The sequence below is a fragment of the Mustelus asterias genome, chromosome 26 (assembly GCF_964213995.1).
Source record: "Mustelus asterias chromosome 26, sMusAst1.hap1.1, whole genome shotgun sequence".
NCBI classification, from domain to species: Eukaryota; Metazoa; Chordata; class Chondrichthyes; order Carcharhiniformes; family Triakidae; genus Mustelus; species Mustelus asterias.
The window spans coordinates 44,263,500-44,551,857 of NC_135826.1; the positions used below are offsets into that span (position 1 = coordinate 44,263,500).

The 288,358-nt window shown below is 47.7% G+C and overlaps 2 protein-coding genes across 7 annotated transcripts in view; one reads left to right on the forward strand and one right to left on the reverse strand.

Annotated features, from left to right (window-relative positions):
* slc5a5 (solute carrier family 5 member 5) overlaps positions 1-13,898 on the reverse strand; it is a 39,319-nt gene extending 25,421 nt beyond the window's left edge. Inside the window, exons 1-6 of the mRNA XM_078198661.1 lie at positions 13,045-13,898; positions 11,782-11,847; positions 7,428-7,479; positions 4,917-4,984; positions 4,188-4,342; positions 1,319-1,459 (exon numbers count right to left, since the gene is read on the reverse strand). Of these exons, the coding sequence (XP_078054787.1) occupies positions 1,319-1,459; positions 4,188-4,342; positions 4,917-4,984; positions 7,428-7,479; positions 11,782-11,847; positions 13,045-13,407 (845 nt within the window). The 5' untranslated portion in view covers positions 13,408-13,898. The remainder of the gene's footprint in view (positions 1-1,318; positions 1,460-4,187; positions 4,343-4,916; positions 4,985-7,427; positions 7,480-11,781; positions 11,848-13,044) is intronic.
* Positions 13,899-56,875: 42,977 nt separating this feature from the next.
* On the forward strand, positions 56,876-183,532 carry LOC144479655 (tyrosine-protein kinase JAK2-like). Of its 6 annotated transcripts, none has more exons than XM_078198643.1 (24): positions 56,876-56,946; positions 84,883-85,083; positions 88,934-89,057; positions 99,014-99,131; positions 110,314-110,459; positions 117,136-117,433; positions 125,497-125,616; positions 129,872-130,029; positions 131,803-131,914; positions 133,572-133,752; positions 135,681-135,805; positions 142,212-142,343; positions 143,090-143,177; positions 148,993-149,126; positions 152,352-152,490; positions 153,763-153,914; positions 158,149-158,299; positions 159,443-159,582; positions 164,936-165,125; positions 168,649-168,773; positions 171,570-171,742; positions 174,421-174,538; positions 176,440-176,547; positions 182,212-183,532. In XM_078198643.1, exons 2-24 carry the CDS (start codon positions 84,888-84,890, stop codon positions 182,314-182,316), a joined length of 3,333 nt encoding a protein of 1,110 aa, XP_078054769.1. In that variant the 5' UTR covers positions 56,876-56,946; positions 84,883-84,887; the 3' UTR covers positions 182,317-183,532. The 6 variants fall into 6 exon arrangements, with proteins under 6 accessions (XP_078054769.1, XP_078054767.1, XP_078054770.1 ...); XM_078198641.1 differs by lacking the exon at positions 56,876-56,946 and adding an exon at positions 59,134-59,267; XM_078198644.1 differs by lacking the exon at positions 56,876-56,946 and adding an exon at positions 61,290-61,309.
* Positions 183,533-288,358: the final 104,826 nt, after the last annotated feature.

Consider the following 288,358-nt stretch of genomic DNA (forward strand, 5'->3'; position numbering starts at 1 on the left):
ATCTTCCACCACCAACCCATGCCTACCCTTCCCCCTCTCCCACCCTCGCACAGGCCTCCACCCCCTGGGATCTTGAAAACCCAACTCCCTGCGACTTAGTCACCAATGTCGTCAGAGATTTCCTCTGTCCACTGTTGCTCTTGTCACCTCAGTGACAGGTGAGCTGTCTGCCAATCTCCTGGAGCTCCCGGGTGAGGGGTGGGATTTCTGCCCGCTGCCAATCAATGCTCATTCAAGTGTGAAATGGCTGCGGAGTAAGCAGAGAATTCTTTGTCTGGCAGGAGGAAACCGAGCCATCCAAAAGATTCAGGCCATTTACTCTTGCATATTTCCAATTTTTACCAGGGTGGCATGGTGGTTAGCACTGCTGCCTCACGGTGCCAGGGACGTGGGTTCAACTCCAGCCTCGGGTCACTGTCTGTGTGGAGTCTGCACGTTCTCCCCATGTCTGTGTGGGTTTCCTTCGGGTGCTCTGGTTTCCTCCCACAGTCCAAAGATGTGTGGGTTAGGTACATCAGCCACGCTAAATTTCCCCTTAGTGTCCCGGGATGCAAAGGTTAGAGAGATTAGCAGAGTAAATATGTGGGGTTACAGGGATAGGGCCTGGGTGGGATTGTTGTCAGTGCACACTCGATGGCTGAATGGCCTCCTTCTGCACTGTAGGGATTCTACGATTTCTGTGATAATTTAACTGGGTTTCCTCCGGGTGCTCCAATTTCCTCTCACAGTCGATAGATGTGCAGGTTAGGTGGATTGGCCATGTTAAATGTGCAGGGTTACGAGGATGGGGCTGAGGTGTCAGCCTGCGTGGGATGTACAGTTGGAGAGTCGGTGCTGACTCGATTAGCCGAATGGCCTCCTTCTGCACTTTAGGGATTCTATCGATGCGATCACTCCATCTTTGGCAGCTGTGCCTTCAGCTGCCTGGGCCCCAAGCTCCAGAATTTCCTCCCTAAACCTCACCACTTCTCCATCACATTTTCCTTTATCTTATTCCTTAAAACCTGCCTCTTTGACCAAGCTCTTGGTCATCTGATCTCCCCAGGTCACTCAGCTGGCTCGTGCTTTGTTTTTAATATCCATTGTTCTGGTCATGAGTTGAGATGATTGACCTCAAACAACCATCTTCCTTTGTATGGTATGACCCCACCATTGCAAAACTGGGTTGTAGACTGGGGTCCTCAGCACTCAGTCCCACATTGGGTGCCACGCTGAATGCCCCGTCTCGTACTCCAGTCTGTATTTTCCTTCACCCCTTCAGCCAAGCCGTCCCACAGCTTCTCTTGGCTCAGTTTGGGTTTTACTCGTTCCAACTTACAGCCGCGCTTGACACTCGGTCTTGCAAGCGATGTAGCGCTGGACTTGCGCCTGATTCACTCCATACATCGACAACCACAGGACCGTTCCCCCCACAACAAATGTCCAGAACGTGTAGCGTTTCCTGGGATCTGGATCGAAACTAAAGAGAGAACTTCCATCAATGAACATTCCAAACGTAAATCACCCGTAATAGAGCTTTCCAATAGCAACATCAGAGCGGACAATTTGGGCAACTGGATGGCACAGTGGTTGGCACTGCTGCCTCACAGCGCCAGGGGCCCAGGTTCAATTCCGGCCTCAGGTCACTGTCTGTGTGGAGTTTGCACATTGTCTGCGTGGGTTTCCTCCCGGGTGCTCCCACAGTCCATAGATGTTTGGGTTCGGTTGATTGGCCATGGTAAATTGACTCGAGTCCACTCCACTCCACCTGACGAAGGAGCAGTGCTCCGAAAGCTAATGGCGTTTGCTACCAAATAAACCTGTTGGACTTTAACCTGGTGTTGTTAAAACTCTTACTGAATTGATCCTAGTGTCAGAGGGATTAGCAGGGTAAATGTGTGAGCTTATGGGAATAGGGACCGGATGGGATTGTGGTCTCTGCAGACTCGATGGGCCAAATGGCCTCCTTCTGCACTGGAGGGATTCTATGATTCCGTGAATTACACCCAATGTTTCTTTCTTTTCGTTCTTTAAAGAAAGGGTCAAGCCATCTAGATCAGGACCTCTCTAGAATTTTATTTTTATTTCATTCATGGAATATGGGCTTCACTGGCCAGGCCAGCATTAATTGCCCAACCCTAATTGCCCCTGAGAATGTGATGGTGAGCCGCTTTCCTGAACAACTGCAGTCCATGGGATGTAGGTACGCCCACAGTGACAATGGTGCAGGAATCCAGGCTTTTGACCCGGCGACTGCGAAGGAACGGCAGTATATTTCCAAGTCAGGATGGTGAGTGACTTGGAGGGGAACTTGCAGATGGTGGTGTTCCCATTTGTCTGCTGTCTTTGTCCTTCTAGATGGGAATCGTCATGGGTTTGGAAGGTGCTGTCTAAGGAGCCTTGGTGAGTTTGTTTTATTCATTCTCGGTGTGTGAGCATCTCTGACAAGGCTGGTGTTTATTGCCCATCCCGAGTTGTCACTTGAGAAGGTGGCGGTGAGCTGCCTTCTTGAGCCGGGGTAATTAGGAATGGACAATAAATGCTGGACTTGTCAGCAAAGCTCATATTCCAACATTAAATTTAAAAGAATAACGTGCTACAGGAACAGGCGAGAACACCTCAACTTGAATTCCTTCTCTGTCCTTGGCTAATCTCAGTTGATATGGCATGCTTGCCTTTATAGGACGGGGCATAGAGTATAAAAGTTGGGGTCTGATGTTGCAGATGTATAGAACGTTGGTTCGGCCGCATTTGGAATACTGCGTCCAGTTCTGGTCGCCACACTACCAGAAAGACGTGGAGGCTTTGGAGAGAGTGCAGAGGAGGTTTACCAGGATGTTGCCTGGTATGGAGGGACTTAGTTATGAGGAGAGATTGGGTAAACTGGGGTTGTTCTCCCTGAAAAGACGGAGGATGAGGGGAGACTTAATAGAGGTGTATAAAATTATGAAAGGCATAGATAGGGCGAACGGTGGGAAGCTTTTTCCCAGGTCGGTGGTGACGTTCACGAGGGGTCATAGATTCAAGGTGAAGTGGGGGAGGTTTAACACGGATATCAGAAGGACATATTTTACACAGAGGGTGGTGGGGGCCTGGAATGCGCTGCCAGGCAAGGTGGTGGAGGCGGACACACTGGGAACGTTTAAGACTTATCTAGACAGCCATATGAACGGAGTGGGAATGGAGGGATACAAAAGAATGGTCTAGTTTGGACCAGGGAGCGGCACGGGCTTGGAGGGCCATAGGGCCTGTTCCTGTGCTGTATTGTTCTTTGTTCTTTGTCCTTTGTTCTTTGATTTGCAACAATTGATATAATGTGGGAGGGCAGGGAGCAAAGGGTTATCAGCCAAGAGCCTCATCATCGTACATAGTAAATGTGGGTACCAGCAAAGAATGGAATTCAACCGTGAGGAACTCAATAGCGAAACAGCCTGTGGAGCAGCGATAGGCAACCTAGGCTAGTGAGTGGGTCGCGTGAGTGGCCCTCCTTCACCTCAGCGGACCACAAAATTGAAATCGGGCTTGTTCACTAACCGTGACCCCCATGAATAAGATTAAATACATTTAATACACACCAAATATCTCATTACAAGTTATGGAAAATGCTTAATCATTTATAGATTAATAGAACTGTTATCAACTTCAAATGGTAAAAGCAAAATAAATATTTACGCTTTGGACCCAGAGGGAGCGCACGGCTCTCACAGTCAATGTAGTGAGTAATCAGCACCCATCACTTCAATCAAGTTAGCTATTTGTATGGCAGAGGTATATAGATTCTTGACTAACATGCGGGGACAATGTTATCGGGGTTAGGCAGCTGAAGTTGAGGCCACAATCGGCCATGATCTTATTGAAGGGCAGAGCCCCAAGTCACAAGGAATCATAGAATCATAGTATCCCTACAGTGCAGAAGGAGGCCATTTGGCCCATCGAGTCTGCACTGAGTCTTACCCAGGCTTAGTCCGTAACCCTATGTATTTACCCCGGTAATCGCCCTAAACTATATATCTTGGGACACTAAGTGGCAATTTAGCTTAGCTAATCAACCTAACCTGCACATATTTGTCGTTATTTCCATATTGTATTGATTAGTAATTATGCTGTATTAGTTTTGGATTTTTCCAAAGGGTCAGTGACGATGGAGGTTCACTGGGATGCTCGGTGTCCCAGTGATGAAGATCATTGCAAACACTTTACTCTCTTACTCTCCAAAATTGATCCTGGACCCATTAAATGCATTCTCCAAAACTATGGCAGTTCCTCCAGCCAAATAGGTTCCCCGGATTATGATCGCGATGAACCCAGACATCATGGTGATGACTTGAAAGACGTCAGTCCAGACGACGGCTTTCAACCCTCCCTGGAGGCACAGGAGTGAAAACCATTAAACACCGAAACATGGCGAGGGATAAAGTACTTTCCTTGACAGCTGTGATAGTTCAGCGTCAATAAAAACTATTGAAGCGTTAGAAACTGTTTCAACTGGCAGGAGGGTTGGTAACTGGAGGCCACAGAGTTAAAGCCATTGGAAAGAGAGGCAGAGGGGAGAGATGGAGGAATATATTTAATACAATGATTTTGTGCTGCATGAAAGGGCGGTGGAAGCAGATTCAATCGTGATTCTTCATCCATAAATTGGAGAAATACTTGAAGGGAAGAAAATTGTACGGTTACATAGAAAGAGCAGAGAGGGAGGAACCATCGCATCCAACAGTTATATCACAGTGAAAGGTTAGAATGTTGAATCCATGGTGCGATTGGTTGAGGAATAGATAATGCTGATTTCTTTACAGACCATCTCGAGGGAATCTGTAGTTTACAGAGACAACCATGAAGGTGCCAGGCTAAACTAGAATCTAAATAGGTGAGCACTGTAGAATATCAGGACCTTTAACAGGGTGCTGTGGGTTTCTGAGTAAATGTTCTTTACTAACCACGGTTGTGTAGAATGTGCAGATGAATCCAGTGGATAATATAGATACCCAGATATTAAGGCCAGTGACTGAAAGACAACAAGGCACATCAGGATGAGACAATACCACATATTAATGGCTCAACACAGTCCATTAAACAATGTATTAAACATCCTTATAGGAGAACCTTACACATAATGACCTTCATGCCCAGAAAATGTTAAAATTAATTTATGAGATGTGGGCGTCGCTGGCTAAACAAGCATTTATTGCCCACCCTAATCGACCTTGAGAAGGTGGCAGTGAGCTGCCTTCTTGAGCCACTGCAGCCCATATCATGTTGGTACACCCACAGGGAGGAAGTCCCAGGATTTTGACCCAGCGAAATGAAGGAACGGCCAATATATTTCCAGATCAGGGTGAGTGACTTGGAGGGAAACTTGCAGGTGGTGGTGGTGGTCCCAGGTGTATACAGCCCTTGTCCTTCTAGATGATAGCGGTCATGGGTTTGGAAGGTGCTGCCTAAAGAAACTTGGTGAGTTCCTGCAGTGCATCTTGTAGATGGTACAGACAGCTGCCACTGTGCATCAGTGCTGGAGGGATTGAATATTTGTGGATGGGATGCCAATCAAGTGGGCTGCTTGTCATGGATGGTATGGAGCATCTTGAGTATTGTTGGTGCTGTCATCCCAGCTTCCTTCCCTTAAAGGAAATAATTACCCTGGTAAACGTCAATCTCATATCAAAGTCCACCCAAGAATATTTTGCCCAAAATATTTGTCATTTCATTTTGCTTCATGTAAAAGCGACATTTGTTCTTCAAAGATCAAAACCCAAAAGTTTCAGACCCAAGGAATATTCCTGGTGATATGAAGGATGGTTTAGGATGCTAAAATGCTCTGTCCAAGACTGCAAGAAACTACAAAGGGTCGTGAATAAAGCCCAGTCCATCACGCAAACCAGCCTCCCATCCATTGACTCTGTCTACACTTCCCACTGCCTCAGGAAAGCAACCAGCATAATTTAAAGACTCCACGCACCCCGGACATTCTCTCTTCCACCTTCTTCCGTCGGGAAAAAGGTCACGTTCCGACCGACTCAAGAACAGCTTCTTCTCTGCTGCCGTCAGACTTTTGAATGGACCTACCTCGCATTAAGTTGATCTTTCTCTACGCCCTAGCTATGACTGTAACACTACATTCTGCACCCTCTCCTTTCCTTCTCTATGAACGGTATGCTTTGTCTGGTATAGCGCGCAAGAAACAATACTTTTCATTGTATGCTAATACATGTGACAATAATAAATCAAACCAAATCAAAAAAATCTCAATCCGAAGCTCAAATTTGAAGTCAAATGTTGCTACTGAAAGTTGAGAGGGAATACCGCTCGTCAACTTCGTGTATTGTGCTTGTTTCTGTCACTCCAACAGGAATTTTGATTTTTAAAACTTTATTCTGTGAAAAAATTAAAAGATGAAAACGGATTGTGGAATCTTATCACAGGACGGAAGGGGAAATAATGACTGCCAACAGATTTAGCCAACAACTTGGTACTCATCTTCACCAGCCTTAAAACCAAAATTGAAGATTCGTTCACTGTTATTTTCTTCAAAGGTCTTGCATAAATCAACCATTCTTTCACATCGCTGGGTCAAATTCCTGGCTAGCTCCCTAGCTCAGCACTGTGGGTGTTAGCTACACCACGTGGACTGTCACAGCCCATGAGATAAGCTCACCCACACTTTCTTAATTGCAGCTACTACGAGCGGTGCGGTGGCACAGTGGTTAACACTCCGCCTCACAGCGCCAGGGACCCAGGTTCAATTCCGGCCTTGGGTCACTGTCTGTCTGTGTGGAGTCTGCACGTTCTCACCGTATCTGTGTGGGCGTGCTCCGCTTTCCTCACACAGTCCAAAAGATGTGCGGGTTAGGTTTATTGGCCATGCTAAGTTGCCCCTTAGTGTCAGGACTATCAGCAGGGTAAATATGTGAGGTTATGGGGATAGGGCCTGGGTGGGATTGTGGTCGGTGCAGACTCGATGGGCCGAATGGCCTCCTCCTGCACTGTAGGGATTCTGTGATTCTAACTCGCGACCTTGCAGCTCTTATCCACAGATATAATTTTGAAAAGTGTTGCCCCCAGTCGGACGTTGGCCAATATTTTTGTCCTGTGGGACCACCACGACATCCATCTCGGAGTCAGGTCATCAACATCTGCTGCCATTGGATTTGTAACAACAATTTCCGTTTGTATAGCGTCTTTGATGTAGAAAAACATCCCAAGGTGCTTCCCAGACGGGCCATTGGACAAAAATGGATGCTGAGGGGGGGGGGATGATCCGAAATCTCGGTCAAAAAGTTAGGCTTGGAGGAGGATCTTAAAGGAGGATAGGGAGGGATAAAGAGGTAGAGGGAGTTTAGGGCGGATAAGCCTCACTAACTCGAGTTGATTAGAAAAGGGTTTGAACTGCCCAGACCAGCTGACATGTAATTGCAATTTGATAAAGGCGAAACTAAACAGTGACCACTTGCCTTGGTTTAATATCAGAGCAGGCGCATAAATGACAATCCCGGTGTACAGGACCTACAGGGTTAAAAAGAACATCATGGATCAATCAAGGCAAAGGTTTGGCTTTCAACAGATAGAGACTTGCTTATTGATGAGTGGACGGCATGGTGGCACGGTGGTTAGCACTGCTGCCTCACTGCGCCAGGGACCAGGATTTGATTCCTGGCTTGGGTCACTGCCTGTGCAGAGTCTGCACATTCTCCCCGTGTCTGCATGGGTTTCCTCCGGGTGCTCTGGTTTCCTCCCACAGTCCAAAAATGTGCGGACTAGGTTGATTGGCCCATGCTAAATTGCCCCTTAGTGTCAGGAGGACTAGCTAGGGTAAATGTATGGGGTTACGGGGATAAGGCCTGAGTGGGATTGTGGTCGGTGCAGACTCGATGGTCCGATTGGCTTCCTTCTGCACTGTAGGGATTCTATGACCCGTTAAGCAGGAGCTTGTCCGAAGAACAAGGACAGAAAATGGCATTTGATAGAATAACGATTCTATTACTGGATGGTGACCAAGAGACCTGGACTAATGTTCCAGAGGCATGAATTCAAATCGAGTCATAGCGTCATAGAGGTTTACAGCATGGAAACAGGCCCTTCAGCCCAACCTGTCCATGCCGCCCTTTTTTTTAACCGCTAAGCTAGTCCCAATTGCCCACATTTGGCCCATTTCCCTCTATACCCATCCTACTCATGTAACTGTCCAAATGCTTTTTAAAAGATAAAATTGTACCCAAGTGGTTAGCACTGCTGCCTCACAGTGCCAGGGAGCCGGGTTCGATTCCCAGCTTGGGTCACCCTCTGTGCGGAGTTCGCACGTTATCTCGTGTCTGCGTGGGTTCCTCCGGGCGCTCCAGTTTCCTCCCACAGTCTGAAAGATGTGCTAGTTAGGTGCATTGGCCATGCTAAATTCTCCCTCAGTGTACGTGAACAGGTGCCGGAGTGTGGGGACTGGGGGATTTTCACAGTAACTTCATCGCAGTGTTAATGTAAGCCAACTTGTGACTAATAAGTAAAATTTAAACTTTAAACCATGGCAGCTGGTGGAATTTAAATTCAATAACTAAATCTGGATTGAATAGCTAGTTTCTGGTCTCAGTAATAGTGATGGTGAAACTGTCTGATTATTTTTAAAAACCAATTGGCATCAGTCACTTATATTAGGGAAAGAACTCTACCCTCTAAGGGAGGTAGTGGTATTGTCACTGGACTAGTTATCTAGAGAGCCAGGGTAATGCTCTGGGGACCTGGATTCGAATCCCACCACAGCAGATAGTGAAATTTGAATTCACCAGATGACTGTGAAATCATTGTCAATTGTGGTCAAATGTCATTTGGTTCATTAATGTTCTTTAGGGAAGGAAATCTGCCATTCTTACCGGTTTGGTCAATATGTGACCCTCTGAAATGGCAAAGCTAGCCATTCAGTTGAAGGGCAATTGGGGAAGGGCGGCACGGTGGCACAGTGGTTAGTGCTGCTGCCTCACAGCACCAGAGACCCAGGTTTTGATTCCCGGCTTAGGTCACTGTCTGTGTGGAGTTTGCACATTCTCCCCGTGTCTGTGTGGGTTTCCTCAGGGTGCTCCGGTTTCCTCCCACAGTCCGAAAGACGTGCTGGTTAGGGTGCATTGGCCGTGCTAAATTCTCCCTCAGTGTAACCCAAACAGTCGCCGGAGTGTGGTGATCAGGGGATTTTCACAGTAACTTCATTGCAGTGTTAATGTAAGCCTACTTGTTACTAATAAATAAAGTTCAAACTAAACTTTTAAAAAATGCCAGTCAGCGATGTTCACATTCCATGGACGAATAAAAACAAAATCTGCCCAACCTAGATGCAACTGAAGACCCACATTAATATCTGAACTACTTTCTGAAATAGCCTGGAGGAGCGATGAGGGATTGGTAAGATTGATGAGCTGGGCAGTGGCATCCACATTGCATGAATAAACAAGTCAGTGATGAGAAAGAGAGCATGTGCGGGATTTTCCAGCCCCAAAACTGGAAAATCCTGCCTGAAGTCATCAGACAAAGCAGCGAGCATGGAAAATACCCTATCCTCCGCTGTAAACATGTATTCTCTCTACCTGTGCATCGCAGCAGAAGTGTGTGCCACTTAACAAGATGCACCGCAGCAACTCGCAAACTCTTCATCGCCAGCACCTTCTGAACCCGTGACCTCTGCCACCCAGAAGGACAGTAGACACAATGGAACCTGCAAGTTCACTCCAAGTCACTCACCATTCTGATTTGGAACTATGGGTGCGATTTTCCAGCCACCCTCCTCCCAAGACCAGGAAATCCTGCCCTGAGGTCAACAGACCTTTGCGTGGTTTCCCCGCCCCCCCACCCCACCCCCACCCCCCCCACCCCCACCCCTCATCCCCACCGCCCAATTCCTATGGCGGCCGGGATAGAAAAATTCCACCCTATATCTCCATTCCCTCATTGTCGTTGGGTCAAAATCCTGGAGCTCACTCCCTAACAGCACTGTGGGTGTACCTACACCACAGGGACTGCAGGTCGCCACCTCCATCTCAAGGGGCAATTAGGGATGGGCAATAAATTCTGGTTTAGCCAGTAATGCCCACTGATGCCAGGCCTGAGTATTCCCAGCACTTTCAGTTTATTATTTGAAAAGAATAATTGTTTGATATTTCACTGTGAGCCTCAGTGTGATTGACACTTCCTGATTTGGTGACAGCTTGAGTTAAAATTGCTCTTTGTCAATTCTGGGTCCAGAATGCAGAATCAGAACCAGTTACTAAAATTCACAGTCAACCTGTCAAATTACACCTCACCCAAGCTCCAAAAGAAATTATCTACCCATTAAATGGTCACACGCATCCAACTCTGTCGGTTAATGCCGAATCATTTATTAATCTGCTCAGCGCAAAACTGGAAAACCTATCAGACTGTGAGAAAGCGCGTGAAACAAGTACAATTCAAATCAACTTGATTGGAAGAGAGCATGGTGGCACGGTGGCACGGTGGTTAGCACTGCTGCCTCACAGCGCCAGGGACCTGGGTTCAATCCCGGCCTCGGGTTACTGTCTGTTGTGGAGTTTGCACGTTCTCCCTGTATCTACGTGGGTTTCCTCCGGGTGCTCCGGTTCCCTCCCACGGTCCAAGGATGTGCGGGTTAGGTTGATTGGCCTAGCAAGCCATTCAGTTCAAGGGCGACTCGGGATGGGCAATAAATGCTGGCTCAGCCAGGGACACCCATGCCCCACGAATGAATGAAAAAAAAGGGCTCGATTGATTAGGCCATAAGACATAGAAGCAGAATTAGGCCACTCGGCCCATCGTGTCTGCTCCGCCATTCAATCATGGCTGATATTTTTCTCATCACCATTTTCTTGCCTTTTCCCCGTAACCCCTGATCCCCTGATTAATCAAGAACCTATCTATCTCTGTCTTAAAGACACTCAATGACCCGGCTTCCAGAGCCTTCTGCGGCAAAGAGTTCCACTGATTCACCAGTCACCACACTCCTCCTCATCTCTGTTTTAAAGGATCATCCTTTTAGCCTGAGGTAGTGCCCTCTGGTTCCAGTTTTGGGCCGTGCTAAATTGCTCCTAGTATCAGGGGGGATTAGCAGGGTAAATATGCGGTGCTACGGAGATAAGGCCTGGGTGGGATTGTTGTCAGTGCAGGCTCGACGGGTCGAATGGCCTCCTTCTGTACTGTAGGGGTTCTACGAAGAAGGAGAGGGGTCGACCCCAAAATTCCTCAGCTTGTGATTGTGTGAGGATTGTGCTCGGATTGCGCCCATTGGTCATCCAGTACTGACCCCAGTCAACATTGAGTTGGGGGCCATCTCACCGTGGGCACTGAGTGAGGCATGTGTGTGGGTACATCAGGCTGTGGGAGATCAGAAGGGTTGGGAGGGGGAGGTGGGGGAGGAGGGGGAGGGGGATTGTTAGGTCACAGTGGGTGGGGTGAAGTAGCTTAACTGGATCCGGCAGGTTAAAGTAGGAGCTGGATAGCTTTGTGGGAAATTCAGTTATTTTACATTGTTACATTCACCCCCGACCCAATCACTGATGGGTTAAGATTGCACCCCCCCCCCCACCACTACCAGCCCTGCTTCCCCCCCCACCCCCCCCCAGCCCCCCTGCCTCCCCCCCCGCCGCCCACCACCCCCCCCCTCCCCCGCCCCCAACCCCCACTACGTGAAACTTCTGCACCAATGTTTTTACTCATTCAGAGAAACCACAATGCGATGCGATTGGTGGGGGTGAACCCAGAACTTTCTAAGCCTTAGCCTCAGTTCCCCAGGAGAGATCTACCTGTTGTGATAAACGGAAAACATGCTGAAACTCTTACCGTGGCTGCTGTGAATTGTATGGTTCCACACAGTCGGAGGCCTTTGCTGAACCGCAGTTCCAGGTACTGTAAAAATAAACCATTATTTCCAGAAACAGTCATTAGCTTTTTTTTACACCACGGGTGGAATCTTATGCCTGACACTACCCCCCCCCCCCCCGCCCCCCGCCCCCCGCACCCCCCCTCCCCCGCGCCCCCCCCGCCCCTCCCCACCACCGATGGCTTATTTGCTGGGGGCATCTAATGAGGCTGGTCGTGGCAGATGGAGACACTGCTGCCCTCCCGCCTCCACTCTGAGTACATCTGGGACAGGCTGCCCTGTTCTCCATTAAGGTCCTAAAATAGGTAGTTAATGCCCACTTAGGGGCCCCATCCAACCAGCACTGGGTGACACAGTGGCACAGTGCTGCACAATACTGCTGCCTCACTGCACCAGGGACCCGGGTTCGGTTCCCGGCTTGGATCACTGTCTGTGTGGAGTTTGCACATTCTCCCCGTGTCTGCCTGGGTTTCCTCCGGGTGCTCCGGTTTCCTCCCACACTCCAGAGCTGTGCGGGTTAGGTGGATTGGCCATGCTGAGTTGCCCCTTGATGTCGGGGGATAAGCTAGGGTAAATGCATGGGGTTATGGGGAGAGGTGGGATTGTGGTCGGTGTGGACTCGATGGGCCGAATGGTCTCCTTCTGTAGGGATTCTATAAACCAGCAACAGTACCTGGTCAAAGGGACCAGACATCAGAAAGGGGTGACAATGGCCCAGTGATATTACCACTAATCAAGAAACTCAGCAAACATTCTGGGGTTCGAATCCCGCCAAGGCAGATGGTGGAATTTGAATTCAATAAAAAATATCTGGAATTAAGAATCTACTGATGACCATGCAACCATTGCCAATTGTCGGAGAACACACCTGGTTCACTAATGTCCTTTAGGGAAGGAAATCTGCCGTCCTTACCTGGTTTTTGATTTGATTTATTATTAAATGCTGACCCCGCCTCCTCGCCAATTTACCGTGCGGAGCACCGGATATCCGGCGCTAGGAGATGCTTGCGGGATGAGAACGTTCACAGAAATCCTATGAATCGTCCCCTGCACGATTCTCCCGGCCTCCTGCGCTGGGAAATTAGCGCAGCAAGATGGGAGAATCGCCCCCTGTGAGCCTCTCTGTATAACTGCAAGTTCTTTGGTTTTTAAAAATAATTCTTCTGCAGGATTGGAATCGAGGGATGCAATCGCCAACTCCATCAGGTCTCACACGCGCTTACCTCATAGGTGCTGGTTAATCTCAAACGATAGAAAATCGGCAGGAAGAGATAGGCAGTCAGCACAGCATTCAGTGTTTGGCCCAAACACATCTGTACAAACTTAGCCCCGTAGCTGTACGCTTCGACCGGAACCCCGAGCACCTGGACGGCCGACATGAAGCTAGCCGAGAGGGACAGACCCACCGGCAGAGCGAGCATCCGTCGACCCCCTGTGAAAAAGTCATCCGCCTTCGCCTGCCGGTCGCGGCGGCGAGCGGCAAAAAATATCCCGATCCCGGTGGAAATCAGGAGCATGGCAGCGAAGAGAAGATAATCCCAGAGTGTGAACGTTATCCTTGCTGGTTCCGCGGCAGCTGTGTCCATGGTCACCACTTTGCTGAAGAGCTGACGTTAAGAATGCGGATTGCAAGAGAATCAAACATCAAAACCCACTTTGGAATGAAAGTTCCTTGTTAAAGAAACTTTAACAGAACATCGAAAGGCTTCAAGGAGATCCCGATTGGTTAAACCTGATGCCGTTTTGTTTCTCGGCACTTACAAAATCACCAAAGTAATTCACCTAAATCTCCGGAGTGAGCGCTTGTCCCAGTGTTGAGAAGGCACCGAAACCTGTGAGAACTCAAGAGCCCTTTGCAAGCTTGGCACAAACGTGCTTCTGGAATTTAGAATGAGCCGTCCCGACAGTCCGAGCTGACACCATGCAATCGCAGCAAACTCAACTTCAGTTTTGTGCTTCCTTGAGTTTGGAAGTGTTGGAGGGCGCCCGGTGAATGAAAAATAGGGGATGAAAATGAGGGAGGTGTTCTTTGTTAAACTTGCCGCTTCGGACTTTCATTTTCCACTGCCAAAGCAGGACACACCTTGTGGGTTTTTAACCCTTCAAAAGGAGAATAAGCCAGACACAGGAGAACAGGAGTGATATTTATTCAGCCACTCTAACCACAAGCGTCACTGCACAGTAAATATTTAGCCGAGATTTTCCAATTAGTTTAATCAAGAAAGGGATATAAATTTAAGGAAATCAGGAAATGGGTGTGGGGAACTCTGAAACCACTCCTTTGCCCATTTCGGATCCAATGCCCCTTTCCTCTCTCAAATCCCACCGTGACAGATAACATAACTCAAATTCAACAAAAATCTGGAATTTAAAGTTTAAGGGTGACAATGAAACCATTGTCGATTGTCGGAAAAATCCATCTGATTCGCTGATGTCCTTTAGGGAAGGACTATCCAGTGGATAGTGAAATGCCCTTTCCTCGGGTAGAAACGTCAAGTACTGGGGGGCATAGGTTTAAGGTGCGTGGGGAAAAGTTTAGAGGAGATGTGCGAGGCAAGTTTTTTACACAGAGGGTAGTGAATGTCTGGAATGCGTTGCCTGGAGAAGTGGTGGGAGCAGGTACGATAGCGGCATTTAAGGGGTAACTAGACGAATACATGGATAGGATGGGAATGGAAGGATACGGACTCTGTAAGTGCACACGGTTTCAATTTTGGAAGGCGTCATGAACAGCGTTGGCTTAGAGGGCCGAAGGGCCTGTTCCTGTGCTGTACTTTACCTTATTCTTTGTTCTTTGCCATCCTTTCCTGATCTGGCCTACATGTGACTCTGAGCCCACAGCAAAGTGATTGACTTTCAAATGCCCTCTGAAATGGCCAAGCGAGCCACCCAGTAGAAGGGCAATTAGGGATGGGACACCCACGTCCCATGAATGAACAAGAAAGCACTCTGTTTTGTCTGATGATCACAAGGAGAGCTTACACCGTAGGATGTGGAAACATCATTTGCCATTAGCTCGGAGTTTTCTGGTGCAGGTTGGCAGGGTTTTATTTACACAAATATCCTGGTGCTAGTCTCATTCAGTTGTTCTTCCATTGGTCATTAATTAAACCAATTGAACTTGCCATTGTTGCTTTGATGATGGCACCTAAGTTTAAGTTTATTTATGAGTGTCACAAGTAGGCTTACATTAACACTGCAATGAAGTTACTGTGAAAATCCCCTAGTTGTCACACTCCGGCACCTGTTCGGGTACACTGAGGGAGAATTTAGCACGGCCAATGCACCTAACCAGCACGTCTTTGTGGGAGAAAACTGGAGCGCCCGGAGAAAACCCACGCAGACTGAGGAGAGCGTGCAAACTTCGTACAGACAATGACCCAAGCCGGGAATCGATCCCAGGTTCCTGGCGCAGTGAGGCAGCAGCAGTGCTAACCCTCTGTGTAAAAAACTTGCCGCCCTATCTCACATCAGGGTCCTAAATGATAAGTCAAATGAGCTTCTAATATTATGAAATAAATAACTTTTCTTTTCAAATATATGCCAAAAACCTCCAACCTCGTCCGCGGCTGGGATTCTCCGGTCCCGCTGCAGTGAACAGAGTTTTGACTGAGCACCAAGTTCCCCAAATTCTTGCTGGCAGCGGGGCGGGTACGAACAAGATCGGAGAATCGCACCCGCAGAATCACAAATACACATTGAAATTGTTGCGAAGTTGGTGTTCGTAATATTGTCTGTTAAAAAGATAGTTTTTTTGTGTCCTTAGAATTTCTTTAAATGTTGCAGGTGCATGCAGTGCACAGACTGAAACATTATATTGAGAGGCCAGGCAGTAGGGTTGCCAGGTCAACAGGCTGTGTTTGAATTTTGACCAATCAATTTAAATTAGGCATTTGAATAACAGCAACCTATTAGATTTAAATTTGATGTTTTGGCAAGCTGAGAACCAATCCTATTGTGGGGATGTTTGTATGTCATTAGGGGTAGAAGAGACAGCTCTCAGCTTCAAAGAGACACAGCAATTGCCTCTGCCACAGCAACTGCCTCTGCCACAGCTCATCTATGTCTTAAAAGAAAGCCTCATCTCAACAGCGAAGATCGCAAAGAAGAAAGAAGACAGAAGATTCTGGAAGATAAAAATTGGTTGTATTTTGAGAGTGACTAAACAAATTCTTTTTTTTTGTTAATAAGTGGGAGTTGTATTTATCTGGACAGCATTCTATTAGAACAGTGTTTTACTCAGTTTGTTAGTAGTTTAGTTAACCTGTTCACAGTTACTTAGATAAATAATGTATTGCTTGTTGATTTTACAGAGTCTCAGGGAGTTATTTTGATTTAACCACTAAAAGTTGCTGTAGAGCTAATTATACTATTTCTCACACACTTACAGAACAGCACGGTAGCACAGTGGGTTAGCACTGCTGCCTCACAGCACCAGGGACCTGGTTTCGATTCCCGGCTTGGGTCACTGTCTGCGTGGAGTTTGCATGTTCTCCCCCATGTCTGCATGGGTTTCCTCCGGGTGCTCCAGTTTCCTCCCACACTCCAAAGATGTGCAGGTGAATTGGCCATGCTAAATTCTCCCTCAGTGTACCCGAACAGGCGCTGGAGTGTGGCAGCTAGGGGATTTTCATAGTAACTTCATTGCAGCATTAATGTAAGTCTACTTGTGACGAATAAGTAAACTTTATTTTACACTTTTTACAGATTCTGAGGTGAGGTACTCCTGTTTGAATGGTTAGGTGTTATAACAAAATGCAGGAAGATACGTGATAAATACATTACCCATTGCCCCAACAGAAATATTGCTTGCACCATGTCCACTCCATCATTTCAAAGTTTCGCTTTTGGGAACTTCCACTGTTCCACCCTTTTACATTTGATGGGATCTCGCACTTTGATGTATTTTAGGGGATTTTTGTTTGAAAGTGTAACCTTGATTGGAACCCAGCCCAGAGCCTCCCCCGCTGATGCTGGATATCAGAGTTTGAAGGGAATTGGGTTCGAGGATCAGACAGCTCCGAGCCATCACTGAACTTGGCATGGAATGCCATTGAGTTGACAATCGTGCTCATTAAGTCCAAAAGAATGGTTGTTGCTGGAAAGAGAGATAAAGAAAAGGTAATTGTGATTTTGTTGACAGAGATTTCTTGGATGTAGTTCAAGCTTTTCGGAATATTTCTTCCAGATGATCAAAAGTAACAACATCACCTTGTCTCTTTGGGTTCAGTCCTGAGGTGTTCTGGCCATTTAGACCAGCGCACTGTTTAAAACAGAGCAGCAAATAGATTTCAGTTCAGGTTAGGTAGTAATGGGGAGGTGGTGGCCTAGTGGTATAATCACTAGATTATTAATCCCGAAACTCAGCTAATGTTCTGGGGACCTGGGTTTGAATCCCACCACGGTAGATGGTGGAATTTGAATTCAATAAAAAATATCTGGAATTAAGAATCTACTGATGACCATTGTCAATTGTCAGAAAAACCCACCTGGTTCCCTTGCGGGAAGGAAATCTGCTGTCCTTACCTGGTCTGGCCTCCATGTGACTCCAGAGCCACAGCAATGTGGTCGACTCTCAACTGTCCTCCAAGGGCAACTAAGGATAGGCAATAAATGCTGGCCAGCCGGAGACACCCGTGTCCCACATATGAATGAAAAAAGAATTACCTTGTTAACCGAAAGGAAGGATCATCTTTCTTTTCTGGTCTATCAGAGACAGACTCCTAATACTGATGGGTTCATTCACCATCCCACAGCCCACAAATCCCTTTGTTCTCCTGTCCAATTGCTTTTTACTTTCACTGCGATTGTTGCTAAGCTCAAGTGTTGCTCATTACTTAAGTTTATTTTCTGACCATTTCCTTGGAACAACATACCATTAGAATCTTGTTTTATTCAGTTTGTTAATAGTTTAGTTAATTTTCTCACTGTTAGTTAGATAAATAAATTGTTACGTGTTGATTTTAGAGGATCGGGGATTTATTTTGCATTTAATGACTAGGAGTTGCTGAAGAGCCGGTCACACCACTTCACACACACTTTATACAGATTATAAAATGAGGTACTCCTCGTTGGGTGTTAGTTCTCAGAGGGGGGAATCAACCTCTGCTTCGTAACACTAACCATGGCCATTGTTCATGACAGTTGAGTCTTTTTATTTTATTTTCTCCTGGCGATGTAACTATCATTTCTTTTTTCATCTTCCCTTTGACCTTCCCTCGCTTGCTGAGTTCCTGCTGAGCTGATTTTTAAAAACTTATTCACTCTGCGGGAAAGCTTTAAAGCACGATGTCTGGGCGAGCTCCTTGCTATTTCAGGCCTGGGAATCAAATGAAAAAAGGGATTTTCAGCCCTACCTGCAGTTTTAAAAACTTTTATTTTCATTCACTGGATCCCAGCGCTTCCACCAAGTTGCGTTGTTTGGTTTCTCACTAAGAGATCTGGAGGCTTGTGGAGTTGAATATAAATGTATGTCTTTCTTCTTCCCTGGGTGGAAGAGTCAATTACTAAGGGGCGTAGGTTTAAGGTGCGAGGGGCAAGGTTTAAAGGCGATGTACGAGGCAAGTTTTTTACACAGAGGGTGGTGGGTGCCAGGAACTCGCTGCCTGGGGAGGTAGTGGAAGCAGATACGATAGTGACTTTTAAGGGGCGTCTTGACAAATACATGACTAGGATGGGAATAGGGGGATATGGTTCCCGGAAGGGTAGGGGGTTTTAGTTAAGTCGGGCAACATGGTCGGTGCAGGCTTGGAGGGCCGAAGGGCCTGTTCCTGTGCTGTAATTCTCCTTGTTCTTTGTTTATTCTAAACTGTTTATTGGTAACCATAACTATAATTATTCTCAAAGTGCAGCCCTGCATGGGTGCTGTCTCCATGCTAGCTCCTCCCAGACTCTACTGCCCAGAATCTACCATCATGCTGTACAGAACTTCAGTTAGGCCTCATTTGGAATATTGTGTACAATTCTGGTCGCCACACTACCAGAAGGATGTGGAGGCTTTGGAGAGGGTATAGAAGAGGTTTACCAGGATGTTGCCTGGTCCGGAGGGTATTAGCTGTGAGGAGAGGTTGGATAAACTCGGTTTGTTCTCACTGGAACAACTGAGGTTGAGGGGCAACCTGATAGAGGTTTACAACATTATGAGTGGCATGGACAGAGTGGATAGTCAGATACTCTTTCCTAGGGTAGAAAAGTCAAGTACGAGAGGACATAGGTTTAAGGTGCGTGGGGAAAAGTTTAGAGGAGATCATAGAAACCCTACAGTACAGAAAGAGGCCATTCGGCCCATCGAGTCTGCACCCAGGCCCCACCCCCATATCCCTACATATTTTACCCGCTAAGCCCTCTAATCTACGCATCCCAGGACACTAAGGGGCAATTTTAGCATGGCCAATCAACCTGACCCACACATCTTTGGAATGTGTAAGGCAAGTGTCTTATACAGAGGGTGGTGAATGTTTGGAACGCGCTGCCCGGGGAGGTGGTGGGAGCAGGTACGATTGTGGCATTTAAGGGACAACTGGACAACTACATGAATAGGATGGGAATGGAAGGATACGGACTCCATAAGTGCATAGAGGTTTAGTTTAGGCAAGCATCGTGATCGGCGCAGGTTTGGAGTGCCGAAGGGCCTGTTCCTGTGCTTGTACTGTTCTTTGTTCTTTGTGTATGTGACTCTATACATCATACCATGGGTGGTACTGCTCTCCAGTCCCACATTAACCCTTGCTAACCTGAACACCCGAGCACGCTTATTCTACAGGCATCCCTCATGTATGTCAAGCCACAAGATGCAGAGAAGCTCACGGGGCATTTCCAAAAACACATTTGGACAGTCCCAGATGAACCCACCACTCCAGAAACAGCCCTGAATAGAGGCCTGTGCTTATTGGATACCAAGGATTGCTTTTTGCTACCTAGACTGGTAGCTGCAATTGGGAAATTTTCCAACTCTGTAAGCGAGAGAAAATAGTGCTAGCATTTTGAGTCGGTGCAGCTCTTAAACTGTCAACCAAACTGTGAACTCAGAAACCCTACTGAGATAAGTGTAGCTTTTGAAACTCAGCCAATAATTCATAATGACAGAATGATAGCTCCTGGGGAAATGTTGGCAAAGAACTACACTGAAAATGGATTACGAACCCGAAGCAGATGGTCTAACAAACAAAACAGTCCAGCAGAGGATTTTTCTTTAACTCAGTGACAGTTGCAGACTGTTTTTCTTAAGTTTAAAGAGCAGGGGATTTTAAAAAATTAAGATAATGACTTATGCAGGCCTTGTCTACCCTTCAAGAATATCTACTCCATTAATTTGTGATCACGGGCTAAGACCCTAGCAACAGCCAAAATGGGGTCTGTTTTTACTCAGCATGGAGTTCAAATGGCCCTGTTGAGTTTGGGGTTCTCTCGTGGATGAGTCAGGCCTCACTCACTTCCCCCCGCTAGCAAGAATTGGGTCTGTTGGAAATGGGGGTGGGATTTGCATATTTATGTCCTGCCCGCCATTTTTAAAGTTCTGAGGTGTCTTCAAGACTCCATGAAAACTTGGCCCCATGTCAAGACAGTTGAGGGAGTGAAAGAACTTTTTAAATTACAAATAGAAACAGAGAATGTTGGAAATATCCAGAAAACCAGGGAGCAAATATAAGGATGTTAACGCTGGCGAGGTTCTCCAGTCCTGTTGGCAGCTCAACCCCATCCCACCCGGTTTCCCGGAGGCGTAGGGTGATGTCATTGGGAATTCCCATTGACAGCGGCGGGACCAGAGAATTCTGACACCGGTAAACAACGCGTCACCTCCCGCTGACTGGAAACACGCGGCTGGGAAGCCGGAGAATCCCATCCAACATTTCAGATCACTGACCTTTCACTAGACCTGGTGGAAGTTAGAAATATAACAGGTTTTATGCAAGTACTGCAAAGTTCTGGTCACCCTATTATAGAAAAGATATTATTAAACTAGAAAGAGTGCAGAAAAGATTTACTAGGATGCTACCGGAACTTGATGGTTTGAGTTATGAGGAGAGGCTGGATAGACTGGGACTTTTTTCCCTGGAGCGTAGGAGGCTTAGGGGTGATCTTATAGAGGTCTGTAAAATAATGAGGGGCATAGATCAGCTAGATAGTCAATATCTTTTCCCAAAGGTAGAGGAGTCTAAAACTAGAGGGCAGAGGTTTAAGGTGAGAGGGGAGAGATACAAAAGGGTCCAGAGAGGCAATTTTTTCACACAGAGGGTGGTGAGTGTCTGGAACGAGCTGCCAGAGGTACTAGTAAAGGCGGGTACAATTTTGTCTTTAATAAAGCATTTAGACAATTACATGGGTAAGATGGGCATAGAGGGATATGGGCCACATCCAGGCAATTGGGACTAGCTTCGGGGTATAAAAAAAAGGGCGGCATGGACAAGTTGGGCCGAAGAACCTGTTTCCATGCTGTAAACCTCTATGACTCTATGACTCTAAGGACAGAGATGGGGAAAGTCGGGCAGGATAACAGGGAAGATCAGTGCGAGGCTGGAAGGCAGAATAGATTAAATAACTGAAGTAATGATGGGTGCAAAAACAAAAGGAGCTAGCGATGGGAGAAGATACGAAAGACGGGGTCTGGGTGAGATGGTTGGTGTTTGTCATGCTTTGATGAGGTAAAAGCAGTTAGTTAATAGCTTCTCATTGCAAATGGTTATTGGTCCAATAACATTCAGCACATAGAGGGTTAAATCCAAGTCACAAAGGAGTTTAGTTGTCCCACTCTGCTGCACCCCAAGTGGTGTCAACTTCAGTTCAAAACAAATTCAGGGCACTTAAAGGAGTGATTGACGAATCCGTGTTATTCTGTAACAGAAACAAATCCGTAACAACAACCCTCTCCCCTCAGAACGCTTAATTCAGCAAGCTCATTACTTAACCACAAAACTAATCAGCAAACATGTGGGATTTTCCCTTCTATTTGAAAACTCATTGCTGCCTTTCTGCTGTTGGCTGCTGTTACAGCCTCGTTAATGTTCTCCAGGGACAATCACTGCTGAACGTTCTGTTGTTCAATGATTGCGGGGGAGGGGGGCGAGGTGGTGGGGGGGGGGGGGGGGTGGCTGGTGGGTGGTGATCGAGGCCTCAGTGTCGTCTGAAAGCAGAAGGAGATCATCTGTTTTTGTGATGCTGATTGAAGGGTAAATATTGCCCGGGACATCGGGGATAACCCCTTCCTCTTCCTTGGAATAATGCCATTGGACCTTTGACATCCACCTGAGCAGGGACCTTGACCACAATGGAAAGGCAGCACTTCTGACAGTGCAGGAATTTTTTTTTATTCATTTGTGGGACATGGGCGTCGCTGGCTGGCCAGTATCTGTTGCCCATCCCTCGTTGCCCTTGAGAAGGTGGTGGTGAGCTACCTTCTTGAATCGCTGCAGTCCATGTGCTGTGCACTGCAGCGGAGTGCTTGCCTTGAACTTTACCCTCAAGCCTTGCGTGAGACTTGAACCCTGAACCTTGTGATTCAGAGGTGAGAGTGCTACCCACTGAAAGATAGGCTTGTATTTATCTAACACTTTCCAGAGATGTTCACCTGTAAACAATGAACTAAAAAGGACACCGGACATTACCTTGCTATAACAGGGCATGGATATTAACCAGATATCTTTGCTCTTTGAATGTCACACTAACAGTGTTCAAGCATGCTGACATGTACATAATATACATTAAATCACCAGCCTCACTTATGATTTTGATTTGATTTATTATTGTCACATGTATTAATATGCAGTGAAAAGTATTGTTTCCTGCGCACTATACAGACAAAGCATACCGTTCATAGAGAAGGAAATGAGAGAGTGCAGAATGTAGTGTTACAGTCATAGCGAGGGTGTAGAGAAAGATCAACTTAATATAAGGTAAGTCCATTCAAAAGTCTGACAGCAGCAGGGACGAAATTGTTCTTGAGTCGGTTGGTACGTGACCTGAGACTTTTGTATCTTTTTCCTGATGGAAGGAGGTGGAAGAGAGAATGTCCGGGGTGCGTGGGGTCCTTAATTATGCTGCCTACTTTGCCGAGGTAACGGGAAGTGTAGACAGAGTCAATGGATGGGAGGCTGGTTTGCAAGATGGATTGGGCTACATTCACGACCTTTTGTAGTTCCTTGCGGTCTTGGGCAAAGCAGGAGCCATACCAAGCTGTGATACCACCAGAAAGAATGCTTTCTATGGTATATCTGTAAAAACTGGTGAGGGTCGTAGCTGACATGCCAAATTTCCTTAGTCTTCTGAGAAAGTAGAGGCATTGGTGGGCTTTCTTAGAAATCTGAGAAACGCTACAGCACAGAAAGAGGCCATTCAGCCCATCGAGTCTGCACCGACCACAATCCCACCCAGGCCCTACCCCCATATCCCTACATATTTACCCACTAATCCCTCTAACCTACGCATCCCAGTTCACTAAGGGCAATTTTAGCATGGCCAATCAACCTAACCCGCACATCTTTGGACCTTTCTTAACTATAGTATCGGCATGGGGGGACCAGGACAGGTTGTTGGTGATCTGGACACGTAAAAACTTAAAGCTCTCGAGCCTTTCTGCTTCGTCCCTGTTGGTGTAGATAGGGGCATGTTCTCCTTTACGCTCCCTGCAATCGATGACAATCTTCTTCGTTTTGTTGACATTCCTTCCATGGTTTCTTTTCTCCCTTGAATCTATAACCTTCTGAGGCCCCCAAACTCTCTGAAATATCATAGAATAGAATCGTATCATAGAATCAAAGAATCCCTCCAGTGCAGAAGTGACCATTCGTCCCATCGATTCTGCGCCGACTCTCTGACAGAGTGCCTTTCCCAGGCCCACTCTCCTGCCTTATCCCCATAACCCCACACATTTACCATGGCTCATCCATCTAATCAACACGTCTTTCGGATTGTGGGAGGAAACCGGAGCACCCGAAGGAAACTCTCGCAGACATGGGGAGAACGTGCAAACTCCACATAGACCGACACACCGAGGCTGGAATTGAACCCGGGTCCCTGGCGCTGTGAGGCAGCGGTGCTAACCACTGTGCCACCGTGCCATCCTTTCAGTGCGCCGGTCAACTCTCTCTGTACACAGCGATGATTCACTCTCGCACTCCTAACCTGGACTGTTTATTTTAATAGTTTAATTCCAGTCAGAAAGATCTCGACCGGAATTTTACCGCCTCACCCGCCCAAGGCTCGTAAGATCCCACCCGAGGCCAACGGAGAATGCCGTTCTGGGAGCCTCAACCGCCCCGATTCCAGGCCGCGCATGCCAGTACAATTCCAGCCGGGCCGTGTATGAGCTTGAGGAATGGCTGGCGGGTGGAATCTGAAACATCCAACAGTCCAGGGGTCAACCCAAAACCTCGAGGTTTCGATTTTCTCTGCTCATTTTCTCTCAACCCGTTTCCCTGCAGAACTTGGTGGGTGTGAACCTCTGGTACCAGCATCTGAATGGGACATCCAGCAACCCATTGTAATGAATCCCAACTCCGCCCTTACCCTTTCCACAGGGATCAATGTCCAATGACTCGGAATGGGAACAATGGCTCGTTTTCCGCCCCTCCCTCACTGAGTTTAAGTAAGTTTCCTTATGGCAATGAATGTGCAAGAACCGTGTCAGTCCAACACCGATCTTGATAGGTTTCTGGCAGAAGTCTTTGCAACATGCTCAAGAATCCCAAGCATTGATATTCTACCGGGCACACCCTTTCATGGCATTTCTGATGTCCCAAATGTTTGTCATTTATGTGTTTCTTTCCCGAGTGGTCACAATCCAGTTTGCATTGCCCCATCTGCCCAAACTGCCCCCGACTCCGCAATAACTACACCCAGAAAAAGGCAAGTGTGGCAATAGCACCAGGACAGGCTATTCCGGAGAGAAATTCACATTTTTCCAACGGAAAAACTTAGGCCGGAATTTTACCGGCACGCCCACCCCAATTCCGGGGGCGGGCGAGGCTCGGAGAATGGCATTCTTCGTTGGCCTCGGGCGGGATCATACGAACCTCGGGTAGACATGCCAGTAAAAGTCATAGAGTCATAGAGGTTTACAGCATGGAAACAGGCCCTTCGGCCCAACTTGTCCATGCGCCCTTTTTTTTAAACCCCTAAACTAATCCCAATTGCCCGCATTTGGCCCATATCCCTCTAGAATCATAGAAACCCTACAGTGCAGAAGGAGGCCATTCGGCCCATCGAGTCTGCACCGACCACAATCCCACCCAGGCCCCACCCCCACATATTTACCCGCTAATCCCTCTAACCTGTGCATCCCAGGACTCTAAGGGGCAATTTTTAACCTGGCCAATCAACCTAACCCGCACATCTTTGGACTGTGGGAGGAAACCGGAGCACCCGGAGGAAACCCACGCAGACACAAGGAGAATGTGCAAACTCCACACAGACAGTGACCCGAGCCGGGAATCGAACCCGGGACCCTGGAGCTGTGAAGCAGCAGTGCTAACCACTGTGCTACCGTGCCGCCCCCTACCACTCCATCTGACGAAGGGGCAGCGCTCCGAAAGCTTATGGTATTTGCTACCAAATAAACCTGTTGGACTTTAACCTGGTGTTGTGAGACTTCTTACTGTGTTTACCCCAGTCCAACGCCGGCATCTCCACATCATGACTAATTGATCAAGCCATGAAGTAGAATTCGGCCCTTAACCTCTTGTACTGATTCAAAACAAAAAACACACGATACTGTCACACATCGCACCATCCATCGCACCTTGAAAATACTGATTCAGAAGCAAAATACTGCGGATGCTGGAATTCTCAAATGAAAGCAGGAAACACTGGGAAGACTCAGCATGTCTGGCAGTGACTGTGGAGAGAGAGACAGAGTTAACGAGCAGAATCTTCTAACGCTGCCTGCCACCACAATCGCCCGGTTCCCACCGGACGTCAATGGACATTGGGTTGATCCTGGCCCACCAGATTCAAGTCAAATGTGACTCTTTGTCAGAACTAAAGGGAGGTAGAAATCTGAGGTGGAATTCTCCGAAAAAATTCTAAGTGTCATAACGGTGAGAATAACGGAGTGATCAGATCTGGTCTCTCAGACGCGCTCCGCACTGCAACCCTCCCCCCTCACTCAGTCACTTTTTTGGAGGTTTTACAAGTTTTGCACCGGTGCTGGGAGGTTTTGGGAGGGACGGGGAAGGGGCCGAAAGGCACTGGTGAGTCCAGCTTCAGAGCATTTGGGTGCTGTTCTGCAAGGGCGCGCTGATCTCACAGTGCACTGGGAAACCCCCTCCCTCCGCCCATGGGCATCAGGACACTCCTCTCATCAGCGGCGGCATGTTCCCCGACCCCTCCCCGACATGGGGGTTGCTGGCATCGGGGCCCGCCCGATGGGCCCCCCTTCCGACCCCCTGACATGCCCCCCCCCATTAAGACCGCCTTCATGATCTATCTCTGCACCACCGCCCCGTCCTATCAGGCCTCCATCATATTGCGTCCCTCCCCGTCCCCCTGTCACAGCCCCCACTCAGGCACTGCCCAACTCGCATTGCCTGGCTGTCCAGTGGCTACTCTAGGCTACTTGTAGGGCGGCACGGTGGCACAGTGGTTAGCACTGCTGCCTCACAGCACCAGGGACCCGGGTTCAATTCCCGGCTTGGGTCACTGTCCGTGCAGAGTCTGCACGTTCTCCCCGTGTCCAATGAAGAACATCATCCTCGATAGGCATGTGTTTAATACTGCCAACCGAAAGTCTGATTAATCGACTCAGTCGTACACCGTGACTCTAAAAATCCTAGCAAAAAAAATGTGTGCTTGGCACCCTCACTGATGAGCTGTTCAGGGATCGCATTGTGTGCGGGGTCCGTAGTGATGTTGTCCTTGCAAGCAGTTCCTTCATGAGAAAGATCTAACATTGCAGTCAGACATCAGCATCTGTGTGCTGAATAAACAGGCAGAAAAGAGCAGCAAGGAGTTAGAGGGAGTTTTTTTGCGATAGCGAGCGCAACCAGCCCCAACTGCAGCTTCCATCACTCCCAGAACAGAATATTTAACCTTTGGTAAATGCTGCAACAAATATAGCAATGGAACCATTTTGCGAAATGTTGCAGATCTAAACCACAGCAGCCTGCCTAATCCACCAAACACATCACAGCCGGTCACTGCACCAGGGTTCAGAACACAAACAGGGTTAAGGAATTGCAGCTCAATCAGTGCAACCACTGAGCCTCCAACAACGCTTTACTGTGAGAGTGTTGACACCATCACGGGGAAGGGTGGGATTTTCACCATCTTGCCTGCAGCAATGCAAAACTAAAAGTAAAGGTTGACACCGGAGCAAAGTGCAAAGTGCTGCCCAGGCCAAAGCTGCGGGAACTAAACCTATGTGCAGCACCAGATCCCAACGCCCGGGTGAACTTCGTGGCGTAAGGCGGGCAAACCATCCACATGGAAGGTTGATGCCTTTCTATGAACTCTATTACAAATTTTGTCTTTTGGAAAGCATTTAGACAGTTACAATGGGGGAGATGGGTATAGAGGGATATGGGCCAAATGCGGGCAGTTGGGACGAGCTTAATGGTAAAAACTGGGCGGCATGGACAAGTTGGGCCGAAGGGCCTGTCTCCATGCTGTAAACCTCTATGACTCTCACAGCTACACACAGGGCAGCTCCCAGTTTCATATCATTGACCAGGATGTAAGGCCACTGTTGGGTCTTCAGGACTGAATCAAACTGGGGCTCATTCACCTCATTCCAGAGTGAAGGGGGGGTTTTCTCCCAGATGCTAAGTATTGAGCTGAACAGCTAGATACAAAGACTCGTGAAGGACAGTATGCTGGCTAAAGACGTTCTTTGTTGATGACCACGTGCTGGGAGAAAGGCAGCCGGGCATGCCAACTCCTTTCTGAAGTTTACAATGTAATGGCAAAACGATTATTCATTTTCGAAACTTCAATTCCCCCACTTACCCTATCATCCTAACTGGATGCTCCAATCGCATTGGTAAATATTATTTACCTTGGCCAATCGCATCCTACCTTCCAGCAGAATTAGGAATTCATTGGTCTATAGGGCACATGTGACAATCACATCATAGCGTCTTTCCCAACGAACACCTAGCCCTTTTTTTAAAATACTTTTCCAATTCAATCAAATCAAATCTAATTCAGAGTCTCAACAAGTTGAGACATTTCAGATCCAGGCTGACAAGACAGGGCGAGTGACCAAACCACCCTGTCCTGGGCCCGATCTACATGAGCCAAGCTGATTGGAGGAGGGGGAGGTTCCTCCTCCAAGACTTGAGCTCATTTGCATCTTAGCCAAAAGGCCGAGATGCCGTTTTCAAAAATTGCTTCATATGAAACATATGAAGCTCCAGTGCAACCCAATGACCTCAACCAAGTGCGGCCGACCATGGGCTGTCAACCATACTACACTTGATCTTAGCCAAAAGGCCAAGAACCCTTTTTTGTCATGATGTGGATTTGCCAGCGTTGGGCTGGGGTGGGCACAGTAAGAACTCTCACAACACCAGGTTGAAGTCCAAGGTTTATTTGGTAGCACGAGCTTTCGGAATGTTGCCCCTCACCTGATGAAGGAGCAGCGCTCCGAAATCTTGTGCTACCAAATAAACCTGTTGGACTTCAACCTGGTGTTGTGAGACTTCTTACTGTACCTTATTTGTCAGTCATGAGTTTCGCCATTATCTTATCTCCTGGTGTAGGTAATTTAAGAGTATTCTCTCCTGCCATTTTAGTCCAGTCTCTGTGTTGTTGTTGAGTGATTACCTGATTTTTGAGAGTATGCAGATGGTTTATCAAATCTCTCATACACTGCAATACTGCTCCTCGACCTATTTCGAGGGAGTTGCATTGCTCTTCCGGTCATCAAATCAAAAAGAGTTAATGCTGTTCCTCGAGCAGGAGTAGCTCTCTGTCACAGCAATATTGCAGGCAAAGCCCGCATTAAAATACTCGCAAGTTAAAGAAACAGCTTTTACACAATAAATAAAGTTAACCTTTCCCCAAACTAGGCTGACTGCCTGAAAAACACATTTACAACCGACTCTGGTGAAGTTGACCGGGCTGCTGGATTCAATCTCTGACCTTGCATCGACAGAGGAACTCAGTGTTTTCTTGGTCCAGGGGTGGATCTTGCATGTCCTCTTCCATCATCATGGGTCGCAGTAGGCCGGTCGAGTGTTCACTGGGGTTCTTCTTAAGATGGCGATTTTTATCCCCCTCTTTGAGCCCTTCTGGAATGTTTGCTGGCTTCCAGCCAATGCGGTCATAGGACGGGAGTCTCATTGCCCAATGAGGTTAGGCCAAGTCATCTAGTTGTGCATAACTCCTTCCAGGATATGGTTAATAGCAGAGAGTGTGGGTGAAACGAGGGAATACACAATCATAATAAATTTCTCTATTCTTCTGGCTGAGTACTTCTTAATGGGTTTCGAGTAATAATGACTCTCCCATTGTTAAGGTTGAACATCTCTGTTCAATGTGGAAGGCTGGTCTGAACTTGTTCATGTTGACCTGTGGTAACCTTGTTCACATTCTACCAAGCCTTGCCTTTAGAAGCAGTTTAGCTGTATATGCATCTGAAATGTCCATTTTATTGTTGAACCTAATTGCTCAGCCGTTGGCCATTTGACCGCACAGCGATTTGCCATCCCCACCTCTCTGCAAAGGCACTGCACTCAGCAACTCCATTCAGGGCACCCAGGGTTGGAACCAACCGTCGACAGACCGAAGGGGTCACTATACTCACCCTCCATGCACACTGACATGGAGAGAGAAGATTCCAGAGGTGCTAATCCCCCCTGACACTAGGGTCAATTTACCATGGCCAATCAACCTTACCCATGTTGCACCTCCTGTGTTTACCATGGAAAGGGGGAATGAAGTATTGGGGGTGACTGAAGGGGGAATATTTTAGTACTCAAGCTGCATGAAGCCAAAGAGCCACTGCACCTACATGAGGTCCCGGGCCTTCCACGGTCACTCACAGTGCTGACATTTTCAAATGGAATGGTCAACACCATTTGGTCTTAATCAACGTATATTCCGCGTGGTTTGAACTCAACTATCTGCCAGACATGACAAGCAACACAGTCACAATCAAACTCAATAGATATTTTGCCACACACAGCATCCCTCAGAAGCTGGTGATGGACAAATTGCCAATTCCTCTCACCTGAACTTAGGAACTTTGGACATACATGGGATTTTGAGCAAAGCACCAGTAGCTCCCGATATACACAGATTCCCTCTCCCTCACCCTGCTTCAGGGCAACTGCCACACTCCTCAGGCAGTCCCTTAACCAACTTTTACAGATGCACCATAGAAAGCATTCTCTCTGATTGTATCACAGGTTGGTATGGCTCCTGCTCTGCCCAAGGAACTACAAAAGGTATTGAATGTAGCCCAATCCATCATGCAAACCAGCCTTCCATCCATTGACTCTGTCTACACTTCCCGCTGCCCCAGCAAAGCAGCCAGCATAATTAAGGACCCCACGCACCCTGCACATTCTCTCTTCCATCTTCTTCCATTGGGAAAAAGATACAAAAGTCATGTACCAACCTACTCAAGAACAGCTTCTTCCCTGCTGCCATCAGACTTTTGAATGGACTTACCTTACATTAAGTTGATCTTTCTCTACACCCTCGCTATGACTGTAACACTGCATTCTGCATTCTCTCCTTTCCTTCTCTATGAATGGTACGCTTTGTCTATATAGCGCGCAGGAAACTACTTTTCATTGTATGTTAATACATGTGACAATAATAAATCAAATCAAATCAAAATCAAATCAAAAATCTGTTCTACCATTCTGATCACTTAGCGGACACTCTTAGCACCTTCTCAGTCTTCTTTATCCCCATTTACATTCCCTTTGTCCCATTCCCACCACCACCCCCACCCTCATAGTATAAATCTCCGCTGACTCTCTTTGCTCTTAGCTTTGACGAAGGGTCATCTAGACTCGAGACTTTGGCTCTGTTCTCTCCACACAGATGCTGTCAGACCTGCTGAGACTTTCCAGCATTTTCTGTTTGCGTGGTTGGCACACAGTCCAATGGTCTGGTGGAATGGGCGGTTACGCTCAGCCAAGCACCTACTGGAGAAATGTGCCCGAGATCGCACAGGCTTCTATGCTGCGCTCCCCACCCTGTGAAATGTGGCCAGACAGGGTCTGCCTTCGTCAGCACAGCGAATGTTCCCCAGGAATGTTCACCCAGGACCACAATTCCACTTGCCAAGGCCCTTTTGCAACCAAACATGTGATTGATTGATCGATTGATTTATTATTGGTGCGTGTATTGGGGTACAGTGAAACGTATTGTTTTCTTGCGCGCTATGCAGACAAAGTGTACCGTTCATAGAGTACATAGGGGAGAAGGAAAGGAGACGGTGCAGAATGTGGTGTTGCAGTTACCGATAGGGTGAAGAGGAAGATGAGCTTAATATGTGATGGGACCATTCAAAAGTCTAATGGCAGCAGAGAAGGAGCTGTCGAGAGGGGGGGAATTATTGCCGTTGTACCAGTTCACCAGATTCTCTATCACCTTCCTGTACTCCGTCTCGTCATTGTTTGAGATCCGACCACCACAGTCATCGGCAAACATAGAACATAGAACATCACAGCGCAGTACAGGCCCTTCGGCCCTCGATGTTGCGCCGACCTGTGAAACCAATCTAAAGCCCATCTAACCTACACTATTCCAATATCATCAGATGAGGAGTGCCCCCATGGAGCACTGACTAAGGAGGAAAAAGGTATTATGATCAAAATGCTCATGGACTTTGCCCTCTAACACCTGGCAAACTGGCAGTGGTGGACAGCCAGACACCCACACTGCAACCTCGGACCTTACCCATTACCGTCTGAGGCGACAGGGGCGGCACGAATCATGTCTCACGAATTTGAGTTTTTTGAAGGGGTAACCAAGAAGGTAGATGAGGGCAATGCAGTTGATGTTGTCTACATGGACTTTAGCAAAGCCTATGAAAAGGTATTGCATGGTAAGTTGTTGCATAGGGTTAAATCTCACGGGATCCGGGGTGAGGTAGCCAATTGGATACAAAGTTGGCTTGACGACAGAAAACGGAGGGTGGTTGTAGAGGGTTGTTTTTCAAACTGGAGGCCTGTGACCAGCGGTGTGCCTCAGGGATCAGTGCTGGGTCAATTGTTATTTGTTATTTATGTTCATGATTTGGATGAGAATTTAGGAGGCATGGTTAGTAAGTTTGCAGATTACGACAAGATTGGTGGCATCGTGGACAGTGAAGAAGGTTATCTAGGATTGCAACAGGATCTTGATCAATTGGGCCAGTGGGCCTATGAATGGCAGCTTCAAGTTTTTAGGTGTCCAGATCACTAACAACCTGTCCTGGTCCCCCCATGCCAACAGTATAGTTAAGAAAGCCCACCAACGCCTCTACTTTCTCAGAAGACTAAGGAAATTTGGCATGGCAGATTTGATTCTCACCAACTTTTTACAGATGCACCATAGAAAGCATTCTTTCTGGTTGTATCACACCTTGGTATGCCTCCTGCTCTGCCCAAGACCACACGAAACTACAAAAGGTCGTGAATGTAGCTCAATCCATCACGCAAACCAGCCTCCCATCCATTGACTCTGTCTACACTTCCCGCTGCCTCAGCAAAGCAACCAGCACATTCAAGGACCCCACACATCCCGGACATACTCTCTTCCACCTTCTTCCGTCGGGAAAAAGATACAAAAGTCTGAGATCACGTACCAACCGACTCAAGAACAGCTTCTTCCCTGCTGCCATCAGACTTTTGAATGGACCTACCTTGCATTAAGCTGATCTTTCTCTACACCCTAGCTATGACTGTAACGCTACATTCTGCACTCTCGTTTTCTTCTCTATGAATGGTATGCTTTGTTGGTATATTGCACAAGAAACAATACTTTTCACTGTATATTAATACATGTGACAATGATAAATCAAATCAAAAAATCAGATGGAATTTAATTTAGATAAATGCGAGGTTTGGTAGATCGAATCGGGGCAGGACCTCCTTAGTTCATGGTAGGGCACACATGCAAACACACAGATACACATACACAGATACACACACACACAAACACGCGCACAAAGATACACACACACACAAACACACACCCACACACACATACACGCACACATCACACACCCACACACACTGATACACACACACACACACAAACATAGACACCCACACAGACACACACACATACACTCACACACACACACATACACTCACACACACACATAGACACTCACACAAACATACACAGATACACACACACAAACACACACCCACACACACAGATACACACACACAAACACACACCCACACACACAGATACACACACACACAAACACACACCCACACACCCTGATACACACAAACACAGACACCCACACAGATACACACACATACACTCACACACATACATACAGACACACATAGACACGCGCACACACACGTAGACACACACACACACACACATGCACACACACAGATACACATACACACAAACACACGCACAAAGATAAGCACACACCCACACACACATACACGCACACATCACACACCCACACACACTGATACACACACACACAAAAACACAGACACCCACACAGACACACACACATACATACACACATAGACACTCACACAAACATACACAGATACACACACAAACACACACCCACACACACTGATACACACACACACAAACACAGACACCCACACAGACACACACACATACACTCACACACATACATACAGACACACATAGACACTCACACACACACATAGACACTCACACACACACGTAGACACACACACACACACAGATACATACACACAGATACACACACACACATAGACCGAAACACAGACACACACAGATAAATAGACAAATACACGCACACGCACACGCACACACACACACACACACACAGCGAGCTTCTCCAGAATCAAACACACACAGAGATACACAGACACACACACACACACATACACAAGGGTGCCTTTGTATTTGTAGCTGGGAGATTGTGATGTTGACAGCTGTCAGATTAACATCGTTCACCTCAACAATCTCAACATTGATGGCCAATGGGTTTGAATAAATGTGGAATTCAGTGTAACAGAATCCCGGCATTGGACGGACAGCGTTGTGGTTAAGCCAGTGGCCTGAAACTGTCCATGAAGCAAAGTGTGTTCCCCCTCACACATCACTGACCCACTTTCAGCAGTGCGGCAGCCACATTTCCTGCAGATTTCTCTTCAAGCCGATGAGTTTTTAAAAAACTGTCAATTTTAACCCGAGTTAATGGGGTTACATTTTGACAGTCCACCTCCTGAGTGTCTGCTGCCGAGGGCTCTCAGTGTCCCACTGGCCCCCATATCACACATTCAGGGAAGGATGAATGTCAAGCCAGTCTTTTCCTCAATCCAGGTTTATTCCCAAGACCACAGGCGGGATTTTCCAGTTGGGAATCGTTGTGGTTGGGACGGGAAAATGTGAACTGATCGCTTTCCGGATTTTCCCGCGTTGATGCCCATTGCAGGCGGGACTGGAAAACCCTGGCATACTGAGCAAAAGGCAAAAGACATGGACTGCTTCCTGCACCCAGTGTGAACCGGGTTTAAACACTTGCAATAATTGCCTAATCTTTCCCCCGTTGGAGGTAGGTCTATTGCAACACGATCCTAACATTAACAACACCTCATATTCAACCATAGGATAGAATCATAGAATCCCTGCAGTATAGAAGGAGGCCGTTCACCCCATCGAGTTTGCACCGACAACAATCCCACCCTATCCCCATAACCCCACATATTTACCCTGCTAATCCCCCCTTGAAACTAGGGGTAATTTAGCATGGCCAATCAACCTAACCTGCACACCTTTGGACTCTGGGATGAAACCGGAGCACCCGGAGGAAACCCACGCAGACACGGGGAGAACGTGCAAACTCCGCACAGACAGTGACCCAAGCCGGCAAGTGACCAGTGACCAGGCAAGGCAGGTCAATGGCTTGCCACCATTCTGTAATGCTAGTTTCTGATTGGCTGAAACACAGGCCAAAAGGAATGGCCCCTACTGGAAAGTTGTGGTTTCCTTAAATCATCGACTGCTTCAAAGTTGAGTTTGTGAAGTGTGGTCCCTTTAAAAGCTGGTTTTGTGTCAGTGCTTGGAGGTTTAAAATGCACACCGAGTACACAGATTGCAACATTTGTAGCAAAGACCAACCATCAGGGTTACCTTGGTAACAGGCTTTGCAGGCTTTTGAATTTTGGCTTCAGCCTATCAGTTTAAAGAAGACACTCAGCTGTCAGGAGCCTATCAAATTTGAATTTGCTGTTGTTGACAACATCAGACCAATCCTGGTGTAGGAAAATTGATAAGTCATCACTCAGCTGCCTGCCTGCAGTTCCACTGAAGGGCTGCCACCTCTCAACACCTGGAGAGGGAAGAGCAGCTCCCTGCCAGCTTCAAGTATCTCTTAAGAGAACTCACCATTCATGTAATGAAGGGTAGCAAGTCAGAAAGAGCGTACAGACAGCAGAATCAACAGAAGAACTCCAAAAGTTTTCCAAAGCCACAAAACGTGGTTGTATTTTTTTTTGAGAGTAACTGAATTCTTTTATTTAATGTTTTTTTTTGGTAATGAATGGACCTTGTATTTATTTGAACAGCATTCCAGTCGAATCTTATTTTAATCGGTATGTCACTTATTTAGTTAAATTTCCCGGTTGATTAAATAAGTAAATTGCTAATTGTTCACTTAATGTGAGTGAAGAGACCAGGCCTCTTTGTTAATGAACCTCTATAAATGTTAATGAAGAACAGTTCACATCTCCCAAACATTTTTAACAGATTACAGAGCGAGTGGCTTCTCAAACAGGCATCGACTTCTGCGTTGTAACACCGACATCCAGAACTCCCAACAAAGATCATCTATTCTTGAGCTCCGGGGCTACATGCAACACCTGAGCTCTGCTCTCGCTCCCAGGGATAATTCACGCACTCATAGAATGATAGAGTCCCAATCATAGAATCCCCACCACGCGGAAAAAAACCATTCAGCCCATCAAGTCTGCACCAACTCTCTGGCAGAGTAATTGACCCAAACTCTCTCCCCCGCCCTGTCCCCGTAACCCCACACATTTCCCATGGTAAATCCACCTAACCGACACATCTTGGGATACTAAGGAGCAACTTAGCATGGCCAATCTACCAAACCTGAATATCTTTGGAGTGTGGGAGGAAACCGGAGCACCCAGAGGAAACCCACACAGACACGGGGAGAACGTGCAAACTCCACACAGACACTCACCTGAGGCCGGAATTGAACCTGAGTCCCTGGCGCTGTGAGGCAGCAGTGCTAAACCACTGTGACACCGTCCCAACCACGTGACCTCTCACGTAGTTACGTCATCACGTTCTCAGGGGGCATAGGTTTAAGGTGCAAGGGGAAAGGTTTAAAGGAGATGTACAAGGCAAGTTATTTACACAGAGGGTGGTGGGTGCCTGGAACTCGCTGCCGGGGGAGGTAGTGGAAGCAGATACAATAGTGAGTTTTAAGGGGCGTCTGGACAAATACATGAATAGGATGGGAATAGAGGGGTATGGTCCCCAGAAGGGTAGGGAGTTTTAGTTCAGTGGGGAAGCATGGTCGGTGTAGGCTTGGAGGGCCGAAGGGCCTGTTCCTGTGCTGTAATTTTCTTTGTTCTTTTGACCACTCAGTCTGCGTCCTCCCCATTTAGTTGAGGCACTCGATAGCATGAGATATAATAGTGTGCGCAGTAGGAATCTATGTATAGACCATTATGTGACATACAATTAAACAAACTGACAACACACAACTATTTACATACATGTACTGAGGCACAGATTAGGCTGCAGCAACTGGTGCATAGCCCATCGCGTCTCCATGTCTCCACTTTTTTGTGGGTACAAATACTGAAATTCATAAGTCAGTTCAAGGCTAAGTGATAATAAAGTTGTGGAATCTTGTGTTCTGCCTAGGTATCCTGAGCATTTGATTACACCGGTTCGTGGTGTTGTAGTCTTTCTGTGGCCAGTGGTCTCACTGTGAGCAATACAGGATGGTTCATCCACGTGTTTGGCTGGTGCAGCTTACCAATAATGCTACAGTTGTAAAGGTCTCTGTATGCTGTCATTTCTGGGGCTTGGAGTTGTGGAGTGTGCATTTCTGGACCAAGATGAATGAGCCCCAGTGCAATGCTATCCCAAAGCCCTAATAGTGCCTTTAAATACTGGTCAACTATGTGGAACTTGGAATTTCCCTGTCTGCACTTGGGGGTTGCTACACCTTCAGTACGGACTGTCTGTCAGCTATAAGCCATGAGGTGTGTCTGGGTTCTGGGATCTGGTGCTGCACCCTGGTCTATTTCATCACAGAATCCCGACAATGATGAAAAAGGCCATTCAGCCCATCGAGCCTGCACCGACAACAATCCCACCCAGGCCCTATCCCCGTAGCCTCACATATTTACCCCATTAATCCCTCCAATCTACGCAAGCCGGGATACTAAGGGGCAATTTAGCATGGTCAATGCCCTAAACCGCACATCTTTGGACTGTGGGAGGAAACCAGAGCACCCCGGAGGAAACCCACGCAGACATGGGGAGAACGTGCAAACTCCACACAGACAGTGACCCAAGCCAGGAATCGAGCCCGGGTCCCTGGTGCTAACCACTGTGCCGCCATGCTGTAATCTTTGACTGGATAGGACATTATCCTCCGCTCCAGTGTCTATCTTGACTTTAAATCTATTGTAACTGTTAATTATGTTGAGGGTGGTGAAGATCTCACGCATTCTTGTGAGGTTGACGGCACTGTCACAACAGAGGCTTTGTGTATCTTCACTCTATTGGTTGAACTTCAATTCATTCACCTTCCTGATGCTCCAACCCCTGGAGAAACAAGCAGCTGCCATATGGCTGATGGCAGAGGGGGGCTGCTGTGATTTGGATCTGCAGCACTTGGCAAAGTGGTTCCATTTCCCACACTTGTATATTTCACCATGTACAGAACAAGCAGGTTTTGTTCAGTGGGTGCTGGCTGTTGCAAGGCACCCCCCCCCCCCCCCCCGCCTCCCCCCGCCCCCCGCCTCCCCCCCCCCCCCCACCCCACCCCACCCCACACCCCCGCCGACTGTGAATATCTCAGCTTCCTATCTAAAACCTCTGCTTTTTTTCTCTGATATTTGATTTGATTTATTAGATAAGTAAATTGTTACGTATTAATTTTAGAGAGAGTGTTAGGGATTTATTTAACCACTAGGAGTTCACAGAGTCACTGAGGTTTACATGGAAACAGGCCCTTCGGCCCAACTTGTCCATGCCGCCCTTTTTTTTTAAACCCCTAAGCTAATCCCAATTGCCCGCATTTGGCCCATATCCCTCTATACCCATCGTACCCATGTAACTGTCTAAATGGTTTTTAACAGACAAAATCATACCCGCCTCCACTACGACCTCTGACAGCTTGTTCCAAACACTCACCACCCTCTGTGTGAAAGAATTGCCCCTCTGGACACTTTTGTATCTCTCCCCTCTCACCTTAAACCTCTGCCCTCTAGTTTTAGACTCCCCTACCTTTGGGAAAAGATATTGACTATCTAGCTGATCTGTGCCCCTCATTATTTTATAGACCGCTATAAGATCACCCCTCAGCCTCCTACGCTCCAGAGAAAAAAGTCCCAGTCTATCCAGCCTCTCCTTATAACTCAAACCATCAAGTCCTGGTAGCATCCTACTAAATATTTTCTGCACTCTTTCTAGTTTAATAGAAGTTTAATAGATTTTGATTTGATTTGATTTGATTTATTATTGTCACATATATTAGTATACAGTGAAAAGTATTGTTTCTTGCGTGCCATATAGACAAAGCATACTGTTCATAGAGGAGGAAAGGAGAGTGTGCAAAATATAGTGTTACGGTCATAGCTAGGGTGTAGAGAAAGATCAGCTTAATTCAAGGTAAGTCCATTCAAACGTCTGTCAGCAGCAGGGAAGAAGCTGTTCTTGAGTTGGTGGGTACATGTCCTCAGACTTTTATATCTTTTTCCCGACGGAAGAAGTTGGAAGAGAGAATGTCCAGGGTGCGCGAGGCCCTTAATTATGCTGGCTGCTTTGCCGAGGCAGCGGGAAGTGTAGACAGAGTCAATGGATGGGAGGCTGGTTTGAGTGATGGATTGGGCTATGTTCATGACCTTTTGTAGTTTCTTGATTGTTTGTTTGACAGATATTAATGGCTGCTTGTGACATTAAGTCTTTTTTTCGCAGCAGCTGCTTGTGGAATAAATTGTTAGTTATTCTGCAAACTACCGGATCCCTGATTAGGTCTTCTGTGAGAGCTCCAAACACACATTCCTGTGCCAACACCACGAGGGTGACTGTGTAAGGTTGTATTGACTGATTGGCTCTTTGCCTTGTTGAATTGAATGCATGCTTTTCTCTGGGAGACAGATGTTCTCCAAATGTTTGAGGACTACCTTGGAATGTACTTTTTCTCCCTCTATCTGGAAAACAAACAATCTTGTGGCCTGCAGGGATTACGACGGTACAAGCCTGTACTTTTTTCAACTTATCAGAGGGCGCAGCACCGCAGTAAATACGTCACAATTTTAAAAGGGATTGATAAAGTCAATGTAGACCAAATGTTTCCTCTTATGGGGCAGTCTTCGAACAAGAGGTCACAGGAATAGGTTGAGAGGCTGTAGATTTAAAACTGAGATGAGGAGGAGCTACTTCTCGCAGAGGGTGGTGAATTTGTGGAACTCGCTGCCCCATAGCACGGGGGAGTCTGAATCATTGAATGGTTTCAAGAAGGAGATAGACATGTTTCTAATTTAGAAAAGGGATAAGGGGAGATGGGGAACAGGTGGGGAGATTGAGACCAGGCAGAGATTGGCCATGATCTGATGGAATGGCAGAGCAGGCCCGAAGGGCAGAATTTTCCAACTCTTGCTCCCTATTTCTATGTTCCTGTGGTCTTTCTGGAACTTTTCCCAAATATCCGCATTATTTTCATCAAAGAGGAATGAATTGATGAGGTGAAGTCCCCATGCCGTGCTGCCAACTCCTGACACCATGTAGAATGTTGTGGGTGCCTCAGATCACTAACAAGAACTTCCAAAGGTAGTTTATTCCTAAAGCAACAGTCAGATACAAGACTTGTACTCTGCTCCCGCCCCCGGGGGTAACCCCTGTGCTCCCACCATATGACCTGTAATGTCATCACGTTCTCACGTGACCAATTGGTCTACACCTCATTTGTGTATTCATTTCACACATCGCAGAATTGTTACAGTGCAGAAGGAGGCCATTTGGCCCATCAGGTCTGCACCAGTTCTCCAGTTCTCCAAGCAGGGGCAGCATGACGGCACAATGGTTAGCACTGCTGCCTCACAGCGCCAGGGACCCGGGTTTGATTTTGTCAAGCCACAGTGACCCAGTGGCTTGGGTCACTGTCTGTGTGGAGTCTGTACAATCTCTCCGTGTCTGCGTGGGTTTCCTTCGGGTGCTCCGGTTTCCTCCCACAGTCTGAAAGACGTGCTGGTTGGGGGCATTGACCATGCTAAATTCTTCCTCAGTGTAACCCAAGCAGGCGCCGGAGTGTGGCAACTAGGGAATTTTCACAGTAACTTCATTGCAGTGTTAATGTAAGCCAACTTGTGACACTAATAAATAAACTTAAAAACTTTGAACAAGCTTAGTGCCGTTCCCCTGCCTTTTCCCCATCCCCCTGCACATTGTTCCTATTCAAATCATCCAATGCCCTCTTGGATGCCTCAATTGGACTTGTGTCCATCACACTTCCAGGCAGCGCATTCCAGACCCCAACCACCCGCTGAATGAAAAAGCTTTTTCTCACATTACATTTTCTTCTTTTGTAAATCACCTTAAATCCATGCCCACTCGTTCTGGATCTTTTTACGAGGAAGAACAGTTTCTCCCTGTCTACTCTGTCATCTTGCTCAAATCTCCTCTTAGCCTTCTTCTCTCCAAGGAGAACAGTTCCAACCTCTCCAATCAACCCTCATAACTGATAAAAGCTGTAGATGTGATCACTGTCCCTCAATGTCAACAAAATGAAGGAGATTGTCATCAACCTCAAGGAAGCGTAAAGGAGAACATGCCTCTGTCTACATCAATGGGGACGAGGTAGAAAGGGTGGAGAACTTCAAGTTTTTAGGTGTCCAGATCACCAACAACCTGTCCTGGTCCCCCCATGCCGACAGTATAGTTAAGAAAGCCCCACCAATGCCTCTACTTTCTCAGAAGACTAAGGAAATTTGGCATGTCAGCTACGACTCACCAACTTTTACAGATGCACCATAGAAAGCATTCTTTCTGGTTGTATCACAGCTTGGTATGGCTCCTGCTCTGCCCAGGACTGCAAGGAACTACAAAAGGTCGTGAATGTAGCCCAATCCATCACGCAAACCAGCCTCCTATCCATTGATCCTGTCTGCACTTCCCACTGCCTCAGCAAAGCAGCCAGCATAATTAAGGACCCCGGACATTCTCCCTTCCACCTTCTTCCATCGGGAAAAAGATACAAAAGTCTGTGGTCACGTACCAACCGATTCAAAAACAGCTTCTTCCCTGCTGCTGTCAGACTTTTGAATGGACCTACCTTGCATTAAATTGATCTTTCTCTACACCCTAGCTATGACTTTGACCCTACATTCTGCACTCTCTCATTTCCTTCTCTATGAACGGTATGTTTTGTCTGTATCGAAACAATACTTTTCACTGTATGTTAATACATGTGACAATAGTAAATCAAATCAAATCAATTCAGACTCCTTTGAAGTCCTCTGACAGAGAGCTGAAGTCAGTTTCACTTGGGAGGGGGGTGCCCCTTCTCCACCGCTGTGCACTCAGCCCCACTGTATTCATACAGCTTTTATCTGAAGGCCCTGAGCCTTCCTAGAAAGCTGAAACTTTTGAAACTCTCTCTATTCCATTGGAAACCTTCGTCTCTGTCAATTTCATGATGCAGTGCTTTGAAATAGGCCTTCACTGACAGATTAATGGATTTTTACTCAGCCTCCAGTCACCTGTATCTATTTTCATTTCCCTTCACACTTGAATGTACCTCAAATAGTTCCATTGTCCCTTTCTGCAGTGTTTATAAAGATTCTAAGCCTGACTGACAGCTGTGGTTACTTCAAAGGCAAGAAGTGACGGCGCAGTGGCAGAGTGGTTAGCACTGCTGCCTCACATACCCGGGACCTGGGCCCAATACCTGATTGGGTCACTGTCCAGGTGGAGTTTGCACGTTCTCCCTGTGCCTGCATGGGTTTCCTCCCACAGTCCAAAGAAGTGTGGGTTAGGTGGATTGGCCATGCTAAATTGCCCCTTAGTGTCCGAAGGTGTGTCGGTTACATGGATTAGCCATGGTAATTATGTGGGGTTATGGAGCCAGAGTGGGGAGATGTCCTGGGTACGATACTCTGTCAGACTCAATGGGCCGAATGGCCTCCTTCTGCAGTGTAGGGATTTTATGAAGTAGTTTTTGCAGGCCAGTGAGGTGGATATACAGGTGGTAATGTTCCCCTGTATCTGCTGCCCTTGTCCTTCGAGGTAATAGATGTCACAGGTTTGGAAGGTGCGGTCTAAGCTGACTTGGTAAGTTATTGCAGTGTATATCTTCACATGGGGCAGGATTTTCCAGCCATGTGCACCCCTAAAAATCCCGCCCAAGGTCAATGGACCTTTGCATGATCACCCCGCACCCCCATCTCACGCCCACTATGATTCCTGTTGCAGACGGGATTGGAAAATTCCACCCACACTCTCTCACACACACACCGAGTGTATTGTGTGCAGTTTTGGTCTCCTTTTCTGAGGAAGGATGCTCTTGCTCTCGAGGGAGTGCAGCGAAGGTTTACCAGCTGATTCCGGGGATGGGGGGATTGATGTATGAGGAGAGATTGACTCGGGCAGCACGGTGGCACAGTGGTTAGCACTGCTGCTTCACAGCTCCAGCGACCTGGGTTTGATTCCCGGCTTGGGTCACTGTCTGTGTGGAGTTTGCACATTCTCCTCGTGTCTGCGTGGGTTTCCTCCGGGTGCTCTGGTTTCCTCCCACAGTCCAAAGATGTGCGGGTTAGGTTGATTAGCCATGCTAAAATTACCCTTAGTGTCCTGAGATGCGTAGGTTAGAGGGATTAGTAGGTAACTATGTAGGGATACGGAGGTAGGGTCTGGGTGGGATTGTGGTCGGTGCAGACCCGATGGGCCAAATGGCCTCTTTCTGTACTGTAGGGATTCTATGATGATTCTAGGTTAGGATTATTTTTACTGGAGTTCAGACGAATGAGGGTGGATCTCATAGAGACTTATAAAATTCTAACAGGACAAGCAGGGTAAATGCAGGGAGGATATTCCCAATGGTGGGGGAGTCCAGAACCAGGGGTTACAGTCTGAGGATTGAGGGTAGACCATTTAGGATGTAGATGAAGAGACATTTCTTCACTCAAAGAGTGGTGAGCCTGTGGAATTCATTACCACAGGAAGTAGTTGATGCTAAAACATTGAATGTATTCAAGAGGCGGCTGGATATAGCACTTGGGGCGAATGGAATCAAAGGTTATGGGGAGAAAGCAGGATTAGGCTATTGAGTTGGACGTTCAGCCATGATTGTAGTGAATGGTGGAGCAGGCTCGAAGGGCCAAATGGCCTCCTCCTGCTCCTATCTTCTATGTTTCTATATACACTCTCACTCGCGCACACTCACCACTGCACTGTCCCCTGTCTCCACCGAGACATGGCCTTTCCCGGGTCCGATGTGAACTTTTCAAGTCTGGACCTGCCAAAACCTTGACCCCCCAGGGGCCCACTGAAACCTTTACCCTTCCTGGGACCCACTGAAACATTTACCCCCCGGGGGCCCACTGGAAACTTGCCCCAAAAGTTTACCCCCTGTAGGTCCAATGCGATCTTGCCCTGTCCATACCACCAAACCTGTCTCCTATCCCCAGTCCCTTGGCCACAACGATCTCCGCATACTCCCCAATGCCCATGTTCACTGCTCCTCCAATCAGAGACTGCTTCTCTCCCTCATTTGCTGCTGATAGGCTCACCCATCAGCCTATCAGAAGCAAATGATCGTGGTGAATGGCAGAGCAGGATCGAAGGGCCAAATGGCCTCCTCCTGCTACTATCTTCTATGTTTCTATGCAAACGCGGGAGAGAAACAGACCCGTGACTGGAGGCGCAACTTGATGCTGATTCTTCCATTGACCAGGGATCTCGTTTGGAGACGGGGTTTGCGGGGGGGCCTCATAGAGGGGCTTCAAGGGCCGATCCAGCCCAGGGGCCATACCTTGGACAGGAAGGTACATCCTGCTGCCCCCAGTGCACATGTTTAAGATGGCAGGTGGGCTGTCGAACTATTCGACTGCTTGCTGCAGAATGTGGAGACAAAGCTGTCGCCCAGAAGGTGTTTGAGGAGGAGCTGGGGGGCCAGAGGGGAGAAGACAAACTCAGAACAACAAGCAGCTTAAAAAAGTCAGGCTTGGTCTTTGTTTACACATTTCACAGGCAGAGATAAGGGCTTCGGACCGGTTTGGTGAAGTCAATCATATGGGAATCAGTTAAGCAACACTTCCCTTCAGGAACCACTAAAGAAGCACAATAAATTGTCCTCCAATCAAACAGGCCGCAGTACTGACGACACGCCTCTAAACTGCGATGTCTGCAAGGCAGGTTTTTTTTTTGACACAATAATAATACACACCAGAAACCGCATTAGCTCGTAGATTTCCGGCTCAGAGCCGGCAGCCTGTTTACTGCATCAACTTTAAGCAGAGCAACGCTTCTCTAGCTAAACCACCGTGCGCACCGCAAACTGCTGCTTCGTCACTCCAGCATTAGATTGCCAGGAAGCACAGCGGGGAGGAGGGTGGTGGGGGCGGTGGCAACGGCAGCTGCGGGGGGGGGGGGGCCGAGGAGACTTTGGGGGAGAGAAGCGGGGAGGTTAGAGAAGGCTGCTTCCCGTCATGGGGCGATCAGGAACTGCTTTGCCCCAGTGCACATGGATACCAACTCCTCACAAAGGACACACAATGGCAGGAAAGCTTTCAGCCATAACTTCAACACAATGCTCCGAGTTAAAGGGCCACTTGCACAAAATGACTCCCCCCCCCCCACCCCTCCCCCCCCGCCCAAAACCCCCCACCGGCTCAAAGAGTCAAGCAGAAGAATTCAAAAAGGAAAGAACGTTTAAATGCTGAAATGTTCTTAAAAGAGAAGAGATAACAAACAAAACTGTAATCGGGAAAGAAAGAGGAGGTTCACAAGAATGATCCCTGGACTGAAGGGTTTGTCATATGAGGAGCGGTTGAGGACTCTGGGTCTGCACTCGATGGAGTTTAGAAGGATGAGGGGGGATCTAATTGAAACTTACAGAATACTGAGAGGCCTGGATAGAGTGGACGTGGAGAGGATGGGCCCGATTTTACCAAAACTTCACGCCTGTTTTCAGGCACGAAATCGCGGTAAAGTTGGGCGTCGGGCCTATACCGCGATCTGCACCCGATTTCGAGCCGATCGCGGCTTTACCGACACCCGATCCGGCCGCGGGTCCGGCCCACGCCCGAATCGGGCGGCCCGACGATTTAAATGCATTATCATGCATTTAAATAGACTTAATGAACCGCGCGCCCAACCCTACCGCCAAATCCCACTTTACCGTCTTCTGGCCCGTTCTGGATCTGCACTTTTAGCGGCCTGCAGAATAAAAGTCCGAAGTGGATTTCTATTCTGCAGGGGAACCTCCGAAGCCCTCTCTGCCCTTGTGAAGTCACCATCCTCCTCGACCATCCTTCGCGGACCCCCCCGCTAACCACCCCGGCAGAGCCCCTCTCCCCCCACCGCGATCAGACACCCCTGGGAGGCAGGCCCCCCTCGGCAAAGCACACCCCCAACCCTCACCCCCAGAGGGTGGTCTGGGTCCCGCCCCTCTCCTCCTCCTTCCCCCCCCGCCCCCCCCCCCCCCCCCAGATGATCTGGGTCAGAGAGCCGCTCTCTCTGTTTTTTTCTCCCCGTTCGGGCGCACTGCGTCGGATTTTTTTTCGAACTGCGCATGCACAGTTCAGAGCTCCGATCGGTCCAGCAGCGCTAAGCCGCGCCCACAGCATGAACCGGACCAGCGCCAGCAAAACGCGTATGGGCACGCTGGAAAGAGGATTCCAGGCTCGGATCTATTTGACGCCCAGATTCAGCACTTAGACTCAAAATGGTAAAATCAGGCCCAATGTTTCCACTAGTGGGAGAGACTAGAACTCGAGGGCACAACCACAGAGTGAAGAGACGCTCCTTTAAAACTGAGATGAGGAGGAATTTCTTCAGCCAGAGGGTGGTGAATCTGTGGAACTCATTGCCACAGAGAGCTGTGGAGGCCGGGTCATTGAGTGTCTTTAAGTCAGAGATAGATCGGTTCTTGATCAATACGGGGTTCAGGGGTTACGGGGAGAAAGCAGGAGAATGGGGATGAGAATCATATCAGCCATGATTGAATGGAGAAGCAGACGCAATAGGCCGAATGGCCTAATTCTGCTCCTATATCTTATGGTCTTATGGTCTTATGTATGGTAGCACAGCGGTTAGCACTGCTGCCTCACAGCACCAGGGACCCAGGTTTGATTCCCAGCTTGGGTCACTGTCTGTGTGGAGTTTGCACATTCTCCCCGTGTCTGCATGGGTTTCCTCCGGGTGCTCCAGTTTCCTCCCACAGTCCAAAGATGTGCGGGTTAGGTGGATTGGCCATGGTAAATTGACCCTGAGTGCCCAAAGATGTATAGGTTAGGGGAATTAGCCATGGTAAATTTGCGGGGTTATGGGTTTAGGGTGGGGAAGGGGGCCTGGGTAAGATACTCTGTCAGAGAGTCAGTGTGGACTTGATTGGGCCGAATGGCATCTTCTATGAGGGAGTTTTTTAAAAACAAGTTTTCCAGCATCTGTTATTACGATAATAATTCCTCTGGGCTATTTAACATTCACTGAATCTTTTCAATGGGACCACAGCTAAGAATTCAACTCTGCTTCTGACAGTCCAGTATTCTCTGTCTTACATTGCAGATCCAGCTAAACGTGCTCAAGGAAAAGTACGGTTCCAGGGATGAGGAAGTTCAGATCCATGGACAGGCTGGAGAAGCTGGAGCTGTTCTCCTTGGGAAAAAGAAGATTAAGAGGAGATTGGGTGGAGGTGTTCAAAATTCTGAGGGTTCTGGACAGAGACGAAGATGTTCCCATCAGGTGGCCCAGTGGTTAGCACTGCTGCCTCATAGCGCCGGGGACCCAGGTTCAATTCCGGCCTCGGGTCACTAGTGACACTGATAAATAACCTTAACCTTAAGGATCGAGAATCAGGCTTAAGGTGATTGGCAAAAGTAGCAATGGAGACACAAGGAAATGTTTTATACGCAGCAAGTGGTTAGGACCTGGAATGTGACCGTTTTTAGGTGAAGAATGTGGTAAAGTCGGGTGTGAGGCCATTAACGCGATCCATGCCCAACGCCCGAGTCCGCGCAGATGCCCACTTTACTGAGACCCGGGAATGGCCGCGATCCGATTCGCACCCGAAACGGGCGTAACGTCGATTTAAATGCATTTAAATTGAATTAATGAACTGCCCGCCCAACTTTATCAGCAATTCCCCCTTTACCGCCGTGTTCGCCGATCCGGAATCGCGCTGAAATGGACATGCTGGAATAAAAGTCTGAATCAGGCGTTCCAGCTGCTGAAGAGTGAGTTCAGAGCTTCCAACGGCTCTCTGACTCAGATCGGTGGTGGGGGGGAGGAGGGAGGTGTGTCAGATCATTCTCTGGTTGTGGGGGAGGGCCGATCGTTGTCTGGTGGGGGGGGGGGGGGGGGGGGAGGAGGGCATATCGTTGTCTGGTTGGGGTGGCGGGGGGAGGGAGGCCAGATCATTCTCTGGGGGGGGGGTTGGGGGGGAGGGAGGCCAGATAATTCTCTTTGGGGGGGGTGGGGGGGAAGTGAGGTCAGATCATTTTTTGGGGGGGAGAAGGGTAAGATGTATCTCTGGTGGGGGTGGGAGGCCCGATCGCTCACTGGTGGGGGGGAACAGATTGATCTCTGGTTGTGGGGTGGGGGGGGGCAGGGGTGTCCACTGCCACTCTGCGGGCGATCGGTGGGGGGGAAGGGGGCAGGGGGTCGTGATCGGTCTGGGTAGCGGGGGGATGGGAGGATAAGGGGGACAGTGATGTCTGTGGGGGCCATCGCTCCCGCTTTTCATCTCCGGGCCGCTTTCTCCACTTTCTGCGGCCCGGGAGCGATCTGACACGGGCGCGCTTTTTCAATTTTTTTTCTAACTGCGCATGCGCAGTTCAGAGCTCCGATCGTTTCGGGTGTGCTAAGCCCCGCCCACAGCGCAATTCAGACCCGCAATTTTTTTTTCAGGCTGAGTGTGTATGGGGGCGCCTGAGAGCAGATTTCCAAGTCGGATCTGAATTGCGCCCAGATTCAGCACTTAGAATGAAAATGGTAAAATCAGGCCCCCAGTCTATTCAATCTCTCCTTATAACTCAAACCATCATGTCCCGGTAGCATCCTAGTAAATCTTTTCTGCACTCATTCTAGTTTAATAATATCCCTTCTATAAGAGGGTGACCAGAACTATGCACAATATTCCAAGTGTGGCCTTACTAACGTCTTGTACAACTTCAACAAGATGTCCCAACTCCTGTATTCAATGTTTTGACCAATGAAACCAAGCATGCTGAGTGCCTTCTTCTCCACTCTATCTCTATGACTAGCTGGCCTGTAGTTTCCTACATTTTGCCTCCTTCCCTTTTTGAACAAGGGTACCACAATGGCAGTTTTCCAAGTCTTTGACAGAGTTAAAGAATCCAAGGATTTTTGGAAAATGACCACCAGTACACCCATGATATCTGTAGGTACCTCCTTTAAGATTCTGGGGGTGCAAACCATCAGGTCTAGAGGATTTGTCACTTTTAACCCCATTAGCTTGCCGAAAACTAATTCTCTGGTGATGATGACTGAGGGGCGACCTGATTGAGATGTACAAGATTCTGAGGGGAATAGAGTCATAGGGTGGATAGGGAACAGTTGTTCCCCTTAGTTGAAGGGTCAGTTACAAGTTACAAGTTCAAGGTGAGGGGCAGGAAGTTTAGGGAGGGTTGTGAGGAGAAAGCTTTCTTACCCAGAGGGTGGTGACGGTCTGGAATGCATTGCCCTGCAGGGTGGTAGAGGCGGTTGCCTCACATCCTTTAAAAAGTACCTGGATGAGTACTTGGCACGTCACAGCATTCAAGGCTATGGGCCAAATGCTGGTAAATGGGATTGGTGAGAGTTCAGGTGTTTCTTACATGTCGGTGCAGGCCTGATGGGCTGAAGGGCCTCTTCTACACTGTGTGATTCTGTGATGACTGTATTTAATTCCTCCCCCTGTTTTGTACTATTTCTGGGATGTTTGTAATATCTTCTACAGTAAAGACCAATGCAAAATATCTATTTGACTCCTCAGCCATTTCCTTGTTCCCATTAATTACTTCCCCAGTTTCATTACCTCAGGGGACAATGCTTTGTTTCACTTCTCTCTTCTTGTTAATATACTTTTAAAAGTTTTTTATGTTTCTTGTGGTCGTAGTTTATTTTCTCCTTCCTGATTATTTTTATCTTTGCTGAATTCTGAATCTGACCCCTCTTCTGACCTCCCACTAATCTTTACCATCTTACATGTTTCCACTTTTAGGTGCATTGGCCATGCTAAATTGTCCTTCAGTGTACCCGAACAGGCGCCGGAATATGGCGACTAGGGGATTTTCACAGTAACTTCATTGCAGCGTTAGTGTAAGCCTTTGTGACACTAATAAATAAATAAACTTTAAAAACTTAAACTTTAAAACTTTAAACTTTAAAACTGGTACCAGTATGTACCACGATCTCTGGCTCTTCATCCTCCGCTCGCCCAACAAAATGTTTTACAGCCACTCTGTGACATCCTAGACTCTGGCACTAGGGAAGGAACGTACCACCCTCGAATCACATTCGTGGCCACAGAGATGCCTAGCTGCATCCTTTACAATTCAGTCTCCTTCATGACAGATTTCAATGGGAACCAGGCAAGTTCCCAAATAGACCAAGCAACTATGAGAGTGACGGCCCACTCAGCTGAAGAGCCACAGGGGACGTACTGCCGGAGATCAATGTCCACTTGAGGACATTATGTGGACGTGGTGTATCTGAATTTCCGGAAGGCATTTGACAAGGTGCATGGCGCTACGGGTAATGTATTAGCATGGATAGAGGATTGGTTAACTAACAGAACGCAAAGAGTGGGGGTAAATGGGTGTTTTTCTGGTTGGCGATCAGTGACTAGTGGTGTGCCTCAGGGATCAGTGTTGGGACCGCAATTGTTTACGATTTACATAGATGATTTGGAGTTGGGGACCAAGTGTAGTGTGTTAAAATTTGCAAATGACACTAAGATGGGTGGCAGAGCAAAGTGTGCAGAGGACGCTGAAAGTCTGCAAAGGGATATAGATAGTCTAAGTGAGTGGGCGAGGGTCTGGCAGATGGAGTACAATGTTGGTAAATGTGAGATCATCTATTTTGGTAGGAATAACAGCAAAATGGACTATTATTTAAATGGTAAAAAATTGCAGCATGCTGCTGTGCAGAAGGACCTGGGTGTCCTTGTGCAGGAATCTCAAGGAGTTGGTTTGCAGGTGCAGCAGGTAATTAAGAAGGCAAATGGAATTTTGTCCTTTATTGGTAGAGGGATAGAGTTTAAAAACAGCAAGATTATGTTGCAACTGTATAAGGTGCTGGTGAGGCCACACCTGGAGTACTGTGTACAGTTTTGGTCTCCTTACTTGAGAAAGGATATACTGGCACTGGAGGGGGTGCAGAGGAGATTCACTAGGTTGATTCCGGAGTTGAGAGGGTTGGCTTATGAGGAGAGACTGAGTAGACTGGGGCTCTACTCATTGGAATGCAGAAGAATGAGGAGAGATCTTATAGAAACATATAAGATTACGAAGGGAATAGATAAGATAGAAGCAGGGAAGTTGTTTCCACTGGCGGGTGAAACTAGAACTAGGGGGCATAGCCTCAAAATAAGGGGAAGCAGATTTAGGACTGAGTTGAGGAGGAACTTCTTCACACAAAGGGTTGTGAATCTGTGGAATTCCCTGCCCAGTGAAGCAGTTGAGGCTACCTCATTGAATGTTTTTAAGGTAAGGATAGGTAAATTTTTGAACAATAATGGAATTAAGGGTTATGGTGAGCAGGCGGGTAAGTGGAGCTGAGTCCGTGAAAAGATCAGCCATGATCTCATTGAATGGCGGAGCAGGCTCGAGGGGCCAGATGGCCTACTCCTGCTCCTAGTTCTTATGTTCTTATGTTCTTATTATTGTTAGAATCATAGAAATCATAGAATCATAGAAACCCTACAGTGCAGAAGGAGGCCATTCGGCCCATCCAGTCTGCACCGACCACAATCCCACCCAGGCCCCCATATCCCTACATATTTTACCCGCTAATCCCTTTAACCTACGCATCTCAGGACTCTAAGGGGCAATTTTTAGCATGGCCAATCAACCTAACCCGCACATCTTTGGACTGTGGGAGGAAACCGGAGCACCCGGAGGAAACCCACGCAGACACAAGGAGAATGTGCAAACTCCACACAGACAGTGACCCAAGCCGGGAATCGAACCCAGGTCCCTGGAGCTGTGAAGCAGCAGTGCTAACCACTGTGCTACCGTGCCGCCCGTACCGTGCCGCCCGGGGGGAGCCCAGAGCAGGTTCAGGGAGAGGCCATTCCCAAAACAATTGAGGAAAGGAAGATATTTTCAAACTCTTGGTGGAGCCCACAGGGGGAATATCAGTGAACCCAGACAGGGTTAACCACTGGGAAACAAAATGAACCCGACCACGTTTCAAACCTCAACAAGCCCAGCAATGTCGAAGGAGAATTCACCAAAACGTGACGTACCAGACGCCAGTCCAGAATTCCCACAGGAGACAATAATCAGATCTCAACCCACTAACCCCCGAGGAATCAGATTTGTAAAACTGGCTGGTTCCAGCTATTGAATTCACGGGTTATAGAGGTTGACGGTAAAGAGTTAAAACTGATCAGAGCAGACCAGACTGGAAATCGGGAAAATTCCCATAACGATGGCCAGTGGCGGCAAAATAACAATCCCTTTGCCCGCAGGCGTCAATCGTGTAACGGCCGCTAAGCCTCACGTGACATCACACCAGCTCGAATCACTACTGGCTTTCAAACATGTAACCCTTCGAGATGACCATGCCACAGGTAGGTATAGCCCCCAGGTGGTGAGGGGCATGCCTAGGCTTCACCCCCTGGCACTCTGGCAGTGCCTCCGCAGCACTGCGTCCATGGGGAGTTTTGGTGTCGGGGGGAGGGGGGGTGGGGGGCAGGGGGGATGGTAGCAGAGGGAGCAGTAAATGACGAAGGGGTGCCTTTTATAAATGGCGCCTCCACCTTGGGCTTGTCAGTGTTGCCAGCTATCCCATTCCCCGCCACGGCAGCTGACTGTGTGAATCCTGCTTCCCTTTGGAAATTTCACTCAGTGTTGTTCAGTACGGTGAGGGAAGCGAGTGTGCAGCCAGCGGGCTTCACACTGCTTTCCTCGCCTGAGCCAACACTCTGTGCATTCTTGGGAGTGACCCTTGGGTCATCTGGACTCGAAACATCAGCTCTTTTCTCTCCTTACAGATGCTGCCATACCTGCTGAGATTTTTCAGCATTTTCTCTTTTGGTGAAAAATATTCTTTCTTGTGCACTATACAGACACAGCATACCGTTCATAGAGTACATAAGTTAGAAGGAAACAAGAGGGTGTAGAATGTAGTCTTACAGTCATAGCGAGGATGTAGCGAAAGATCAGCTTAATATATGGTAGGTCCATTCAAAAGTCTGATGACAGCAGGGAAGAAGCTGTTCTTGAATCGGTTGGTATGTGACCTCAGACTTTTGTCTCTTTTTCCTGATAGAAGAAGGTAGAAGAGAGAAGAGAGTATTAGGGTGGCACAGTGGCACAGTGGTTAGCACTGCTGCTGCACAGTGCCAGGGACCCGGGTTCTATTCCGGCCTTGGTCATTGTCTGTGTGGAGTTTGCACTTTCTCCCCATGTCTGCGTGGGTTTCCTCTGGGTGCTCCGGTTTCCTCCCACAGTCCAAAGATGTGCGGGTTAGGTTGGTAGGCCATACTAAAAATTGACCCTCGTGTCAGGGGGACTAGCAGGGTAAATGTGTGGGATTATAGGAGTAGGGCTTGGTGGGATTGTGGTCAGTACAGACTCGGTGGGCCGAATGGCCTCCTTCTATACTGTAGGGAATCTATGATGTCCGGGGTATGTGGGGTCCTTGATTATACTGGCTGCTTTTCTGAGGTAGTGAGAAGTGTAGACAGAGTCAATGGATGGGAGGCTGGTTTGTGTAATGGATTGGACTTCGTTCATGACCCTCTGTAGTTTCTTGCAGTCTTAGGCAGAGCAAGAGCCATACCAAGCTGTGATACATCCGGAAAGGATGCTTTCTCGGGTGCATCTGTAAAAATTGGTGAGAGTCATTGCGGACATGCCGAATTTCCTTAGCCTCCGGAGAAAGTAGAGGTGTTGGCGGGCCCTGGTGATAATTTATCCGAAGTTACAGCAGGGAACACGCAGAGGGTTTCTGACAACACTATCTGTCCAGTCTACCACCAAGAGATTGAAGTGAATTCAGAACTCTGATGCAAGACTGATCTTTTCCAATGAAGGCAAGTTTCATTTCTAACCACAACCTGAAAGGAAAAAGCAATGCAACAGCTCGCTATCCAGAATCTAACTCAGTGTCGAATTATCTGTGGACCAAAAGCACAGCAAAGCATAAGATGTAAATAGATGAAAAGTGTGAATGGGGCATGCATATGCTATTGTTAATTTTCACAATATTTCAATGGATGTAACATATTACGATTAGGTGGGGAGGGGTGAAATGACTGATTCTACCACTCCAGCTGCGACCATATCAGGGATTATTTTGTGAATTTGTGAGGATGATGGCACTAACTCAGTGCCTGTGTTTAACCATTGATGTGCCGGTTGCAAGGAAAGAAGTCTGGCTGCTGTTCTTGTGTTTAAAGCATGAAGGAGTTGGTGTTAATATTACACTAAAGTGAATTCTCTAGTTTTGCCCTTTCACGTAGAATATTAATTTGACATAAAAATGACTTCCCACTGACCGCAAGACACTACAGAGGGCCATGAACGTAGCTCAGTCCATCACGCAAACCAGCCTCCCATCCATTGACTCTGTCTACACTTCCCGCTGCCAGCATAATCAAGGACTCCACGCACCCCGGACATTCTCTCTTCCACCTTCTTCCGTCAGGAAAAAGATACAAAAGTCTGAAGTCACGTACCAACCGACTCAAGAACAGCTTCTTCCCTGCTGCCATCAGACTTTTGAATGGACCTACCTCATATTAAGAACAAACCACACACGCACACACATAATGCACGTGCAAATATACACTCCTACACACACACACACACACACATACACACACATACACATATATATATACACTCCTACACACGCACATATACAGACACACATACCTACACGCACACACACACACGTATATACTCCTACACACGCACATACACACACCTACACACGCACACACACATACACACATATATACACACACATACACACACACACCTACACATACATATATACATACACATGCATACACAAAGACATATACATATACACACACGCATACATGTGCACACATATATACACACAGGCAAATACATTCATGTACACACACCCACATGCACGCATAAATGCATACACACATACATGCATATGCATACATACAAATGCATAAACACGCACAAATGCACACATACACATGCACACACATGCATGCATGCATAGACACAGATACATGCACACATGCATACATACTCGCATGGAATCTTGCAGAATGTTCAGCAGGAAGTTATTTTAATGTCAAATTAATATTCTTTGTGAAAAGGCAAAATGAGAGAGTTCACTGTTTATAGGACCTTCGCTGTCATTGCTGCAGGAGAGATTTTCCACTCTGGTCTAGAATTTTCACTGGAGTTGAATCCAATGTAAACTGCAATTTCCGGGGACTGTGTTTTTTGAAAAAACATAATCCGTTTTTTCCAAAAGTCGATGAGTTTTACACCTGAAGTTCCATCTCTGTGCTAGATTTTAAACAATAATAAAGACGGGGGAAATTCTCCTACCGCCCCCCGCCCCCCCCCCCTCCCACCCCAACCCCAACACACACACACACACAGGCATGAATCACCTTATGGGTGCCACGGTGGCACAGTAGTTAGCACTGCTGCCTCACAGCGCCATGGACCCGGGTTCGATTCCCGGCTTGGGTCACTGTCTGTGTGGAGTCTGCACGTTCTCCCCGTGTCTGCGAGGGCTTCCTCCGGGTGCTCCGATTTCCTCCCACAGTCCGAAAGATGTGCTGGTTAGGGTACATTGACCCAAACAGGCTCTGGAGTGTGGCAACTAGGGGAATTTCACAGTAACTTCAATGCAATGTTAATGTACGCCTTACTTGTGACTAATAAATATACTTTATTTTACTTTTGAGAATCTTGCAAGAGCATTGTGACGATGTTGTGCATTTAAGAAATATTTTTGTGTCATGTTTCTTGTACAGGATGTTTTATAGCAATCAGTTCTATTTCCCGGTGCCGCTTTGTCTGTAACTGGCAGTCTACATGTTGATGCTGCAGAAGAACAATTGATCCTAATTGCTGGAACATCTGGGCTAATGGAATGCTATTATTTTAGTGTTTTCCCCTGGGGCTTTTCAGAGTGGGGCATAATTAGGTTGATTCACAAGAAAAATCATGTGACTGGGCGGGGCTAGGCTCACAGAGAGCCACAAGCTCAGTTGCTGCTTGGGATCTGTCTCTTTCTTTCTCCCTCTGGAGATTGGAGACTGGGATCTCTTTCTCTAAAGTTTTGCTGCTTGAAAATAGATCTTTCCCTGGAGGCTGCTGTATGGGACAGGTGTCTTTCTATATCTCTGTCCAGAGGGGTTAAAAGGCTGGAAATGTAGCACCCACGTGAACATATCTGTTTTTGTGCTAACTGATTCCGAAGGAGGACGTATGACTGTGGGGATATTGCTTAAATTGGAACTACAGAGCGTGTGTGTGTGTGTTTGTGTGTGTATGCATGTGTGACTGCGTTTGTGAGTATGAGTGTGTGTGTGAGTGTATGTGCGTGAGTGTGTATGTGTGTGTGTGCATGCATATGTGAGTGTGTGTGTGAGTATCAGTGTGTACGTGAGTGAATGAATGTGTGTGTGTGTGTGAGAGTGTGTGTGTGTATGTGTGTGCATGTGTGAGTGTGTGTGCGTGAGAGTATGTGTGAGAGTGTGTGTGAGAGTGTGTGTGCATGTGTGTGAGAGTGTGGGTGTGTGAGAGTGTGGGTGTGTGAGAGTGTGTGTGAGTGTATGTGTGTGCGTGTGTGAGTGTGTGTGTGCATGTGTGTGCGTGTGTGTTTGTGTGTGTTTGTGTGTGTGAGAGTGTATGTATGTGTGTGCGTGTGAATGCGTGTGAGTGTGTGTGTGTGTGTTTTTGTGACTGTGTGTGTGTGAGAGTGTGTGTGTGAGAGTGTGTGTGTATGTATGTGTGTGTGTGCGTGTGTGTGCGCATGTGTGTGCGTGTGTGTGCGTGTGTGAGTGCGTGTGTGAGTACGTGTGTGAGTGCGTGCGAGTGTGTGTGTATGTGTGTGTGTGTGAGTGTGAATTCGGCCTACATTTTTACATATCTTTATATCTTTCCCAAGGTGGGTTTTTAGCTCAATAAAAAGTAACCCTTTCTGTTTAAATTTAGGAACGCCATTGCTCTGCTTTCTTTGCAATTAACATATAAATGGCTAAGTGCAGAAATTGAATTAAAACCTTCAGAACCCCATTCTAATCGATCAAGGAGTGAGGAAGAACAGGCTCAACCTGACACCTGTCCTCCATCGTTCAACAATGGAACAATTATTTCATATGATCTCAGGTGATGGCACTCCCTAACGTCTCTGGTCCTCCCTTTAGAATAGAATAGAATAGAACAGTACAGAACAGGCCCTTCGGCCCACGATGTTGTGCCGAGCTTTATCTGAAACTGATATCCCTTTCTCTGATAAGCCTTAGTCTCTTCCAAACCAAACCTGCTTTCAACTTGACACCACACCTTCATTTACCTTACTTCCTCTCCGACGCTGGTCAGCCCTGTTGCTGCTACCCTTCAGCTATCTTTCTTGATGATTAATCGAATTGTTGCCTGGTTCTGGGCCCATGCACATCTCCAGCCCCACTCCAATGTCTTTGACTCTTAACTGCCCCCCAGTAGCCCCCCAGCTACCACAGCATCTCAGGAAGAAGGCCTACCGCCACCTTCCCAGGACAGGTGATGCCAGGTAACAAATGCCAACGACACTTGCACACCAAGAATGAATCAAGAAGATCATCTTGAAAGGCTCACCAGCCTCCTTGCAGATTGCCTTTCCCTGTCTGGGCTGCACTTGGCATCACAGTGCTTTCCCTCACCAACAGTACAGGATATCGTTTAGAGAAAGATCGATGACGCAAACGCAACTATAATGTACATTCATGGTGGAACAGACATTATTGCCACAGAGGAAGTGCAACAGAAGTTCACCAGACTTGTTCCAGGATGGCAGGATTATTTTATGAAGAGAGATTGGGCAAACATGGCCTGTATTCTCGAGTTTGTTGCCTGGTTCTGAATCAAAGGTTATGAGAGGTTTCGAGGATAGGACAGGGATGTGTTGTTGTAATTATACAGGGCCTTGGTGAGGCCACACCTAGAATATTGTGTGCAGTTTTGGTCTCCTTTTCTGAAGAAGGACGTTCTTGCTCTCAAGGGAGTGCAGCGCAGGTTTACCAGGCTGATTCCGGGGATGGTGGGACTGATGTATGAGGAGAGATTGACTCGGTTAGGATTGTATTTGCTGGAGTTCAGATGAATGAGCAGGGATCTCATAGAGACTTATACAATTCTAACAGAACTAGACAGGGTAGATGCAGGGAGGATGTTCCCGATGGTGGGGGAGTCCAGAACCAGGGGTCACAGTCTGAGGATTCGGGGTAGACCATTTAGGACAGAGATGAGGAGACATTTCTTCACCCAAAGAGTGGTGAGCCTGTGGAATTCATTACCACAGGAAGTAGTTGATGCCAAAACATTGAATGTATTCAAGAGGCGGCTGGATATCGCACTCGGGGCAAATGGGATCAAAGGTTATGGGGAGAAAGCAGAATTAGGCTATTGAATTGGATGATCAGCCATGATTGTGATGAATGGCGGAGCAGGCTCGAAGGGCCGAATGGCCTCCCTCTGCTCCTATCTTCCATGTTTCTATGATTTCATTGAAACCTACAAAATACTTAAAGGGTTAAGGTGTGCGGTAAGGTTGATTGGCCATGCTAAATTACTCCTTAGTGTCCGGGGGATTAGTAGTGTAAATAAGTGGGGTTACAGGGATAGGGCCTGTGGGGGATTGTTGTCGGTGCAGACTCGATGGGCCGAATGGCCTCCTTCTGCACTGTAGGGATCCCATGATTCTATGAATAGACAGAGTAGATGCTGCCCCTGGTTGGGGGAGTCTGGAACCAGGGGGCACAATTTCAAACTAAGGGTAAAGTCACTTAGGACTGAGATGGAGAGACATTTCTTTACACAGAAGGTTGTGAACCTTTGGAATTCTCTATCCCAGGGGGCTGTGGAAGCTTAGTCATTGGGTGTGCTTCAAGCAGAGATTGATAGATATCTGATTAACAGTAACGGAAAGGGTTACGGGGATAGTGTGGTAAGAGGCATTGAAGTGTCTAATCAGCCATGATCACATTGAATGGTGGAGTAGGCTCGATGGGCTGAATGGCCTCCTGCTGTTCCTATGTTCTTAAAGGATGGTTAGGTCTGATTGTTACAACGCAATATATTGAGATTCTAAAAGAAGGAGTTGTTTGGTGTCCCTCAGTCTTGAAGGACGTATCATCAATGATCACTTATTCAACTTCAAGCTGTTTTAAAGTACTTCACAGTGCAGCTTGCCTTTCGAGTGCAGTGACCGCTCCTATGTAGGTGATGCTGCTATCAGGCTAAGAAGGGGAAAGCGCCCATTCTGAAGCAGGAAGCCACTCGGCAAGCTATGTCTCATCCATCCTTGACAGGAAGTCTAGGACGCATGCAGTAAGCACAGCTGCTCACACAGCAGAGACGGCAGACACAGCATGGAGAACATTGTACTGACTCGCTCCTCTCACCCTGCAGTGTGGAAACCCTGCGCAGTGTAGGAGAAGCAACATTTCAGGGTAATGAAACTTTATTAACCTATTTTCTAATGTTCGTATGTGCTTTGTAAAGTGAATGGGCCTGTCTTCACCTGTGTACACGTTAGGCACACACGCATATACCCACACATAGCATACAAACTCTCACACACGCACACACACATAAACACACACACGCATAGACATAGACATTCATATATACACACACACACACAAATCCACACACTCACACACACACAAACACTCACACACACACGCACACACACACACAAATCCACACACACACACACCCTCACACACTCACACTCACGCTCACAGACACACCCTCACACACACACACCACACTCACGCTCTCACACACAAACACACACACATGCACACACACCCTCACACACACACACACATACACTCACACACACCCTCACACCCTCACACACACACACTCACACACACACACACACACACTCACGCTCTCACACACAAACACACACACCCTCACACACCAATATTGATATACACACAGATGCACACTCATACAAACAAGCATTCATATATATATATACACACACACACGCACGGACACTTGTGCACACAATCACACTCAAATACACATGCACACAAAAACACACTCACTCATACACACACGTACGCACACACGTATATTCTCTGGTCTGACTTAATCGTGCAGTAACAGGTTAATTCTGACATATCTCAGGGCTCCTGTGACCAGGTGTAGAAGCTTCTAGACATTCCAAAGCACTTTGTGATCAGTAAAGTATTTCTGTCGTGTAGCTGCTGGTGTAGAGTTGCAAACCCAGGAGCAAAGGCACGCACAGCAAGATCCCACAGGCAGCACTGTGACAGCGGCCAGATCATCTGTTTTGGTGGTGTTGATTGAGGGGGTAATTTTAACTCAGACAGCAGCTGGCCCGTTCTTTGTCCAAGAGCGACGTGAGATCTTTTACAGCCACCTGAGCAGGTACGCAGGGTGTCTGATTCAAACGGCAGTGCCTCTGACAGTGCAGCACTTCCCCCAGTACTGCAGTGAATTTAGACTCTGTGCCCAAGTCTCTGGAGTGGGGCAAAAACCCCACCTCCGACTCAGGGGTGTGTCTGTTAAATGCTGAGGCGTGCCGACCCCCTTTCAACCCCACCTTCCATCGCAAGCAATGGAAATCATTTTATTTTTGTGCTACGCCGGATAGTGTTGGACAATGGAGGCCATTCTCAGCTTCCATCCCGGGAGTAATCAGACAGAACGGATCGGCCGCTCTTGTGGGTTCCGCCTGATTCCAATTCCTCCGATTCCAGGAGATCAAAGATCAGGCAGATTGCGAAAGGGAGACGGGATCGACCAGCTGCTCCAGATCACCCACCCAACCAATCAGTGACGCCAGAGACCGAACCGCCCCTCCCCACTGTTTGATCAAACACTCCAAGCACAGCATGGTCTAGATGGACGGTGAAGAAGGCCTCATTCCCTCAGCAGAGTACCTCAGATCCAACCCTGGGAGCTGACTCCCTGCTCAATCAGAAATCCCTCTGTGTGTATATCTAATCTCAGCTGAATGCAGTGATCCCAGTATGGAGATGGCAAATACTTCACCAAAGTCATTAAAACAGATTCTCTGGTCATTGTCACATCGCTGCTTGTGGGATCTTGCTGTGCACAAATTGACAGCTGCATTTCCTCCATTGCGAGGTACCACACTTCAAAAATGCATCATTGGCCATAAAGCACATGGGAACGTCCTGCGATTGGAAAAGGCGCTATAGAAATGCAAGCTTTTCTTTCATTTTTTTAACCTCCTGTCAATCAATGCTGTATATGAATGGGGTTGAATTCAGCCACGCAATTTTTTTTTATTCATTCATGGGACATGGGCGTCGCTGGCTGGCCAGCATTTACTGCCCATCCCTAGTTGGCCTTGAGAAGGTGGTGGTGAGCTGCCTTCTTGAATCGCTGCTGTCCACGTGCTGTGGGTTGACCCACAATGCCGTTAGGGAGGGAATTCCAGGATTTTGACCCAGCGACTGCGGCGATATATTTCCAAGTCAGGACGGTGAGTGTCTTGGGGAAGAACTTGCGGGTGGTGGTGTTCCCATGTATCAGCTGCCCTTGTCCTTCCAGATGGAAGTGGTCGTGGGTTTGGAAGGTGCTGCCTAAGGATCTTTGGTGAATTGCTGCAGTGCATCTTGTAGATAGTACACACTGCTGCTACTGAGCGTCGGTGATGGAGGGAGTGGATGTTTGTGGATGTGGTGCCAATCAGGCGGGCGGCTTTGTCCTGGATGGTGTCAAGCTTCTTGAGCTGCGCCCATCCAGGTAATTGGGGAATGTTCCATCACACTCCTGAATTGTCTTATGTAACAATCCTCCACTCAGAGAGTCATAGAATCATAGAGGTTTCCAGCATGGAAACAGGCCCTTCGGCCCAACTTGTCCATGCCGCCCTTTTTTTTAAAAAACCCCTAAGCTAATCCCAACAAGCTGCCATAGGTCGTAGTGGAGGCAGGTACAATTTAGATAGTTACATGGGTACGATGGGTTTAGAGGGATATGGGCCAAATGCGGGCAATTGGGATGGAACATTCCCCAATTACCTGGATGGGTGCAGCTCCATTAACACTCAAGAAGCTTGACACCATCCAGGATAAAGCTCGCTTGATTTGCACCACATCCACAAAATTGTACCCGCCTCTACTATGACCTCTGGCAGCTTGTTGCAGACACTCACCATCCTCTGTGTCAAAAAATTGCCCCTCTGGACACTTTTGTATCTCTCCCCTTAAACCTATGCCCTCTAGTTTTAGACTCCCCTACCTTTGGGAAAAGGTATTGACTATCCAGCTGATCTGTGCCCCTCATCACTCGCTGCATTTTTCTGGTGAAATCGCCCTTCTTCAACCTTGGCTTCCGTTTGCTCTGGCTCATAGGATCTCTCTTGAAGTAGACTCTGTAGACTGTTTGCTAGGTAGATAGACCTTACAAACTAGACGGTATTCTGTGAGTCCTGCCTGAAGTCTCGGCGCGCTTCACTGACTGACACACTCGCACCAAGGGGGCGAGCTTGGAGGCGGGCGTGCGTGTGAATTCACGCCACTGGCCTGCTGGCTCCATTCTGCTCTGGGCCTTTTTGCGGAGGCGGGATGGGAAAGGGGCTATAGGACCACCCACCCTCGAACAGCAGGAACGGCACGGGATTCCACTGGATTGTTTTCACCGGAAAGACAGAGGCTGAGGGGAGACCTGATAGAGGTCTACAAAATGATGAGAGGCACAGACAGGATGGATAGTCAGAGGCTTTTTCCCAGGGTGGAAGTGTCAATTACAAGGGGGCAGAGGTTCAAGGTGAGAGGGGGGAAGTTTAAGGGAGATGTGCGGGGGAAGTTATTCACGCAGAGAGTGGTGGGTGCCTGGAACGCGCTGCCAGAGGAGGTGGTGGAAGCGGACACATTAGCAACATTTATGAGGTATCTGGATGGGTTCATGAATAGGGAGGGAATAGAGGGATACGGAGCGAGTAAGGGCAGGAGGTTTTTTTTAGTTTAGTTAGGGCATCATGATCAGCACGGGCTTGGAGGGCCGAAGGGCCTGTTCCTGTGCTGTACTTTCCTTTGTTCTTTGGTTTTTTTGTAGGTAGCCAATTGATTTCCTTCAAGGTCAATTATGACCTAATGTCGGAGGGCGACTGGACCGGTTGCCCTCCAGGTTCCCAGGAACTTTAGAGAACAGTACGGTTGCCTGGAGACTGCCTCCCTGCAGCAGATAGGGGGCCAGTGCTCCATGCAGGTTTGGAGTCTCACCCCTGCCAGCCTGGATTCAGTTCCTTTGGCCAGAGTTAAGAAATTGGGAAGGGAGCAACTGGCCCTCACTTACCTGCCAGCACAGCCTGTTCCTACTTCTCAGCTGGAGAACATCCTATTGGTCCTCCGGCACTGACAACGCACTGTTATCCTTCATTTAATAGTGAAACTGCCCTCTGGCCACTACTGAGTCAATTTGGGGAAAATCACACCCGGACACTGCACCCCACAAACGGGCTTTTGACCCATATTCAATCCTGGAGCCCCAAGGGAAAATCTACCACTCTAATTTTTAACAGAGTTGTTAACATGTTTAAAATAATTGATTCAATAAAATGCATAAAGTACCCAAGTCAGCTAAATTATCCCCCTCTATAGATAGGTGGCACGGTGGCACAGTGGTTGGCACTGCTGCTTCACAGCTCCAGGGACCCGGGTTCAATTCCAGCCTCGGGTCGCTGTCTGTGTGGAGTTTGCACATTCTCTCCGTGTCTGCGTGGGTTTCCTCCGGGTGCTCCGGTTTCCTCCCACACTCCAAAGGTGTGCAGGTTAGATGGATTGGCCGTGCTAAATTGTCCCAAGATGTGTAGGTTAGGGGGATTAGTGGGGTTTCGGGATGGGAGGGGGTAGGCTTGGGTAAAATGCTCTGTTGGAGAGTCAGTGCAGACTTGATGGGCCAAATGGCCTCCTTCTGCGCTGTATGGATTCTATGAAATGTATTAAATTCATGTGTACAAGGTCTTTTGGGGCAAGCCACCCAAACAAATCGTTCCAATCACACCCCAAACCTTTCAATCCCCTTTCTCTTCATCGCCATTGTTGCAGTTTCGTGACGAGACAGACTGACACGGAGCTAGGTTTCCGTTAAGCATGGCAGCTCTGGCTCCCATTGGCAGTAGGCCAGGAGATGGGAGGAAGTGGTGATATAGTGGGATTAGAAATCTAGAGGCCCAGGCTGGGGGCCGGGGGTTCAAATTCCACCCACCAGGGCAGCTGATGCAATTTAAATTCAATTAATCAATCTCGAATTGAAACTATCATTGTTTCTCGTTAAAGTTCCACCTGGTTCACAGAAAGACAGGGGGGTCGGGGACAGAGCGTTAAAAACACCAGCCTTTGTGCTTCCAGTTCCAATTCACCGACTCATCCCAGCTGCTCAAATTTACCGGAAGCTTCTGCCACGTCAGAGTTCTGTGACAGAGGTCATTGCCAGCAGTAGGTGAGCCAGAGTAGAGAGTGGCACCTTCTCAAGCTCAGTGTCTTGACTGAGAGGAGGATTTGTCACTATAAAGTTCTGAGTTTGAGTCCCACTCCAGGCCTTGTTGGCCAAGGAAGATGCGTTCATAAGGCGGCCAAACAGCTTGAGGGTCAACCTGCAAAACCCTTCCAAACACGCCAATGGCTGGAGGTAAGAGTGGGTGAGGCACCTATGATGGAAAGGAATTGGAATGTCAACCATCTCTACCCATCATTCCAGGCTACAACGTGTATGTAAAAGTGCGCGATGCCACAGCAACTCCCACTCCTTGGGTGCAGGATGGCTGATGTGGATGAAGTTGGTGCCAGCAGCAGAAAGTTGGCAACCTTCCTTGCTCTACAATGCTGTGCTGTGGGTCAGACCGGCCTCTGGGCAGAGAGCTGAAGAAGAGCAGGTTGATGGGTGGCCCAGAGCCGTATAGACAGTGGAGGGGTGAAGGCTGGGTCGTGAGGCGTAGGCCTCAATAACACCTTGCCTGGCTACAAGGTTAAAGCAGCAAGAATGTCTGCTTTTGTCTGTCACTCATTTGAACTGTTAAGGAGCTCACAGAGACAGTATAACACAGCGGGAGGCTACTCCACGCATCACGTCTGTGCTCTTTGAAGGACAGTAAGAAGTCTAACAACACCAGGTTAAAGTCCAACAGTTTTATTTGGTAGCAAATGGCACTATCTTTCGGAGCCCTGCTCCTTCGTCAGGTGGAGTGGAGATATGCTTACAAACAGGGCATACAGAGACACAAACTCAATTTACAGAATAATGATTGGGATGCGAATCCTTATAGCTAATCAAGTCTTAAAGGTACAAACAATGTGAGTGGAGAGAGGGTTAAGCACAGGTTAAAGAGATGTGTATTGTCTCCAGACAGGACAGCCAGTGAGATTCTGCAAGTCCAGACAAGTCATGGGGGTTACAGATAGTGTGACATGAACCCAAGATCCCGGTTGAGGCCGTCCTCATGTGTGCGGAACTTGGCTATCAGTCTCTGCTCAGTGACAATACACATCTCTTTAACCTGTGCTTAATGCTCCCTCCACTCACATTGTTTGTACCTTTAAGACTTGATTAGCTGTATGGATTCACATTCCAATCATTATTCTGTAAATTGAGTTTGTGTCTCTGTATGCCCTGTTTGTAAGCAGCTCTCCACTCCACCTGACGAAGGGACAGCCTGTTCCGAAAGCTAGTGGCATTTGCTACCAAATAAACCTGTTGGACTTTAACCTGGTGTTAAACTTCTTACTGTGTTTACCCCAGTCCAACGCCAGCGTCTCCACACCATTTCTCTTTGAAGGAGCCAGTGTGTTAATCCCACTTCCCTGTCCTCTCCCCATCGCCCTGCACACTTGTTTCTCTTCAAATATCTATCCAATTCCCGCCTAAGTCTCCTTCTCTCACCCTTCCAGGCAGTGCCTCTCAGATCATAACAGGAACATATATTTTCTGGAATAATCTTAGTGCAATGGGACAGCTATTGCCAAGAATATCCTTTCACTTTTGCCCTGTTGATTTCAGTATGTTTCATATTTTTGATTAAATAGTTAATGAGGGCTGGACTTTCCTCCAGAAACCGCTCTGCCCCTTTACCCCCAACCACCCCCCCTCCCCACAAGCCCCCTCCCCCCATTTTAAGATGCTCCTTCAAGCTAACCTGGCTGACCAAGCTTTCAGTCCTCTGTCCTAATAGCTCCTTATGTGGCTGAGTGTCACATCTTGCTGACAATACTCCTGTGCTAAAAGTGCTGTGTAAATATAAGTTGTTGTTGTGTCAGCCTGCCTGTAGAACTCAGCCTGAGATTGTGATCCTGGGCGTTGTCTGTATCAGAGCCTCTTTCCGGATGGTTCTGCACACGGTGCTGAATATATTGCAGGTGTTGATGTGCTCAGTCTCAAACATTGTCCGGTTCTGTGCCTGTGAAACACGTTATAATGTTTTAATGTTTAAGATGCTATATAAATGCCAGTTGTTGCTGTCATTCATTCTTGTCACATGAGCCTTGTTAGCCAGACTGGTGCTGATCAGAAAGGGAGAGAAAAAGCCAATCTATTCCATCAAGACTTTGCTCCTTGGATATTTTAATATATTAAAGTTGGAGATTATTGTTGATGGTGGTGTTGTTATTGTTGGTGTTGCTGTTGTTGGTGTAACTGTTGTTGGTGTTGTTGATGGTGTTGTTATTGTTGGTGGTGCTGTTGTTGGTGGTGGGATGATGTTGTTGGTGGTGGTGGTGATGTTGTTGTTCTTATTGTTGGTGTTGTTGTTGGTGTTGTTTTTGATGGGTTGGTGTTGTTGTTGGTGGGGTGGTGATGTTGTTGGTGGTGTTGTTGTTATTGATGTTGTTGTTGGTGTTGTTGTTGTTGTTGGTGGCAGTGTTGTTGTTGTTGGTGATGTTGGTGTTGTTGTTGTTGGTGGTGGTGGTGTTGTTGATGTTGTTGGCGGTGTTGTTGTTGGTGTTGTTGTTGGTGGTGTTGTTGTTGGTGGTGGTGTTGCTGTTGCTGGTGTTGTTGTTGTTGGTGGTGGTGTTGTTGTTGGTGTTGTTTTTGATGGGTTGGTGTTGTTGGTGGGGTGGTGATGTTGTTGGTGGTGTTGTTGTTATTGATGTTGTTGTTGGTGGTGTTGTTGTTGGTGGTGGCAGTGTTGTTGTTGTTGTTGGTGATGTTGGTGTTGTTGTTGTTGGTGGTGTTGGTGGTGGTGTTGTTGTTGGTGTTGTTGTTGTTGGTGTTGTTGTTTTTGGTGGTGGTGTTGTAGTTGGTGTTGTTGTTGGTGGTGTTGTTGTTGGTGGTGGTGTTGCTGGTGTTGTTGTTGTTGTTGGTGGTGGTGTTGTTGTTGGCGTTGTTGCTTTTGGTGTTGTTGTTATTGTTGTTGGTGGTTGTGTTGTTGTTGGCGTTGTTGGTGTTGTTGTTGGTGTTGTTGTTGGTGGTGTTGTTGGTGGTGGTGTTGCTGTTGCTGGTGTTGTTGTTGTTGTTGGTGGTGTTGTTGGTGTTGTTGCTTTTGGTGTTATTGTTATTGTTGTTGTTGGTTGTGTTGTTGTTGGTGCTGTTGTTGTTGTTGGTGTTGTTGCTGGTGTTGTTGTTGGTGGTGGTGGTGTTGTTGTTGGTGGTTGTATTGTTGGTGGTGGCGCTGTGGTTGGTATTGTTGTTATTGGTGTTGTTATTGTTGTTGTTGGTGTTGTTGTTGGTGGTGGTGTTGTTGTTGGTGTTGTTGGTGGTGTTGTTGTTGGTGGTGGTGTTGTTGTTGCTGGTGTTGTTGTTGTTGGTGGTGGCGGTGGTATTGTTGTTGGTGTTGTTGTTGTTGGTGTTGTTGTTGTTGGTGGTGGTGGCGGTGGTATTGTTGTTGGTGTTATTGTTGTTGGTGTTGTTGTTGTTGTTGGTGGTGGTGTTGTTGTTGGTGGTGTTGTTGTTGGTGGTGGTGTTGTTGTTGCTGGTGTTGTTGTTGTTGGTGGTGGTGGCGGTGGTATTGTTGTTGGTGTTGTTGTTGTTGGTGTTGTTGTTGTTGTTGGTGGTGGTGGTGGGAGCCCCAGGGATCCCACTTGTGGTGAGGTATCGAACGCACAGCCCGATTGGTGAAGATCAGCGACTCTGAATGTCCTCGAGATGGATGTTAAATTGAAAGATCTCACTCAGCGAATGTCCCCAGGTGCGGGAAAAGGAAATGCCGCGAAAATAAGGATACGTTCCTCTGGAATTTACTCTCCACCCAAACAAATCATCCCAATCGCATGCGGCCACCTCTTCCCCCAAAACCTTTCAATCCCCTTTCTCTTCATCGCCATGGTTGCAGTTTTGTGACGAGACAGACTGACACGGAGCTAGGTTTCCGTTAAGCATGGCAGCTCTGGCTCCCATTGGCAGTAGGCCAGGAGATGGGAGGAAGTGGTGATATAGTGGGATTAGAAATCTAGAGGCCCAGGCTGGGGGCCGGGGGTTCAAATTCCACCCACCAGGGTAGCTGATGCAATTTAAATTCAATTAATCAATCTCGAATTGAAACTATCATTGTTTCTCGTTAAAGTTCCACCTGGTTCACAGAAAGACAGGGGGGTCGGGGACAGAGCGTTAAAAACACCAGCCTTTGTGCTTCCAGTTCCAATTCACCGACTCATCCCAGCTGCTCAAATTTACCGGAAACTTCTGCCACGCCAGAGTTCTGTGACAGAGGTCATTGCCAGCAGTAGGTGAGCCAGAATAGAGAGTGGCACCTTCTCAAGCTCAGTGTCTTGACACTGAGGAGGATTTGTCACTATAAAACGCAAGGTCTGTCAATTCACCATCGGGGATTTTGGCTTAGAAGAACTATTAACTGTTAAATGTGGAGCAAATGTTCTGGTGGCACAGTGGGTTAGCACTGCGCCAGGGACCTGGGATCAATTCCGGCCTCAGGTCACTGTCTGTGTGGAGCCTGCACGTTCTCCCCGTGTGGGTGTGTGGGTTTCCTCCAGGTGCTCTGGTTTCCTCCCACAGTCCAAAGATGTGTCGGTAAGGTGGATTGGCCATGCTAAATTGCCCCTTAGTGTCCAAAGATGTGCAGGTTAGGTGGATTGGCCATGCTAAGTATGCAAGGTTACGGGGATAGGGCAGAGGGGAGGCCTGGGTGGGATGTTCTTTTGGAGAGTCGGTCCAGATTTGATGGGCCGAATGGCTTCTTTCTGCACTGTAGGGATTCTATGGTCCTGTGGGATTTAGGACAGCATTTGTTTTCCATCACTAATTGCCTTCGAGAAGGTGGTGATGAGCTGCTTTCTTGAACCACTGCAGTTCATGTGGTGTAGGTACATCCACAGTGCTGTTGGGAAGGGGCTTCCAGGATTTTGACTCAGCGACAGTGAGGAATGGTGATATAGCCCCAAGTCAGAATGGTGTGCGGCTTGGAGGGGAATCTGTAGGCGGTGATGTTCCCTTGTGACGGCTGCCCTTGTCCTCTGGGGGTGGGTTGAGGTTGTCGGTTTGGAAGGAGCTAATAAAGTTACACAAAGTTTAACAAACACAGGAGATGCTGACTGACTCGCTGCATGGACTGACTCAGTAACTCCCCCACTGGAATATCCCCTGGCAATGTCATCATTTCTCACCATCATGTTTACAATGGTCTGGTGACAATGGCGCTGACCTTCACAACCCAGACGTCATAAGGTCAAAACTCACAAGTGGTGAATTGAAAAACTTACCCCGTTCAAACCTGCCCACTTGTCTGTCTGCTGACAGCAGTAAAACCTGACAAGGAAAGTCCAACCTTTTCACTAATGTCCTTCAGAAAAGAGAATTGGCACCCCCTGCCATGTTAGGCCTTGCAGTGATTCAAGCCACATATTCTGGGTGGTATTTATTGCAAGCGGCAGGGGTCATGCCCACTGGCTAGAAAGCTGGCGAGAGGCCTGTGTCGCTACCGCATTAAGTGCCTCAGGCCCAGCTACCAGCCTTCCCTGGCATCAAGAACCCTGGGGGCAAAAATCCCCCATCCTCCCCATCAGGAGCCATCAGAGTTTGGCAGCTCTCCATTGCAAGCAGCCGCAGTCACTCAGGGTCGACTTAAAGGCCTCAACTGACAGCAGGGCAAGATGGCTGTCCCCAAACTCCCCACCCAGACTTGAGGCACAGATAGGGTGGATAGTCAGAGGCATTTTCCCAGAGTGGAAAGGTCAACCACAAGGGGGCACAGGTTTAGGGTGAGAGGGGGTAAGTTTAAGGGAGACATGTGGGGAAAGTCTTTCTCGCAAAGGGTTGTGGGTGGCTGAAATGCGCTGCCAGTGGAGGTGGTGGAAGAGGCACGTTAGCACCGTTCAGGGTGTATTGTGATAGATGCATGATTGGGGGGCGAACAGAGGGACAGAAACCACATATCAGCGCAGGTTTGATGGGCCAAAGGGCCTGTTCTGGTGCTGTAGTGTTCTTTGTTTTCTTTGTCCCGAATCAGGCCAGAGGCAGGAAGGTGGTGAGGTCCCCAACTGCCAGCATCCCAACCAATTAGATGCTCTTCCCACCACCAAAACTCACCTGGGGGTTGGATGGCTTTACGCCACTCTGTGTGATTGACTTACTATCCACTAAAAGTTGAAGCAAAGGCCAGCCAACACTTCATCAGCTCACACAGGGAAAGGCAATAAATATGGCTCCGCCAACATTGGCCACACGTTAGAATCAAAATAACTGTTACCAAAGCAAAGCCACAGAAAGAATATCAATCCCAATTCTTTACCAACTCTGTTTACTGCACTGACTCTTGTTGAAGCCCCAGTCATATATCCTTGGCCATGGCACAACTTAATTCCACCTGGGATGGTGTCCCCACCAACAGAACCCTCACCTTTTCTGAGATACCCTTTGTGGGCCCAGGTTCGCCCCCCAGACCTGACCAAAGTGACCACTCTTGACATGTGAGCCTCAACAGTAAGTAGCGGACTGCTGGTCGACTGTGGAGTACTTCACACCAGTGCCAAAGCCACAACCTCAATGTCCACAAATACAATCATTCCAGAATTGGGCCATTGGACAGTGGCCTGGGACATGGATGATTTCATGGTATCATAGAATCCCTATAGTGCAGAAGGAGGCCATTCAGCCCATCAAGTCTGCACGGACAACATCCCCATCCAGGCCCTATCCCTGTAACCCCACATATTTACCTTGCTAATCCCCTGACACTAAGGGGCAATTTAGCATGACCAATCCGATGGACAGGGAGGAAAGTTTATTTATTAGTCACAAGTAGGCTTACATTAACATTGCAATGAAGTTGCTGTGAAAATCCCCTAGTTCCCACTCGGAGATTTTCACAGCGCCTTGGGTACATTGAGGGAGAATTTAGCATGGCCAATGCACCTAACCAGCACGCCTTTTGGACTGTGGGAGATAACCGGAGCACCCGGAGGAAGCCCACGCAGACACGGGGAGAACGTGCAGACTCCACACAGACATCAACCCAAACTGGGAATCGAACCCGGGTCCCTGGTGCTGTGAGGCAGCAGTGCTAACCACTGTGCCACCATGCTGCCCCAAAAACCAGAGCACCCAGTGGAAACCCACGCAGACACGGGGAGAACGTGCAAACTTCGCACAGACAGCTACCCAAGGCCAGAATTGAACCCAGGTCCCTGACGCTGTGAGGTGGCAGTGCTAACCACTGTGCCATTGTACCCCTCCACTAAGCCCAGTGCTGCTGAAGCCAATGGTAAGACCTCAATTATTAATGGTATGTTGATTGTATTGTTGAGGTGCACACGTAAGTCACATGGTTTAACTAATTAAGTACTTTGAGTACTTGTAAAGAGAGACCGCTGGGGCACTGGGTTAGAAGGTCGGAAGCATATAGAGTCATAGAGTCATAGAGGTTTACAGCATGGAAACAGGTCCTTTGGCCCAACCTGTCCATGCCGCCCATTTTTTTTAAACCCCTAAGCTAATCCCAGTGACCCGCATTTGGCCCATATCCCTCTATACCCATCGTACCCATGTAACTATCTAAATGCTTTTTAAAAGACAAAATTGTACCCGCCTCTCGTACTACTTCTGGCAGCTTGTTCCAGACACTCACCACCCTCTGTGTGAACAAATTGCCCCTCTGGACACTTTTGTATCTCTCCCCTCTCACCTTAAACCTATGCCCTCCAGTTTTAGACTCCCCTACCTTTAGGAAAAGATATTGATTATCTAGCTGATCAGTGCCCCTCATTATTTTATAGACCTCGATAAGATCATCCCTCAGCCTCCTACGCTCCAGAGAAAAAAGTCCCTGTCTATCCAGCCTCTTATAATTCAATCCATCAAGTCCCGGTCGCATCCTAGTAAAAATTCTCTGCACTCTTTCTAGTTTAATAATATCCTTTCTATAATAGGGCGACCAAGATTGCACACAGTATGCTATGTCTTGTACAACTTCAACAAGACGTTCCAACTCCTGTATTCAATGTTCTGACCGGTGAAACCAAGCATGCCGAATGCCTTCTTCACCACTCTGTCCACCTGTGACTCCACTTTCAAGGAGCTATGAACATGTACCCCTAGATCTCGTTGTTGTGTAACTCTCCCCAATGCCCTATCATTAACTGAGTAAGTCCTACCCTGGTTCAATCTACCAAAAAGCATCACCTCGCATTTGTCTAAATTAAACTCCATCTGCCATTCGTCAGCCCACTGGCCCAATTGATCAAGATCTTGTTGCAATTGGAGATAACTTTCCTCACTGTCCACTATGCCACCAATCTTGGTGTCATCTACAAACTTACTAACCATGCCTCCTATATTCTCATCCAAATCATTAATATAAATGACAAATAACAGTGGGCCCAGCACTGATCCCTGAGGCACACTGCTGGTCACAGGCCTCCAGTTTGAAAAACAACCCTCTACAACCACCCTCTGGCTTCTGTCAAGAAGCCAATTTTGTATCCATTTAGATACCTCACCCTGGATCCCGTGAGATTTAACCTTATGCAACAACCTACCATGCGGTACCTTGTCAAAGGCTGCATTCTTTAAATAAATCCATTATCAAGAAAAGAAAGGATTGTGTCTCATTTTATCCTTCTCTAACTGACCTGGGATCAGATTAACGTCAATCACCAAGCTGCAGTTAAGCAGAAGGAATTAGCATTTCTCTGCTGCCTGTCACAACTTCCTGACATCCCAAAGCCAAGGTGATTCTTTTTTGTTTTGGGGTTCACTCACTGTTGTGATGGGTGGCAAATGTTTGCACAGCAAGATCCCACAAGCAACAATGAAATAAATGTCTGTTTCTTAATGTCGGTTGAGGGATAATGAATGGCCAACACCTCCGCCTTACTCCCACACACCTCACTGCACCAGAACTGCCCAGGAAGCTTAAAGCGTTTCATTTTTACGAGAAGCTGCTAAATTCTTGTCGGGGGAATTTTGGTTTTGTATTAAATTTCAGGGAAATTTGAAATGAGACAACTTCCTATTTATTTGTAAATTGTAGTTTCCCAAGATGCTGTGATGTGTTTTGGTAAATCTATATTGCAAGCGTTATTTCCTGACTTGACTGAAACAATTTTGCAATGAGTTCATTGCAGTAAGGAGTGCCTGATAGTGAACTGTTTGATGTCTAAATAGAAACACCAGTCTGACAGCTCCCTCAGCACCTTATATAGAGTCCCTACAGTGTAGGAGGAGACATTTCGGCCCACTGAGTCTGAACCGACACCCCAACAGAGCAACCCACCCAGGCCCTATCCCCATAATCCCATGTATTTACCCCACTAATCCCCCTAACCTACACACCTTGGGACACTAAGGGGTAATTTAGCATGGCCAATCCACCTAACCTACACATCTTTGGACACCAAGGGACAACTTAGCATGGCTAATCCCCCTAACCTACACATCTTGGGACACTAAGGGGTAATTTAGCATGGCTAATCCCCCTAACCTGCACATCTTTGGACACTAAGGGACAATTTAGCATGGCCAATCCACCCAATCTGCACATCTTTGGACTATGGGAGGAAACCTGAGCACCCGGAGGAAACCCACACATACAGGGGGGAGAATGTGCAAACTCTGCACAGATAGTGACCCACGCCAGGAATCAAACCCGGGTCCCTGGCGCTGTGAAACAGTAATGCTAACCACTGTGCCAACATGCCGCCCTCATTAATGCAAATCTTTTTGTTATAGAGCTATTAGTAAGGTTTTTTAAATCTTGGTTCCTCATGCTCGCTTCCCAGGTGAGGCTGCTGATACTTTCTGATCAATGGTTACATCGGAGAGAGTTGGGCATTATTCTCCTCTTTTCTATATTTTCCAACACCTGTGCAGACCGAATTCCTCGGTTTCATTCTGAAATATACTCTGTGCTGCATCTGGAAATTCTGGTCCCGTGATCAATTAGGCATTCCCGTCAGATCCAATCCCTGAATTCCAATCTTGGTGCTGTACTTGACCCTGAGATGAACTTCCTGGCCCTTCATGCTGGCGGGATCTACCATTCCCACCAATGGTGCGCCCCATCTCCTCCCACCATGGGGTTCATGCGACAGACGGTGCATTCAATGGGAAACCCCATGGACAATGGCGGGACCGGAAGATTCCACCACCATGAAACACACAGTAATGGTGGTTAATATCAGTGCAGACTTGATGGGCCGAAGGGCCTTTTCTGAGTTGTATGTCTCTATGGGTGGGTCTTTCCCGGCCGCGCTAGCCCCAAAACAGGAAAATCCCACCCGAGATAAATGGACCTTTGCATGGTCTGCGCCTCCCCCGCCACCCCCCCCCCCACCCCTCCCCCCCCACCCCCACTCCCCCTACCCCCCCCCTAAGATTCCCATGATGGACAGGATGGGAAAATTACACTCTATGACTCTATGAAAATCCCACCTATTATCTCCACCACCGACACACAGTGGCAGCAGTGTGAACCATCTACAAGATGCACTGCGGCAACTCACCAAGGCTCCTTTGTCAGCACCTTCCAAACCTGCGGCGTCTACAACCGAGGAAGAGAACTCCCTTCCTAACAGCACTGTGGGTGTACCTACATCACATGGACTGCAGTAGTTTGACAAGGCAGCTCACCACCACCTTCTCAACGGCAACTCAGGGTGGGCAATAATTGCCGGCCCAACTGGTGTGGTTGAGGCAAATAGTTTAGATTTGGGAAGTTGGAAGAAAAGAATGGAAAGTTACATTGATGGGAGATGAAATAGAGTTGAAGAAGGCTTGAACGAAGAGTAAATACCTGCATTGAAGAGCCGGGCTTAATGATCTCATAGAATCACAGAACCATAGAATCCTACAGTGCAGAAGGAGGCCATTCGGTCCCTTCGAGTCTGCACCGACTACAATCCCACCCAGGCCCTATCCCCATAACCATTTACCCCAGCTAGTCCCCCTGACAATAAGGGGTAATTTAATTAACCCTGCAATGAAGTTATTGTGAAAATCCCCTAGTCGCCACACTCCGGTGCCTGTTCGGATGCACTGAGGGAGAATTTAGCATGGCCAATCCACCAAACCCACACATCTTTGGACTTTGGGAGGAAACCGGAGCACCCAGAGGAAACCCAAGCTGGCATGGGGAGAACGTGCAGGCTCCACACAGTGGAGTGACCCAAGCCAGGAATCAAACCCGGGCCCCTATCGCTGTGACGCAGCGGTGCTAACCACTGTGCCACCGTGCTGCCCATCTGATTGTGCTCTGTAAATATTATGTAACAAGAAAAATACACCCAGTGCATTGAAAGATAAAAAACTGGGCAATGTTCCAAATGACTGTGGCCTGATTGGGGAATTGAGTAACGGGTACAGGGTAGAGTCAGGAATGGGGGGGAGGTGAGAACAGTGCAATTGTTTATTAGGCTTGGTCGAAGTAAATGGAAACAGGTTGAGGAAATGTCGGAGGAAGCTGGTTCAGGTAACAGATGTCAAAAAGCCACAGGCCCTGCTCAAAAACAAGTGATGTCAGACACAGTGACAAAACCAAACTCAGCGTTCACTGAACTCACCGACCAGGGAGCTTTCATAAGGATTTATTTCCAAATCGCACTCTGTTCATCTCAACTCACCAGGAATCTTCTTGGATCTGAGTAAGGCCAGTGGGTTGGAGAAATGTGAAATGAACCGCGAAGATGCTGAAACCAGTCAGAGACTGTAAACAGTCAAGGTGTGTGGTGACATTCAGGGTGTGGACCTGTCGCCCGAACTGAAATCTAAGAGGGAAGCCGACACTTGGGTAAGATTGGAGGAGGAAGGGGGGAGCAGTGATGTTTGTGCCACTTTGCTGTGGTTGCCACATTCCTGGCATTGCAACACTGACAACTCTCCCATTTGTAAAGTGCTTCAGGTCATACCGACATCATGAAGTGCGCCATGAAAATGCAAAGCTGTTCTTCTTTCTCCCCCTTAGTACAAATGCAATCTTCGCCAAGACAGCACGATGTTAAGATTGAGTGTCTACAGTGATCGCAAGGGTTTTGTGCACAGGTGAGGGGTGGAGTCTTGTGCCCTCTCCCCGTGGCAGGTTTGGAGATAGGAGGGGAGTTTAATTGGTTGGCAGAATGATGTGTGTGGATCCCAGCATTTTCCTGCCTCTACACAATTAACTCCATGAGGAGAAGACCCCTGGATGGCTTTCCTGCCCCACTGCCAGTTGAAGGCCTGAAGTGGGCAGCTAATGCCATCTAAGGGCCTCATTCCACTGCCACTGATATTAATCCAGTGGTGGGAAGGTGGCTTGCCAAGCAGAGAGCCTGGCAAACAAAGCCTGGCATGTTTGCTCAGGGCTCCCAGAGGGTTCTTTACTCAAAGGCACTCAGTACCTGACCGAGAAGCCCAGCATCAGGGAGAGGGAGCACTGGAGGCCACCCCAGCTCTTTCTGCTGGCACTGACCCACCACGAAACTCACAGCAGGGAGACTGGTCGATCTGACTGGCAGGAATGGCCAGAAAGCTCCGGCTTCTGCCTTCACCAAGGAATTTTTAAAGTTTATTTATTAGTGGCTTGCATTAACACTGCAATGTTATATTTGAACTGCAACATTGCGACAGGCGTTGGAGTGTGGAGACGAGGGGATTTTCACTGTAACTTCATTGCAGCGTTAATGTAAGCCTATTTGCGACGCTAATAAATAAACCAAAAAAAAATCCCCCAGTCACCGCACTCCGGTGCCTGTTCGGGTACACTGAGGGAGAATTTAGCACGGCCAATGCATCTAACCAGCACGTCTTTCGGATTGTGGGAGGACTCGATGGAAACCTACGCAGACACAGGGAGGACATGCAGACTCCGCACAGACAATGGCACAAGCTGGGAATCGAACCCAGATCCCTGGCGCTGTGAGGCAGCAGTGCTCACCACTGTGCCACCGTGCCACCAACGAGAGGGATGATGCGGACATTCTAGTTAAAGAGTGTGGAATATCTGATACAATAAGCATAATGAGAGAGGAAGTACTGGAGTTTCTGGCACCCTTGGAGTTGGATAAATTGCCCCAGCTGGATAGATTGTATCCCAGGCTGTTGAGGGAACCCAGGGAGCAAATAGTGGATGCTCTGAGGATCATTTTGCAATCATCACTAGATATAGACGAGGTCCCAGAAGATTGGAGGTCTGCGAATATTGTGCCATTGTTCAAATAGGGCGCGATGGGTAAGCCAGAAAACGATAGGACAATCAGTCTGACTTCAGTGGTGGGCAAAGTATTGGAAACTATTCTGCAAGATAGGATAAGCTATCACTTAGAAAGCCTCAGATTGATCAGGGATAATCAGCATGGTTTTGTTAGGGGAAGATTATATCTTTCTAACTTCATAGAATTGTTAGAGGAAGTAGCAAGGAGGATTGTTGCTGTACACTGTGAAAAGTTTTGAGTGATGCCCCCTATTTTCTTTGAACTGCCCTTGAGCAAAATACTTTTTGGGGGCAATTTGCAGCCCACGCTCGCCGTCAGAGGGAATAGAAACACGGGCGGAAAATCTGGAGAGAATCACGATTTCGCATGTGTGGAGGCGAAAAATCTGATTTGCACCATAATAATGCCTATCACTGATAGCTTCAGTTCCAGCTATCAAACCTGGGCCATTGACTTGGAAAAATGTAAACCATATGATTGTAATGACTTTAATCAGGCAATTGAGGTGGGCCTGTTAGAATTATTAGAATCCCTGATTAAGGGCCAAATTGATGGGCCAATCAATGACAAAGGGTCATCTGAAATCAAAACGTCAGCTCTTTTCTCTCCTCACAGATGCTGCCAGACCTGCTGAGATTTTCCAGCATTTTCTCTTTTGGGTTAAGGAGCCTCTTGCCTTGTATTTAACCAGGCGTGTCAGTTCCTCTGGGACTCCGAGTGTAGACTGCTAACTGACAGCGCTCTGTGTGCTGTTGCCAGACTTGTAAATAAAGGGATTTTGGTGAAGGGACATCTGCCTCCGAGGACTTATTACAACGATATAAGTGCAAACTGTATAAAGAGAACCTTGATTTACTTAAAAACACAGCTCACAAATAATTAATCCAGTTCACACAAGATTTAATATTTTGTAACGGCCAATAACAGGAATGGTGACTGTTTCTCTCCACAGATGCTGCCTGATTATCTGAGAATTTCCAGCACTTTTTCTCGTGTTAGAATTCCAGCATCGACAATATTTGCTTTTGTTTTAATATTCTGAGTACAATTACCTCAGGTAGAAACATGAGGTAAGGGAAAGGAGTGGTGACATCATTAATAAAGATCGAGGAGAAAGCTGAAGTGTAGGCCACAGGACAGAAGTCTCAGCATAATGCTAATCTTGTATCTAGGCATTAGCTAAACGTAACTACAGATACAGGTTACTGGAGTGGTTTCACTATTGTGATTTTTTTCAGAACAGCAAATGCAATTTCTTTTATGTCTCTCCATCTCTCTCGCCTCTCCCAGGGTGTTTGCTTTTTGTGCGGGCGCTTGGGGCCTTCGTCTTCAGCTCCAAGTCCCGTTGGTCATGCTCATGGGCCTTACCAACATAAAAAAGCGAAATGGCGGCACGGTGGCACAGTGGTTAGCACTGCTGCCTCACAGCGCCAGGGACCCGGGTTCGATTCTCGGCTTGGGTCACTGTCTGTGCGGAGTTTGCACATTCTTCCCGTGTCTGTGTGGAGTTTGCACGTTCTCCCCGTGTCTGCGTGGGTTTCCTCCGGGTGCTCCGGTTTCCTCCCACACTCCAAAGATGTGCGGGTTAGGTGGATTGGCCCCTAGTGTCAGGGGAACTAGCTAGGGTAAATGTATGGAGTAATGGGGATAGAGTCTGGGTGGGATTGTGGCTGGCGCAGACTCGATGGGCCAAATGGCCTCCTTCTGCACTGTAGGGATTCTATGATTCTATAAACCGTGCAGGTGCAGCTCTTTCCTGCCTGGCCCGGGTGCGGGAGGCCTGATGTTTGTCACAGGCCTTGGCAAAATGATTAGAGCGGAATTAAAGAGAATGTTCTATTCATCCAGGCTGGTTGATGGGGCTCTGGAACTCACTGCCTGGAAGGGTGGTGGAAGCAGAGGCCCTCACCGCATTCAATACGAGTACTCACTTGAAACGTTACAGCTCACAGTGCTACAGAACTAAAGCTGGAAAGTGGGATTAGGTTGGATAACTCTCTCTCGGCCAGTACGGACATGATGGGCATCATGGTGGCACAGTGGTTAGCACTGCTGCCTCACAGCGCCAGGAACCCGGGTTCAATTCTGGCCTTGGGTCACTGTCTGTGTGGAGTCTGCACGTTCTCCCCCGTGTCTGCGTGGGTTTCCTCCGGGTGCTTCGGTTTCCTCCCACAGTCCAAAGACGTGGAGGTTAGGTGCATTGGCTGTAAATGCATGGGGTTACACGGATAGGGCAAGAAGAGAGCCTGGGTGGAATGCTCTTTCGGACAGTCGGAGACTCGATGGGCTGAATGGCCTCTTTCTGCACTGTAGGGATTCTATGGTTCTATGATGGGCCAAATGGCTTCCATCTATATGTAAATTTCTATTATTCTAAGTGAATCAATGAAGTTGCTGTCGCGATTAAGGAAGGCGCTTTGGCCGGGTTAACGGTGAGGGCTCACGTCAATTTGTGATGTTTCAGATTGGCCATGTGAAAGAACCTTCTTGTCTATCATCCCACTGAGGGTTCTCCCTAACTCCCTCCATCTCTCCCTTCCTTTAAAAAGTTTCTTAAAGCTTTCCTCGTTGATCGGGTTTTTGTTGACCTGTCGTGGAGCTGAGGTGTGAAGTCTAGTGGAAGGAGCAATAATAAAATTGACCTTTCACATGAAATAAAGTATAAGATAGACCAGGGCGCAATGGGCCGAATGGCCTCCTGAGCTGTATCACTGTAGCACAGCGAGATTCTGTGCAAATCACAAGGCAGCAATGAAGGGGCTCTGATGGCATCACCCACACTTTGGGGGGGTCTTTTATCCCATTCGCTTGCAATTAAACAACCCAGTTGTTTCCCAACCAAGATGTGAATCTAAAACAAACACACTTTGCATCTCTTTACATCCTCTGATGGTCTTGTAGTTCTGTTGGTTTTGGTGATGTCACGTGACGATGTAGGAGAATGTACTTTGAAGTGATGTTGGTTTTGCAGCATGCGTTCTAAGGATACAGAAAAGAGTGGAAATGGTCCGTTAGTTAGGCAACTGCTGTGAAGAGATGAACAGTGTTAACGTTCCAGGAACACTGAGTGACCTTGTGGCAATTCTGAACCACTGACCTTTCAAGATTCAGTCTGCCCAAAGTGCTTTACAGTACAGCACAACCAAAGAAGTACTTTAGTCACAGTTTGACGTTGAAGTGTGTATTCTTGTTCACCTTTTGACATTAATGTGCACTCTCTTGATCCGTGAGCTGATTAATGAGATGCTACGAAAGGCAAAAGCCAGCCTTCACCATATGTAAAGTTGTTTCCTTCTGCCATGGTGACCCGCAACTTGTGGGTGTCCACTTCCTGCAGCAGTTCGAGCTGTTTGTGACCTGAATCACGTAATACCGGGTGCGCTGAACATTCCTTCACCTCTGGCACAGTTGTGTTTCTCCGTGTCTCTGCCCCATCTCCCGTCACCAAGAACCTTGTTGTAGGGAAAAATCCCTTGTACCAGTGCATTCAAGAGGTCGAGTCGCAAGGCAACGTTCAAAGTGTTTTTCTTTATTGTACAATTACTGGGAACCCAGGGAGAACCAACGTAACCAGCTCCGAAACAGTGGCTTGGCCACGTTGCTCTCAATCCTTTCACATCAGCTCTGGATCTTTATAGGGATCCAAATTCGAGCGGGAACATTTGATTATGCATTTTTACAATATGTATAAAGTGGTCTGTCGGGTCAGGAAGTTCTCTGGGAGGCTTGTCAATTTGCATTGTATGGTGTGTGTTTGTGTTAATGGGACTACCTGTTCTTGCCCCGGTGTTTTAATGTGTTTCCCATTATCCCCTCTATGTGTCCCCTTATCTGAATTGAGCTCATTGTTTTGTGTCTGTGTTCCCTGCTTGCGAGATTAGGTGTTAATGTCATTTTGTCCTGCTGTGTGTAGGGAGATTTAATCTCATCTTTTATTCCTTTTACCCTAGTTTGTTAAGTTTCTTTGCCTGCCTTGGCCATTTTATTCCTGTAATATTTTATTGATAGTCTGGTTATGCCATATAGCCCACTCTCGGTCTTGACTCGCAGATATCCCGATCTTCCTTGGCCAAAGGCCGGTTTAAAATGCAGCTTCGCGCTGTTGCTGGGCAGAATAAGGGTCTTTCGTTGGCTTTGAAATTTAAAGGTCTCTCAGCTGTGCAGAGGGGGTTTGAACGAATATCCATCCGGTGTTCCCCTCTGCATTGTAGGCACGTTATGAATGGTGCCAATATGGCTTTTGGAAAATTGCCTACTTCAACCTGAACTCTAAGCAACGCTGTGTGGTTCTCAGGACATCGCAATGTGCTTCATTTGATTTGATTTGATTTGATTTATTATTGTCACATGTATTAGTATACAGTGAAAAGTATTGTTTCTTGCACTATACAGACAGAGCATACCGTTCATAGAGAAGGAAATGAGAGAGTGCAGAATGTAGTGTTACAGTCATAGCTGGGGTGTAGAGAAAGATCAACTTAATGCGAGGTAGGTCCATTCAAAAGTCTGACAGCAGCAGGGAAGAAGCTGTTTTTGAGTCGGTTGGTACGTGACCTCAGACTTCTGTATCTTTTTCCTGACGGAAGAAGATGGAAGAGAGAATGTCCAGGGTTGCGTGGGGCCCTTAATTATGCTGGCTGCTTTGCCGAGGCAATGGGAAGTGTAGACAGAGTCAATTGATGGGAGGCTGGTTTGCCTGATGGGACTGGGCTACATTCACAACCTTTTGTAGTTCCTTGCAGTTTTGGGCAGAGCAGGAGCCATACCAAGCTGTGATACAACCAGAAAGAATGCTTTCTATGGTGCATCTGTAAAAGTTGGTGAGAGTCGTAACTCAAGATAGCTTCAGGATAACGGGAGAAAGGAAGGTGCAGCATTAACCTTACGTTAATCGTCAGCAGTTGACCATTCCAGAGCTTAACCTGCTCTGGAGTGTAGACAACCAGGACCCCTGCGCAAAGCCATCGATATGGGATCTTTCTTTGCATTAGTATGATGCCATTTGGATATGGCTGAAATTTTAATTGGATGGTCTCACTGGGAACCAGATCCCAGGCAATAACCTTTCTTTAGCTTCGCTGGTGGGATCTGGTGGAGCGGGAATTCCTCCCTTCTTTCCATCCCACTTATTGAACACAAAATTCCCTCTGGACGGCGACTGTTATTGTGAAAACCCCCTAGTCGCCACACTCCGGCACCTGTTCGGGTACACTGAGGGAGAATTTAGCATGGCCAATGCATCTAACCAGCACGTCTTTCGGACTGTGGGAGGAAACTGGAGCACCTGGAGGAAACCCACGCAGACATGAGGAGAACGTGCAGACTCCACACAGACAGAGACCCAAGCCGGGAATCAAACCTGAGTCCCTAGCACTGGTGAGGCAGCAGTGCTAACCACTGTGCCACCGCGTCATCCTAGATGGAGCCTGGCTGGGATATTCCAGTCAATATCGAGACTGTAGGAGGCAGAAAGGGACAGTTTAGCTGATTTCAGGTTGCCTCACAGTTGCAGGCTCGGGGCCTGAGCTATAGATGAGCTTAGAGATTTCCTTCCCTACCTGGGTTCAGCAGCAGCCACCACAGGGCCCTGTGTGGGGCCAGGAGTAGGCTGTTTTGCCCCTTTAGCCGGCTCCATCATTCAATAAACTCATAGAGTCTCTTCTAGCCTAACTCCACTTTCCAGTCCTAAACTTTGATTCCATAAGACCATAAGACATAGGAGCAGAATTAGGTCACTCGGCCCATCGAGTCTGCTCTGCCATTCAATCATGGCTGATATTTTTCTCATCCCCGTTCTCCTGCCTTTTCCCCATAACCCCTGGTCCCCTTATTAATCAAGAACCTATCTCTCTCTGTCTTAAAGACACTCAATGACCCGGCCTCCACAGCCTTCTGCAGCAAAGAGTTCCACAGATTCACCACTCTCTGGCTGAAGAAATTCCTCCTCATCTCAGTTTTAAAGGATCGTCCCTTTAGTCTGAGGTTGTGCCCTCTGGTTCTAGTTATTCCAACCAGTGGAAACATCCTCTCCACGTCCACTCTATCCAGACCTCGCAGTATCCTGTAAGTTTCAATAAGATCCCCCCTCATCCTTCTGAACTCCAATGAGTACAGACCCAGAGTCCTCAACCGTTCCTCATTCGACAAGCTCTTCATTCCAGGGATCATTCTTGTGAACCTCCTCTGGACCCTTTCCAAGGCCAGCACACCCTTCCTCAGATATGGAGCCCAAAACTGCTCACAACACTCCAAATGGGGTCTGACCAGAGCCTTATAGAGCCTCGGAAGTACATTCCCTTAGGATCCAGGTCTCAGTCTTGAATGGTGTTATGGTTCAGGTCAGCAACTCCAAAGTGTTTTATGGAGCCTGCCTGAGTCATAAGTTCTGCATCTTGAATTTGGCTAGGATAAGCATGAGATGTTTCACTTCAGGTATGATACAAGTGACCCACGAGGGGGCTTTTATCAAATAATGTTTATTTAAGAATATAATCAACATGTATAGTAAGAAAATTAGCAAGAACTTTTATCAAGTACAAGCAAAAACAAAACGACCACAATACTGTATAACCCTTAACCAATATATATATATATCTGATGTCCCAGCCAAAACCAACATCCAATAAACAAAACCCTTCGAACAGATTTATCACTGCACAGGTTAAAGGTCACATGATAATGGAATCCAGTTCCCTGGGTTGAATGCTGATTTCAAATGATCTTGAAAACTCAGAGCAGCTTGTAGTCATCAGCTCCCCAAAACACCAAAACATAGATTCCTTACTGAATCATGGCAATAAGCCTTTCTTTCAACTAACTTATAAAACTTTCAAAGAAGAACAGAGAGAGAAAGAGACTTCTTTTCCAGCTTGCTTCTAAGTCTGCCTCTAACACTGCAGCCAAAACAAAACTAAAAACAACCCTTGTCACCTGACCGGCACACAGTTTTTTTTTTCTCGTCCCACCAATGACATCACCTCAGGCTGTGAGCATGATTTTTTAAAAAACTTTTCTTAAAGGGACACTAACATGACAATGGTCTGAATAAGTGAGCGCCCACGATTCCTTGAAGCTGATTCAAAGATTCCCAACCCCCTGGTGCACAAATTTCTCCTCATCTCAGTCTAAGATTTCCTGAGTCTATGACCTCTTAGTTTTAGGGTGCAATTTTCCCATTGCTCCCGCCACAGGAATCGTAGTGGGCAGGGGGCGGGCCACGCAGAAGTTTGTTGACCTCAGGCAGAAATTTCCGGTCTTGGGATGAGCGCAGATGGAAAACCCCTCCTTTTGTCTCTCCGGTCAGGAGAAATTAACACTTGGTATCTTCCAGTCAAGCCCTCAAAGAATTCCATACATTCCAATGTGATCACCTCACATCTGTGTAGACTCCAGAGACTATAAGCCAATTCTACTCAATGTAGGATAATGTTGCTATCACTGGATCAGCTGATAATAAATAATATTGTTTTTCTTGTTTATTTCCCAGTCTAAATGCCTCCACTGCACAGTTTTGGAGAAATGACTGCTCCTGGGGACATAGTTGAGGATGGGCATGGATCTGAAGGGGCTGTTGGGCTGAAGGTCTATCTCTACCACCCCACCACTCACCCTGGTGGAAGCACCTTGGATTTCAGCTCCGGAGTGTATACAGCGGAGGAACTTTGTATTCTGGCAGCAAAGGCAAGCGGTGAGTGTTGTTATGTGCCTTTAAGGGATATCGGCATGACATCAGAAGGAGAAACCAGTCTTGGTTTCACTTTGCTTTGAGCAGACCACACACACACGGCTCTGATGCCTTCAAGTTTTCTACCCATGTATAACTGTTCTCATGTGCCCAGTCTTAATAAATGAGCCCAGAACATGTTTGTCTAATCCTTTATGATAGAATCATAGAATCCCTACAGTGCAGAAGGAGGCCATTTGGCCCATCGAGCCTGTACCGACTCTCCAACAGAGCATCCCATCCAGGCCCTCTCCTTATCCCCGTAACTCCATACATTTCCCATGCCCAATCTACCTACCCTGCACATCTTTGGACTTATGAGCAATTGGTGCCTTGTGCCTTGTACAGTAAATAAATTATATTGTTCGGAACACTGTATAATTTTAAGTTTAATTTATATTTGTGTGTTAAGAATGGTGGAATATGGTTTCATGGGGAGGGTGTGCAGGGGTGTCGGGTTGTGGGGGTATCACAAGCCCAAACTGGGAAGACTCCAGACACTCCAAATTGGCTAATTAATAGTAGGGGAGGGGAGGGATGGAGGGCTGGGGGTGGGGGTGGGGTGGGGGGGGGGGGGGGAATGCTTGGTGGGGGGGGGGGTTCCCTAGCTGAATGCTGTGTCAGGTAAGTGAGGGAGATAAGGATCCAAAATGGTGACGCCCTCTCTCCAATATTTCCAAGTTTGAAGTAGAAAATGGCTTTTTTAAATGGGCCACCACTGTGAGGTGTCGGGGGGGGGAAGGGTTGGTGATTCTTCCACCAAGTAGCTTGAGGCTGCTACTGAATCCAGGCAGCTAGGCAGGCTCCCTAGGCCTCGAGCGCTGACACCACCTCTCCACCTTTTCCAGGCCTCAGCCTGACTCCAGGCAGCTACACTACATCCCCACCCTTTCCGCACCACCCCCACATCCCCACCCCCACCCCCACCCTCTCTCCACAACCGCCACCTGTGGGGTCCTGGAGGCCAACTGGAAAACCAGAGTTTGGCCTGTTCGACATTGCCTCGACAGGCCTTTATTTACTTCACTTGACTGGCTGCAGCCTGCAGGCGGGCCACCCTGCCACCCCATCACCCCCATCCCGCCTCCAATATAACGATCCGGACCTAAGAATGGGCCAGAGAGCTGGCACGCCAGCCAACTGCAGGGAATTCTCTGCTTGCCTACCTCTGTGCCCACTCTCAGCAGGAGCTAAAACCCCCTTCCCCTGCAATGGCTCCCCCTGAACCGTGACCTCCGGAATCTACAGAGAATCCGTCACTGAATCTCCCACAACTGCCTTGATTTCCTTTCCCCTCAGGGTGTAGGGCATCTCCGGCAGAGGTGGGATTTATTGCCCACCTCCAAGTCGCCTTCGTGAACAACTGGCTTGGTGCACATGAGTGGGTTGCCAGATCATTTAACCTGGTCACCTCAATGTTAACCTGGAATCCAACCCTCCAAAAGATCAGTGGTGACCTCTGGGAAAGCACGTCAGCTGGGTTTCCACCGCAATCAGACTGCCTCACGGTCACTCTCACTGATAGCTGTTACTGTCCATTACTGTTTTGAACTGACATGAAATAGAACAGAAAGTGCTGGAAATACTCAGCAGGCCTGGCAGCATCTGTGAAGAGAGAAATAGAGTGAATGATTCACAAAAAGTCATTGACCAGATTCTCTGGTCTCTCGGAGTGTCAAACCACGGAGATATCCCAGAGGATACGCTGAGGGACCGCTTGGTCAGTCCTTTGCAAGGAATGCACAGGAATTTCCTGGGAACTTTCAACTTCTACAGAGAATTACCCTGCATCTGGAACCTCCAGATGGAACTGACCCCCTCACTCCATGACTACCCCCTCCGACCATCGACAACATCACCTCACTACCTGACCTCCCACTGGACACCCTAATTAAACCCCTCCAATCTTTGGACTACTCCACTGATGAATTGACTAGTTCCCCAACTATCTGACTAACCCCAACTGCCCCCAACCGCATTCCCCACCCCATCACCTTACTAGCCTCCACACCCCCCTCACTACCTCCTGACTGCCCCCACCACTCCCACAATGGCACAGCGGTTAGCACTGCTGCTTCACAGCGCCAGGGACCTGGGTTCGATTCCCGGCTTGGGTCACTGTCTTTGTGGAGTCTGCACGTTCTCCCCGTGTCTGCGTGGGTTTCTTCCGGGTGTTCCGGTTTCCTCTCACAGTCTGAAAGACGTGCTGGTTAGGGTGCATTGACCCAAACAGGTGCCGGAGTGTGGCGACTAGGGGATTTTCACAGTAACTTCATTGCAGCGTTAATGTAAGCCTTACTTGTGACACTAATAAATATACTTTACCCTGACTACAACCCAAAACCCCCCTGATTATCCGACTAACCCCCACCACTGACACACTGCCCAATACCCCAAACACCTGACCCCCTCACCCACTTACCTTGCACACTTACCCTCTCTCCATAAATAGGTGGGGTTACGGGGACAGGGCCTGGGTAAGATGCTCTATCGGAGAGTCAGTGCAGGCTCGATACACCTTAGTTTTACCTGCATTTACAAAGTAAGTAGTCTCACAACACCAAGTTAAAGTCCAACTATAATAGTTAAAGTACTATTTGGTAGTACTTCGGAGCACTGCTCCTTCATCAGGTGAAGGGTAAACACTCCGAAAGCTTGTGCTACCAAATAAACCTGTTAGACTTTAACCTGGTGTTGTGAGACTACTTACTGTGCCCACCCCAGTCCAACGCCAGTAACTCCACATCATGCATTTACAAAGCCATTGAATCACCAGCAGAAAGGGCCTCCCTCAGCATGTCTGTCAATCTTTTGAACTGCTGGATAATGTCATGAGGTTTCCTAACATTTTGCCCCCGCTGCCACCTGTGGTATAATTGCAAAAACCCACAAGCAAGTAGAATCTGGGCATCTCTCCTTCTTTACCATGGGAAATGGGGTTCTGATGTGACCATTGAAATGCACCCTGGAAACATTCTCCCTTTTTCTAATCTCCTTCAACTCCAGACTCCTCCAAGATATCAGTGTTTCTCTAATTCTGGCCTCTTGTGCGTTCCCTATCGTAATTTCTTCACCAGTAGTAGCTGTGCCTTCAGTTTCTGAGCCCCAAGCTCTGGAATTCCCTCATATCTTCCCACCTTTCTCCTTATTTTCCTCCTTTAAGACAGCTTTTAAGACCTTCCTCTTTGACCACTGCTCACCTGATTAAATAGCTCCTCGTGTGATTTGATGTTTGATAACAATCCTGGGACATGCCCCACGATGTTTCATTATGTTAAAAGTGCTACTTAAATATAAGTTGTTGCTGTTGATGTGAATATCTCCTGCACATCCTTCCGAAAGTTCCTAAAATGGATGCCTGAACTTTCCTTTACCTTTCAACTTTTGATTGTCAACTTTGAATCTTCCACTCACCCCTCGGCAATTGTCGGATCATAGAACTGATTCCCTACAATGCAGAAGGAGGCCATTCAGCCCATCGGGCCTGCAGCAACGACAGTCGCACCCAGGCCCTATCCCCATATACCGACGCATTTGCCCTGATAATCCCCCTGACACGAAGGGGCAATTTAGCATGGCCAATGCACCTAGCCAGCATGTCTTTCGGACTGTGGGAGGAAACCGGAGCACCCGGAGGAAACTCACACAGACACGGGGAGAATGTGCAGACTCCGCACAGACAGTGACCGAGGCCGGAATTGAACCCGGGTCCCTGGCGCTGTGAGGCAGCAGTGCTAACCACTGTGCCACCATATTTCAGTTTCTCAATTCTTTGCATCTATCTTTGACATTTGAACGTTTCAATCTCCCCCAGGGATCTTGCCAGTCTACAACAGCCTTTTTGCTCTTGCAACTGAAGATTTGAAAGTTTGGTTCCCTCCAAGTCACATTTTCCAAGTCGATGGATCCACTCAGCAGGTTGTTCTGTACCGGATCAGGCAAGTTGTGGCAAATTTTATTTATGTTGTTGGCTCTAATAGTCAGTATAATGTTAACAAACGGTCTTGGCTATATTTGTTGCCTTTAGTTGTAGCAAAAAGAAATGAAAAGGAAGACTTGCCTTTATATAGCGCCATTCCCAATCACAGGATGCCCCACAATGCATCACAGCCAATGAAGTACTTTTTGAAGTGTTGTCACTATTGTCATGTAGGAATCGCAGCAGCTAATTCCTGCACAGCAAGATGCCACAAACACTCATGTGATAATGACCAGGTAAATTTTCTTTGTGCTGTTGGTTGAAGGGTAAATATTGGCCGGGACACCGGTGAGAACAACCCCTGCTTTTCTCCAAGTATCGAACCAAGAGAGCAGACAGGGCCATGGCTTAACATCTCATCCAAAGCACTGCACCTCTGACCGTGCAGCACTCCCTCAGTATTGCACTGGAATGTCATTCCAGATTTTGGCGCTCAAGCCTTGGTAGGGGGACTTGAACCCGGAACCTTCCGACTCACAGGCAAGGGTTGTAGTGACTTTAAGAAGGCCCAAAATGTGGACCTCTTAGAATGCGAGCTCCCTGATTAAGGCAGTATTGACTTGTCCAGTCAGGGAGCTCTGCATGTGTATGTGATGGAGAGTCAGGGTTACTGGCACTGTGGGTATATACTCTGTGTGAGGACATATCTGCCTTGAGTGCTGCTGACTATGTCAATGAATCTAACTTTGGTGAAGGGACAGCAGCCGAGGAGGAGTTTATTTCAGGGGGTATCAGTGAGAAGGATGTGGATACGCCAACACAATCAGGACAATTGGGTAACAAGGTTACCCGGAAGACGTGCTGCTTAGTTTATTTATTAGTGTTACAAGTAGGCTTACATTAACACTGCAATGAAGTTACTGTGAAAATCCCCAAGTCGCCACACTCTGGCGCCTGTTCGGGTACACTGAGGGAGAATTTAACATGGCCAATGCACCCTAACCAGCACGTCTTCCTGACTGTGGGAGGAAACCGGAGCACCCGGAGGAAACCCATGCAGACACGGGGAGAACGTGCAGACTCCGCACAGACAGTGACCCAAATCAAACCTGGGTCCCTGGCGCTGTGAGGCAGCAGTGCTAACCTCTGTGCCACCGTGGCGTCCAATGACCATGGTGCATTGGTGCATTGGCCATGCTAAATTCTCCCTAAGTGTACCCGAAAAGGCGCCGGACTGTGGCGACTAGGAGATTTTCACATAACTTCATTGCAGTGTTAATGTAAGCCTACTTGTGACAAATAAATAAACATAAAAACTTAAAAACTTAAAACTAGATGAGGCTTAGCAAAACATTGGGCTGCACTGGTTATAATATTGACTTGAAACGGTCGGATGATCAGCTGCAGAATTATATTTAATAAGTGTCATGCTAACTTCATGGCAGTAAAGCAATGGCAGTCACCACTCTGTCAGACAAAGAATTTGATTTGATTTGATTTATTATTGTCACATGTATTAACATACGGTGAAAAGTGTTGTTTCTTGCACGCAAAACAGACAAAGCATACCGTTCATAGAGAAGGAAAGGAGAGGGTGCAGAATGTAGTGTTACAGTCATAGCCAGGGTGTAGAGAAAGATCAACTTAATGCAAGGTAGGTCCATTCAAAAGTCTGACAGCAGCAGGGAAGAAGCTGTTCTTGAGTCGATTGGTACGTGACTTCAGACTTTTGTATCTTTTTCTTGTATCTATTTGTATCTTTTGTATCTTTTTCCCGACGGAAGAAGATGGAAGAGAGAATGTCCGGGGTGCGTGGGGTCCTTAATTATGCTGGCTGCTTTGCTGAGGCAGCGGGAAGTGTAGACAGAGTCAATGGATGGGAGGCTGGTTTGCATGGTGGATTGGGCTACATTCATGACCTTTTGTAGATTTTTGCGGTCTTGGGCAGAGCAGGAGCCAGACCAAGCTGTGATACAATCAGAGAGAATGCTTTCTATGGTGCACCTGTCAAAGTTGGTGAGAGCCGTAGCGGACGTGGCAAATTTCCTTAGTCTTCTGAGAAAGTAGAGGCGTTGGTGAAAGAAAGGAGAGAAAGAAACGAGAGAGTGCAGAATGTGGTGTTCCAGTCATAGCGAGGGTGTAGAGAAAGATCAACTTAGTGTGAGGTAAGTTCATTCAAAAGTCTGATGGCAGCAGGGAAGAAGCTGTTCTTGAGTTGACGTGTGGGCAAAAAGTGTCCACACTTGAAAACTGCTCCCAAATCGAAGGAGGTTCTTCCAATATCTCAAAGATCGGTCCTGATCAAGGTCGTAAGAGGAGGTTTCTTGTCTAACTGATCTTTGTCTCACCTGTCAGCTATCGGACTGTGATAGGTCAGGTACAGAAGGTTAAAGCAAAAAGCTGCACCAATTCTGACCTCTTTTGTTGTTTATCCGGCGAACTGATGAAAATGTTACTTATTTTAAGTCACTTTAAGTCACCAGCTACTTATTTTAAGTCACTTTAAGTCACCAGCTACTTACCCTCACGTGTGTTTCATAAATTAAAGTTTCAGCATTCAGGAACTGCTGGAGGTAGTTCCACACTTCCCAAAGTGATTAACCCGAGGAATTCCTAGAATGCAGTTCATTCTTGTTCTGCTTTTAAATGCTGAGCATTAAAGAGTATTGGTTGCTTTAAAAATCAGTTGGTGTTTCTCTTTTAAGGAACTGAAAGGTATGTAGAGCATCAATAGATTACAATCTATTACCTGATACGTTGCAATCCTATCACTAGCAGCATGGTGACAGAGTGGGTTAGCACTGCTGCCTCACAGCGCCAGGGACCTGGGTTCGATCCCTGAGTTGGGTCACTGTCTGTGTGGAGTTTACACATTCTCCCCGTGTCTGTGTGGGTTTCCTCCGGGTGCTCCGGTTTCCTTCCACAGTGCGAAAGACGTGCTGGTTAGGTGCACTGGCCATGCTAAATTCTCCCTCAGTGTACCCGAACAGGCACCGGAGTGTGGGGACTAGGGGATTTTCACAGTAACTTCATTGCAGTGTTAATGTGACATTAATAAATAAGGAAACAAACACACTATTCACCTTAATCACCACTTTGTGGTAATGCATGCCTACTTGTGACACGAATAAATAAACCTTAAAACTGACAGCAGAGAGTCCTATAATTGGCATGTTTAATTTTAATCGCACAGTGGTTAGCACTGCTGCCTGACAGCGCCAAGGGCCCGGGTTCAATTCCCGGCCTGGCTCATTGTCTGCGTGGGTTTCCTCCGGGTGCTCCGGTTTCCTCCCACAGTCCAAAGATGTGAAGGTTAGGTGGATTGGCCATGCTAAATTTCCCCTTAGTGTCAGGGGGACTAGCTAGGGTAAATGCACCGGGTTACGGGGATAGGGCCTGGGTGGGATTATGGTCGGTGCAGACTCGATGGACCAAGTGGCCTCCTTCTGCACTGTAGGATTCTAATCGTGACTTGTCCTTTTATTATTTCACGGGATGTGGGCATCGCTTGCTAGGACAGCATTTATTCCCCAACCCTAGTTGCCTTTGAGAAGGTGGTGGTGAGCTGCCTTCTTGAATCGCTGTAGTCCATCTGATGTAGGTACACCCACAGTGCTGTTAGGGAGGGTGCTCCAGGATTTTGACCTAGCGACAGTGAAGGAACGGTGATATGTTTCCAAGTCAGGATGGTGAGTGACTTGGCTGGAAACTAGCAGGTGGTGGCATTTGCATGCATCTGCGGCCCTCGTCCTTCCAGGCGGTAGAAGTCATGGGTGTAAACACATTGGAAGCAGTTCAGAAAAGGCTCACCAGACTGACGCCAGGAGTGGCCGCGTTGTCTTGTGAGGAAAGCTTGCAGAGGTTAGATTTGTATCCACTGGAATTCAGAAGGGAAAGAGGCGACTTGATCAAAACCTTTAAAGCCTGCAGGGTATTGACAGGGTAAATGTGGACAGGATGTTTCCTCTGGTTAGAGAATCTGGAACTAAAGTTCAGTGTTTAAAAATAAAGGGTCGCTCATTTAAAACAGAGATGAGGAGGATTTTTTTCTCTCAGCATGTGGTGAGCTCCTGGATCTCTCTTCTCCAAAAGCCGGTGGAAACAGAATCTCTGAATATCTTTAAGGTAGAGTTCGATAGATTCCTGATTAACGGGGTGGGGAGGGGAGAAGGTGAAAGGTTATCAGACGTCAGCAGGAATGTGGGGTTGAGGTGACAATCAGATCAGCCATGATCTTATTGAATGACAGAGCAGGCTCGAAGGGCCGAATGGCCTACTCCTGCTCCGAATTCTAATGTTTGTTTTTAAGGTGCTATCGAAGGCTTGTTATCGAAGTCCTATGTTTGGTTTGTTGCAATCCTACATCTAAGTTATTCCTGTCCTACCTGACATGGATGGCACGATGGCACAGTGGTTAGCACTGCTACCTCACAACGCCAGGGACCCGGTTTCAATTCTGACCTCGAATCACTGTCTGTGTGGAGTTTGCACGTTCTCCCCGTGTCTGCGAGGGTTTCCTCCCACAGTACAAAGATCAACAAAGAGCAACACAGCACAGGAACAGGCCCTTCAGCCCTCCAAGCCTGCGCCAGTCTTGATGCCTACCTAAACTAAAATCATATGCACTTACAGAGTCCGTATCCTTCCATTCCCATCCTATTCATGTATTCATCTAGATACCCCTTAAATGCAACTATTGTACTGCTCCCACCACTTCCTTGGGCAGAATTCCAGACATTCACCACCTTCTGTGTCAAAAGCTTGCCTCGCACATCTCATCTAAACTTTTCCCCACACACCTTAGACTTATGTCCCCGATTAGTTGACTTTTCTACCATAGGAAAGAGCATCTGACTATCCACTCTGTCCATGCCACTCACAACCTTGTAATCCTCTATCAGGTCACCCTTCAACCTCCGTCGTTCCAGTGAGAGCAAACCAACCTCTCCTCATAGCTAATACCCTCCGGACCCGGCAACATCCTGGTAAACCTCTTCTGAACTCTCTCCAAAGCATCCACATCCTTCTGGTAGTGTGGCGACCAGAATTGTACACAATATTCCAAATGAGGCCTAACTAAGGTTCTGTATAGCTGCAGCATGACCTGCCAATTTTTATGCTCAATGCCCCGATTGATGAAGGCAAGCATGCCTTATGCCTTCTTGGTTACCTTATCCAGCTGAGTTGCCACTTTCAGTGATTGGTCGACATGTCTGCCCAGATCTCTCTGCCTGTCAATACTCCTAAGGGTTCTACCATTTACTGTATAATTTCTACATGCATTGGACCTTCCAAAATGCATTCCCTCACATTTGTCCAGATTTGTCCAGATATGCAGGTTAGATGGATTGGCCATGCTAAATTCCCCCTTACTGTCCCAAGATGTGTAGGTTAGGGGGATTACTCATGGTGAACGTGTGGTGTTATGGGGATAGGGTGGGGGAGAGGGCCTAGGTGAGATACTCTGTCAGAGAGTTGGTGCAGACTCGATGGGCCGAATGGCCTCCTTCTGCACTGTCGGCATTCTATGATTCTATGGTTAGTCCTCGAACCGGCTGATGTTTCATAGATACCTGGAGAATTCATAATACCGTGTTGAATTTCAGAATGAGAAAGACAATCTCATACACTAACCGCACCTTCCGCACCCCCGCCCCCCCGGAACCTTGTATACCCACCTCATCCAAAAGGGGCGGCACGGTAGCACAGTGGTTAGCACTGCTGCTTCACAGCTCCAGGGTCCCAGGTTCGATTCCCGGCTCGGGTCACTGTCTGTGTGGAGTTTGTACATTCTCCTCGTGTCTGCATGGGTTTCCTCCGGGTGCTCCGGTTTCCTCCCACAGTCCAAAGATGTGCGGGTTAGGTTGATTGGCCAGGTTAAAAATTGCCCCTTAGAGTCCTGAGATGCGTAGGTTAGAGGGATTAGCGGGTAAATATGTGGGGGTAGGGCCTGGGTGGGATTGTGGTCGGTGCAGACTCGATGGGCCGAATGGCCTACTTCTGCACTGTAGGGTTTCTATGATTTCTATGATTTCTAAGAGATTAGAATGAAGCAATGATATCCCCAATTGGGTTGAAGTTGGTGTATTGGAAGGAACAGTTCGTCCTGTTCAAAATCGTAAACAGGAAACCTTACCCCGCTCAGCGTGCAAAGCAATGATCAGCGGCTGTGATTATCTCTGCTTCTTCCTGCGCCACACTTGAAGATTAAAACAAAATCTTCCTCTCAGCTGAGTGAGTGGCAATGATCACCTTCTCGATTCAAGCTCAACTCCTGAAGTTGACCACGTAATGGAGGCTGACGCTCCAACACTGAGAGAGTGCTGCAGTGTCAGAGGTGCCGTCTTTTGGATGAGATGTTAATCCAAAGGTCTGTCTCTCTGTTCTGATTAATGCAGCATGGGCGGCACGGTGGCACAGTGGTTAGCGCTGCTGCCTCGCAACGCCAGGGACCCGGGTTTGATTCCCGGCTGGGGTTACTGTCTGTATGGAGTTTGCACATTCTCCCCATGTCTGCGTGGGTTTCCTCTGGGTGCTCTGATTTCCTCCCACAGTCTGAAAGATGTGCGGGTTAGGGTGCATTGACCTAAATAGGTGCTAGGCTGTGGCGACTTGGGGAATTTCACAGTAACTTCATTGCTGTGTTAATGTAAGTCTGACTTGTGACTAATAAATAAGCTTTACTTTTAAACAATTCCACATGACAGCATTCTAAAGAAAAACAGGAGGTTGCGTTTGATAACAGGGGGCACTTTTTTCTCTCAACCAACATTAACCTGGCGTTTAACCATTTCAGAAGATCATGAACACGCATTCAGTGCTCAGAGCCTGTGCATTGAGCCCATAGCTGATCCTGATCTGAACTGTCCCATCTGACTGGGCCCCATATCATTTTAGGACCCTGCCCAGCAAGCAGTCTTCTGATCTCCGATTTAAAATTATTCATTGCTGTTTATGGGATCTTGCTGTGCACAAATTGACTGCAGTATTTGTCTACACAGCCACAGCAACCTCAGTTCACTAGCTGAAAGTTTGTTTTTATTATTGTCGTCAGTAAGCACCACACTCTGGGGCCTGTTCGGGTTACACTGAGGAAGAATTTAGCATGGCCAATGCGCCTAACTAGCACATCTTTCGGACTGTGGGAGGAAACCGGGGCACCCGGAGGAAACCCACGCAGACATGGGGAGAATGTGCAAACTCCGCACAGACAGTGACCCGAGCCAAGGGATTGAACCCGGGTCCCTGGCGCTGTGAGGCAGCAGTGCTAACCACTGTGCCACCGTGCTGCCCTCAATACTTCACTGACCGTTAAATCCTGTAAGGTTTTCACTTTCTCCTCTTGTGACCTAAGCCTGTTTAAAATCGCGAATGGCCCGGATTTCACATCGTCAGTAACAGTGGAATTGTTGGCATTCGGCACCATTCCTCCCTGGAATCTGACGGCAACTCCTGTAAATGTGCAGCTACATGCAGAAACCCAGAAGCAGCTGTCAGTGATTCTGTGCATCTTCAGAGGGAGTGATTTGTTGAGGTTCTGCAGAATGCAGCCAATTAGAAATCACTGAACGGATGAGAGCTTCCGCTTTTAGCCTCGATGTAGCCCAGTTAAAAAATGCAGCTAATCTGGGTCATTGTCCCTTTGCTGTTTGTGGGAGCTTGCTGTGGGCAAATTGATTTGATTTTCATTTATTATTGTCACACGTATTAGTATACAGTGAAAATTATTCTTCCTTGCATGCTATACAGACAAAGCATACCGTTCATAGAGAAGGAAACGAAGGAAATGCTAACCACGATGCCACTGAGCTGCCTTTTTTCTTTTATAATAAGAAATTCCACAGATTTTTAAAATAGGATAGAATCCCGACAGTACAGAAGGAGGCCATTCAGCCCATCAAGCCTGCACTGACAACAATCCCACCTATCCCTGTAACCCCACATATTGACCCTGCTAATCTCCCCGAAACTAGGGTCAATTTAGTATGGCCAATCCACCTAACCTGCACACCTTTGGACTGTGGGAAGAAACTGGAGCACCCGGAGGAAACCCACGCAGACACGGGGAGAACGTGCAGACACCGCACAGGCAGTGACCCAAGGCTGGAATTGAACCCGGGTCCCTGGTGCCGTGAGGCAGCAGTGCTAATCGGCTGTGCCACCGTGCCACCCCTAATTTTAAAAAAATGTTTACTCTATTTCATCTTTTTCTTAATCATATAGGTATTTCCCAATGATTTATTTCAGTATATGTGAACATTTAACATTCAAAGCAAAGGAATTCAATGGATTTCACCAGTTTAGCTGCTGTCTGTGAGAATTCTTCAGTGTGATTGGTTGCTTGCTCTGATTGGTGATATCATCATGGCTGGATGCTTGGAGATTCCCTTGACGTTGGTGCTAGATTCAAAATAACTCGGGAAAAGGAAGAAATAACATCTCAGAGATCACGAGACCTTTGTTGACCAACTTGCTTCGAGGGCAGCAATGATCCAATCTAATAATTTCAATTCATAGAATCCTCACAGTGCAAAACAGGACATTTTATACCCATTGTCAGTGGGCTGACGAATGGCAGATGGAGTTTAATTTAGACAAATGCGAGGCGATGCATTTTGGTAGATTGAACCAGGGCAGGACTTACTCAGTTAATGGTAGGGCACTGGGGAGAGTTACAGAACAAAGAGATCTAGGGGTACATGTTCATAGCTCCTTGAAAGTGGAGTCACAGGTGGACAGAGTGGTGAAGAAGGCATTCGGCATGCTTGGTTTCATCGGTCAGAACATTGAATACAGGAGTTGGGACGTCTTGTTGAAGTTGTACAAGACATTGGTAAGGCCACACTTGGAATACTGTGTGCAGTTCTGGTCACCCTATTATAGAAAGGATATTATTAAACTGGAAAGAGTGCAGGAAAGATTTACTAGGATGCTACCGGGACTTGATGGATTGAGTTATAAGGAGAGGCTGAATAGACTGAGACTTTCGTCTCTGGAACGTAGAAGGCTGAGGGGTGATCTTATAGAGGTCTATAAAATAATGAGGGGCATAGACAAGGTAGATAGTCAATATCTTTTCCCAAAGGTAGGGGAGACTAAAACTAGAGGGCATAGGTTTAAGGTGAGAGGGGAGAGATACAAAAGTGTCCAGAGGGGCAATTGTTTCACACAGAGGGTGGTGAGTGTCTGGAACAAGCTGCCAGAGGTAGTAGTAGAGGCGGGTACAATTTTATCTTTTAAAAAGCATTTAGGTAGTTACATGGGTACGATGAGTATAGAGGGATATGGGCCAAATGAGGGCAATTGGGATTAGTTTAGGGTTTTTTTTTTAAAAAGGGCGGCATGGACGAGTTGGGCCGAAGGGCCTGTTTCCATGCTGCAAACCTCTATGACCCTATGACTCTATGACTCTGCACCAACTCTCTGACAGTGTACCTTATCCTTGCCCTCTCCCCAACTCTATCCCCGTAACCCAATACATTTCCCATGGCTAATCCATCTCACCTACACATCTTGGGACACTAACAGGCAACTTAGCATGGCCAATCAACCTAACCTGTAAATGTTTGGAGTGTGGGAGGAAACTGGAGCACCCGGAGGAAACTCAGGCAGACACGGGGAGAACGTGTAAACTCCACACAGACAGTGACCCGAGGCCGGAATTGAACCCGGGTCCCTGGAGCTGTGAAGCAGCAGTGCTAATCACTGTGCCACTGCTAGCGGCGGGGGTGGGACCAGAGAATCCCACCACGAGCAAACAGCGCCATCTCCTGCGGACGGGAAACACACGGCTGGGAGGCCGGGGAATCTCACCCCCGCATCATTTACTCTTAATTCCCTCAAAATGTTTTGAGATAGTTAATAAACGTGACCTGGCATTACCCACATCCCATGAATGAACGAGAGAGGATCAGACTGTTGTCTCTGTCATTCACGCTGACTGTCTTGTCTCACTCTCCCTCTCTCTCTACGTAGATTCTTCTTCCCCAACTGGTTTGGACAAGGCAGCAAGAAATCCTACCGCTGCGATGTAACGAAGGAGCGCATTAACACCGTATTGGATTATTCCGTCATTGACTACCTCTTTGCTCAGGTAATTAAGAAGCTCTTACACCTTAGAAAATATGAACCAGGCTGGGATCTTGCTAACGTGAGGAAATGTTCACGGAATTGTTAGTCGTATGAGGAACGGTTGAGGACTCTGAGTCTGTACTCGTGGGAGTTTAGAAGGATGAGGGTGGATCTTATTGAAACTTATAGGATACTGCGAGGCCTGGGTAGAGTGGACGTGGAGAGGATGTTTCCACTGGTTGGAAAAACTAGAACCAGAGGGCACAACCTCAGGCTAAAGGGACGATCCTTTAAAACTGAGACGAGGAGGAATTTCTTCAGCCAGAGAGTGGTGAATCTGTGGAACACTTTGCCACAGAAGGCTGTGGAAGGCCAGGTCATTGAGTGTCTTTAAGACAGAGATAGATAGGTTCTTGATTAATAAGGGGATCAGGGGAAAAGGAGGAGAATGGGAATGAGAAAAAAATCAGCCATGATTGAATGGAGGAGCAGACTCGATGGGCCGAGTGGCCTAATTCTGAGAGGGCTGCTCAGGACAAATGTTAGAAAACACTTCTATGCGCAGAGAGTGGTGAAGGTTTGAAACTCTATTCCTCAAATGGCGGTGGATGCTGGTTCAATTGTTAGGTTTAAATCTGAGATAGACACGTTTTTATTGACCAGGTGTACCAAGCGATTTATTCATTCGTGAGACATGGGTGTCGCTGGTTAGCCAACATTTACTGCCATCCCTAGTTCCCCTTGTTCAGGAGGCAGTTGAGAGTCAACCACATTGCTGTGGCTCTGGAGTCACGTGTAGGCCAGACCAAGTAAGGATGCAGATTTCCTTCCCTAAAGGACATTAGTGAACCAGATGGGTTTTCCGCCAATGGATAATAGTTTCATGGTCATCAGTAGATTCTTAATTCCAGATTTTTTTTAGTGAATTCAAATTCCACCATCTGCCGTGACGGGATTCGAACCCGGGGCCCCAGAACATTGAGTTTCTGGATTAATAGTCCAGGGATAATACCACTAGGCCATCACCGCTCCTTAAGTGATATAGGCCTAGGGCAGGTACATGGAGTTAGGCAAAGATCAGCCATGATCTTATTGAATGGCGGAGCGGGCTCAAAGGGTTGAATGGCCTACTTCTGTTCCTATGTTCCTATCATTGGTTGGAGCCAAGATGTCAAAGATTTCTAAAGATAGCGACAGAGGTTAACAAAATGAAAAAGCAAATAAAGCATTGCTTCCATTACTGGAGGAATAGATTTGAAAAAAATGAAGTTATGCTGGACTTGTATTGGTTCGATTATATGTCACGGCACACCTCTGCACCATGAAAATATTTTGAGGCATGCCTCCTATTTTCTCTGTCTTCTCTCCGTACTGGAAACTTTGTTTTTAATTTCTCCCTGCCATCTCACCTGTTTTTTTACGCTCTCTCTGTCTCTCTCGCTTCTCGCAGGGTCTTTGCGCGCTTTTTGAGAGCTTGCTTTTCGTGCGGGCGCGTGGGGGCCTTTGTCTCCAGCTCCATGGGCCTGACCAATGTAAGCAATCTAAACCGCGCACGTGTGGCTCTTTCCCGCCCGGTGCATGCCCGGGAGGCCCGAGATTCATCGAGTCTTGCAGATATTGACCACAGAGCTGACGACAAGGATTAGTTTTAATTAACTCACGTGAATTTTGAGTCATTTTGAACCTTTTTTCATGGAACACTTGGGGGTTTCCAGGATACAGTAGTGTGCCACAGCACAGCACGCAGGTTGGGAACATTTGGAATACTGTGCACAGTTCCGCTCATGATGTTATAATAGAGATATAGAGCTGGAATTTTCAGTTATCAGCAGGATAAGGGCAGTGGGACAGGAAGTGTGCAGTCCCCTTGCTCCACTAGGAATGCCGGCCACTTAGTGTTGTGAGTGAGACTCCGTGCTCAATCAAGCTCACTGGGTGGAGTGTGCAGCAGGAGAGGGCCAGCTTTAGACTAAACCAAGCCTGAATATAATCCTGGTCTTGCTAATAAGGACATTCACTGCTTCAATATCTGAGGAGTTGCGAATGGTGCCGAACATTGAGCAATCACCAGTGAACATCCCCACTTCTGACCTTATGATGGAGGGAAGGTCATTGATGAAGCAGCTGAAGATGGTTGGACCTAGGACACTGCCCTGAGGAATTCCTGCAGCGATGTCTTGGGACTGAGATGATTGAGCTCCACCAACCCTACGACCATAAGACATAGGAGCAGAATTAGGCCACTCGGCCCATCGAGTCTGCTCCGCCATTCAATCATGGCTGATATTTTTCTCATCCCCATTCTCCTGCCTTTTCCCCATAACCCCTGACCCCATTATTAATCAAGAACCTATCTATCTCTGTCTTAAAGGCACTCAATGACCCGGCCTCCACAGCCTCCTGCGGCAAAGAGTTCCACAGATTCACCACTCTCTGGCTGAAGACATTCCTCCTCATCTCTGTTTTAAAGGATCATCCCTTTAGCCTGAGGTTGTGCCCTCTGGTCTTACGAATGGAAACTTCCTCTCCACGTCCACTCTATCCAGACCTCGCAGTATCCTGTAGGTTTCAATAAGATCCCCCCTCATCCTTCTAAACTCCAACAAGTACAGACCCAGAATCCTCAACCGTTCCTCATACAACAACCACTTTCCCTTGTGCCAAGTTTGACCCCAACCTAGTGGAGAAATTGCCCCCGATTCCCATTGACCCCAATTGTTCTAGGGCCCCTTGATGCCCCTTTGACCCCTCAGTCAAATGGAGCCTCGATGTCACTCTCACCTCACCTATTGAGTTTAACATTTTTGTTCACATTTGGACCAAGTTTGTAATGAGGTCAGGAGTCAAGTTGCCCTGGCAGAACCCAACCTGAACGCCAGTGAGCAGGTTGTCATTGAGTGAGTGTCGCTTGATGGCACATTTGATGACACTTTCCATCACTGTTTTACCTAGAAAGTGGGGAGAATGAGGAAAGCGTTACCACAAAGTGTGATTAAGGCGAATAGTATAGATGTATAAAGACGTGAGGGAGCAAGGAATTGAAGGATATGCTGATAGGGTGAGATAGGGTAGGGTGGGAGTCAGTTAGTTGAAGGGTCAGTTACGAGGGGACACAAGGTAAAAGTGAGGGGTGGGAGGTTTAGGGGGGGTTTGAGGAAAAGCTTTTATACCCAGAGAGGGGTGACGGTCTGGAATGCGCTGCCTGGGAGGGTGGTGGAGGTGGGATGCCTCACATCCAGTACCTGGATGAGTACTTGGCACGTCATAACATTCAAGGCTATGGGCCAAGTGCTGGCAAGTGGGATTAGATGGGCAGGTCAGGGCCTTTCATGCGTCGGTGCAGACTCGATGGGCTGAAGGGCCTCTTCGGCACCGTAGTAATCTGTAGTTCTGTGATTCCGGAAGGATGTTCAGGTGCAGGATAGAAACCAGTGTGGAGCAGTTGGGGCAGATGGCCTGTTTTGGTGCTATCCACTCTGTATAAAATATTTAAAGCCAATCTGACAGAGGAAATCTATCTGCTGTATAGTCATGGAGCAGAATAATTTCAGGGAGAATCTTCCTGTCTTGAGGGGAAGCAAGAGGCGCAAAATGAAATTGACATAAATATTTATGAGAATGCATGTTAAGCTCCAGATACGGCCCACTCCCACACGTTACACTTTGTGTAAACCATCAATAAATCACACTTCAACAAATCTTTAAATGAAACTTTGCAAATGGATAGATACCTGATTATTGCTGGCTGTTTTGCTAACCTTGAGATAGGAGAGGTTAGGAGGTAACTTAGAAAGGATCCCAGCAGCTCACACTCTGGAGAACTTCCAACAACAGCACTTGTTAGTTTTTATTTTCAATTTGCTGTTCACATTGCTCGACATTGGACAGACCAAACGCAACTTCTGTTTCACAGAACACCCGCTGTTCAGTCCACGAGTGGGACCCCGAGCTTTCAGCTGCCCGCCATTTTAATTCTCCAGCCAAGTCCCACTCTGACCTGCCTCTCCTTCACCTCCTGTACTCTTCTCATGAGGTTGGATGGAAGCTAATTGTATTGCTTCTTTTAATTCACCATTTTACGGCCTTCTGGACTCAACACTGAGTTCAGCAACCAGAGCGTAACAACTGCCCCATTTTGTTTTTCAGATGGGGTTGGGGGGTGGGGAGGCAGGGGAGGTCGGGGGCGGGGGGGGGCACCCAGCTAGCCCCATTTCATGCCCAGCCCCATTTCTGACCAATCCCATTTTTTTCAGCAGGGAGGAAGTGGGCGGGGCTTGATTCCCTCAGGAGGGGTACTTAAGCTCCACACGACCTTTGGAACTCAGTGCCCTACCCCATTTTGGACGTGGCAAAGGCTTTAATCAGCAGTGTGGAAGTCACGAATCCTTGGAGTAGACTGAGAAATGCTCTTGGAAGATGGATAAGGCTTGCTTAACTGTCAAGCATGATGGCACAGTGGTTAGCATTGCTGCCTCACAGTGCCAGGGACCCGGGTTCGATTCCCGGGTTGGGTCACTGTCTGTGCGGAGTCTGTACGTTCTCCCTGTGTCTGCGTGGGTTTCCTCCGGGTGCTCCGGTTTCCTCCCACAGTCCGAAAGACGTGCTGGTTGGGTGCATTGGCCATGCTAAATTCTCCCTCAGTGTACCGAACAGCGCCAGAGAGTACGGCTAAGGGATTTTCACAGTAACTTCATTGCAGTGTTAATGTAGGCCAACTTGTGACACTAATAAATAAGCTTAGAACTCTTTAAACTTTAGAAAAAAAATTGGCTGGAATTGTCAGTGATTATTGAAAAATTCTCTTCTGGATTCTGTTGATGGATAGGCCGGCGTCAGTTCCCGCAATATTTGTTGACATTTCCTTAAAGGATAGGATTATGTCATTATGCCAATTTGGCTGAGTCCCCAAAGCTACAATAATCTCAGTGGGACATTCTGAGTTCACAGTTTAATTGACAGATGAAAGAGTATTAAATCAGTAACTGTTTTTTGATATGGGGTATGAATAAAAGTTTGTTTTGGTCTTGCAATAGATTAAACACTTGAGATTTGAACAGTTTGAATGGGTTTCATGAAAGAGAGATCTTTTTTCAGTATCAATTGGGCCAGTGGGCTGACGAATGGCAGATGGAGTTTAATTTAGATAAATGCGAGGTGATGCATTTTGGTAGATTGAACCAGGGCAGGACTTACTCAGTTAATGATAGGGCGTTGGGGAGAATTACAGAACAAAGAGATCTAGGGGTACATGTTCATAGCTCCTTGAAAGTGGAGTCACAGGTGGACAGAGTGGTGAAGAAGGCATTCGGCATGCTTGGTTTCATCGATCAGAACATTGACTACAGGAGTTGGGACGTCTTGTTGAAGTTGTGCAAGACATTGGTAAGGCCACACTTCGAATACTGTGTACAGTTCTGGTCACCCTATTATAGAAAGGATATTATTAAACTAGAAAGAGTGCAGTAGAGATTTACAAGGATGCTACCAGGACTTGATGGTTTGAGTAATAAGGCGAGGCTGGATAGACTGGGACTTTTTTCTCTGGAACGTAGAAGGCTGAGGAGTGATCTTATAGCAGTCTATAAAATAATGAGAGGCACAGATCAGCTAGATCGTCATATCTTTTCCCAAAGGTAGGGGATTGTAAAACTAGAGGGCATAGGTTTAAAGTGAGAGGGGAGAGATACAGAAGGGTCCAGAGGCACAATTTTTTCACTCAGAGGGTGGTGAGTGGCTGGAACAAGCTGCCAGAGGTAGTAGTAGAGGTGAGTACAATTTTGTCTTTTAAAAAACGTTTAGATAGTGACATGGGTAAGATGGGTATAGAGGGATATGGACCAAATGCGGACAACTGGGACTAGCTTAGGGGTTTAAAAAGAAAGGGCAGCACGGACAAGTTGGGCCAAAGGGCCTGTTTCCATGCTGTAAACCTCTATGACTCTATGACTCTAAGTGTGTAGAGCAAGAGCTGTATTAGAATTTTAGAACTTTATTTTGTTTCATCTCCACATGGCTCCTGATGTCTACCCATGGTGGATATTGGGTAAGTTGGCATTCAGCTGGCATGGAATGTATGAGTGCCATGACAGTGGATAGGGGCAATGGGTTGGCATTAAGTTGGTGTGGAGGTCATGGAGGGGATATGGAGACTGCGTCTGGGGTAAGGGGGTGTAAAGGTCGAAGACCAGAAGCCCTAACTGTTTCTATTATAACAGGGTTGAAGTTCCTGAAGGCCGAGGTGGGCCTTCTAACCAGCCTGCCTCGACACTTGCCTGCCCTCGTGGCCATCTGGGTTATGCGTTGAGGGTCAATGGGCCCGACTCTATCTTGCAGACCCCTGTCCCTGGAGAGAAAATTGTGCATAACCAGGATCTTTAAACCAAGAAGGGTCCTCCAAGTTGGAAATGTCGGTATGGTGGCACAGTTGTTAGCACTGCTGCCTCACAGCGCCAGGGACCCAGGTTCAATTCCGGCCTCGGATCACTGTCTATGTGGAGTTTGCACGTTATCCCCGTGTCTGCGTGGGTTTCCTCTGGGTGCTCCGGTTCCCTCCCACAGTCCAAAGATGTGCAGGTTAGGTGGATTGGCCATGCTAAATTGTCCCTTAGTGTCACGGAGATTAGCAATGTAAATACATGGGGTTTTGGCGATAGGGTGGGACTGTTGTTGGTGCAGGCTCAATGGGCTGAATGGCCTCTTTCTGTACTGTAGGGATTCCATGATTCTCTGTCCTGACTTGAGCTACCCACCTCAGCAACGAATATCAGGCGCTCGGCATTCGTAATCTTTCTCTTGTTACCTTTAGACCCATCTTGAGTTTCTTCACTTGTTCTTATGTCATCACCTTTACTCTGGTATCATCAGCGACCCCGCATTCCCACCCCATTACTGACCTTCCTTTCTGTTCTTCACCACCCCCCACCCCTCCCCGCCCTTCCTTTCTCTGCCTCTGTAGCTTCTTAAAACCTCTGATATCTCAAACGTTTTTGCAGTTCAGGTGAAAGGTCATCGACCTGAAGCGATTGACTCGCTGAGAAGCTCCAACACTCACTGCTCACGTTTTGTGGTTACCAATCGACTTCCTGCTTTAGTTGCTTAAACGCCTTGCAGAAAGTACATGAATAGCTGCTCCCTTTGATAGGGGACTAAGTTAGCAATGAAATATCGCCTCCCTCGCATAGAGTCATAGAGGTTTACAGCACAGAAACAGGGCCTTTGGCCCAACTTGTCCATGCCGCCCAGTTCTTACCATTGAGCGAGTGCCAATTGCCCGCGTTTGGCCCATATCCCTCTATACCCATCTTACCCATGTAACTGTCTAAATGCTTTTTAAAAGACAAAATTGTACCCACCTCTACTACTACCTCTGGCAGCTTGTTCCAGACACTCATCACTCTCTGTGTGAACGAATTGCCCCTCTGCACCCTTTTGTATCTCTCCCCTCTCACTTTAAACCTATGCCCTCTAGTTTTAGACTCCCCTACCTTTGGGAAAAGATATTGACGATCTAACTGATCCATACCCCTCATTATTTTATAGACCTCTATAAGGTCACCCTTAAGCCTCCTACGCTCTAGGGAAAAAAGTCCCAGTCTATCCGGCCTCTCCTTATAACTCAAACCATCAAGTCCTGGTAGCATCCTAGTAAATCTCTACTGCACTCTTTCTAGTTTAATAGTATCCTTTCTATAATTGGGTGACCAGAACTGTACACAGTATTCCAAGTGTGACCTTACCAATGTCTTGTACAACTTCAACAAGATGTCCCAACTCCTGTATTCTCTGTCCTGACCAATGAAACCAAGCATGCCGAATGCCTTCTTCACCACTCTGTCCACCTGTGACTCCACTTTCAAGGAGCTATGAACCTGTACCCCTAGATCTCTTTGTTCTATAACTCTCCCCAACACCCTACCATTAACTGAGTAAGTCCTGCCCCGATTCAATCTACCAAAATGCATCACCTCGCATTTATCTAAATTAAACTCCATCTGCCATTCGTCAGCCCAATTGATCAAGATCCCGTTGCAATCCGAGATAATCTTCTTTGCTGTCCACTGTGCCACCAATCTGTGGAGTCTCAAGCAGAAAAGAGCAATGCCACAGGAGATCAGCCAGGTTAAAGGTTCAGAGGCTGAAATTAACTGCAGAGGAAAATGTAAATATTTAACTCAAACCTCCTTGAGTTTGGGAGATGGAGAGGTGGCCCGGTCAAGGTCATTGAAAATGTTTGAGATATTTAACAGGGAGAACTATTTCTTGCGGGTTGGGAGAATGAGAGGGTATAATTTATAAATTAGAGGGGGATGAATCTGGAGCAAAATACGAGACACCAGTCACATAAAAGGCGGAATGTTCTGGATCCACCAGCAGCTAGAAGCTAGGAGGGCGGGTGGATGGACGAGGAAACTTGTGTCAGGCCAGAAATCAGTTTCCCGACGTGGGGAGGAACTTTAGAAGGGCCAGTCACACGGAGGATGAAAGGAGGAAGGGTTAGCAGGGGAGGGTAGCGTGCTGGCTGGGTGCAAAGGGGGAAAGTTTAAGTCTGGCACCAGGAATGTGGGCGTGGCAACTTCCTCCTCATCGCGAGATGCATGGGCGATGAGCTCGCCAGCGCAAAACTGCTCGTGGGCAGTCATCCCACAATCCACAAATCCAGCCCTCCCTTATCACCTCCCTCACCCTAACCTCCACTCTAACTTCCGCTCCCACTACCACGCCTAGACATTAGAATTGAAGATTGGAAGGTTCCACCCAAAGATGGTGGCACAGTGGTTAGCACTGCTGCCTCACAGGGCCAGGGACCCGCGTTCGATTCCCGGCTTGGGTCACTGTCTGTGCAGAGTCTGCACGCTCTCCCCATGTCTGCGTGGGTTTCTTCTGGGTGCTCCAGTTTCCTCCCACAGTCTGAAAGACGTGCTGGTTAGGTGCATTGGCCGTGCTGAATTCTCCCTCAGTGTACCCGAACAGGCGCCGGAGTGTGGCGGCTAGGGGACTTCACTGCAGTGTTAATGTAGGCCTACTTGTGACACTAATAACTAAAAATAAATAAACTAGGAGAAGGTCATTCGGTCCATCTGAGTCCATAAGAACATAAGAAATAGGAGCAGGAGTAGGCCATCTAGCCCCTCAAGCCTGCTCCGCCATTCAATAAGATCATGGCTGGTCTGAAAGTGGGTTCAGTTCCACTTACCCGCCCGCTCCCCATAACCCTTAATTCCCTTAATGGTTAAAAATCTATCTATCTGTGACTTCAACACATTTAACGAGGTAGCCTCTACTGCTTCATTGGGCAGAGAATTCCAAAGATTCACTACCCTCTGGGAGAAGAAGTTCCTCCTCAACTCTGTTCTAAATTGACCCCCCCGCATTTTGAGGCTATGCCCCCTAGTTCTTGTTTCCATTGTAAGTGGAAATAACCTCGCTGCTTCTACCCTGTCGAGCCCCTTCATTATCCTATATGTCTCTATAAGATCTCCTCTCAAGCTTCTAAACTCCAAAGAGTACAGGCCCCAGTCTACTCAATCTCTCCTCATAAGCTAACCCCCTCATCTCCAGAATCAACCTGGTGAACCTTCTCTGTACCCCCTCCAAAGCTAATATATCCTTTCTTAAATAAGGGGACCAAAATTGTACACAGTACTCTAGGTGCGGCCTCACCAGTACCCTGTACAGTTGCAGCATGACCTTCCTGCTTTTATACTCCATCCCTCTCGCGATAAAGGCCAACATTCCATTTGCCGCCTTGATTACCTGCTGAACCTGCAAACTGAGTTTTTGTGATTCGTGCACAAGGACCCCCAGGTCCCTCTGCACAGTAGCATGTTGTAATTTTTCACCGTTTAAATAACAGTCCATTTTACTATTATTCCTTCCAAAGTGGATAACCTCACACTTACCAACGTTATACTCCAACTGCCAGATCCTTGCCCACTCACTTAGCCTATCCAAATCTCTCTGCAGACTCTCTGTGTCCTCCACGCAATTTGCTTTCCCACTCATCTTTGTGTCATCCGCAAACTTTGTTACCCTACACTCGGTCCCCTCCTCCAGATCGTCTATGTATATGGTAAATAGTTGAGGCCCCAGCACCGGTCCCTGCGGCACGCCACTAGTCACTGATTGCCTACCGGAAAAGCACCCATTTATTCCGACTCTCTGCTTTCTGTTAGATAGCCAATCCTCAATCCACGCTAACACTTTACCCCCAACTCCGTGTACCTTTATCTTATGCAGCAACATTTTGTGAGGCACCTTATCGAATGCCTTCTGGAAATCTAAATACACCACATCCACCGGTTCCCCTCTGTCAACCGCACTCGTTATATCCTCAAACAATTCCAGTAAATTAGTCAAACATGACTTTCCCTTCATGAATTCATGCTGCGTTTGCTTGATAGAACCATTCTTTTCCAGGTGTCCTGCTATTTCTTCCTTAATGATAGATTCCAGCATTTTCCAAACTACGGATGTTAAGCTAACCGGCCTGTAGTTACCTGCCTTTTGTCTACCTCCTTTTTTAAACAGTGGCATCACATTAGCTGTTATTCCAATCAGCTGGCACCTCCCCACGCTGGAGTTGTAAAAATTTGGAACTCTCTCTCTGATAGGCTGTGGACACCAGGAGACAGTGGAAAGTATGACTGATGGATATTTATTTGGGGACTGTAATAGGTCCTCGGAGGCAAAGGTCCCTTCACCAAAATCCCTTTATTTACAATTCCAACAGCGGTACACAGAGTGCTCGCAGTCAGCAGTCTACCTTTGGGAGTGCCAGAGGAACTGACACTCCCGGTTCAATGCAAGGAAAAGACTCCCTGATTGACTATCAATTGACTTCTTAATCAGGGAGCTCAGATTCCAATAGGCCAATCTCCATGGCCTGATTGTAGTCATTACAGGGACATGGATAGGTGGGAAGATGGGATTGAATTGCAAATCAGATGTGGTCAAATTAATTGGCAGAGCAGACCTCAGCACAATCTCCTGTCACCGTTCTAATAGTTAATTACTCACTGACCTGTCTGGTTCTAAAACTACCCAGGTTCATTTGAGCATAATTAAAGTGTTGCTGAGGTAAATGTGGCTTTCTCAAAGAGGAAACTCAACCTTACTGAAAACATCTTATCAGGGTTTGCCGTACAAGGAAACAGGACTTATCAACCTTGCTAATCATCGCTGTGTTTTATCTTGCCTCCATTTAGTCACGCACTGACTTTGTCAGTGGCCGCATCAAGGTCCCGCTGGACTTGCAGATGCAAGAGGAATGCCTGGGAATGGCGGTCTTGGACATAATGAGGATCTCAAAGGAGAGGAAATGGAACCTGCAACAGATCTGTGATCAAGTCAGGTGGGATAATGTGGAAGTCTGATTGTACCTCCCCATTCCCCAAAGCCCACCACCCCCGCACCCCCCCCCTACCCCCCCCCCCCCCCCCCACCCCCCAACAATATTAGAACAAAGAAAATTATAGAAGAGAAAATACTGGAAAATCTCAGCAGGCCTGGCAGGATCTGTAAGGAGAGAAAAGAGCTGACGTTTTGAGTCTTGATGACCCTCTGTCAAAGCTAAAAGGCATAGAAAGTGGGAGATATTTATACTGTAGGGTGAGGGAATGAGAGATGAGTCATAGCCACAAAAACAAGGGGAAAGGCTGCTAATGGCAGTCCAAAGAGAGAATATGCTGCCAGACCTGCTGAGAGTTTCCAGCATTTTCTCTTTTGGTTTCAGATTCCAGCATCCGCAGTAATTTGCTTTTATAAAGAAAATTACAACACAGGAACAGACCCTTAGGCCCTCCAAGCCTCCAACGACCATGCTGCCCGTCTGAACTAAAGTCCCCTATCCTTCCACAGACTATCTCCCTCCAAAGAACAAAGAAAGAGATTCCGTCTTTCCCCCTTTAGAACTCTTCTTAAAACCCCATCTCTTTGACTGCCCCCTCCTCCCATAAACCTGATCACTTCTCCCTCCTACTCCCACAACCTCCGCTTGCCCCCAGGGACACTCTCTGCAGCTGGCTAGCTTAATAGGAATGAACATAAGAACATAAGAACTAGGAGCAGGAGTCGGCCATCTGGCCCCTCGAGCCTGCTCCGCCATTCAATAAGATCATGGCTGATCTTTTCGTGGACTCAGCTCCACTTACCCGCCCGCTCACCATAACCCTTAATTCCTTTACTGTTCACAAATTTATCTATCCTTGCCTTAAAAACATTCAATGAGGTAGCCTCAACTGCTTCACTGGGCAGGGAATTTCACAGACTCACAACCCTTTGTGTGAAGAAGTTCCTCCTCAACTCAGTCCTAAATCTGCTTCCCCTTATTTTGAGGCAATGCCCCCTAGTTCTAGTTTCACCCGCCAGAAGTCTCAGGCCTCACACGTACAGAGTGATCCGTGCGTCCCTCCTCGTCCAAAATGTGTGCACCCAAATTTCTAAATCAAAGTAAGTTTTTTGATTACTGTTGGAATCAACAGGCAATTTGCGCAAAGGAAGTACCCATAGATAGCAATGCAATAACGACAAGAGGATCTTATTTTCCAATGGCATTGAACTCTTCGTTCAACGTTTCCCCAAATTGAAGGAACTTCTGGCTGTGCAGCACTCCCTCAGCACTGAGCCAAAGGGCGGGGCTTTACAGCCTCGCTCGGGCGAGACCAGGAACCCCCGCCTGAGGTCAACGGAGATTTCCGTTGTCGGACCCTCGCCCACTCCGATTCCGTGGCGGGTGAGGTGGTAGAATTCTGGCCAAAGTGTCAGCTAAAGTTGTCCATTCAGTTTTCTGGAATGAGCTTTGAACACATGATTAGTGGACTCAAGTGCGAATGTGCCAGCACGAACCAAGGCTGCCAGTTATAATTGGCTGGCATTCATGGTACTGCTAACGGTGTTTCCATATGTTTTTGTGAAACACATTGAGAGTTGTTTCTACATTAAAGACTCACAATAATTTCAGATTGTTGTCAAACTATGGCCTGTAGTAGATCACCATGACTATACGGTACAAAGTCTCACAACACCAGGTTAACGTCCAACAGGTTTATTTGGAATCATGAGCTTTTGGAGCGCTGCTCCTTCATCAGGTGAGTGGAGGTTAGTTCACAAACACGGCATATATAGGCAAAGACACAATTGCAAGATAATGGTTGGAATTTGAGTCTTTTCAGGTAATCAAGTCTCTACAGGTAGAGACAGTGCGTTGAGAGCGGGATAATCACAGGTTAAAGAAGTATGAATTGTCTCAAGCCAGGACAGTTAGCAGGGTTAATCACTCCAACTCGTACTGTCTGTACCTGTAAAGACTTGATTACCTGCAGAGACTCGCATTCCAACCATTATCTTGCAATTGAGTCTTTGTCTACATATGCCGTGTTTGTGAACCCACCTCCCCACTCACCAGATGAAGGAGCAGCACTCCGAAAGCTCGTGATTCCAAATAAACCTGTTGGACTTAAACCTGGTGTTGTGAGACTTCTTACTGTGCCCACCCCAGTCCAACGCCGGCATCTCCACATCATCATGACTGTATTTATTCTGTTATTGCACGTGGACATCCTCCCTACTTGTTTCTGGGGAGACCCAACGGCAATCCTTCAAAGAATCACAGCAGCTCGAAAACTGCAACTTTAAATTATTTTAAAATGACCCCACAAAATTCGACGTCTGATCTCACCCCTCTCCCCAACTCCTTCTGTGGCATCGTGACACACTCCGTGGGGGGAGGGGAGGACTGTGCCTCTGTTGTTGGTGGGCAGGCATAGCGGAGGATACAAAGAATAGAGCGGGAGTCCCAAAATAGCACTTATGTCGGGGGGATTTCCTCACCCCATTCTCCCTGCCAGTGGTGTAACAGGATTCCACCATGCGATGATGGGAATTCCATTTTAATACACCTAAATACGATTAGTGGGCCTCCCTGCTGTTACCACCCCCCACGTCAGATTGGCACAGTCCGCAACAGGTAGTGAAAAATGGGAAACTGGCAAACAGCCCCGCTGGGGGCGCACAGGTAAGTACACCCTGGGGGTGAGGGATAGGGGATGAGAGTCAGGCCTGGGCAGTATCCTGGCACTGCCAGGGACCTGTCCACTGGTGGGCAGCACGGTGGCACAGTGGTTAACACTGCTACCTCACAGCTCCAGGGACACAGGTTCAATTCCAGCCTCGGGTGACTGTCTGTGTGGAGTCTGCACATTCTTCCCACGTCTGCGTGGGTTTCCTCCGGGTGCTCCAGTTTCCTCCCACAGTCCAAAGATGTGCGGGTTAGGCTGATTAGCCATGCTAAATTGACCCTACTGTCAGGGGGGTTAGCAGGGTAAATGAAGATTGTGGGAATAGGGCCTGAGTGGGATTGTGGTCAGTACAGACTTGATGAGCTGAATGGCCTCTTTCTGTACTGTAGCGATTCTGTTCTATGATTCTAATTAGCAGTGGTGAGTTCACAGCCCAGACAGTACTAGGAGGCAGTGCTGGGGGGTTGGGGGTGGCGTCCGTTGGGGAGATTTGGGGGGGATTTCCATATCTGGTGGCGGGGCACCCTTTTTAAACCTTTCTTAAAGGGCACGGCAATCTCTCAGGGGCCTATCTTGCAGGTGGAGTATGTTCTTTCAGCGCCCTCATTACATCCTGGGACCCGTCTCCTATTTATTTTCCAAAGTGTTAAAAAATTCAGCGGGAAAGCAGGCTATCCATCACTTTTCCCGCTTGAGCTAACACTCGGAAAAAAATCCGAAAATTCCACCCAATGTCTTAAGCTGCAATCATACAGAAAAATAAAGGGCCGTACCTCTTCCTTCTTTCTCTCTCCAAATTGCGAAAAAAGATCTTTATCAGGCTCCAGATTTTCCAGCCCAGAACCAGAAAAACCCACCCGAGGTCAACGGACCTTTGCACGGTCCTGTTCCTTGCTCATGTTAAATCTCTGAATGCCAAACATCATCCATACCTTGAAAAATTCTGAGAACGAGCAGCCTCATTATTGCAGAACAAAAGAAATAGGAGCAGGAATAGGCCATTCAGCCCCTTGAACTCTTGGGCTATTCAATAAGATCAAGACTGACTTTCTACCTCTATTCCAATTCCCGTCCTATCCCTGTATAGCGATCAAAAACCTATCAAGCTCACACTTGAACATACTCGACATTTTTCAAATCTATTAGCAATTTAAAACTGAAAAGCTTAGTCCATATCAGATTAAACCAATGACATATTTAAATATAATAGACTATCTTACAATTTGCAACTCATTATAAGCATGTCCATTCTGTATTTAGCAACAGACTGTTGTTAGGAACTCCGCTGATGTTAAATGTGAGGGTATCCAAAAAGCCAGAAGGTTAACCGGTTCTTAATGGTGTATATTTTCAGTTTGGTATAATGTGAAGAAAGATATACAAATCAGTGAGGAACAGCTTAGTTTTGTTGCAATCAATTAATAAATAATATTCATTAACTTAAAAGGAACACACAACAAGAAAGACTACAATACAACTCAACAGACTCTTAACTACAGTAAAGGCTATACACAGATAGTATCTAATGAAGTTAACCCCTGTTCCCAGCTGTCTGTGTTCCTGAACTCTGAGAGATGTCCCTTTCCCAAACGACATCCAATATTATATAACTCTATGAACTAAATCTCGCAAATAGTTACTACCCACAAGGTATCTTAGAATCACAGAACTTCTACAGTGCAGAATGACATTTGGCCCATCTAGTCTTTCATCAGCTCTCTGACAGACTATCTTATCCAGGCCCTCTCCCCTGCCCTGCCCTGTAACCTCACATATTTCCCATGGCCAATCCATCTAACCTACACATCTTGGGACGCTAAGGGGCAATTTAGCATGGCCAATTCATCTAAACCTGCACATCTTGGGACACTAAGGGGCAATTTAGCATGGCCAATCCATCTGAATCTGCACATCTTTGGAGTGTGGGAGGAAACTGAAGCACCTGGAGGAAACCCACGCAGACACGGGGAGAACGTGCAAACTCCACACGCACAGCGACCCAAAACCGGGTCCCTGTCGCTGCGAGGCAGCTGTGCAGCCCAGCTTCTTCTAGCTTAGGAAAACTTTCATTTTTATCAGTGTTGCATCTCTGAGATTTTGATAACAGCAGCTGTCAGCAACAACTTGTTTTCAGGAGACAAACTGTTTTCTATATCTGGGTGTGGCTATGGTTGTAGCGGCTTACAAACTGTACCTCTCTTCCTCCTCTCCTGCTGTACTCAGATATGCTGCTGTGGGTCTGGAGTTTCCCTCCTTTGATGTTACCGAGATAGCCCCTTGGGCCAGGCTTTTAGCATAAAGTTGCAAATTATCTCTCCACTTCAAACTCACCTCTTCTACAGTCTTCCTTTAGGGAAGGAAATCTGCCGTCCTGCGAGCCACAGCAATGTGGTTGACTCTCAACTGCCCTCCAAGGGCAACTAGGGATGGGCAATAAAATCCCAAGAATGAATTTTTTAAAACATTTATTTCAATACCTCGCTGTTCATCCCCCAGTCACTAGGTAAACACATGTTTTCCCGCTGTTATGCTAGTTTACACATCAAAGAACCCTTTCAAAAAGATGCATTCTTATCAATCTCATTCTTCACTTCATAAGATTTAGGCCATTCGGCCCTGCTCCACCATTTGATCATGGCTGATATGCTCCTCATCCCCCTTTTCCTGCTTCTCCCCATAACCCTTCACCCCATTACCAATTAAAAATCTAACTCCTCCATAAATTTACTCACTGTCCCAGCATCCACCGCACTTTGGGGTAGCGAATTCCACAGATTCACAACCCTTTGGGAGTAGTTTCTCCTCAACTCTGCTTTAAATTTGCTGCCCCTTATCCTGAGACCTCTCGTCCTAGAATGTCCCACAAGAGGGAGCATCCACTCCACGTCTACTTTATCCATACCCTTTATCATCTTGTATACCTCAATTTGATCTCCCCTCATTCTGCTGAATTCCAGAGAGTATCGGCCTAAACTGTTCAATCTCTCTTCATACGACAAACCCCTCATCTCTGGAATCAATCCAGTGAACCTCCTCTGAACTGCCTCCAATGCCACTACATCTGTCCTCAAATAAGGGGACCAAAACTGTACACAATACCCCAGGTGCGGCCTCACCAATGCCTTGTATAGTTGCAGCAATACTTCCTTCCCTTTATATTCTATTCCTTTAGCTATAAATGCCAACATTCTATTCGCTTTCTTTATTATCTGCTGTACCTGCTAACTTTCTGTGACTCATGAACGAGGACACCCAGATCCCTCTGCATCGGAGCACCCCGAAGTCTCTCCCATTTAGATAATAAGTCGCCTTCCCATTTTTCAGACCAAAATGCATGACCTCACAATTATCCATGTTAAACTCCATCTGCCACATTATGGCCCACTCTCCTAACCGATCGATATCCATTTGTAAGGTTCTTATTTCCTCTTTGCAACTTACTGTCCCGCCTATTTTTGTGTCATCTGTAAATTTAGCTATAGAGCCTCCTATCCCTGTATCCAAGTCATTAATAGAGATTGTAAATAGCTGGGACTCAAGGATCGAACCCTGTGACATCCCACTAATTACTTCTTGCCCTCCAGAAAAAAACCCATTTATCCTGACTCTCTGTCTTCTGTTTATCAGCCAGTCATCTATCCAAGCTAATAAATTACCTCTCATCCCATGTGATCGAACATTGTGAATTAACCTTTTGTGCGGCACCTTATCAAACTCCTTCCGGAAGTCCAGATATACTACATCTACAGGATCCCCATTATCCACATTGCTTGTTACATCTTCAAAGAACTCTAGCAAATTAGTCAAACATGATTTGCCATTCATAAAACCATGCTGACTCTGATGGATAGTGTTTTGACTTTCCAGTCTTCATTTTATCCAAATTTTAATTTTAACCTTTATTTTATTCAATTACTGAATCTTCCTTTTCCTCCAGTATGTTGACACTGTAGAGTGTTTTCATTCCTGAAATATCCTTTGCTCATGAATCCATCCTCATTTCATTTAAAGCTACAAGTCCTGTATCCCAGCCACCCTCCGTTGCCAAATCCAGCAGCACAACTTCCTGACGAGGAAGAGAATCCGGAGAAAGTTCAACAAGTTCCTGAAGAAAATCAGCCACTGTGAGGCGGACCTCAAGTACCTGAAGCTGAAATATCTCATGGACATGGAGAGCTTGGAAACTGTGCCCAGCAAGGAGACCTTCCACATTAAAGATCCAACCTGGGACCCCCAAGGGCAGGAGGTTCACAAGTTCATCTGTGTCTCTGGAGAACATGGAATTCAGTGGAGCTTGAAAGAAGATGAGGTTGGTGTTTATTTGTGGCAGACATTTTGATTAGATTTGATTTATTATTGTCACATTGTTTCTTGTGCACTGTACAGACAAAATACACCATTCACATAATACATCGGGGGAAGGAAAGGATAGGGTGCAGAATATAGCTTTGCAGTTACAGGTAGGATAAAGAGAAAGATCAGCTTAAGATGTGATAGCGCCATTCAAAATAGCAGCACGGTGGCACAGTGGTTAGCACTGCTGCCTCACAGCACCAGGGACCGGGGTTCAATTCCGGCCTCGGGCCACTGTCTGTGCAGAGTTTTCACATTCTCCCCGTGTCTGCATGGGTTTCCTCCCACAGTCCAAAGATGTGCAGGTTAGATGGATTGGCCACGCTAAATTGCCCCTTTGTGTCGGGGGATTAGCAGGGTAAATACATGGGATTACGGGGATTGGGCCTGGGTGGGATTGTGGTTGGTGCAAACTCGATGGGCCAAATGGCCTCCTTCTGCACTGTAGGGATTTTATGATTCTATGATTCTAAAAGTCTGATGGCAGCAGGGAAGAAGCTGTTCTTGAGTCGGTTGGTCCATGATTTCAGACTTTTGTATCTTTTTCCCGACGGAAGAAGGTGGAAGAGAGTATGCATGGGGTCCTTGATTATGCTGGCTGCTTTTCCAAGGCAGCAGGAAGTGTACATAGAACATAGAACATAGAACATTACAGCACAGAACAGGCCCTTCGGCCCACGATGTTGTGCCAACCTTCATCTGAAACCAAGATCAAGCTATCCCACTCCCTACCATCCTGGTGTGCTCCATGTGCCTATCCAATAACCGCTTAAATGTTCCTAAAGTGTCTGACTCTACTATCACTGCAAGCAGTCCATTCCACACCCCAACCACTCTCTGCGTGAAGAACCTACCTCTGATATCCTTCCTATATCTCCCACCATGAACCCTATAGTTATGCCCCCTTGTAATAGCTCCATCCACCCGAGGAAATAGTCTTTGAACGTTCACTCGATCTATCCCCTTCATCATTTTATAAACCTCTATTAAGTCTCCCCTCAATCTCCTCCGCTCCAGAGAGAACAGCCCCAGCTCCCTCAACCTTTCCTCATAAGACCGACACTCCAAACCAGGCAGCATCCTGGTAAATCTCCTCTGCACTCTTTCCAGCGCTTCCACATCCTTCTTATAGTGAGGTGACCAGAACTGCACGCAATATTCCAAATGCGGTCTCACCAAGGTCCTGTACAGTTGCAGCATAACCCCACGGCTCTTAAACTCCAACCCCCTGTTAATAAAAGCTAACACACTATATGCCTTCTTCACAGCTCTATCCACTTGAGTGGCAACCTTTAGAGATCTGTGGATATGGACCCCAAGATCTCTCTGTTCCTCCACAGTCTTCAGAACCCTACCTTTGACCCTGTAATCCACATTTAAATTAGTCCTACCAAAATGAATCACCTCACATTTATCAGGGTTAAACTCCATTTGCCATTTTTCAGCCCAGCTTTGCATCCTATCTATGTCTCTTTGCAGCCTACAACAGCCCTCCACCTCATCCACTACTCCACCAATCTTGGTGTCATCAGCAAATTTACTGATCCACCCTTCAGCCCCCTCCTCTAAGTCATTAATAAAAATCACAAAGAGCAGAGGACCAAGCACCGATCCCTGCGGCACTCCGCTAGCAACCTGCCTCCAGTCCGAAAATTTTCCATCCACCACCACCCTCTGTCTTCGATCAGATAGCCAGTTACCTATCCAATCGGCCAACTTTCCCTCTATCCCACACCTCCTTACTTTCATCATAAGCCGACCATGGGGGACCTTATCAAACGCCTTACTAAAATCCATGTATATGACATCAACCGCCCTACCTTCATCAACACACCTAGTTACCTCCTCAAAAAATTCTATCAAATTTGTGAGGCACGATTTGCCCTTCACAAATCCGTGCTGACTATCCCGGATTAATCCGCATCTTTCTAAATGGTCGTAAATCCCATCCCTAAGGACCTTTTCCATCAATTTACCAACCACCGAAGTCAGACTAACCGGTCTATAATTACCAGGGTCATTTCTATTCCCTTTCTTAAACAGAGGAACAACATTTGCCACTCTCCAGTCCTCTGGCACCATCCCCGTGGACAGCGAGGACCCAAAGATCAGAGCCAAAGGCTCTGCAATCTCATCCCTCGCCTCCCAAAGAATCCTAGGATACATTTCATCAGGCCCAGGGGACTTATCGACCTTCAGTTTATTCAAAACTGCCAATACATCCTCCCTCCGAACATCTATTTCCTCCAGCCTATTAGCCTGTAACACCTTCTCTTCCTGAAAAACATGGCCCCTCTCCTTGGTGAACACTGAAGAAAAGTATTCATTCATCACCTCGCCTATCTCTACTGATTCCATACACAAGTTCCCACCACTGTCCTTGACCGGCCCTAACCTCACCCTGGTCATTCTTTTATTCCTCACATAAGAGTAAAAAGCCTTGGGGTTTTCCTTGATCCGACCCGCCAAGGACTTCTCATGTCCCCTCCTAGCTCTCCTGAGCCCCTTTTTCAGCTCATTCCTTGCTAACTTGTAACCCTCAATCGAGCCATCTGAACCTTGTTTCCTCATCCCTACATAAGCTTCCCTCTTCCTTTTCACAAGACATTCCACCTCTTTTGTGAACCACGGTTCCCTCACTCGGCCATTTCCTCCCTGCCTGACAGGGACATACCTATCAAGGACACCCAGTATTTGTTCCTTGAAAAAGTTCCACTTTTCATCAGTGCCTTTCCCTGACAGTTTCTGTTCCCATCTTATGCCCCCTAATTCTTGCCTAATCGCATCATAATTACCTCTCCCCCAATTGTAAGCCTTGCCCTGCCGTCCGGCCCTATCCCTCTCCATTGCAATAACAAAAGACACCGAATTGTGGTCACTATCTCCAAAGTTCTCTCCCACAACCAAATCTAACACTTGGCCCGGTTCATTTCCCAGTACCAAATCCAATGTGGCCTCACCCCTTGTCGGCCTATCCACATATTGTGTCAGAAACCCCTCCTGCACACACTGCACAAAAAGTGCCCCATCCAAACTATTCGACCTACAAAGGTTCCAATCAATATTTGGAAAGTTAAAGTCCCCCATGACAACTACCCTGTGACCCCCACACGTATCCATAATCTGCTTTGCAATTTCTTCCTCCACATCTCTATTACTATTTGGGGGCCTATAGTAAACTCCTAGCAACGTGACCGCTCCTTTCCTGTTTCTAACTGCAGCCCATATTACCTCAGTGTGCATATCCCCCTCAAAGTGCTTTTCCGCAGCCGTTAAACTATCCTTGATTAACAATGCTACTCCTCCACCTCTTTTACCAGCTTCCCTACACTTACTGAAACATCTATACCCCGGAACGTCCAACAACCATTCCTGTCCTTGTTCTACCCACGTCTCCGTAATGGCCACAACATCGTAGTCCCAAGTAGCAATCCACGCCCCAAGTTCATCCACCTTGTTCCGGATGCTCCTTGCATTGAAGTAGACACACTTCAACCCATCTTCCTGTCTACCGGTACCCACCCTTGACCTTGATACCTTCCCCAATATCTCACCACCCTCAACACTGACTTCCGGACTACAACTCCTTTTCCCACTCCCCTGACAAATTAGTTTAAATCCCCCTGAAGAGCCGTAGCAAATTTCCCTCCCAGGATATTGGTGCCCCTCTGGTTCAGGTGCACCCCGTCCTGTTTGTAGAGGTCCCACCTTCCCCAGAACGTGTTCCAATTATCCACGTATCTGAAACCCTCCCTCCTGCACCATCCCTGCAACCACATGTTTAAGTGCACTCTCTCCCTGTTCCTCAACTCGCTATCACGTGGCACCGGTAGCGTACCAGAGATGACCACATGTTTTGTCTTTGCTCTCAGCTTCCAGCCCAGCTCCCGAAATTCCTGTTTTAAATCCCCGTCCCTTCTCTTACCTATGTCGTTGGTACCAATGTGTACCACGACTTGTGACTGTTTCCCCTCCCCCTTAAGAATCCGGAAAACACGGTCCGAGACGTCACGGACCCTGCCATCCGCTAGGCAACAAACCATCCTCGAGTCTCTTTTGCTGCCACAGAACCTCCTATCTATCCCTCTAACTAATGAGTCCCCAATAACTATTGCCCTCCCGCTCTCCTCCTGACCCTCCTGAGCCACAGGGACGGACTCAGTGCCGGAGATCCTCTCACTGCGGCTCACCACTGGTATGTCGTCCCCCTCAACCGTATCCAAAGCGGAATACTTATTGCTAAGGGGAACGACCACAGGGGATCCCTGCACCGACTGCTTCTTCCCAGCCCCTCTCACCGTCACCCATCTATTTTCATTCCTCGGAGTAACTGTATCCCTGAAGCTTCTGTCTATGTGTAGACAGAGTAACTGTATCCCTGAAGCTTCTGTCTAAGTGTAGACAGAGTCAATGGATGGGAGGCTGGTTTGTGTGATGGACTGGGCTACCTTCACAACCCCTTTTAGTTTCTTGCAGTCTTGATCAGAGCAGCAGCCACACCAGGCAGTGGTACAACCAGAAAGAATGCTTTCTATGGTGCACCCTGTAAAAGTTAGTGAGAGTCATAGCAGACTTGCAGAATTTCCTTAGTCTTCTGAGAAAATAGGTATGTAATGAAGGCAAATGGAATGCTCTCCTTCATTGACAGAGGTATAGAATATAAAAGGAAGGATATAATGTTGGAATTGTATAAAACATTGGTGAAGCCACGGCTGGAGTATTGTGTGTAGTTCTGGTCATTACAGGAAGATGTAATTGCTGTGGAGAGAGTGTAGAGAAGGTTTACAAGAATGCTGCCAGGGATAGAAAAGTGTAGCGATGAGGAGAGATTGGACAGGTTGAAGTTATTTTCCTTGGAACAAAGAAGACTGAGCAGTGACTTAATTGAGGTGCACAAAATTATGAGGGGAAGAGAAAGAGTGGACAGAATAGAATTGTTTCCCTTGGCAGAGAATTCTAGAACCAGGGGACATAGATTCAAGATGAATGGCAGAAGGCATAGAGGGGATATGAGGAAGAACTTATTTGCCCAGAGGGTGGTGGATGTGTAGAATTCGCTGCCCAAGTTGGTGGTGGAGGCAGAGATACTAAACTCATTTCAAAAGTACCTGGATCTGCACCTTAAGTGCTGTAAACTACAGGGCTATGGGCTGGGTGCAGGAACGGGGAATTAGGAAGGGCACCTGGGCGTCCCCGAGCTGGCATGGTCAAGATGGGTCGAATGGCCTTTTTCTGTGCTGTAATTGTCCTATGTTTCTGTTGTTTGTATGAAGATAGCAAAAGGAATTTAGCTCAAGGGAACATTCTTGCCTTCAGCCATGGATTCATGAACGCATAGTGCACCAAAGCAGGCCATTCAGCCCATCATGCCCATGCTGGCTTTTTAGAAGAGCTACCAGATAGTCTCACTCCCCATATCACTTCTTAGTAGAGATACAATTCCCTTTTCAAAGCTATAATTAAATCTGCTTCCACCAGGCAGCACTTTCCAGATTGCAACAACTCGCTGCATTGAAAACATTCTCCTCATCTCCCTGTTTAGTTATTTCGTTAATTATCTTAAATCTGTGCCCTCTGGTTATCCAATCTCCTGCCATTGGAAACCGTTTCTCTCTATCCACTCGATCAAAAACCCTCACAATTTTCAACACCTCTGGTAAAACACCCCATAAACATTTCTATTCCAAGGAGAACAAGCCCCATCTCTCCAGTTTCTCTGGACAGCCAAATCCCAGCAAATCTCCACACCCACTTCAGGATTGTGACATCTTCACTAAGGCGTGAGATCCAGCCAGTGAATTACCCTGACTTCCTAGCTCTGGTGCTCTACTTATAATAATAATTCCAGGAGTCGGCTGTAATGGAACAGTGCTTTATTGCACAAAATAAAGGAAAGTAAACCCACGAGCATGTGGTGAACACAAGCAACTCCCCACCGGGACAATGCAACAATGGATCCGCTCAGGGGCCTGCTTTATACAGGGCTCGGTACATGAGCACCACCTGGTGGATTAATTACCAATCCCCAGGGAGCTCGTATTCAACAAGTCCCGCAGGATGGTCAGTCAGTGATTCTCCACGCAAGTCCTGAGGGTTATCACACTTATAACGCTAAGTCTTAACTCTTTCATTCGAAACATGGAAGATAGGAGCAGGAGGAGACCATTCGGCCCTTCAAGCCTGCTCCGCCATTCATCACGATCATGGCTGATCATCCAACTCAATAGCCTAATCCTGCTTTCTCCCCATAACCTTTGATCCCATTGGCCCCAAGTGCTATATCCAGCCGCCTCTTAAATACATTCAATGTTTTGGCATCAGCTACTTCCTGTGGTAATGAATTCCACAGGTTCACCACTCTTTGGGTGAAGAAATGTCTCCTCATCTCTATCCTAAGTGGTCTATCCTGAATCCTCAGACTGTGACCCCTGGTTCTGGACTCCCCCCACCATCGGGAACATCCTCCCTGCATCTACCCTGTCTAGTCCTGTTAGAATTTTATAAGTCTCTGTGAGATCCCTCCCTCATTCGTCTGAACTCCGGCGAAAACAATCCTAACGTGGCCAATCGCGCCTCATTCTTTAAACAGACTTTAAATTCCATGTCAATCAGATCCACGGTTTTTTATCTTTGAGCAGTTCATGACCATGTGATTTCTGAGAAGTTTACTCCCATTCCCTCAGGCTAATCTAATCCAACCCTCTTGTCAGCTGTGAGTATTGTTCACCAAATTAAAGACTGCAGGTAGGTTCTGTGCTTGATAACATAGCTCGATATTTACCTCCATAAACTGAAGACTTTGGTAGCAGGCTAGCTCAGCTGCTTCATTCTCCAACATGGGATTTTAGCTGGACCTTCACTTTTCATCAGGTATCATTGAATCCCCAAAGTGCAGAAAGAGGTCATTCAGCCCATTGAGTCTGCTCCAACTCTTCGACAGAGCATCCTACCCAGGCCCTATCCCTGTAATCCCACATATTTACCCCATTAATTCAACTAACCTACACACCTTGGGACAAATGTTTAGCTCAGTCAACAAGAAGTGATTGGTCTTATTTTGCAGGGAGCACCCACCTATCGAGGGTGGGATTTTCTGGCCCCACTCGCCCCAAGGAAAATCCCGCCCCAGGTCAACGGACCTTTGCATTTTCCGATCCTGACAGGTGCGATGGAAAAATTCCTCCCTGAGGGGCAATTTAGCATGGCCAATCAAACTAACCCGCATGCCTTTGGAGTGTGGGAGGAAACCGGAGCACCCGGAGGAAACCCACGCAGACACGGGGACGTGCAAACTCCACACAGACAGTGACCCAAGCCGGGAATTGAACCCAGGGCCCTGGTGCTATGAGCCACTGTGCAACTTTGGAGACGATTGGGTGGGGTGAGTAGTGCGTGCATTGGCCGGTATTTGGCAACCTCGCTTGGGCGAGGCTCGTCAAATCCCGCCTGAGGTCAACGGAGAATTCCATTCTGCGAGCCGCGCCTGTCCCAATTACAGGGCGGGCGTGGCAGTAAAATTCCGGTCATTGTGTTGTACAGCGTATCATATTGGACAGAAGGACCAGAGTCCTTCAGGGGTGGCATGGTGGCACAGTGGTTAGCACTGCTGCCTCACGCCAGGGACCCGGGTTCAATTCCCGGCTTGGGTCACTGTCTGTGTGGAGTTTGCACGTTCTCCTCATATCTGCCTAGGTTTCCTCCGGGTGCTCCGGTTTCCTCCCACAGACCAAAGATGTGTGGGTTAGGTGGATCGGCCAAACTATGTTGTCCCTTAGTGTCAGGGAGACTCGGTAGGGTAAATGCACGGGGTTATGGGGATAGGGCCTGGATGGGATTGTGGTCGGTGCAGTCTCGATGGGCCAAATGGCCTCCTTCTGCACTGTAGGGATTCTATGATTCTGTGAGTCATCTCATCTGCCTGAAGTTGTTTGTGTGTTGATAGAACCCTGACTGTAAACTGCTTAACTGGTCGCTGGATAATAAGGTGATCTCTGTTTGAATTCTCTCCTCTTTTTGCAGTGGCAGCCATTTTGTGACTTCCCTGAGATTGTTGACATCACTCTCAAGCAAGCCAGTCGAGATTATGTCCTGGAAGAAAGTCGAATCGTCACACTTACCAAGCAAGACAACAAGCTTTTGGTAAACTTTATTTGAAGGTTGACTTTTACATCCTAGCACAGAATATCAACCTGTCAGGAGCACGAGTCAGGAGACCTAAGCTCAGCAGCCTGAATGTCCATTCATAATATCCTCTCCAATTTGGTCCCAGTAAGTTCCGAATTTGGACTGATTTGGTGCAGAGCAGGGAAGGTTCAGAGTGATTTTTTAGGAGTGTTAAAATCAGGAGAACAGCAAATATGTTTCCAGTGCCAGAAGGGTCAGTAACCAAAGGACACAAATTTAACGTCATTTGCAAAATAATCAGATACTACATGAAGAACCTTATTTTTTAAGGAGGGGCACAGTGGCATAGTGGTTAGCACTGCTGCCTCACAGCGCCAGGGACCCGGGTTCAATTCCGGCCTTGGGTCACTGTCTGTGCGGAGTCTGCATGTTCTCCCCGTGTCTGCGTGGGTTTCCTCCGAGTGCTCCAGTTTCCTCCAACAGTCTGAAAGACGTGCTGGTTAGGTACATTGGCCGTGCTAAATTTTCCCTCAGTGTACCCGAACAGGCACCGGAGTGTGGCGACTAGGGGATTTTCACAGTAACTTCATTGCAGTGTTAATGTAAGCCTACTTGTGACTAATAAATAAACTTTACCTTTAACTTTTTAACATAGTGATTAGTTCTGATCTGGAATGCACTTCCTAAAAGAACGGTTGGAATCAGACTCATTTGTCACTTTGAAACAAAGAATCATAGAATCATACACCACATAAGAGGCCCTTCAGCCCATCGAGTCTGCACCGACAAGCGAGAAACACCTGGACTCCCACCTAATCCCATCTACCAGTGCTTGGCCCGTAGCCCTGAATGTTATGATTTGCCACGTGTTCATCCAGATACTTTTTAAAGGATGTGAGGCATCCCGCCTCCACCACCCTCCCAGGCAGCGCATTCCAGACAATCACCACCCTCCGAGTAAAAAGGTTTTTCCTCACATTCCCCCCTAAACCTCCTGCCCCTCACTTTAACCTATGTCCCCTTGTGACTGACCTTTCAACTAAGGGGAACAGCTGTTCCCTATCCATCCTGCCCATGCCCCTCATAATCTTGAACACCTCGATCAGGTCACCCCTCAGTTTTCGTTAAAGGTGTCATTTGGATAACACCTTTACCACACCACAGGGGGCATCCCAGAACACCTTACACACAATGACAACACTTAAGGATCACTCACTTGTTACACAGATGAGTGCATCAGCCAACTGCAAGGTCATACAATCAAGGAAAAGGATCAGGTAGTCAGTGTTTGGACTGTTACTCAATATAACTGGGTAAGTCTCTGATCCTCTTTGAGTAGTGCCGTGGGATCTTTAACATCCACCTGAGCAGGCAAATGGAACCTTGACTTAATGTCAAATCCAATAACAGCTGCCGTAATGACGGGTCTGACTAGATTAGGCCCTCACGTCTGCCATGGGACCTAAACGGATGGGTTTCCAACAAAGAGGTGAGGGGTGCCACCAATTCAATCATCAAAGGAATGACCAATCAGGAACCAAGAACCGGATCCCTAGCTTTAGAGAATTGAGTTCTCATGAAATGCTGGAGACATCTCAGATCTTCAACCTTGAAAGGTGGTGACAGCCAACAAGGTTTAAGAGTTGGTAAATCATAGAATCACTACAGTGCAGAAGGAGACCATTTGGCCCATCGAATCTGCTCTGACACACCTTTTTTTTTAACCCTATTCCTGTAACCCCATGTATTTACCACACTACTCCCCCAAACCCACACATCATGAGACACTAAGAGGCAATTGAATATGGCCAATGCACCTAACCAGCATGTCCTTCGGAATGTGGGAGGAAACAGGAGCACCCAGTGGAAACCCACGCAGGCACGGGGGGAACATGTAAACTCCACACAGACAGTGACCCGAGGCCAAAAACGAACTCAGGTCCCTGGCGTTGTGAGGCAGCAGTGCTAACCACTGTGCCACACAATGGTACAGAATGTAAATATAGAACAGTAGGATCAAACTTAGTATCAGAAGCAGGCCATACAGCTCCTTAACCCTGAGTTCAGTTGGATGATGACTGATCTGAATCTCAACTGCATCTACCCACCTTGGCTCCATAGTCTGAGGATACAGGGTAGACAATTTAGGACGGAGATGAGGAGACACTTCATCACCAAGAGTGGTGAGCCTGTGGAATTCATTACCACAGGAAGTAGTTGATGCCAAAAAACATTGAATGTGTTCAAGAGGCGGCTGGATATAGCACTTGGGGCGAAGGGGATCAAAGGTTATGGGGAGAAAGCAGGATTAGGCTATTGAGTTGGATGATCAGCCATGATCGTGATGAATGGGGGAGCAGGCTCGAAGGGTCAAATGGCCTCCCCCTGCTCCTATCTTCTATGTTTCTATAGCCCTTAATACTCCTGCCTGCCCCTGAATGGACTGGCTCTAACTTTCAAGTTATGCCCCCTTGTTCTGGACTTCCTGCACCAGAGGAAATATCTTCTCTCTCTACCCGGTAAACTGCTTTTACCATTTTAAACATCTCAGTCAGATTATCACCCAATCAGCTTTACTCAATGGAAAAACTCATGCAACCTATCCTCGTCTTAACCCCTTTAGCTTCTGAAATGGTTCAGTAGCTATTGCTTCCAATTAAACCGTGACCGGCAGACAAGGGGACAAAGTAGCCAAGGGTAAACTTAGGACTGATCGGGAAATTGCCCTTTGGGAAGAAGGTTTGGAATGTACATCTGGGTCAAAACCCTGGAATCAGTTAAGAGAGAGACGTAATGGTGGACTGAACAATGACTGTATATGGATGATGCTAAAGCTTTTCTCCTTAAGTTTATTTATTAGTGCCACAAGTAGACTTATATTAACACTGCAATGAAGTTACTGTGAAAATCCTCTAGGCGCCACACTCCGGTGCCTGTTCGGGTACACTGAGGGAGAATTTAGCACGGCCAATGCACCCAACCAGCACATCTTTGGGAGGAAACCGGAGCACCCGGAGGAAACCCACACAGACTCAAGGAGAATGAGCAAACTCCACACAGACAGTGACCCAAGCCGGGAATCGAACCCGGGTCCCTGGCGCTGTGAGGCAGCAGTGCTAACCAGTGTGCCACTGTTGTTGAGTGAGAGTGATATGATTATTCGTCATTTCAGGGCAGTGAGGAGGTTGGAGAGTGTGTAAAATAAAGAACAAAAGACATTAATTCATGTGGAACTGTTCCTGACCTCAGGACATTCCCAAACACTTCACAGCCAATGGAGTAGTTTTGAAATGTAGTCACTGTTGCAATGGAGGAAATGCTGCAACCATCTGTGCACAGCAAGATCCCACAAACAGTAATGTGATAACGACAAAATGCACCGGTCTGTGATCCTGACAGAGGGATAAATATCGGACAGGACACGACGGAGAACAATCCCTCCTCCTCTTCAGATTAGTGCCGCATGGGATCTTATCGAATCACAGAATCCCGACAGTGCAGAAGGAGGCCATTCGGCCCATCGAGTCTGCGCCGACCACAATCCCATCCAGGCCCTATTCCCGTAACCCTACATATTTACCCTGCTAATCCCCCTGACACTAAGGGACAATTTAACACGGGCCAATCAAGCTAGCCCGCACATCATTGTACTGTGGGAGGAAACCGGAGCACCCAGAGGAAACCCACACAGACACGGGGAGAACATGCAAACTCCACACAGACAGTGACCCAAGGTCGGAATTGAATCCGGGTCCCTAGCGCTGTGAGGCAGCAGTGCCAATCACTGTGCCACCGTGCCACCCCAATACATCCACCTGAGAGAGCAGACAGGTCCTCAGTTTAATATCTCATTCGAACGTTGGCACATTCGACAGCGCAGGTGCTCCCTTGGTACCAGCACTGGGAATGTCAGCCTGTGCTCAGGCCTCTGGAGCCAGAGTTGGACCACAAACTCCCGAGAGGCGAGATATTTGGAAATTAGGAGAAGTGGGAGTGAAAACTCAGAAGAGCATTGTCAATAGCAGTATGTAAACTACAGAAAGACCGGGAGCAGATAGTGTAAAGATGTGGAGATGCCGGCGTTGGACTGGGCCCAGTAAGAAGTCTCACAACACCAGGTTAAAGTCCAACAGGTTTATTTGGTAGCACGAGCTTTCGGAGCACCGCTCCTTCATCAGGTGAGTGACCCGTGTATTTAGAGGGATAACTGTAGTTAGAGGGATAACGTGGTTCTGATTTGGTCTCTGTTTAACCTGTTCCATTCCTGCAGGAGGCAGAGTTTCCCACTCTGAGAGAAGCTCTTTCCTTCGTGTCTCTTATCGATGGCTATTACAGACTGACGGCTGACGCACATCACTATTTCTGCAAAGAGGTGGCTCCACCCAAGCTGTTGGAGCACATTGAGGACAACTGCCACGGACCAATCACGTACGTTCAAGGGTCAGACATTACAATTGGCCGCGTGACAGTGGGCCATCTCCTTTAAGAAGGGGAGCAGCCATTAGAACTACACGTATCCTCAAACTCTTATTTTTTCCTCATGTTCCACTGCATGTCCCACCTCTGAAAGAATAAAGGCATTGCATCCAGGTTTTGGCAGGGGCACACTATGGGTGGTCATGACAATTGTTTCTGGTGACAAGGTGCTGACCAGTTATCGTCTCTTCCACCTTGTTAAGAAATGTTTGTCCCTCATTCGGTGCCTCCTTACAATAGGGTTAAGGTCAGGAGGGTGGGGTATAAGCTTGACCGTTACTATGTGAGACAGTGGCAGGAATCCTCCAGCCGTTCACACTGGTGGGATTCTCCAGTCCCACTGCAGGGCATGGAGATTGGCTGAGTGCCAAATTCTCCATCCTCGCTGGTGGGGTGGCAGGGTGTGACCGGGCAGAGAATTCCGGCCATTGTTTTGGAGTCCCACCACAAAGTACCACACCCACATATAGAACAAAGAACAGTACAGGAACAGGCCCTATGGCCCATCAAGCCTGTGCCGACACATGACGTCTTTCTAAACTAAAGACCATGATGTGGAGATGCCGGCGTTGGACTGGGGTGGGCACAGTAAGAAGTCTCACAACACCAGGGTAAAGTCCAACAGGTTTATTTGGCAGCACGAGCTTTCAGAGCGCTGCTCCTTCATCGGGTGAGTCATTGCACATGTGAACAGCATCCAAACACTAACTTGCACCAAGTGCCCTTCACTCCGTGCTCACTGATCTACACTGGTTCCAAGTCCAGCAATGCCTCAATTTTAAAATTCTCATCCTTGCTTTCAAATCTCTTGATGGTTTCACCCCTCCTGGTCTTCGTAATCCTCTCCAGCCTCTGAGTTATCTGTCTCCTCCAGTTCTGGCTCCTTGTGCATCCCTGACTTCCATCCACCATCGATGGCTGTAGCTTAATCTGCCAAGACCCGAAGCCCTGTATTTCTATCCTTAAACCTCTGTATCTCTTTACCCCTCTCTCCCCTCTGAGGACGCTCCTCAAACTAAATTTATGACCAAATTTTTGATTAGTTGCCCGAATACATCCAAATGGGCTTCTTCTACCTCATGAACCAGCGAAAGGTTTGTAAAAGGCCAATCCAACTCTTAATCAATTTCTGATCATTGTCAATCTGACTCAAAAACTGAGAACTTTTTTTCATTCATACATGGGACATGGGCATCTCTGACTGGCCAGCATTTATTGCCAACCCCTAGTTGCCCTTGGAAGGCAGTTGAGAGTCAACCTCATTGCTGTGACTCTGGAGTCACATGTAGACCAGACCAGGTAAGGACAGCAGATTTTCACCCCTAAAGGATATTAGTGAACCAGATGGGATTCCCTGACAATGGTTTCATGGTCATCAGTAGATTCTTCATTCCAAATATATTGTTTTTTTATTGAATTCAAATTCCACCATCGGCCGTGGCGGGATTCGAACCAGGGTCCCCAGAACATTAGCTGAGCTTCTTGATTAATAGTCTAGCGATAATACCACTAGGCCATCGCCTCCCCTCCCCTGCGCTAACAAATGGAAACGTTCTAACTATGGTAAGCATCAAAAGGCAAAGGCAAATCAAAGCCATACTGCAAAGCCCAATACAGCAACAGTTCTGCCCACCAGCCGTCCCACACACTGGCTCCCTTATAAAGGGTCAATGGTTATTTTTAGTCTATTGTTTTTATTTTAAGTTGTTTGCTCTTCCTGAACAGCTCTGACTTTGCCATGTATAAGCTGAAAAAACTTGGAAACAGAAGAGGCCTCTACGTCCTTCGGTGCAGCCCTAAGGAGTTCAACAAGTACTTCCTGACCGTTTGTGTTGAAGTAAGTCGCCATCTTAAAGTTTGGTTGTATATGTGATATATTTGATTTGTCTCAAAGCAATGCAAAGTTGACACTAGTTTCTAAGTGCGCAGGAACTTTGTTTACCAGTTTGTATTCAATATTTTAAAATATTGTGGCTCAGCTTCTAGTAGTTTCTATGTTGTCTGTTTACTTCAGTCTGAGTCAACGCCCGGGCCTAACCAGTCAAGCACATTGAGCATAAATCAGTTACCAGATTCACATAATCAAACACAGAACAACTGAACCATTGAACATGACAGATGCCAATTGAATTAGGCTTTGAATTACATTCACCTGTTTCTGTAGTAGAGTTCCAGTGGTTAGCACTGCTGCTTCACAATGCCAGGGACCCGGGTTCAATTCCAGCCCTGTCTGTGCGGAGTTTGCACATTCTCCCCGTGTCTGCGTGGGCTTCTTCCGGGTGCTCCGGTTTCCTCCCACAGTCCGAAAGACGTGCTGGTTAGGTGCATTGGCCGTGCTAAATTCTCCCTCAGTGTATCCACAGACTCCACACAGTTACTCGAGGCCGAAATTGAACCCGGGACCCTGGCACTGTGAGGCAGCAATGCTAACCACTGTTCACTAGTTAGACCTCAGCTAGCGTACCGTGCACTGGTCACCACATTACAGGAAGATGTGATCGCACTCGAGAGGGAACAGGGGAGATTTATAAAAGGTGTTGCCAGGAATGGAAAATTTTAGCTGTGGGGAAGAGATTGGATAAGCTGGAGTTGTGTTCTTTGGAACACAGGAGGCTGGGAGAAGATTTAATCAAAATGTATAAAAGGTTCTGGATTGGGACTTGAACCCAGAACCAAACAATATCAGAGGCTACCAACTGAGTCACACTTGTTGATTCAGGATCAGAATCTCTCCTGTGAAACGTCTAGACATGATTATTGCACAGGCCAGTTGCTGACTTTCATCTCCTGATGAAGGCAGTAACTGATGTTATGGTAGGAGTGCAGGCTAGGACCTCCTCCTCAGTGGAGCAGATTGTTAAACAGGGGCACAGATTTAAAGACATTGGTGGAAGGATTAGCCAGGAATTGAGGGAAATGTTTTCACTCAAAGGGTGGCTGGAGTCTGGAACTCGCTGCCTGAAAGGATGGCATGGTGGTTAGCACTGCTGCCTCACAGAGACCCTGGTTCGATTCCGGCCTCGGGTCACTGTCTGTGTGGAGTTTGCACATTCTCCCCGTGTCTGCGTGGGTTTCCTCCGGGTGCTCCAGTTTCCTCCCACAGTCCAAAGATGTGCGGGTCAGGTGGGGATTGGCCGTGATAAATTGCCCCTTAGTGTCAGGGGCATTAGCTAGGTAAATACCTGGGGTTACAGGGATAGGCCTGGGTGGGATTATGGTCGGTGCAGACTCGATGGGCCGAATGGCCTCCATCTGCACTGTAGGGATTCTATGGTAGAGGAAGAAACCCTCATGTCACTGAGCAAAGCACTTGAGATGTGCAACCTACAAGGCTGTGACCTCTGAGCAAGAATATGAGAATGGGTTGGGTATCTCTTTGTCAGCCAGTACAGACACATTGGGCTGAGTGGCCTGCCATGTTTCAATGTGAGGAAATGTCTACTAATTGCACTGGGATTTTAGTACATTTGCTAATACGCTTTCATTTGATGCAGTCGGAATTTGGGAAAGGCTTCAAGGACTGCCTAATTATAAAGGAGAAAAATTATTCCCTGGCTGGAGTTCAACGACAGTTTGAGAGTCTGAAGGAACTTTTGAATTTCTATCACAGCACGGGCCTCATGTCGGAAGGCGTCAGCATCCAGCTCAACACCTGCTGTCCACCTAGACCAAAAGGTAGAGGGTCTTTATTTCCCAACTTCCACTCTCGGGTTCCGAAAAGCTCTCTGTTGCTCTCCGCTCCTTTAAGACACTCCTTAAAAACCACCTCCAACTGTCCAAATATCTCCCAGTGCAGTATTCCACCAGCGACCCGGGTTCAATTCCTGGCTTGGGTCGCTGTCTGTGTGGAGTTTGCACGTTCTCCCCATGTCTGCGTGGGTTTCCTCCGGGTGCTCCGGTTTCCTCCCACAGTCCAAAGATGTGTGGGTTAGGTTGATTGTTCATGCTAAATTGCTCCATAATGTCAAGGAGACTAGTAGGGTAAATGCATGGGGTTAAGGAGGTGGGGCCTGGGTGGGATTGTGGTCGGTGCAGACTCAATGGGCCAAATGGCCTTCTTCTGCACTGTAGGGATTCTATGATGTATTATTCTATGATTATAAGTGAAACATCAGTAAAATAATGACTGCCTAGTGGTATTATCACTGGATCATTAATCCAGAAACTTAGCTAATATTCTGGAGACCCAGATTCGAATCCCACCACGGCAGATGATGGAATTTGAATTTAATAAAAAATATCTGGAATTAGGAATCTACTGATTCCATGAAACCATTGTCCATTGTCGGAAAAACCCATCTGGTTCACTAATGTCCTTTCGGGAAGAGAATCTGCCATCCTTACTTGGTCTGACCTACATGTGACTCCAGAGCCACAGCAATGTGGTTAACTCTCAACTGCCCTCCAAAGACAACGAGGGATGGGCAATAAACGCTGGCCTGCCGGCGATGCCCATGTCCCACGAATGAGAAAAAAAAAAGAGATGTTGATTGAGGGATAAACATTGGCCAGGACATTGGGGAGAACTCCCCTGCTCTTACTTGAAGTAGTGCCATGGGTTTTTTACATCCATCCAAAAAGGTAGATGGAGCCTTGGTCTAATGTTCCATCCAAGAGACAAGCTTCTCCAAATGAGCAAAGATTCCTTAGTACTGTATTAAAGTCTTGATTTCTGTGCTCAAATCCTGGAGTGGGACTTGAACCCAGAACCACGCGATATCAGACACTTCCAGCAGAGCCACATCTGTTGATTCAGCATCAAATTTTGTCTGAAATTCTCTCCTGTCTGGGCGTGACTACTGCACAAAAGTACAGGCAAGTTGCTGTCGTTCATCTTCTGGTTAAGGCAGTGACTGATGTTACCAGTCCCCTGCTACAGGAGGTCACTGTTAAGGATTGACACATGGCATTGAGTTCTGACAGGTTATTTGGCTATTGCACTAGAGACTGGGGGAGAGACCTTACAGAATAGTACACTGTAGGATGTTACAGTGTAGAAGGAGGCCATCTGGCGCATTCCACATGTGCCGACTCTCTGTAAGAGAGATCTCTCGGAGAGCTATGCACTTGCTCTCATTACCATGGCATTACTCAATATTTGTCTAAATTTTGCTTTTTAAGTAAGTGGCAGCATGGTGGCACAGTGGTTAGCACTGCTGTCTCACAGCGCCAAGGACCTGGGTTCGATTCCCGGCTTGGGTCACCGTCTGTGTGGAGTTTGCACATTCTCCCCATGTCTGCGCGGGTTTCCTCCGGGTGCTCCGGTTTCCTCCCACATTCCGACCAGACTCGATGGGCCGAATCATAGAATCCCTACAGCGCAGAAGGAGGCCATTCGACCCATCCCACCCAGGCCCTATCCCCATAACCCCACATATTTACCCTGCTAATCCCCTGACACTTGGGTCAAGTTAGCCTGGCCAATCCACCTAACCTAACCATGACCTAAGCCAATGGCCTAATTCTGCTCCTATATTTTATGGTCTTATGGAATGAAAATCAAGCAGGGTTTACGATGGTTAAACTGTTTGAGTGGGTTATCTTTTTCTGACGGTCATCGCTCGGTTCCAGTTCACATCTTCCCCCTCTTCTCTCCTTTCCAGAGAAATCGAACTTGATCATCGTACGCGGTAACTGCTCTTCCGACCTCCTCACATCTCCGGCCATGCAACGGAGGAATGTCAACCAGATGATGTTCCACAAGGTGAAGAAGGAGGAGCTGACTTGGGTGAGTCAATGAAAACATACGGGGCAAGCAAAGATTGGCAAAATACTGCGGATGCTGGAGATCCGAAAAACAGAAAATTGTTGTTCAGGCAGCATTTGCGGAGAGAGAAAAAAGCAGAATTAATGTTTTATATCAAAGATTGTTAATGTAAGGGAGTGTTTGAAGTTGATTGAGAGTGGAAGAGGGCAGGTCATTAACTTGGCAATGAAAGTAGCCAACCCTGCTATTGTAACTTCACACACGTGTGTTCCTGCCACTCAGAGAGTGAAAGGACAAGGTGATGTCAACCTCGGAAAATGTTTTCCCTTTTAAATCTCCATGTCCGTCAAGGTGATGAATGTTTAAGTGAGAGAATGAACTTTCCAATTTCCAGCAATCAGTATCGGCGCACCCAGGTCAGGAAGAGGACAGTAAATGATATAAGTGTAAGCTCCCTTGACTCTGCCAAAACAATGTACCTCAACATCCCTTCGAGTCATAGTCATAGAGGTTTACAGCATGGAAACAGGCCCCTCGGCCCAACTTGTTCATGTCACCCTATTTTTTAAACCCTAAACTAGTCCTAAAATAACCCCTTACTGCAGCCGTGTGCGATGGGCTGACTTCTCCATGAGGTTGTAATTTAGGCAGCGATTTGTGCTGTAGTTTCTTGAGACTCGGAACTCAATGGAGACCATCTTAAGTCATCGCATTAAGAATCATTGATTCTTAAGTTCAACAAGAACAGCAGTCCCTCATCTTATCAAGTGGTTCTTGATAAGATGAGAGAAGTGCAAGTCTTGTATCTGATTCATTGCACAACCCAGTTTCCAAGAACTACAGGCTTGGTAAGCCAACCTCATTTATTAAAGAGTAGAGATAAATAGAGTAAGAATAAAGAGTGACTTGCACTTATAAAGCATCCTGCAGCCAAGTAAATACTTCTTGAAGTGTAGTCACTGTTGTATTGGAGCCAAGTTTCCACAAATAGCAACGTGATAGACCGGATAATTCAAAGTGAATAAACTAAAGGAGCAACGCCAACATAAGGCTTTTATTTTATGCAGCGAGTGATTAGGTCCTGGAACGCACTGAGAGTGAGCGGGAGGCAAGTTTAATCATGGCTTTCAAAAGGGAATGGATAACTATCTGAGGAGGAAACATTTGCGTGGCTATGGGGAAATGGTGGGAAGGTGGGATTGGCAGATTTGCTCTTGTAGAGAGCCAGCACGGTCTCAACTGGCCAAATGGCCTCCTCCATAATAATGGCGATTGTTCCTTGACCTGTTTTCTTGAGGTTGCTTGAGGGATAGATATTGGTTCATGACATCTGAGATATCTCACCTGCTCTTCTTCCAAGAGTGAGGGAGCACATTGCATTCAATAGATTCCACTCCCTCAGGGCTGCAGTGGGAGGTTCTGCCTAAATTCTGTGCTCAAGTCACCCGCAGTCCCCCTGTGGCACTGGACTGATCATCCAGAGTAAGGTCAAGGGAGCTGGGTTTGAATCCCACTGTGGCAGACGGTGAAATTCAAATTCAAGCTTTGAAAAATATGGAATTAGAATTCTAATGGTGACCATGTGTCGATTGTCGTAAAAACCCATCTAACTCAGCAGCAAGAGTGTTACCCCGTCTGAGTTACACATCTTTACGATTCTGCAAAAGAATTGATTGGTGCTGTGTGACAAGCCTTGATTTTGATACAGTGGAAAGGAGTTTGTGTGGAATTCAAAGTTAGCAGAGAGTAACATCCATTTGCGGTGGCACACTGGTTAGCACGGCTGCCTCACAGCGCCAGGGACCCGGGTTCAATTCCAGCCTCAGGCCACTGTCTGTGTGGAGTTTGCACGTTCTCCCCATGTCTGCGTGGGTTTCCTCCAGGTGCTCCGGCTTCTTCCTCCTGGTGCTCTGGTTTCTTCCCACAGTCCAAAGATGTGCGGGATAGGTTGATTGGCCATGCTAAGTTGTCCCTGATGTCAGGGCACTAGAACCAGAGGGCACAACCTCAGGCTAAAGGGATGATCCTTTACAACAGAGATGAGGAGGAATTTCTTCAGCCAGAGAGTGGTGAATCTGTGGAACTCTTTGTCACAGAAGGCTGTGGAGGCCGGGTCATTGAGTGTCTTTAAGACAGAGATAGATAGGTTCTTGATTAATAAGGGGATCAGGGGTTATGGGAAAAAGGCAGGAGAATGGGGATGAGAAAAATATCAGCCATGATTGAATGGCGGAGCAGACTCGATGGGCCGAGTGGCCTAATTCTGCTCCTATGTCTTATGGTCTTATGGTCTTATGGTAAATGTGTGGGGTTACGGGAATAGGGTGGAATGTGATCGGTACAGACTCGATGGGCTGAATGGCCTCCTTTTGTACTGTAGGAATTCTATGATTCTATGATCCAAAGGAACTAAAATAGTTTTGATAAAATAGAAAAAGATGGCGATATGTTGAAGGGTTTTGACAGCATAAAAAGGGTTGCCTATTTTCTCAACTAGAACCAGTGATGAGTGGCCGTCAGTTTAAATTTGTCACTAAACTGACAGGAGGAATTAGGAGAAATCTATTTTGTTTTTGCTGGTCACTTAGGAACATCGGAAATAGGAACAGGAGTAGGCCATTTGGCCTGGTCTGCCATTCAACCAGGTCGTGGCCAGAATGTTCCGGCTGTTCACGCCCCAGCATCACTGCTGGTGAGGATGGAGAACTTGTTTCAGCCAAATTTCTGTTCACTGCAGTGGGAGCAGAGAATCCCGCCGGCGTGAACACCCGGAAAATTCCAGCCCACGGCTGACATTATCTTCCTCAGTGTCATTTCCCCATACTACCCCCGGAGTCTCCTGTCACCTTCAATATCTCGAAATCTATGGATCTTTGTCTTAGATATCCTCAATGCCGGAGCCTCCACAGCACCCCGGGGAGCAGAGAATTCCAAAGATTCTCCGCCCTCTGAGTGAAGAATTTCCTCTACACAGTATCAGGAAATCACCATTGAAGGATAAGTTAGATAGATGTCTGAGGCAGAGGAAGGTTCTGGATCTGGGGTGGGAGAACATAAGAACACAAGAACTAGGAGTTGGAGTAGACCATTTGGCCCCTTGAGCCTGCTCTGTCATTCAATAAAATCATGGCTGATCTTTTCATGGACTCAGCTCCACTTACCCGCCCGCTTACCATAATCCTTAATTCCTTTACTATTCAAAAATTTATCCATCCTTGCCTTAAAAACATTCAATGAGGTAGCCTCAACTGCTTCACTGGGCAGGGAATTCCGTAGATTCACAACCCTTTGTGTGAAGACGTTCCTCCTCAAGTCAGGCTGAGGAGGCTGGAGGGCAGTGGGATTAGACTGGTGTTGTTCTAGCAAAGCGTCAATGCAAGAAGATGGACCAGCTGGCTTCCCTTTGTACAGTAACATTCTATGGCCAAGGGAGAGATTGGGCTCGAAAGACGGCATGTCAGAGAATGAATTATTCCACTTCCAATGTGAAATCAGTGATGTGAAACCGAAACATTTTTCCTGTTAAGCTCCACCCATTCCAATTCATCTAAATGATGGATTTTAGCTTGGGGAGGTGGTGGCGTAGTGGCATTGTCACTGGATTAATAATCCAGAGACCCAGAACAAGGTCTGGGAGGCTGCGTTCAAATCCCGCCACGGCAGGTGGTGAAATTCTCATTCAGTTAAAATAAAAAATGTCTGGAATTAAGAATCTACTGATGACCATGAAACCATTGTCAATTGTCGGAAAAACCCATCTGGTTCACTGATGTCTTCTAGGGAAGGAAATCTGCCATCCTTACCTGGTCTGGCCTACACGTAACTACAGACCCACAGCAATGTGGTTGGCTCTCAAATGCCCTCTGAAATGGAGGGCAGTTAGGGATGGGCAATAAATGCCCACATCCTGTAAATGAGAATGTAATGAAGAAGCATATACAACAAATAGTTTGTTGTATTCTTGCTCCAGCCACCCATGCTCTAAGTTCTGGACCTCCATCCCTAAACATTTCCTCCTCTTTCACAATACTACTTAAAACCGACCTTTATCATCACCTCCTTATAAAGGTTTAAGGTTTATTTATTAGTGTCACAAGTAGGCTTACATTAACACTGCAATGAAGTTACTGTGAAAATCCTCAGGTCGCCACACTCCGGCGCCTGTTCAGGTACACTAAGGGAGAATTTAGCATAGCCAATGCACCTAACCAGCACATCTTTGGAGTGTGGGAGGAAACCGGAGCATCCCCACGCAGACACAGGAGAACGTGCAGACTCTGCAAAGACAGTGACCCAAGGCCGGAATTGAACCCAGGTCCCTGGCGTTGTGAGGCAGCAGTGCTAACCACTGTGCCACCGTGCCGCCTCAGTGCTTTGGTGTTTTTTTAAAACTATGTTGAAGGAGTTATGTGAAGGAAGATTGTTCTTGAGATAAGGCTCATTGCTCATCGTGTCATGAATGTCGTTGCCGTCATGACAACGCTTTACTGCATTGTCACCCGGAGTCAACATGTTTCATTGCACTATGCCCTAGGACATTCTGTCCAACCATCCCGATCTTCAGTTACGTGGCTCAGAATGTAAACAATGCACCTGTGACAGATGGAATGAGAGACGCTGTTAAGAGATTCAGATAGCGTGAATCCTTGGGTCAGTGCGTTGTTATCAGTCATCCAGGCCCCGGTGCAGCTGTTTTGTCCAATCCCTCAGAATTCCAATGTGTGTCCAGAGAGCGTCCATCAGGAACAGAGGTCAAGGGCGCATGACCCCTGCTCCCCTCACTTACACCCCACAAAATATGAATGAAATGCTTGCTGACATTCCCAGTACCAAGGGAGCACTACACTATCAGAGGTGCCTCTTTTCAGATGTAATGTTGGACTGAGGCACCGTCTTGGTGCGGTGATGACCCCAGACCCACAATTTGAAAGGAGGGCGGGAGAATTCTCCTCATTGTCCTTTTGCCAATAATTATCCCACAGCCAACATCATCAAGAAAATGAATGATCTTAGAGGTGGCACAGTGGTTAGCACTGCTGCCTCGCAGCACCAGAGACCCAGGTTCAATTCTGGCCTCGGGTCACTGTCTGTGTGGAATTTGCATGTTCTCCCCGTGTCTGCATGGGTTTCCTCCGAGTGCTCCAGTTTCTTCCCACAGTCCAAAGATATGTGGGTTCGGTTGATTGGCCATGCTAAATTGTCCCATAGTGTCAGGGGGACTAGCAGGGTAAATATGTGGGATTATGGGTGGGATTGTGGTTGGTGCAGACTCGAAGGGCCGAATGACCTCCTTCTATAATGTAGGATTCTATGGATTCTATCTCATTGTATGTAGGGTATGACTGTGCGCAATTTGGCTGTCATATATCCATCTTACCCGTGTAAGCGTCTAAATGCTTTTTAAAAGACAAAATTGTACCCGCCTCTACTACTATCTCTGGCAGCTTGTTCCAGACACTCAGCACCCTCTGTGTGAAACAATTGCCCCTCTGGACCCTTTTGTATCTCTCCCCTCTTAAGTCAGTTCTCTCCAAGCTCTTGCTGAAGGAGTACAAGACCCCAGTTGTGAATGGGAATGTGTCGGGTAGGGTCTAAGCTGTGGTGCCCTCTTTCAGTCAGAATGGATCGGCGGAATGAAGTGAGACTGTTTTCTTTTAATCATTCATGTCACGTGGGCATAACTGGTAAGGCCAGTATTTATTACTGATCTTGAACCATCTTCGTAAACTGCCTCAATCCTTGTGGTGTAGGAACATCCAAAGTGCTGTTAGGCAGGGAGTCCCACGATTTTGACCCCAGCGACACTGAGAGTACGAAAGCAGCCAGCATAATCAAGGACACCAACCACGCACCCCGGACATTCTCTCTTCCATCATCTTCCGTCGGGAAAAAGATACAAAAGCTTGAAAACACGTACCGACTGACTCAAAAACGGCTTCTTCCCTGCTGCCATCAGACTTTTGAATGGACCTACCACACATTAAGCTGATCTTTCTCCGCACCTTATCAGTAACTGTAACAGTACATTTTGCACCCTCTCCTTTCCTTCTCCCCTATGTACTCCCCTATGAACGGTATGCTTTGTGTAGCGCACAAGAAACAATATTTTTCACCATACCCCAATGCATGTGGCAGTAATAAATTTGAATATATTTCCAAGTCAGGATGGTTTGTGACTTGGAGGGAAAGCTGTGGGTGGCGGTGTTCCCAAGCGTCTGTTGCCTGGTTGATAGGTTTGGAAGATATTTTTGAGCGTGCATGTTTCTAATCTGTGATCAGTGGCAGCAATGCACATTATTCCCACGGCAACAATGCTGCCTCGAGGGCTCCATGAGTGTGAGTACCCGGGTGCTCAGGGAACTGCAGCTCACCAGGTTCCGAGGTGAGAATTGGAATTAATGGGCAGACTTTGCTTCAATCACTACAGGGTGAAAGTCTGGGTCAAGGCTCCTTTATGAAAATCTTCAAAGGTACAAGAAAGGGAAATGCGGATTGTGATTTTTACCAGATGGATGTTTTGCTGAAAGTCCTGGATCACACGCACAGGAACTATTCTGAGGTAATTCCATCATTCTGATCTACAGGGTCACTCAGTCAGTAAATTTTAGAAGATTAGGAGGTGATCTAATTGAAATATTCAGAATAAAGAGGATGCGCCCATAAAGTTAGAGCTGGACCGTTCAGAGGGCGGCACGGTGGCACAGTGGTTAGCACTGCTGCCTCACAGCGCCAGGGACCCGGGCTCAATTCCGGCCTCGGGTCACTGTCTGTGTGGAGTCTGCACATTCTCCCCATGTCTGCGTGGGTTTCCTCCGGGTGCTCCGGTTTCCTCCCACAGTCCAAAGATGTGCGGGTTAGGTTGATTGGCCGGGTTAAATTGACCCTAGTGTCAGGGGGATTAGCAGGGTAAATGTGTGGGGTTACAAGGATAGGGTCTGGGTGGGATTGTTGTCAGTGCAGGCTCAATGGCCTGAATAGTCTCCTTCTGTACTGCCGGGATTCTAAGGTTCTAGTCTATAATTAAGGCCCATTGAACCAAAGGAGTTTAAATACAGACCAACCATGATTTTATTGAATGGTGGGACAGTTGATGGGCTGAATGGTCTCTTTTTCCTCCCATGTCGCTTCCCGTGTCCATTCAGGGTTTGGGTGGGGACGGCAGAGAGATTGTATGGAAGACCAGAATCAGAAAAACACAACATTTGAGAGAGACTGAATTAGATTTGAGCGATCTATCTCTGTTATTAGAACTATGTTATTGAATTACATCCATTGTTCAAACCTGATCTCCTTTTACACTTACAGTCATTCTTTGAGGCAGCGAGTGTCATGAGCCAGATTTCCCATAAGCATCTCATCCTGGTTTACGGAATCTGTGCAGTCAACGAAGAAAGTAAGTCTTGTAACTTGCACGGTGCCTGACTGAATTTCCCTCTTCCACTGTTTTCTCCAGCGACCAAACTCATTAATTATTTAAAAATCTGAATGTGTAACCAGTCTTCATTGTAAAACATTGAGACACAGGAATAGGAGGAGGCATAATGGTATTGTCACTGTACTAGCAATCCAGAGATCCAGGGTAACGCTCGCTCTAGAGGACCCGGGTTCGAATCCCATCACGGCAGATGGAATTCAATAAAAATCTGGAAATAAGAATCTACTGATGGCCATGGAACAGTGGCGGATTAACCATTAGGCTGAGTAGGCTTAAGCCTCGGGGCCCGGAAGGGAGGGGGGCCCGAGAGCAAAAAAAATCACTAACCGTTCAGGTGAGCGTTCATTTTCGGCACTGAAGAGGATCAAAATCTATTTGCGCTCAACAACGAGCGATGAGAAACTTAGTCACTGGCACTCACACACATTGAATCAGACACGCTTCGACCTGTTGATTTACATGCTGTTATCGACACTTTTGTAAACCAAAAAACACAGAAGCTTTTTAAAGTACAAATGTAAAGAAAATGAAAAATAAATGAATAAAAGGGCTGTGATTGATTCATATAACTTTATGATATTATACATGTAGTACATTATACATAGTACAACGATAGAAGTTATCTAACGTCACTTAACGTCACTTTATTCTATTCAACAAAGTGCGGGGCAAGGGGTCAGAGGGCAAGGTCAGGGGGTCTTACTAAAGCACAGCCTCGGGGTCCGGGTGGTAGTTAATCTGCCACTGCCATGGAACCATTGTTGATTGTCGTAAAATCCCATCTGGTTCACTAATATCCTTTAGGGAAGGAAATCTGCCATCCTTACCTGGTCTGGCCTACATGTGACTCCAGACCCACAGCAATGAGTTTGACTTATATAATATAAATAAAATACTGCGGATGCTGGAACCTGAAACAAAAACAGAAAATGCTGGAAGATCTCTTTGCTCTTCGCTCTGACGAAGAGTCGTCTGGACTTGAAGCGTTGGCTCTGTTTCCCTCCCCACAGATGCTGTCAGGCCTGCTGAGATTTTCCAGCATTTTCTGCGGTTGACTCGTAACTGCCCCTCTGAAATGGCCGAGCAAACCACTCAGTTCAAAGGGCATTTAGGGATGGGCAATAAATGCCCAGTGATGCCCACATCACATGAATGAATACATTTTAAAAGATATTCCCCACATCCTATCTCATCACTCATATATATTATCCGGCTGTAATTTTTTAAAATATTCATTTGTGGGACATGGGTGTCGCTGGCTGGCCAACATTTATTGCCCATCCCTAGTTGCCCTTGAAGGGCAGTTGAGACTCAATCACATTGCTGTGGCTCTGGAGTCACAAATAGGCCCCACCCAAACTCTTGTAATCACTGTGCCACCGTGCCGCCCATCGCATTGGGCCCGGTGGATTGGCCATGCTAAATTCTCCCTCAGTGTACCCGAACAGGCACCGGAGTGTGGCGACTAAGGGATTTTCACAGTAGCTTCATTGCAGTGTTAACGTAAGCCTAGTTGTGACACTAATAAGTTTTTTAAAATTGCCATCACCGCCATCATCCTTTAGAATGGTGCCGCTGTGATATTAAACCACCCTGACTCTTTGCGGCAGAGTTTGACCCCTCAGTTTCCTTTCTTGCTCTGCGAATTAGTCCACCTGCAATTGTATAATCAATCAAACACTTCGACTGAAGTCAACCTTTATCAATATCATAGAAATCATAGTAACCACACAGTGCAGAAGGAGGCCATTCGGCCCATCGAGTCTGCACCACCCACAATCACACCCAGGCCCTATCCCCATAACCCCACACATTTCCCCCACTAATCTCTCTAACCTATGCATCCTGGGACACTCAGGGGCAATTTTAGCATGGCCAATGCACCTATGGATGTACCACGCATCTTTGGACAGTGGGAGGAAACCGGAGCACCCGGAGGAAACTCACGCAGACACGGTGAGAACGTGCAAACTCCACACAGACTTGAAGTGATGGACAGGGAATTTCCAAATGTAAAACCTGCAAAGCTGCAACTGCGACTCTTAATGAGAATAAGGGTGGAATCAGGGTGTTGGATTGGCGCACACTGTGTCCTCACTATCTTACCGGCTGTCACAGCCAGAGGACAGGAATAACTAGTCACAAATCTGCCTTCTCTTTACTTATTACACTGCCTCCCTCTAGTATCTCACAAGTTTCATTAACATCGTTAAAGGAGGGTTTTTTAAATTCACTCATAGGCGTGGGTGTCACTGGCGAGGCCAGTATCCACTGCCCATCCCTAATTGCCCTTTGCAGGGTGAAGTTAAGAGTCAACCACATTGCTGTGGCTCCGGAGTCCCATGTAGACCAGACCCGGTAAGGATGGCAGATTTCCTTCCCTAAAGCACATGAGTGAACCAGATGGGGTTTTACAAAGATCAATGATAGTTTCATGGCCACCATTGTTAGAATATAACTGGTGACAACTTTGATTGGATGTAATGTGACCAATGGGAACAAGATGTAAGCTGACCCAGTAAAACATGGAACCAATCACAGAGTGATATAATAGTCAGCTGACCAGCTGATTCACGATAAATAAGAAACTATGTAGAATTGTGGGGAGCTTGGAGTGGCCCAGGGTGAGGCCCCAAGTTTGGAGTAATGATGTTTCTTTATTAAACCCTTTCTTTGATTTATGAGTTGGAGTAAGTTTTGTTGTATTTTCATTAGTTGCATTTTGAAGAGTTCCTTCTGGAGAAACAACCATTGCTGAGATTGATTTCAATTCCAGATTTATTAATTCATTGAATTTATTAATTAATTGCATTAAACATCCACCAGCTGCTGTGGTGGGATTTGAACTCCTGTCCTCCCCCCCCCCTCCCCCCGGAGCTTTAGCCTGGGCTATGGAACTATTAGTACAATGATATCCGCTCCCCCACCATCTCCCCCAAAGTCCTCCCCGAACTTTGTTGTCCCACACATCAACACATTCAGAACATTTGGCATGGGGAATAAATCATAGAATCCCTACAGTGCAGAAAGAGACCATTCGGCCCATCGAGCCTGCACTGACAATCCCACCCAGGCCCTATCCCCGTAACCCCACATATTTACCCTGCTAGTCCCCCTGACACTAGGGTCAATTAGCATGGTCAATCCACCTAACCTGTGCATCTTTGGACTATGGGAGGAAACCAGAGCACCCGGAGGAAACCCTCGCAGACACGGGGAGAACATGTGGACTCCACACAGACAGTGACCCAAGGCTGGAATTGAACCCGGGTCCCTGGAGCTGTGAGGCAGCAGTGCTAACCACTGTACCACCGTGCCGCCCACTAAAAGTTAAAATACAATAAGAAAATGAATAAATATTTTCTTATTAATCCCTTTAAAAACCTCGCCTCTCCTTTTAGGCACGTTCATTAAAGAAAAACCTTCTTCAATTAACCTTTTTGTCTATGTTAATAGCTCTTTATGTGGCTGAATTTTGCCTGATAGCACTCTTGTGAAGTCCCTTGGTGCATTTTATAACATTAAAGGTGCTATATAAATTCAATCAAGTGGAATGGCTAATATCAGGATTCATGAAATGCTGGCTTCATGTCAAAAGGATTAAAATGTAAGAGTTAAAGTTATGTTTCAGCTGTACATTACCTTGGGTTAGACCACAGCTGGTGAACAGTGAACAGTTTAGGAATCACACCTTGGGAAGGAGAGATTGGCATTGGAAGCGGGAGAGGGGGAGGGGGTGTGGCTGGGGAGGGGGGCTGTGGCCAGGGGGGGTGTAGATGGGGGCAGCATAGATTTACCAGAATGATGCCTGGACATCAAGGGTTAAATTACAAAGAGTGATTACACAAATTTAGGCTGTATTCCCTTGGATTTAGACGGTTGATCTGATTTGATTTGATTTATTATTGTCACATGTATTAGTATACAGTGAAAAGTATTGTTTCTTGCACGCTATACAGGCAAAGCATACCATTCATAGAGAAGGAAAGGAGAGGGTGCAGAATGTAGTGTTACAGTCATAGCTAGGGTGTAGAGAAAGATCAACTTAATGCAAGGTAGGTCCATTCAAGAGTCTGACAGCAGTAGGGAAGCTGTTCTTGAGTCGGTTGGTACGTGACCTCTTTTTCCCGACGGAAAAAGGTGGAAGAGAGAATGTCTGGGTGCGTGGGATCCTTAATTATGCTGGCTGCTTTGCATAGGTAGTGGGAAGTGTAGACAGAGTCAACGGATGGGAGGCTGGTTTGCGTGATGGATTGGGCTACATTCACCATCTTTTGTAGTTTCTTGCAGTCTTGGGCAGAGCAGGAGCCATACCAAGCTGTGATACAACCAGAAAGAATGCTCTCTATGGTGCATCTGTAACAGTTGGTGAGAGTCATAGCTGACATGCCAAATTTCCTTAGTCTCCTGAGAAAGTAGAGGCGTTGGTGGTTCACCATTTTTAAGATATTATGGGGGAGAGAAAGGGTAGATACAGAAGAAATACTTGTTGTGGTTGAGGAGTGTAATGTTCAATTATTCAGTGTCTGATTACATGTGTCTTTTGACTGCTCTCTGCTCTCCTAGTCAAGCCTGGGTGTGGTGACTCTGAAGAGTAACTAAAGCTGGGGGAAGAGCGAGTTGCTAGAAGCATGGAGGAGACATTTTGAAGCATTGATTGAAATTCCTGTTACACAGGTTGAAGCTGGTGAATCTTCTCCGCATTGCTATGAGACATATCAAATATACAACAAGGAGTCAACAACGAGAGAGCACAGTCAAAATGTTAGAGAGAGACCTTTCAGGAGTGAATTGTGGAGACACTTCTTCACACAATGGTGTAGAAGTTTAAAACTCTCTTCTGTAAATGACAATTGATGCTGAATCAGTTTTTAAAGTTAAATCTGAGATTGATAGATTCTTGTTAACCGTGGGGATGCACGGTGGCACAGTGGTTAGCACTGCTGCCCCACAGCACCAGGGATCTGGGTTCAATTCCAGCCTCGGGTCACTGTCTGTGTGGAGTCTGCACGTTCTCCCCGTGTCTGCGTGGGTTTTCTCCGGGTGCTCCGGTTTCCACCCACACTCCAAAGATGTGCGGGTTGGGTGGATCGGCCATGCTAAATTTCCCCTTAGTGTCCCCAAAAGAGAAAACACTGGAAAATCTCAGCAGGTCTGGCAGCATCTGTAAGGAGAGAAAAGAGCTGGCGTTTCGAGTCCAGATGACCCTTTGTCAAAGCTGAAAGGCAGAGAAAGTGGGAGATATTTATACTGCAGAGGGAGGGAATGAAAGATGAGTCATAGCCACAGAAACCAAGGGGAAAGACTGCTAATGGCAGCCCATAGAGAGAATAGAAGGTGTGAATGGCCAAACGGCAGAGAAGCTGAAATCAGAGGGTAAACTGTGAAGCTGTGAGGGTAAGCTTTTGTTTTGCCCCTTAGTGTCCCAAGGTGTGCAGGTTAGGGGGATTAGTGGGGTACAAATGTGGGGTTAGGGCCTCTCTGTTGGAGAGTCAGTGCAGACTTGATGGGCTGAATGGCCTCTTTCTGCACTGTAAGGATTCTATGATTCTTCTATGATTTCGTTGGATGGTGGATCAGGCAGAATGGGCTAAATGACTTCCTCCAGTTCCTACATTCTTAAAGGACAATGGGTGATATTGGTGAAAGAGGGCACGCTCAGTTATAAAAGCCTTAAAACATCCATTTTACACTTCCTTCAAATATTAAACCTGCTTCTACTCGGTAACCAGGTGACGCCTGTCCCTTAAGTTGTCTCCCTTTTGCTTTACAGATATCATGGTGCAGGAGTACGTGAGGTATGGGGCCCTGGACATGTACTTGAAGAAGAACCGAAACAAAAGCTGTGTCAACATCAGCTGGAAGCTGGAAGTTGCGAAGCAGCTTGCCTATGCCATGAATTTCCTGGTACGTGTTGCACCATGTACCACAGCAGCAGTCGCATATCTCGCTGTGGGATCCACAACTCACAGCTCTATTTCCGAATGATTGTGAGCTGTCGTGTTGCGTATTGGGCCGAGGGTTAACGCAATGTTCTGATGCACCTCCGAGGAGTTCAAATCCACCGTTGGCTTGAAGAATCCCCTCTCCCCGGTGGCTGCAATGTTCTGAGAGTCAGGAGTAAAAATGATGAGTAACAAAGCCATTGTGGGCAGGATGAGTAATTAGGAATGGGATGTTGTGAAAGGCGCTATATAAATGAAAGTTCTTTCCTTATGGACAAGTCATGAGTTGACCTGGTTGAATGGCCAAGGGGATGTTAATCATAGAGATAAGATTCAAAGGGTGGGATTTTCCAGCCTCACTTGCCCCCAAAACCGGAAACTCGCACCTAAGGTTAACAGACATTTGCATGGTCTCCTCCCCCCTCCCCCCCAACCCATGTTACAATTCCCAGCGGGACAGGAACATTCCCCGCAAAGTGATTGGTAGGTGAACCCAAGATGACACATGGAATGGGTGATTAGGATTTGTAATACACTGAAGGGCGGCACGGTGGCACAGTGGTTAGCACTGCTGCCTCACAGCGCCAGGGACCCGAGTTCGATTCCTGGCTTGGGTCACTGTCTGTGTGGAGTTTGCACGTTCTCCCCATGTCTGCGTGGGTTTCCTCCGGGTGCTCTGGTTTCCTCCCACAGTCCAAAGATGTGCAGGTTAGGTGGATTGGTCACGCTAAATTGTCCCTGAGTGTCAGGGGGACGAGCTCGGGTAAATGCACGGAGTTAGAGCCTGGGTGGGACTGTGGTCGGTGCAGGCTCGATGGGCCAAATGGCCTCCTTCTGCACTGTAGGATTCTATAATTCTATGATTCTATGATAGGGTGGTGGATACAGATTTGCAATATACTGATCGCGTGGTGGATGTGGATTTCTAATACACGAATAGGATGGTGGTTACAGATTCAACAGCAATCTTTAAAATGGAATTGGATAAATACTTTAACGAGCAAAGAATTGCTGGGGTATGGGGAGAGAGTAGGGGAATGGGACTAACTGGATTGCTTAAGAACTAGCATATAATTGATGGGCCAAATAGCTGCCTCATGTGTGAACTATTCTATGATTCAATGATTCTAAATTGATCCACTGCGGTTGCCTCTTACAAGGAAGCCATTGATATCAGATAATTGGTTTGATCTCCACTTGATCTCCTCCTTCAGAAGGCCACACCCGACTCTTGTTCCATTAAAGCACCCAATGAATTGATAAAGCTCTACCTCCTTTCTTTATTCTGCTTTCCATCATTTTTAACCCTCCCTGTGACCCACTGGGTCCATCTGTCACCTGTTCCAGGCGGTCCTTTATCACACTGCTTCCCTTTGTTCTGCCATTTACACACCCTGATCTTTCTCTACACCCTAGCTGTGACTGTAACACTACATCCTGCACTCTCTCCTTTCCTTCTCTATGAACGGTATGCTTTGTCTGTATAGCGTGCAAGAAACAATACTTTTCACTGTATCCCAATACATGTGACAATAACAAATCAGGGCGGTGCAGTGTTTAACACTGCGGCCTCACAGCTCCAAGGGCCCGGGTTCAAAACCGGCCTTGGGTCACTGTCTGTGCGGAGTCTGCACGTTCTCCCCGTGTCTGCGTGGGTTTCCTCTGGGTGCTCTAGTCCAAAGATGTGCAGGTTAGGTTGATTGGCCATGCTATATTGCTCCTTAGTGTCAGGGGGATTAGCAGGGTAAATACGTGGGGTTACGGGGATAGGGCCTGGGTGGGATTGTGGTCGGTGCAGGCTCGATGGGCTGAATGACCTCCTTCTGCACTGTAGGGATTCTATGATTCAATTAATCTAAATCAAATCAAAGATCTCTCAATGGCCGCTATCAGCACACTTCTTAGCTGCACTTACTGGCATTTACACTCCCTGTCATTCTGTCCATGACATCTTTGTCAATCTGCCTCTCTATCCACCTCTACTGCTCCACCCCACCCCCCACAACAGTATAAATCTCATCCAACTTCCAGTTCTCTTCAGCTCTGACGAAGCGTCATCCAGACTCGAAACGTTGGCTCTATTCTCTCCCCACAGATGCTGCCAGACCTGCTGAAGTTTTCCAGCATTTTCTGTTCTCGTTTCAGATTCCAGCATCCAGCAGTATTTTTAACTTGTTGAAGTTGTTTCTAAGGCTCAGTCTCCCTTCCTCAATAGCCTTTCCCTATCATGGATCGCTGCTCTGAGCAAAGAAATGTTTCCAGGCTAAAAGCAGAATGCTGCGGGATGCTGGAATCTGAAACAAAAACAGAAAATGCTGGAAAATCTCGGCAGGTCCGGCAGCATCTGTGGGGAGAGAATGGAATCAACGTTTCGAGTCTGGAAGACTGTTGGGTCCATTCATTCATTTGAAGAGTCGAGAGGACCACACTAGTACGAGTTTTGAAATGGTTTTCTTTTATTGAAAATAACTTAAAGAATTAACATGACAATAGCAAAAACGTGAACTTGCAGACTGGATTCTCGACCACACCCTCTACAAAAAAAACACACCGAAATGGACGGAATCTAAACTGAACTGAACTGAACTGAACTCACACACTCTAAAATCCAAAATATATTTCAACCCTTATCTTGTTATTGGAAGTGTCCTTCACATGCTGTCTTCAACTAGAAAAACAATCCTTGCAGCTGCTGTGGTGGGAAACTGTTGTTTGCTTGCACTGTGTACCCTTCAGGAATGCAGTCAATGTTTAGCTAACCCATCATGCCTTCTGATGCTACATGTAGTCAAGTTGGCTTCAATGGGTCAGCTTAGCCCAGTTAGTTAACCCCTACAGTCTAGCATTGAAATATAATTGTGCATGGGCAGAACCATCTTAAAATGAAGTATTTGCATAGACTGAAGCAAACAGGGCTAAGCATACACACACTCCCTCAATGACCCTTCGTCAGAGCTCAGATATTTCATTAGATACTTTCAGGCATCTATTCTGTATTTTCCCTCCGTTTCTGCTCTCATTCACCCTCTAAGCCTGGAAAGTACTCTGTATCCGGTCTTGTTTGTATAACCCTCTGAAATCTCCCTCGCTGAGGAACCATCAGATTGTCAAGAGTGCCCTTCCCCAACCCAACTACCTCCGACCCAGTGCTGAGGATTCTGCTAACGTGAGGCCTTCACCTTCACAGGAGGACAAGCACATTGTCCATGGCAACGTCTGCGCAAAGAATGTCCTGCTGACACGTGAAGGAGACGCAGTGACCGGGATTCCTCCTTTCATCAAACTGAGTGACCCTGGAGTCAGCATCACGGTCCTGCCAATTGAAGGTAAGAGGATTGGGGAGATTGGCCTGAAATTCACAGCAACCAACAGGTTGCTTTTTTTATTGGTGGAGAGGAGTTTGCCCGTCAAGGTGAGGAATGCTGGGGAAAAGAATAATATCAGCGAACTATCGGGGCAGGGCCTATTCAGTTAATGGTAGGGCGTTGGGGAGAGTTACAGAACAAAGAGATCTCGGGGTACATGTTCATAGCTCCTTGAAAGTGGAGTCACAGGTGGACAGAGTGGTGAAGAAGGCATTCGGCATGCTTGGTTTCATTGGTCAGAACATTGAGTACAGGAGTTGGGATGTCTTGCTGAAGCTGTACAAGACATTGGTACGGCCACACTTGGAATACTGTGTGCAGTTCTGGTCATCCTGTTATGGCAAGGATATTATTAAACTAGAAAGAGTGCAGAAAAGATTTACTAGGATGCTACCGGGACTTGATGGTTTGAGTTATAAGGAGAGGCTGGATATACTGGGGCTTTTTTCTCTGGAGCGTAGGAGTCTTAGGGGTGATCTTATAGAGGTCTATAAAATAATGAGGGGCATAAATAAGGTAGATAGTCAACATCTTTCCCCAAAGGAGTCTAAAATTAGAGGGCTTAGGTTTAAGATGAGAGGGGAGAGATACAAAAGCGTCCAAAGGGGCTATTTTTTCACACGGTGGGTGGAGAGTGTCTGGAACAAGCTGCCAGAGGTAGTAATAGAGGCGGGTACAATTCTGTCTTTTAAAAAGCATTGAGACAGTTTCATGGGTCAGATGGGTATAGAGGGATATGGGCCAAATGTGGGCAATTGGGACTAGCTTAGTGGTAAATACTGGGTGGCATGGACAGGTTGGGCCGAAGGGCTTGTTTCCATGCTGTAAACCTCTATGACTCTAATATGACAGGTGTGTGTTGATGCCCTTTTGGAAGTAAATTCAAGCAAAGCCTGGATGTGGGGATTGTTGCTGGCGGGACTGGCACTTATTGCCCATCCCTATTGGTACACGAAAAGGAGAGAGTGAGCCTTCTTCCCGAATCGCTGCCCATGTGGTGAACGTGCTCCCATTGTAATGCTAGGTACAGTGATCCCGGGCCTAGACCCAGCAATGAAGGAACGGCCATCTCTGTCCAAGTTGGGATGGTGCTGGATTCAGAGGGGAATATGGGAGGGGGGGTGTTCCCACGCATCCGGTGCCTGTGTTTCCTTCGCCGGTGGAGGTCGTAGTTTTGGAAACACCTCATAACTAAAGGTGAGGCTGACGTGTGACCTCCCTCTCTCTCTGCAGTACGAATCGACAGGATTCCCTGGGCTGCCCCCGAGTGCATTGACCAACCCAATCATCTGGCTGTGGAATCGGACAAGTGGAGCTTTGGGACAACGCTGTGGGAGATATTCAGTGGGGGAGACCTTCCTCTCTCCAGCATGGAGCCGACACGGGTATGGAATCATCCTCTTTTAGCTGGTCAACATTTTAATAGATCTCGTTCCGCAGCTATTCAACAGCAAAGAATTACATTGTGCAACACTGGGAGAGATCGAGAACACAAATTGGCCATTGTAGCCTTTTAAGGATAAGAAAATCCAAAGCCCAAGTTATCATATCATTCAGAATAGCCAGCTCTTGTATATATTCAAGGGAATAGCAAGATTTTATATATCAGAGGGAAATAACGGACATGGGCGGGAATTTCCGGCTGCATTCACCCCGGAACCAGAAAATCCCACCCGTGGTCAACACACCTTTCCGCGGCTGTCCCTCACCCACTCCAATTCCCATGGCAGGCGGAACAGGAAAATTCGTCCCAATGTGTATTACAAAGATATTAGTCCCCGTTATGTTATAGGGAATAGCGTCCCCTGTGAATGCTATTGGAAACAGCAGATATTATGTACGTTGTATAGAATAACAGACTCTGTGTATATTACAGGAAACAGCATTTATCCTGTGTGTTACTTACAATGGAGGGGCAGCCCCTGTGTATGTTACAAAGAATATTAGAATACTGTGCGCAAATACTACTTATTCCTTCAGTGTTTCTTCAGTCTTTGTGCCTTCCCTCTTTCTTTTTTCTCCCTTTTTAACAAATTAAGTGGGATTCTCCGGGACACATTGTCTGCAAGAATGGAGCATTTGGTGTCCCAGCCAAAACTCCATTCACTCTCAGTGGCACCGGATAATCCCAGCCACAAGCGAGGATGGAGCAGTTAGGCTGTGGTTTCCATTCCACTCTTGCTTCATGCTGGGGTACAAACCACACTTTCCAATCCCACACAGGTGCCCAGCATTCGTACGCAAGTGTAATCACTGAACGTTTACGGTTGCCTAATTGGGGGAGGTAGCGTGGCCCTTGAAGGCTGGGGGGGGTCATGGGGAGGGGGGGTGTGGGGTGTGTCCCAAGGGCCACGTAACCTGCGAGGACCCAATGGATCACTTTGGTAGGAAACTGAGCCAATCAACAGGAGGGCAAGGACCATGGATCAAGGAGGGACTGACAGAAGGAACCCAGGAGTCCAGAAGAGCAGTTGCACTTGTAGTCTAATCTTACCTTGTTATACCTGTACATTTTTTTATTCATTTGTGATTTGATTTTGGTTTGATTTGATTTATTATTGTCACATGTATTGGTATACAGCGAAAAGTATACAGTCAAAGCATACTGTTCATAAAGAGGGAAAGGAGAGAGTGCAGAATGTAGCGTTACAGTCATAGCTGGGGCATAGAGAAAGATCAACTTAATACGAAGTAGGTTTATTCAAAAGACTGATGGCAGCAGAGAAGAAGTTGTTCTTGAGTCGGTTGGAACGTGTCCTCAGACTTTTGTGTGTCTTTCCTAACGGAAGAAGGTGGAAGAGAGAATGCCCGGGGTGCGTGGGGCCCTTAATTATGCTGGCTGCTTTTTCGAGGCAGCAGGAAGTATAGACGGTGTCAATGGATGGGAGGCTGGTTTGAGTGATGGACTGGGCTTCATTCATGACACTTTGTAGTTTCTTGTGGTCTTGGACGTAGCAGGAGCCATACCAGGGTGTGATACAACTGGAAAGAATGCTTTCTATGGTGCATTTGTAAAAGTTGGTGAGAGTCATAGCGGACATGCCAAATTTCCTTAGTCTTCTGAGAAAGTAGAGGCGTTGGTGGGCTTTCTTAACTATTGTGTTGGCATTGTGGGACATGGGCATCGTTGGCTGGCCAGCATTTATTACCCATCCCTAGTCGCCCAAGGGCAGTTGAGAGTCAACCACATTGCTGTGGCTCTGGCCAGACCGGGTAAGGACAGCAGATTTCCTTCCCTAAAAGTCATTAGTGAACCAGGTGGGTTTTTCCTGACAATTGACAATGGTTTCGTGGTCATTCGTAGATTCTTAATTCCAGATCTTTTTTATTGAATTTGAATTTCACCATCTGCCGTGGCAGGATTTGAACCCGGGTCCCCAAAACATTAGCTGGATTTCTGGATTAATAGTCTAGCGATAATACCACTAGGCCATCACCTCCCCCTAAATAAGAACATAAGAACATCAGAACTAGGAGCAGGAGTAGGCCATCTGGCCCATCGAGTCTGCTCCGCCCTTCAATAAGATCATGGCTGATCTTTTCGTGGACTCAGCTCCACTTACCTGCCCGCTCACCATAACCCTTAGTTCCTTTATCTATTCTTGCCTTAAAAACATACTAGTTGGCAATATGATGATGATTTCTATGAAAGCCTTTATAGTTAAAGGAATTGCCCTCGATCTATTACAGTATCACTCGGGCAATGTCCTGATGTAATATCTACATGTATCATACATTCCAAGAGGGCTCCCTAAAAATAAACTCGGAGAAGGACCCCGGCTGATTTTGCTCTATTTCTGATTTACCCGAAGCTTGCCAAGGTCAATGAATGAACCTCTATTCCAATAGAAGGACTTGAATTTACATTGCACCTATCATAGCCTCAGGATTACTCAAGTGTCTTACAGCAAATGAGGTTTAGTCACTGTTGTAACGGACCAAACACAACAGGCAAGTTGCACACAGCAAGATCCCACAAACAGCAATGTGATAATGGTCGGACAATCTATTGTGTGATCAATATAAACCAGGAGAATTCCTCTGTGTCTAAAATAATACCATGGGATCTTTTACATCAATGTTTTAAGTTTATTTATTAGTGTCACCGGTAGACTTACAGTAACACGGCAATGAAGTTACTGTGAAAATCCCCTAGTTGCCACACTCCGGCACCTGTTCGGGTACAGAGAGGGAGAATTTAGCATGGCCAATGCACCTAACCAGCACGTCTTTCAGACTGTGGAGGGAAACCAGAGCACCCGGAGGAAACCCACACGGAGAAATCGTGCAGACTCCGCACAGACAGTGACAGTGAATCGAACCCGGATCCCTGGCACTGTGAGGCAGCAATGCTAACCACTGTGCCATCGTCCACCAGTGATAGGATTGTACAGAGAGGACCTCAGTTTAATATGTCATCTGAAAGTCAGCAGCTCTGACAGTGTGGCCTTCCCTCAATACTACACCAGGAGTGTCAGTCTAGTACTCAGATCTCTCAAGTTGGGCTTGAGCCCATAACCTTCTGACTTGGGGTGGAGGATGGGGGGGGGGGGGGGTGAGGCTTGGGGTGGCAGCGAGTTACCTATTGAGCCACAGCAACTCAATGGACAGCAGGATTGAATCAGCCTCTCATCCATTGACTCTGTCTACACTTCTCGCTGCCTCGGCAAAGCAGCCAGCATAATTAAGGACCCCTCGCACCCCGGACATTCTCTCTTCTATCTTCTTCTGTCTGGAAAAAGATACAAAAGTCTGAAATCACATACCAACCGACTCAAGAACAGCTTCTTCCCTGGAGTTTGCGCATTCTCCCCATGTTTGCGTGGGTTTCCTCCGGGTGCCTTGGTTTCCTCCCACAGTCCAAAGATGTGCATGTTAGGTGGATTGGCCATGCTAAATTGCCCAAGATGTGTCGATTAGGGGGATTAGCGGAGTAAATATGTGGGGTTATGGGGGATAGTGCAGGTGGGTGGGCCAGGTTAAAATGCTCTGTCAGAGAGAGTTGGTGTCGACCCGATGGGCCGAATGCCCTCCTTCTGCACTGTAGCGATTCGATGATTCTGCTGTCATCAGACTTTTGAATGGACAGACCTTATATTAAGTTGATCTTTCTCTACATCCTAGCTCTGACTGTAACACTACATTCTGCACTCTCTCCTTTCCTCCTTCCCTATGAACGGTATGCTTTGTCTGTATAGCGTGCAAGAAACAATACTTTTCACTGTATCCCAATACACAGTAAGAAGTGGAGCAGCACTCTGAAAGATTGTGATTCCAAATAAACCTGTTGGACTTTAACCTGGTGTTGTGAGACTTCTTCCTGTGCCCACCCCAGTCCAACGCCGGCATCTCCACATCATGGCTTTCACTGTATACCAATATATGTGACAATAATAAAATCAAATCAAACCAGACCTTGCCACAACTAGCTCAGGTGTGGACTAATTATTAGATTTCCGACTGGGAGAATTTTCCCTTGACCACCCAGGCAATAATCTGTTGAAGCAGATCAGAGGCAGACTGTAGAAGCTGCCAGAAAACTAAACCACCGGGGCGGCGGGGGCCATGATTTGTAATGATGTTTTATTAGGATTGTTTTTTGCCCTGTGTGTCATACAGAAGCTACAGTTTTATGAAGACGGCCTTCAGCTTCCTGCTCCCAGGTGGACTGAACTTGCCACCCTCATCAATCAGTGCATGAACTACCTGCCCTACCGGCGGCCATCGTTCAGAGCGATCATCAGAGAACTCAACCGACTGAACACCTCAGGTAACCGGCTTTGGAAATCGGTACTCAGCACTCCCTCCACACTGTCCCCATCAACACTCTCAGAACAGGTACAGCATGGGGTTAGATACAGAGTAAAGCTCCCTCTACACTGTCCCCATCAAATACTCCCAGGACAAGTACAGCACAGGATTAGATACAGAGTAAAGCTCCCTCGACACTGTCCCCATCAACACTCTCAGAACAGGTACAGCACGAGATTAGAACAAAGAACAAAGAGCAAAGAAAATTACAGCACAGGAACAGGCCCTTCGGCCCTCCAAGCCTGCACTGACCATGCTGCCAGACTTAACTAAAACCCCCTACCCTTCCGGGGACCATATCCCTCTATTCCTGTCCTATTCATGTACTTGTCAAGATGCCCCTTAAAAGTCACTACTGTATCCGCTTCCACTACCTCCCCCGGCAACGAGTTCCAGGCACCCCTTACTCTCTGTGTAAAAAATCTGCCTCGTACATCTCCTTTAAACCTTGCCCCTTGCTCTTTAAACCTATGCCCCCTAGTAATTGACTGTTCCACCCTGGGAAAAAGCTTCTGACTATCCATTCTGTCCATGCCTCTCATAATCTTGTAGACTTCTATCAGGTCACCCCTCAACCTCCGTCGCTCCAGTGAGAACAAAGCAAGTTTCTCTAATCTCTCCTCATAGCTAATGCCCTCCATACCAGGCAACATCCTGGTAAATCTTTTCTGTACCCTCTCCAAAGCCTCCACATCCTTCTGGTAGTATGGCGACCAGAATTGAACACTATATTCCAAGTGCGGCCTAACTAAGGTTCTATAAAGCTGCAACATGACTTGCCAATTTTTAAACTCAATGTCCCGGCCGATGAAGGCAAGCATGCTGAATGCCTTCTTGATTAGATACAAAGACCCCATCAAACACTCCTTGACTGCAAACCTTTTGGCTTCGATAGGTTGCCATTGATGAATATTTGGTTCCAAATCAGCGGCAGTTTGACAGTTCAGCTGAGCTTCTATTGAGACTGAGAAAATTAATTTCACAAGATCCTTAAAACAGAGATTTATATTTCATCAGTGTAGGTTAGAATTGAACTAGGCTGTTGAGGTGAAAGGTCAGAGTTTAAGCCTGCATTAACCCCCAGTGCTGTATTTCTTTGCAGACTATGAACGGCTCTGTGACCTCTCACCCAGTGACCTCCCCAGTACTGACGGCTTCTGGCGCTTTGTTGACCTGAGGAAACAGGATGACCCCAGTTTCTTTGAAGAGAGGCATCTGAAATTCATCTCAGTGTTGGGCAAGGTATTTGCACTGAACTCAGCAAGGAATGAAATGGAGGTGGAGGAGGAGAGGGTGAGATGTGAGCTTGGAGGTCACCTCTCAAACATTGGCCTGCGCTGGGTTTGTTGATCTCAGCTCATTTCCATCGCTCCCTTCAGTTCCTCCGAATGTCTCTGCAACAAGTCTTTGGAAGCAGAAGTCCCTTCACCAAAATCCCTTTATTTACAATTCTAACAGCAGTACAGAGTGCTCGCAGTCAGCAGTCTACCTTCGCGAGTAACAGAGGAACTGACACTCCCGGTTAAATACAAGGCAAAGATTGGCCCATCAGTTGACTTCTTAATCAGGGAGTTCATACTCCGGTAGGCCAACCTCAATGGCCTGATTGAAGTCATTACAGTCTCAAAGAGCTTTACGGTCAATGGGTGGAATTTTCCCAGCCCGCCCGCCCGGGGAATCGTAGCTGGTGGGACAGGACCATGCAAAGGTCCATTGACCTCAGATGGGATTTTCCAGTCTTGGGGCAAGCATGGCTGGAAAACCCTGATTCAGCTTGGAAATTACTTTGATTTGCTTTGATTTGATTTATTATTGTCGCATGTATTAGTATTGTTTCTTGCGCGCTATACAGACAAAGCATATCATTCATAGAGAACGAAACAAGAGAGTGCAGAATGTAGTAGAGTTTAAAAAAATAAGAATGAAGTTTTAGAAGCATAGAACGAGAGTAAAAGATAGAATTGGAAGGTGTGCTGGGCACAGCTTGCAAGAAGTTGCCTCACTCCGGCGCCATCTTGGTTTCTTTAAACATAGCAGCCATTTTGTGTCCATGACAGCAATGAGATAAATGACCAGGTCATTCACTTTAATGGTGTTGGTTCAGAGATTTACAGGAAGATGGTGTTGTGATGATGATTTCAATCCAGTGGCCCAGGCTAATGTTCAGTGGACACGGGTTCAAATCCCACTGTGACATCCAGTGCAATTTGGATTCAATTTTAAAATCTGGAATGTAAATCTATTCTATGTAATGGTGACCATGGTCAAGATTTCCGGGCCCAGAGTGGGGTCTCCCTGCATCGGATACAGCAAGACATTCAAATCTCCATCAACTTTGGTGGAGTCTGGCCGGGGAGAGGGGCCAGAAAATCCCAGTCTACCACAACTATCATCATCATAAGATCATAGAATCCCTACAGTGCAGAAGAGGCCATTCAGCCCATCGAATCTGCAAAGACTCTCTGACAGAGTATTTTACCCAGGCCCTCTCCCCACCCTATCCCCATAACCTCACACATGGCCAATCCACCAAACCGACACATCTTTGGACACAGGGGCAATTTAGCATGGCCAATCCACCTAACCTGCACATCTTTGGAGTGTGGGAGGAAACCGGAGCATCCGGAGGAAACATAAGAACATAAGAACATAAGAACATAAGAAATAGGAGCAGGAGTAGGCCATCTAGCCCCTCGAGCCTGCCCCGCCATTCAATAAGATCATGGCTGATCTGACGTGGATCAGTACCACTTACCCGCCTGATCCCCATAACCCTTAATTCCCTTACCGTTCAGGAATCCACCCATCCGCGCTTTAAACATATTCAGCGAGGTAGCCTCCACCACCTCAGTGGGCAGAGAATTCCAGAGATTCACCACCCTCTGGGAGAAGAAGTTCCTCCTCAACTCTGTCTTAAACCGACCCCCCTTTATTTTGAGGCTGTGTCCTCTAGTTTTAACTTCCTTACTAAGTGGAAAGAATCTCTCCGCCTCCACCCTATCCAGCCCCCGCATTATCTTATAAGTCTCCATAAGATCCCCCCTCATCCTTCTAAACTCCAACGAGTACAAACCCAATCTCCTCAGCCTCTCCTCATAATCCAAACCCCTCATCTCCGGTATCAACCTGGTGAACCTTCTCTGCACTCCCTCCAATGCCAATATATCCTTCCTCATATAAGGGGACCAATACTGCACACAGTATTCCAGCTGCGGCCTCACCAATGCCCTGTACAGGTGCATCAAGACATCCCTGCTTTTATATTCTATCCCCCTCGCAATATAGGCCAACATCCCATTTGCCTTCTTGATCACCTGTTGTACCTGCAGACTGGGCTTTTGCGTCTCATGCACAAGGACCCCCAGGTCCCTTTGCACGGTAGCATGTTTTAATTTGTTTCCATTGAGATAGTAATCCCATTTGTTATTATTTCCTCCAAAGTGTATAACCTCACATTTCTCAACGTTATACTCCATTTGCCATATCCTCGCCCACTCACTCAGCCTGTCCAAATCTCTCTGCAGATCTTCTCCGTCCTCCACACGATTCACTTTTCCACTTATCTTTGTGTCGTCTGCAAACTTCGTTACCCTACACTCCGTCCCCTCCTCCAGATCATCTATATAAATGGTAAACAGTTGCGGCCCGAGTACCGATCCCTGCGGCACGCCACTAGTTACCTTCCTCCAACCAGAAAAACACCCATTTATTCCGACTCTTTGCTTCCTGTCGGATAGCCAGTCCCCAATCCACTTTAACACACTACCCCAACTCCGTGTGCCCTAATCTTCTTCAGCAGCCTTTTATGGGGCACCTTATCAAACGCCTTTTGGAAATCCAAAAACACCGCATCCACCGGTTCTCCTCCATCAACCGCCCTCGTCACATCTTCATAAAAATCCAACATGTTCGTCAAGCACGACTTTCCCCTCATGAATCCATGCTGCGTCTGATTGATCGAACCATTTCTATCCAGATGCCCTGCTATCTCCTCTTTAATAATGGATTCCAGCATTTTCCCTACTACAGACGTTAAGCTGACCGGCCTATAGTTACCCGCCTTTCGTCTCCTTCCTTTTTTAAACAGCAGCGTAGCATTAGCCGTTTTCCAATCAACCGGCACTACCCCAGAATGCAACGAGTTTTGATAAATAATCACTAACGCATCCACTATTACCTCTGACATTTCTTTCAATACCCTGGGATGCATTCCATCCGGACCCGGGGACTTGTCCACCTTCAGTCCCATTAGTCTACCCAGCACTGCCTCTCTGGTAACATTAATTGTATTAAGTATTTCTCCTGCTGCCAACCCTCTATCGTTAATATTTGGCAAACTATTTGTGTCCTCCACCGTGAAGACCGACACAAAAAACTTATTTAAAGACTCAGCCATATCCTCATTTCCCACTATTATCTCCCCCCTCTCGTCCTCCAAGGGTCCAACATTCACTCTAGCCACTCTATTCCTTTTTATATATTTATAAAAACTTTTACTATCATTTTTTATATTAATTGCTAGCCTAGCTTCATAGTCTATCCTTCCTTTCTTTATCGCTTTCTTAGTCTCTCTTTGTTGTTTCTTAAATTTTTCCCAATCACTTGTTTCTCCACTATTTTTGGCCACTCTGTACGCAGCTGTTTTTATTTTAATACTCTCCTTTATTTCCTTCGTTATCCACGGCTGGTTCTCCCTTTTCTTACAATCCTTGTTTTTTGCTGGAATATATTTTTGCTGAGAACTGAAAAGGATCTCCTTAAAAATCCTCCACTGTTCCTCAGCTATCCTACCTGCCAGCCTGCTCTCCCAGTCTACCTTAGCCAATTCATCCCTCATCCTATCATATTTCCCTCTGTTCAAACAGAGGACACTGGTTTGAGACCAAACTTTCTCCTCTTCCATCTGAATCAGAAATTCGACCATATTGTGGTCACTAGACCCAAGAGGGTCCTTCACAATAAGATCCTTAATTCTACCTACCTCGTTACACAATACCAGATCCAAAATAGCTCGTTCCCTCGTCGGTTCCGTAACATGCTGTTCAAGGAAACTATCCCGACAGCATTCTAAGAACTCTTCCTCCATTCCACCCTTACCGACTTGAGTCTGCCAGTCAATGTGCATGTTGAAGTCCCCCATGATTATTGCCGTTCCGTTTTTACACGCATCCCTTATCTGCTTGTTTATAGCCCTCCCTACCTCAACATTATTATTTGGGGGCCTACATACCACACCTACTAGTGTCTTTCTCCCTCTACTATTCCTCATCTTTACCCATAATGATTCCACGTTTTGTTCCTCAGAGCCTATGTCATCCCTCAGTACTACCCTGATATTATCTCTTATTAATAGCGCAACCCCACCACCTTTTCCTTCCTGTCTATTCTTCCTAAACGCCTGATACCCCTGGATATTCATCTCCCAGTCCTGGTCACCTTTCAGCCACGTTTCTGTAATGGCCACTAGATCGTACCCACTTGTGCTGATTTGCACCATCAACTCATTCACCTTGTTCCAAATGCTTCGTGCATTCAGGCAAAGTGTCCTTATTCCAGCTTTTATCTGAACCCGCTTTGATGAGTCGCGAACACCCTCTCCCTCTACTCCCTTATCTAAATTACCGCCTTCATTCACTTGCACCCTCTCCTCTACCATTAATTTTGTAATTCCCCTTACCCCTGCATCCTCCCCCCCATCAATTAGTTCCTTGATCCTAGTCAACTCTTCTAGCTCCCCTCCCCCCAACCTATCTAGTTTAAATTCTCCCCAGTAGCCTTAGCCAACCTACCGGCCAGGATATTGGTCCCCGTGTGATTCAAGTTCCACCCGTTTTTTGTATACAGATCACCCCTGCCCCTAAAGAGGTCCCAATGGTCCAGGAACCTGAATCCCTGCCCCCTGCACCAGTCCCTCAGCCACACATTCATCCTCCACCTCACTCCATTCCTGCCCTCACCTTCCCGTGGCACAGGCAGTAATCCTGAGATTACTACCTTTGCACGTTCTCCCCACGCAGACATGGGGAGAACGTGCAAACTCCACACAGACAGTCACTCAAGGCCGGATCCCTGGCACAGTAAGGCAGCAGTGCTAACCACTGTGCACCAGGCCATCTGATTGTTGTAAAAAACCCATCTGGTTCACTAATGTCCTTCAGAGAAGGAAATCTGCCGTCTTTACCTGGTCTGGCCTACACGTGACTCCAGACCCACAGCAACGTGATTGATTCCTAACTGCCCTCTGGAAAGGCCTCATTTCTGAGCCAATTAGACATGGGCAACATCGCCTTGCCAGCGATGCCCACATCCCATAGAGGCAATGAATTTGAACTGTGCTGGAACCACCCATTCCCAACAGTGTCATGGGATCTTTTACATCCACCTGAGGTGCCAGGCTGGGCCTCGGTTAACCTCTACTCCGAAAAACCATTACCTCCCTGTTTAAACATTTCCCTCTGATTTCTCTCCTGGATGTTGTTCCCAACTGTGTCCCAGAGATGAGTTTTTAATTCCTGAGGAGACTCCAGGGCAATCCTGGAGGGTTTGCAAGCCCCAAGGCCGCTTTTCTCAGTGACTCCTGTTGCCTCATTGGCAGGGAAACTTTGGCAGCGTGGAGCTGTGCCGTTACGATCCACTCGGCGACAACACGGGAGACCTGGTGGCTGTGAAAAAGCTACAGCACAGCACGACAGAGCACCTTCGGGATTTTGAACGAGAGATTGCGGTCGTCAAGAACCTCCACAGTGAATACATCGTTAAATACAAAGGGGTCTGCTACAGTGTCGGTGAGCCAGAACGCTTCTCCCACTCTTTGTTCTTCTCTATTTGGTTAAAAATAATTTACGTCAGCAATTCTTTTCATTGAGGAATTAGGAGAGAAAGGCGAGGTTCCGCGATGCCGGGGTGGAAACGTAAGAAACAAGACACATAAGATCAAGTATAAGTTTATTTATTAGTGTCATAAGTAGACACCGCAATGAAGCCACCGGCACGCTGGCACAGTGGGTTAGCACTGCTGCCTCACGGCGCCAGGGACCCCGGTTCGATTCCAGCCTTGGGTCACTGTCTGTGTGGAGTTTGCACATTCTCCCCGTGTCTGCATGGGTCTCCTCCGGGTGCTCCAGTTTCCTCCCACACCCCAAAGATGTGAGGGTTGGGTTGATTGGCCATGCTAAATTGACCCTAGTGTCAGGGGGATTGGCAGGGTAAATGCATGGGGTTACGGGAATAGAGCCTGGGTGGGATTGTGGTTGGTACAGACTCAGTGGGCTGAATGGCCTCCTTCTATGATTCTAAGTTGCTGTGAAAATCCCCTAGTCGCCACTCTCCGGCGCCTGTTCGGGTACACTGAGGGACAATTTAGCACGGCCAATGCACCCTAACCAGCACATCTTTCGGACTGTGGGTAGAAACTGGAACACCCAGAGGAAACCCACACAGACATGGGGAGAACGTGCAGACTCCACACAGATAGTGACCCAAGCCGGGAATCAAACCCGTGTCCCTGGCGCTGTGAGGCAGCAGTGCTAACCACTATGCCACCGTGCTGCTCATTCTGTCCTGCCCAGTCCTATTTTGCAATGTATCGGAGCTAACAGCAGATATTCATCTAAATTCTCCGGCCGTTCACACCGCAATACTGCTGCCAGCAAGAATGGAGAATTTGGCGCTCAGCCAAATCTCCGTCCACTGCAGCGGGACTGGAGAATCCTGGCTGCGGGCGAGGTAGGAGAATTCGGGTCCAATATCTCAGGTTCAATGGCTGTCCTGTAGGTGGTCCTTATCCCCCTGTGGCCTGGGGGGTGCACCCTTTTTGGCCAATTGTTTTAAATCTGTGTTCTTTGTCGGTAGAATCAGTTTCCGTTCTGTCTCCTCTGTCAAAAAGCCTCATAACTTTGAATATCTCCATTAAACTCTGCTTAATCTTCTCTGCTCTAAGGAGAACAACCCTCACTTCTCTCATCTCCCCAGATAGCAGTAGCTATGTTACTGGATAGTAATCAAGTTACCCAGACTTTGTGATCCTGAAATAGAAATCAAATCCCACTATCAGAATTAATGAACTTAAATTCAGTCGGAAAGTGAGGGGTGGGGGGTTTGGGGGGGATTTGAGGAAAAGTTTTTTTTACCCAGAGGGTGGTGACGGTCTGGAATGTGCTGCCTGGGAGGGTGGTGGAGGCGGGATGCCTCACATCCTTTAAAAAGTACCTGGATGAGCACTTGGCACATCATAACATTCAGGGCTATGGGCCAAGTGCTGGCAAGTGGGATTAGACGGACAGGTCAGGGCCTTTCATGCGTCGGTGCCAACTCGATGGGCCGAAGGGCCTCTTCTACACTGTCGTATTCTGTGATTCTGATGAAATGAATATAGAACTGTTAAGTTAGTATCACTCCTGGTGACCATAACACTATTGGATTGTTGCAAGAGACATATCCATTTCACTGAGGTTGTTCCCACGTGGGAGGAAATCTGTCTTCTTTATTTGATGCGGACTCAATGCGATACTGGACCCTTTAGTCTAGTTGTTTCTTAACTGCCCTCTGAAATGGCTGAGAAAGACCCATAGTTGTATTCGGGAAGGCAGCACACCACCTCAAGGGCAATAAATTCTGGGTCACATTGGCAGCACCAGCATCCTGAGATTGGATAAAGGGAACATCAAACCGATGGATTTTCTTTCCAGGCCCGTGTGGACCAGAGAGTTTTAACCCTTTCCCTGCTGATTCTAACATAGTGTGGCATTAATCTGCCTTAACCACAGGCTGTCTGCTTGTCGCATTGTGGCTGGTCTTCAGTATGAAAGGTTGTAGGAGGAAGCAAAGGCTGGCGTGCATCTGGAGCCCCACAGTTCTGGGATTGCGAGTAGGTGATGATTCGATGAACCTTGACTTCAACAGAGGTGGAAGGGAGGAGGATGCATCAGGAAGGTTTCGAAATTTGGGGGAAGACTTATCAGAAATTGAGTGTGATTTCAATGCATGTGTTGTCTGATGTTGCTAATTTTGTTTTGAATACTGTGCTTTGCACTGTATCACAATAAAGATTTAAAAGAAACCAAAAAATAAATGCTGGAAAATCTCAGCAGGTCTGGCAACATCTGTAAGGAGAGAAAAGAGCTGACGTTTCGAGTCCAGATGACCCCTTGTCAAATTGACATCTGAAATCAAAACGTCAGCTCTTTTCTCTCCTTGCAGATGCTGCCAGACCTGCTGAGATTTTCCAGCGTTTTCCCTTTTGGTTTCAGATTCCAGCATCCGCGGTAATTTGCTTTTTAAAGATTTAAGAGAACTGGGGAGCGCCGTCTCCTGTCCACGTGTCCGTCCTTGGCCTTTTGCAATGTTCCAGTGAAGCTCAATGTAGACTGGAGGAACAGCATCTCATCTCCCGATTGGGCACTTTACAGCCTTCCGGACTGAACATTGAGTTCAACAACTTCAGAGCATGAACTCTCCCCTCCACCTTCACCCCATTCCCATTTATTTTATTTCATTTCTTCTTTTCATCTTATTAATCCATTTTTATTCCCTTATATTTTTATTTTTCCGCTTCTAACATCTCACTTTCCATCTTGCTTCACCCTTAACCCCTGCCTCCCCAGCTCCCCACCCACCACCCCTCCCCCCCCCACCCCGCCATCCCACTAGGCCCCATTCCTACACACTGTAACATTTTTCTGCCATTTACATATTCCGATCTCTTAATGGACGCTATTAGCGCCATTGCTAATCTTTACCGCTGCCATTTACATTTGCATTGTCTGTGATATTTGATCAATTGCAGCCCCCTCAGCGCACCCCTCTCCCCTCCACCCTCACAGTGTAAATCCCATCCTACTTTCTTTGCCTTCAGTTCTGACGAAGGGTCATCCAGGCTCGAAACAGTGACTCTACTCTCACTCCACAGATGCTGTCAGACCAGCTGAGATTTTCCAGCATTTTTTCTGTTTTTGTTGTGGGGATACTTACTATTGATTGAGAAAGAATGAAAAAAGTGATAAAAGCAGCGAGGCTTTGGAGAATGGGGGTGACGGAAGGATTCCTCAGATGCGAATAAATTCCTTCCCCAGTGAGGATGGAAATCTGTATTTTTATTTCCAAATATTTGCATAAAAATATGTTCAAATGATTAAAAATCTGATCTGTGTGGGCGCTCAAATTCATTGAAAAATGCATTCATATTTTACCCAAAGCTGTGCGTTAGTCACATTTCTCCACAATATGTCCCATGCTGTCTGTGACTCACCGGTGTTACACGCCCCTATAACACTTTGTGTGTCAGAAATAGCTGTTGTTTAATTTCCACAGGGCACAGGAACCTGAGGCTGATCATGGAATATCTGCCATATGGAAGCCTGCGAGATTACCTGCAAAAGAACAAACACAGACTAGACCACAAGAAGCTCTTGCTGTATGCCTCTCAAATCTGTAAGGTGAGTTGGGCCACAGAGAGAGGGAGGGGTTGACTAGTTATGGTCTGGCTGTGTCGGACATTGGGTGATCTGGGGCGATAGGGGGCCTTCATATCAGCACAACAGAACAGAGAGTCCAACACAAGTTCTACAATCAAACCTGGCCCACGAGTTCCTTGTATCTGCTTCGCTAGTCTTCTATCAGTCCCTTTCTCCTTTCCATGCCTGAGAACAGAGTCACATGTGGAATTCAACGTTCAGCTGCTGGAGGGACTGCTGAAGACTCTCTTTTTAGCATTAGGTGTCAATCCTAGGTCACGCCCTCTGAGCCAGAATGTCATGAGTTTCAAAACCAGTGCATTAAATCCACACTGACACTCCCGCTACAGGAGTTAGAATCCCTACAGCGCAGAAGGAGGCCCATTGAGTATGCACTAACTCTCCGACAGAGCATCCCACTCAGGCCCTATCCCCGTAACCCCACATATTTACCCCGCTAATCCCCCTAATCACACATCTTTGGACGCTAAGGGGCAATTTAGCACAGCTAACCCCCTCAACCCACACATCTTTGAACACTAAGGGCAATTTAGCATGGCCAATCCACCTAACCTGCGCATCTTTGGACTGTGGGAGGAAACTGGAGCACCCGGAGGAAACCCACGCAGACACAGGGAGAACATGCAAACTCCACACACACACACAGTCACCCAAGGTCGGAATCAAACCCGGGTCCCTGGCACTGTGAGGCAGCAGTGCTAACCCTCTGTGTCACCCCTAAGAGAGAGGGTGGCATGGTGGCACAGTGCTGCGAGATCAAAGGTGCTGTATTTCAGGTGAGGAACTGTCAACTCTCTCAGGTGGACATGAAAGATCCATTGGAACTATTGAAAGGAGAGAAGGGAGTTCTCACCTCATCCCAGCCAATATTTATCCCAACCAATATTGATCAAAACAGTTGACCTGGTCATCTACCACATTCCTGCTTGTGGGATCTTTCTATGCAGAAATTAACTCCTACCTCACAACTGTGACCACTTTTCCGAAGCATGCAGTTAATTGGCCATAAAGCACGTTGGGATGTCCTGAGGTCAGGAAGGGCGCTATGTAATTGGGAATTCTGCCCGCCAGACCTCCAGCCCAGCCCAATCTTTACTCCCTCATGAGCAGAGATGCGACAATGTTCTGTTTCCGGGGCGGTGGGATGTGGGAGGGGGGAGGTTAGATGCTTTATGGGGGGGGGGGGGGGCCTTCAAACCGAAGGGGGACTGCCAATCCTGGATGGCAACTTTCCTGAAGATGGCCTGACCTACTGCCTCCAATCACTCCGCCCCTACACTCCTGCTATTGGCTTCTCAATCGGTCCATCCTTATGATGCCCTGCCTTCCAGTGACCAATCAGAATGTACACAGGCTCCTCCACATTACCTGGTTGGGTGATCATGGTTATCAGTCAAACCACCCTCTTCCCTCATGTCTGATATTTGCATAGTTCATCATCAAAATATTCAAAGAAATTATTTTCAAAATACAATTTGTGAATGGTTATTTTTCCTAGGTTTGCTTGCTTCAGTGGCGATTACTGCATCTGGGATATTGTGTACAGCTATTGTTTCATTCCTTAAGAGAGGATATAAGGAGTTGAGAAAGGGTTCACTTATCTGATTCCTCGGGTCAAGGGGCTATCTTCTGAGGAAAGGTTGAGCAGGCTGGGCCAATCGGAGTTTAGAAGAATGAGAGGTGATCTCATTGAGAGATGTAAGATCCTGAGGATAGATGCCGAGCGGCTGATTCCCCTTTTGGGGGAGTCTGGAAGAGGGGCCACAGTTTAAAAATGAACACGCTCCCATTTAAAATGGAGACGAGGAGGAATTTATTTTCTCAGTGGGTCGTTTGTCTTGGGACTGCTCTTCTCCAGTGGGGGCTGGGTCATTGAATGTGTTCAAGACTGAGTTAGATACATTTCTGATCTTCAAAGGCGTTAGGGGTTAAGGGGGCGAGGGAAGGGGGAAGAGGGGTGGGATCAGGGCGGAAGACAGGAAACTGGAGTTGAGGCCGCAATCAAATCAGCCATGATCTATCTTATTGAATGGCAGAGCAGGCTCAAGAGGCTGAATGGCCTATCCTAATTCCGCTCCTAACTCTTTGAACCCCTGCCCCAGGGCTACCATAGAAACACAGAATCCCTGCAGTGCAGAAGGAGGCCATTCGGCCCATTGAGCCTGCACCGACCACAATCTCACCCAGGCCCTGTCCCCATAACCCCACGTATTTCTCCTGCTAATCTCCCTGAGACTGAGAGGCAATTTAGCATTGCCAATCTGCCTATCCTGCACATCTTTGGACTGTGGGAGAACGTGCAAACTAAAGTTAAAGTTTATTTATTAGTGTCACAAGTACATTAACATTGGAATGAAGTTACTGTGAAAATCCCCTAGTCGCCACACTCCGGCACCTGTCCGGGTACACTGAGGGAGAATTTAGCTTGTCCAATGCACCTAACTGGCACGTCTTTCAGACTGTGGGAGGAAACCGGGGCACCCGGAGGAAACCCACGCAGACACGGGGAGAACGTGCAGACTCCGCACAGACTGTGATCCAAGCCGGGAGTCGAACCCGGTTCCCTGGCGCTGTGAGGCAGCAATGCTAACCACTGTGCCACCGTGCTGTCCCATCCTGGAGGCTTGGGAAAGTAATTTGGATCTCCAGTGCTGTCAGAGATAGGTTAACATTAACACTTTCCCCAATGAGGCACAATAGATAGAGTACTCCAAACAACAAGACAAAAGTGAGATCTCTTCCTGTTCTTTTTGAAAGGGGATGGATTATCTTGGCTCCAAACGTTACGTACACAGGGACCTGGCAACGCGGAACATTCTGGTAGAAAGTGACACCTGCGTAAAAATCGGTGACTTTGGACTGACGAAGATTCTGCCCGGAGACAAGGATTATTACAAAGTGCTGGAGCCCGGAGAGAGTCCTATCTTCTGGTAAGAACAATGAGGGCTCCCCCTGGTGGCTCGGTCAATTACTGCATAAAACTGATTCCTGAGGAATGTTACAAAAGAAAGAATTGCATTTATATAGCGACATTTATGACCACAGGGCACTCCAAAGTATTTTACAGGCAAGGAAATACTCTTCAAGTGCTTTCACTTCCAATTTGTGCGCAGCAAGCTCCCACAAACGGTATATGATAATCATAGAATCTTACAGTGCAGAAGGAGGCCACTCAGCCCATTGAGCCCGCACCAACAACAATCCCACCCAGTCCTACTCCCCAGCACCCTGCTAATCCCCCTGACACTTAAGGGCAATTTAACACGGCCAATCAACCTAACCCACACATCTTTGGACTGTGGAAGGAGATCGGAGCACCCGGAGGAAACTCACGCAGACACGAGGAGATCGTGCAGAAGTTACCCAGAATTGAACCTGGGTCCCTGGCAATGTGAGGCAGCAATGCTAAATATTGTGTCACCGTGCCATAATGACCACATATTGGGGTGAAGGAGATCACAAGATATGGAGAGGGAAGGCGGGATCGGACCATTGAGTTGGATGATCAGCCATGATCATGATGAATGGGGGAACAGGCTCGAAGGGCCAAATGGCCTCCTCCTGCTCCTATCTTCTATGTTTCTATGACCAGATAATCTGCTTTTGTGATGATGTTTGAGGAATAAACATTAGTCCAGGACACTGTGGAGAACTCTCCTGCCAGATAGTGCCATAGATGTGAGAGGACAGAAAGCGCCTGGGTTTGATGCCAAAGTAAGAGTTTTAACACCCCAGTCCAACGCCGGCATCTCCACATCATGACTACCTTTGATGCCAAAGACAGCACTCGCTCAGTACTGCACTATGAGAGCGTTAACCCGGACTTTTGTGCTCAAGTCCTGGGGTGGAGAACACTGTCCACTAACCCGGAGAGCACAGCTGCAACTCAAGAAGCTTCACACCATCCAGGGCAAAGCTTGATTGGTCCCCCTTTAACTTGCCTAAACAGCCACTTCCCTCCCCCAATCAACAGCGTAACGTGGTCACAGTTTGTAATTTGATTTATGATTTGATTTGATTTATTATTGTCACATGTATTAGTATGCAGTGAAAAATATTGTTTCTTGCACGCTATATAGACAAAGCATACCCTTCGTAGAGAAGGAAGTGAGAGAGTGCAGAATGCAGTGTTACAGTCATAGCTAGGGTGTAGAGAAAGATCAACTTAATGCAAGGTAGGTCCATTGAAAAGTCTGACGGCAGCAGGGAAGAAGCTGTTCTTGAGTCGGTTGGTACGTGGCCTCAGACATTTCTATCTTTTTCCCGACGGAAGGAGGTGGAAGAGAGAATGTCTGGGGTGCATGGGGTCCTTGATTATGTTGGCTGCTTTGCCGAGGCAGCGGGAAGTGTAGACAGAATCAATGGATGGGAGGCTGGTTTGCGTGATGGACTGGGCTTCATTCATGACACTTTGTAGTTTCTTGCGGTCTTGGACAGAGCAGGAGCCCATACCAAGCTGTGATACATCTAGAAAGGAGGCTTTCTGTGGTGCATCTGTAAACATTGGTGAGAGTCGTAGCGGACATGCCCAATTTCCTTAGCCTCCTGAGAAAGTAGAGGCATTGGTGGGCTTTCTTAACGATAGTGTCGGAATGGAGAGACCAGGACAGGTTGTTGGTGACCCAGACACCTAGAAACTTGAAACTTTCGACCATCTCCACTTTTCGCCATTGATGTAGACAGGGGCATGTTCTCCTCTACACTTCCTGAAGTCGATGACAATCTTCTTTGTTTGGTTGACATTGAAGGAGAGATTATTGTCATCGCACCAGTTTGCCAGATTCTCTGTCTCATTCCTGTACTCTGTCTCGTCATTGTTTGAGGTCCGACCCACTGCAATGCATGAGAGATGCAGCACAATAGTATTATTACTGGGCTTGTCATGCAAATTAACTCTGGAGACATGAGTTCATATCCCGCCACAGTGATGGTCATTTAAATTCAATTAATTCATCTGATAAATCTTGTGTTAAACAGTTTAAAGTTTATTTATTAGTGTCACAAGTAGGCTCACATTAACACTACAATGAGGTCACTGTGAAAATCCCCTAGTCGCCACACTCCGGCGCCTGTTCGGGTACACTGAGGGAGAATTTAGCACGGCCAATGCACCTAACCAGCACGTCTTTTGGACTGTGGGAGGAAACCGGAGCACCCGGAGGAAACCCACGCAGACACGGGGAGAACCGTGCAGACTCCTCACAGACAGTGACCCAAGCAGGGAATTGAACCCGGGTCCCTGGCACTGTGAGGCAGCAGTGTTAACCACTGTGCCACCGTGCCGCCCTGTAAAAATTCATACAACCCCATAAAACTCCTGGATTGTTATAAAAACGCATCTGGTTCGCCAATATCCTTTAGGGAAGGAAATCTGCTGATCTTGACCCTGTCTGACCTATTTTGGGGTCCAGATCCATTGAAGTGGCCCAGCAAGCCAGTCAGTATTCAGGAATTAAGGCAGCTCACTTCTCCAGGGCAATTGAGGATGGCCAATAAGTGCTGACCTTTCCGGCAATGCACGCTGCACGGCAGTGATCCTGCTAACCCGATGATGCTGATTGGAAAGTCTGGACCATAATTGTTGAACTAAAATCCCTTTTGTGTTCAGGTATGCTCTTGAATCTCTGTCCGACAGCAAGTTTTCCAGGGAGTCAGACGTGTGGAGTTTTGGTGTGGTGCTTTACGAGTTGTTCACATACAGTGATCGAAGCAGGAGTCCGCCAATGGTAAGAAAATCCACAAATGCGGCCGAGCCTGCAATTCTAAACCTTGGGTGGAATCTTCCTATCCCACGGGAATCGTAGCGGGCAGGACAGAAAATCCAGTGGATCATGCAAAGATCCATAAGTTCATAAGATAAAGGCTTAGGCCATTCGGCCCATTGAGTCCGCTCCGCCATTCGATCATGGCTGATATGCTCCTCATCCCCATTTTCCTGCCTTCTCCCCGTAACCCTTCACCCCATCACCAATTAAAAATCTGTCTAACTCCTCCTTAAATTTACTCATTGTCCCAGCATCCACCGCACTTTGGGGCAGCGAATTCCACAGTTTCACAGGTGGATAGATTCCATTGAAATTTCAGGCCTTGAGGTGGAAAGTCCCGCCCCTTGATTCTGTGTGGCAAATCAGTCTTGGAATAAGACTTCAAAATGTCGAAAGGCTTACACTCCTCTGTCTTCCCATCCACATAACAGACTGTTTTGCTTTTTACTTTTTAAAATTATTTTTACTCCAGCCTTAAAGTTACAAAGCCAGTGCTCAGAATGGACCGGCAAACCCAAATCCATTCCTTCCTTACTTGGTGCTGTTTTTAGTTCCCACCCACTTCTAATCCCCACCCTCAAATTCCAACCTCTTTTGTCTGGATCCTTTTTCCGACTGTCACCTCTTTTTCCTTGTCGGGGCGGCACCGACTCAGTTAATTGTAGGGCACTGGGGAGAGTTATAGATCAAAGAGATCTAGGGGTTCATGGCTCATAGAATCATAGAAACCCTACAGTACAGAAAGAGGCCATTCGGCCCATCGAGTCTGCACCAACAACAATCCCACCCAGACCTTATCCCCACGACCCCACACATTTACCCCATCAATCCCTCCTACACATCTCAGGACACTAAGGGGCAATTTTGCATGGCCAATCAACCTAACCTGCACATGTTTTGACTGTGGGATGAAACCGGAGCACCCGGAGGAAACACGGGGAGAATGTGCAAACTCCACACAGACAGTCACCCAAGCCAGGAATTGAACCCAGGTCCTTGGAGCTGTGAGGCAACAGTGCTAACCACTGTGCCACCGTGCCGCCCTTGAAAGTGGAGTCACAGGTGGACAGGATGGTGAAGAAGGCATTCGGCATGCTTGGTTTCATTGGTCAGAACATTAAATACAGAAGTTGGGATGTCTTGGTGAAGTTGTACAAGACATTGGTAAGGCCACACTTGGAATGCTGTGTACGGCTCTGGTCACCCTATTATAGAAAGGATATTATTAAACTAGAAAGAGTGCAGAAAAGACTTACTCGGATGCTACCGGGAATTGATGGTTTGAGTTATAAGGAGAGGCTGAATAGACTGGGACTTTTTTCTCTGGAGTGTAGGAGACTGAGGGGTGACCTTATAGAGGTCTATAAAATAATGAGGGACATAGATCAGCTAGATAGTCAACATCTTTTCCCAAAGGTAGAGGAGTCTACAACTGGAGGAGAGAGATACAAAAGGGTCCAAAGGGGCAATTGTTTCACACAGTGTCTGGAACAAGCTACCGGAGACAGTAGTAGAGGCGGGTACAATGTTGTCTTTTAAAAAGCATTTAGACAGTTACACGGGTAAGATGGGTATCGAGGGATATGGGCCAAACACGGGCAATTGGGACTAGCTTAGTGGTAAAAAGCAGGTGGCATGTTCAAGTTGGGCCGAAGGGCCTGTTTCCATGCTCTAAAGCTCTGTGACTCTAGAACTCTAAAGGGCCGAATGGCCTCCTCCTGCTCATATTTTCTGTGTTTCAATGATTTTGACCCACTGGGATTGTGCAGTGGAGGAGGAGGAATGACTTTGAGCCACAAAGAGGAGCGTTTGGAGGTCCAATGATCAAATTAATGTTCTTATTCTCTTTTTCCCTTGGAAAGGAGTTTCTGCGGATGATTGGTTCCGATAAACAAGGCCAGATTGTCCTGCAAATGCTCGAAGTCCTGAAAACCAAACACCTTCCGGCACCTCAGGACTGTCCCAGAGAGGTAAGGATGCTGTACCAGGGATTGTCTAAGACTTTACACTGGAATTTTCCCCTCGATTCCCATGGTGGGCTGGTGGGGCGGACCATGCAAAGCTCCATTGACCTTGGGAGGGATTTTCCGGTGTTTGGGGCAAGCGGAAAGGGCCGGAACATCCCGCCCTTTGTCTTTGCGGGTGATATGATGGAACCTCAGGTCCACACGCAGACCGAGAAACCACTTCGACATTGACCAACCCAAGAATATCCACCCAACTGTTTGAATGGGAAAGGAATAGTTTGACATTAAATCTTAATGTTGTCTTCCCATTAGGCTAATCATATCTCAAGTCACCATGCTCTGGGGATTCGATTTAGGTTTTATCCACCAGGAAAACTTATATTTTCCCAGATAAAGAGAAGTATTAGAACATAGAACATAGAACATTACAGCGCAGTACAGGCCCTTCGGCCCTCGATGTTGCGCCGACCAGTGGTACCAACCTAAAGCCCTTCTAATCTACACTATTCCAATATCATCCATATGTTTATCCAATAACCACTTGAACGCTCTCAACGTTGACGAGTCCACCACTGCTGCAGGCAGGGCATTCCACGCCCTTACTACTCTCTGAGTAAAGAACCTACCTCTAACATCTGTCCTATATCTCTCACCCCTCAATTTAAAGCTATGTCCCCTCGTGCTAGCCAACACCATCCGAGGAAAAAGGCTCTCACTATCCACCCTATCTAATCCTCTGATCATCTTGTATGCCTCTATTAAGTCACCCCTTAACCTTCTTCTCTCTAACGAAAACAACCTCAAGCCCCTCAGCCTTTCCTCATACGATTTTCCCACCATACCAGGCAACGTCCTGGTAAATCTCCTCTGCACCCTTTCCAACACTTACACATCTTTCCTATAATACGGCGACCAGAACTGTACGCAATACTCCAAATGCGGCCGCACCAGAGTTTTGTACAGTTGCAGCATGACCTCCTGGCTCCGAAACTCAATCCCTCTACCAATAAAAGCTAACATACCGTACACCTTCTTAACAACCCTATCAACCTGGGTGCCAACTTTCAGGGATCTATGCACATGGACACCCAGATCCCTCTGTTCATCCACACTACCAAGTATCTTACCATTAGCCCAGTACTCTGTATTCCTGTTACTCTTTCCAAAGTGAATCACCTCACACTTTTCCGCATTAAACTCCATTTGCCACCTCTCAGCCCAGCTCTGCAACTTATCTATGTCCCTCTGTAACCTGCCACTTCCCTCCGCACTGTCTACAACTCCGCCGACTTTAGTGTCATCCATCAAGAACCATTTTCCCTTTTCCAGCCCAGGGATGTCGAGGCCAATTACAGCAACTGGCTCAGAATCATAGAATCCCTACAGTGCAGAAGGAGGTTATTTGGCCCATCGAACTTTCACCGACCACAATCCCACCTCGGCCCTATCCCCTTAACCCCATGCACTTATCCGAGCTAATCCTCCTGACACTATGGGGCAATTTAGCATGGCCAATCAACCTAACCCGCACATCTTTGAACTGTGGGAGGAAACCGGAGCACCCGGAGGAAACCCACACAGACACGGGGAGAACGTGCAGACTCCGCACAGATAGTGACCCAAGGCCGGAATCGAACCCGGGTCCCTGGCGCTGCGAGGCAGCGGTGCTAACCACTGTGCCGTCCTGCAGTCATCGAACTCAGCAAAGACCAGGGATTGAAGTTGGTGATCCCATTACTCAGTTATATGAATTGCCTGAGCCAATGAGAACAGTCAAATTGTCTTTAAACCAACTGGTCCTCTGCCCTTGTTCTAATCTCTTGACCTGTTTAAAGATCTGGTGTGGAAAACAGCTGGCTCATCATCATCTTCTCAAGAGTAATTGTGGATGGTCAGTAAATGCTGGCCTGTCCAGTGATTCTCATATCCCAATGAATTAATTTAAGAGTAATATTGACAGATAACATTGGAGTTGATGCTGGGTTGGGTGTGTAACAGGTGTTTGATACGATTTAACTCGCTTTATTTCATAGAATCCCTGCAGTGCACAAAGAGGCCATTCAGCCCATCAAGCCTGTACCAACAACAATCCCACCCAGGCCCTATCCCGCAACCCCACCTTCTAGTCCCTCTGACACTAAGGGGCAATTTAGCATGGACAATCCACCTAACCCACACATCTTTGGACTGTGGGAGGAAACTGGAGCACCCGGAGGAAAACCAGGCGAGACATGGGGAGAGCTTTGCACTGTCCCACAAGGCTAGTCTCTGAATCCAACATCGCAGCACCATGACTAAGATGTGGGGAGATTATAACACTGAAATGAAAACTGGCAATGTGAATTACCTGAAATCTGCTCCCATTGCGATGACGTAGCTTCAGCAGAGACCTCAGGGATCTCCCTGTTTCAAACAGGAGAGGCAACCATCGGGAAGGCCAGGGACTGGCATGGTTTACATCCCCTCACCCATGGATTCTGAAAGGAATTATAGTGTTTTCATGTTACTCTAACCAAGAGCAACTGATTCATCATCAGATTTAAGGCAATTGGCGAGGGGGTGGAGTTGGTGGAAATACTTTTTAATGCAGCAAGTTGTGATCTGGAAAGAGTGATCTAAACAGATGCAACAGTAAAATTCAAAAGGATATCAAGTTGAAAAGGCCTTTCCGGTGGAAAGAGAAAATTAAGTTGCGGGGAAAGCTCGGAGTGAGTGGGAATAACTGAATATCGCTTCCTGGAGGCTGGCACTGAGAGGAAGGCTGAGTAGCCTTCACCTCAGAACCATAGCAAAGCTACAGCCCAGAAGGAGGCCATTCAGCCCATCTTGTCTTTTGCAGCCCCAGGATACCCAGGTCCCTTTCTAATCCCACCTCCCAGCACCTGGCCCATAGCCCTGTAGTTTACAGCGCTTAAGATGCTGATCCAGGTACTTTTTAAAAGAGTTTAGGGTCTCTGCCCCCACCACCAACTCAGGCAGAGAATTCCAGACTCATCACCCTCTGGGTAAAAAGGTTCTTCCTCATGTCCCCGCTATACTTTCTGCCACTTATCTTGAATCAATATCCCCTGGTTCTAGAATTCTCCACCAAGGGAAACAATTTTATCCTGTCCATTCCCCTCATAATTCTGTACACCTCAACCAAGTCACCCCTCAGCTTTCTTCGTTCCAAGGAAAATAACCCCAACCTATCCAATCTCTCCCCATAGCTACACTTTTCTATCCATGGCAACGTTCTTGTAAATCTCCTCGGCACTCTCTCCAGAGCTATTATGTCCTTCCTGTAATATGGTGACCAGAACTGCACACAACACTCCAGTTGTGGCCTCACCAGTGTCTTATACAATTCCAACATTATATCCATACTTCTATATTCTATACCTCTGCCAATGAATAAAAGCATTCCAAATGAACATAAGAACATAAGAACATAAGAAATAGGAGCAGGAGTAGGCCATCTAGCCTCTCGAGCCTGCCCCGCCATTCAATAAGATCATGGCTGATCTGAAATGGATCAGTTCCACTTACCCGCCTGATCCCTATAACCCCTAATTCCCTTACCGATCAGGAATCCATCTATCCGTGATTTAAACATATTCAACGAGGTAGCCTCCACCACTTCAGTGGGCAGAGAATTCCAGAGATTCACCACCCTCTGAGAGAAGAAGTTCCTCCTCAACTCTGTCCTAAACCGACCCCCCTTTATTTTGAAGCTGTGCCCTCTAGTTCTAGTTTCCTTTCTAAGTGGAAAGAATCTCTCCATCTCTACCCCATCCAGCCCCTTCATTATCTTATAGGTCTCTATAAGATCCCCCCTCAGCCTTCTAAATTCCAACGAATACAAACCCAATCTACTCAGTCTCTCCTCATAATCAACACCCCTCATCTCTGGTATCAACCTGGTGAACCTTCTCTGCACTCCCTCCAAGGCCAATATATCCTTCCGCAAATAAGGGGGCCAATACTGCACACAGTATTCCAGCTGCGGCCTCACCAATGCCCTGTACAGATGCAGCAAGACATCTCTGCTTTTATATTCTATCCCCCTTGCGATATAGGCCAACATCCCATTTGCCTTCTTGATCACCTGTTGCACCTGCAGACTGGGTTTTTGCATCTCATGCACAAGGACCCCCAGGTCCCTCTGCACAGCAGCATGTTGTAATTTCTTTCCATTTAGATAATAATCCAATTTGCGATTATTTCTTCCAAAGTGAATAACCTCGCATTTGTTAACGTTATACTCCATCTGCCAGATCCTCGCCCTTCTTTATGCCTTCTTTACAACCTTGTCTACTTGAACTGCTGCCCTTAGGACCTTGTGTACTTGTACATCAAGATCTCTCACTTCATCTACCCCTCTTAATATATTCCCACTTATTGTGTATCATCTGTGCCATATTGTGTCTGTGTACAGCACAGACCACTCTAGGCAATATATTTACTTGCTCATCTGCCATATTTTAATCTTCCACAAGTGTGTTTCAGTCATTCCTATTACATAATTTGAACATACATCATGGCCCCAATGTTACAGGGTGTTATAGTAAGCATCTTCCCGTTTGGATGTATCTACTGATCTTTTTAGTAGGCACAGTACGAAGTGTCATAACACCAGGTTAAAGTCCAACAAGTTTAATTGGAATCACGAGCTTTCGGAGGGCTGCTCCTTCATCAGGTGAGCGATGGGTTCAGGCATGCACAAGTGACGTCATTGGTATTGCGGGCTTTCGCAGGTTTAGTCTTACCACAAGGTACGGTGACACAGTGGTTAGCACTGCTGCCTCACAGTGCCAGGGACACGGGCTCGATTCCCGGCTTGGGCCACTGTCTGTGTGGAGTTTGCACGTTCTCCCCGTGTCTGTGTGGGTTTCCTCCAGGTGCTCCGGTTTCCTCCCGCAGTCCAAAGATGTGTAGGTTAGGTGCATTGGCCGTGCTAAATCCTTCCTCAGTGTATCTGAACAGGCGCTGGAGTGTGGCAACTAGAAGATTTTCACAGTAGCTTCATTGCAGTGTGAATGTAAGCCTACTTGTGACTAATAAATAAGCTTTAACTGTGTAACTCGTTGCCCCCAGTTCAGAGTCCGTGCCGTACTGTATTTCATAAGACCATAAGACATAGGAGCGGAAGTAAGGCCATTCGGCCCATCGAGTCCACTCCACCATTCAATCATGGTTGATTTCAACTCCATTTACCCGCTCTCTCCCCATAGCCCTTAATTCCTCGAGAAATCAAGAATTTATCAATTTCTGTCTTGAAGACGCTCAACGTCTCGGCCTCCACAGCCCTCTGTGGCAATGAATTCCACAGACCCACCACTCTCTGGCTGAAGAAATTTCTCCTCATCTCTGTTCTAAAGTGACTCCCTTTTATTCTAAGGCTGTGCCCCCGCGTCCTAGTCTCCCCTGTTAATGGAAACAACTTCCCTACGTCCATCCTATCTAAGCCGTTCATTATCTTGTAAGTTTCTATCAGATCTCCCCTCAACCTCCTAAACTCCAATGAATATAATCCCACGATCCTCAGACGTTCATCGTATTTCCATATTCTTATAAGTAAAGATGGTTGAATATCACAACACGTTCGACTACCTTCTTGTGGCCCAGTAACCAGACCCAGTATTAATTAATAACGACAATCTTTATCTCTTTTTAACCGCTGCACAGATGTATAATGTAATGCTGAGCTGCTGGAACCACAGCCCTGCGCAGAGACCAACGTTTGTGGAATTGCTGCGAAAGATTGAGGAAATGTACGATGCCCTTCGGTGATCGGCTTTGCTTCTTGGAGAAGGGCCGCCTCACAGAGCGAACATGGTGAACGTGTTGTGCCCCGGATCCCAATGGTGAAGTAAAGCGAATCGATAAAGAAAACGCACACAGCCCTTACATTTACATTTGACTTTAACCAGCTGTTTGAACTGCCTCGATGAGCATCGCACTATTAATTACCCTGGGAGCGCAGTGACTGTCGCTATGTGAGCGGCCTGAGCTTTCCTTGCCACAACGAGCTCAATTGCATCTTTATTTGACGCCTTCACAATATTGAACAGGACATCACACCGCGACTGTCGCAAGCTGGAAGGGATCGGATGCAACATTTTCTTCTGCACTTTTCTCGTATTTTTATCACATTTAAGCAACCGTGAGCTCTCCCTCCAAACGCAGAGGCTACAGGCAAGAGCGACGAGAGGCAGCGAGAGTGTGGAGAGAGACACGCAGCCTACACAGATTCAATACAATTCACTGTCTGTGCTAACTTGCAACTGATGCCTTCCTGAGTACAGAAACCAAAGGTGTGCAGAATGGCTGGGGGGTATTTGCCTTGTGGTGGTTGCTTTGGGGAGGGATGGGGGGGGGGGGGGGGGGGGCGGGTGTGCAGTGGGAAGGGAGGGATGGGGGTGTGGGGAGGGGGAGGGGACTGTAACCCCGTGACCCATCACTGCTGGGCTTAAAGTGGAGAATCCCATTAAAACACCATCTACAAGTGTCATAGGGAATCCTTGATGTGGAGTTGCCGGCATTGGACTGGGGTGGGCACAGTAAGAAGTCTCACAATGTCAGGTTAAAGTCCAACAAGTTTGTCTGGAATCACGAGCTTTCGGAGCGCTGCTTCTTCATCAGGTGAGTGGAAGTTAGTTCACAAACACGACATATATAGGCAAAGACACAATTGCGAGATACTTACAGATTGGAATGTGAAGAATTCTTGGAAAGCTGATGATTCCAAATAAACTTGTTGGACTTTAACCTGGTGTTGTGAGACTTCTTACAGGGAATTCTGATAGCATTTGCAAGACTCAAATAAGACCTTCACCTCTCTTTTCAATGTAGCTTGCAGCCTATGTATCAATTCTAATATAATGTACGAATCGATAATGTTTTTAAACTGATTTCTGTTTATTTACCTGGTTTATTAAAACCTGTTGGCCTCAGTTTGATGGCACGGGAATTCTGCAAATCCGAGCAAGCAGTCACTGAGCTACCAGTCACCCCCTGAATATGGTGAGGGGTATATGGTGAGCTGGGCAGTTGTCGGAATAATTGAGTCTGCGCCTTGCTTACCCATCGAGGTCCGATGGACCCATCAGCCCCTCTAACTCTTAGGCTCTCAGAACAAGGCACTTACAACTGATCACATACCCAAGCACTGTCAGGTAATCATCTCCTTTGGGAACAATGGCCCTGTTTTGTGGGACCCACAAGGGAACCCAGGCCAGCACACCGGGAAAGTTGGAACCCATTTACCGACAGAGGTGTGCGATGGCTGGAATTCCCTAGGGATCCCAGAACGTTAGCAGAAATTATCCCCCAACACCCTCTGGAGAAAATCACAGAGATAAACAGAATAAGCCCTTCCCTGACCAATTCCCCGCTCTTCACCGCCTCCCAGCCCCTCCCCCCCTCCCTCCTTCCATTACTCTCCTAGGTTAGATCTTCCCCCAGGGTCAGTCATAAACGCGAGGTGACAAAACAATTCCAAGTTTCACCCTCAATTTCAAAGTCTGCTTCCATTCCCTCCCCCACACCGCACCACTCAAATAACATTTGACAAAGTGCCACATCAACGGTCACTGCACAATATAGGAGTTCAAAGTGACATATTAATGTGGATGGAGGATTGATTAACCAACAGGGAACAGAGAGTGGTTGTAAATGCCAGTAGTGTATCACAGGGAACGGTGTTGGGGCCTCAGCAATTTATAATCTATATCGGATGCATAGAGACTGAATAAGTTTGCTGACGACCCAAAGATAGGTGGGAGAGTAAGTTGTTAAGAGGATAGCAGAGGGATTATGTAGAGGTTAAGTGATTGGGCAAAAATATGGCAGATGAAGTATGATGTGGGAAAATGTGAACTTGTCCACTTTGGCCAGAAGAATAGAAAAGCAGAATATTACTTAAATGGAGAGAGATTGCAGAATTCTGAGGTACAGAGGGATCTGGGTGTCCTAGTGCATGAATCACAAAATGTTAGTCTGCAGATACAGCAAGTGATTAGGAAAGCAAATAAAATGTTGTCATTTGTTGCAAGGAGAATGGGATATAAAAATAGGGAAGTTTTACTACGGTTGTACTAGGCGTTGTACAGAGTCCGCATCTGAAATGCTGCGCATAATTTTGGTCTCCTTATTTAAGAAAGAATATAATTGCGTTAGAAACAGTTCAGAAAAGATTCACTTGACTGATTCCTAGGAAGGAGTTTAGAAGAATGAGAGGTGATCTTATTGAAACATATTGGGCCGGATTCTCCGACCGCGCCCGCAGCTGGGATTCTCCAGTCCCACTGGAGTGAACGGAGATTTGGCTGAGCGCCAAATTCTCTGTTCTCGCTGGCAATGGCGGAGGGGCGTGAGCGGCTGGAGAGTTCGGCCATTGTCAGGGTAGATGCTGTGAAGATATTTCCTCTCATGACGAAATCTAGAACCAGGGGCCATGGTTTAAAATGGGGCCTCCCATTTAAGATTGAGATGGGAGGCGATGGCCTAGTGGTATTATCGCTAGACTATTAATCCAGAAACTCAGCGAATGTTCTGGAGACCCGGGTTCGAATCCCATCACGGCAGCTGGTGGAATTTGAATTCAATAAAAACTATCTGGAATTAAGAATCTACTGATGACCATGAAACCATTGTTGATTGCTGGAAAAACCCATCTGGTTCACTAATGTCCTTTAGGGAAGGAAATCTGCCGTCCTTACCCGGTCTGGCCTACATGTGACTCCAGAACCACATCAATGTGGTTGTCTCTCAACCGCCCTCCAAGGGCAACTGGGAATGGGTAATAAATGCCGCCCAGCCAGCGATGCCCATGTCCCGCAAATGAATAAAAAAATGAGGAGGAATTTCTTCTCTTAGTGCCTGGCATTCTTTCCCCCAGCGAGCAGTGGGGCTGGGTCATTGTCTGGTTTGACAAGGGAGTGAAGGGTAATGGAAGACTGACAGGAAACTGGGGTTCAGGCCACAATCAGGCCAGCCATGTTCTGATTAGATGGTGGAACAGGCTGGAGGGCCAAATGGCCTCCTCCTAATCATTTTTCTTATTTTCTTAGACTCTTACATTCACCCAAGCAACTGGGACCTTAATCTGGGTCCAAAGCAGTCTGACAAAATCCATCAAAACACAGGAATCAAACAAACTCTTCCCCATCCACTCCCAGCCGCACTCCTTGAAATATCTATTCTTGTCCACCTTGCCATCTGCTCCCGTCTACTCGTGAGTCACTGGCTTTGGAAAATGAACAAAGTAAAAAAATAACCAGCAGAATAAGGTCAAAGAAGAAGATGCCAATTCACAGGGAAAAACTGAAGGTCTTCAATGTTTCTGTGCTGGAAGCACGTTGTACCTGCTGTGTTGTTACTGTCTAAATTTATATCAGAAACACAGCAGACATCAGCTGGAACGGGACACGGTGAAATTCTAACATCTCGGTTTGCACATCAGGGAACAGATTGTGTTCATTTTTTTCGTGTATTTTTTCCAAAAGTATGAAATGAGTTTCAAATGATTGCCGAGCTTAGGGTATATCGCAGAGGATCAAACCAAAGGCTAAACCACCGAACAGCATGTTAACTCAGCGAGTGTTGAGGATGAATTTCTCCAACCGACTTATTTTAAGAAATTGCAACAAGTGGAGACCCCCAAGAGCCTGCTGTCCCGTTCAACACATTCAGGGTTGGCCTTCGCACTTTTGCTACCCCTTCCCAAAAACGTACGTGGGTTTCGAGGAAAGACATTCACTGAGAGAGGAATAGTGCAGTCAAGGAAAACCGCGCCAATCAAATAGCAAAGGACAAAACCGTAAGGTAACACAAAATCAAACCGGGTACATGGGCACAGGAAGCTCTGACAAGCATCACCTTACAGATTTACAGGATAGTGAGTTGCTGAAACACGCAAGCTTGGAAGGTCCTGAAATCAGATGGGAGAGGAGAATAAACAGAAAGTCACATAAGTCCCCTGACACTGCCAGTGCGGCACTGACAGAGTGCTGCACTGTCAGTGGTGTCATCTTTCAGGGTCCGGTTGAGTCCTCTGTCACAAAGGGAAAAAGATTCCGTGACCATGAGGAAGAGCGGTCACTTATAGAACCCCTTCAGTGCAGAAGGAACCCATTCGGCCCATCAAGTCTGCACCAACCACAATCCCACCCAGGCTCTGTCCCCATAACCTCCTACATTTACCCTAGCTAGTCCACCTGACGTTAAAGGGAAATTTAGTATGGCCACTCCACCTAACCCACACATCTTTGGACTGCGGGAGGATACCAGAGCACCCGAAAGGAACCCACGTAGATACGGGGAGAATGTGCAAACTCCGCACAGATAGTGACCCGAGGCCAGAATTGAACCCAGGCCACTGGCGCTGTGAGGCAGCTAACCACTGTTATTTCTCATTCAAAATCACTGAAGCAGATTAGCTGGTCATTATCACATTACTGTGTGTGGGAGCTTACTGTGTGCAAGTTGGATTTTGCCTATTTCCTACATTACCAACAGCGACTAATCTTCAATAGCTGGTCACAAAGTGCGTTAGGATGTCCTAAAGATGTGAAAGGCTCTATGTATATGTACCTTTCCTTTTTTTTGTTCTTGTCTGATGAAGGTGCTTTTGCACAATTGGTGAGAGGGTGCTGTCCCAACAACCATTCCCCAAATACCTTACCCTCCTCCGTTCCCTCCCCGCCCCAGACCCCCACAACCCATTCGCCAAATTGGAAGGTGACTGAGATTAGACATGGAATGGAATTCCAGTACCATCTGGTGCAGCCTCATTCCTTACTCGCTGGCCGGCCAGTTCCTTCCCGGCCCACCTCTGCCCCCATCCCAACTTCAAGCACAAGGGAATAAAAATAAATCTCCAGGATGCTGGTATTCTCTTGCCATAATGTTACAGAACATAGAATTTTTTTAAAATTTGACTTATTATTGTCACATGTACGAGTATACAGTGAAAAGTATTGTTTCTTGCGTGCTATACAGACAAAACATACCGTTCATAGAGAAGGAAATTAGTGGGTGCAGAATGTAGTGTTATGGTCATAGCTAGGGTGTAGAGAAAGATCAACTTAATATAAGGTAGGTCCATTCAAAAGTCTGATGGCAGCAGGGAAGAAGTTGCTCTTGATTCGGTTGTTACGTGATCTCAGACTTTTGTATCTTTTTCCCGACGGAAGAAGATGGAAGCGAGAATGTTCAGGGTGCGTGGGGTCCTTAATTATGCTGGCTGCTTTTCCGAAGCAGCAGGAAATGTGGACAGAGTCAATGGATGGGAGGCTGGTTTGCGTGATGGACTGGGCTACATTCACAACCCTTTGTAGTTTCTTGAAGTCTTGGGCAGAGCAGGAGCCATACCAAGCTGTGATACAACCAGAAAGAATGCTTTCTATGGTGCATCTGTAGAAGTTGGTGAGAGTCGTAGCTGACATGCTAAATTTCCTTAGTCTTCTGAGAAAGTAGAGGCGTTGGTGGGCTTTCTTAACTATAGTGTTGGCATGGGGGGACCAGGACATGTTATTGGTGATCTGGACACCTAAAAACTTGAAGCTTCCGACCATTTCTATTTCGTCCCCGTTGATGTAGACAGGGGCATGTTCTCCTTTAAGCTCCCTGAAGTCGATGACAATCTCCTTTGTTTTGTTGACATTTTTCATAGGATATGGGCATTGCTGGCTAGGCCAGCATTCATTGCCCATCCCTAATTGCCCTGGAGAAGGTGATGACATGACACCCTCTTGAGCCACTGGAGTCTGTCTGGTTAGTTGTGGTCAAAGCGCTGTGATCGAGAGGCCTGGACAGATACCTGGGAAGCTTCACCGCGGTGGAATTCAAATTCAATTCAATATACCTGCAATAAAATGTTAGTCTAGTTAGTGACTGATCATCGGCAGCCTGCAGGGTTGTCATCTCATAAACTTCAGCGCAGGAAATCTGCCGTCCTTACCTGGTCTGACTGGAGGTGAAGTCAGGCCCATAGCAATGCAGTTGACTCCCAACTGCCCCTGAATTGGCCTAGAAAGCAACATGGGAAGCCAGCACCTGCTCAAGGGCAATGGGCAATAAATGTTGACCTTTCCAGTGCGGCTCAACACCCGAAAAACAAACATTGAAAAACAAAATTCTATAAAGTGTCCTGAGTACGACAAGCAAATAACCCAAGTTGCGACTGTTGCAAAAAGTATTTTTAGCTGCTCATTTATCGTAGTTCCATATTATCAGTTCTGATAATTCCAATAATACAGCGTACTTTATCTGATGATCCAGTTCAGTTTGTTTTCTCTGAAGGCTACATCCTGACCCCCATTAACAAAGGCTCCAAGGTTGTGTCACTGACAACCCTCCTCATAACTCGATCTGATTCTGCACCTGTGGAACGTCCAAAAAACAGTCTGACAGAGGGATTGCCTTTGGTGACTTAAGTGGTATAAGTGGGATACCCGGGGAAGGTCCCAATCCCCTCAGTGATCAGGAAGGTGGATGGCTTGGATGGCATGGTGGCACAGTGGTTAGCACCGCTGCCTCACAGCGCCAGGGACCCGGGTTCGATTCCGGCCTCAGGTCACTGTCTGGGTGGAGTTTGCCCATACTCCCCGTGTCTGCGTGGGTTTTCTCCGGATGCTCCGGTTTCCTCCCACACTCCAAAGATGTGCGGGTTAGGTGGATTGGCCATGCTAAGTTGCCTCTTAGTGTCAGGGGGACTAGCTAGGGTAAATGCATGGGGTTATGGGGATAGGGTCTGGGTGGGATTGTGGTCGGTGCAGACTCAATGGGCTGAACGGCCTCCTTCTGCACTGTAGGGATTCTATGATTTCCTTTCACAGTCCAAAGATGTGTGCGATAGGTGTATTGACCATGCTAAATTACCCCTTAGTGTGTCACGAGTGTATAGGTTGGGGGGATTTGCGGGCTAAAAACATGGAGTTATGGGGATAGGGCCTGGGTTAGCTGCTCTGTCAAAGAGTCGATAGGCCGAATCCCTGTAGGAATTCTATGGAGTCAGAAATAGAGACATTCCCCAGTTTCCCACCTCCGGTATTTCAGCACCTCAACTGACCTGAGGTGCATAATGCATCCAGCCAGCCTGACATTCCGGGTTCCAGCGCTGAGGGAGTGCTGCACTTTCTGAGGTGCCATCTTTTGGACACAAATACCCCACCCCCATCCTTTGAGGCGGGCCTGTAAGATTCCACAACCACGACTTTGAGGAAGGGTGGGGGTGTTCTCCCAGAGTGCACTGGGCCAATGGCCCCCAAACCAGAATAAACAGCTGATCTGCTCACCGCAGTGTTACCGTCTGTCCTCCTATTTCAGACTGCAGTCCACTGAGCTGACATGGAACAATGGAAAATGCTTTCCAAGATCAAGACCATTGATTCAGGGTTCTTTACACGACCCAGTCCTGTGTTGCCAACATCACTCAGCCGATTTTTCATTTAAACAGGGAATCCCACCTTCTCTCTCGTTGGAAAGTTCTAGTTCTATGTGCAGAATGATCCCAGCAAGGGCAGGACAGTAACCTCTGTGTACAAAATCACAGATTGGATGATCCAGGCAGGAAGAGTTTGTTTGGTTTTAAAATGACGGATACAAAGTCGGTTTTCTGAAACAGAATTGATGCACAAAGGACTCCTTGTCCCCTCTGTCAGAGTTCCTGGCTCTGTATCACAAACACATGTCGAACTCCTTCAGTCACTCAACAGCACAGGTGGCCAGTGTGACGCTGATGCCCAGTTTAACACATTAGATAACGTCGCTTTTGGTTACAGTCATTGCCCCGTGTATTTATGCTGTCTGTTTCCCAGCACTTGAGCTAATCCTGCCTCGCAGTTTGAACGTCAGGGATTTCAGACCCACTCATGGAATCACTACAGTGCAGAAGGAGGCCATTCGGCCCATCGAGCCTGCACCAACCACGATCACACCCAGGCCCTATCCCCGTAACCCCACACATTCGCCCTGTTAATCCCCCTGACACTCATGGACAATTTATCATGGCCAATTCCCCCAACCTGCATATCTTTTGGACTGTGGGAGGAAACCGGAGCACCCGGAGGAAACCCACGCAGACACGGAGAGAATGTACAAACTCCACACAGACAGTGACCCGAGGCCGGAATTGAATCCACGTCCCTGGTACTGAGAGGCAAGTAATAGTTCATAGAATCCATGGAATCTTTACAGAGCAAAAGGAGGCCATTTGGCCCATCAGGGCTGCACCGCCCACAATACCACCCATCCCCTATCCCCGTAACCCCACGTATTCACCCTGCTGGTCCTCCTGACACTAAAGGGCAATTTAGCATGGCCAATCAACCTAACCTGGGCATCTTTGGACTGTGGGAGGAAACTGGAGCACCCGGAGGAAACGCAGGCAGACACGGGGAGAATGTGCAAACTCCACACAGACAGTGACCCAAGCCAGGAATCGAACCCAGGTCCCTGGAGCTGTGAGGCAGCAGTGCTAACCACTGTGCCACCGTGCTGCCCAAACACCATTCCAGCAACTTGAACACAAAATCCAAGAAACATATAAACTTAGAAACTAGAAGCAGGAGCAGGCCATTCGGCCTTCGAGCCTGCTCCGCCATTCAATATCCAGATCCCACCTTCTCCCCCCCCTCCCCCTCCTCATATCTCTTGATCCCTTTAGCCCCAAGAGCTATATCGATCTTTTGGCTAAGATCAAGTGTCAGACCAAGCAGAGGATGGGGGGCAATGCCTCACCTTGTCAGCTTGGATCTTGTTTGTCTCCCTCATGGGGACATTGAATTGGATTCAGTTGGATTTTGAATTTGGTTTTTTGCAGCAAGCAAGGACTGGATTCGGGTTTGCCTGGTCCACTCTGAGCACTGGCTGTGTAACTTTAAGAAAAAAAATTCAACCTTCATCGCGGGCACGAAATTGGGGAGTGTGGGGGAAGCGTCTCCATCAGGGAACCCTCTTCTGCCTGGAGACATGCTTCCCTCAAGAACCGGGCACCTCCAGACCTTTCCCCCCGCTCCCCCAGCCATTCACAGGAGCCCTCTACCCTCCCCTCCCGAGGGCCCCTACCACTTATCTGGCCTCCATGTCCCAATATTTAAAATTTATTTATTAGCGTCACAAGTAGGCTTACATTAACACTGCAATGAAGTTACTGTGAAAATCCCCTAGTCGCCACACTCCAGCGCCTGTTCGGGTGCACTGAGGGAGAATTTAGCATGGGTCAATGCACCTAACCAGCACGTCTTTCGGACTGTGGGAGGAAACCGGAGAACCCGGAGGAAACCCACGCAGACACGGGGAGAACGTGTAAACTCCACACAGACAGTGACTCAAGCCAGGAGTCGAACCCAGGTCCCTGGCACTGTGAGGCAGCAGCGCTAACCACTGTGCCACCGCGCCCTTATTTTACATTTATGACCTATAACTTTGGTTGATCGTATCAAAGCCACTCCATCATTTTAAAGATCTCTGTCAGGTCACTCGTCAGCCTTCTCTTCTCTAGAGAAAAGAAGCGCAGTCTGTTCTGTGTTTCCCAATCGTTTTACACTCTTTGTTTTGGCATTGTCCTCGGAGGCATGGTTAACATGAAGGCTTCACAGCTGAAAGTCAGTTTGGATTGTCGGATTGTGGCTTTGGAGCGATCTCTTGGAGGGAAAAGGTCTCTCCGATCCTTCCTTGCTTCCTTGTTTTTAATGAAGCATCTGTGGTCTCGGTGGATGCTCTGACTGCGCTTGGTAGATGCACATATGGCTCTCAACAGGCCCAGAGAACCCTTGCAGAATATAAAATCGCCTATGAGGTTTGGCTGGAAGCTGCACAAATGTTTTGCAGCCATTGATGCAACAAATTAGCGTCTTTACAGATGGGAAAACCCTGTGAATGTTCCTCCTGCTGGCCAATAAGAAGTGTAATAACACAGGGTCGACACAAAGGTTCTCCACTCTTTTTTTGATGCTCTGCTGAACTGCGTGTTCCTTGCTAAACTGATAGCACCAGCTGCACCGACTATTGACTCCTTTTACCTTGGCAGAAGACAAGAAATAATCATTGTTCCTCTGCACCCTCCCACCCTCCCTTTATTTAATTTTTGCGGGGCATTATCCTCCTTATGGGATTCGACCATGCCAGTCTAATTGAGCATATCTGAGCACACTCTGGCTGCCAACTCATCTGGTCAAGTTAATCCTCCATCTGACCTCTTCTATCCTCGTGATCCCGGGCTTTCTGGGGTCAATTGCTCGTTGATTTACCTGTTGCCACTATGAACATGGGCATAAGGGGTGGCACAGTGGGTTAGCACTGCTGCCTCACAGCGCCAGGGACCCGGGTTCAATTCCAGCCTTGGGTTCACTGTCTGTGTGGAGTTTGCACGTTCTCCCCGTGTCTGCGTGGGTTTCCTCCGGGTGTTCCAGTTTCCTCCCACACTTCAAAGATGCACAGGTTAGGTGGATTGGTAGGTTAGTAGAGTAAATATGTGGGATTACGGGGATAGGGTCTGGATAAGATGCTCTTTTGGAGTGTCATGCAGACTCGATGGGCTGAATGGCTGCCTTCTATGCTGTAGGGACTCTTAGTTTCTATGATAAGCCTTGAAAATGTTAGTGTCCGGGTCTGCCGCCTCAGTGATCTGAACTCATTTCTCCCACCTTGCTAAGTTTGTGCCTTAACAATCATTTTGTTTAGAAAATAGGCGACTATATTATCTTCCCTCTGTCTCTCCCTCTGCCCCTTTCTCCCTTTTTTCCTACCTTCCAATTCCCTCTCCCCCTCCCTTCTCTCCTAACTCTTCCTCCTGTCTTTCATCCCCTCTGTCCCCTTTTCTCTCCTCTTTCCCTTTCTCCCCTTTTCCTTCCCCTCTTTGCTCCCTCCCTTCTCTCCTTTCCTCTCCACCATCCCGATGCAACAGCGACCACATCTCCCAAGCACCCAAGTGTCCAGTGCAGCTCTGCAGGAGACGGCAGGAAAGGTGGAGCTGCAAATCCTTCACTTCATTCCCTTCTTCCTTTGATGTGAAGTTTCTGATGGATCTCGGAAGCCAAATTCTAAAGACACTCTTTGCCTTCACAAACCTTCAGCAAGTTCCAAAGAATGTGTGGGCAGACATTTGGGCGGCACAGTGGCACAGTGGTTAGCACTGCTGCCTCTCAGTGCCAGAGACCTGGGTTCAATTCCAGACTCGGGTCACTGTCGGAGTGGAGTTTGCACATTCTCCCCGTATCTGCATGGGTTTCCTCCAGGTGCTCCGGTTTCCTCCCGCAGTCCAAAGATATGCAGGTTAGGTGGATTGGTCATGCTAAATTACCCCTTAGTGTCCCAACATGTGTGGGTTAGGGGGATTAGTGGGGTAAATACTTGGGGTTATGGGGAACAGGTCTGGGTGGGATTGCCCCTTCGTGTCAGGGAGATTACGTGGGGTTACAAGGGTAGGGCCTGGGTGGGATTGTTGTTGATACAGACTCAATGGGCCAAATGGCCTCCTTCTGCACTGCAGGGATTCTATGATTCTATGAAATCTGGTCTGATTAATTCTTTGAAGGAGGAACAAGTTGAATTTGAAAAGGTAACAGTGAAAGATCCAGGATAACAAAGGAGGGGGACTTGCATCGACATAATGGGTGGTATTTTCCAGCCCTTTCCACTGGCAGGATCTTCTGATCCTGCCAAAGGTGACACCCAGTCCCTCTACCTGCCCAGCGTAGTAGGTTCCCGAGTGGCGAGCCACAAAGAATTCCATAGACCGGGACCGGGAGATCCCACCGGCAATAGCAAGACTCCTCCACCTCCAGAAGCACGTCACTGGGAGGACGGGAAAATGCCTTTCATAACCTGAACTCATCTCAAAGAGCTTTGTTTTTTCAGGTGTAGTCATTGTTACAACATCCCAAACACGGCAGTGAATGTATACACAGCAAGATCCCACAAATATCAATGTGGTAATGACCAGATTCCCAGTCATAGTCTGACTATTCAAGGGAGAAATATTGTCCAGGACATTGGGGTTAACTCTTCTTTCCTCTTCAAACAAAATCTTTTAAATTCACTGGAGGGGCAGAAGAGTCTTTGCTTTACCATCTTATCTGACAGTGCAGCACTCATAGAGTCATAGAGTCCTAGAGGTTTACAGCATGGAAACAGGCCCTTCGGCCCAAATTGTCCATGCCACCCTTATTTTAACCCCTAAGCTAGTCCCAATTGCCCGCGTTTGGCCCACATCCCTCTACACCCATCTTACCCATGTAACTGTCTAAATGCTTTTTAAAAGACAAAATTGTACCCGCCTCTACTACTACCTCTGGCAGCTTGTTCCAGACATACACCACCCTCTGTGTGAAAAGATTGCCCCTCTGGACCCTTTTGTATCTCCCCCCTTTCATCTTAAACCTCTAGTTTTAAACTACCCTACCTTTGGGAAAAGATGTTGACTATCTAGCTGATCTATGCCCCTTATTATTTGATAGACCTCTATAAGATCACCCCTCAGCCTCCTACACTCCAGGGAAAAAAGTCCCAGTCTATCCAGCCTCTCCTTATAACTCATGCCATCAGGTCCCAGTAGCATCCTAGTAAATCTTTTCTGCATCCTTTCTAGTTTAATAATATCCTTTCTATAATAGTGTGATCAGAGTTGTGCTCAGTATTCCAAGTGTGGCCTTACCAATGTCTTGTACAACTTCAACAAGACGTCCCAACTCCTGTATTCAATGTTCTGACCAATGAAATCAAGCATGCCGAATGCCTTCTTCACCACTCTGTCCATCTGTGACTCCACTTTCAAGGAGCTATGAACCTGTACCCCTAGATCTCTTTGTTCTGTAACTCTCCCCAGTGCCCTACCATTAACTGAGTAAGTCCTGCCCTGGTTCAATCTACCAAAATGCATCACCTCGCATTTATCTAAATTAAACTCCATCTGCCATTCTTCAGCCCATTGGCCCAATTGATCAAGATCCTGTTGCTATCCTAGATAACCTTCTTCACTGTCCACTATGCCAATCTTTGTGTCATTTGCAAACTTACTAATCATGCCTCCTAAATTCTCATCCAAATTGTTAACATAAATGACAAATAACAGTGGACCCAGCGCTTCCTGGGTACTGCACAGGGTGTGTCACAGAATCATAGGATCCCAACAGTGCAGAAAGCGGCCATTCAGCCCGTCAGGTCTGTACCATCTCTCCGACAGAGTATCTTACTGATCTTTCACACGTAACCCTGAATATTTACCATGGCTAAACCATCTAATCGACACATCTTTGGATACTAAAGGGCAATTTAGCATGGCCAATCCACCTAACCCGCACATCTTTGGAGTGTGGGAAGAAACCAGAGCACCCAGAGGAAACCCACACAGACACGGGGAGAACGTACAAACTCCACACAGACAGTGACCCGAGGCCGGGAATCGAACCCAGGTCCCTGGCGCTGTGAGGCAGCAGTGCTAACCCACTGTGCCACCGTGCCACCCCTTTCCAGGCCGAGCATTTCAGATCCTGACAATTCTCTGAGTGAAAAGATCTCTCCTCACTGTTCCATTAAAGTCTGTTACCAATGATTTGAAATTATGATCTCTGGTCACTGATCCACTCGCCAGAGAGGACATCTTTCCTCGGTCAACCTCTCATCTTGCAGATGCCTGTTGACCTCCTCCACTTGAAGGAAAAGAGTCCGAACCTTTGCAACGCCTGCTCCCAACTAAAGTCCCTCATCCTCCCTCATCGTGAAGATGCAGCTGAACTTTCCATAAAAGATTCGCAGAATTTTGTTTTCGCAGTTTGGTAATATTGTGCTATGTGACAGATGGTCTAACTCATACTTGGATAACAAACATACCCAGAATTGGCAGAAGCACCTCAACTTCAGGGATGTAGCTGTGATTTAGATGATTAAAAAATTAGCAAAATGTGATAAAAGTGATAATGTTCAGTTATAGAAGAATAGACATCATTGGAAAGCTTGAGGCCAGGAAGTTACTGACAGCATTTAACATGTTTACGTGACATTTCCCTGGCCATTATTTAAAGCAAGGACTTATTTTAAATTTTTAAAAGAATGTTCAGCACATTCACCCTTCGAGAGTCAGTTCAAAGCTACAGTGACACAGGGGCTGGGTAATGCAGGGGGTTTATCTACTGTGCAATCCTCTCCCGTGGCTATGTCTGAATCCAGTTGAGGAATGGGAGATTAAGGGCACAATCCCACTAGCCGTACAAGCCACGGTCTCGCTGCAGCGAGGTCAGAGAATTTTGGGTGGCACGGTGGTTAGCACTGCTGCTTCACAGTGCCTGGGACCCGAGTTCGATTCCCGGCTTGGGTCACTGTCTATGTGGACATTCTCCCCGTGTCTGCATGGGTTTCCTCCGGGTGCTCCGGTTTCCTCCCACACTCCAAAGATGAGCGAGTTAGGTGGATTGGCCACGCTAAACTGTCCCTTAGCAACAGGGGTGACAGGGATAGGGCCTGGGTGGGATTGTGGTCAGTGCAGACTCGATGGGCCAAATGTCCTCCTTCTGCACTGAAAGGATTCTATGATTCAGCATTGAAGGAGGCCATTCGGCCCATCGTGCCTGTACTGTTGCTTTTGTACAGCAATCCAATTAGTTCCTCTCACCAGTTCCTTCACCAGAGCCCTGGAAATATTTCCTTTAAGTCTTTTTCCAATTCCCCTTTGAAAGTCACTTTTGAATCTGTTTCCAACAACTCGTGTGAATTCTTCCTCACGTCCCTTCCATTGTCGACAGTGTCCTCTGCTCACTGACCCTGCTGACATTAGAACGAATTTCTCCTTCTCTTTCAAAACTGTTCATGACTTTAAATGCTTCTATCAAACTTCCTTTCAGCTTTCTGTGCTCTAAGGGGGAATGTAACACTAATTACCTTAATTGGTATAATTAGAGAGGCGCCAAAGATTACCATGGTGATTGCCTTGGTCAACTGGAAAAATCAAAGTGCAAGAAAAGACCATTCAGTCCATTAAAGACCTTGGCTGGAATTTTACCGGCACGCCCACCCCGATTCCGGGAGCGGGCGAGGCTCAGAGAATGGCATTCTCCATTGGCCTTGGCCGGACGTGCCGGTAAAGTTCCACCCCTCCTCTCCCATCCCCCAGCATTCCCATTTTTTGCACCCAACTAGATTTTGAATGTATCTAAGTGTTTTGTTGGGATTTTTGTTTTAATCATTCTTGGGATGTGGGCGAGGCCACCATTTATTACCCATTCCTAATTATCCTTGAACTGAGTGGCTCCCTCGCCCATTTAAGAGTCAACCACATCGCTGTGACTCTGGAGTCACATGTAAGCCAGATCGGACAAGGACAGATTTCCTTCCCTAAAGGATGTTAGTGAACCAGATGGGTTTTTCCGACAATCGACAGCAGTTTCATGGTCATCAGTAGATTGTTAATTCCAGATTTCTATCGATTTCAAATTTCACCATCTGCCGTGGTGGGATTCGAACCCGGGTCCCCGGAACCACGATCCCAGTGTTCCAGCCGGGATGACTGCACTCAGAAACAACATGGAGCAGAGTTAAGGCTGGCAAAACTTTGCAGTGTTTGCCATCTCCAAATACATCCCCGCACTGGGAGTACAAAATCATGGAATTATCCCGATTGTTGCAAACACTCAGCACTCTGAGTGTACAAGTCCATTTTAAAACGAATCTTCACTTGCCTGGCTTTTTCTGAGTTTAATGCATCAACGTACTAATTAATATTTATTTTGTTTCAGTAATATTTATCAGAACCATCTCCTTTCTATTTGGAACATGTTCATCATAAAATCCCTACAGTGCAGAAGGAGGCCATTCAGCCCATCGAGTCTGCACCGACCACAATCCCACCCAGGCCCTATATCCATAACCCCACGTATTTACCCTGCTAATCCTCCTGACACTAGGGTCAATTTAGCTTGGCCAATCAACCTAATCCACATCTTTGGGCTGTGGGAGGAAACCAGAGCACCCGGAGGAAACCCACGCAGACACGGGGAGAACATGCAAACTCCACACAGACAGTGACCCGAGGCCAGAATTGAACCCGGGTCCCTGGCGCTGTGAGGCAGCAGTGCTAACCACTGTGCCACCCTGTAAATGTTTGGGAACAGTCTGATTTCGTGCCTCTGTTTCCTTGTCAATACTCCTTGTCTTTATTTTCAATATTAATAAATTGCACAAAGTGTTTAGAGTACAGCAACAGGCCATCCAGCCCAGCTGCTTCTTGCTGGTCTTTATGCAGCAATATATCATTCTATTCCTTACTCCCTCATGCGCTGATCCTTTAAATGCATCAATGTTATTGCTCTCAGTCACTGCTTGTGTAAGTGAGCTCCACAATCTCACCACTCTTTGGGTTTAAATAGTGTCTCCTGCATTTCTTATTCCAGTTATTCAGAACAATCATATATGTATGATCCCTCGTTTTAGTGTGCTCCCCAAGAGGAGGCATTTTCTCTACAATAATTCTATCAAACCTATTAAAGGCCATTATCAGGTCACCTCTCAGTCTCCTCTACTCTAGAGAGCAGAGGTGGTTGCTCAATCTTTCCTGACAGTTCCAACCACCATCTTGTTAACCCTTTGTGCACTGATTCCATTTCCTCTTTATCTTTATGTGATATGGAGCTCTGCACAGTTGATGAATATAGATTTTAATATTGCACCCAATAACACAAAAAAAACCCACCCAAAGAGTAACTCCCCTCCTGATTCCCCAAAACGTCTCTACAAGGCACATGCCAGGAGTCTGATTGAAAACTCTCCACTTGCCTGGATGAGTGCTAACCCATCAGGACTCCCTCCAGGACAAAGCAGCCCACTAGATTGGCACCCCATTCACCACTTCCAACATTCACTCCCTCCACCACCGACGCTCAGTGGCAGCAGTGTGTACCATCTACAAGATGCACTGCAGCAACTCACCAAGGCTCATTAGGCAGCACCTTCCAAACCAATGTCCACTGCCGCCTAGGAGGACAAGGGTAACAGATGCATAGTAACACCATCCCTTGCAAGTTCCCTTCCAAACCACACACCATCCTGACTTGCAAATATATCGCCGTTCCTTCACTGTCGCTGGATCAAAGTCCTGGGATGCCCTCCCTAACAGCACTGTGTGTGCACCTATGCCACATGGACTGCAACAGTTCAAGAAGGTGGCTCACCACCACCTTCTCAGGACAATTAGTGATGGGCACTATAGAGTCGGGTGGCACGGTGGCATAGTGGTTAGCACTGCTGCCTCACAGCTCCAGGGACTCAGGTTCCATTCCCATCTTGGGTCACTGAATGTGCAAAGTCTGCATGTTCTCCCCGTGCCTGCGAGGGTTTCCTCCGGGTGCTCCGGTTTCCTCCCACAGTCTGAAAAACGTGCTGGTTAGGGTGCATTGGCCATGCTAAATTCTTCCTCAGTGTACCCGAACAGGAGACTAGGGAATTTTCACAGTAACTTCATTGCAGTGTTAACATAAGCCTACTTGTGACAATAATAAATAAACTTTTAAAAAATCTGGAAATAAAGGAGTTGTGTTTTCCCTAAACTGGTGAAAAAGCATCTTTATAACCCTGTCTCTCTCTGTCCTTTCTTTCCTCTTCCCACTATCACTTCACTCTCTCACCCCCTCCTTTACTCTTTCTGTTCATGCTTTCTCCACCCTTTTCTTTCTTCCCCTCCTCCATCTCCTCTGATTCTCACTCATAAGAACATAAGAACATAAGAAATAGGAGCAGGAGTCGGCCATCTGGCCCTTCGAGCCTGCCCCGCCATTCAACAAGATCATGGCTGATCTGAAGCGAATCAGTTCCACTTACCCGCCTGCTCCCCATATCCCCTAATTCCCTTATCGATCAGAAATCTATCTACCCGTGATTTAAATATATTCAACGAGGAAGCCTCCACCACTTCAATGGGCAGAGAATTCCAGAGATTCACTACCCTCTGAGAGAAGAAGTTCTCCCTCAACTCTGTTCTGAACCGGCCCCCCCTTATTTTGAGGCTGTGCCCTCTAGTTCTGGTTTCCCTTCTAAGTGGAAAGAATCTCTCCACCTCTACCCTATCCAGCCCCTTCATTATCTTATATGTCTCTATAAGGTCACCCCTCATCCTTCTAAACTCCAACGAGTACAGACCCAATCTGTTTAATCTCTCCTCATAAGCTACACCCCTCATCTCCGGTATCAACCTGGTGAACCTTCTCTGCACTCCCTCCAAGGCCAATATATCCTTTTGCAAATAAGGGGATCAAAACTGCACACAGTACTCCAGTTGCGGCCTCACCAGTGCCTTGTACAGTTGCAGCAAGACCTCCCTGCTTTTATATTCTATCCCCCTCGCGATAAAGGCCAACATTCCATTCGCCTTCTTGATCACCTGCTGCACCTGCACACTGAGTTTTTGCGATTCGTGCACAAGGACCCCCAGGTCCCTCTGCACAGTCGTACGATGTAATTTTTCTCCATTTAAATAATATTCCAATTTACTATTATTTCTTCCAAAGTGGATAACCTCACATTTGCTGACATTATATTCCATCTGCCAGATCCTCACCCACTCGCTCAGCCTATCCAAATCTCTCTGCAGACTTTCCGCGTCCTCCACGCAATTCGCTTTCCCACTCACCTTCGTGTCATCAGCAAACTTGAATACCCTAGATTCAGTCCCCTCCTCCAGATCATCTATGTAAATGGTAAACAATTGAGGCCCCAGCACCGATCCCTGCGGCACGCCACTGGTCACCAACTGCCAACCAGAAAAGCACCCATTTATCCCAACTCTCTGCTTCCTGTTAGATAGCCAATCCCCAATCCACGCCAACACCTTACCCCTAACTCCGTGTACCCCAATCTTCTGCAGCAACCTTTTGTGAGGCACCTTATCGAACGCCTTCTGGAAATCTAAAAACACCACATCCACCGGTTCCCCTCTGTCAACCACACTAGTGACATCTTCATAAAAGTCCAGTAGATTCATCAAACACGACTTTCCCTTCATGAATCCATGCTGCGTCTGCTTGATCGAACCATTCTTATTCAGGTGCTCTGTTATTTCCTCTTTAATAATGGACTCTAGCATCTTCCCAACTACGGACGTTAAGCTAACCGGCCTGTAGTTACCCGCCTTTTGTCTACTTCCTTTTTTAAACAGCGGCGTAACAGTAGCTGTTTTCCAGTCAGCCGGCACTACCCCAGAGTCCAGCGAATTTTGATAAATTACTACTAACGCATCTGCTATTACCTCAGCCATTTCTTTCAGTACCCTGGGATGCATTCCATCCGGGCCCGGGGACTTGTCTACCTTCAGTCCCATTAGTCTACCAAGCACCACCTCCTTAGTAACAGTAATTGTATTAAGGACCTCCCCTCCCACCAACTCTCGATCTCTAATATTCGGCAAACTATTTGTGTCTTCCACCGTGAAGACCGACACAAAGAACTTATTTAAAGTCTCAGCCATTTCCTCATTTTCCACTATTAAATCCCCCCTCTCATCTTCCAAGGGTCCAACATTCACTCTAGCCACTCTATTCCTTTTTATATACTTGTAAAAACTTTTACTATCATTTTTTATATTTTGAGCTAGTTTAGTTTCATAATCTATCTTTCCTTTCTTAATCGCTTTCTTAGTCGTTCTTTGTTTTTCTTTAAAGCTTTCCCAATCCACTAATTCTCCACTATTTTTGGCCACTCTGTACGCATCTGATTTTATTTTAATACTCTCCTTTATTTCCTTCGTTATCCACGTCCGGTTATCCTTTTTCTTACAGTCCTTCTTTATCACCAGAATATATTTTTGCTGAGTACTTTAAAAAATCTCCTTAAAAATCCTCCACTGTTCCTCAGCTGTCCTACCTACCAGTCTGCTCGCCCAGTCTACATTAGCCAATTCCACCCTCATCCTATCGTACTCCCCTCTGTTCAAGCAGAGGACACTGGTTTGGGACCCTACTTTCTCACCCTCCATCTGTATCAGAAATTCCACCATATTATGATCACTCATCCCAAGAGGATCCTTCACAAGAAGATCCTTAATCCTACCTGTCTCATTGCACAGAACCAGATCCAAGATAGCTCGCTCTCTCGTAGGTTCTGTAACATACTGTTCAATGAAACAATCCCGACAGCATTCCAAGAACTCTTCCTCAAGCCCTCCACGTCCAATTTGAGTCGACCAATCAATATGTAGGTTAAAATCCCCCATGATTATTGCCGTTCCACTTTTGCACGCATCCATTATTTGCTTGTTTATAGCCCTCCCCACCTCTAAGTTATTATTTGGGGGCCTATAGACCACGCCTGCCAGTGTCTTTCTCCCCCTACTATTCCTTATCTCCACCCACAACGATTCCACGTTTTGCTCCTTAGAGCCTATGTCGTCTCTCACTACCGTCCTGATATTATCCTTTATTAACAAAGCTACCCCACCTCCTTTTTCTACCTGTCTATCCTTCCTAAATGCCTGATAACCCTGTATATTCAGTTCCCAGTCCCAGTCACCCTGCAACCACGTTTCTGTGATGGACACTAGATCATATTCATTTGTATGGATTTGTGCCATCAACTCATTTACTTTGTTTCGAATGCTTCGTGCATTCAGGCAAAGTGTCATTCCCCTCTTCCCTCCCTCCCTCTTCTCTGCCACATTCTCTCTCCCTTCCTCCCCTCTCACCCTTTCTTCATCCCTCTTTCACCTCTCTCTCCCCAACTATCTCCTCTTAGTCCCTTCCTCTTCTCTCATCCTCCTTGCCTCATCTCTCTCTCTCTCTCCTCTCACTCCATCCCTTTCATCTCTCTATCACCCTGAATCTTCGCCCACCCACCTTCCTGTCTCCTTCTTCTCTGATCCATTTCTCTCCTCTGAAGCTCACCTCTTGTTCTCCTCTGTCCCTTTCACCCTCCTCTCCCACACTCTCCCATCCTGTATCTCCACTCTCTTCCCCCTTTCTCTCTCACTTCCTGATAGTTTGTGGTTTCACATGGCGTGGGAGCTGGAGGAACAACATTACCCGTCGAAGCTGGTGCTTTGTGGCCTAGGAACCCTCAGTCAATCAATCCATGGAGATAAACCATTCTGAATTTTTGAAGTGCCGAACAGGAGAACCGTTCCAGAGTGGCTTTGTGCTTTCAATTCAACATTGCATACAGTGGCATTAATAAATGCAAAATTAACCCGAAACAACAAGTTCTTGCGATAAATATTCGACTCTAACCAACTTTTACAGATTCACCATAGAAAGCATTCTTTCTGGTTGTATCACAACTTGGTATGGGGCTCCTGCCCTGCCCAAGACCGCAAGAAACTACAAAAGGTCGTGAGTGTAGCCCAATCCATCACGCAAACCAGCCTCCCATCCATTGACTCTGTCTACATTTCCCGTTGCCTCGGAAAAGCAGCCAGCACAATTAAGGGCCCCACGCATCCCGGACATTCTCTCTTCCATCTTCTTCCGACGGGAAAAAGATACAAAAGTCTGAGGTCACGTACCAACTGACTCAAGGACAGCTTCTTCCCTGCTGCCATCAGACCTTTGAATGGACCTACCTCACATTAAGTTGATCTTTCTCTACACCCTAGCTATGACTGTAACACTACATTCTGCACTCTCTCCTTTCCTTCTCTATGAACGGTATGCTTTGTCTGTACAGCGTGCAAAAAACAATACTTTTTACTGTGTACTAATACACGTGACAATAATAAATCAAATCAAATCAAATATTTACTCATTTCATGTTGATTTTATTGGAAAACAACAAAACAGCTAACTGAGAAATCATTCATAAATACACAAAAGGGTTTGCAAATGCAAATTGCCATTTCAAACAGGAATTATAAACATGATATACATTGCAGAGCCTGAGGTCTGACCTCTCTCTCACAAATTAAGCCCACTGTGGTGACAGGCAGTCGCTCGGAGCCCAATGCTTTGGCACCATCTCTACAGTTTGGCCACAGTTCAAGAAAGCTCAGGTGCTGGCCCTTGAACTGTGAAGATCGCAGGGATTGCGCACTCCGTGAGTGAAACACTGAATCCCTTTCACGTTGCAGAGGGAGCCGGGAGCTGGCTGTGCAGAGGCACAAGGCAGACAGCAAAACGTGGAAGCAGTGGGAATTGAACCCAGGCTAAGGCGGAGAGGAGTTAAGAAGGAGGAATGAGACCAAACCCATGAGGTCCATTTTCCACCAAAGTCTCCGGTGTCCGTCCTCGGGAAAGACTAGAGACAGTTGGAGTTGCTCAGTCTTTAAGGGAAAGCTGGGTCAGTACCCAAAGGGTGGCACAGTGGGTTAGCACTGCTGCCTCACAGCGCCAGGGACCCGGGTTCAATTCCGGCCTTGGGTCACTGTTTGTGCGGAGTCTGCACATTCTCCCCGCGTCTGCATGGGTTTCCTCCGGGTGCTCCACTTTCTTCCCACAGCGCAAAGATGTACAGGTTAGATGGATTGGCCATGCTAAATTGCCCCTTAGGATCCCAAGGTATGTTGGTTAGGGGGATTAGTGAGGTAAATATGTGGGGTTTTGGGGATAAGATCTGGGTGAACTCTATTGTTACTTACAATGGATTATTGCTATTTACAATGGTCTCTATTGTTGTAGAGGGATTTGTTTGTTATTGTATTATTAGTTCTTGATATTGTATTAGTTTGTTGGTTTATTACTTTTGGGGATAGGGCCTGGGTGGGATGCTCTGTTGGAGAATTGGTGCAGACTCGATGGGCTGAATGGCCTCCTTCTCTACTGTAGAGACTCTAGTACCCGTGGAATCTGAACTTCCAACATGTGTCCGTGTCCAAGGAACCCCCCCAACGGAAAAATAACAGAAGGAAATTCAGAAAACAAGTTCCCCCTCCTTCCTTCTTCAATGATAGAAAAATAGAACTCCGCTCAAAATCTGAAGATAAATCTTGATAGGATTTCAGCTGAATTATCCAAGAGGGATGGGCCGCAGCTCTGATTCTTTACATTCGAAGAGTCAAAATGTCACAAGTTTAACCCACGGGAAACCAGCAATGTTATAAACACGCACCAACTAAAGTATTTAAAGATTAAAATGGATAATTGGACAAATCTAAGCAGGTGGTGTCAGAGTAAATAGTTTAAATGAGTCAGTATGATTTATTCATTCAGAAAGTGAGGCAAGCAGAGTATGTGGAAGAGAAGTAAAAACATCTTTAAATGATTTGTACGGCTTGAAGCTTGTTTCTTTTTAGTCGTTGTAACACGGTGTGCAAATAACTCAGCGTCGTTAAAGAAATTGCTTAAGCATCACTTTACCCTCACAGGAAAGATTCCACAATTATTTTAGATTAATTTGCTCATAAACCAATCAACGTACTTTGAAAACCACTTCACTGTGTGTCACCTGCTGGAATCTTCATAAGGGCAAGATAAGGCACTGGATAAATGCAGGTGCTTTTCCCAGGAATTTTTTACACTTCTTCCTTGATAAAACTTGGTTAAAAAACAATCATCCTCTCCCTACCCACCATCCCCCTGCTGCCGCCATCGCCGCCGATCGTTTCAAAGCCTTGAGTTGGTGACTCAAAGCCTGTTCACAAATAACAGCCCAATTTTAACTCCCCACACCTGGTGGAAATCAGGGGAAAGTTGAAGGAGTTTTTTTTAAATTCATTCACGAGATGTGGGCGTCGCTGGCTGGGCCAACGTTTATTGACCATCCCTGAGGGTATTTTAAAAGTCAACCACATTGCTGTGGGTCTGGAGTCACATGTAGTCCAGATCGGGTAAGGAAGGCAGATTTCCTTCCCGAAAGGACAGTAGTGAACCAGACGGGTTTTTAACTACAATCAAGCAATGGTTTCATGGTTATCGCTAGACTTTCAATTCCAGATTTCTGTTGGATTCAGATTTCACCATCTGTCATGCTGGGATTCGAACCCGGGTCCCTCAGAGCATTTCCCTGGGTCTCTAGATTATGAGTCCAGCAACAATACCATTACGCCACTGCCTCCCCAGGAAAGGGAGACGGGCGCAGTCACATCCACTCCCAGTTCGCTGCTCCCCACTGCCTTCCTGCTGTGTCCTGAGAAGACAAGGCACTGGGGTCTTGTGCAAATCAGGACCTCACTGCTTGGAGGCCAGAGTCAAGGAGCAGTGAAGGATCCCAACCCCTCCCGACTCCCACTCCTTCCCCACATTCAGGTCAGATCTGCCAGTGAGGGGAGGAGGGCAGATGCCAGAGAGATGCTGAGGTAAGTCAGTCCCAAAACTTAATAGTAGGCTTCATTTAGCTATCCTTATCCACCCCCTCACCCCCCCCATCACCGCTGACCATCTATAACCAGCTCCCCACCACACCATACCTCATTATCTGACGACAGTTTCCGGATTTGGAATTGCCCGCTGCCACCCAGCAGCCAGATGCCAGGGGACCTCCTGGGCATGAGGCCCAGCCAATGGGCTCTGCATTGTCCAGGTCTGTCACCCACTTCAGGGGCTCCTGTTCCATCTCTAAATACCCACTTCCCTCATTACAACCAGCCTGTTATTCTGTAAATAATTTCACACAGTTCAACTTTACTTTTCTTAATATAAGTGCGATCGTGTTTGTTGTGACTGCTACTTAGAATCATAGAATCCCTACAGTGCAGAAGGAGGCCATTCGGCCCATCGAGCCTGCACCGACAACAATCCCACCCAGGCCCTATCCCCGCAACCCCACATATTTACCCTGCTAGTCCCCCTGACACTAAGGGTCAATTTAGCACAGCCAATCCACCTAGCCCGCACATCTTTGGACTGTGAGAGGAAACTGGAGCACCTGAAGGAAACCCACACAGATGCGGGGAGAACGTGCAAACTAAGTGCAGATGGTTATAAACATGTCAGGTTCTAACCCTCTGTTGGATCGGGAGATGTTTACTCCCAGCTGGGCAGTGGTTTGTGATGGGCTTGATTCATTTTATCCTTGTAGGGTAAGGAGGAGGTGGGGGATGCGGGGGGGTGTGGGGGAGGGAGGTGAGATTAGTCACCTTTCCCATCCCCGATGGGCTTTCCTGCAAGTCCTACAGGGGGCGTGCTCTTGTCCCTGAGAATAGGCTTGAGCAGAAATCCAGTCTGTTGACCTACATTGCCATGAGGAAGAGCTGGCGAAGGTGACGTGTGAGCGAGGGATTGATGCGTTCAGAGAAAGCAGGAGGGGAGAAAATGGGAAAGGGGCGAATGGAAGATACTTTCCTGTCGATGGAGCAACACTCACGGAACTTCCATCACTCACGGCCACCCTAGTCCCACTCACTGGAATTCTCTCCCTAAATTTTTCCATCTCCTTAACTCTGGCGGCACAGTGGTTAGCACTGCTGCCTCACAGCCCCAGGGACCCGGGTTCGATTCCCAACTTAGGTCACCGTCTGTGTGGAGTTTGCATATTCTCTCCATGTCTGCGTGGGTTTCCTCCCACACGCCAAAGACGTGCTGGTTAGGTGCATTGGCCATGCTAAATTCTCCCTCGGTGTTACCCGAACAGGTGCCGGAGTGTGGTGGCTAGGGGATTTTCACAATAACTTCATTGCAGTGTTAATGTAAGCCGACTATGTGATACTAATAAATAAACTTTAATCTTTAAAAACTTTCTTCGCCTGAGGTTCTGCCCTCCCCACACTAAAATTGCGTCTGGCGATTTGGAATTCTGATCCCAGAGGAGAGTGGATGTTCAGCCATTGGTCCAGACTCCACACAGTCTGGAGGGTGGGATCCCGGAGGGAATGCCATCCATGTAATTTCACAGATCCTCACCCCCCCACCCTCCCCCCTCCCCCCCACCCCGCCCTCCCAACCCCCCCACCCCCCCACCCCTCACCACATCTCACACTCACCTCTGACAATTTCACGCTGGCGAGATTTAATGGAAATGAAAGTTGACAGCACGGATTCTGGTTCAGAGCAAACTCCCCCCCCCCCCTCCTCATCACTCTCCTGCACCACATCCCCCCCCCATCCACTGACCCACCCCACCTGCCCACCACCCTCCCCATCCCCCACCAAATTCAAAGCTTTATCATTCTGGAAAAATCCTAACCAGAGGAATAATGTCACCACACCCATCCCACCTCCTAACACCCCATTTCCGTTTGTCAGTTATAGGCCATTTCCACAAGGCACCTATCGCCCCACTGGGAGAGGGAAGTCAATGCTGTTTATGTTACATAGAATTCCATAGAATCATAGAACCCCTACAGTGCAGAAGGAGGCCACTTGGCCCATCGAGTCTGCACTGACAACAATCCCACCCATGCCCTATCCTTGTAACCCCACGTAATCCCCTTGAAACTAAGGGACAATCCCACCCATTTTTCTTTATTCTTTGATGGGATGTGGTCATCATTGACTTGGCTGATATTTGTTGCCCATCCCTAATTGCCCTTCAACCATGTGTCTCACTGGGCCATTCCACAGGGGCAGTTAATAGTCAACCACATTGCTGTGGCTCTGGAGTCACCTGTAGGCCAAGACTGGGTAAGAATGGCAGATTTCCTTCTCCAAAGGACATTAGTGAACCAGATGGAGTTTTTTCCAACAATCAATGATGGTTACTATTCCTGAGACCAACTTATATTCGACTTAAAATTAATTGGATTATTTATTTAATTATTTATTGATTGAACTTAAATTCCACCAACTGCCAAAGTAAGATTTGAACCCATGATCCCAGAACACCAGACTGGGGGGATGGGGGTGGGGGGCGGCGGTGGGGTGGGGGGGGGGGGGGGCGGTGGGGGGGGGGGGGTGGGAGGGGGGGTTCTGGGTTACCGGTCTTGTGACATTACCACTACTGGAGGGGTGGGGGTGGCATGTCTGGAGCACAGGGGCGAGCGCAATTCTTCACTAATGTCCATTAGGGAAGGAAATCTGCCATCCATACCTGGTCTGGCCTACATGTGATTCCAGAGCCACAGCAATATAGGTCTGTACTCATTGGAGTTTTGAAGGATGAGGGGGAATCTTATTGAAACTTAAAGGATACTGCGAGGCTGGATAGAGCGGACCTGGAGAGGATGTTTCCACTAGTAGGAAAAACTAGAACCAGAGGGCACAACCTCAGGCTAAAGGGACGATTCTTTGAGGAGGAATTTCTTCAGCCAGAGAATGGTGAATCTGTAGAACTCTTTGCCGCAGAAAGCTATGGAAGCCAGGTCATTGAGTGTCTTTAAGACAGAGATAGATAGGTTCTTGATTGATCAGGGGGTCAGGGGTTATGGAGAAAAGGCAGGAGAGTGGGGATGAGAAAAATATCAGCCATGATTGAATGGCGGAGCAGACTCGATGGGCCAAGTGGCTAAATTCTGCTCCTATATCTTATGGTGTTATGGTCTTATGGACTCTCAACTGCCCTCTGATATGGCAAAGCAAGACATTCAGTTCTTGGGTGTCTGGGATGGGCAGAAAATGCTGGCCAGCCAGCGCCGCCCATGTCTCGCAAATGAATTTAAAAAAACAGATCATTGGGGCTTAATGGCCTGTTTTTCGGTCGTAAGTTCCATTAATTGTTGGAGATGGATTTGTGTTGAGATTGGTGAGTTTAAGCTGCTGGTTTCACCAGAAGTGGTATTTGCCCATGGCACTTGTAACCCTGGCTTGCCTTGTGTCAATGGCAAACCTGACTTCAATGCCAACTAATCAGACTGGCATTTGAATTGACGGCAGTATCTTAAATTCCAGAGAATGCCAGTCTCTGATTGGAAGGAGACACATGGCGGAAAGTAAGGGTTGTACAAGGATCAGCTAGGGGCATGACAAATTGGAATAAATGAAATCTTTTGATAATAATGAGACAAACCAGCAAAGGAATCCCAGCGATCAGGCTACAAAACTAACATTGCCTCAGAAGACCAACCAATCAGCAAAGTCTGATGATATCACTCCTGGTGCAGCCTTGTTTGCAACAGGTCTTGCCTAGTCCGGCGCTACGCTTGGATCGTGAGGATATTTCTTCCGAGGGGCTGTGCACAGTCGAAGATAACCTGTTTTCTTGCTCTTCATCCCGATCCTCACTTGACCCCGCAGAAGCTCCATGACCTTCCAGCTGAGGAAAGGATGTCCCGTTCTCCCCAACCGGGGTTTCTGGCTCTGTGTCTTCCACCTCTTCAGCCTTGGGCTCCTGAGTCGGTGAGGTCAGTGAGTCTAACAGAGCACCTGTGACGTGAACACAACGCAAACATGTTACACACTGGAGTAGGTGTAAAAAGAAGATTTTGACAGAGAAACACAAAAACTAGAAGCAGCAGCGGCCATTTGGCCCTTCGATTCATTCTGATCATGGCTGATCATCGAATTCAATATCCTGATCCCGCCTTCTCCCCCGATATCCCTTGATCCCTTTAACCCCAAGAACTATATCTAATTTCTTCTTGAAATCAGACAACGTTTTGGCCTCAACTACATTCTGTGGTAGTGAATTCCACACATTCCACCGCCCTCTGGGTGAAGAAATTTCTCCTCACCTCAGTTCTAAAACTATGATCCCTAGTTCTGGACTCCCCCACCATCGGGAACATTCTTTCTGAATCTGCCCTGTCTAACCCTGTTTGAATTTTATAAGTTTCTATGAGATCCCCTCTCACTCTTCTAAACTCCAGTGAATATAATCTTTTGCAGTAACACTTGAGTGGTTAGAACTACCAACAACCTTCATTTAGATAGCCACTTCCCAAGGCACTTCACAGAGCAATTATAAAACACAACATGACACCAAAGGACATAAGGAAATCTTGGTACAAGATGTAGATTTTAAGGGGTGTCTTAAAGGAGGAAAACAAGATGGGGATGTGTAGGGAGGGAATTCCAGATCTTGGGGCGCAGACAATGGGAGACACAGCCATCAATGGTGGAATGATTAAAATCAGGGATCTGTAACAGTCTGGAAGAGCACAGAGATCTCAGATGGATGTGGGACTGGAGGAGATTGCAGAGGGGTGGGTGAGACCATGGGGGATTTGAAAACAAGGATGAGAATTTTAAAAGCAAAGGGAGCTTTACTCTGTACTAACCCCGTGCTGTACCGGGCGGCACGGTAGCACAGTGGTTAGCACTGCTGCTTCACAGCTCCAGGGACCTGGGTTCGATTCCCGGCTCGGGTCACTGTCTGTGTGGAGTTTGCACATTCTCCTCGTGTCTGCGTGGGTTTCCTCCGGGTGCTCCGGTTTCCTCCCACAGTCCAAAGATGTGCGGGTTAGGTTGATTGGCCATGCTAAAAATTGCCCTTAGTGTCCTGAGATGCGTAGGTTAGAGGGATTAGTGGGTAAATATGTAGGGATATGGGGATAGGGCCTGGGTGGGATTGTGGTCGGTGCAGACTCGATGGGCTGAATGGCCTCTTTCTGTACTGTAGGGTTTCTATGATTCTATGATTCTTCTATGATACCTGTCCTGGGAGTGTTTGATGGGGAGAGTGTAGAGGGAGCTTTACTCTGTGTCTAACCCCATGCTGTACCTGTCCTGGGAGTGTTTGATGGGGACAGTGTAGAAGGAGCTTTACTCTGTATCTAATCCTGTGCTGTACCTGTCCAAGGAGTGTTTGATGGGGACAGTGTAGAGGGAGCTTTACTCTATATCTAACCCCGTGCTGTACCTGTCCTGGGAGTGTCTGATGGGGACAGTGTAGAGGGAGCTTTACTCTGTATCTAACCCCATGCTGTACCTGTCCTGGGAGTGTTTGATGGGGACAGTGTAGAGGGAGCTTTACTCTGTATCTAACCCCATGCTGTACCTGTCCTGGGAGTGTTTGATGTAAGAAGTCTCACAACACCAGGTTAAAGTCCAACAGGTTTATTTGGTAGCAAATACCATAAGCTTTCGGAGCGCTGCCCCTTCGTCAGATGGAGTGGTTATCTGTTCTCAAACAGTGCAAACAGACACAGAAATCAAACAGTGTAGAGGGAGCTTTACTCTGTATCTAACCCCGTGCTATACGTATCCTGGGAATGTTTGATGGGGACAGTGTAGAGGGAGCTTTACTCTGTATCTAACCCCGTGCTATACGTATCCTGGGAATGTTTGATGGGGACAGTGCAGAGAGAGATTTACTCTGTATCTAACCCCCTGGGGACAGTATAGATCGAGGGAGCTTTACTTTTTTTCATTCATTCATGGGAGATGGGCGTCTCTGGCTAGCCAGCATTTATTGTCCATCCCTAGTTGTCCTTGGAGGGCAGTTAAGAGTCAACCACATTGCTGTGGCTCTGGAGTCACATGTAGGCCAGACCAGGTAAGGATGATAGATTTCCTTCCCTAAAGGGCATTAGTGAACCAGATGGTTTTTTCCGACAGTTGACAATGGTTTCCTGGTCATCAGTGGATTCTTAATTCCAGATATTTTTTATTGAATTTAAATTCTACCGTCTGCTGTGGCGGGTTTCGAACTCGGGGCCCCAGAACATGAGCTGACTTGCGGGATTAATAGTCTAGCGATAATACCAGGAGGCCACCGCCTCCCCTCTGTATCTCACCCTGTGCTGACTGTAATTGGAAAGGATTTTGGTTCCTAAACAGCAACATCGTAAAACTTGATGAACTTGAAGCTTCAGTACATAAAAAAACAAGAATTTTCAGTTATTGTTTCATTGTAAAATGTGCCTGATTTCAGAAGTGTTAAATTCTGAAGCTATCTTTCAATATTCGCTGTATAAACAGTTTCTGCCGTTACAATACTGGATACACCCATTCAAAGAACAAAGAACAAAGAAGATTACAGCACAGGGACAGGCCCTTCAGTCCTCCAAGTCTGCACCGACCATGCTGCCCATCTAAACTAAAACCTCCTACCCTTCCAGGGACCATATCCCTCTATTCCCATCCAAGTCATGAATTTGTCAAGACGCCCCTTAAAAGTCACTATCATATCCGCTTCCACTACCTCCCCCGGCAACGAGTTCCAGGCACCCACCACCCTCTGTGTAAAAAATCTGCCTCGTACATCTCCTTTATTGTCCTTATTAACCGAACACCTCTCTCTGAACTGATTGCCCAGGGCATTGGATTAAACATTACAGGAGACGAATCATTAAGGGAAAAATAAGTTGTTTGTTTCGTTGTCCCTGCTTAATTCGCACGAATGCATGATGGAATGTAACAAAACAAGTCTGAGATTCCATTCATTCATCTGGAAGCGATACAATTATCTGTCAGTTCTCAGGTTTTGCAAGCAGCTGCTGTTTCGCTGGGACACATTGTTCACACTTGCTCAGAACTGGATATCCGTCAGGTTTTTTTTCCCTCCCAGATCTGGGCTAGTACAAAGTCGCATTTTCATACTTTTTCAACACTTTAGCAGGATTTGCTGAACTGATGAAGGGATTATTTTGTGTTCTTAACCACAATCGCACCCATTTTCCAGTCTCAATCGGTTGCCCGGGCAGGGGTTAAATTTGCTCCTTTATCAGATTTCACCCTGAGAATGTTTGTGGAATCAGACCATTCTGCCCGACTGGTTCATGTTGCTCCATACTAGCCCGCTCCCACCTTAGTTTGTCTATCCCCGTACATTCCTGTTACTTTTACCCCCATGTGGGTCCCATCTTCCCCTTTGATACCAAAAGAGAAAATGCTGGAAAATCTCAGCAGGTCTGGCAGCATCTGTAAGGAGAGATAGGAGCTGACGTTTCGAGTCCGGATGACCCTTTGTCAAAGCCCTTTTCTCCCCTTACAGATGCTGCCAGACCTGTTGAGATTTTCCAGCATTTTCTCTTTTGGTTTCAGATTCCAGCATCCGCAGTAATTTGCTTTCTTCCCTTTTGATACATTGATTCAATTCACCTTCATCCACTCTCAGTGACACTGAGTTCCACATTCCCAACAATCCCTGGATAAAGCTGTTTATCCTGATTCCCTGTGGGATGTATTAGCGACGTTCTTATCGTGATGGACCCCGATTTGTTTCCCTTCACATACAAGTGAAACGTCACTTCTGTGGCGACACGGTGGCACAGTGGGTTAGCGCTGCTGCCTCACAGCGCCAGGGACCCGGGTTCGATTCCCGGCTTGGGTCACTGTGTGGAGTCTGCACATTCTCCCCGCGTCTGCGTGGGTTTCCTCCGGGTGCTCTGGTCTCCTCCCACAGTCCGAAAGACGTGCTGGTTAGGGTGCATTGGCCGTGCTAAATTCTCCTTCAGCGTACCCAAACAGGTGCCGGAGTGTGGAGACTAGGGGATTTTCACAGTAACTTCATTGCAGCGTTAATGTAAGCCTACTTGTGACACTAATGAATAAATAAATAATGGATTTTCCGGTCATGTTTGCCCCAAGGTCTGCGGACCTTTGTATGATCCGTATCCAGCCTGCTACGATTCCCCTGGTGGGTGTGATGGGAAAATTCTGCTCATAGACTCACACAGAGCAGAAAAGGCCCTTCGGCCCATCGAGTCTGCACTGACAATAACTACCACTAAAGGCGCGCTAATCCCATTTTCCTGCTCTTGTCCCATATCCTTGAATGTTATAATGTTTCAAGTGCTCATTCACACAGTCACCCGAGGCCAGACTCGAACCCAGGTCCCTGGCGCTGTGAGGCAGCAGTACTACCCACTGTGCCACCGTGCCGCCTTATGGTTGTAGGTGCAACCTACCAGGACAACCCCCTTTATTCCAGGAATCAACCCAGTCAACCTTCACCCAATGGATGTATATCTCCCCTTAAGTAAGATCACCAAAACTGTACGCAGCACTCCAGGTGTAGCCACCGGTGCTCAGTAATTGTTAGAGGCATTGAATTTGTTCTCCCTCCCTCCTGCCCCTTCACCCTGAAGGAGGCCATTTGGCCCATCGAGTCTGCACCGACCACAATTCCACCCAGGCTCTATCCCTGTAACCCCAAATATTTACCCTGCTAATACCCCTAACAATAAGGGTCAATTTAGCAATAGCCAATCAACCTAACCTGCACATCTTTGGAAACCGGAGCACCCGGGGTAAACCCACGCAGACATGGGGAGAACGTGTAGACTCCACACAGACAATGACCCGAGGCCGGAATCGAACCCGGGTCCCTGGCACTGCGAAGCAGCAGTGCTAACCACTGTGAGTGAGCGGTTAAATAGACGTTCCTGATTGCTGCTCGAATTCTCAAGTGAACTCTGACCTCCCCATTCCCCCCCAAACCCCCCCCCCCCCCGAAAGGCCTAGCCCCTGCTACTTACGGTACAAGCTGCCCCTCTGGTCGTTTTCTTCGGGGGAGTATCGCTTCCACCGGGAGCCCCCACACGACACGAAGACAGCTCTGACAAAGTCGCGGCCACACAGCTTGATGACCGATTCGGCGGGCTGGGGGCTGACCCCGCGGAGGAGCGTGGCGAGGGTGACGGCCACCAGCACAAGCCCCCCGGCGGACAGACAGGAGAGGGTCTTCATTCTTCTTCTGTCTCAGGGTGAGGAGAGGGACCGCAGACGAGGTGAGGAGCGGGCGTCACGGCCGAGCGGGAGAGCAGCAACTGGAGCTGGTTTTCGAAGCTGTGCTGTTGCAGATGGCGACTGCTCGGATCTCCTGTTTCCGCAATATCGCCTGGCCTTTTATAATCACCCGTTATCAGCGCTGGAGTTCAATTGGCCCTTAGCCCAGGAGCTGAGGTGGATCATTGGCTAACCTCCACGGCCTTGGTGATGCTAACACGTGCGTGCAGTATCGGAGGGAATGGGCAAGCTTTCTCGGAAGCATCCTTGGATATTTCTGCTCGTTTCACAGAATTTTAACTTTTTTTTACCAAGCCAGCCAAGGTGACTTTTTTTCCTTACAAAAAATAATTAATCTTAGAATTGCTACAGTCCAGGAGGAGGCCATTCAACCCATCGAGCCTGCAGTCCCACCCAGGCCCTATCTCCGTAACCCCAGGTATTTACCCTGCTAATCTCCCTGACACTAAGGGGCAATTTGCCACTGCCAATCAACCTAACCTACGCATTGTTGGACTGTGGGAGGAAACCGGAGCACCCGGCGGAAACCCACGCAGGCACGGGGAGAACGTGCAGACTCAGCAGAGACAGTGACCCGAGGCTGGAGTTGAACCCGGGTCCCTGGCGCTGTGAGACAGCAGGATGGCACAGTAGCACAGTGGTTAGCACTGCTGTCTCACAGCGCCAGGGATCCGGGTTCAGTTTCCAGCTTGGGTCACTATCTGTGCGGAGTTTGCACGTACTCTCCATGTCTGCATGGGTTTCCTCCAGGTGCTCCAGTTTCCCCCCACAGTCTAAAGATGGGTAGGTTAGATGCATTGGCCACACTAAATTGCCCATAATGTCCCATAAGACATAGGAGCAGAATTAGGCCACTCGGCCCATCGAGTCTGCTCTGCCATTCAATCATGTCTGATATTTTTCTCATCCCCATTCTCCTGCCTTTTCCCCATAACCCCTTATTAATCAAGAACCTATCTATCTCTGTCTTAAAGACAGCCTTCTGCGGCAAAGAGTTCCACAGATTCACCACTCTCTGGCTGAGGAAATTCCTTCTCTTCTCTGTTTTAAAGGATCGTCCCTTTACCCTGAAGTTGTGCCCTCTGGTTCTAGTTTTTCCTACTAGTGGAAACATCCTCTCCACGTCCACTCTATCCAGGCCTCGCAGTATTCTGTAAGTTTCAATAAGATCCCCCCTCATCCTTCTAAACTCCAACGAGTACAGACCCAGAGTCCTCAACCGTGTCGCAGGATGTGTAGGTTAGAGGGGTTAGTGGGGTAAATGTGTGGGGTTGTGGGGATAGGGCCTGGGGTCAGTGCAGACCCAATGGGCCAAATGGCCTCCTTCTGCACTGCAGAGTTTCTATAAAATGCATGAGGCTATGTGGATAGAGTCTGGGTGGGATTGTGGTCGGTGCAGGCTCGATGGGCTGAATGGCCTCTTTCTGCACTGTAGGGACTTTATGATCCTGTGAAGTATTCTGGAACAGCACGGCCGCTGAAATTAACAATCAGGGAGATGCCACATTGAGGGGCCGTGCTGGCACTGGGGTGGATGTGGGGCTGGAGGGGATTACAGAGAGATGGTGGCCTGAGGGATCGAAAAACAAAAATGCAAATTTTGAAACTCAAGATGTCGCTTCGCTGCATCCAAGGTGGATCAAGAAGCACGGGTGTGACGAAGGAGCAGGACTCAGGGCGCTGGCACCGAGGGGTGGGATGGGAACATATGGGCCATAAGACATAGGAGCAGAATTAGGCCACTCGGCCCATCGAGTCTGCTCCGCCATTCAATCATGGCTGATTTTTTTTTTGAGATATGGAGATTTGTTGCAGCTCTCAAAATATTCTCATCTCACCCGTGACGATGTCCAGCGGTATCAGGGCTGGAAAATCCCACCCTCCACGCAGGGCAAACATCAAGCTTATACTTTGTGCTCCAACATCTGGAAAGGGTCTCAGACCTAAAATCATCTGATTCAGAGGCTCAGCTTTCTCGCTGAGCTGAGGCTGGCACACTGGGCAGGATTGATACGGTGCAGTAGGAGGCCATTTGGCCCATCATGTCCACACCCGCTCTCCAAATGAGCATCATGGCTTAGTGCCGTTCCCCTGCCTTTTCTCCCCCGTACCCCTGCAGATTGTTTCAACTCAAACAATCATCTTGAATGCCTCGATTGAACCTGCCTGCGCCCCATTTTGAGGCAGAGCATTCCAGACCCCAACCACTCGCTGGGTGGGAAAGTTTTTTCCCTCATCCCTTTTGCTTCCCTTGCTAATCACCTACAAACTGTGCCCTCTCATTCTCGATCCTTTTACGAGTGGGAACAGTTTCTCTCTGTCTACTCTGTCCTTCTGATTTTGAAAATCTGTATTAAATCTCCTCTTAACCTCATTCACTCCAAGGAGAACAGACCCAACCTCTTGTCCTTGCCCTTGAGGATATGGTGGTGAGTCGCACACACTCTGTGTGGTGGAGATTTGTCCACTGTTCCTTTGTCTTGCTCTGTGCATTCCAGCACTGTCGTGGGTTCAAACCCAGCCTCAGCGTCATAATTGCTCAGTAACTGTTGCCACTTATCAGCCAAGCCACTAGGTGGAGCACCTTACCTGAATGGGATTACAGTCGATTGGTATTTGATAGTCGGCATCGACATGGTGGGCCGAAGGGCCTGTTTCTGTGCTGTATGACGCTCCAATCTATCCTCAAAACTGAAGTTTCTCATCCCTGGATCCATTCCTGTAAGCCTCCCCTGCACTCCCTCCAACGTGTTCACATCCTTCCTGTGGCATGGTGCCCAGAGCTATACACAATGGCCGGAATCTTACCGTCCCGCCCGCCACGGGAATCGGAGCGGGCGAGGAACGGACCATGGAAAGTTCCGTTGACCTCAGATGGCACTTTACGGTTTCGGGATGAGCAAGGCCATAAAATCCCGGCCAATATTCCAGCTGAGGTCTTGTATTCTTGTGTCAAGTAAGGGATAAAATTCTCAAGGGGGTTGAGGAGCAGTGGGTTTACAGGTGGATACATCACTGAAGGTGGCAGGACAGGTGGAGAGAGCAGGAAGTAAAGGATACAGTATTCTGGGCTTTCTTAGTGGGGGCATAGGGACATAGGATACAAGAGCAAGAACTCATACAAGAAGACAAGAAATAGAAGCAGGAGGAGGCCACCAGGCCCTTCAGGCCTGCCCTGCCATTCAATACAAGCAGAGCTGATCTATGCTGGCCAGTCGAGTCACCTCTGTTCACACACATTCTGCTTCTTGGCAGTCAATGACACTAAGGTTCTTCAAGCTGTGAGCGTGGCACTTCCACGTGGCTCTAGGGGTCCAAATGAGGGCATGTTGGCAGAATCCCTGACCGCACTTACCTATTGCCCGCTATGTTCAACCAGCTCAGCATTGGTGAACTCTTGTGTTTTCCCAGCAAATGGATCAGGGATATGCGGACAGCTTTGGGAATGGGAGGAGTGTTGGTCACAGCTAAACCCTGTCTGCCCAAATAATGGTCATTGCCCAATGTCAACGCTCTTGGACTGATTGGATCACTGGCAAGCCCAGCATTTATTGCCCATCCCAAGTTGCCCTTGAGAAGATGGTGGTGAGCCGCACGCACGCCGGGTGGCGCAGGTTTACCCACTGTTCCTTTTTCTTACTCCATGCATTCCTACATTGTTGTGGTTTCAATGTCAGCTTCAAAACTGCTCAATGACTGTTGCCATTTATCAGCCAAGCCACTAGGTGGAGCACCTTACCTACAATCGAAATCCTACTCTTCCTTTCAAGAATGGAAATCTTCAAATGTTCCTGCTGGCTTTTTGTCTGGGCTTTCCCACCATAGATCAATGTGTCTCAAAGCACAAAACCCAATACTGAGGGGGTGCTGCACTGTTAGAGGAGATGTGAACTGGATGTGATGTTAAACCAAGTGGCCTATCTTTAACCTCTCTTGTCAGCTGAAGGACCCTGCGGCATTATTTTAAGAAGTGCGGAGGAGTTCTTCCTCATGTCCTGACCACCATTTAGTCCTCAATCAGTTACAGGTAGACAAGGTGGGGAAGGCATTTGGCATATTTGCCTTCATCAGTCAGAGCATTGAGTACAGAAGTTGGAACATTATGTGGCAACTGTACCAGACATTGGTGCAGCCATATTTGGAGTATTGCGTACAATTCTGGTCTCCCTGCTATAGGAAGGATGTTATTAAACTAGGAAGGGTGCAAAGAAGATTTACAAGGATGTTACCGGGACTGGAAGGTTTGAATTATATGGAGAGGCTGGATAGGGGAGAGGTGGAGAGATTCTTTCCACTTAGAAAGGAAGCAAGAACTAGAGGGCACAGCTTCAAAATAAAGGGGGGTCAGTTTAAGACAGAGTTGAGGAGGAACTTCTTCTCTCAGAGGGTGGTGAATCTCTGGAATTCTCTGCCCACTGAAGTGGTGGAGGCTACCTCGTTGAATATGTTTAAATCACGGATAGATGGATTCCTGATCGGTAAGGGAATTAGGGGTTATAGGGATCAGGCGGGTAAGTGGAACTGATCCGCTTCAGATCAGCCAAGATCTTATTGAATGGCGGGGCAGGCTCGAGGGGCTAGATGGCCTACTCCTGCTCCTATTTCTTATGTTCTTATAATAGGCTGGGACTTTTTCCCTGGAATGTAGGAGGGTGAGGGGTGAGTTTACAGATATTTATAAAACCGTGAGGGGTATAGATAAGGTGAATAACCAAGGTCTTTTCCCCAGGGTAGGGGAGTCCAAAACTAGAGGGCACAGGTTTAAGGTGAAAAGGGAAAGATTTGAAAGGAATCCGAGGGGCAACTTTTTCACACAGAGGGTGGTGCGTGTATGGAATGAGCTGCCAGAGGAGGTGGTAGAGGTGGGTACAATTACAGCATTTAGAAACGTAGAAACTAGAAGCAGGGGTAGGCCATTCGGCCCTTCGAGCCTGCTCCGCCATTCATTTTGATCATGGCTGATCATCTAATTCAATATCCTGATTCCCCCTTCCCCCCATATCCCTTGATCCCTTTAGCCCCAAGAGCTATATCTAATTTCTTCTTGAAATCACACAATGTTTTGACCTCAACTACATTCTGTGGTTGTGAATTCCACACATTCACCACCCTCTGGGTGAAGAAATTTCTCCTCACCTCATTTCTAAAAGGTTTACCCCTGATCCTCAAACTATGAACCCTAGTTCTGGACTCCCCCATCACTGGGAACATTCTAAATCTATCCTGTCGAACTCTGTTAGAATTTTATAAGTTTCTATGAGATGCCCTCTCACTCTTCTAAACCCCAGTGAATATAATCCTAACTGACTTAGTCTCTCCTCATATGACAGACCTGCCATCCCAGGAATCAGCCTGGTAAACCTTTGCAGTGCTCCTTCTATAGCAAGGACATCCTTCCTCAGTTAGGGACACCAAAACAGCACACAATATTCCAGGTGTGGCCTCACCAATGCCCTATACAATGGCAGCAAAACATCCCTATCCCTACACTCCAATCCTCTCGCTATGAAGGCCAACATACCATTTGCCTTCTTTACTGCCTGCTGTACCTGCGCGCTTATCTTCAGCAACTGATGCACGAGGACACCAAGGTCTCGCTGAGTATCCACCTCTCTCAATTTACACCCATTCAAGTAATAATCTGTCTTCCTGTTATTGCTACCAAGTGGATAACCTCACATTTATCCACATTATTCTGCATCTACCATGCAGATGCCCACACACTCAGCCTGTCCAAATCACACTGAAGCATCTCTGCATCCTCCTCACAGCTCACCCTCCCACCCAACTTTGTATCATCTGCAACTTTGGAGATAATCCATTCAGTTCCCTCTTCCAAATCATTAATATATAATGTGAACAGTTGGGATCCTAGCGCAGATCCCTGCGGAACCCCACTAGGCACTGACTGCCAATCAGAAAAAGACCCATTTATGCCAACTCTTTGCTTCCAATCTGCTAACCAGCTTTCTATCCACCTCAAGATATTACCTGCAATCCCATGCGTTATAATTCAGGTCAGAAACTCCAAAGTGTTTAATGAAGTCCGCCTGGATCATAAGTTTTGCACTTTGAATTTGGCTCGGGTGAGCATGAGATGTTTCACTTCAGGTGTGATTCAAATGACCCATTAGGGAGTGTTTATCAAACAAAGTTTATTTAAGAATACGAAGAACAAAGAAAATTACAGCACAGGAACAGGCCCTTCGGCCCTCCAAGCCCGCACCAACCTCACTGCTTATCCGAAATAAAACCCCCTACCCTTCCGGGGACCATATCCCTCCATTCCCATCCTATTCATGTATTTGTCAAGTCGCCCCTTAAAACTCACTATCGTATCTGCTTCCACTACCTCCCCTGGCAGCGACTTCCAGGCACCTACCATCCACTGTCTAAAAAACTTGCCTCGTACATCTCCTTTAAACCTTGCCCCTCGCACCTTAAACCTGTGTCCCCTAGTAACTGACTCTTCTACCCTGGGAAAAAATGTCTGACTATCCACTCTATCCATGCCCCTCATAATCTTATAGACTTCTATCAGGTCACCCCTCAACCTCTGTCGCTCCAGTGAGAATAAACCAAGTTTCTCCAACCTCTCCTCATAGCTAATGCCCTCCATACCAGGCAACATCCTGGTAAATCTTTTCTGTGCCCTCTCCAAAGCCTCCACATCCTTCTGGTAGTGTGGTGACCAGAATTGAACACTATATTTCAAATGCGGCCTAACTAAGGTTCTATAAAGCTGCAACATGACTTGCCAATTTTTAAACTCAATGCCCCGCCCGATGAAGGCAAGCATGCCGTATGCCTTCTTGACTACCTTCTCCACCTGCATTGCCACTTTCAGTGACCTGTGTACCTGTACATCCAGATCCCTCTGCCTATAAATACTCTTAAGGGTTCTGCCATTTACTGTATATTTCCTATCTGTATTAGACCTTCCAAAATGCATTACCTCACATTTGTCCGGATTAAACTCCATCTGCCATCTCTCCCCCCAAGTCTCCAACCAATCTATACCTTGCTGTATCCTCTGATGGTCCTCATCGCTATCCACAAATCCACCAACCTTTGTGTTGTCCACAAACTTACGAATCAATCCAGTTACATTTTCCTCCAAATCATTTATATATATTTATTAGTTAACATACAGTTAACATATCGCAATAACTTTTACCAATTACAAACAAGAAACTAAAACATGATATTGTATAACCCTTAACAACTATATGAAATGCTCCAACCAAACAAACCTCCTTAAAACATACCCTGCCGCAAATTTAAAACAGAAAATAAGATTGCTCAAGTGATGCTGGAACTTAGTCCTTTGGTTGGAGAATAGAAACTTTGACTTCTCAGCCTTGTAACCTTGAGCAGACCTTGGGGTAGAGATAATGCCAGTGAACCGCTGCAAAGGACAGAATTCTCACGCTAGGAATGCAAGAAGACCTGCTTCCGCCTAGCCAGTAGAATCTATAATACCAGAGAGTGAGAGAAAAAACCTGCCTGCAACTTGAAAACCCAGGACAGCTTCTGACTCTGAACCCAAAACTGAAAGTGAATCCTTGGATTCCTCTGTGGAGGAACTGCCTGACTTCAACTTGTCAATCAATATTCCCCCTAATAATTCAAAAGGTCGTAAAATCCCAGACACTGCATTAGGCCCAGAGTAAAAATAAACAAAACCCCATTTAAACCATTGAAGCAGCAATAAAATGACTGCTAAGCGGGTAGCCGGAGCCATACTGAAAAACCTGCTTATACTTGCAGAGAACATGATTTTAAACATCATTTCTTAAAGGCACATTAGCGTCACACATGTACTTTAACTTTACAAAGTAACTTTAACTTTAAAGGCACGCTAATCCAATTTTCCAGCACTTAATTTTGATTTGATTTATTATTGTCACATGTATTAGAATACAGTCAAAAGTATTGTTTCTTGCACGCTATACAAAGCATACCGTTCATAGAGAAGGAAAGGAGAGGGTACAGAATGTAGTGTTACAGTCATAGCTAGGGTGTAGAGAAAGATCAACTTAATGTGAGGTAGGTCCATTTCATAAGTCTGACAGCAGCAGGGAAGAAGCTGTTCTTGAGTCGGTTGGTACGTGACTTCAGACTATTGTATCTTTTTCCCGATGGAAGAAGGTGGAAGAGAAAATGTCCGGGGTGCGTGGGGTCCTTAATTTTGCTGGCTGCTTTTCCGAGGCAGCGGGAAGTGTAGACAGAGTCAGTGCGTGGGAGACTGCTTTGAGTGATGGACTGGGCTTCGTTCACGACTCTTTGTATTTTCTTGTGGTCTTGGGCAGAGCAGGAGCCATACCAAGCTGTGATACAACCAGAAAGAATGCTTTCTGTGGTGCATCTGTAAACGTTGGTGAGAGTCGTAACTGACATGCCAAATTTCCTTAGTCTTCTGAGAAAATAGAGTCGTTGGTGGGCTTTCTTAACTATACTTTCGGCATTGTGGGACATGGGCATCGCTGGCTGGCCAGCATTTATTGCCCATCCCTAGTCAACCTAATGCGAGGTAGGTCTATTCAAAAGTCTGACAGCAGCAGTGAAGAAGATGTTTTTGAGTCGATTGGTGCATGACTTCAGATTTTTGTATCTTTTTCCCAATGGAAGAAGGTGGAACAGAGAATATCCGGGGTGTGTGAGGTCCTTAATTATGCTGGCTGCTTTTCCGAGGCAGCGGGAAGTGCAGACAGAGTCAGTGGATGGATTGATTGATAGACTGGACTTCATTTGTAGTTTCTTGCGGCCTTGGGCAGAGCAGAAGTCATACCAAGCTTGTCCCATATCCTTGAACGTTAGGATATTTCAAGTGCTCATCCAAATACTTCTTGAAAGGTTGTAAGGTTTCCAGCCTTCCTGGGCAGCGCATTCCAGATTCCCACCACTCTCTGAGTGAGAAAGAATTTTTCTCAAATCCCATCTGAATCTCCTGCCCCTTACCCTAAAAATATGCCCCCTCGTGATTGACCCCTCAACCAAGGGGAACAGCTGCTCCCTACTCACCCTGTCCATACCCCTCATAATCTTATACACCTCAATCATGTCCCCCCTCAGCCTTCTCTGCTCTAGAGAAAACAATAAGAAGTCTCACAACACCAGGTTAAAGTCCAACAGGTTTATTTGGTAGCAAATACCATAAGCTTTCGGAGCGCTGCTCCTTCGTCAGATGGAGTGGAAATGTGCTCTCAAACAGTGCACTGTTTGAGAGCACATTTCCACTCCATCTGACGAAGGAGCAACGCTCCGAAAGCTTATGGTATTTGCTACCAAATAAACCTGTTGGACTTTAACCTGGTGTTGTGAGACTTCTTACTGTGTTCACCCCAGTCCAATGCCGGCATCTCCACATCTAGAGAAAACAATCCAAGCCTATCCAATCTCTCCTTATAGACAATGCCTGACCTGAAAATAATTCCGCCATCTCCTTCTCTTATTCTTTTACTAGTTATGTTAAATCTATATCCTCTAATTACTTATCCATCCACCACTGTAAACTCATATCAAAACCCCTCAGGATTTTGAACACTCCTATTAAATCTCTACTTAACCTTTTCTGTTCAAAGGTAAACAATCCCAGCTTTGCCAGTGTTTTGTCAAAAAGATATGAAAATAAATTAATCTTCTTTTGCCGTTTTCAAATAAACTTCTGCTCCAAAATGGCTGCTGCGGGTCACATGACTCACAAGATTGGCCATGTGCTAACAAAGAACAAAGAACCAAGAAAAGTACAGTACAGGAACAGGCCCTTCGGCCCTCCAAGCCTGTGCCGATCATGATGCCCGAACTAAACTAAAAAATACCTCCTGCCCTTACTCAGTCCGTATCTCTCTATTCCCTCCCTATTCATGTACCCATGTACCCCTCTTAAATGTTGCTAATGTGCCTGCTTCCACCACCTCCTCTGGCAGCGCGTTCCAGACACCCACCACTCTCTGTGTGAAAAACTTCCCCCACACATCTCCCTTCAACTTTCCCCTTCTCGCCTTGAACCTGTGTCCCCCTTGTAATTGACACTTCCACCCTGGGGAAAAAGCCTCTGACTATCCTCTCATAATTTTCACAACACCAGGTTAAAGTCCAACAGGTTTATTTGGTTGCACAAGCTTTCAAATAAATGTGTTGGACTTTAACCTAGTGTTGTGCCCACCCCAGTCCAACACCGGCATCTCCACATCATCTCATAATTTTGCAGACCTCCATCATGTCTCCCTTCAGCCTCCATCTTTCCAGTAAAAACAATCCTAGCTTATTCAACCTCTCCTCACAGCCAACACCCGCAAGACCAGGCAACATCCTGGTGAACCTTCTTTGCACTCTCTCCAAAGCTTCCATGTCCTTCTGGTAGAGTGGCAACCAGAACTGCACACAATACTCCAAATGCAGCCCAACCAAGGTTCTACATAGCTGCAATATGATTTGCCAACTCTTGTACTCAGTGCCCCGGCTGATGAAGGCAAGCATGCCATATGCCTTCTTAATCACCTTGGCCACCCGTGTTGCCACTTTTAGGGAACTGTGGACCTGCACGCCCAGATCCCAGTGGGTGGCACGGTAGCACAGTGGTTAGCACTGCTGCTTCACAGCTCCAGGGACCTGGGTTCGATTCCCGGCTTGGGTCACTGTCTGTGTGGAGTTTGCACATTCTCCTTGTGTCTGCGTGGGTTTGCTCCAGGTGCTCCGGTTCCCTCCCACAGTCCAAAGATGTGCAGGTTAGGTTGATTGGCCGTGCTAAATTTGCCCATTCGTGTCCTGAGATGTGTAGGTTAGAGGGATTAGCGGGTAAAATGCGTAGGGATATGGGGGTAGGGCCTGGGTGGGATTGTGGTCGGTGCAGACTCGATGGACCGAATGGCTTCTTTCTGAACTGTAGGGTTTCTATGATTTCTATGATACCTCTGCATGTTAATGTTCCTAAAGGTTCTGCCATTTACAGTATAGTGCTCTGGAAGCTTCTAACATAGCCAACAAGAACAAAAGAGTTCCACCCTCATCCTTGTGGGATCTCACACCCCATGGTAGGGCCACAGTATAATCACAGAACGAGACAACCAACAGACAACCTGACCCCTGACCTGGACAATTACAAAGGCAGAAACATTGAAACTCGTCCTTTCTGAAGAGTGAGGCTCACGGACCTTTGCTGCAGTTAGTCTTTGAATTTTTAGGGTGGCACGGTTAGCACTGCTGCCTCACAGTGCCAGGAACCCGGGTTCAATTCCGGCCTCGGGTGACAGTCTGTGTGGAGTTTGCACATTCTCCCCGTGTCGGTGTGGGTTTCCTCCGGGTGCTCCGGTTTCCTCCCACAGTCCAAAGATGTGCAGGTTAGGTGGATTGGCCATGCTAAATGGACCCCATAGTGTCAGGGGGACTAGCTGGGTAAATGGGACTATGGGGGTAGGGCCTGGGTGGGATTGTGGTCGGTGCAGGCTCGATGGGCCGAATTGCCTCCTGTACTGTAGGGATTCTATGATTGTACGAAGAGGTGTTAACAGCCACCATTTCACTCTGAAGGGACGCAATGGATTTTGGCCTGAAACACAGAAACTGTTTGTGGCTGCATTAACTCATTAATGGATCACATAGCCCCCATGCTGCTAGCCTTTTGGATCATTTGAATATTACATTGCTAGCCTCACAGTCAGCTACTTTCACTGCAGTCAGTAAGAACACCAGCAGCTCCCAGCTGAGCAGACACCCGGCCAGCGTCTCTCAACTCCCTGAAACCTGATTGATGGTAAAACTCTCTGGTCACCACCTGCCCAGGGGTCTAAACACAGAGACCCCATGGTGCTGCAGTGTCACTCATTTCAGGGAGTTTTGTGTTGCTGTGTCTAACCAAGAACTCATCTGGGCCCCGCCCCAAAGGAAACCTGTCTGGAATTTTTTTCTCAGAAATCACAAGAACTAATATTCATTTCATTGGTTTTTTAGTGTTGTTGCCCATTTTCTCCTCGATACACCATTATTGTGTGTGAGTGTGTCTGTGTGCGTGTCTGTGTGTGTGTGAGTGTGAGTGTGTGTATGAGAGTGTGTGTGCGTGTGTGAGAGTGTGTGTGTGTGTATGAGTGTGTGCCAGAAAGACAGAGTGTGTGTGTGAAAGTGTGTGAGAGTGTGTGTGTGTGTGTGAGTGTGCGTGTGTGTGTGTGAGTGTGTGTGAGAGTGTGTGTGAGTGTGTGTGTGAGTGTGATAATGTGTGTGAGTGTGCGTGTGTGTGAGTGTGTGTGAGTGTGTGTGAGTGTGTGTGTGAGTGTGATAGTGTGTGAGAGTGTGTGTGAGTGTGTGTGCGTGAGTGTGATAGTGTGTGTGAGTGTGTGAGAGTGTGTGTGTGTGTGTGTGTGAGTGTGCGTGTGTGTGTGTGAGTGTGTGTGAGTGTGTGAGTGTGATAGTGTGTGTGAGTGTGTGAGAGTGTGTGTGAGTGTGTGTGAGTGTGAGTGTGTGTGTGTGAGTGAGATAGTGTGTGTGAGTGTGTGAGAGTGTGTGTGAGTGTGTGTATGAGAGTGTGTGTGCGTGTGTGAGAATGTGTGTGTGTATGAGTGTGTGCCAGAAAGACAGAGTGTGTGTGAAAGTGTGTGAGTGTGTGTGTGTGTGTGAGTGTGCGTGTGTGTGTGTGAGTGTGATACTGTGTGTGAGTGTGTGAGAGTGTGTGTGAGTGTGTGTGTGTGTGAGTGTGATAGTGTGTGTGAGTGTGTGTGAGTGTGCGTGTGTGTGTGTGTGATAGTGTGTGTGAGTGTGTGAGAGTGTGTGTGAGTGTGTGTGAGTGTGTGTGTGTGTGTGTGTGAGTGTGATAGTGTGTGTGAGTGTGTGAGAGTGTGTGTGTGTGTGAGTGTGCGTGTGTGTGTGAGAGTGTGTGAGTGTGTGTGAGTGTGAGTGTGTGTGTGTGAGTGTGATAGTGTGTGTGAGTGTGTGAGAGTGTGTGTGAGTGTGAGTGTGTGAGTGTGATAGTGTGTGTGTGTGTGAGAGTGTGTGTGTGTGTGTGTGAGTGTGAGTGTGTGTGTATGTGTGAGTGTGATAGTGTGTGTGTATGATAGTGTGTGATGTGTATGTGTGTTTGTGCATGCGTGTGCGTGCATGATTGCAAATGCTCCCTCCAGCCCTTCTGCAACCCCCACCCCCAGTTTTCAATGTGAATAAATTAACCCTCCAAGTTTATCATAATGTTATTTTGCTGTGAGTGTTCATTGCACTTGTTTGCACAAACTTAGAGATTGGGGTAACACACCACAGCTGACTGTAAGAATTACTCCAAAGCATCTCTGCTTATGGACAGAGAGGGAGAAGATTCAGAATTTCAGTTTGTCACTCTGCTGTCTGCAACACTGGTCTCTCCAAGGAACACAGCTTCTTCACTGAGTGATATCCAGAACCCCCAAGAACATGTTGGTATTCAAATATAAGTTGTAAATGTGAACACTGACCCATTCCACTAATGTGAGGAAACTAGATGAGTCCGTGAGAGAGAATGGGGTAGACAGAAATGCTGAGTGGATGAGATGATGTTGGTGTTGCAGAATTACACAGAATTACATAATTATCCCATCCAAACTATTCAGTCCTGCTCTGTGTGTGCACTGATGTTTAAACTCCTTATCCATCTACTTCCATTCCAATTCCCTCACTTCTGTCTGTGCGGAGTCTGCACGTTCTCCCCGTGTCTGCCTGGGTTTCCTCTAGCTGCTGCGGTTACCTCCCACACTCCAAAACACGTGATGGTTCGGCACATTGGCCATGCTAAATTCTCCCTCCGTGTACCCGAACAGGCGCTGGGGTGTGGCGGCTAGGGGATTTTCACAGTAACTTCATTGCAATGTTAACGTAAGCCTACTTGTGACACTAATAAATAAACTTTAAAAAAACATAAATTTCATCCTTCCAGCTAATCATTTTATCCCTTTTCTGTCATGTACTCGAGTTTGGAGGGAAGTGAGTGCCTGAAGGGAGGTGGGTTCCTGGAGGGAGGGGGTGACTGGAGGGAGGTGGGTGTCTGGAGGGAGGTGGGTGTTTGGAGGAAGGTGGGTGACTGGAGGGCGGTGGGTGTCTGGAGGAGGTGGGTGTTTGGAGGAAGGTGGGTGACTGGAGGGAGGTGGGTGTCTGGAGGGAGGTGGGTTCCTGGAGGGAGGGGGTGACTGGAGGGAGGTGGGAGTCTGGAGGGAGGTGGGTGTTTGGAGGAAGGTGGGTGACTGGAGGGCGGTGGGTGTCTGGAGGAGGTGGGTGACTGGAGGGAGGTGGGTGTCTGGAGGGAGGTGGGTGTCTGGAGGGCGGTGGGTGTCTGGAGGGCGGTGGGTGTCTGGAAGGAGGTGGGTGACTGGAGGGAGGGGGTGACTGGAGGGAGGTGGGTGTCTGGAGGGAGGTGGGTGTCTGGAGGGAGGAGGGTGTCTGGAGGGAGGTGGGTGTCTGGAGGGAGGTGGGTGTCTGGAGAAAAGTGGGTGTCGGGAGGAAGGTGGGTGTTTGGAGGGAAGTGGGTGCCTGGAGGGAGGTGGGTGTCTGGAGGGCAGTGGGTGACTGGAGGGAGGTGGGTGTCTGGAGGGAGGAGGGTGTCTGGAGGGAGGTGGGTGTCTGGAGGGAGGTGGGTGTCTGGAGAAAAGTGGGTGTCGGGAGGAAGGTGGGTGTTTGGAGGGAAGTGGGTGCCTGGAGGGAGGTGGGTGTCTGGAGGGCAGTGGGTGACTGGAGGGAGGTGGGTGTCTGGAGGGAGGTGGGTGTCTGGAGGGAGGTGGGTGTCTGGAGGGAGGTGGGTGTCTGGAGAAAAGTGGGTGTCGGGAGGAAGGTGGGTGTTTGGAGGGAAGTGGGTGCCTGGAGGGAGGTGGGTGTCTGGAGGGCAGTGGGTGACTGGAGGGAGGTGGGTGTCTGGAGGGAGGAGGGTGCCTGGAGGGAAGTGAGTGCCTGAAGGGAGGTGGGTTCCTGGAGGGGGGGGGGTGACTGGAGGGAGGTGGGTGTCTGGAGGGAGGTGGATGACTGGAGGGCGGTGGGTGTCTGGAGGGAGGAGGGTGTCTGGAGGGAGGTGGGTGTCTGGAGGGAGGTGGGTGTCTGGAGAAAAGTGGGTGTCGGGAGGAAGGTGGGTGTTTGGAGGGTGGTGGGTGCCTGGAGGGAGGTGGGTGACTGGAGGGAGGTGGGTGACTGGAGGGAGGTGGGTGACTGGAGGGAGGTGGGTGTCTGGAGGGCGGTGGGTGACTGGAGGGAGGTGGGTGACTGGAGGGAGGTGGGTGTCTGGAGGGCGGTGGGTGACTGGAGGGAGGTGGGTGACTGGAGGGAGGTGGGTGTCTGGAGGGAGGTGGGTGTCTGGAGGGCGGTGGGTGACTGGAGGGAGGTGGGTGACTGGAGGGAGGTGGGTGACTGGAGGGAGGTGGGTGTCTGGAGGGAGGTGGGTGTTTGGAGGGAGGTGGGTGTCTGGAGGGCGGTGGGTGACTGGAGGGAGGTGGGTGTCTGGAGGGAGGTGGGTGTCTGGAGGGCGGTGGGTGACTGGAGGGAGGGGGTGACTGGAGGGAGGTGGGTGTCTGGAGGGAGGTGGGTGTTTGGAGGGAGGTGGGTGTCTGGAGGGCGGTGGGTGACTGGAGGGCAGTGGGTGACTGGAGGGAGGGGGTGACTGGAGAGAGGTGGGTGCCTGGAGGGAGGTGGGTGTCTGGAGGGAGGTGGGTGTCTGGAGGGCGGTGGGTGACTGGAGGGAGGTGGGTGTCTGGAGGGAGGTGGGTGTCTGGAGGGCGGTGGGTGACTGGAGGGAGGGGGTGACTGGAGGGAGGTGGGTGTCTGGAGGGAGGTGGGTGTTTGGAGGGAGGTGGGTCTCTGGAGGGCGGTGGGTGACTGGAGGGAGGGGATGACTGGAGGGAGGTGGGTGTCTGGAGGGAGGTGGGTGTCTGGAGGGAGGTGGGTGTTTGGAGGGAGGTGGGTGTCTGGAGGGAGGTGGGTGTTTGGAGGGAGGTGGGTTTTTGGAGGGAGGTGAGTGTCTGGAGGGAGGTGGGTGTTTGGAGGGAGGTGGGTGTCTGGAGGGCGGTGGGTTTTTGGAGGGAGGTGAGTGTCTGGAGGGAGGTGGGTGTTTGGAGGGAGGTGAGTGTCTGGAGGGAGGTGGGTGTTTGGAGGACGGTGGGTGTCTGGAGGGAGGTGCGTGTTTGGAGGGTGGTGGGTGACTGGAGGGCGGTGGGTAACTGGAGGGAGGTGGGTGTCTGGAGGGAGGTGGGTGTCTGGTGGGAGGTGGGTGACTGGAGGGCGGTGGGTGACTGGAGGGAGGAGGGTGCCTGGAGGGAGGTGTGTGTTTGGAGGGAGGTGGGTGCCTGGAGGGAGGTGGCTGTTTGGAGGGAGGTGGGTGTTTGGAGGGAGGTGAGTGTCTGGAGGGCGGTGGCTGTTTGGAGGGCGGTGGCTGTTTGGAGGGCGGTGGGTGTTTGGAGGGAGATGGGTGACTGGAGGGCGGTGGGTGTTTGGAGGGAGGTGGGTGTTTGGAGGGCGGTGGGTGACTGGAGGGAGGTGGGTGTCTGGAGGGCGGTGGGTGTCTGGAGGGCGGTGGGTGTTTGGAGGGCGGTGGGTGTTTGGAGGGAGGTGGGTGTTTGGAGGGAGGTGGGTGTCTGGAGGGCGGTGGGTGTCTGGAGGGAGGTGGGTGTCTGGAGGGCGGTGGCTGTTTGGAGGGCGGTGGCTGTTTGGAGGGCGGTGGGTGTTTGGAGGGAGGTGGGTGACTGGAGGGCGGTGGGTGTTTGGAGGGCGGTGGGTGACTGGAGGGAGGTGGGTCTCTGGAGGGCGGTGGGTGTCTGGAGGGCGGTGGGTGTTTGGAGGGCGGTGGGTGTTTGGAGGGAGGTGGGTGTTTGGAGGGAGGTGGGTGTCTGGAGGGCGGTGGGTGTTTGGAGGGAGGTGGGTGTTTGGAGGGAGGTGGGTGTTTGGAGGGATGTGGGTGACTGGAGGGAGGTGGGTGTCTGGAGGGCGGTGGGTGTTTGGAGGGAGGTGGGTGCCTGGAGGGAGGTGGGTGTCTGGAGGGCGGTGGCTGTTTGGAGGGCGGTGGGTGTTTGGAGGGAGGTGGGTGACTGGAGGGAGGTGGGTGACTGGAGGGCAGTGGGTGACTGGAGGGAGGGGGTGACTGGAGAGAGGTGGGTGCCTGGAGGGAGGTGGGTGTCTGGAGGGAGGTGGGTGTCTGGAGGGCGGTGGGTGACTGGAGGGAGGTGGGTGTCTGGAGGGAGGTGGGTGTCTGGAGGGCGGTGGGTGACTGGAGGGAGGGGGTGACTGGAGGGAGGTGGGTGTCTGGAGGGAGGTGGGTGTTTGGAGGGAGGTGGGTCTCTGGAGGGCGGTGGGTGACTGGAGGGAGGGGATGACTGGAGGGAGGTGGGTGTCTGGAGGGAGGTGGGTGTCTGGAGGGAGGTGGGTGTTTGGAGGGAGGTGGGTGTCTGGAGGGAGGTGGGTGTTTGGAGGGAGGTGGGTTTTTGGAGGGAGGTGAGTGTCTGGAGGGAGGTGGGTGTTTGGAGGGAGGTGGGTGTCTGGAGGGCGGTGGGTTTTTGGAGGGAGGTGAGTGTCTGGAGGGAGGTGGGTGTTTGGAGGGAGGTGAGTGTCTGGAGGGAGGTGGGTGTTTGGAGGACGGTGGGTGTCTGGAGGGAGGTGCGTGTTTGGAGGGTGGTGGGTGACTGGAGGGCGGTGGGTAACTGGAGGGAGGTGGGTGTCTGGAGGGAGGTGGGTGTCTGGTGGGAGGTGGGTGACTGGAGGGCGGTGGGTGACTGGAGGGAGGAGGGTGCCTGGAGGGAGGTGTGTGTTTGGAGGGAGGTGGGTGCCTGGAGGGAGGTGGCTGTTTGGAGGGAGGTGGGTGTTTGGAGGGAGGTGAGTGTCTGGAGGGCGGTGGCTGTTTGGAGGGCGGTGGCTGTTTGGAGGGCGGTGGGTGTTTGGAGGGAGATGGGTGACTGGAGGGCGGTGGGTGTTTGGAGGGAGGTGGGTGTTTGGAGGGCGGTGGGTGACTGGAGGGAGGTGGGTGTCTGGAGGGCGGTGGGTGTCTGGAGGGCGGTGGGTGTTTGGAGGGCGGTGGGTGTTTGGAGGGAGGTGGGTGTTTGGAGGGAGGTGGGTGTCTGGAGGGCGGTGGGTGTCTGGAGGGAGGTGGGTGTCTGGAGGGCGGTGGCTGTTTGGAGGGCGGTGGCTGTTTGGAGGGCGGTGGGTGTTTGGAGGGAGGTGGGTGACTGGAGGGCGGTGGGTGTTTGGAGGGCGGTGGGTGACTGGAGGGAGGTGGGTCTCTGGAGGGCGGTGGGTGTCTGGAGGGCGGTGGGTGTTTGGAGGGCGGTGGGTGTTTGGAGGGAGGTGGGTGTTTGGAGGGAGGTGGGTGTCTGGAGGGCGGTGGGTGTTTGGAGGGAGGTGGGTGTTTGGAGGGAGGTGGGTGTTTGGAGGGATGTGGGTGACTGGAGGGAGGTGGGTGTCTGGAGGGCGGTGGGTGTTTGGAGGGAGGTGGGTGCCTGGAGGGAGGTGGGTGTCTGGAGGGCGGTGGCTGTTTGGAGGGCGGTGGGTGTTTGGAGGGAGGTGGGTGTTTGGAGGGCGGTGGCTGTTTGGAGGGCGGTGGGTGTTTGGAGGGAGGTGGGTTTTTGGAGGGCGGTGGGTGACTGGAGGGAGGTGGGTGTTTGGAGGGAGGTGGGTGTTTGGAGGGAGGTGAGTGTCTGGAGGGAGGTGGGTGACTGGAGGGCGGTGGGTGTTTGGAGGGAGGTGGGTGTCTGGAGGGCGGTGGCTGCTTGGAGGGCGGTGGGTGTTTGGAGGGAGGTGGGTGTTTGGAGGGCGGTGGGTGTTTGGAGGGAGGTGGGTGTTTGGAGGGCGGTGGGTGTTTGGAGGGAGGTGGGTGTTTGGAGGGAGGTGAGTGTCTGGAGGGCGGTGGGTGTTTGGAGGGCGGTGGGTGTTTGGAGGGAGGTGGGTGTTTGGAGGGAGGTGAGTGTCTGGAGGGCGGTGAGTGTCTGGAGGGCGGTGGGTGTTTGGAGGGAGGTGGGTGTTTGGAGGGCGGTGGGTGTTTGGAGGGCGGTGGGTGTTTGGAGGGATGTGGGTGACTGGAGGGAGGCGGTGACTGGAGGGAGGTGGGTGTCTGGAGGGAGGTGGGTGTTTGGAGGGCGGTGGGTTTTTGGAGGGAGGTGGGTGACTGGAGGGTGGTGGGTGTTTGGAGGGCGGTGGGTGTTTGGAGGGCGGTGGGTGTTTGGAGGGAGGTGGGTGTTTGGAGGGAGGTGGGTGTTTGGAGGGAGGTGGGTGTTTGGAGGGAGGTGAGTGTCTGGAGGGCGGTGGGTGTTTGGAGGGAGGCGGTGACTGGAGGTCGGTGGGTGTTTGGAGGGCGGTGGGTGTTTGGAGGGCGGTGGGTGTTTGGAGGGCGGTGGGTGTTTGGAGGGAGGTGGGTGTTTGGAGGGATGTGAGTGTCTGGAGGGCGGTGGGTGTTTGGAGGGCGGTGGGTGTTTGGAGGGAGGTGGGTGTTTGGAGGGAGGTGGGTGTTTGGAGGGAGGTGGGTGTTTGGAGGGAGGTGAGTGTCTGGAGGGCGGTGGGTGTTTGGAGGGCGGTGGGTGTTTGGAGGGAGGTGGGTGTTAGGTGGGTGTTTGGAGGGAGGTGAGTGTCTGGAGGGCGGTGGGTGTTTGGAGGGAGGTGGGTGTTTGGAGGGAGGTGAGTGTCTGGAGGGCGGTGGGTGTTTGGAGGGCGGTGGGTGTTTGGAGGGAGGTGGGTGTCTGGAGGGAGGTGGGTGTTTGGAGGGAGGTGAGTGTCTGGAGGGCGGTGGGTGTTTGGAGGGCGGTGGGTGTTTGGAGGGAGGTGGGTGTTTGGAGGGAGGTGGGTGTTTGGAGGGAGGTGAGTGTCTGGAGGGCGGTGGGTGTTTGGAGGGATGTGGGTGACTGGAGGGAGGCGGTGACTGGAGGGCGGTGGGTGTTTGGAGGGCGGTGGGTGTTTGGAGGGCGGTGGGTGTTTGGAGGGAGGTGGGTGTTTGGAGGGAGGTGGGTGACTGGAGGGACTGAGGGGAGGCAGAAAGGCTTGACCCACGCTCACCTCTCCTGCACTTTGCAAAGTGTGGAAATGTTTATAAAATAAATCTCACCAGTAGCCAGCTTGAAGTAACCTTGTTCGATTTTATGAAATCTCTAATCTTGTTCCACTTTATTGAATGTCAGTATCTAATTTGGCACAAGAATCCTTGGCAGAGTGTACAATACAGCGAGTTCTAATGTGACACACATTGGTTCAGAGGCAGCAGCAGAAGATCAGCATGGTTGAAGGATATGTTAAATATTTTAGCATGTGTGTTATTGACCACTTTGCATTTTAAGTGACTCCAAAGAGTAACTCAGGCTGTTTTTAACCCTTGGAACACTGATAGTTCCTCAGGGTGCCACCATTCCAGGATTGGCCTGGAGTCACCAGGAATTGAAGATCAGTCTCCAGGTCACGGCTCGGCAGAATCCTGAAGAAAAATCATCAGGACATTACAAAATACTGGGCGCGTTTCTCTGGCCTCCCAGCTGAGTGTTTCCCGCTGGCAGGAGGTGGTGCGTTGTTTGCTGGCGGCGGGATTCTCCAGCCCCGCCGCTGTCAATGGGAATTCCCATTGATGTCACCCCACGCCGCCGGGAAACCCATGGGCAGGGGTGCACTGCCAGCGGGACTGGAGAATCCCACCGGCGTGAACAGCTGGAGAATTCCGGCCATTGGTTTCTGTTGTCAGTTTCTTTGAACATTATTCTTTGCTCGATATAAAAATATTGAAAATGGTGGTCAGGGAGGGGGTGGGGGCTGGGGGTGTGGTGGAGGGGGGGGCGGAGGTTGTCTGGCTGACAGTCAAGCATCATCCAATTGGCTAATGAGTCTTCTTGCTTTCCAATTGGCATTGGGTGTGTCACTAGGGTGGATGTGTTGGCCGACAAATGGCTGGAATTTGGGGGCACGTCATGTGATGAAACCTCCAGGAATATATTCCGTCACAGCGGCGCCCGTGCGGTTGGTCTTCAGTTGAGGCGCTGATAATCCGACATCAGGCAAGTTTCATCTCAAACGGGGATCTGTCAGGGTGCTTTGATAAACCTTTGCTTTTTCACCTCAGAAGTCAGTCCCAATCTGAATGGCAGGAGTTTGCCCCTTTAACATCCCAATCTCACTAATCAGCCCGAGGAATAACTTTTACAAATCATTGATGTCACCAGATGTTGGCGTCATTTCGCAAGGATGTCATTTATTGTCCATTTGTAGACCAATCCATCACGCAAACCAGCCATTGACTCTGTCTACACTTCCCGTTGCCACCACAAAGCAGCCAGCATAATTAAGGGCCCCACGCACCCCGGACATTCTCTCTTCCACCTTCTTCCTTCGGGAAAAAGATACAAAAGTCTGAAGTCACGTACCAACCGACTCAAGAACAGCTTCTTCCCTGCTGCTGTCAGACTGTTGAATGGACCTACCTTGCATTAATTTGAACTTTCTCTACACCCTAGCTATTACTGTGACATTACATTCTGCACTCTCTCCTTTCCTTCTCTATGAATGGTATGTTTTGCCTGTATAGCGCGCAAGAAACAGTACTTTAACACTGTATGTTCATACATGTGACAATAATAAGTCAAATCAAATCAAATCAAGTCAAAATTCCTCGTGGTCCAGGGAAGCTAAGTTGCTGGCCACTTGTGATGTGGAAGAGTCACCTGCACCACCTCCCCCCCCCCTCCCCCCCCCCTCCAACAATGGCCCAAACTGGGTGAGAACATTACGTGTCCTTCCTTAGAATTCACATCTGTGCCACACAAATGCCAGATGACTCACATCTCCACCAAGAGAGAATCTAACCATCCCCCCCATGACATTCAACAGCAATAATCACTGAATCCCCCAACAACGACATCCTGGGGAATATCATTGACCAGAAACATAACTGGACCAGCCATATTCACAGATCCCTGAAGTCAGCAGAGCAGGTGGATAGTATAGCTCAGAAGGCATATGGGACACTTGCTATTATCGGTCATGACATAGAATATAGGAGCAAGGAGGTAATGTTGGAGTTGTACAGAGCCTTGGTTAGGCCATAGCTGGAGTATAGAATCATAGAATCCTTCAGTGCAGAAGGAGCCCATTCAGCCCATTGAGTTTGCACTGACCACAATCCCACCCAGGCCCTATCCCCATAACCCCATGCATATACCCTAGCTAGGGTTCGTGGTGGGAGATACAGGAAGGATATCAGAGGTAGGTTCTTTACGCAGAGAGTGGTTGGGGTGTGGAATGGACTGCCTGCAGTGATAGTGGAGTCAGACACTTTAGGAACATTTAAGCGGTTATTGGATAGGCACATGGAGCACACCAGGATGATAGGGAGTGGGATAGCTTGATCTTGGTTTCAGATAAAGCTCGGCACAACATCGTGGGCCGAAGGGCCTGGTCTGTGCTGTACTGTTCTATGTTCTATGTTCTAGTCCCCATGACACTAAGGGGCAATTTATCATGGCCAATCCACCTAACCCGCACATCTTTGGAGTGTGGGAGGAAACCGGAGCACCCAGAGGAAACCCATGCAGACACGGGGAGAACGTGCAAACTCCACACAGACAGTGACCCAAGCTGGGAGTCGAACCCAGGTCCCTGGTGCTGTGAGGCAGCAGTGCTAACCATTGTGCCACAATGCCACCCCTGTACTGTTTGCAGTTCTGGTCACCCCATTGTAGGAAGGATGTGATTGTACTAGAGGAGATACAGAGGAGGTTCACCAGGATGTTGCCTGGGATGGAGCATTTGAGCTTTAAGGAGAGACTGGATAGGCTTGGTTGTTTTCTCTAGAACAGAGAAGGCTGAGGGGGGACATGATTGAGGTGTATAAGATTCTGAGGGATATGGACAGAGTAAGGAGCAGCTGTTCCCTTGGTTGAGGGGTCAATCACAAGGGGTTATAGATTTAGGGTAAAGGGTTGGTGATTCAGAGGGGATTTGAGGGTTTTTTCACTCAGAGGGTGGTGGGAATCTGGAATGCACTGCCTGGAGGTATTAGAGGCCGGAAACCTTACAACCTTGAAAAAATATTTGGATAAGCGCTTGAAATATCCTGACATTCAAGGACAAGTGCTGGAAAATGGGATTAGTGCATCCACTAGTTGTAGTTATTGTCAGTGCAGACTCGATGGACCGCAGGGACTTTTCTGTACTGTATGACTCTCTGGGCCCTATTTTTCCATTTTGATTCTAAGCACTGGGCGGACTTGAAACTGGGAGTGTTTCAGATCCGGCTTTTAGACCCGTTCCCAGGTGCCCCCATACGCACTCTGCCTGAAAAAATACCAGCGATTCCGAATTGTGCTGCACAAGCCTGTGGGCGGGGCTTAACGCACCCAAAATCCTGCAGCTCCGATAGGCGCCTCCAACTGCGCACACCCAGAAAAAAAATGATAGAATGCGACTGCCCTGCCATATTCCCCCGGGCTGGATTATGCCTCCCCCTGGCTCCCACAGACATTGCCCCATCCCCCCCCCCAACATTACTGAACCCCTTATCTCCCCCCCCACGCCCCCCCCCAGTCATTCAGACTGATCACGGGCCCTTCCCTTTTCCCCCTCACTGATCTCAGGCAGAGTGGCAGTGGACCCCCCCTTCCCCCTCACTGATCCCAGGCAGAGTGGCAGCGGACCCCCCCTTCCCCCTCACTGATCCCAGGCAGAGTGGCAGCGGACCCCCCCTTCCCCCTCACTGATCTCAGGCAGAGTGGCAGCGGACCCCCCCCCTTCCCCCTCACTGATCCCAGGCAGAGTGGCAGCAGACCACCCCCCCCTTCCTCCTCCCCACAACGATCTCAAGCAGGGAGCCGTCGGATGCTGGGCACTTAGCTCCTCACTAACTGGGGCGCCTGAATCGGACTTCTGTGGAGCATGTCTGTTTCGTGCCGATTCTGGATGGGCGAATGCGGTGGTAAAGGGGGAAGTGCCGGTAAGATTAATTTAAATGGCCGTCGCGCCCGTTTCGGGCGCAATCCTGATTGCGGCCATTTTCGGGCTTTGGTAAAGGAGGAACCGGCGAGGAGGCAGGCGCGATCGCCTCATGCCCGACTTGACCAAGTTTTCTCGCCCGGAAACGGGACGCAACTTGATGGTAAAATCGGGCCCAATGACTCTATATAAACACTGTGGCCATCGGAGCGGGTCAGAGGCTGGGAATTCTGTGAGGAGTAACTCAGCCCCAAACTCTCCATCATCTGCAAGGCACAAAGTCTGGTGAAACATTAGGCATACACACCCCAGAAAGTTACATCTTATGCATTTCAATTCTCATTACCATTTTAGACCATAAGACCATAAGACATAGGAGCAGAATTAGGCCACTCGGCCCATCGAGTCTGCTCTGCCATTCAATCATGGCTTATATTTTTCTCACCCCCATTCTCCTGCCTTTTCCCCATAACCCCTGATCCCCTTATCAATCAAGAACCTATCTATCTCTGTCTTAAAGACACTCAATGACCCGGCCTCCACAGCCTTCTGCAGCAAAGAGTTCCACAGATTCACCACTCTCTGGTTGAAGAAATTCCTCCTCATCTCAGTTTTAAAGGATCGTCCCTTTAGCCGGAGGTTGTGCCCTCTGGTAAAATGCCCATTAGAACCATGTGCTAAGCTTTAATTGCTGCAAGTTAGACACTCTGCTGCTGAAAATTCACTTGTACGAGACTGGAATCTCATTCCTTCAAAATCCTATTGTCATTGGGCATTCACCATTCATTTTTTTAACGTTTTGCTTTCCGTCTTATTTGTTTCCTAATCCTATCATTCTTTCTCTTCCTTTATCTCTCTTTCTGTAGTTGGCACAGTGGTTAGCACTGCTGCCTCACAGCGCCAGGGAACCGGGTTCAATTACAACCTCATGTCACTGTCTGTGTGGAGTTTGCACGTTCTCCCCATGTCTGCGTGGGTTTCCTCCGGGTGCTCCCATTTTCTCCAACAGTGCAAAGGTGTGCGGGTTAGGTTGATTGGCCCATGTTAAATTGCCCCTTTGTATCAGGGGAATTAGTAGGGTAAAGACGTGGGGTTACGGGGATAGGGCCTGGGTGGGATTGTTGTCGGTGCAGGCTTGATGGGCCAAATGGCCTCCTTCTGCACTGCAGGATTCTATGATTCTATGATTCAGGCCCTGCTGGAATAGTTTGTTCGAATTGGTTAAGGACATATATAGTTCCTGGTCACTCAGGTCCACAATAGCTTGTAAAGAGCGCTGTGCTTTTTCCATCTCCGATTTACGGTAACTTGCTGTCTGAAATATCACCGACATTAAACAGCAAAAGAGTTGACACAGACTCAATGGGCCGAATGGTCTCTTTCTACACTGCGCTGCTCCATTATCCTCTGCTGTGCAAGCTGACTAATAGTGGGTGCTATTCATTGTCCAGTTCAAGTCATTTTGGGGCCATTATGCTCAGAGGTGGTATATGTAAGAGTAACATTATACACATGGTTAATATAGCATGGAGTAATGAGCGTTAGTTGTGGCTCGGTTGGTCGCACTCTCACGTCTGAATCGGAAGGTTGTGTGTTCTCAAGACTGAGTCCAGGACTCAAACGCAACTCTCCAGGATGACAGCTCCTTGCACTGCTGAGGGACAGCTGCGCTCTCTGAGGTGCAATCATTTGGTGAGATGTTGAACTGAGGTTCCATCTGCTCTGTCAGGCAGGTGCAGAAGGTCCCGCAAAAGGGAGATTCCCCCCAGTGCCAATATTTATCCCTCAATCGATATGACACAAAGATTAGATGGTCCTGATCACATTGTTGTACAGCACAAATTGTCAGTAGCCGGAATTTTACAGGCACCCCCCCCCACCCCTCCCGCAATCGGGGCGGGCGAGGTTCGCAGGACGGAATTCTCTGTTGACCTCGGGCGGGATTTTACAAACCTCGCCAAAGCCAGGTCGTAAAATACTGGCCTGTATGTTTCCGATATTTCAATAGTGACCACATGTCAAAAGTACTTCACTGGTTCTAAGATACTTTAGGATCTTTGCGTTGTGAAAGACACACCAGAAAAGTAACTCTTTTTCTTTAATTATACCCTCGGGAGTAACGTAATCAAGGTTTCTATTATATTCAAGGCTCCCTCATCCCACCCTGCTCCAACTGCCCCATGATGTGGAGATGCCGGCGTTGGACTGGGGTAAACACAGTAAGAAGTCTCACAACACCAAGTTAAAGTCCAACAGGTTTATTTGGTAGCAAAAGCCACTAGCTTTCGGAGCGCTGCTCCTTCGTCAGGTGAGTGGGAGTTCTGTTCACAAACAGGGCATATAAAGACGCAAACTCAACTTACAACTGCTCCAGCCACGGAGAATCAGCAAAAGCAGATAATAAACTCCAGACCAAAAATTATCTGAGGAAACATTTCTCTGACTCCGTCAACTGATCATAACTAGTCCAGGAGGGCCACAGTTGGAATAGGTTCTATCTTCATGGCAAATTATTTTGAGGTTTAGAATTGAACAATAAGAGTGGAAGGGGAGAAGATAAACAAAGAAATATCAGGAACCGGCGCATCATATTCACAGACATCTTTAATTTCTCTTTACAACCTGAGGTCCCTATCTACTTCAAGAAGACGACCATCATCCCGGTACCAAAGAAAAGCCAGGCAGCCTAAATGACTATCACCCGGTGGCTCTGAGATCCATCAGTATGAAGTGCTTCGAAAAGTTAGTCATGGTGGATCCACTACAGTTTGCCTACTGCCGCAACAGGTCCACAGCAGACCCTGGCCCTACACTCAACCCTCGAACACTTGGATAACAAAGACACTTATGTCAGACTCCTATTTATTGACTGCAGCTCAGCCTTCAACACCATTATTCCTACAAAACTCATCTCCAAACTATGTGGCCTGGGGCTCGGCACCTCCCTCTGTGACTGGATCCTGAGCTTCCTAACCCACAGACTGCACTCAGTAAGGGTAGGCAACAACACCTCCTCCACGATCATCCTCAACACCGGTGCCCCACAAGGCTGTGTCCTCAGCCCCCTACTATACTCCTTATACACCTATGACTGTGCGGCCCAATTCTCCTTCAATTCGATTTTCAAGTTTGCTGACGACACCACCGTGGTGGGTCGGATCTCAAACAATGACGAGACAGAGTACAGGAATGAGATAGAGAATCTGGTGAACTGGTGCGATGACAATAATCTCTCCCTCAATGTCAGTAAAATGAAGGAGATAGTCATACCGACACGATAGTTAAGAAAGCCCACCAACGTCTCTACTTTCTCAGGGGGCTAAGGAAATGCGGCATGTCTGCTACAACTCACCAACTTTTACAGATGCACCATAGAAAGCATTCTTTCTGGTTGTATCACAGCTTGGTATGGCTCCTGCTCTGCCCAAGACCGCAAGAAACTACAAAGGATCGTGAGTGTAGCCCAATCTATCACTCAAACCATCCTCCCATCCATTGACTTTATCTACACTTCCTGCTGCCTTGGAAAAGCAGCCAGCATGATCAAGGACCCCACACACCCCGGACATTCTCTGTTCCATCTTCTTCTGTCGGGAAAAAGATACAAGAGTCTGAAGTCACGTACCAACCGACTCAAGAGCAGCTTCTTCCCTGCATATAGATGCATTCTATTTACTTTTCACAGGGCAACCCACTCATTCCAGGAATCAGTGAACTTTTACAGATTCATAGACGTTTACAGCGCAGAAGGAGGCCATTCGGTCCATCATGTCCACGCCAGTCAATAAAGATCTGATTACACTAATTCCATTTTCCAGCGCTTGGCCCATAGCCCTGGAGGTTACAGCAGCGCAAGTGAATATCCAAATACTTTTTCAATGTCATGAGAATTTCTCACTCAACCACCTTATCAAGCAGTGAGTTCCAGACTCCCACTACCCTCTGGGTGAAAATGTTTCGCCTCAACTCCTCTCTTAGCTTTCTACCCCTTGCCTATTTGGTATTGACCCCTCCCCCAACTAGTGGAAAACGTACCTTCCTATCCACCCTATCCATGTCCCCTTATACTCTCATACACCTCTGTCAGATCCCCTCTCAACCTTTGCTATCCAAAGGAAAACATCCCCAGCCTATCTAATCATTTCTCAGAGCTCAGACCCTCCAATCCAGGCAGCATCCTGGAAAACCTCCACTGCGCCCTTTCCAGTACAATCACATCCTTTCTATAATATGGCGGCCAGAACTGCACACAGTACTCCAGCTGTGGCCTCACCAACATTTTATACAGTTCCAGCATGACCTCCCTGTTCTTATAGTCTATTCCTCAGCTAATAAAGGCAACTATCCCCTATGCCTTCTTACCCAACTTATCTACCTGCCCTGCTGCCTTCAGGGATCTGTGGATATGCACCCCAAGGTCCCTCTGATCTTCAGGACTTTCCAAAGTCCTGCCTTCACAGTATGCCTTGTTATGCCTTCACCTTTGCCTCGTTAGCCCTCCCCCAGTACATTACCTCACACTTTTCTGGGTTGAATACCATTTGCCACTGCTCTGGTCACCTGACCAGTCCATTGGTATCCTCCTGCAGTCCTCACTATTTTGGGGTGGTTAGCACTTCTGCCTCACAGCACCAGGGTTCGATTCCCGGCTTGGGGTCACTGTCTGCATGTTCTCCCTGTATCTGCGTGGGTTTCCTCCGAGTGCCCCAGTTTTGTCCCACAATCTGGTGTTGGTTAGGTGCATTGGCCATGCTAAATTCTTCCTCAATGCACCTGAACAGGTGCTGGAATGTGGCGACTAGGGGATTTGCACAGTAGCTTCATTGCAGTTTTAATGTAAGCCTACTTGTGACTAATAAATAAAACTTACTTTACTTTTACTACCCTACCGATTTTTGTGTCATTGTGAACTTCTCGATCATACCCCTTACATTTAAGTCCAAATTATTAAAGTACACCACAAATAGCAAGGGCCCCAGCGACAAGCCCTGTCAAACCCTACTGGAAGAAGTCTCACAACACCAGGTTAAAGTCCAACAGGTTTATTTGGTAGCAAAAGCCACCAAATAAACCTGTTGGACTTTAACCTGGTGTTGTGAGACTTCTTACTGTGTTTATCCCAGTCCAATGCCGGCATCTTCACATCATGTCAACCCTACTGGAAACAGGGTTCCAGTCAAAGAAACATCCCTCTCCCATTACCCTCTGCTTCCTGCCTCTCAGCCAAGTTTGGATCCAATATGTCACTTTGCATCGGATCCCATGGGCCTTTACTTTCATGGAAATATCATAGACTTCCTACAGTGCATTCGGCCCATCGAGTTTACACCGACAACAATCCTACCCAGGCCCTATCCCCGTAACCCCACATATTTACCCTGCTAATGCTCCTTACACTAAGGGATAATTTAGCTTGGCCAATCAACCTAACCCGCACATCTTTGGACTGTGGAAGAAAACCGGAGCACCCGGAGGAGACCCACGCAGACACGGGGAGGATGTGCAAACCCCACACAGATAGCGACCCGAGCCGGGAATCGAACCCAGGTCCTTGGAGCTGTGAGGCAGCAGTGCTAACCACTGTGCCACCATGCCATCCTGGCCAGCCTGCCATGAGGGACCTTTACTAAAGTCCACGTAGGCCACAGCAAATGCATTAGCCTCATCAACACTCTTGACTCCTTGACTTGACACAGACATTAGCACTGCTGTAATATAGAAACATAGAAAATAGGAGCAGGAGGAGGCCATTTTGCCCTTCAAGCCTGCTCCGCCTTTCATTACGATCATGGCTGATTGTCCAACTCAATAGCCTAATCCTGCTTTCTCCCCATAACCTTTGATCCCCTTCGCCTGTGCATAAGTATTTGATTACTGAGTTCTAACACTTGTCTAAACAATACAATTACATATTTTTGACTAACTTTCCTCCTCTTATTGCTTAGTAACAAACATGTCCGATGATTATTGACCATGTCCGAGAGTGTCCAGCATTTGTTTATTTTCATGACAACTTATTCCCTCATAGATTTTGACAACATATCCCCTGTTACATTTGACTGGCCTGTGTTTGAGTGGGAACTGGCAGATAGTTGGAATCATTACCTTGATATTGACTGTGTTTTGAGAAAAAGATACGCTATCAAGGAATGATGATAATATTGTGTTTTGCCTTGAGCCACTCTTTGATAACACCATAAACAGCATGAGGCTACAGTTCAACTACATCTGGCTTCAAGTGCGTAAGAGAAGCCCTTAGGGGCCAAACATTTCACCTGGTGTACCAGACAGCACAGAACGAAGCAATCAGACTCACCCTTTGAGAGAGCTCCAAAATTAACCCCGCTACCCTCTGCGCTTTCTGCAAAGCCCTGCAACAATTCTCCCCTTTTCAAATCTATATCCAATTCGACTTTGAAAGTTGTGTTTCCATCATCCTTTCAGGCAGCTTTGTGCTTGAGGTTAGTTTTGCTTCATCTAGCTCGTAATAACTTGCGTCAGAGATGTTTTCCCCTCATCCTCATCTCTGATTCTTCAACCAATTACTTTAAATCTGTGTCCCCCTGGTTACCTCCACCTCTGCTATTAGCAGCTGTTTCACAGAATCACAGAATCCCTACAGTGCAGAAAGAGGCCATTCAGCCCATCGAGTCTGACAACAACAATCCCACCTAGGCCCTATCCTGTAACCCCATATATTTACCCTGCTAATCCCTCTAACCGAAGTATCCCGGGACACTAAGGGGCAATTTAGCGTGGCCATTGCACCTAACCCACACATCTTTGGACTGTGGGAGGAAACCCTCGCAGACATGGGGAGAACATGCAAACTCTGCACAGACAGTGACCTGAGGCTGGGAATCGAACCCGGGACCCTGGAGCTGTGAGGCAGCAGTGCTAACCACTGTGCCACCGTGCTGCCCTGATTTCCTGGTGGCATTGCCATGTATACCTGGTAGACGATCTGCCCCTTCTGCCCCCAGGTACTGGGTGGATTGAATTTGGATCAGTACCTCTGTGTCCTCTTTCTTTTGGGGGAACAGTTGTTGATGCAAGTTGCGTTTAAACCTCCTATTTTTAAAGTTTATTTATTAGTGGCACAAGTAGGCTTATCCCTGTCTAACTTGTCAAAAACATTCATGAATTATTCATTCTGTTAAATCTGCTCTTAACCAACCAAAAAAAACAACTTGCATTCAAATAGCGCCTTCATTTTTTTTTTAAGTCTATCTCCATTCCAACGCTGTTTCCTTTGCTCTTTGAGGAATAGTGCTGGGAGAATTTCTGAGCTGGTATTCAGACTGCTGACCTTTGTAGCCTGTGAGTCCTGGCATTGGACTCATGGGGTGGAATTTTCCCGTCCTGCCCACTGCGGGAATCGTAGCGGGTGTGACACGCCCGGGCCATGCAAATCTCCGTTGACCTCGGGCGGGATTTTCCGGTCTTGGGGCGGGCACGGCTGGCTTATGTTTACACAAGGCCCCAACCCTATCCCCATAACCCCATGCATTTGCACCATTAATCCGCCTAACCTACACATTTTGGGACACTAAGGGGCAATTTAGCATGGCCAATCCACCTAACCTGCACATCTTTCGAACTGTGGGAGGAAACTAGAGCACCCGGAGGAAACCCAGGCAGACACGGGGAGAACATGCGAACTTCGCACTGGCACCCAAGGCTGGACTCGAACCCGGGTCCCTGGAGCTGTGAGGCAGCAGTGCTAACCACGGTGCCACTTCGACCCCGGAACTTCTGTTCCAGTGCTGGGGACTCTACCACTTCACCACAAGGCCTCCTAGCACCTGTAATGCACTTAAATATTCTAATGTGTTTCTCGAAACAATTTGAGGTAGAACCTCAAAAGGAAATACTGGGCAGATGAACAAAAACTTGGTCAAAGAGCTAGGTTTGAGGGGACATCCTGAAGAAGGGGAGATTGGTAGAGAGGTGGATAGGTTTAGGGAAGGAATTCCAAAGATTAGGACCTTTGCAGCTGGTACCAATGGCAGAGCCATTAAAATCATCAAGACTCATAAGACCAGAATTGGAGGATTTCATAGAAACTAGAAGCAGGAGGAGGCCATTCGGCCCTTCAAACCTGCTCTGCCATTCATTATGATCATGGCTGATCATCACATTCAATATTCTGATCCTCCCTTCCCCCCCTCATATCCCTTGATCCGTTTAGCCCCAAGAGCTATATTTAATTTCTTCTTGAAATCACACAATATTTTGGCCTCAGCTACTTTCTGTGGGAGTGAATTCCACACATTCATGACCCTCTGGGTGAAGAAATTTCTCCTCACCTCAGTTCTAAAACGTTTACCCCTTATCCTCAAAGTATGACCCCTAGTTCTGGACTCCCCCACCATCGGGAACATTCTTTCTGAATCTACCCTGTCTAACCCTGTAAGAATTTTATAAGTTTCTATGAGACTCCCTCTCACTCTTCCAAACTCCAGTGAATGTAATCCCAACTGACTCAGTCTCTCCTCATATGACAGACCTGACATCCCAGGATTGCAGAGGTGGTCTGGCTCGAGGAGATTCCAGGGATAAAGAGGGGTGAGGCCATGGAGCGATTTGAAAACAAGGATGAGGGTGATGCGCGATTAAATCACTCAGGAGGCTGGATCGTACCCGGGAAATAAAGGCTTTTATTAGTAACAAGAATGGAGCATACTGCATAACAATACAATCCCAGACTAAAGGGTCACCAGGCAGTGCAGTGACCTTTATACTCCTACAGGTAGGCGGAGCCAACCGGAGTGTACCACAGAACAATACCAACAGGTAGAACACCCCAACCCTAACCCCAACAGTGACAACAGTAACATATGTACAAGTACCCATAGTGCTAACCATCTATGGTTCAGTACCCATCGTGCTAACCATCTATGGTTCAGTACCCATAGTGCTAACTATCTATGGTTCAGTACCCATAGTGGTAACCATCTATGGTTCACCACAGAGGGTATTAAAATCTAGGCGTTACCGGGCTGGGAGCTAGCGTAGGGCAGCGAGCACAGGGTATGTGAAAGGGGAACAGGACTTGGTGCCAGTTTCTCTCTCCTAAACTGACAAGTAACTAATTGGGGCTCGCCCAAAGAACAAAGAACAAAGAACAATACAGCACAGGAACAGGCCCTTCGGCCCTCCAAGCCCGCGCCGCTCCCTGGTCCAAACTAGACCATTCTTTCGTATCCCTCCATTCCCACTCCGTTCATGTGGATATCTAGATAAGTCTTAAATGTTCCCAGTGTGTCCGCCTCCACCACCTTGCCCGGCAGCGCATTCCAGGCCCCCACCACCCTCTGTGTAAAATACGTCCTTCTGATATCCGTGTCAAACCTCCCCCCCCCTCACCTTGAACCTATGACCCCTCGCGAATGTCACCACTGACCTGGGAAAAAGCTTCCCACCGTTTACCCTATTTATGCCTTTCATAATTTTATACACCTCTATTAGGTCTCCCCTCATCCTCCGTCTTTCCACCCGTGGAGGAAGCCGTCATTCACATTGGGCCAAACAACCCCACTCTGTGCGGAGCTTGCACGTTCTTGCACTCGGGTAGTGCACTAGAAAGCTTTAGATTGGCTAAGAGGGAGTTGAAGAGCGAGCTTAGAAGGGCTAAAAGGGGACATGAGAAGACTTTGGCGGATAGGGTTAAAGAGAATCCTAAGGCGTTCTATAGGTATGTCAAGAACAGAAGGTTGGTTAGGGCAAGTTTAGGGCCAGTTATAGATGGCAGAGGGAAGTTATGTGTGGAACCGGAGGAGATTGGTGAAGCATTGAACCAATATTTCTCTTCGGTGTTCACGCAAGGGGACATGAATATAGCTGAGGAGGACACTGGGTTGCAAGGGAGTAGAATAGACAGTATTACAGTTGATAAGGAGGATGTGCAGGATATTCTGGAGGGTCTGAAAATAGATAAATCCCCTGGTCCGGATGGGATTTATCCAAGGATTCTCTGGGAGGCAAGAGAAGTGATTGCAGAGCCTCTGGCTCTGATCTTCAGGTCGTCGTTGGCCTCTGGTATAGTACCAGAAGATTGGAGGTTAGCGAATGTTGTCCCATTGTTTAAGAAGGGGAACAGAGACTTCCCCGGGAATTATAGACCGGTGAGTCTCACTTCTGTTGTCGGCAAGATGTTGGAAAAAATTATAAGGGATAGGATTTATAGTTATTTGGAGAGTAATGAATTGATAGGTGATAGTCAGCATGGTTTTGTGGCAGGTAGGTCGTGCCTTACTAACCTTATTGAGTTTTTTGAGAAAGTGACCAAGGAGGTGGATGGGGGCAAGGCAGTGGACGTGGTATATATGGATTTTAGTAAGGCGTTTGATAAGGTTCACCATGGTAGGCTTCTGCAGAAAATGCAGATGTATGGGATTGGGGGTGATCTAGGAAATTGGATCAGGAATTGGCTAGCGGATAGGAAACAGAGGGTGGTGGTTGATAGTAAATATTCATCATGGAGTGCGGTTACAAGTGGTGTACCTCAGGGATCTGTTTTGGGGCCACTGCTGTTTGTAATATTTATTAATGATCTGGATGAGGGTATAGTTGGGTGGATTAGCAAATTTGCTGATGACACCAAAGTCGGTGGTGTGGTAGACAGTGAGGAAGGGTGTCGTAGTTTGCAGGAAGACTTAGACAGGTTGCAAAGTTGGGCCGAGAGGTGGCGGATGGAGTTTAATGCGGAGAAGTGTGAGGTAATTCACTTTGGTAGGAATAACAGATGTGTTGAGTATAGGGCTAACGGGAGGACTTTGAATAGTGTGGAGGAGCAGAGGGATCTAGGTGTATGTGTGCATAGATCCCTGAAAGTTGGGAATCAAGTAGATAAGGTTGTTAAGAAGGCATATGGTGTCTTGGCGTTTATTGGTAGGGGGATTGAATTTAGGAGTCGTAGCGTTATGTTGCAACTGTACACAACTCTGGTGCGGCCGCACTTGGAGTACTGTGTGCAGTTCTGGTCCCCACATTACAGGAAGGATGTGGAGGCTTTGGAGAGGGTGCAGAGGAGGTTTACCAGGATGTTGCCTGGTATGGAGGGGAGATCCTATGAGGAGAGGCTGAGGGATTTGGGATTGTTTTCGCTGGAAAGGCGGCGGCTAAGAGGGGATCTTATTGAAACATATAAGATGATTAGAGGTTTAGATAGGGTGGATAGTGATAGCCTTTTTCCTCTGATGGAGAAATCCAGCACGAGGGGGCATGGCTTTAAATTGAGGGGGGGTAGTTATAGAACCGATGTCAGGGGTAGGTTCTTTACCCAGAGGGTGGTGAGGGATTGGAATGCCCTGCCAGCATCAGTAGTAAATGCGCCTAGTTTGGGGGTGTTTAAGAGATCCGTAGATAGGTTCATGGACGAAAAGAAATTGGTTTAGGTTGGAGGGTCACAGTTTTTTTTTAACTGGTCGGTGCAACATCGTGGGCCGAAGGGCCTGTTCTGCGCTGTAATGTTCTATGTTCTATGTTCTATGTTCTCCTGTGCCTGCCTGGGTCTCCCCCGGGTGCTCCGGTTTCTTCCCAGACTCCAAAAGATGTGCGGGTTAGGTGGATTGAACTTGCTAAATTGTCCCTTAGTGTCCAAAGATTTGTAGGTTAGGAGGAATTAGTGGGATAAATATATAACTTTTATAGGGAAAAGGTCTGGGTAAGATGCTCAGTTGGTGCAGATTCGATGGGCCAAATGGCCACCTTCTGCATTGTGGGGATTCTATAAACCCAAATGTGATGGGACAGATTGTGACGCATTGTATCCTGAAATGTCACATACTTCATCGAGGAGCAAAAAAACTGGGAACAGACAGGCTGCACCCCAGAAATAATTGATTGACCATAAAGCAAGTCATAGAATCATAGAATCCCAACAGTGCAGGAGGCCATTCGGCCCATTGAGTCTGCACCGACCACAATCCCACCCAGGCCCTATCCCCTGCAGCCCCAAATATTTACCCTGCTAGTCCCCCTGACACTAAGGGGCAATTTAGCATGGCCAATCCACCTAACCCGCACATCTTTGGAGTGTGGGAGGAAACCCGAGCACCCGGAGGAAACCCACGCAGACACGGGGAGAACGTGCAAACTTTGCACAGACAGTGACCCAAAGCCGGGAATTGCACCTGGGTCCCTGGCGCTGTGAGGCAGCAGTGCTGACCACTGTGCCACCGTGCCACCCCCACTGTGCCACCGTGCCACCCCCACTGTGCCACCGTGCCACCCCCACTGTGCCACCGTGCCACCCCCACTGTGCCACCGTGCCACCCCCACTGTGCCACCGTGCCACCCCCACTGTGCCACCATGCCACCCCCACTGTGCCACCATGCCACCCCCACTGTGCCACCGTGCCACCCCCACTGTGCCACCATGCCACCCCCACTGTGCCACCATGCCACCCCTACTGTGCCACCGTGCCGCCCCCACTGTGCCACTGTGCCGCCCCCACTGTGCCACTGTGCCACCCCCACTGTGCCACCGTGCCACCCCCACTGTGCCACCGTGCCACCCCCACTGTGCCACCGTGCCGCCCCCACTGTGCCACTGTGCCACCCCCACTGTGCCACCGTGCCACCCCCACTGTGCCACTGTGCCACCCCCACTGTGCCACCGTGCCACCCCCACTGTGCCACCGTGCCACCCCCACTGTGCCACCGTGCCGCCCACACTGTGCCACCGTGCCGCCCACCAGCACTTTTTGAGTCATCCCAAGGACATGAAAAGTGTTACATAAATGCAAACCTTTCTCCTTTATAGAAATTATGAACACAGCCAGATCACATCTCCAAAGCAGTGCCACAGCTGTGGTCAAATCTATTCTAAGGAACTCTTGATAATTTCTCACAATCATGTGGCTTGTTTCCAATCTGTACATTCTGCACTGCCTATCTTTGAAGATACGGTTTTACGCTGCAACTCTGGGCATTCTGTGCCAAATGCATTTTTAAAAAAGCATTTTGTGTGAGATTCAGCAACTTCTCAGCAAAAAAAAAATCACCACCTGATAAACGGAATTCAACCAAGTTTGCTGTGAATTGGAGGCTTATTCTGAAACGACAACCCCGCCACGTCCGCTGGTCACCATTGCATCAATTTATCATTCAAATTTTTTCTCCCCTCCTTGTTCGAAAGTAAAAGTTTAAAGTTTATTTATTAGTGTCACAAGTAAGGCTTACATTAACACTGCAATGAAGTTACTGTGAAAATCCCCTAGTCGCCACACTCCAGCGCCTGTTCGGCTACACTGAGGAAGAATTTAGCACGGCCAATGCACCCGAACCAGCACGTCTTTCCGACTATGGGAGGAAACCGGAAGAAACCCACGCAGACACGGGGAGAACTTGCAAACTCCACACAGACAGTGACCAAAGCTGGAAATTGAACCCAGGTCCCTGACACCGTGAGGCAGCCGTGTTTACTCTTTCTAGAACACGAGATCCCTGACTCGGTCGAGGAATCGAGTATTGTTAGGAAAGCCCACCAACGCCTCTACTTTCTCAGAAGACTAAGGAAATTTGCCATGTCCACTACGGGTCTCACCAACTTTTACAGATACATCATGGAAAGCATCCTTTCTGGATGTCTCACAGCTTGGTAAAACTCCTGCTCTGCCCAAAACCGCAAGGAACCACAAAGGGTCGTGAATGTAGCCCAGTCCATCACGCAAACCAGCCTCCCATCCATTGACTCTGTCTACACTTCCTGCTGCTTCGGCAAAGCAGCCAGCATAATCAAGGACCCTTTGCACCCCAGACATTCTCTCTTCCACATTCTTCCATCAGGAAAAAGATACAAAAGTCTGAGGACACGTACCAACCAACTCAAGAACAGTTTTTTTCCTGCTGCCATCAGACTTTTGAATGGACTTACCTTGCATTAAGCTGATCTTTCTCTACACCCTAGCTATGACTGTAACACTACATTCTGCACTCCCTCCTTTCCTTCTCTATGAACGTTATGCTTTGTCTGTATAGTGCGCAAGAAACAATACCAAACTGCGATACAATCAGAAAGAATGCTTTCTATGGTGCATCTGTAAAGGTTGATGAGAGTCGTAGTGGACATGCCAAATTTCCTTAGTCTTCTGAGAAAGGAGAGGCATTGGTGGGTTTTCTTAATGACAGCATTGGCATGGAGGAGCCAGGATAAGTTGTTGGTGATCTGGACACCTATAAACTTGAAGCTCTCGACCATTTCTATTGTGCAGTCATCAACGAACATCCCCACTCCCAACCTTATGATGGAGTGATGATAATTGATGAAGCAGTTGAAGATGGTTGGGCCTAGAATACCACCCTGAGGGATTCCTGCAGTGTTGTCCTGGAGCTGAAATGATTGACATTCAACAACCACAATCATCATCCTTTGGGTCAGGTTATGGCTCAAACCAGTTGAGACTTTTGCCAGGGCTCCTTGATACCACACTTAGTTGAATGCTGCCTTGATGTCAAGGGCTGTCACTCTCACCTCACCTCTGGATTTCAGCTCTTCTGTCCATGTTTGAGCTAAGACTGTAATGAGGTCAGGAGCTGAGTGACCCTGACGGAATCCAAGCTGAGCGTCTGTGAGCAGGTCATTGCTGAGTAAGGGCCTTTTGATAACACTGCCAACAACACCTTCCATCACTTTGCTGATGAATGCGAGTAGACTGATGGGCTAGTAATTGGGTGGGTTGGATTTGTCCTGCTTTTTGTGAACACAACATATTGCTTGGAGCTGAGATCTAACACATTACCGGGTAGATGCCAGTGTTGCAGCAAGGGGTGTCGCAAGTTCTGGAGCACGGGTCTTCAATACTATTGCCGGGACATTGCTGGAACCACAACTTTTGCAATATCCAGTGACTTGATATAATCTAGTTGGCTGAAGACTGGCATCTGTGATGCTGGGGGTGATCAGACTAAGGAGGTGATCAAACTAAACCATCCACTTGGCGCTTCCGACTGAAGATAGGTGCAAATACTTCGAACTTGCCTTTGCGCTGATGTGCTGGGTTCCTCCAGCATTGAGGATGGGGACATTTGTGGAGCCTCTTCCTCCTTAAGACCATAAGACACAGGAGCAGAATTGGGCCACTCGGCCCATCGAGTCTGCTCTGCCATTCAATCATGGCTGATTTTTTTCTCATCCCCATTCTCCTGCCTTTTCCCCATAACCCCTGACCCCCTTATTAATCAAGAACCTATCTAGCTCTGTCTTAAAGACACTCAATGATCTGGCCTCCACAGCCTTCTGCGGCAAAGAGTTCCACAGATTCACCACTCTCTGGCTGAAGAAATTCCTCCTCATCTCTGTGTTAAAGGATCATCCCTTTAGTCTGAGGTTGTGCCCTCTGGTTCTAGTTTTTCCTACTAGCGGAAACATCCTCTCCACATCCACTCTAACCAGGCCTCGCAGTATCCTGTAAGTTTCAATAAGATCCCCCCTTCTAAACTCCAACGAATGCAGACCCAGAGTCCTCAGCTGTTCCTCATATGTATGGCTCTTCATTCCAGGGATCATTCTTGTGAACCTTCTCTAGACCCTTTCCAAGGCCAGCACATCCTTCCTTAGATATGGGGCCCAAAACTGCTCACAATACTCCAATTGGGGTCTGACCAGAGCCTTGTACAGCCTCAGAAGTACATCCTTGCTCTTGTATTCTAGCCCTCTCGACATGAATGCTAACATTGCATTTGCCTTCCTAACTGCCGACTGAACCTGCACGTTAACCTTAAGAGAATCTTGAACAATGACTCCCAAGTCCCTTTGTGTTTCTGATTTCCTAAGCATTTTCCCATTTAGAAAGTAGTCTATGCCTCCATTCCTCCTTGCAAAGTGCATAACCTCACACTTTTCCGCATTGTATTCCATCTGCTACTTCTTTGTCCACTTTCCTAACCTGTCCAAGTCCTTCGGCAGCCCCCCTGCTTCCTCAATACTACCTGTCCCTCTAAATATCTTTGTGAGTTGTTTAATTGTCCATCACCATTCATAACTAGATGTGTCAGGGCTGCAGAACCTAGACTCAATACATTGGCTGTGGGATCATTTAGCTGTCTATTAGGCTCCTTCTACTGTTTATTATTGTGAAATCCCTAAAGTGCAGAAGGAGGCTATTTGGCCCATCTAGTCTGCACTGACTGTCCGAAAGAGCATCACACCCAGATCCCATCCCCATAACCCCATAACCCCATGTATGTACCCCACTAATCCCCCTAACCCACACATCTTGAGACATTAAGGGGCAATTTAACATGACCAAGCAACCTAACCCGCACATCTTTGGACTGTGGGAGGAAACCGGAGCACCCGAAGGAAACCCACGCAAACACTGGGAGAAAGTGCAAACTCCACACAGACAGTGACCTAGGCTGGAATCGAACCCGGGTCCCTGGCGCTGTGAGGCAGCAGTGCTAACCACTGTTGCACCATGCTGCACCGTGCCATTTAGCCAGTATTCCTGTATTGTGGCTTCGCCAGGTTGACATCTCATTTCTACATATGTCTGGTGCTGCTCCTGGCATGCCATAAGATATAGGTTAAAGTCCAACAGGTTTATTTGGTAGCAAAAGCCACACAAGCTTTTGGAGCTGCAAGCCCCTTCGTCAGGGGCTGAAGAAGGGGCTTGCAGCTCCGAAAGCTTGTGTGGCTTTTGCTACCAAATAAACCTGTTGGACTTTAACCTGGTGTTGTTAAACTCCTTACTGTGTTTACCCCAGTCCAACGCCGGCATCTCCACATCATAAGATATAGGAGCAGAATTAGGCTATTCGGCCCCTGAACCAGTCAGGGTTGATCCCCCAGTTAATAGCAATGGTACAGTGGGAGGTAGATGCCAGGTTATGAGGTTACAGAATGTGGGTGAGTACAGATCTGCTGCTGTTGATAGCCCACTGTGCCTCATGGATGCCCAGTTTTGAGTCGCTAGATCTGTTTGAATTTAGTCTGGTGGCAGTGACACACAACACGATGGAGTCTTCAATTTGAAGACATGACTTTGTCTGCACAAGGACTGTGCAGTGGTCTCTCCTACCGACACTGTCAGGGACAGATGCATCTGCAAAAGGTAGATTGGTGAGGACTAGATCAGGTAGGTTTTTCCCTTTCTGTCAGCTATCTCAAATCCCCAGATAGAGGAAGACTTTGCAGAGCTGAGTATGCCGTGGTCATTTCCAGAGCCTAGGTCAATGCCTATTGATCCACCCTCTCTCTTTCATTATCAACTTTTCTGAAGCATTTTGATACAATTGCACAGATTGCTAGGCCATCTCAGAGGGCAATTACAAATCAGCCACGTTGCTATAAGACCATAAGACATAGGAGCAGAATTAGGCCACTTGGCCCACCAAATCTGCTCCGTCTTTCAATCATGGCTGATACTTTTCTCATCCGCATTCTCCTGCTTTTTCCCCATAATCCCTGATCCCCTTATTAAACAAGAACCTATCTATCTCTGTCTTAAAGACACTCAATGACCTGGCCTCCACAGCCTTCTGTGGCAAAGAGTTCCACAGATTCACCAGTCTCTGGCTGAAGAATTTCCTCCTCATCTCTGTTTCAAGGATTGTTCCTTTAGCCTGAGGTTGTGCCCTCTGGTTCTAGTTTTTCCTACTCGTGGAAATAACCTCTCCACGTCCATTCTATCCAGGCCTCGCAGTATCCTGTAAGTTTCAATAAGATCCCCCATCATTCTTCTAAACTCCAATGAGTACAGACCCAGAGTCCTCAACCGTTCCTCACACGACAAGCTCGACAAGCTTGCAACAGTATATCTTCCCTTTAGTGAGCCAGATGGATTTTTATGACATTGGTTTCACGGTCACTAGGGTTTAGTTCCAGATTTATTAACTTAATTCAAAATCCATGTTGAGATTTGAAACCATGATCCCAGAACATTAACTTTAAGCTTATTTATTATTGTCACAAGTAGGCTTACATTAACACTATAATTAAGTTACTGTGAAAATCCCCTAGTCGCCACACTCCAGCGCCTGTTTGGGTACACTGAGGGAGAATTTAGCATGGTCAATGCACCTAACCAGCACGTCTTTCGGACTGTGGGAGGAAACCGGAGCACCCGGTTGCAGACACGGGGAGAACCTGAATTAACCTTTGGATTACTAGTCCAGTGACATTACCACTGTGCCACCAACTCCACCATGTTGCCAAAGCTTTCCAGCTGCCACTCATCCAGACAAATGCAAGAGTACCAAATTTCAAACAACCACAGTGGTTTATATAAGCCAAGTCAATTCTGATTGGTCAAGGCGTTACCATGGGGAAATCAAAGGACTACCATAGACTCCCCAAGCTCCCAGGCAATTCAGGAAAAGTGCAAGATCTGAATGTATTTCCTTTGTTTTCAGAGAACAGGGTTGATGGGAGGTTGGTGGGAGTTAATTGAGCCCAACTACTCAAAATTAAATCTGATTTGATTTGATTTATTATTGTCACATGTATTAACATACAGTGAAAAGTATTGTTTCTTGCGCACTATATAGACAAAGCATGCTGTTCATAGAGAAGGAAAGGAGAGACTGCAGAATGTAGTGTTACAGTCATAGCTAGGGTGTAGAGAAAGATCAACTTAATGCAAGGTAGGTCCATTCAAAAGTCTGATGGCAGCAGGGAAAAAGCTGTTCTTCAGTTAGTTGGTACGTGTCCTCAGACTTTTGTATCTTTTTCCTGATGGAAGAAGGTGGAAGAGAGAATGTCCGGGGTGCAAGGGGTCCTTGATTATGCTGCTGCTTTGCTGAGGCAGTGGGAAGTGTAGACAGAGTCAATGGATGGGAAGCTGGTTTACGTGATGGACTGGGCTTCATTCACGACCCTTTGTCGTTTTTTGCGGTTTTGGGCAGAGCAGGAGTTTTACCAAGCTGGGCTACATTCACGATCTTTTGCTACCCTCTGTCTTCTTTGACCGAGCCAGTTTTGTATCCACCTTGCCAGCTCACCTCTGATGCCATGTGACTTCACCTTCTGCACCAGTCTGCCATGAGCGACCTTGTCAAAGGCCATACTGAAATCCATGTAGACAACACCCACTGTCCTACCCTCATCAATCATCTTTGTCACTTCCTCGAAAAACTCGATCAAGTTAGTGAGGCACGACTTCCCCTTCACAAAGCCATGTTGCCTCTCGCTATACGTCCACTTATTTCCAAGTGGGAATAAATCCTGTCCCGAAGAATCCTCTCCAATAACTTCCCTACCACTGACGTAAGGGTCACCGACCTGTAGTTTCCTGGATTATTCTTGCTACCTTTCTTAAACAAGGGAGCAACATTGGCTATTCTCCAATCCTCTGGGACCTCCCCATGAAGCATCATTACGCGCAGTGCAGGTAACACAGTAGCTAATTTGTGCACAGCAGGATCCCACAGTTATGTGATAAAGTCAGTGGCCGGAATTTTCCCATCCTGCCCACCACGGGATTCGGAGCGGGCGAGGAGCAGAACGTGGAAAGGTCCATTGACCTCGGGCGGGATTTTACGGTTTCGGAACGAGCGAGGCCATAAAGTTGTACCCAGGATCCTTTTAGATGCTGATTGAGGGAATGGTCAGCTCACTGGGGACACCCCCACCACTCTCACCGACTGATGCTGTTGGGATCCTTTACATCCACAAAGAGAAGGTAGATGGAGCCTCAGTTTAACATCTCATCCAAAAGACAACATCTCCAACAGTGCGGAACTCCCTCAGTACTGCACTGGGTGTTTGTTTCCTGCCTTACAACGGCTCGGTGGCACAGTGGTTAGCACTGTTGCCTCACAGCTCCTGGGACCCGGGTTCGATTCCCGGCTTGGGTCGCTGTCTGTGTGGAGCTTGTACATTCTCCCCACGTTTGCATGGGTTTCCTCCGGGTGCTCCGGTTTCCTCCCACAGTCTAAAAATGTGCGGGTTAGGTTGATTGGCTATGCTAAATTACCCATTAATGTCAGGGGATTAGCAGGGTAAATGCATGGGGTTATGCGAATAGGGCCTGGGTGGGATTGTTGTCAGTGCAGGCTGGATGGGCCAAATGGCCTCCCTCTGCACTGCAGGGGTTCTATTACACAAATACACCTAGCACATGAAGAGGATTGGGTAACTCCTTTGGTGGAGGGGGGTGGTCTTCTACTTAAGAGATAAAACTGTGCAGAACAATATTTGGGAGTTTAGCTCACACATCTGTTCCTATCATCTGCTCGATGAGTACCTGAGTGTGTAGACCATGGCCGGAATTTTCCAGTCATTCACTTCCCACCACTGCTGCAAATGAGGACGGAAAATTTTGATTTGATTTATTATTGTCACATGTATTAGTATACAGTGAAAAGTATTGGTTCTTGCGCGCTATACAGAAAAAGCATACCATTCATAGAGAAGGAAAGGAGAGGGTGCAGAATGTAGTGTTACAGTCATAGCTAGGGTGTAGAGAAAGATCAACTTAATGCGAGGTAGGTCCATTCAAAAGTCTGATTGCAGCAGGGAAGAAGCTGTTCTTGAGTCGGCTGGTACGTGACCTCAGACTTTTGTATCTTTTTCTGACGGAAGAAGGTGGGAGAGAGAATGTCCGGGGTGCGTGGGGTCCTTAATTATGCTGGCTGCTTTTCCCCGAGGCAGCAGGAAGTGTAGACAGTGTCAATGGATGGGAGGCTGGTTTGCGTGATGGACTGGGCTACATTCACAACTTTTTGTAGTTTCTTGCGGTCTTGGGCAGAGCAGAAGCCCATACCAAGCTGTGATACAACCAGAAAGAATGCTTTGTCACTCAGCTTAATGAATCCCACAACACTGGCTAAAGTTAAAGTTTATTTATTAGTCACAAGTAAGGCTTACATTAACACTGCAATGAAGTTACTGTGAAATTCCACCACACTCCTATGTCTGTTCAGGTCAATGCACCTAACCAGCACGTCTTTTGGACTGTGGGAGGAAACTGGAGCACCTGGAGGAAACCCACGCAGACACAGGGAGAATGTGCAGACTCCACACAGACAGTCACCCAAGACAGGAATCAAACCCGGGTCCCTGGTGCTGTGAGGTAACAGTGCTAACCACTGTGCCGCCTCGGTAGTACAGTCTAGACATGTGCTAGCCTAGATTTTGAGCTCAGGTCCCTGAAGAGGGAACGAATATGTTGCTTTATTTTTCGTCAACCAGTGTCTTGACACATTTTTAACCCTGTCCCAAACGGAACTGCTAAGCAACCCACAGAAAGAGCGCGCTGTTTGCCCCACACCTTCTTCCCCAGTGCAGATACACCCTGTTCCTCAGTGCAGATGCACCCTCTTCCCCAGTGCAGATACAGCCTCTTCCCCAGTGCAGATACAGCCTTTACCCCAGTGCAGACGCAGCCTCTTCCCCAGTGCAGATACAGCCTCTTCCCCAGTGCAGATACACCCTCTTCCCCAGTGCAGATACAGCCTCCTCCCCAGTCCAGACGCAGCCTCCTCCCCAGTGCAGATACAGCCTTTTCCCCAGTGCCGACACAGCTTCTTCCCCAGTGCAGATACAGCCTCTTCCCCAGTGCCGACACAGCCTCTTCCCCAGTGCAGATACAGCCTCTTCCCCAGTGCCGACACAGCCTCTTCCCCAGTGCCGACACAGCCTCTTCCCCAGTGCCGACACAGCCTCTTCCCCAGTGCCGACACAGCCTCTTCCCCAGTGCCGACACAGCCTCTTCCCCAGTGCCGACACAGCCTCCTCCCCAGTGCCGACACAGCCTCCTCCCCAGTGCCGACACAGCCTCTTCCCCAGTGCAGATACAGCCCCATGTTGAAGGCCAGAGTGTTTCGATACAAGATGACAATTGGCAAGGATTGAGGAATCCTGAACCACGATGCAGTCTGACATCCCAGCAAGATGATATGGAGCCCTCAATCCCGGCACAAGGATTGGCTCTTCCATTCTCATTATTCGAGCTGTTTCAGATTGCCTCGCTGCTGCTCTCACTGATCATCAGAGCCGCTGGCCTTTGGGGGCCTCCAGTGACAGGATTGAGTAACTACAAGCAAGAGAGACAACGAAGTTAAACATTTGGGTAATCAAATATGTCGCCCTTTCGAAACAGGAAAAGGCCATTCGGCTGCAAACATTACGAATGATCTCAGCTCCTCCTAACAATACTCACCAAATTCTTTAAAGCCTCCTGCACTCTCCCGAAGATCTGACTCATGCAATCCACGTACACTGTTTTGATTTGATTTATTATTGTCACATGTATTAGCATAGAATGAAAAGTATTGTTTCTTACGCGCTATACAGACAAAACACACCATTCATAGAGAAGGAAAGGAGAGAGTGCAGAATGTAGTGTTACAGTCATAGCTAGGATGGAGAGAAAGATCAGCTTAGTGCGAGGTAGGTCCATTCAAAAGTCTGATGGCAGCAGGGAAGAAGCTGTTCTTGAGTCGGTTGGTATGTGACCTCAGACTTTTGTATCTTTTTCCCAAAGGAAGAAGGTGGAAGAGAGGAAGAGAGAATGTCCGGGGTGTGTGGGGGTCCTTAATTATGCTGGCTGCTTTGCCAAGGCAGCGGGAAGTCTAGACAGAGTCAATGGATGGGAGGATGGTTTGCGTGATGAATTGGGCTACATTCACAACCTTTTGTAGTTCCTTGCGGTCTTGGGCAGAGCAGGAGCCCAGACCAAGCTGTGATACAATCAGAAAGAATGCTTTCTATGATACATCTGTAAATGTTGGTGAGAGTTGTAGCTGACATGCCAAATTTCCTTAGTCTTCTGTGAAAGTAGAGGCGTTGATGGGCTTTCTTAGCTATAGTGTCGGCATGGGGGAACCAGGACAGACTGTTGGTGATCTGGACACCTAAAAACCTGAAGCTCTCGACCCTTTGGCCGCATTTGGGATACTGCGTCCAGTTCTGGTCGCCACACTACCAGAAGGACGTGGAGGCTTTGGAGAGAGTACAGAGGAGGTTTACCAGGATGTTGCCTGGTATGGAGGGGCTTGGTTATGAGGAGAGATTGGGGAAACTGGGGTTGTTCTCCTTGGAAAGACGGAGGATGAGGGGAGACTTAATAGAGGTGTATAAAATTATGAAAGGCATAGATAGGGTGAACGGTGGGAAGCTTTTCCCCGGGTCGGTGGTGACGTTCACGAGGGGTCATAGGTTCAAGGTGAAGGGGGGGAGGTTTAACACAGATATCAGAAGGACATATTTCACACAGAGGGTTGTGGGGGCCTGGAATGTGTTGCCGGGCAAGGTGGTGGAGGCGGACACACTGGGAACGTTTAAGACTTATCTAGACAGCTATATGAACGGAGTGGGAATGGAGGGATACAAAAGAGTGGTTTAGTTTGGACCAGGGAGCGGCGCGGGCTAATTGTTCCTTGTTTCTCGTTTCAAGGCTTCATTCTATGATCATCTTGCTGGTGCCAGTACAGAGTGAGACTGCGGATAGTTGGGAACCTGTCTCGGGGGCAGGGAATTCATATGGTGTTCGTGGAAGTGGAAATGACTAGGGTTGGGAAGCATTTTCCGATCAGGGCCATTGTGATCTCCTGGACTCGTTTCGATCGCCTCAGGGGGTCGGAGAGGAATTTCCCAGATTTGTTTTCCCCATATTGGCCCTGGGGTTTTCACTCTGGGTTTTCGCCTCTCCCTGGAGATCACATGGTCTGGAATGGGGGGGTGGGGGTGAGTTAATAGGTTGTGATGAACAAAGCATCGTAGCTGTGAGGGACAGCTCGGTGGATAGGATATTGGTATGTAGATAGGCTGGAAAATTGGGCGGGGATCCTGGATTCAGGATTCAATCCTGGACCGGGGAGCGGCGCGGGCTTGGAGGGCCGAAGGGCCTGTTCCTGTGCTGTATTGTTCTTTGTTCTTTGTTTGTTGTTCTTTCTACTTTGTTTCCATTGATGTAGACAGGGGTATGTTCTCCTTTAAACTCCCTAAAGTCGATAACACTCTCCTTCGTTTTGTTGACATTGAGGGAGAGATTATTGTTGCCGCACCAGTTCACCAGATTCTCTACCTCATTCCTGTACTCTGTCTCATCATTGCTGGAGATCCGACCCACTACGGTGGTGTCGTCAGCAAACTTGAAAATCGAATTGGAGGGAAATTTGGCCGTACAGTCATAGGTGTGTAAGGAGTATAGTAAGGGGCTGAGAACACAGACTTGTGGGGCACCGGTGTTGAGAATGATCGTGGAGGAGGTGTTGTTGCCTATCTTTACTGATTGTGGTCTGTGAGTTAGGAAGTTCAGGATCCAGTCGCAGAGGGAGGAGCTGAGCCCCAGGCCATGGAGTTTGGAGATGAGTGTTGTGGGAATAGTGGTGTTGAAGGCTGAGCTGTAGTCAATAAATAGGAGTCTGACACAGGTGTCCTTGTTATCTAGGTGTTCCAGGGTTGAGTGCAGGGCCAGGGAAATGGCATCTGCTGTGGGCCTGTTGCGGCGGTAGGAAAACTGTAGTGGATCCAGGTAGTCCAGGAGGCTGGAATTGATTCGTGCCATGACTAACCTTTCGAAGCATTTCATAACAATGGATGTCAGAGCCACCGGACGATAGTCGTTAAGGCACGCTGCCTGGCTTTCCTTAGGTACCAGGATGATGGTCGTCTTCTTGAAGCGGATAGGGACCTCAGATTGTTGTAAAGAGAGGTTGAAGATGTCTGCGAATACCCCCCGCCAGCTGATCCGCGCAGGATCTGAGTGCTCGTCTGGGTACCCCATCCGGGCCAGTCGCTTTCCGTGGGTTGACCTTCAAGAAAGCTGCTCTGACATCTGCAATGGTGACCCCCAGATACAGGTTCACCCAGGGCTTCCAGGGTGGAGGGCATGCTCTCGCTGACCTCTTGCTCAAAAGAGGCATAGAATGCATTGAGCTCAATAGAGAGAGGTGTTTTGGAGCTGACGATTTTACATGCCTTCATCTTGTAGCCTGTTATGTCTTGCAGACCTTGCCATAGTCGGCGGGGGTCGGTGTGGCTAGCCTGGGACTCTAGCTTGGTCCGGTACTGTCTTTTGGCATCTTTGATGGATCTCCTTAGATCGTACCTGGCTTTCTTGTATAGGTCAGTGTCGCCTGACTTGAATGCCTCAGACTTGAACTTCAGCAAGCAGTGGATATCCCTGGTCATCCATGGTTTCCGGTTGGGGAACACACGGATTTGCTTCTTTGGCACACAGTCTTCTACACACTCACTAATGAAGTCAATCGCTGCAGTGGCGTACTCGTTCAGGCTGGTCGCAGAGTTTTTAAATACTGACCAGCCCACTGACTCCAAGCAGCCCCGTAGGAGATCATCCGATTCCTCAGACCAACATTGCACGACTCTCTTTGATGGATTCTCCCGCTTCAGTTTTTGCTTGTAAGCCGGGAGCAGGAGCACAGCCTTGTGGTCTGATTTACCAAAGTGTGGGCGGGCGATAGAGCGATAGGCATGTTTGATATTTGTGTAGCAGTGGTCTAGAATGTTTGGGCCTCTGGTAGAGCAGGAGGTATGTTGGTGGTAACTTGGTAGTACGCTCTTGAGCTTGGCCTGATGAAGGAGCAGTGCCCCGAAAGCTCGTGATCCCACATAAACCTGTTGGACTTTAACCTGGCGTTGTGAGACTTCTTACTGTAATTTTCTTTGTGCTTTGTACATTAGGTAACGAACCTCTTCTTTGAGTAATGCCATGAAATCTTCAGTCCCCATCTGAACAGGGCCTCCATTTACCAACAATTTCCATTTGTAAAGCACCCTTTACATCCAAAGGCACTTTACAGGAACAATTACTGGCACAGTTATTGACTGAATAGTCTCTTTCGGCATTGTATCATGCTGTAATTATCCAGCAAAGTTTGAACATGAAACTACGTAAGGGATATGAGGGACTGGTGACCAAAGATTTAGTCAGAGAGATGGGTTTGATGGAGCAACATTTGGAGGAGCGCTGAGATTTTGGAGAGATGTACGGCTGGAGGAAGTTACAGAGATAGGGAGAGAGAGTAGACGCCACAAAAAGACTTGAGAACAAGGATACTCATTTTAAAGCTGACATTTGGCTGGATTGGAAATGAACACAAGTCAATGAGCAAATTAGAGCAAATGGGGCTGAAGGGTAAAATACTGCAATGGACTGAGGTCTGGATAACAGGCACAAAACAGAGAGTAGGAATAAACAGGTCATTCTCAGACTGGCAAACGGTGACTATTGGGGCACAGCAAGGATCAATACTTGGGCCCCAGATATTCACAATCTATCAATGATCCGGATGTGGGGACTGAATAATCGGGGCAGCACAGTGGCACAGTGGTTAGAACTGCTGCCTCACTGTGCTAGGGATTTGGGTTCGATTCTGGCTTGGATCACTGTCTGTGTGGAGTTTGCACTTTCTCCCCGTGTCTGCGTGGGTTTCCTCCGGGTGCTCCGGTTTCCTCCCACAGTCCAAGGATGTGTGGGTTAGGTGGATTGGTCATGCTAAACTGCTCCTTAATGTCAGGGGTACTAGCTAGGGTATACGCATGGGGTTATGGCGATTAGGCTTGGGTGGGATTATGGTCGGTGCAGACTCGATGGGCAAAATGTCCTTCTTCTGCACTGTAGGGATTCTATGACACTATAATATTTCCAAGTTTGCTGCTCTCACAGAACTTAGTGTGAGAGTGGGACTTGTGAGGAGGAAGCAAAGAGGATTCAATGGAATTTAAACAGGTTAGGTGAGTGGGCAGGAACATGACAGATGGAAGATAACGTGAGGTTATCTACTTTGGCAGGAAAATCAGAAATACAGCTTGCTTCTTAAATGGTGTGAGGGAAGTGGTGATGTCTGAATGAAACTTCATGATCTTGTTCATGAATCACTCAAAGCTAACCTACAGGTCCAACCAGCAATTAAGAATGCAAATGTTGAGTTGCCCTTTACTACAGGAGGATTTGAGTATGGGAGTAAAGACGTCTTACTGCAATTATAGAGTCTTGGTGTGACCATACCTGGAGTATTGTGTAAAGTTTTGGTCTCCTTACCTAAGGAAGGAAATATTTGCCAGGGGCAGAGTGTAACGAAGCTTCACCGGATTAATCACTGGGATTAAGAAGGTTGTTAAGGTTTCCAGACTCCACTACCTCCCCAGGCAATGCATTCCAGATCACACCGCCCTCTGAGTGAATTTTCCTTTACTTAAATCTCCTCTGAATCACCTGCCCCTCACCCTAAAAATATGTCCCCTTGTGATTGACCTCTCAACCAAGAGGAACAGCTGCTTCCTACTCACTCTGCCCGTGCCCCTCACAATCTCATACACCTCAATCATGTTCCCCCCTCAGCCTTCTCTGCTCTAGAGAAAACAATGCAAGTCTAGCCAGTCACTTCTTATAGCACAAATGCTCCACCCCACGCAACATCCTGGTGAATGTCCTCTGTACTCCCTCTAGTGCAATCACATCCTTCCTACAGTGAGGTGACCAGAATTGCACACAGTACTCCAGCTGTGGCCTCACCAATGATCTGCACAGCTCCAACATTACCTCCTTGCATTTATATACCATGCCACGACTGATAAACACAGTAAGAGTTTTAACAACACCAGGTTAGTGACAAAAACGGTTGACGGAGGAAGAGCCATGGATGTCGTCTATATGGATTTCAGTAAGGCATTTGACAAAGTCCCACATGGCAGGTTGGTTAAGAAGGTTAAGGCTCATGGGATACAAGGAGAAGTGGCTAGATGGGTGGAGAACTGGCTTGGCCATAGGAGACAGGGGGTAGCAGTCGAAGGGTCTTTTTCCGGCTGGAGGTCTGTGACCAGTGGTGTTCCGCAGGGCTCTGTACTGGGACCTCTGCTATTTGTGATATATATAAATGATTTGGAAGAAGGTGTAACTGGTGTTATCAGCAAGTTTGCAGATGACACGAAGATGGCTGGACTTGCGGATAGCGATGAGCATTGTCGGGCGATACAGCAGGATATAGATAGGCTGGAAAATTGGGCGGAGAAATGGCAGATGGAATTTAATCCGGAGAAATGCGAAGTGATGCATTTTGGAAGAAATAATGTAGGGAGGAGTTATACAATAAATGGCAGAGCCATCAAGAGTACAGAAACACAGAGGGACCTAGGTGTGCAAGTCCACAAATCCTTGAAGATGGCAGCACAGGTGGAGAAGGTGGTGAAGAAGGCATATGGTATGCTTGCCTTTATAGGACAGGGTATAGAGTATAAAAGCTTGAGTCTGATGATGCAGCTGTACAGAACACTAGTTAGGCCACATTTGGAGTACTGCGTCCAGCTCTGGTCGCCGCACTACCAGAAGGACGTGGAGGCATTAGAGAGAGTGCAGAGAAGGTTTACCAGGATGTTGCCTGGTATGGAGGGTCTTAGCTATGAGGGGAGATTGGGTAAACTGGGGTTGTTCTCCCTGGAAAGACGGAGAATGAGGGGAGATCTAATAGAGGTGTACAAGATTATGAAGGGGATAGATAGGGTGAACGGTGGGAAGCTTTTTCCCAGATCAGAAGTGACGATCACGAGGGGTCACGGGCTCAAGGTGAGAGGGGCGAAGTATAACTCAGATATTAGAGGGATGTTTTTTACACAGAGGGTGGTGGGGGCCTGGAATGCGCTGCCAAGTAGGGTGGTGGAGGCAGGCACGCTGACATCGTTTAAGACTTACCTGGATAGTCACATGAGCAGCCTGGGACTGGAGGGATGCAAATGATTGGTCTAGTTGGACCAAGGAGCGGCACAGGCTTGGAGGGCCGAAGGGCCTGTTTCCTGTGCTGTACTGTTCTTTGTTCTTTGTAAAGTCCAACAGGTTTATTTGGTAGCAAATGCCATTAGCTTTCGGAGCCCTGCTCCTTCATCAGATGGAGTGGATATCCTGGCACCAGGGAGGCAACACAGCATCCTGGAGGCACGTCTTCAGCCGCAGATACGCCTGTCTGCTCCCCTGATTAAAGAACCCCGATTACTATTGCTCTTCCTTTTTTCCACCTCCCCCACCCCCCCCTGTAGAGTCAAGCCGCTTTTAAGCAGCTTATTAAATATCAAAACTCCCCCCCAAAAAAACTATTGAGGAATGAAATCTCCCAAGTGCGGGAGTTGCATATTGTTGACGATTGGAGGTAAGCAAATTGTAGCAACTGTGCTCCAAGAGCACAGGAAGGGTACTAAAGTTGTGGCATTAGCCGGGGTGCCAGCTTCCTGCTGCCGTTCCTGTTGCTGGTGACAAGCTTCGTCAGGAAGGGGAAGGCTCCACCCAGCTACCCGTTCTAGGGTTAATGAGGGTCATGTTGGCTGCGCACCCGGCCATGGGCTGACCAGGTGCATGGAAGAATTATCAGAGTGGAGAGGCAGTCATGGCCGCACCATCAACGTAGGGGGAGCCTTCCTTCATTGGTCAATTACACAGTCGAACAGCTGCCATGGTTACCGTTGCTATGGCATGTTTCAACCGAGCTTGCACCCATTCCCGCCAAATTCTCGCCCCTCTCTCTGTCTCTGGGTAAAAGGTTCCTCCTGAATTCCCTGTCGGATTTATTAATGACTATCTTTTATTTATGATCCTCTAGCTCTGCTTTCTCCGATAAGTGGGAATATTTTCTCGACATCTACCCTACCAAACACTTCCTTCATCTTCAAGTAGTTTTAGTGGAACCTGTTTTAATGCCTCTAACCGGAATGTTCCAGAGGATGCGGAAATGTTCCAAAAATAGCCAGTTATTGGCTCGTCAGTTCCAGGAGATAAAAATCTCACCCTTCAGGAAGCAGAATTGAATTCAATGTCGAGCTGATTGAATAGAAACCTGGACAAACCTCCGAGGTCACATGTTGAACCTGTTTATTACATCCCATAATCCCAAGTGCCTGAGGTTATGTACGTACACACACACACACACACACGCATGTACACATACACGTACACACACACACGGAGCAGGAGTGGGCCATTCACCCCCTCGAGGTTGCCCACCCGTTCAATAAGATTATGGCTGATCAGATTGTGACCTCAGGTTTACCCTGACAATCTTTGACCTCCCAGTTAGTGAAGAATCTATTTACGCCTGCCTTCTAAATGTTCATCAGCCCTTCCTCTACCACTCTCCTGGGAAAGTGAGTTTCAGAGACCCATGGCTCTTTGAGCGCAATAAAGATGCTCATCTCTATCTTAAACAAGGGGAGGCAGTGGCATTACCGCGAGACTATTAATCCAGAAACTCGAATCCCACCAAGGCAGGTGGTGGAATTTGAATTCAGTAAAAATATCTGGAATTAGGAATCTATTGATGACCATGAAAACATTGCTGATTGTCAGAAAAACCCATCTGGTTCACTAGAGTCATAGAGGTTTACAGCATGGAAACAGGCCCTTCGGCCCAACTTGTCCATGCAGCCCTTTTTTTTAATCCCTTAAGCTAGTCCCAATTGCCCGCATTTGGCATATTCCTCTATACCCATCTTACCCACGTAACTGTCTAAATGCTTTTTAAAAGACAAAATTGTACCCGCCTCTACTACTGCCTCTGGCAGCTTGTTCCAGACACTCACCACCCTCTGTGTGAAAGAATTGCTTCTCTGGACCCTTTTGTATCTCTCCCCTCTCACCTTAAACCTCTGCCCTCTAGTTTTAAACTCCCTTATCTTTGGGAAAGGATATTGACTATCCAGCTGATCTGTGCCCCTCATTATTTTATAGACCTCTATAAGATCACCCCTCAGCCTCCTACGCTCCAGAGAAAAAAGTCCCAGTCTATCCAGCCTCTCCTTATAATTCAATGTCCTTTAGGGAAGGAAATCTGCCGCCCTTACCCAGTCTGGCCTACATGTGACTCCAGAGCCACAGCAATGTGGTTGACTCTCAACTGCCCACTGAAATGGCCTAGCAAGCCACTAAGTTCAAGGGCAACTAGCGATGGGTAACAAATGCTGGCCAGCCAGCGACGCCCATGTCCCATGAATGAATAAAAAATAGGGACACAACTTATTTTTAAGCTGTCCCCTAGTTCTGAGCTAAAGCAGACCAATCCCAAACTGGTATTGTAATTAATGTTCAGATTCCAACAACATTCCAATCATCTTCTTTCACTGTGATAATGTTGCAGTCTCGACCTGATACCATTCAGCCCATCCAGCTCTTACATCCCCCTAGCTCACCAATTCACTCATTCCATATTACAGTATCGAAGTGGCTTTTCAATGATTTGAAGTTCCTTCATTCAGTCCTTTATCCAAGTACAACTCCAGACGTGAGCTCTCGAAGGAACATTTGGGTGGCACGGTGGCACAGTAGTTAGCACTGTTGCCTCACCGCACCAGGGACCTGGGTACAATTACATCTGTGGGTGACTGTCTGTGTGGATGCTCAAAAAGCCAGAATGTGAAGGGTTCTCGGGCTGGACGATGTACATTTTTTTATTCATTTGTGGGACACCGGTGTCGCTGGCTGGACAGCATTTATTGCCCATCCCTAATTGGCCTTGAACTGAGTGTCTCGCTCGGCCATTTCAGAGGGCAGTTGAGAGTCAACCACATTGCTGTGGCTCTGGAGTCACTTGCAGGCCAGACCGGGTAAGGACAGCAGGTTTCCTTCCCTAAAGGACATTGGTGAACCAGGTGGGTTTTTCTGCATCATACTGCGAATGGACTGAGGTCTGGATAACAGGCACAAAGCAGAGAGTAGGAATAAACAGGTCATTCTCAGACTGGCAAACGGTGACTATTGGGGCACAGCAAGGATCAATACTTGGGCCCCAGATAGTCACAATCGATCAATGATCCGGATAGACACTTTAGAAACATTTAAGCGGTTATTGGATAGGCACATGGAGCACACCAGGATGATAGGGAGTGGGATAGCTTGATCTTGGTTTCAGATAAAGCTCGGCACAACATCGTGGGCCGAAGGGCCTGTTCTGTGCTGTACTGTTCTATGTTCTATGTTCTATGTGGGAGCGAATACAATATTTCCAATATTGCTTTACACACAGAACTTTGTGTGGGAGTGGGGCTTGTGAAGAGGTAGCAAAGAGGATTCAATGGAATTTAAACAGGTTAAGTGAGTGGGTAAGAACATGACAGATGGAAAATAATGTGAAGTTATCCACTTTAGTAGGAAAATCAGAAATACAGAGTGCTTCTTAAACGGTGTGAGGGAAGTGGTGATGTCTGAATGAAACTGGGTGACCTTGTTCATGAATCACTCAAAGCTAATCTACAGGTTCAACCAATTAAGAAGGCAAATGATTTATTACAGGAGGATTTGAGTACCGGAGTAAAGACGTCTTACTGCAATTATCGAGTCTTGGTGTGACCACTTCTGGAGTATTGTGTAAAGGCTTGCTCTCCTTACCTAAGGAAGGAAATATTTGCCAGAGCAGAGTGTAACGAAGCTTCACCGGATTAATCCCTGGGATTTTGGGATTGTCCTAACGAGGTGAGATTGAGGGAACCGTGCCGGTAATCTCCAGAGTTTTGAAGAATGAGAGGTGATCTCATTGAAACATACAAAATTCTTGCAGCCCTCAACAGCGTAGATGCTTCCTCCGGCTGGGGGACAGTGAGAAGCAGGGGACACAGTCTCACAATAAGGAATCAGCCATTTAAGACTGAGATGCGGAATTTCATCAGTCAGAGGGTGGTGAATCTTTGGAATTCTCTCCCCCAGAGAGCTGTGGAGGCTCCGGCATTGAGGATGTTCAAGATTGAGATCCATAGATTTCTAGATAATAAATGAATGTGGAGAGAGTGAGAGAAAATGGCATGTGGCTAGAAGATTATCAATGATCTAGTTAAGGGGAGGAACAGGCTTGAGGGGACAAATGGCCCACTCCAGCTCCCATTTCCTATCTTTGTGTCCCATTTCCTGTGTTCCAAGAACAGGGAAACAGGTGACCGGGGCTTGGGCCCAGTGAGGACAAGAGTAATGGAGTTTTGAATCAGCTCAGTGTTGCACAGGGTGCACAGGAGGGAGGTCGACCAGGAGAGCATTGAATGGTCAAGTTTGTTTGCTTTCTACATGATGCAGTAATTCACCAAAGATCCTTAGGCAGCAACTTCCAAACCCACGACCACCTCCATCTAGAAGGACAAGGGCAGCAGATACATGGGAACACTGCCACCTGCAAGTTCCACTCCAAGCCACTCACTGCCCTGACTTGGAAATATATCGCCATTCCCTCGCAGTTGCTAGGTCAAAATCCTGGAATTCCCTTCCCATCGGCATTATGGATCAACCCACTGAACATGGACTGCAGCGATTCAAGAAGGCAGCTCACCACCACCTTCTCAAGGGGCAACCAGCGATGGACAATAAATGCTGGCCAGCCAGCGACATCCATGTCCCACCAATGAATAAAAAAAGATACAACAGCAAATGCCTTAAAAAGTGGGTGTGTTCCGTCTTGCCCCTGTCCTGGCTCCACTCCGGAGAGATGGAGCTCTCCGAGGAATGCTGCGCTCCGTATTTCTGGAGAAGCTGGATCGGAAGATCCGGCAGGGAATGTGCAGCAACGTTGAGGTGGGAAACGTTCGAGCGGCAATCCGATGATGATCGCGGCTCTGGGGAAGATCCAGGACAATGGATTTGTTTACCAAAGGAACTTCGATCAGCAGAGAAACGGAAGAGGGTTTTTACTGCGGAGAATCAGAACGTGTAAATCTCGGCTGATGCTGCAGTTCAGCGTGACCGGACCTCCCGTTCCCAGGGACACAGAAAGAATTTCATTTCTATAGCGCCTTTCACAACCTCAGGATTTCCCACTGCACTTGTCAGCCAATGAAGTACTTTTGAAGTGTCGACACTGCTTTAACGTAAAATGTTGAACTGAGGCTAGACTCAGTGTGATAGAATTAGAGAATTTGATAGCACAGAGAGAAGCCATTCAGCACATCAAGCTCTTTGATTATCCAATTAGTCTCACTATTGCTGGTCTTTCCCCCATAGCCCTGCAAATATTCTCCTTTTAAAGTACTGATTCCAACCCCCTTTGAAGTTTATTACTCAATCTGCTTCCACCTCCCTCGTGGGCAGGGCATTCCCAGATAGAATCATCTCATCGCATTAAAAATAATTCTCCTCACCTCCTCTCTGGGTCAATTGCAGTATTTCCGGATGTATCACAGCTCGGTGTGGCTCCTGCTCGGACCAAGATTGCAAGAAACTACAAGAGGTCGTGAACAAACCCAGTCCATCACACAAACCAGCCTCCCATCCATTGAGTCTGTCTACACTTCCCACTACCTCGAAAAGGCAGCAGCATATTCAAGGACCCCACGCCACCTGGACATTCTCTCTTCCACCTTCTTCTGTCGGGAAAAAGATACAAAAGCCTGAGGACACCTACCAACTGGCACAAGAACAGCTTCTTCCCTGCTACCATCAGACTTTTGAATGTACCTACCTCGCACTAAGTTGATCTTTCTCTACACCCTAGCTCTGACTGTAACACTACATTCTGCACCCTCTCCTTTCCTTCTCTATGCATGGTAGGCTTTGTCTGTATAGCGCGCAAGAAACAATACTTTTCACTGTGTCCTAATACATATAACAACAAAAGTCCATAATCTTGAAAGATTGACATTTGTGTCCTCAGGTTATTCTTGATGTGATGGTGTCACTTAAAGAGATCACACCTTCTTACTCGTGTCAGTGCTGCTGTGAGAGTTTCCTTCTGCCCCTGGCTCGCTTTGGGTGAAGAAGTTTCTCCTCAACTCTGTTTTAAATTTGCTGTCCCTTATCCTTAGGCTATGACCTCTCGTCCTAGAATGCCCCACAAGAGGAAGCGTCCACTCCACGTCTACTTTATCCACGCCTTTTATCATCTTGTAAACCTCAATTTAATCCCCCCTCATTCATCTAAATTCCAGAGAGTATCGGCCTAAACTGTTCAATTTCTCTTCATACGACAAACCCCTCATCTCTGGAATCAATCTAGTGAACCTCCTCTGAACTGCCTCCAATGCCACTACATCTTTCCTCAAATAAGGGGACCAAAACGGTGCACAATACTCCAGGTGCGGCCTCACCAATGCCTTGTATAGTTGCAACAATACTTCCTTAACTTTATATTCTATTCCTTTAGCTATAAATGCCAACATTCCATTTGCTTTATTTATTATCTGCTGTACCTGTTTGCCAGTTTTCTGTGACTCATGAACGAGGACACCCAGATCCCTCTGCATCGGAGCACCCCGAAGTCTCTCCCATTTAGATAATAAGTCGCCTTCCCATTTTTGGAACCAAAGTGCATGACCTCACACTTATCCAAGTTAAACTCCATCTGCCACATTATGGCCCACTCTCCTAACCTATCTATATCCATTTGTAAGGTTCTTATTTCCTCTTTGCAACTTACTGTCCCGCCTATTTTTGTGTCATCTACAAATTTGGCTATAGAGCCTCCTATCCCTGTATCCAAGTCATTAATAGAGATTGTAAATCGCTGGGGCCCAAGGATCGAACCCTGTGGCATCCCACTAATTACTTCTTGCCATCCTGAAAAAAAAACATTTATCCCGACTCTCTGTCTTCTGTTTATCATGATGTGGAGATGCCGGCGTTGGACTAGGGTAAGCACAGTAAGAAGTTTCACAACACCAGGTTAAAGTCCAACAGGTTTATTTGGTAGCAAAGCTTATGGTGTTTGCTACCAAATAAACCTGTTGGACTTTAACCTGGTGTTGTGAGACTTCTTATTCTGTTTATCAGCCAGTCACCTATCCAAGCTAATAAATTACCCCTAATCCCATGTGATCTAACCTTGTGAATCAACCTTTTTATGGCACCTTATCAAACTCCTTCCGGAAGTCCAGATATCCTACATCTACAGGGTCCCCATTATCCACTTTGCTTGTTGCATCTTCGAAGAACTCTAGCAAAATAGTCAAACATGATTTGCCAATCATAAAACCATGCTGACTCTGATGGATAGTGTTTTGACTTTCAAAATGTCCTGACTTTGCTTCCTTCATAAATGATTCTAACACTTTCCCAGCAACAGATGTTAAACTCACTGGTCGGTAATTTCCCACATTTTGCCTCCCTCCCTTTTTGAATAAGCATTAGCATTTTTCCAATCCACTGGAGCCTTTCCCGTGTCCAGGGAATTTTGGAATATTATAACCAATGAATCCACTATCTCCACCGCTGTTTCCTTTAATACCTTAGGATGTATGCCATCAGGCCCGGGGGACTTGTCTACCCTCAATCCCAATAGTTTGCTGATTGCTTTTTTCCTATCGATGTTGATTGTTCTTAGTTCTACTCTTTCTATTACCCTTTGACTTGCCCGTTTCTATCGGAATGGTACTGGTGTCCTCCACCGTGAAAACTGAGGCAAAGTATTGATTTAGCATCTCTGCCATTTCAGATTCATTGGGGTTGAGAAAATTAAGAAGTAATCTTATTATGACATGTTGTATTCTCAGGGGGCTTGACAGGGTAGATGCTGAGAGGTTCCTTCTGCTTGTGGGAGAGTCTCGGACCAGAGGGCAGAATCTCAGAACAAGGATTCATCCATTTAAGACAGAGACGAGGAGGAATTACTCCTCTCAGAGGAGAGAGAATCTGTGGAATTCTTTACCACAGAGGCTGGGTCATTAAGTATGTTCAAGGCAGAGATAGACAGATTTTTAATCAGTAAGAGAATCGAGGGTTATGGGGATAAGGCGGGAAAGTGGAGTTGAGGATTATCACATCAGATCAATCATCATTTCATTGAATGGGGAAGCAGACTTGATGGACCGAATGGCCTACTTTAGATCCTACGCCTTATGGTTGGTCAAAGTGCGTCAGATTCAAAGAGTTGTGACAAAGTGCTAATGAATCTCTGATCTTTCATTTGTAACAATCCGTCCAAGTTGACTTGACTGCGATTATTTATTTGGAAGTGAGAGAGTCACAAGGTGGCAGCATTGAGTCATAGAGTCATAAAGCACAGAAAAGGCCCTTCGGCCCATCAAGTCTGCACTGACAATAACTACCACTAAAGTCGCACTAATCCATTTTCCTGCACTTGTCCCGTATCCTTGAATGTTACGATGTTTCAAGTGCTCATCCCAATATTTTTTAAAGGTTGTAAGGTTTCCGGCCTCCGCTACCTTTCCAGGCAGCGCATTCCAGATTTCCACCATGCTCTGAGTGAAAAGGTATTTTCTCAAATCCGCTCTGAATCTCCTGCCCCTCACCCTAAAATTATGCCCCCTCGTGATTGACCCCTCGACCAAGGGGAACAGCTGCTCCCTACTCACCCTGTCTGTACCCTTCATAATCTTATACACCTCAATCATGTCCCCCCTCTACTCTAGAGAAAACAATCCAAGCCTATCCAATCTCTCTTTATAGCTCAAATGCTCCACCCCAGGCAACATCCTGGTGAATCTCCTCTCTACTTCCTCCAGTGCAATCACATCCTTCCTATAGCGAGGTGACCAGAACTGCACACACTGCTCCAGCTGTGGCCTCACCAACGCTCTGTGCAACTCCAACATTACCTCCTTGCTCTTATACTCTACGCATCGACTGATAAAAGCAAGTGTCCCACATGCCTTCTTAATTATCCCATTCACCTGATCTGCTGTCTTCAGGGATCTATGAATAATTACCACAAGATCCCTCAGTTCCTCTGAGCTTCCCAGTGTCCTGCCATTCATTAAATATTCCCTTGTCTTGTTACTCCTTCCAAAGTGTGAACTCGATTGCACCCATTCCCGCCAAATTCTCACCACTCTCTGTGTCTCTGAGTGAAACATTCGTGTGTGTTGCTTGTGATGTGGCGGGGGCTGATTAAGCTAATAAAAACACGTAACCATAGGTCTAAGAACACTGACACAACACTGACTTAAGAGCGAATCATCTTGGACTATGGCAACGTTTTCTCATTTAAAACATGGATTCTGGATTTATAGAATGGATGCGGTTAGCTTTCAATGACATTCTGTAAAGCTTTGGCCAACAGCGAAACACAGCAGGGCTTGATGGATGAGGCAGGAGATGGGACCTGCATTCCAGAGGACAATAGTTCTACCGAAAGCAAGGCTACATTATCAGCAGTTGTCAGGAACAAGATGGCTACCAATGCCAACTTGATAAATAGAGTTATACAACTTCGAGCTGATAACACAGGTGGTAGGCAGAGATAAGGGATTTCTCAGAGTCGGACAAGAGTCACGTGAGTTCAAATCGGTGGGAACCATCCTCCCATATCATGTCCAGCGTCTCATGCACGAGGCAACAGGATGTGGGTACATCTATAATTTATAACAAATAAAATCCCATGAGGTCAAGATGTGTATTGTTATTGGCTGGTGTTAATGGCAGGATGATTATTGACTGATTTGTATTAATGATTATTGGATAATCCCACCGGAAAAAAAGCAAATTGCTGCGGATGTTGGAATCGGAAACCAAAAGGGAAAACGCTGGAAAATCTCAGCAGGTCTGGCAGCATCTGTAAGGAGAGAAAGGAGCTTTGACAAAGGGTCATCTGGACTCGAAACATCAGCTCTTTTCTCTCCTTACAGATGCTGCCAATCCCACCAGAAAGTGGGGCAATATGATTTGGTAAATGTATAATTGCCTCCACAGGGGCATTGTTCCTCAGAGTGACATTGGACTGCCTGCATTCTACACCTTATATCAATCTCCCATTCGATCGTTTGGTTAAATAAAGTCACGTCTTAAATTTGTACACTGCATTCCATGAGTCTCTGTATTAGCTTAAGTTTAGCAATACATAGCCTCGAGAGAAAAACCCCCATCTACAGCCTATCGGATTTATTAATGACTATCTTCTATTTATGATCCTCCAGCTTTGCTTTCTCCAACAAGTGGGAATATCTTCACTACACCTACCCTACAAAACAATATTCCCATCACCTTTCACTATGATAATGTTGCTGCCTCGACCTGATACCATTCAGCCCATCCAGTTCTTCCATCCCCCTAGCTCACCCAATCACTCACTCCATATTACGGTATTCGAGTGGTTCATCAATTATTTGAAGTTCCTTCATTCAATCCTTTATCCAAGTACAACTCCAGACGTGAGCTCTCGATGGAACATTCGGGTGGCACATCCAGTCGAGACGGCTGAGGGATTTCACTGGTGTATTCTGGGAGAAATCGGCCCAGCAACATCTGCTAAGAAGTGGGAAGCGGAAGATCTGGTGTCAAGGAGCGGTTAAGCCTCAAACACTACATTAGTGTTTCCCTCCCTCCCTCCTCCTCCTCTAACCAAAGAAAAGGCCACTGTGAGAAGTAAAAGTGAAGATAAGAGTTTTATAAATTTTCTTAAATAATTTAATTGGTGCTCGAAATGTTGGTCAGTGGGGTTAAGTGCTGCACTTGTGAGATGTGGGAGATCCGTGACGCTTCCAGCATCTCGGACAACTACATCTGCAGGAAGTGCACCCAATTGCAGCTCCTTACAGACCGCATGGATAGGTTGGAGCAGCAGTTGGATGCACTTAGGAGCATGAAGGAGGCAGAAAGCGTCATAGATAGGAGCATTAGAGACATGGTCACACCCAATGTGAAGACAGATAGATGGGTGACCACCAGAAGGGGCAGGCAGTCAGTGCAGGAGTCCCCTGTGGTCGTCCCCCTCTCTAACAAGTATACCATTTTGGATACTGCTCGGCGGGGGGGGGATGGACTATCAGAGGATAACAGCAGCAGCAGCCGGAGCAGTGGCAGCACGGCTGGCTCTGATGATAAGCAGGGAGGGGCAAAGAGCGCCAGAGCAATAGTTATAGGGGTCTCTATAGTTAGGGGTGCAGATAGGTGCTTCTGCGGATGTGAAGGAAACTCCAGGATGGTATGTTGCCTCCCTGGTGCCAGGGTCTAGGATGTCTCTGAATGAGCAGAAAGCTTTCTGAAGGGAGAGGGTGAACAGCCAGAGGTCGTGGTACATATTGGTACTCGTGACATAGGCAGGAAGAGTGATGAGGTCCTGCAGCAGCAATTTAGGGAGTCAGGTTGAAAGTTAAAAAGCAGGACCTCTAGGGTTGTAATCTCAGGATTACTCCCTGTGCCAAGTGCCAGTGAGGCCAGGAATAGGAAGTTAGTGCAGCTCAACACGTGGCTAAACAGCTGGTGTAGGAGGGAGGGTTTCAGATATCTGGATCTCTTCCAGGGCAGGTGGGGCCTGTACAAAAAGGCAGATTGCATCTAAACTGGAAAGGCATAAATATTCTGGCCGGGAGGTTTGCTAGTGTCACACGGGAAGATTTAAACTAGTTTGGCAGGGGGGTGGGAACCAAAGCAAAAGTGAATTAACTGAAAGGGAACCAGAGAGTCGGGCCAGTAAGACTCAGAGAAACAGCAGGCAGGGTGGGATTGCAAATCAGAGAGGGTCTGGTGGACTGAAGTGCATTTGTTTCAATGCAAGAAGAGTAACAGATAAGGCAGATGAACTTAGAGCTTGGATTAGTATTGGGAACTATGATGTTGTTGCTATCACAGAGACTTGGTTAAGGGAAGGACAGGATTGGCAGCTTAATGTTCCAGGATACAGATGTTTTAGGTGGGATAGAGAGCGATGTAAAAGCGGTGGGGGAATTGCACTACTGGTTAAGGATGATATCATATCTGTACTGCGGGAGGACATTTCGGAGGGCTCATACAGCAAGGCAATTTTGATAGAGATCAGTAACAGGAAGGGTGTAGTCACAATGTTGGGGGTTTACTATAGGTCACTCAACAGTCAGCGGGAGATAGAGGAACAGATATGTAGCAGATTTTGACAAGGTGTAAAAGTAACAGGGTTGTTGTGATGGGAGATTTTAACTTCCCCTATACTGACTGGGACTCACTTAGTGCTAGGGGCGTAGATGGGGCAGAGTTTGTAAGGAGCATCCAGGAGGGCTTCTTGAAACAGTATGTAAATAGTCCAATAAGGGAAGGAGCCGTACTGGACCTGGTATTGGGGAATGAGCCCGGCCAGGTGGTCGATGTTTCAGTAGGGGAGCAGTTCGGGAACAGTGACCACAATTCAGTAAGCTTTAAGGTACTAATGGATAAAGATAAGTGTAGTCCTCAAGTTAAAGTGCTAAATTAGGGGAAGGCTAATTACAACAATATTAGGCAGGAACTGAAGAATGGGGGCAGATGTTTGAGGGCAAATCAACATCTGGCATGTGGGAAGCTTCCAAGTGTAAGTTGATAGGAATTCAGGACCAGCACATTCCTGTATGGATAAAGGATAAGTATGGCAAGTTTTGGGAACCTTGGATAACGAGAGATATTGTGAGCCTAGTCAAAGAAAAAAAGGAAGCATTTGTCAAGGCTAGGAGGCTGGGAACACACAAAGCAAGTGTGGAATACAAGGAAAGTAGAAAGAAACTTAAGCAAGGAGGGCTAAAAGGGGTCATGAAAAGTCATTGGCCAACAGGATTAAGGAAAATCCCAAGGCATTTATACATATATAAAGAGCAAGAGGGTAGCCAGGGAGAAGGTTGGCCCACTCAAGGACAAGGGAGGGAATCTATGCGTGGAGCCAGAGGAAATGGGTAAGGTATTAAATGAGTATTTTGCAGCAGTATTCACCAAAGAGAAGGACTTGGTGGATGATGAGTCTGGGGAAGGGTATGTGATGTGGAGATGCCAGTGTTGGACTGGGATAAACACAGTAAGAAGTCTCACAACACCAGGTTAAAGTCCAACAGGTTTATTTGGTAGCAAAAGCCACGAGCTTTCGGAACAGGCTGTCCCTTCATCAGGTGGGTGGGAGTTCTGATTGCAAACAGGGCACAAAGACACAAACCCAATTTACATGAATAATGATTGGAATGTGAGTCTTTACAGCTAATCAAGTCTTAAAGGTACAGACAATGTGAGTGGAGGGAGCATTAAGCAGAGGTTAAAGAGATGTGTATTGTCTCCAGACAGGACAGCTAGTGAGATTTTGCACATCCAGGCAAGTTGTGGGGGTTACAGATAGTGTGACATGAACCCAATATCCCGGTTGAGGCCGTCCTCATGTGTGCGGAACCTGGTTATCAGTCTCTGCTCAGCGACTCTGCGCTGTCGTGTGTCGTGAAGGCCACCTTGGAGAACGCTTACCCAGAGATCAGAGGCTGAATGTCTGGCATTCCAGGTTCCGCACACATGTGTGGACAGTTTAAGTCATGTTGAGACCAAAAAGGAGGAGGTATTGGGGTTATTGAGAAACATTAAGGTAGACAAGTCCCCAGGGCCTGATGGGATATACCCATGAATACTGAGAGAGGCAAGAGAGGAAATTGCTGGGGCCTTGAGAGAAATCTTTGTATCCTCACTGGCTACAGGGGAGGTCCCGGAGGATTGGAGAATAGCCAATGCTGTTCCTTTGTTTAAGAAGGGTAGCAAGAATAATCTAGGTAATTACAGACCGGTGAGTCTTACGTCAGTGGTAGGGAAATTATTGGAGAGACAGGATTTACTCCCACTTGGAAATAAGTGGACATATTAGCGAGAGGCAACATAGTTTTGTGAAGGGGAGGTCGTGCCTCACTAACTTGATCGGCTTTTTCGAGGAAGTGACGAGGATGATTGATGAGGGAAGGTGATGCGCGATTAATTCACTCGGGAGGCTAGGACGTACCCGGGAATAAAGGCTTTTATTCACAACAAGAATAGAGCATGCTGCTTAACAATACTATCCCAGACTAAGGGCCACTAGAAAGTAGCAGTGACCTTTATACTCCTGTAAGAAGGCGGAGCCAAACGGAGTGTACCACAGAACAATGCTAACAGGTGGAACACCCCAACCCTAACCCCAACAGTAACAAGAGTAACATATGTACAAGTACCCATAGTGGTAACCATCTATGGTTCACCGCAGAAGGGCAGTGCATGTTGTCTACATGGGCTTCAGTAGGGCCTTTGACAAGGTCCGTTATGGCAGACTGGTTTAGAAGGTGAAGTCGCATGGGATCAGAAGTGAGCTGGCAAGATGGATACAGAACTGGCTTGGTGATAGAATACGATCTCCCACTCCACCTGACGAAGGAGCAGCGCTCCGAAAGCTAGTGGCGTTTGCTACCAAATAAACCTGTTGGACTTTAACCTGGTGTTGTTCGACTTCTTACTGTGTTTACCCCAGTCCAACGCCAGCATCTCCACATCGGTCATAGAAGACAGAGGGTAGCAGTGGAAGGGTGCGTTTCTGAATGGAGGGCTGTGACAAGTGGCGTTCCTCAGGGATCAGTGCTGGGACCTTTGTTGTTTGTAAGATACATAAATTATTTGGAGGAAAATGTAACTGGTTTGATTAGTAAGTTTGCAGACGACACAAAAGTTGGTGGATTTGCGGATAGCAATGAGGACAATCAGAGGATACAGCAGGATATAGATCGATTGGGGACTTGGGCGGAGAGATGGCAGATGGAGTTTAATCCGGACAAATGTGAGGTAATGCATTTTGGAAGATCTAATACAGATAGGAAATATACAGTAAATGGCAGAACCCTTAAGAGTATTGATAGGCAGAGGGATCTGGGTATACAGGTACATAGGTCACTGAAAGTGGCAATGCAGGTGGAGAAGGTAGTCAAGAAGGCATACGACATGCTTGCCTTCATCGGCCAGGGCATTGAGTTCAAAAATTGGCAAGCCATGTTGCAGCTTTATAGAACCTTAGTTAGGCCACACTTGGAATATAGTGTTCAATTCTGGTCGCCACACTACCAGAAGGATGTGGAGGCTTTGGAGAGAGTACAGAAAAGATTTACCAGGATGTTGCCTGGTGTGGAGGGCACTAGCTCTGAGGAGAGGTTGAAGAAACTTGGTTTGTTCTCACTGGAATGACAGAGGTTGAGGGGCGACCTGATAGAAATCTACAAGATTATGAGGGGCATGGACAGAGTGGGTAGTCAAAAGCTTTTTCCCAGGGTGGAAGAGTCAATTACTAGGGGGCACAGGTTTAAGGTGCAATGGGCAAGGTTTAAAGGAGATGTACGAGGCAAGCTTTTACACAGAGGGTGGGGGGTGCCTGGAACTCACTGTCGGGGGAGGTAGTGAAAGCAGATACGATAATGGATTTTAAGGGGCGTCTTGACAAATACATGAATAGGGTGGGAATGGAGGGATATGGTCCCCGGAATTGTAGGGGGTTTTAGTTCAGATAGGCAGTGAGGTTGGTGCAGGCTTGGAGGGCCGAAGGGCCTTTTCCTGTGCTGTAACTTTCTTTGTTCTTTATTCTTTTGTTCTTTGGCACGGTGGCACAGTAGTTAGCACTGCTGCATCACCGCACCAGGGACCCGGGTAAAATTACATCCTTGGGTGACTGTCTGTGTGGGTGCACAAAAGGCCAGAATTAGACGGGTTCTTGAACTGAAGGATGTGTTTGTTTTATTCATTTGTGGGACACCGGTGTCGCTGGCCGGACAGCATTAATTGCCCATCCCTAATTGGCCTTGAACAGAGTGTCTTGCTCGGCCATTTCAGAGGGCCGTTGAGAATCAGCCACGTTGCTGTGGCTCTGGATTCATATGTAGGCCAGACCGGGTAAGGATGGCAGATTTCCTTCTCCAAAGCACATTGGTGAACCAGGTGGGTTTTCCTGCATCATATTGCGAATGGACTGAGCTCTGGACAACAGGCACGAAAGGAGAGTAGGAATAAACAGGTCATTCTCAGACCTGCAAATGGTGACTATTGGGGCACAGCAAGGATCAATACTTGGGCTCCAGATATTCACAATCTATCAATGATCCAGATGTGGGAGCGAATACAGTGGGGGCGATTCTCCCATCGCGACCCACAAATTTTCTGGCGGGTCTGGCCGGGAGAATCACATGTCGGCCATTTCGCGGGATTCGTGCATGCGTTCCCGACGCATGCGTGTCTCCCAGAGCCAGGGAACAGGCACAGTCGGGACTGCGCTAGAAACCGGCGGGAAGATTGGTAAGTGATTTTAATCTGTTTTAAATATATTTTAAATGTAGTTTAAATGTGATTACCGGGTCCGGCAAGTTACATGCCGGACCCAATAGCATCTCCCACCTCGCCAGGAGTACTTCACTCTGGCGGGGTTTAGAGTAGCTCCCCACATTTGGGGAACTCGTGGGAGACCCCATTGGAGTGAAGGGAGGCAATCGGGGCCCCCCAGGAGGTCGGGCAGCAGGGGGGTGGTGCCCCCTGGGCATGAGCACCTTGGCAGTGCCAGCCTGTGCCCCTGGCACTGCCCAAGGGGCAAAGTGCCCATTCCCAGGGGGCACCTTGGCACTGCCCACCAGGCATTGGGCAGTGCCAAGGGGGCAGGGCCTATTGTGGGCGTGGCCTAGAAGGTGATCGGTGGGAGTGGGGGGGCCCACTGCCACTCTGAATGGGGATCGGTCGGGGCTGGAGGGAGGCCAGTGATCGGGGGTTCTGCCGGGGGGGGTGCCCGCCCCCCCGGGGGGCGGTTCTGCCTTCACTCGGAGGGTCAGCAGGGGGGTTGGGGTTTGCCGGGGTGAGGTGGGTGGGGGGATCACCACTGCTGGGTTCGGGGGACTGGACATCGGGGTGCTCCGGGATGGGGAGGTGGTCGGGGCTGGACCAGGGGTCGCAATCAGGTTTAGGTGAGGGCTGGGGGGGCAGCACTGCTGGAGTCCTGGGCTGGCCAGCAAACGGGGAGACTGACAGATTGGGGCCACTGCGCATGCGCAGAGTTCCGGAACTATCAGACTCCAGCGCAAATAGGCTCCACCCCTCCTCCCCCCCGGGTTTTTAATGAGATTCACGATGATGACCTTTGCAGTGCACAGAGTGCGGAGATTCAGGTCTGAAGCTGCACTGAAAAAACAGTCAGGATTTAGACCAGTTTTCCTGCCAATTCAGCACTTTTGGGAGAATCGCCCCCAATATTTCCAAGTTTTCTGCTCTCACAGAACTTTGTGAGGGAGTGGGACTTGTGAAGAGGTAGCAAAGAGGACTCAGTGAGATTTCAACAGGTGAGGTGAGTGGGTAAGAACATGACAGATGGAAAATAATGTGAAGTTATCCACTTTAGTAGGAAAATCAGAAATACAGAGTGCTTCTTAAACGGTGTGAGGGAAGTGGTGATGTCTGAATGAAACTGGGTGACCTTGTTCATGAATCACTCAAAGCTATAGGTTCAACCAGCAATCCAAAGATGTGCGGGTTAGGTGGATTGGCTATGCTAAATTGCCCCTTAGTGTCAGGGGAACTAGCTAGGGTAAATGCATTGGGTGTTCTGGGGATTGGGCCTGGGTGGGATTGTGGTTGGTGCAGACTCAATGGACCGAATGGCCTTCTCTGCACTGTAGGGATTCTGTGATTCTGATTCAATTAGGAAAGCAAATGATGTGTTGCCCTTTATTACAGGAGGATTTGAGTACCGGAGTAAAGACGTCTTACTGCAATTATCGAGTCTTGGTGTGACCACTTCTGGAGTATTGTGTAAAGGTTTGCTCTCCTTACCTAAGGAAGGAAATATTTGCCAGAGCAGAGTGTAACGAAGCTTCACCGGATTAATCCCTGGGATTTTGGGATTGTCCTAACGAGGTGAGATTGAGGGAACCGTGCCGGTAATCTCCAGAGTTTTGAAGAATGAGAGGTGATCTCATTGAAACATACAAAATTCTTGCAGGCCTCAACAGCGTAGATGCTTCCTCCGGCTGGGGGACAGTGAGAAGCAGGGGACACAGTCTCACAATAAGGAATCAGCCATTTAAGACTGAGATGCGGAATTTCATCAGTCAGAGGATGGTGAATCTTTGGAATTCTCTACCCCAGAGAGCTGTGGAGGCTCCGGCATTGAGGATGTTCAAGATGGAGATCCATAGATTTCTAGATAATAAATGAATGTGGAGAGAGTGAGAGAAAATGGCATGTGGCTCGAAGATTATCAATGATCTAGTTAAGGGGAGGAACAGGTTTGAGGGGCCAAATGGCCCACTCCAGCTCCCATTTCCTATCTTTGTGTCCCATTTCCTATGTTTCAAGAACAGGGGAACAGGTGACCGGGACTTGAGGCTAGTAAGGACAAGAGGAACGGAGTTTTGGATCAGCTCAATGTTGCAGAGGGTGCACAGGAGGGAGATCGACCAGGAGAGCATTGAATGGTCAAGTTTGTTTGCGGAGAACGGAATTTAAATATTGAAATTCCCCAATCATTTCAGCTGGTTTGAATAAAATTGCACAGCTTAGCAAAAACCCTACTCTCTTCCAATGCATTCGTCCCGATTTTCCATTCTCCAGATAGCCGGATTCCATTCTCCTGATATCTCAACGTGTACCTCTGTTACCCCCTGCCAGTCCAAATGAGCCAATTCCGTGGGAATTGCCCGGGAGGTCTGAGCTTGCAATGGACAATGTGCCAACCCCCCGGGATGCTCTGTGAACGTCTCCAACTCTGAGACCCTGACTTCAGACAGTTCCATGAATAGATACCCAGCAAAGTTACACAGAAAAATCTTCATCTAATTTCTGTGTAACTCTGGAACTGACGACCCAATTACTCAAGCTGATCCCCCCGCAAAGTCAACCCATCCCAACTACCCCCTGACCTCCCCAGTGGCCCACACCCTTCCGATAAGAATTCTCTTCTTTTCTCTGGATCAATTGCATTCTTTCTGGTTGTGTCACAACTTGGTATGGCTCTTCCTCTGACCAAGACTGCAAGAAACTACAATGGGCTGTGAACGTAGCCCAGTCCATCACTCAAACTGGCCTCCCATCATTGACTCTGTCTACACTTCCCGCTGCCTCAGAAAAGCAGCCAGAATAATTAAGGACCCCACGCACCCCGGACATTCTCTCTTCCACCTTCTTCCGTCAGGTAAAAGATACAAAAGTCTGAGGTCACATACCAACCGACTCAAGAACAGCTTCTTCCCTGCTGCAATTAGACTTTTGAATGGGCCTACCTTGCATTAAGTTGATCTTTCTCTACACCCTAGCTATGACTGTAACACTACATTCTGCACTCTCTCCTTTCCTTCCCTATGTCTCTTTGAAATTTGCGTCCTCAGGTTATTCTTGATGTGATGATGTCATTTGAAGAGACCACACCTGTCACTCGTGTCAGTGCTGCTGTGAGAGTTTCCTTCCGCCTCTGGCTGTCCACTCACAGAATCCACAGAGATCAGGCCTCAGGGCCACAATTATTTACAACATTTATTAATGACTTGGACAAGGGAATTGAATGTCCTATTGCCAAATTTGTGGATGACGCAGAGATAGGTGGAAAGGTAAAAGGTGTTGATGACACACGGTCTACAGAGGGATAAAGACAGGTTAGGTGAGTGAAGAAAGATTTACTGAAGTTGGAGACAGTCCAGAGAAAGTCCACTAGTTCATCCCGGGTATGAAGGAATTTCCTATGAGGAGAGGTTGGGTAGGTTGGGCCTGTATCCATTGGAGTTTAGAAAAATAAGATATGGCCTCATTAAGACATGTAGAATTCTTAGAGGGCTTGACAGGGTAGGCGCTGAGAGGTTGTTTCCCCTTGTGGGAGAGTCTGGGACCAGAGGGCATAATCTCAGAGTAGGGAGTCGCCCATTTAAGACAGAGATAAGGAGGAATTTCTTCTCTCTGAGGGGAGTTCTTTACTGCAGAGGGCTGTAGAGGCTGGGTCATTAAGTATGTTCAAGGCGGAGATAGACAGATTTTTAATCAGTAAGGAAATCAAGG

What these genes read in the sequence shown, in the direction of transcription:
- LOC144479655 (XM_078198643.1), top strand. Translation starts at nt 84,888, where the DNA reads ATGCCTCCACTGCACAGTTTTGGAGAAATGACTGCTCCTGGGGACATA. An exon ending in CCAGCATGGAGCCGACACGG is followed by an intron (nt 153,915 to 158,148) that starts GTATGGAATCAT and finishes TGTGTCATACAG; the next exon opens with AAGCTACAGTTTTATGAAGA. An exon ending in CTCAGGACTGTCCCAGAGAG is followed by an intron (nt 176,548 to 182,211) that starts GTAAGGATGCTG and finishes ACCGCTGCACAG; the next exon opens with ATGTATAATGTAATGCTGAG.